This window comes from Rutilus rutilus (genome assembly GCF_951802725.1).
Source record: "Rutilus rutilus genome assembly, chromosome: 12".
NCBI classification, from domain to species: domain Eukaryota; kingdom Metazoa; phylum Chordata; class Actinopteri; order Cypriniformes; family Leuciscidae; genus Rutilus; species Rutilus rutilus.
In genome coordinates, this window is record NC_140217.1 from 21,889,788 (window position 1) to 22,141,024 (window position 251,237).

At 38.3% G+C, this 251,237-nt stretch overlaps 2 protein-coding genes and 1 long non-coding RNA gene across 3 annotated transcripts; all 3 read left to right on the top strand.

Moving 5' to 3' along the window:
- Positions 1-2,284: 2,284 nt before the first annotated feature.
- tgfbr3 (transforming growth factor, beta receptor III) lies at positions 2,285-114,210 on the top strand. The gene is made up of 16 exons (XM_084426130.1): positions 2,285-2,503; positions 11,115-11,267; positions 40,417-40,604; positions 65,217-65,354; positions 82,773-82,956; positions 85,760-85,922; positions 88,757-88,904; positions 91,870-92,059; positions 92,773-93,035; positions 93,999-94,154; positions 94,972-95,118; positions 96,484-96,666; positions 99,592-99,885; positions 103,100-103,256; positions 108,168-108,275; positions 112,885-114,210. Exons 2-16 carry the CDS (start codon positions 11,198-11,200, stop codon positions 113,001-113,003), a joined length of 2,508 nt encoding a protein of 835 aa, XP_084282256.1. The 5' UTR covers positions 2,285-2,503; positions 11,115-11,197; the 3' UTR covers positions 113,004-114,210.
- Positions 114,211-152,522: 38,312 nt separating this feature from the next.
- On the top strand, positions 152,523-180,882 carry znf644b (zinc finger protein 644b). The gene is given in 7 exon segments (XM_084425811.1): positions 152,523-152,682; positions 152,685-152,748; positions 170,541-173,309; positions 173,468-174,016; positions 179,039-179,164; positions 179,259-179,364; positions 179,441-180,882. Coding segments are annotated over 7 exon segments (3,840 nt in total). The 5' UTR covers positions 152,523-152,670; the 3' UTR covers positions 179,655-180,882.
- An 11,297-nt stretch (positions 180,883-192,179) lies between these two features.
- Positions 192,180-194,203, top strand: LOC311300891. Its single transcript, XR_014629387.1, has 4 exons — positions 192,180-192,420; positions 192,567-192,625; positions 192,825-192,991; positions 193,676-194,203. It is a non-coding gene; the product is annotated as an uncharacterized lncRNA (long non-coding RNA).
- Positions 194,204-251,237: the final 57,034 nt, after the last annotated feature.

Consider the following 251,237-nt stretch of genomic DNA (forward strand, 5'->3'; position numbering starts at 1 on the left):
ACATTTGATGGATCGTTTTTGTATTTGAATGTGTCATTTTGAGTAGAAAATTAACTCCAAATGTCACAAAATGGAAAGTTACTAATCCTAACAACAAAAGCAATGATGAAACAGTGTAAATACAGCTGGAAACCAGTGAAAATGGTTCACTGTGAAAGTGGGAACACCGGTATCAGAAAAGTTGAGTAATTTTACTTAATTTTATAACGCTGATATTTACGCTTTCATTTCTACACGCTTGAATTGAGTAGCCTACTAATATAGAATTGACTTAGTTTTTTTTTATTCTTGCCTGAACTAACTTTTTCATGTAAATTGAATTGTTTTTTTTTCTGCAGTATTTACTTCACCACAAAATCATTTTTATCAGTGTATTGACCCAAAATTGGGTTAAAACAACCCAGCATTTTTTAGTGTAGAAACCTTTGACACTCTTTAGAGTGCAAACACAGATAGGCACTGGATAGTTTGCTAAATCTTTTTCACCAAAATGCTATTATTTCAGAGAAAACTGATCCTAGACCTCTCTGACTACGTTGGTAGTCCATGTTTTTCCTCTTTGCAAGACACACATAACTTTTGTGTAATGAATTAATCAAGCGCACCATCGCAAGGTGAGCTGGGGACTGGGATGGAGTGTGGCACCCACCAGCAGAAACTTAAATCGCTGCCTATAGCTCAAACTCTTACAAGGGAAATAGTCCTATTTAAATGAGGTATAAAGTGAAACATCTCACACATGGATATAGGGCTTTCAAATGAATAAAGTAGAAATAATAAAATAATAACCTTATAATAGTGTTCATTAAATTGTAAAACATTGCTCAACAGAACAAAAATGCATTCAAATATGAATAAATCAACTTTTTACATGTTGCTTGTTCATGTTATTAAGGCAAGTGAATATTTGAACATTTACACAACATGGGCACTTTACTTTGTTTTTAATTATTATTATTATTATTTTTTAATGTACAGTAGGCAATTATTAATTGTATTGTTTAAACCAATGTTGTAAACCAATTTGTGCGGAGTGCAAAATCCATTTCTAAATGGCTCCTGAATGGAGAATTTTGGAAATATTGCTATGATTAAAGGTGCAATAGGTGATCTGGGAAATGCTAACTTTAGCCCACTAGCATTGAAAGCATATGGTCCCACCCTCCCTGCAAATCGAGATGACAAGAGACAACGTTATTGGATTACATTATGTATAATTCCCGGTGAGAAAACTTAACAGTAGTGAGTAACAGTACTACAATAATGAACGTAAACAACTGTTTGCCTGCCATTCTCGCTCTGTCTGCACAGCGTACCTGAAACTCGCCGTATGATGTCTGCGTGAACAGGCTATTCATTCAGTGGTATGCAAACACATGTTGACTGATAGGGAATGCATGCTTTCATTTCATGCGGACCGACTGCAACGATTGAACGAACATTTTACGGCCATAAGCCTTCCACAGACGATATATTTATAAAAATATATTTAGACCGCTTAACATAGTGATTGCTATCAAGATATGAGGAGACTTTCAACCAGCATAACAATAAAAATGTTTCTGTAAAGAATCACCTATTGCACCTTTAACACAAAAGACATTTTTTTAAAGCTTGGAAGAACGAGAGTTTGCCTCTTTCGGTTTTAATAGCTACTGTATAAAGTAGCCTAATGTGGAAGTATTACTATGTAGATTAATATTCAGCCTTACAGTCTGACACCTCCACATAATAAAAAGAGACATTTTCAGCGTTATAGCCCTAAGTGTAAAATAGGTAAAAGCTTGTTAGTGCAGATGCTAGGTGGGAGCCAGCAAGTTGTGAGATATTACACTCCATTTCAAACTAATTTAAACAGCGTTGTTCTAACACTAAGCTTTATTATCATTTTTATGACCTCATTTTTGATTGAGAGACTTCATGGAATATGCTATGTGTAAAAATGAAGTAGGCCTAATTAAAGTGCTAATAAAGGAAATGTATATGCTATATATTAAAAAATGTAAAAAAAAATACATGGATCTTTTTTAAATACAGTCAACTACCCTATAATTTCATATAGCAATACTAATAACAATAATAATTATAATAATAACAATAACAACAATATGTATTTTTTTATTATTATTGGTAACAATATGTATTATTATTATTATTATTATTCTAATTTAAGTAAACTCACGTGGTGTCATCATGGCTGCGGAAGTTGATGGTTTTTCAAGCTCACTTCATCCTCTTATTCTTGATAGATGTGAATCGCAGCCTCCTCCTACTGGCCCCTCCCACTGAAACACACACAGACACACAGAAAGCGGGAGAGGTATTTAAAACTTTTTGAGATCTGTCACAGGCTTTGTCATCCCGAAAATCGTGGTGTTTGTCGCACGGTTCATCACTATCCTGACAGAAGATTTTGCGCAGGTCCTTTTACTATATCAGCCGAAGGAAACGTTACCGTGAACTCCCTAAGAAAGTTTTCCTCCGCATTACTGAAGATTCGCTGGTATGTCACTTTGTTTCTATCGTTGCTGTAGTTTTGACGTGTACATTGTATCAGTAATATCGGAAGACCAGTTTAGGGTCCTTGTAAAAAATGTTGTTTTATAGCATGTTTACAGTCGCATGCTCATTCCATAGACGCGCATGCACGTTTCAGAGCAGCATGTTGAGACTGAGTCTCGCGACGAGACAAAACCAGAACTCTTCTACTATAATCTATGAAGTTGTTGTCTTCAATGCAAAGTGACGTTCTTCAAGTGCAAGATTTAAAGCCCATTAGAATTCAATGTGTTGGCAGAATGTGTTTAAAAACAATACAAAACTGAACTCTAAGGAGTTTTGTAAGTCTGCACGAGCTCTGCAGATGTTGTGATGTGGTCAGGATGAGCTGTGAAACTTGAGGTGCATGTGGTGCCATCTGACAGCTGAACTACTGTGTGCTGTCCAACACAGAAAAACTTTTTTGTCCATTAACTTCAAGCCTGACTCTTTTTCAGGGTGAGTGGACTGCCCTGCACTGGAATTTCATTTAATCAAGTTAATGTACATAGTTCACATAACACTGGAGGTACAGTCATGACATGAATCTCTTTCAGTGCATGTAAAGACAAAAGCCTCTTCCATTTACTAGTTGCAGGTATTGTGAAATCCTCAAGCAGGCCTGTGAGTATTATTACACAATTGGGAATGGTATTATGTAAAACATTACAAAACTTCAAGGTATACCTTTCTTGGATTTTTGTCACTGAGCTTGAGACTATGAGTGATACTTAAACAGCAGGAAATACTCATAAATATGATGTCTTGTGTCATCATTTGGTTGTGTGCATGGTGATTGTTTTCTGTGCAGTTCTTCAGCAAAATGAACAGCAGAGAAGTTCTTACATTGTTGATCATTTTCAGCAGATGTAGAATTCCAGACTAAAATGTGTTCTGACTGGGTTGCAGTCGTAGACAACAAATAAAACAATGCAGATAACAAAATGCACCTAAAGTTAGTTTGTATGTCAACTTTTAATAGGGAGGACAAGCCGCTTCCCATATATTTTGGTCATGACGTCTAATAATGTGCAACAAATCAAGCCTTTGTAGAGCTGCTTTACAGCAGAATTTGAATTAGTCTTATATTTGATGAAGTTTGCATTATTGATTCTTTTATATTCCTGTTTATTACTCCGACCTGCTTATTACTCCGAAGCTGCTTTAAAACAATCTGTTTTGTGCTATATAAATAAATGTGTCTTGACATGACACATTCATTTGTCACTTGCAGCTTGATAAATGATCTATCTATCTATCTATCTATCTATCTATCTATCTATCTATCTATCTATCTATCTATCTATCTATCTATCTATCTATCTATCTATCTATCTATCTATCTATCTTTGTGTTATCATAAATTTGTTTATTAATATAGCTTTGCTGTTAATTAAACATAGCATTAGTATTTATTAAACATAGTGTTTATTAAACTAGTATTAAACATTTTCTAACCGTGAAACAATGGACGTCCTTGTTGTTATGCTTCTGTGTTTGTTTACCAGAGAGGCAGTTTTCACCTTATCAGTTTGGCAAAGTGTCTTAATTTAATATTTTATAACCTAATCCATAACCTGTTCGTGTTTACTAGTTACAAATTTATAAAAGTAATATCTTTAGTTGAGTCCGTTCGCTGTAAGTCACTTTCATTATTGGTGCGTGGCTGATCTCCTCAGGAGGATTTGTTCTGGGTCCCGGTCAGGCTTTTCATTCCTGTCAGACGTTAGATGATCTCTGCAAGTGTCTTGCGTGAGAAAACGAGGGTTGCTGGGCAGTGAGTTCCATGGGAAAGGCTAATCAGAGCTCTTGAAAGTACTTTACGACTGTTCATATAGTGATTTTTGTAGTGGAGATGAGGTGTAGATGAGTGAAGGTGGTTTCATGAGGACAACATACCTGTGACTGTTATCTGATTCAAGACCCCTGTGACATGTTGATTCGGGTCCTCAGGGTTCGCGATCACTCACTCTCAACTTATTACTTTCTAGTCTCAAAGATAGAGGGAGACAGAGAAAGTTCAGTGCTTTTTGGAGGGAACTAAATTCACTGCACATAGCTGAGTAGATTAACAAGAGATGATGCATTTGCACAACTTTTTCTTCTCTGTCTTTGTCACATTGCCGTTCGTGAGTAGAGCCAGTGATTCATAACTAGAGGCGTATGAGTAAAAATGCATGTTGGTGCAAGTGTGTGTGTTACTTTGCATGCTCTGATGTGACTCACAAATAAAGGTTACATATACGCAGATGTTCCATATAAGTGTGTGTGCAGGTGTGTGCCCCGTGGTGTTAGCGGCCGCCCTGAGGTGTGATTTAGTGTGTGTTTGTGTGCATGCTGTGTGAATGAATGTGTCCGGTGCTAAAGATGTACAATTGGCCCAGTGAGCCGATTAGCTTGATCAATTTGTATCACTGTTGGAGGTTGTGGTTTTGTTTTAGTGCAGCTGGCCACTTCATGTCCCTAGTGTGTCACTGTTTGACACGTGGCTACGCTCACAGCCAACACGGAGTGGATCCATTTGGGCCGACGAGCACATCTTCCATTATAAACATGTCAAAGAGGCTCCCGTCACCGTTGACTTACGCAAACGGGAAACCACACTCTGTTTAGGCTGGATGACTTAATCCAAATTCATTAGCAGGCAGCCAAGAGGCCCGTGTTGGACATCATTATAGCTTTCGGGAGGCCTCCACTACCAAAGTGCCCCTATATGATGCACTCACACTCAGGTACCCACATTTTCAGAAACTCATGCCATGTTTCTTAGATTGAACAATGTAGGCTGGGGCGAGTTATGTTTTATTTATACGTGGCTGGAAATAGTTGTGGTGTTATTCTCTAGAGGTCATGATGTATTCTGGTCTATCCTCTCATGCTGAGATGGTTTTCAGAAGGACATGGTCAAACATACCGTAAAGACCTCGTGAAATAAAAATCGGTTTTATGACTTTTAGTCCATGTCTGTTAGCTTTGACATTGTCTGTAAACCTGTGTACTTTTAAAGATTGGAAATTACAAATATAAAACAGTCTTTTCTTTGAAGAAAATGGATCATAAATATAAATCACCTTGTTTGGAAGGGTGAATGCAAATCTGTCTTTACACTCTTAAGCTTAAAGGGTTAGTTCACCCAAAAATGAAAATTTTGTCAGTAATTACTCGCCTTCATGTTGTTCCAACCCCGTAAGACTTTTGTTCATCTTCGGAACACAAATTAAGATATTTTTTATGAAATCTGAGAGCTGGCTCACTCCTTCATAGGCTGCTAGGTAATCGATATCTGCCATCCCAGAAAAGTTAGTAAAGACATTGTTAAAATAGTCCAAGTGATTACAATGGCTCAACCTTCAGTGTTTCAAGCGACGAGAATACTTTTTGTGCGCAAAAACAAACAAAAATAATGAGTGAGTTAGACCTCTGAGTGAGTTCACGTAGTGTAACAGCGCAGCGCTTCTGGGTTGTACGTCAGAACGTAGGCTTACTATTGGCCGACGCTGGTCATGTGTGTGATGCTGGCCAATAGTGAGCCTTTGTTCTGACGTACAACCCTGAAGTGCTGTGCTGTTACACTATGTGAACTCACTCAGAGCGAGGCCCACACGAAGGAAAATGAATAGTTGAATGAAGTCGTTATTTTTGTTTGTTTTTGCGCACAAAAAGTATTCTCTACGCTTGATAAACTGAAGGTTGAGCCAGTGTAATCACTTGGACTATTTTAACAATGTCTTTACTAACTTTTCTGGGATGGCAGATATCGATTACCTAGCAGCCTATGGAGGAGTGAGCCAGCTCTCATATATCATCAAAAATATCTTAATTTGTGTTCTGAAGATGAACGAAAGTGTTACGGGGTTGGAACAACTTGAGGGTGAGTTATTACAGACAGAATTTTCATTTTTGCGTAAACTAACCCTTTAAGGTTCTTTATTGGCATATATGATTCCATGAAGTAACTTTAACATCCATGGAACCTTTCCATTGCAGAAAATATTCCTTGTAGTGCAAAAAGGTTCTTGGATTATTAAAATGTTCTTTACACTTGGAGAAAAATTGTCGGTAACACTTTACAAGTTCATTAGTTAACATTAGTTAATGTATTAACTAACATGAACTAAGCATGAGCAACACATTTGTAACTGTATTTGTTAATCTTTGTTAATGTTAGTTAATGAAAACACAGCTGTTCATTGTTTGTTCATGTTAGTTCACAGTGCATTAATTAATGTTAACAAATACAACCTTTGATTTTAATAATGTATTAGTAAATGTTGAAATTAATATTAACTAAGATTTATAAATTATGTAGAAGTATTGTTCATTCTTAGTTCACGTTAACAAAGGTAGTTAACTAATGAACCTTATTGTAAAGTGTTACCAAATTGTCTGCGTAAGAACTGTTCAATGAAAGGTTCTTTGGGGAACCCAGAATGTTTCTTCTGGTGTAGTTGTGAAAACCCCATTTTGGAAGTACTGAATGAGCATTTCCTACCTAATACCACTTGTAGAAAATAGCCTATCATGTTGAAAACCATGGTAAAAAAAAACAAAAAAACAAGTCATACAAGTTTGTAATTAAATGAGGAACATTTCATTTCAAACTTGTATGGAACAAAACATGAGAAATTTAATTTTGTATACATTTGTTGGTGAACTATCTCTAAGTCTATTGGAAACTTAAAAAAAGAAGGAAGCCGTTTGAAATGTGTCATCCCAACTTATTGTTTCAGTAGGAAATACATTAACAAAGGAAAGAAAAATGCATTCATCAAAGTCAAACCATTTCTTTTGCTCTTTAAAGCATAGCTTTTGCCATTGAATAGATTGGCATGGGAACAGTTTGCCCTTGATTTTATACGATCATGATATGATCAAAACTAATACGCTGATTGTGAATGATCTGTATCTTTCATTAAAGGAGTCATAATGTTGTGTTACCTTGGATACCCAATGCTCTATTATAGTCTTTCAGGCACTTCTAAAAAAGAAAAGTGGAAAAAAAATCAACACAGAGCCCCTCAGACCCTTATTTCTAAAGGCATTATTGTCTCGCGAGATCTGATGCGATGTTTTGGCTGTCGTGGACGGTCATTATAATAATGCAAATGAGGGGCGCGTTGATTGGTCGTAGAAAAAATACACCATTTCCAGATACATTCTTACAGAAGCCCCACTAACTGAAAGCTATTTTCAAACTGCATGTTTTGCATGAGTTTGGCTAATAATGTTTAGTGGTATATTGTTTTCATACTTGCATTTAAACAGTTTTAGCCACTGAGCATGGACTCCTGTACCGTCACTACTGTAGCTGCTAGTGTAAAACAAAGTGGAAAGATGTGGCTAGCATTCGTAGAGTCCATTCCCCGTGTTTACCTCGAAGGTAACGTTACATACAATAGCCGCATTAGCAGTTAGCTGCTATTTGTTAACCACAGTAGAGCAATAAAAACACAGTCTTACCTTTTCAATTTCTGGCAAGTCCCTGATGGTTGGGATGGCACCTTTTCCCAAACGGAGCTTCGAGGCCAAGTTCGCCTGATATTGCCCCAAATTTGTAAATGATTCCGGTGTAAAATGTTTAGCGCACACACCTAACGATACGCCACTTGAAAGAGTTGTTGGGACAGCGTCATTAAATGAATTTCCTCCACTGTTCCCTGATAGTTTCGTCCGTTTTTGGTAGATAAAACACATTTGCATGTTGTTTGTGGCAGTCAACCACAGAGCATCTCAGGTGTGCACTCGGTTTCTCCATCTTTCTCGAGTCGACTAAACTGAATCTGAGGGGGAGAGGGGGAGAGGGGCGGGCTTCCCGCGGCATAGGTTTGCGGTGTCCATATTTGGTATATCCTCCCCCGTCTTGACGTCAAGAGGGGGAAGAAATCAAAATCTCGTTTTTTCGTGCGCGTGCACGTGGCCTTTTTTACAAACCCTGAGGTAAACAAACGCTTCACTTTTAAATATCGGCTTCCCGGCCAGTGTACAATCATTATGCAATCATAACATACATTGATTCTCGTGGAAAAGTGAAATTTCTACATTATGACTCCTTTAAGTCAGTGTCTCATTTTGAACTGAATATGGATATAGCTTTAAGGCACGCTTCTTCCTCCAGAGTGAAGTGGCTCTTTGAGTTCAGACCGAGGCTGCGTATTAAACCATATGGTGTTCGACACTCCACCTACACAGTAATAGTGTGGAGTAGCTACTTATTATGTTCAGTCTGGGGTCTGCTGCCTTGAATTTGGTAATGACTTTTCCAGACTGTTTCTGAATGTTATTGTACTATATCTTTCTACCGAGAAATAGAGGGAGAGACACAATCTTTCAGCTGGAATCATATGAGGTGATCGGTCTCTAAACTGAAACAAATACACTTTTATTTTAAATCTAACCACAACCAGTCAAGTTATATAGAATCGACCTGCCCACGTTCCCATGGTTTAAGTTTGCTTCTTCACTGATCTGCTTTTGGTTGACATGCTAAGAAAGTTCAAGTTTAGTTTTGTATTTTGTTTTGCTCTAACCAGGCCTGGAGAAAATGATTTCCCATTAAGCTAGCTATTTATTTATTTATTTATTTATTTATTTAACTAGGCTATATAGGACAGCTGAAAAATATTGTTGTTGGTTTTTTTAAGAACTCTTGTTTATTTATTTTTTAGATGTTAGTTTTATTTAGTTTTGCCCCATTTTTTATTGTTTTTTTTATTTGTTTTTTGTTTGTTTGTTTTTGCTTTGATTTCTGTTTTACTTTGTTTTGCCCTTGATGATATCCTCTTTGATCTCAGGAATCCAAAATGCGCCTACCATTAGTGTGAGAATGGCAAGAGAGGGGGACATCGAATCAAAGGCAGAGGGGCACTGGCTTGGGGCCCCTGCGCTGGAAGTGCAATATTTGTTGAGATCCTCCAAAATGACTTCCCAGCCTCAGCAGCTGCCCGTGTGTGAATGGCTCTTTGTTCCTGCAGCTGTTTGCCGAGAGAGAGAGAGAGAGCGTGCTCTCCTCACCTTACTGAGAGAGAATGAGAAAAAGGCAGAAAGACAGGAGAAGGAAGGAAGCAGAGAGAGTGAGTTAGTGACAGTTTTAGATACTGATGAAGCTGTGGCTTTCATTCCCCCGGTGTAGCATGTGGTTGTTCTTAACCATTGATGTTTTGATTGACATTTGAGGTTTTAATCCACCTGTGCCACTGTGCATCTTTGTGTAAATTTGACACATTGATTCCCCATAATGCACTTTAGTAGCATGTGGTGGTGGGTTCAGGGACCGTGCCTCACCCGTTGCTGCACGGTTGGATGCTTGCTCTGAATGTAACTGCTAAACCCATTAGTGAAATGCGTCTGTAAACTAGCGTGACAAACCTGTGATGTTGTTTGGTCAGGATAATAAAGTGTTATTGGCCTGGCCTGTGTATGCGTATCTGCGCACAATGTGTGGCATGGTGATGTATGCCTCTTAAAATCTGCTACTTTCATTATAGGTAATCTTTACGAGCTGATGAAAAAAACAGGAGAGATGCAGCCATGTCGAAACTGGCCAGTTGTGCAACCTGCGACAAAGTATAAATTCTTAGAAATATGACACTTTAAGGTGATGTTGTCACAGTGTAATTACAATAAATACTGAGTAATATTAATGAACTACATGTTCTTACTATAAGGTTTAGCTTAGGGGTTGGTTTAGGGTTAGTTACTTGTAATTATGCATCATTCACTGTTATTACCATAGTAAGTACTAGTAATATTGTAAAATACATCACCTTGAGTGTTACCATAATACTAAACAGTCTAGAAACAATTGGAAATTGCTTTTAGGATACGTTTTTGCTAATGTTTGCCTTCAGAAGGGCTAAAATCACCATTACTTACTCCAAAAACCCTGAATCTCTATCTCAGATTTGGGACGATTGCCATTGAAAACTAAACTATTCATTTTGTCAGAATGGAATTAATCAAACTGAATCGAGTCTGATGTGACATTTCAGGTTCTCTGGGCAGACGTAAATGTTTAAATGCCAGTGTAGATTTGTTTGAAAGGTTTTTAATTTGATGACTCAATATCTGTCACGATGCAGATGATAAGTTTATTATTGTGCCGTTTTGTCAGGTAGTGGAGTAAGTGAAACTTCGTGTGGATAATGCATGTTGTATTTAAGCTCTATTGGTGTGGCATGTGTTGGGATTAGCCCACCCTGCAGTGAACTCGGGTTGGCTTCTTCATCTCTCGAGGTCAGTTGTGGTCGTGTTAATTAGCTGTCATCTGTTAATGCTCTTAAAGGCAAACTCCAGGTGTCTAATCGGACTGTTATCTTCACTTCAGGATTTCTTTTATTGTCTTGTTATTCATTTGAAACGGGCCTTTTTTCATACAGCAGTTAAAGTTGTTAAATGATGAACCGTCGCTTGTTCTCCTCATTCCCACCGTTCTCATGAGGCTTAATTAGTGGGTTGCGAATAACAGCGCCGTCACATCAACCAGAGCCCTGCTGTCTCGTCCCATCTAAGCCCACATGTGACCCTAATACCTTGCTGCTTGGTCACTGACTGACATCTTTCTCTCTCTCATTCTACAGAGTGTGTGGGGACCATTCAAGAAGACACCCCGCTGCTTCTGTTTCTGCCACGTCTGGCTTCAGGAAAGCGTTCTCTTCCAGCCATGCGGCAAACGGCACACATACACCCCTCCGCCATCCTGTTTTTGACCCTCAGCAGCTTGGCCTCTGCAGGTAAGCACTGTTATCCTTGTAACCCATCATCTCTCTCCTGGGCTTTTGGAATAACAGGTCAAGAGTGAGTGAATGTGGCATGACGTAGCATGAGCCGTCTATATCACATGTTCCGTTTGCCTTATGAAGATGAAGGAAAGGCTGAGAATTTACGAGGGGTGTTTTAAACGCCTTTCAAAAGCGCTGCTGTGTAATGGCTCATGATGAAGTGAATACCAGAGCTCAAGCTCCCTTGGCTAATTTTGATGTTTTAAAGTGTGTGTTTATAGGTAAAGTGTACATTTCTGGTCACCAAGCAGTGCCAAATAGACCCAATCTGCATTTTTTTTGACAAAAAGTTAGTCAGGCAAAAGATGACATGTCAGACAGTTGAACATGCTTGACGGGGACAAGCCTCAGTGCTTAAAGGGGAAGTTCACCCAACAATGAAAATTCATTTGCAGTCTTCATTTGCTCACCCTCAAGTTGTTCCAAACCTGTATGAAGTTCTTTCTTTTGGGTTATGATGAACACAAACGATTTTTTGAAGAATATGGGTAACCAAACAGTTGACTTCTATTGACTTTTATAGTATGGAAAAAATACTATGGAAGTCAATTGGGCCCATTAACTGTTTGGGTGCTGGCATTCTTCAAAATATCTTCTTTTGTGTTCAGCAGAAGAAAGAACTTCATACAGGTTTGGAACAACTTGAGGGTGAGCAAATGATGACAGAATTTTCATTTCATTTAAACTATCCCTTTAAGGGGGCGTTTAAAGTTACCTTCAAACGTTTGTTCCGTTAAAATCAATATTTTCTTTTTCATGTAGCTACAGTTGTGGCCAGAATTATTGGCACCCCTGGTAAATATGATCAAAGATGGCTGTAAAAATAAATCTGCGTTGTTTTTCCTTTTGATCTTTCATTAAAAAATAATCGCAAAAATCAAACCTTTCACTGAAGTAAAATAATTGAAAGTGGGGGGGGGGAATCACATTATGAAATAAATGCTTTTATGAACCTTCAAAAACATTCTGATTTCGTTCTCAATAAATATTTCGTATTATCAATGTTGTAAAAACTTGCGCAGTCTTTGATGAATAAAAAGTTCAAAAGAATAGAATTTATTTAAAATATTTTGTGACATTATAGATTCCTTTACTGTCACTTTGATCAATTTAATTGAAACTGTATTCTGACCCTAGACTTGTGAAAGGTAGTGTATCTGATTAATTTAAATGTATGTTTATGATGTGTTACCAGCTCTTCAGTTGAATTATTATGATGTGCTTGCTTGCTGCCTCATCGATTACGAAATCAAAGACATAGCGTTGGTTAATGATGTGAAGGGTCATTAACCAACATATTCATCAATAATATGATGAAATGACACTATAATTGACCGTAAGCGTGCCTGCATCTAGTCTAACACAGAAAACGGGGCATGTTCTTTGCCGGGACTCTTCGCAGGGCGTGTTCTCGATAAGCTGTGCCTCGGCGCTCATTGTCTTGACAGAGTGAGGCAGTATTGCCTGTTTTGTCAGGCAATCACGATTCGCCCCCTGTGTTCGGAATTTCCCCGGTTCCTCCCAGCATGAGTCTTCTAGATCTGGCTGTCAGAGAGCAAAGGCCGGGGGGATTTGCATTAAGAAAGTGCTGACAGCCTCAATCTCTCAACCCGAAACACCAGTGCCGCACGTCAGCTATGCGTCCTCTAACCCGACTCATGCAGCTCTATCTGTGTGATTGATCAGGGCTGGTTGGCTCAGTCTCTTCAGAAGAGTGATGATTTGTTCCCCTCTGGCACAACAGCCTGACAGATAGTTACATGCCAAGAGAAAAAGGGAAAGAAAACAATATGGCAGCAACCAAACAAACAAAATTGTGACAGTCATCAAGTCTGGGTTGTCGGAATGGAGTGTTAAGACTTAAGAGTGCATGTATTTCACACCGTTCTGTGATTTTACTTTCACTTGTTCTGTTGAATGTCTCTTTGTTGGTAACAGATCCCACTGGCCATTCTCAGCCGTTTTAACAAATTTCTGTCACTCAAACAAAATGCTTTTCTTCTCGAGAAAAAAAGAGAGAAAGGAAAGTAGTGTAAATATTTGATGGAAAGACATTCATTTATTGTGGAGGGGGCATGATTAAATCTATGGTTTTTACACTTTTTTTTCTTGTACATCAAAAGGTTGATGTGTTAAATTCACAACCCTAATAATTATGTGAAGTATACAGCTGTCAGAAAGCTGATGTTAAAGGGTTATAAATGTATACAATTCTCAGAGGTGTGAATTATGCCATATATAAATAAGCTAAGAAATAGAGGACTTTTTAATAATTCTATCTGAATTGTCGTAGACATAGGACAAACACCTCCATCAACACGGCTGGTAAAGCGAGATGTTTGACCCGAGTCTCGACCTGCTCAAAGCGGAACGGTTCCTGTTAGTGATGGTAAAGCAGGAGGACAAAGGCTACTGTGTCAGAATGTCCCTTGAGTTTAGTGAAATTTGGCCAGAAAACAATCCTACCTACCCTTTCCTTTAATACTCTTGAGCGAGAATTGTTGTTTTGCACTAAATATTTGCTTCCTAGAGTCTTCCTCAGTACATGTTGGCACATTTACCTGGAGCACGTTTATTGAGGCTCTGCCTTCTTTTAATTCTTTTTTTTTTTATTGTTGATGAAGCTGTTCCAAACCCTTGTTTTGGGTGATGTTGATCAAAATGGAGTCTAAACAAACTTTATGGGTGTCATATCTGGGCATGCTCAATATTTCCCTCGTACTCTATTTTTTCCTTTTGTTTTAGAGCATAGCGGCCTCCCTGAAGTCTCTTGTTTTAAAAAAAAAACTAGAACATTATCTAATCTGCAGCATCAGAGTGTCTGCAGCCCTGAGCCCTTTCCACATTGACTTCAAATCACTTCCAGTCATAACCTGTGTTCAGCTTTAGTCATCTGATTCTAGAGATGATGAGGTGTGATATATGAACATCTCCATGTCTTCTGAGACCTTGTCATCAGAACGTCTCTTCCACAACACTGAATCTCCTGTGACAGTGGAGAAATGTGTAATCTATATAATAGATTAGAAAGAAGATCTGTCCCACTGTGTCTCAGGATGGTTCTCTCTCATGTGACGTGACTGATACAGCAGAAATAGTGTTCACAGGTGACATGTATTATTTTTAGGTCTTGTAATGAGCACAAGTTAATGAGACTAACATTTAAAAGGTCATGAAACCCTAAACTAAATTTTCTGAGGTTTTAACAGAGGTATGCGTGTTGAACATCATTGCAGACAATGTTAGCATGTTAGATATAATTGTAAGGGAAAACTGGTTCATTTTGAGTTTTTCCCATGGAAAAATTTTCGTCTTCCGGATTTAAAATCTACATCGTGTCCACGTCACAGGTTGTGATGTGGCAGTACAATACTTCGATGATGCGTCGGTGTCTCATATGACAGGTATTATGGGAGAGGAAAATAAGGGTTATCGCTGTACCTTAGCGAAATGCATCATGGGTAACGTAGTTCATATCAAGCGTGCTCCTGTGAGGGACGTGAATACTCTCGCTGTGCTGTGCAAGAAAGTTTCTGTGTTGCTTTTCTGTTTGTTTATTTATGTCAATCCACCCGGGAGTTATCGTGAACTGTAACTCTGACAACTTTACCCTGCAAGAATGAGTAAAATGGCATGCATTGACAAACTTTGTCCCTCTCATCATTGCCCGAACGTGAACTAAAGAGTCGTTACGCTGCCGCTTTAAGATTTTGAATAATGTTGAAATAGTCTAATTAAAGGGATAGTTCACTTTGAAATTAATTTTTGATATGTTTTAGCTTACCTCAAGGGCATCCAAGATGTAGGTGTCTTTGTTTCCGCAGTAGTTTCAATTTTGATATTTTTAGGTCAAACTGTTCTTGTCTGTCAGTCATATAATGCAGGTCGATGGTCACTGTCTCAAAGAGCATGCACAGAGTCCAAATTAAAACAATTCCCCATCGTCCAAATTAAACAATTCCCCATCGTAAGTACACATTGATGGCCTAAGACACGAAACGAGCGGTTTGTGTGAGAAAACGAACAGTATTTATATCGTTGTTATCTCTTGAACACAGCACACGTCCAAATGATCTGACGGCGCGGGCGGGTATAGAAATATACATAGATGTCGCCTTGGCTACGGTTTCGTTCCAATGAACTGCAGTAGCCAAGGCGACATCTATTTATATATCTATACCCGCCCGCGCCGTCAGATCATTTGGACGTGTGTTATGTGAATACAGTATGTTCAACTTTAAATAGTTACACCAAAATTTTTCATTTTGTCATATTTACTCACCTGTCATTCAGCCATGGCTGTCACACAAGATTTTCAAGGCAAGATTAAAGTGAATAGCAACTTACATTTCTGTCTTTCTTTTCATATGAAGCTCTCTTATGAATTTAGAGGATGCTCACTGGTCATAGTGCTTTTTGTGAAAAAACACTGGCCATTCTGGTCCCCATCCACTTTCATTGTATAGGAAAAGATCAACTGTTAAATATCTCCGTTGGTGTTCCATGGAGGAGAAAAAGTACACAGATTTGAAAGGTTGAATATATGATGTTAGAATTTTCATTTTCTGGATGAACCTTCTCTTTAATATGTATTTTTAAATAAGCTGTCTGCTCTTCAATACATTTTCTCTCTCTCTCTCTCTCTCTCTCTCTCTCTCTCTCTCTCTCTCTCTCTCTCTCTCTCTCTCTCTCTCTCACTGCCTCTTTTCATCCCTTCATTTGTCAGACATTCCTTTCTAAGCACTTTTTGTACATCTGAGTTGCCTTTTTTTGGTCTTGGTTTTTCCAAGCTGTAGATTCTCAGTACGGTCTGTTATTATGGGATGGCAGGGCTTTTGGAAGCCCTCAAGTTTCACTGGTGAAGTGGAGAATGAAGCAGAAATCCTGCCAGATATTAATTTGCAGCACTTGCCAAAAACAGCTCTTGCAGGATGCTGGTTACGCCGAGGGCCGAGCGTGTGGCCTGTGGGGCGGCTGCAGGAACACGCGTTGGCTCATGTACACGGGTGAAACGCCTCACTTTCCCCTCAGCGCTCCATCGTTTTTTTTTTACCCTCCCACAGCTCACAGGGATGAGTGACAGTTTCGTCATGCCTGTAGGCCCCATACAGATTGTTAGTCTATCCTTCCATTCTGTCATGTGACAAAGACATAGAATTAGTGCTGAAAGGTGAGTTTACAGTAATATACCTGCAGTTATATTCAGCTTAATGACACGCTTTAAAGGGGATCAGTCCTTCATCCTCATTTTAAAACAATAAAGGCTCTGCTTTGTGGAGATAAATGACCCTAAACACTGAATAATCCATATCAAGGCAGGGCTCAACATTAGGCATGGATCAGGGCCAGTGTGAGAAGGATTCAGGTCTGTTGTGTGTGTTTTACTGTATCTTAGGTTCATTGATAATGTGCATGCGCTTAAATGATTTATACATGAATTTTGAGCAATACCCATTGTTGTCTTAGGACAACTTTAACTTTTTTGATCCACTTCAAATGTTGACTACTGAATATATATATATATATATATATATATATATATATATGTATGTGTGTATATATATATATATATATATATATATATATATATGTGTATGTATATGTGTATGTATATGTATATGTATATATATATATATATATATATATATATATATATATATATATATATATATATATATATATAATATGTAATTTATTCCTGTCATAGCAAAGCTGAATAATCAATTGGCATTACTCTTCATGATTCTTTAAAAATTATCACACGTCATCCTTCTGAAACCGTTCTAATATGCTGATTTGGTACTCAAGTAACATTTCTTATTATCAATGTTGAAAACAGTGCTGCTTAATATTTTTGTGGTAACTGTGATAAAAAAATAAATTCAAGATTATTTGATGAATAGAAAGCTCAAAAGAAAAGCATTTATTTGAAATATACTTTTTTGTAACAATGCACTTTAAAAAAAAAAAGTGCTAGGCCCTATTTTTTTTTTATAGTAGAATTTAATACAATTCAATTGTAATGTAAACATTTAATTCAGTTTATCACTATTGGTCAACCAAGTTAAAACATTGCTAAGGCAGGTAAAATATATGGAGAAAAAAAATCCTTATTGTTGAGCCCTGCAATGTATAAGACATGTTTGTTTAGTCTCTTGCTCTGAGAAACGACACCAAACAACATTTTATTTTCATTTTCTCATTTAAAATGACTCGTCTGCTTTTCCTCTATTAAGAACCAGGCACAGAATCAGACAAACTATAATAGTGCCTCTCCAAATGTTTGAGGTCAAATGATCTATGTGCTGTTTTATGGTTTGTGTGACGGACTACGTCTGAATGTGCGTACGTCTGTGTGTGTGTGTGTGTGTATGAGGGCCTCCAAATTGTATTGCGCAACCGCTGCAATCTGAGCCGTGGTGCTGTGGAGGCAGTGAGATCCAAACCACCACACGACTCCACACTCTGCTCCAAACTGGAAGGAACGAGAGCGAGAGAGATCTCCTTCCTAAACCAGATGTTGCTCGGTGATTTAAGTGTTAGTAACCAGACTCCTTCACTGCTCTTGGGTTGGCACGAGGGAGAGGTGTAGGGATGTTTACATAGCAACAGCAACCCGTCATTGGCTTAATTACAGGTTACTGCAATCTACACCACGGCTCGCAATCTCTTCGAGTCGGTCTGATACTCTCTCTCTCTCTCTCTCTCTATCTCTTTCCCCTCCACCACAACCGTTATGCCAGTAAGTGAGTGTGTAGACGACCTCAGCCAGAAACCTAATGGAGAACAGCTGGGGTGACCCTGCATTTTCCATTGTGTTTCATAGAGTGCTGGAAAAAAGAAAAGAAAACGAAAAACACAGGCCACAAGATTTGGAGAGGTCTAGGGAGCGTGCCGTGAATTCATTGAAAAAGACGAGAAGAATCGTATCGCTACAGTTAACTCATTTTGTGCTGGTTGTGCGAAAAACAAATAGATAGAACTGGCGGATGAAATCTGAAATAATTATCTTTACACAATTGTGTTAATATGCTTACCTACCACTAAGAGGAGAGATGAAATCCTAATGTGTGTGTATGTATGTATATATATATATATATATATATATATATATATATATATATACTATTATTATTTTTGGACTTCAAAAATACTTATTTATATTATATAAATATATATATATTATATTACTATTTTTGAAGTCCAAAAATAATAATAGTACACAGTACTATTTGAAGTCCAGACACTAGTTTCTATAAATAAAAAGGCGCATGGAGCTGAATGTTCTTCAGGAGTCACACGCTTTTTAACCAGTGAATTTACATGACTGTTCCAGTTGTTCATGATTTACTGAATAAATATTAAGGATTGGCATAATGAGAAAAAAAAAAATAGTAGTCATTATAAAAATTTACCTGACTTTTTTGCAGGTCTAGAAATTAAACTTAAAATTCTGCATTTTCAATATTTAGTTGTTTTAGCGGAGTTTAATTCTTGTTATATCTTATTTTAAATCATGTTAAATCATCTTGAGCCTGGTTGGAAGTTTGCTGAGGCCCCGTGGTTGAGAAGCACTGCTTTATGTACACTTTTGGACAGGATTACTGTCAGGATTTTTATTTTATATTTGCAGAATATATATGTAAATATCTTTTTTGTCAAACAGATGTATTAAAAACAAAACATGTTATTTGATCTGTTTAATAAGTTTACATAACCCTTACAGAATTATTTTAAAATAATAAAGAAAACTATATGTATTACTATATTGCACAGGTGTATGTGATCCATTATCATAATGAAGTTTATTATGGGCACAACTTTGAATGCATATTTAATTTTAGATAGTCCCCCCCCCCCATTCCATCCAGTCCAATACATAGTCCTGTTTACTGAGCTTAATTCTCTCTGCACTTCAGCATAGGTTATAAGGAGTCTCTCTCTCAGACGTTAGAGGGTCCTGAATTATTTACTGTGCTATGGCTTGCTTTTCCCTTTCTTCTTACTTTCTTTTTTCCTCTTTCCTACCTTTAAGATATGTTTCTGAAAAAACCTCAAAGATAGAAAATCACGTTTCAGGGACTCATTGATCTGTGCAGTAAATGTAAAACTTGATAAGGGAAGCATACTCGGGTTAGATATTTGAACAAACTCCTAAAGTGTAAAGTGTTACTTCAGGATTTTATTACTTTGGTTGTTGTGCATACCGTGGCCGTTCAGAAATGACATGTCTGATACTGTAAGTAGCACTAAAAGGTAATGCTCTATTGCGTTAAAAAAGAACAGACCACTTACAGTAAACCCTAACCTAAACCTTACCAATAGTGTTACCAAAAGCAAATGTACATTTTAGCTTGCTTCAAGTCTTTTAGCTCTTTTAACGAGACTCGTGTTTAACAGGACTTGTACTCAGAAGCTTTGCATCGCAAGTGCAACGCTGTACCAGATGTCAGAAAATGTATATGGTGCTGGTTATGTGATGCAAACATCAAAATGTATTAGATTGCAAATCCTACACTATGGTTAAACCATATTGTGCAAGGAACCGTGCTAAACTAGGTCTTTATTAATTGAAAATTTTCCCATGCAATCATATTAAGTGAGTAAAAGTGAATAGAAGTTGTGTTTTACTGCCTCTAGTGTTAATTAAATTGTATGTACGTTTTTGGAATTTTGCTAAATTGTGCAAAAAATACATGTTTTTTTCCAATGTGACTTTGAAGTGACCACTTGGACAAGTAAACAACAATTTAGCGATCACCTATAACACCCTAGCTACCACATAGCAGTATGCTAAAAAAGTATATTATAAAAAAAAAGCTTGTCACCCTTTTTTGACTGGTTTTTGCAACAAAAAGCCCCAGTTTGCAGCACATGTACTGTACTCGCAGATAATACAACAGATTCCAAACCGAAATTTCAAACTGATCTGAAATCTAGATGATCATTCCTCAGCGTTACGTCGATAAAGTATGGACTCGTAGGAAGGGTTTAGGGTGCCATTTGGGACAGGGCCGATATGTCATCCTGACTAAAACACTTCTCACTTCATCCAACCTTTTGTACCTTTTTCTGCTGAGTACAAAAGACTGTTATGTGCTTGGAAGAAGGAGGGCTGACTTTTGACTTGTCTTCCATTGACAGCCTGCCCTCTGACCTTAAAAGGGCTGATAGTCTGCCCTCTGAGTGTTTTACAGCTTGTGAAACACTGATTCAACATGCTCATGCCCTCAGCTTGCCCTTCCTGACTCTCACTTACAGAATGGTCTTTATTTCCTCTGTGCCCACTCTGGCAGGCTTGTCATTGGTGCCATGAATCATTGAGACAGGTGGGAGCAAAAAACGCTTCTATCTATCTATCTATCTATCTATCTATCTATCTATCTATCTATCTATCTATCTATCTATCTATCTATCTATCTATCTATCTATCTATCTATCTATCTATCTATATATCTATATATATATATATTTTTTTTTTTTTTACTTTGGGTAATCCAATTTGTAGATAATTTAAAATGTATAACACACATTCACCGATAAGCCTGTTTAGCTCGAGCCATTTTGAAGGACTCAAGATTAACCTCCCAAACAAATGACCAGACCCATATGGATGGCAAGTTTTTTTTGCTGGTGTTGTTTTTTGTTTTTGCATTTTCTGTGCTGATTTTGTGAGAAAATCTAAATAGTCACATAACTCTCTTATTAGTAGCTGAAAACTAAACTATGAATATATATTAACCCTTAAACGCATACCTTGGGTCTTTAGTGATCCAGGACGTCATTCAAGTTAGACATCAACCTTCTTAATATTCCTCAATCAATTCATTATAAACAATATAACAAGATTTTATTTTTATTTTTATAAAAGAATCCCTGTTTTCCCATTGTTTTTTGTTAAAATTGTATAGATTTGGAAGGTTTGGAGCATATCTTAAGAGAGGATGTGGCGGCTCTAACCGATGACTCGAGAAACATGACGTCTTTGTTTATCTGGGGAGAGTCCTAGTAGAAGAGCTGCCATGGAGGGAAGAAGAATTGCTGTCCAAATAGCCACAGGACTTGAAGTGTTTACTCTGATATTGGACCCTCTCTTTCCCTGTTTATGTGCTACAGACAACAGTTGCCTCAAGTTTATCCAGGTGCTATTACAGAAGAGACTCTTCTACGTGTGTGCATGCGTGTTTCTTTGTGAACATTACTGATGAAATGTACACATTCATGAACTTCTTCATAAAGAAATTTAGTCTTGGCTTGAATTCATTGTATGTTAAAACAAGAAATCTATACTTGAAGTATATCCAAGGACCTCAAAGAGGGACTGTTTTCTGATTGAAAAAAGAAAAGGTATCTGCTAAAAACTAGTGAGAAGGCATGTTCCCCTTTGTGCACCCCATTTTCGAGGAGTCAGCCAGTAGTTGTGCTGTGCTGTTCTTATGCTGACAATGCAGTGAGGTCAGAGGAATGTTTAGTTTGCCATTACGGTAAGAGGCACTACAGGGAACAAGCTGTACAAGTATCATTGAAAAGCACTCTTCCCTGCCTGACTGAATGGAAGACTATTTTCTACCAATCAAACACCATGAATGTCCTGCTGTTCCATGGTGCTTTTGATTGATAAACTATTGATTTTGATCATGTGACTGCCAAATCAATAGCATTCTAAGAGAGATTGTGTGTCTGTTATTGTGTTTCTCTGTTGATCTTGGTGATCTATTGCAATTCTTTGTATTCTGCCCTACAAAGGCAAAAGACCTTAAAGGAACACGCCGACTTTTTGGGACTTTATCTTATTCACCGTATCCCCCAGAGTTAGATAAATCCATATATACCCTTTTCATCTCCGTGCGTGCCGTAACTCTTGTCTAGTCTAGCTTAGCACAAAGACTGGAGGTAAACGGCTCCAGCTAGCATACTGCTCCCAATAAGAGACAAAATAACGCCAACATTTTCCTATTTACATGTTGTGATTTGTATAGTCACAGTGTGTACAAATAACAAGGTCACATGAGACACAGCCATCTTCTAACCGGATACATACTGGGAACTATATACTCAGAAGGCGAAGCACTGCTACATGGGCGGGGTGATTTCCTCCAGCACCTGAGAAGCCCTGTGGTGAGGAGCAGAGAGTTCGCTCAGAGTTGGAGTAAATCACTCCGCAGAAGTAGCAGTGCTTCCTTTAACTCACTAGAGTGTGGAACTGAGAAAAATGACTTTAAAGAGTTTTAGTTGTCCCGCCAAATTAATTATAGATAGGACACTGGAAATCTGGCAATTAGATGTTTTAGTAATGAAAATTATCTACATAAAAAAAATCTTGAGCTCAAACTTGACTTTTGACCTCTATTTTAAAGTTACTGTACTCTGCCTTTGGATTGTCAGCAAAAAGTAAGAAGTCATGATAAGGCAAAAGGCAGTAACTTCCACATTATCAATATTTGGTTGCTGATCACCGTTAACAAAATCATTATAGTAACACCTGTATAAAATCTAGTGATCATGGCATTTATTTTGTATGATTTACAATTACTTATAGCCATCTACTTATTGTTATCCTGTGCTTTGGTTGCATTCTGATGGCATTATTAATACATTAGACATGACAAAATACCTCCATAGGTATATAAACCACGATAAAACAGATCCTCGTGCACATTAGACAAGGGGACTGGTTTATAGTGGTGGATCTGAAAGATGCATACTTTCACATTCAGATAGCCCCTCATCACAGGTGCTTCCCGAGATTCGTGTTAGAAGGTGTCGCACTCCTCACATTCACGAAAAACGCAGTGCTTTCCCCTTTGAGACTCAGTTGGGAGCGCGTTCTGGACTACCTAGATGACTAATGCATTTATTGCACAACCTTCTGTGTTCTGCTTCTTTTCAGAAGAAGTTAAGGTAAGTTTCAGGGGTTAAGAAGCTTTGGCACTCTGCCAGCTAGATGCACGAGTGTTTCAACCAGGTCCGGTACCCGAACTGGGTGAGGCGGGGCTTTAGTTCTTTGTTTTATTCATCTGCTACGGCATGTGTACAATTTTTCTGTCAACTGCATATATCATTCGCGATCGATATCGCACGTTTGTCGATGGAGCGGGTTCAGACCATATTAAATGTTCTGACCGCGTTTGTGCAGGACAAAGCTCTGAGGACATCAGAAGTTACAGGGACTGATGGCAGCTGTACAAAGTACACAGGCTACACCATTATTTCAATTTGAATGGACATTAAAACAAAGGCAGAACACCGTACAATCTGATAGGTAGCATTATTTGATAGAACACCGGCACAGTAACTTCATATTGACGTACGGCTAAACAAAGGCAGAGTACCATAACTCAATTTGAGCGTTCCAAAGCAAAGCCAAAGAGCGGTAACTGGTGTTACGGTGTTCTGCCTTGGTTTCTCATGGGCTTTTGGAAGTTACTGTTAAGACAACCCATTATTTTCTCGAAAAAACAACGGCATTGACTCAAGATGCTTATCCACATGATAAAGGAGGTCTTGAATGTGCCAAAAATATCAATAACTCATTTTCGACCAAAAACTAAGTTACGGCAGTATTGTCTGCTTCTTCATCTTTGGGCACTTTTAAGGGTTGATATTTATTAAAATGTAACAGATTTCAAGACATTACAATTGTCTTGGAAATTTTTAACCATGCCTTCATCATTCATTTTTGCCACTTTTCAAATAACTATGTGTAGCTTTAATTGTTTTGCCCTTGTTGCAGACCCAGACGTTCAGTGTATGAAAATCCATCAAAGTAAAATTATTATTCTGTCACATAGTTGTGGAGTTATTCCCTTTACACTGAACAACTGTGCCCTTATTACTTTTTTTTTTTTTACAAAAGTTAGTGTACCTGTTTACCAATACCATTTTATTCCACCACATAATGTCATGGAAATTTGCCAGTTCACCAAAACTTACAATAGTTGCGATTTACCATGAGAATGAGTTGTATGCTGTGCTCTTGCTGTTGTAATGTTAGTTAAGCTGCTCTCTATCTCCCTTGTCATGTGCATGTTGATGTATGAAGCATACATTCCTGTTTCTTTACGTGTGTGTCAGCAGTCAGACTGTATGTTTCGGCAGGTCGGACATTAAAGCCGGTCGTGCACACACATGTGCAGGTCTGTATGGAGCAGCTGTCGACCTGTTTGTTGAAAGTCTTCCTCTCCTCTTTTCTTCTCCTGTCCTCTGGGAAATGGCCATGTCATGTTTTACTTCAAAGACCATTGATTTATACCTACCTTAGCAGTACCGATGAGAGAAAGAGAGAGAGAGAGAGAGACAAAATGAGAGCAGGATGGAGGAAAAGTCTTATGTGAGCTTTGTCTCTCTAGACTAGTAACTGTGGCCTGAATTTTAGTCTGACCCCGGAGCTGTCTCTTCCTCTCTCTCTCCTCCTGCCTGAGAAATGAAAGATGTGTCCCCATTGATACGTGCTTTAACATCTGAGGTTCAATGCCACGATTGTCCCTGAACCTTTTGCCCCGACACTGATTTACAGCTCTTCATCCATACACAAAAATACACCTGGTAACATATTTGGACATGGAACAAAGGGTTGCTCATTCTGAAGGATTTAGTTCAAGGCAAGCTCACACTACACAACTTTTGCCTGGATTTTGCTGTCGCAGACAGATTTCCAAGGTCTGCGACAAAGCTCCGGATCACGGCCAAATCTGTGTTTGTTGCAGTCTCCTGTCTCAAGCAGTCACAGACGGTGTGATATTTTCAAACCAGTTTGATATTATCGCCTCGTGATCTTGTAGTGTGTGCAATGCAGTGACAAGGTGGAAATAATCCAGCCAATAACAGCGCAGATGGTAAAAAAGGAAAAATCTCGTAATCACTTGCATGAATTTATGCGAGAAAATGTTCCGCTGTTGGTTGGGACTGCCTCTTTACCAAATGTGTTGTAGTTTGTGCACATTGTCAGTGTTGTGTTGTGTAGAATGCGCACTGCAATTAAGACGATGACAGATGACAAGAAACCTGGTTGTGTAGTGTGAACAAGTGTTGCGTGGGGTTCAAAAGATGTTTTCTATTTATATGCCACAAGTGATTATTACCAATGTCGCCGGTGAAGTGTGTCTTAAATCTGTCACTTGCAGTTCCTTTACAGGATGCTAGATGGCCGCCAAAGGGTTCCAAAATTAACACTCATCAAGTGCCAAATGTGAGTAAAAAGTGGTTATTCGCCAGTTGGTCAGTAACTTTATAAGGAACATAAATTAAATTCATTTTTATTTTATTTTTTATTTTGGACCCTAGATGCATATGTAGGCCTTTAGCATATCAGTAGGTTTTGAGACAAAGTCATTGCCATACCTTGATCAGCCCTCTACTCTCCTAGACATGAATGTTTTTCATGCCCTCATGTTTTCGAAAAAGAACTGTAACTGAGAATTTAGTTGTTTAAAACCAAACACTTAATGTTTAAATAGCTTCTTCTGGCATTTGATAGATGCTGGTTTAACATCACACTGATGTTGAAGTTTATGACATCTGCTAACAGCGTGCAGAATTACCTCCCACTACCTTTTCGTGTCTTTCGTCCATATTCTCTACCCCTCTCTTCACCTACATGTTGCTTCTCAATGGCATTCGGTGAAACCATATTTCATCCACAGACAGATGAACTTAACTCCCTCTATTCCCTTCTAAGGAGTACATTGGCTTCCTGTATTTGTGGCCTCTGGCTGGAATGGGGGTGAGTTACAGTAGGATAAGCAGCATAGGTCTAGTGATTACAGATAAAAACACAAGCAGGGAGAATATTGTGTTCATTAAATGTGCTTCACAGAGCCTGGGAATTTCATAGAGCAGCAAAGAGGCAGAAGGTTTTGAGGATTGGCCTTAATCCCTCATTCTATATGAGAACAAAGATTTGTTTCCTTATGGTTTATGTAGATAGAGTCCACCATGCTGAATCTGTGACCCCTCAGAGCCTACATCCTCCTTTACTGTCATGAGACTAGACTTACGGTGGTTTAGTTTAATTAAAAACATATTCTTTATAGCTTTGCTGCACATGATCAGGTTTCAGGTTATGTAACATAGCTCAGCATGGTTGGAACATTGTTTCTCTTCAAGGTGTGTCTGAAATACTGATGATGTATTTAATGTTAAATGTTGCTCATAAACCATTTGTGATGCGATCTGGGAAAACCCATCACATTTATTACATTTATTTGTTTCGATACCATATTAAAGCTGGTTTCAAGCAATTTCCAAATCTGTTTTTTATTTCTTTCATCGTTTGTCGGTAACAAAAGTTATGGTTATCTGAAGTCGGCTGATCGCTATGATTTTCAGGAACGGAATTTTGAGAAAAACAGGTTTAATTAACCGTCACATCCTGCTAGCGGGACGATTGACGAATATCACACATTTTAGCAATCATCATAGATTAGGTATCATTCGAAAGCTTACTAACTCAAAATTCATCCTGTGAAAACCGGTTTGAAATTGATCTTTTAAGCGAGCAGCTACTTCAGACACGTTGTTCTCTTGTGCTCCGCATCTCACGATAACGTTGGATAAAAATAAAAATAAATAAAAACTTGCGTGCTGTTGTAATTTACACAGGACTGGTGGGAAATGCGCATTGATATACCTTTATTCTAGATGTTATAAGGTTTATTTTGCTAGGTGAACTGTCTTTGTAGTGTTAAGAGAAGGAGAGCAATGGGCGAAATTTTTTTTTTTTACCTCCGCCGTGCGTGTTCTTAAAGAGAAAGACACAGTCTTTTCAGCTTGCCACTATAAATCGCTATTTTTCTGCACTAAACTAGTGAATTTTGCCAAGATATATTCAGAGATGATAGACAAGATGTTATAGAATAATAATTTACTGAAAACCCAATTTTTAGTTTTAATTTTAATTCAATTTTAATTTTTTTCATTCAACCTATTTTTAGACCGTACTGTAAACATACCAGCGCAACATCCGACGGGTTTTCCCAGATCACATCACATTTTACTTTATTAATTTAATGATTTTGAAGTGGAAAAGGACGAGAATACATGTAGGGTGAGAATTGGTGTTATATTGTAAATTGATTGTATTGTAAAAAAATGACAGGCTGAAAAATACAGGTGGATATTTAGAAGGCTAGTTATTACATAGTTGTTACATAATAGTTACATAATAATAACATGATTATTAATATAAGATGACTGACAAAATATGTAGTTAATTTTTTTTTTATAATGTGCACAGAATCATTCATAATATGTCCAAGAACACGTATTCTGAACATATATTGTTGTTGTTTTGTTTTTGAGAATGAAAAGTACATTGTAGTGTTGTGTATGTTGAGTTAGAGGGTTTGTTTGCTTCTCTTTAGAAAAGCTGTATCAGATTTGGTTTTGCTGGCAATGAGGGACTGACATCACTTCCTGTGCCCAAATCCAGGCCCTTGGCCTTTTACCAAAAGTGTCTATGAATCAAGTATTTTTCTTGGAAGTTTCTAGCTTCATTTTAAGTGGGCACTTTAGAAGTAATTTGAGTACACTCAATGCCAGAAATGTTCTTGTTTTGAATTTCTACGAGAGCATTTCCTGCCTCTCCATGTGACCTTAGCCATGTTTCACTCACTCTCTAAATTCAATAATGCTCAAAAACTGCTTTGAGTATCTGCGGTTTGAGATAACTCTCTGTTATTTTACCCTGAAGATTTAATCTGCGTGAAAGCAACAATAATTCTCAGAAGACCCGAGGACATAAAAGCTGTGGTGAATTAAAAGTGAAGTGAGAGTGAAGTGCCAGAGTCCCTCTCTATTTTCTGCTTCTGTAAAAGCAATACTTCACCTAAAAATTAAAAGTCTTAATTTACTCCCCCATGCATTGAAACTCCGAGTTTCTTTTGTGGAACATAAAATGGAGAAACTTTGAAGACTGAGCTGGTTGCTAATTTCTGCCAAATTACAATAAATAAAAAAACTTTAAAGCTTCAAAAATTATGCAAAAGCACCATAAAAGAGTTGTCTGGGCTACTCTGCGCTCTACTATCAGTCACTTTGTGTTATTGCTTAGAATTGAAATTGAATGTAGTTATTTACTGAAAAACTAATTCTTTTGAGTTAAATCTTTTCAAAGAATCACTTTATCGAGTTCATAAAACTGGTCTGAAATTGATTCATTCACAAATTAGATTGATTGAGTTGATTTAAAGGGATAGTTTATAAATTTTGTACTCAATTACTCACCAAATGTTGTTTCAGACCTGTATGACAGTGGTTATCGGTTGAATTTTTTTAACGATTTCCGATTCTGCTTATTGATTCCGATTCCGATTGAAGGTAAAAAAAAAAAAAAAAAACGTATGTTTACATTTACTCTAAGATTGAATGTAAAACATTTCATTGTAGCTGAATACCATGAACAAAATTCAACAGGCTAAATAACACTTTCACAAGGAACTATGGTTTAAAAATACTAGAGATGCACCGATTACAATTTCCTGGGCCGATTCCGATTTCCGATTTTTCATTAAGTTTGACCTGCCGATACCGATTTTAGCCGATTCCGATTTCATTTTTTCTAACCACTTTACAGCACACACAAATATTTATTTTATATCTTTTCTGTAATAGAACATTTTTTCAATTTGCATAGTACATATTTTTTTGAACAGATAAACGCTATAAAATAGAACTATATAAATTACTCCAGGTGTGGGTAATTCACACACATCTGAAGTGCAGTGTTATGGAATAACCATTTCCTTTTTACATTCAATATCCAATAATTGTTTTATATATGTATTTAGCAAATTAAACGTCTGTATGAAAACAGGGAATGACAATAAAATAATATATAAATAAAAAATAAAATAAATATAGCCTTGCAGTATAAAGATATTTCTCAAAGCACACACACACACAGGCCTATTGCAATCACTTGTACAAACTGAATAATAAAAGTTTAAATGGGTACATTTTCTATAAATATTAGTCTTCGTTTTCCTTTCTGACATAGCCTACTCCAGTTCTTGTTAAAACAATCAAATTCTGTGCATTTTGGGCACTTTTTTGTGAAACCCTATTTAGGCTATTTTGTCCATCAAAAGTGCTTTCCCTTTAATTGAGAGTGAGCAGTGCAGCAAATAGACTCGGCGCCGAAACACACGCTTCACTGCTCGCGACGCTCCTGCTTGACGCTCACGCGCTGCTCCTGCTCCCGTTGTGAATGCACTCATTGATGAACATGCACGGCGAAAAAAAAAAAAACGCGCTTGCGGTCTGAACGGACGTAATTCACGAGGTTTCCTACATGTGTGTTCCGTGTGCACGTGTGATGCTGATGTTGCGCGATGTTAATCATGCGCCGCACGAGTGCATTTGACCGGCATAAAATCGGCATTTGTCAGACTGACCGGCCGGTCGCCGGTCATGTGAAAATCGGCCAATTCCGGTTCACCAGCCGATCAGTCGGTGCATCTCTAAAAAATACCATAGTAAAAACAACTAGCCTAATATAAATTTCAGGTATTATTAAAGCCATGTAAACACTGAAAAAAAAAATATATATATATATATTATGAAAAAAAAAAACCGCACAAATAAATACACCTGAACAAATATTCGATTGAAATAAACAGTGTTTTAATATTTTCAGGTATTCAGATACAGAAACTGTTATCAAATGTAAAATAACACTGCAATTTATAAATTAAAATATACATTACAAATATAGTTGATAAAATGTATTCAGTCAAGAACTGCTAATGAATTTTTCTCTTTGTCATTTATTGTTTGATATTAACGTTATTATAGAGACGGCAGCAGGACTATTAGGGAGCTGCATGGATCCAATATACTGCTATGCGTTGTCTTTGTCAACTTAAGACATAAACTTTGTTATTTTTGTGTGTATTTGTCCGTTCAAGTGCAAAAAGATGGGGAAGAGAACTTCAGTATCGCGCACTATTCAGAATTAGAGGCGGAATTGAAGTTTAATTTTATAACAAGTATCCGATTCCTGTAGCCTGACGTCGTCATACTCAATTCTAGTCAGAATGTGAGTCTGATACTTCTCCATTGAGCTTTGATTATGGGGCGTGTTTCAACCGAACCAGGAAAAAAAATTCCTCTGCACTCAATTGGATAGACCTACAACCAATCAGAGCAACGGAGTAAGTGACGTATGTTTTTCATTCATGTTTCCGATCGCGGTTCTCTGTTCCTCTTTTAAAATTAATGCGCTGTCGATATCTTCTATAACAGACGCGATGGCGGAATCTACACATGATGTTTTATAAACAAATTTCAGGAGGAGCACATTCAAATAATCAATCCAATCAACCGTCTATCAGCATGAGAGGAAAGCATATATTTATTCACTCGGTCAACTCACCTAACATGACAGTTTTCAGCATCCCTGCACTCACTCTTGGCTTGTTCTTCCACAGCCAGGAATACGGGGGGAGTACTTTGGGTTCGGGCCGAATACCGAGCCCGAAGCCTCTCCTCAGACAGCACGCCAAATATGCATTTATTCTATCTGACTTATTTGTAAGCGTGAACTCGTGAAATCTCAATTCTTCAGCGGCAGTCATTTGAATTCAACCCAAGCGCTCGTTGATGACGTGGATGATGACGTTACCGTTGCTTATCTGTCCATCATCGTATAAAGCCCGCCCTGACAATTTGATTGGTCCGAACAATTTTTGTTCGGGCATAATAGCTCCTCAACGGAGCGAGTCCAGACCGAACTTCCCGACCAAAAAATATTGTGGGCGGGGTTCGGGCTGGCACCCAGGCTACGATTCCTGACCTTAAGTATCCGAATCCAGAATTAGAATCGATTTTCGATTCCCAACACTGTGTATAACTATCTTTCTACTCTGGAACACAAATAAGATATTTTCAAAAATGTGCTTTCTTACCAAAACAATTAAAGTCAGTGGGGTCCAATGTTGTTTGTTATTTTAATGGGGCTTTTACCCCCTTTTGAAGCTTGAAATCTTCAGTACCCATTCATTGTAATTGCATGGAAAAGAGCAACCAGCACAATCTACATAATTGCTCCTTTTGTGTTCCACTGAAGAAAGTAAGTCAGGTTTGGAACGACATGAGAAAGAAAAAGATGACAGAGCTTTCATTTTGGTGTGAACTATTCCTGCAAAGCTCTCAAGAGCAGCAAAAAGGTTTTTGGGCCTCATCAGATGCAGGGGTTCTTCTTTTCACATCTTTCACTTTTTCACTCTCAGTGAGCACTCTGAATAGTTTCTGTGTTGTACAGTATGGAAGCTCAAACACGTGGTCCCACGTAAAGCTCCGGAAAGTCATGCATCGACGCTTCTCACTGAATGAGCTCAACGGGGGCGGCATACACGTGCACTGCTTGTGTGGACACACTCTTACACTCTTACTTTTTTGTACACACTCTACTGCGCTATCATGTCTATTTTCTGCTGTATCGTCTCATTTGTACAGAACAGTGTGGGATTTTTTTTTCTTTTCTCTCGGTTTTACCCACAACCTGCCATTCAGGTCAAGTGTGAGTTCGGACACTGTTTGTATTTCCCCACCTCAGAATTTGTGACAGGATGTGTGTGTGTGTGTGTGTGGTTTCTCTGTTCAGAGGTGCAAATGCAATATTTTTGCAAGTAAGCAAGATAATGATGCTGGTGGAGATAGAAGTGAAATTACTGTAAATGGCAGGGAGCTGTGTGTGTGTTGTCAGAAATGTATGGTGTAGACCCAGTTACAAATGTGGTGTGGGTTTGTCACTGAGCATCAATGAAACAGGTGCATGTGGGCGTTAGTAACATATTTCTCTTTGCAAGGCAGCAGAGGCTTTGACAGGTTGTCACAATGTTTTTTTTTTTTTTTTTGCAGTGCAGTATGTGTGAAAAAACATTTGTTTAAAGTAAATATATTGTTTACGGTGTTAAAGGGGAGAATTCAAATGTTCCTTGATCCTTTGACAGTTAAGAGTTTGTTATACTATAAAAATACCCTGTAAGTTTCAAAACTCAAAACTTTCTTGTTATTCTAAAAACTAGCCAGCAAACGACAGGATTTAAAAAGCGGAGACTTGTGACGTCACAGGGCAGCTTTGGCCCCAACCACTGGGGCGTTAGTAAACAGTGACATGAGAACGAGAAAAGATCGATACAGGATCAATACCATTACCTTCCAAACGATCCTAATGCTAGGATAGTGTTTTTTTCCCCCAACAATGTGAATGTCTCAGCAGTGCATTATTTGTTTGTATTCGGTGTATTTCACTGTGGATTATTTGGTAAATTTCGGCGCAGGCTTTGCAAACAGACTTTTACCATATGGATCTGCCAGCAACGCCACAAACATGTAAGTATCTCAGTAATCTGTGATCAGTGATTTCTGATGTAATTATTCAAGTTCAGACAGATTATCTCTCAAAATATTGTTCAATACTGTTTATGCATCAGTAAATCAAGCCAGTGACTACACAATCACTTCACGTCGTTTCTCTTAGTAGGATGAAAATAATATTATTTAAACTGTGATTAAATTATATAAAGAAAGCGATCAAAGAACGCTCCCTTTCCAATTGCCCAAGCTGTCAATCAAACAGTGCGAGTTTTTCTGGACACTTGCCAAAACTCGTTGAAATCAATCATCACAAAATCATGACGCTGTTACAATGTACTACAGCACAACGAAGCTCTTACTGTATTTACATGGTGTTTGCATTGTTAGTTGGTGAAAGCCAGAGGTGTAAAGTCCAGGTTCAGAAAGTAAAAGTCCTCCTCAGTAGCTATTGTTCCAATCACCTGGATTTGCTAATTAGCACCATTTTTCAGCCAGGAGATATAACTAATTAGTGAAATCAGCTGGCTGAGTTCATGGGTGGAATAAATATATGGCAGGACTTTTGATTTCTTACCCCTGGACTTTACACCTCTGGTGAAAGCATTCGTGAGAGTGCCGGAATTGCGTTGCAATGATAGGATCTTTTCATACGCGATCAACAGACTGTCTGTCATCTGCTCAATGCTCATCACTGCAACCTTTCATGTGATGGGAATAGATCATTATGATCAGTACTTTTCACGATTCCTTAATCTCGATAGCTGTAATAGTAAAAACGTAGTCAAAGTTTTAGAGAGAGTTCCACATGTAATACTAGCTATTTCATATGCAAACATGTTGTGGCCGTTTACACTGAAGTCTCACAGCAGACACGTCCCTTAAAACAGAGCGTTCAAATCAGAGGCTAAAATCAGGCTTGGAAAAATGCCTTTTATTTTAAATTATGACATTTTTTTATGTTAAAAGCATACTAACATTATAAGGGCACCCCAGGAAATATTATAAAATAATAAAATAATCCAGTCCATGACCCCTTTAAAGGAGAACTTGGTAACTTTTTTAACTTAATAAAACTGTCTAGAAATCATTTGGATGGTTAAACAACCTGTTCTGGTGATATTGGTGACTTTCCCCGCTCCCCCCAGCGTTCCCAGGCGGAAAACCAACCTTGCAACTTGGGGACTACCGTCCCGGCAAGATAGAAATTGGAAGTCTCGTGAGAAGCGAGAACTAGAACGAGAACGAGCGCGAAACACAAATTGCTTTACGGCAATTCGACATAAACACCCACGCATGTATGATGTATTACCAGATTACCCACCTCGGTAGACATAGCTCTACACGACACAGTTGGCTTGCTCCGATCAAAACAAACGCACATGAGCAGCGGTAGAGAGGGGGAGGAGGCCGCCGCAAGTGAGTTTTTTACGACTGTGTTGTGAAATATACGCCCCCCCCCACAGCTGTAGGGGGAGCTCGTGGGGAAAACATGCGACAACAAAAGCGAAGTGACTAGAGTTCGCTAGAGTTGCAGAGTTCTCCTTTAATGGGTCCTTGGGTCATTGACAAATAAGAGTGTTCATGATAAAGACATTTTTAAGACTATAAGAAAAGTTCACATGCATCTAGCAATTATATATATATACCTTGCACCTTGAATACATATGAGTGTACACATCTTAATATTTCTTTTCAAAAAAGCTTTTCAAATATATTAAGGTAAATTTCATTAATTATTTATTTAGAAATATTGTTATATTTTTGGGGAGTTATCATCAGCAAAATTGTGATTTCCAGTCATTCAAGTCATTAAAATTGGTGGACAAATTTTTACCAGTTAATCGTGTCGTCACCCCTAATTTTCTCTATGGTCGTTTGGGACTGGGGAGGGAGTTTTGAGCTCTCAAAGTTTGATAATGTTTTCATAGTACAATGAACTTCTATTTCAAGATCAAGGATAATACATGTATATATATTTCATGATATAACAACTTAAAATGTTTACTTATTTAGCACTTTTTGGACACATAGACATTATCACAAAGTAGCTTTACAGGGTGTCAGAGCTAAAACCCCTCAAAGAGGTGACACAAGGCAACGAAACCTCCATGAGCGTAAAGAAGAAGTCTTTTGAGGAACCAAGGATGAAAGTGCAGAGCTGGTAGAATACGACATTAGAAGAAAGATCAGAGGTGTATCTGAAGTGTTGGGATTTAAAGCTGAGCTCTTTAAGGTGCGAGAGTGCTGGGCTGCTTTTCAAGCCTTTAGGCCTGCTAAACTGAACAACGGTGTCTCTTATTCTTGTATTTCTGTGGGCGTCCAGCCTGGAGCTAGCAGACAGCCACAGACCCTAACAGCTGCCAGATAGGACCAGTTTGACCTCTGCTCGCTCAAAGAGGGGGAAAAAACATGGAGATATGTAGAACAGTCATCCTCAACTGGGTGGAACGACTTCAATTTTGTTACATGTACATATACATATACAATACATGTATGATGTATTACCAGATTACCCACCTCGGTAGACATAGCTCCACACAATACAGTTGGCTTGCTCCGATCAAAACAAACGCACATGAGCAGCGGTAGAGAGGGGGAGGAGGCCGCCGCAAGTGAGTTTTTTACGACCGTGTTACGTACAGCTGTAGGGGGAGCTCGTGGGGAAAACATGCGACAACAAAAGGGAAAATCAGCGAAGAAGTGAGTAGAGTTCGCTAGAGTTACCGAGTTCTCCTTTAAAGAAATTGCTTTTTAAGGACTACAACAAACGGCTGGTAGGGACTACAATGAGCTTCCTCCCGGGTTAGTGACATCACCAACCCTAGAATTACATAAACCCTGCCCACGTAACACGATTTATAGATTATAAAGACAGAATATGCTAACCAATGACTAGAAGATAACTACACATAAGCTACATAAATTCATCAACTAACCATTCAGAAACGTCCTGTTGCTTCTACATGTTGTCACTTCTTCTTGAGTCTCTCCATCTTTGTCTGACTCTGGTTTGAACGTAAAAGGCTAAAAGTTTTTGAAATGTTCAGTACATGTCTGTGTGAGTGCAAGCTGTTGAAGCTCCGCCCCCTCATTTGCTTTTAAAGGAACAGACACAAAATGGTGCGTTTTTGCTCACCCTCAAAAAGTGACAATTTTAACATGCTATATAAAAATATCTGTGGGGTATTTTGAGCTAAAACTTCACATACACACTCTGGGGACACCAGAGACTTATTTTACATCTTGTGAAAAGGGCATTATACCACCCCTTTAATTATATTTTATGTTTTATATTCCTCAAAATTTTTTGTGTTTTTCCAGATAATTTGAAAGAATAATCTTACCTCATCAACTTAGAATAAAACTCTCCCACAGAAGACCTATTTTTAAAATAAATATCTCTCTTGAAATATACACTATACAAAATGAATGTATTGAAAGCATTCAGGTTCATTTTTTTCTTCATGGGAACGCATTTTTGTTTATGGCCCCTGATTTCAATTCCATTTTTGTTGGAGAATCACACAACAAATGCTTGGCTTCCCTCTATTATTCTCCAAATCATCCGTATTTTCTTTCCCCGAAGCACTTTGTCTTGTGGGCCCTTTTCCCTAAGCAGTTAAATAAAGAAACAACATGGCTGCCCAATAAGAGCTGTAATCTTTTGGCCGTCTTCCAGACTCTGGCTGGCTGGTGCTTGTTATTCCTCTGTTCACTCTGTGAAGGAAAAAGTGAGTTTGAGTGATCTCAGCCTTTGGTGAGGGACGAAGGCGTGATGCTGTCGGTTAGACAGGCAACAAACTCTGTTCCGCTGGGAGGAAGAGGGAGGTAGTGGAGGAGGATGGAGTATTGAAGTCACACAAGTGACTGTTAACCTCTTTATCTGTGATTTTTAAATCTACGTGTTTTCCCAAAAAGGGCTGTTTTATTAGAGCACATCAAAGTGCGGTTTCCTTGCGCACTTACGAGATTAAGTCAAGGGTTGTGTGAGATTGATCAAGCCTGTAGAAAAAAAAGCCCTTTGAAATTCAGAGGTCATTCAAGCCTGGAATGCAAGCGTTTCTGTCATCACTACAAATACCTTAATGTTCAAAAGGTCTGTACGTTTTTTTTGTGTTTTTGAAAGAAATCTATGCTCACCGGCTGCATTTAATTGATCAAAAAATATACAGTAAAATGTACAAAAAGAACTAAATAACTATATCCATGTGAAATAAACATTATAAATTCTTTGTCACTTTTGATTAATTATGTCCTTAAACTGAAAAATAGTGCTGTGAGCCATTTTTATGATTCTTTTGTGGTACTTTTTGTTATTATGGAGCCCCTGTCTTCATTTACTTAAAATATATGGAAAAGAGCGACTATGATATTATATATAACCATATTCACAATAAACTATGTGGTGTACGCCGATTTTAATCACAACAAACAGGCATGTAAACACCTTAATCACATTACGGGTAATGTATGATTTGTGTTGTATGCAAGAAAGAAAGTAATGCGGATTTGGAACTACATGAGAGAGCACAGCATATCGCCAAATCTTCATTTTTGGATGAACAACTAAAATCGGTCTTTGCATAACACTTTACCTGAAGACATACACAAGACAGTTTGAAGAGAGGAATCTTTCTATCTCCCTCTCTCACACACTATAATAGTTTCCAAATGTTTTTCTGATCATTATCGCAGTGCGGTTGTGTGTTTGTCGTGTTGAAGCTGAAATGTGAGTGCATGGTGTGGACAGAGAAAGAAAGACAGACCTGCAAGAGGACTTAACCTCAAGCTCTCTCGTGGGAGCTTACTTCCTCAGGAAAAGACTTTGTACGTTTACATGTGTCACTCAGTGTGGTTGAGGAATGTGTGCATTAAAGTGACCATTTCTAAAAAACATCAGTCAGTCAGCTCTAAGAATAATTGGCTACATTCAGGGTTAGTGGGCAGTTCCCCACTGCTGCAACAACAATTGCAACAACTGCTGTATGATGATTCAGTATTCAGATTATAGATGAATATCAAGCTATCTTCTGCCACTCTGAACTGAAATCTCATTCTCCTGCATATTGCTTGCTAAAATGGCTGTCTCTGATGAAATCTGCAAAATCGATTGAAATTTTGGCTAGTCAGCTATCCACTCACAAATGCTGCATCCGAGACTGTGTGCTGTCAAAGTAGGTAATGCATTTGCAAGAATGTAAGAGCATTTTTCTTACAAGTTCAAAGGTATGCTCTAATAGTGTTTAGACATACAAATTGATTATGACGTCTCCTCCATTTAAGGTAAAAAAAAAAACCTTGCAGCTGTGGTTTGCAGAACTTTACCGTAAAAAATACAGTAGCAACATTTGAAGTTTTACAGATTGACCGTAAATTTACACAAAAAAAAACAAAAAAAAGTATATTTCACAAGCTGAGGTGTGGTGATATACGGTGATATGTCATATACATAAACAAAAAAACATTACATTACAAACATTAATAAGAAGTTATTATATAAGATATTTATTTACTTATTATATAAAATAAGCTGTAACATAAAACCCTAATGTACACAACTTATAAGAACAAACTAAGAAGAAAACAGTTATTCAATGAAAAACCATCGAGTGGTGTCAAACAGAATTGTGGGAATGTCATTTATGTTTTTTTTACTTTTTATTGTAAATTACAAAATGCTTTGTTCTTTTTCACTTGCAATATCTGTAAAATTGCGTTAAAAATTCTAAGATATGCTGATTTCCATACAGAAACCTGATTAATTCGCTTTTTTTTTTCATTCAATCAACAGAATTGTTTTTATGTGTCACAGTTGAAATGAATTCAAATGAAAAGTTTCCCCACTGTATCTTTTTTTTTTCTTTGAGACTTTGGAGACACGCTGGCTTTACTGTCTGAGTCTGCTCATCTGCCCAGGTTGTCCTGAGCTTTATCGGCTGATGGGTAAAGGGTAAATGCAATCATCCCATGCTCCTTCGCTTTCTCTTGGCAGGAGAGACATAAGCCTAGCTGTAGGGACCTCTGTCTACACACACACACACACACACACACACACACACACACACACACACACACACAGACACAGACACACACAGACACAGACACACACACACACACACACACACACACACACACACACACACACACACACACACACACACACACACACACACACACAGACACAGAGACAGAGACACACACACACACACACACACACACACACACACACACACACACACACACACACACACAGAGACACACACACCCTTATGGGTCCTTCATCTACTAGATTTGGTAGCTGATTACCATCTGAGCTCGAGAGAAACATTCTTCATTCATCCTCCCTTGTGATCTTACTGCCATTTGGCATGTCTCTTGTTAAAGCTGACCTTCAGCTGGAAGGTGCTCAACTTATTAAAGCACAACCTAAACATAAATGGAGATCTAATGACCTGCGGTGAATTAGACCAGACAAGTCTTGTGACCATTCGAAACGGAACTGCACCTTGAACCTTTTGCCATCATTTCAATGTAGCTGCCAAGAGGGTCCTGTTTAACATTCATCACCGATGGCTGAACAGTGTCATTAGGTGCTGTTATCTTCACACAGTGCTTGTTTTTCTCCTCATTATTCCATGATCTCTTTCTCTGTTGTGTTTCAAGGTCATGGCTCAGAGCGTGTGTCCGTTCCAATTCTACGGTACAAACACATCACAGCTTGCTTAGTTTCTGTGGTAAGAGCCTCACTGACCTCCTCGAATGTGGGCCAATTAAAGGAGTCTCTGACATAGGAGGGCACTAACGTGTGAAGCCTTTTTGCTTTGTGAAAGTGATTAAAGAGGGTAAATCTTCCCATTTAGGGAGAGAGAGAGAAAACTGTAGAGAGAGTAGAGGCTATTAAAGAGGACAGATGGATAGAAAGAGTCTTGGTAATGAGCAGGAAGTATGCTGTGTGCCAGCTTGTGTGTTTGTGGCTTGTGTATAATCTTTATAATGAATAATAATACTAATAATAATACTAATAATAATTAATCAGTATATGATTATACACATTATTTATTCATTATTTATTAATTGATATATATATATATATCATGTAAGCAAATTGATATTTCCTTTAGTATTACCTTTTACAATGCAGTGAAATTCAGTGCAAACCAAATTCCACCATAAAGAGCATGAATGACAAACCCATATGGATTTAATTTATAATTTGTTTATGTATATAATATATAAAGTATTATGATGTAGAATATGTAAACCTATTTGTAAACAATCTCATGTTCTCAGCTGTGCTTAATAAAAGCACATTGTTATGCTGGGGCAGGTACCGAAATGTGCAAAATTATGATATTGCTGTTTTTTTTTTTTTTTAAACATAAATTTTTTTATGGTTGTACCACACAATCCATTTTCTCTGTACTTAATTTATTGTCTGTTTTGTCTGTTACATGGTTGCTTAGTGGTTGACCCTTATCATTTAAAAATGACAGAACTGCAATACAAAAACACTGCTTTCATTTTTAATTGTGCAGATTTGTTGCTAAGGTTTTTTATTATAACTGGCTTGAACATAGCCATATGGGATGCTTTGATCTTCTGCATACTTATGGCATGGATGGATTTGAAGTGACTTTATAGAGTTCTATGTAAAAGCCTGTTCCAGTGATAAAATTTAAACAGTCAAACAATGTATCATAAGTAAAACACCATGTTTTCAGAATAATGAGGCAGAATGTGTATTTAGAATGTGTGTTCACGCCATGTTTTCTATTATTTGCAGGTCCATTGTCTCGGAGCCCTTGTGAACTTTTGCCAGTTGGGGTGGGTCACCCGGTTCAGGCCATGTTAAAGAGTTTTACTGCCCTATCAGGCTGCGCTAGCCGAGGAACCACCAGTCTTCCTCAAGAGGTGCACATCATCAACCTACGAAAAGGCAATGCACAAGGAGCCAGTGAGAAACCAGCAGAGGTACAGTAAGGTTCCTTAACTACTAGGCCTCAAATGCTGCAACGGATCCTTATGTGCACTAAGCCCGTTTCATATGCATTGATTAGCTCATTTCAGTTATGTCATAATTAAGCATTTGAACACGAGAGGGATGTATGCTATAAAAAAACAGCATGACTTCAAATGTACTCTTAGTAAAAAAAAATGTGAATCGAACAAACCCCAAACATAATTACAGTCAAGTTAAGTTTTAGTATTAATAATCTCTTGTGACTGTTGTTACTATATAAATACATGTTATTAGCATGCAGGCTAACTTAACTAGTGACACTTATTAATGCATTTATTAAATCAATGAACTTATAAATGCATTGATGCAATATTTAGCTGCAGTGTTGACACTAAGGGTAATGACTTTGTTTTTCAGTAGCACATTTTCAGATTGGTGTAGTTTTTCCAGTAAGCTAGTTTTTTCCAGTTACTATCTATTATTTGTGATAAATTGTTACTTCACTGTATCATGCCATTTTATTGAGCTGTTTCTCATATGTAGCACTGAGTCTGATTCAATCGATTAATCGGTCCGTTCGCAGTGTTTGCATGTTAATATATGATTCACTGGTCAAACTAAGGATTCACAGATCAAATGAATGATTCCAATTTAACCACTTCCAATTACAAGTCCCTTAAGCTCACCAAGGCTGCATATTTAAGTAATAATACGGTAAAAACTTATGAATTAGTATTACAATTGAAAATAACTGTTTTCTATTTCTATTTTAAACTGTAGGTTATTAGTGGGTAGCTTTACTATATTTAAACCATATTAAATTGAGATGAGATTGTTGCTTCGCAAGCTACATTTTCAAAAGTAGCTTTCCCAACTCTGATTTGCACTTTAGCAGTTATGTCTTTCAGTATTTTCATGCAGACTTAAACACAGACCAGCAGAAATGTTGTCTGACAAAAGGGATGTTAAGGACCCCTTGTGAGCACTATTTTAGATTGTTCAAATAGCAATTTCCCTGTTATGAAACATCAAACCACTAAACCTGGGAAACCTAGAGTTGTTTAAATGGCTTCATGGCAGTGCTGTTTCTTGTAAGTTTAACTTTCAATGATGAAGTGCTTATAAACATACTTTGATTTTGAACTTGGCTGAGGTGCGGTGAGTTGGCTGGATTGTTAAGTTGTTAGTTGGTGGGGGTGTTGTAGAAACAGCGTGGGGTGCGTCCAGAGTTTGAGTATGAATTGATGTTGTAATTGCTGGAAGAACTTCTTGGCCGAGAGCATTGCTGACTCTAGATGTTCGCAGCGAGACGGTACAATCTCACGTTTACGTTATCATTTCTGTAATTAGAGCATGGTGCTTTAAGGACATGCACAAAAACGATTCTGATATGAACCCTTCCTGCCCAAGTTGTGTGTTTTTTTTTTAAATTCTCATTAGTAACCAATGAAAATATGTACTTGGAGAAAGATTGGCCTGCAAGTTTTCAGCCCTCACATATCACCAAAAACAACGCCATTGGGCCTCAGGAAAGATTGCGGTAAGTTTTTGAGGCTCTGTCTGGACTTTTGTGAGCGAAAAGGGAGGAAGAAAGAGGCAGTGAGAGGGGCCAGAAGAAGAAAGAAATACAGAAAGAGTGCAAATGGATGCAGTTGTCGGGCACTATCAGCCACGCGGATCGAGAAAGGCTTTTTTCCCCCTCTGGACTTTGTGAGGCTTGGGCTCACAGCTCTATTGAAATACAATATTGGTCCCTGCCGACACAGACAATGATGGCTTTAAACCGCCTCGCTTTCACTGTTGTGTGTTTTGCATCAGGGAGCAAGTATCACTCAACTGGGTCGGCGCAGACAAAAGGCTCTCTTCTTCACCCCTGCCAGGGTTCAAAGCCCACTTGGATTTTACTCTGTGACGCTCCATTAGACTGCCGCTCATATCCATACCATGTACTGAGTGCCCTCACGCATTGTAATCAGGATCGCTGTTGTTCCCTCCACCCTGACAGACAGGAAGCAGAAGAAAAGCACACTGGCCAAAGCACAAGAGCAGACCGCTGTAAACATCCGTGCCAGAGAGATCAGATTGTTGTTGGTGGCTTCAGTATGTGAAACAAAAGCCTGAGGAATGCTATCTGACATATCTCAGAAGAGTAAGCAACATGAAGTGAGCGAGCGAGAGAGAAAGAACTTCTTTTGTTTGCAAGTTGTCAATCCCAAACTCATTTGCAAACATAAGATTCAAGTGTTTGATAAACAAAATAAATGCTTTTATAGGCAAAATGCACTCAACTATTTTGCATGCTGTTTGCTGAAATTCACTACAGTCCACAGTCTCATGCTCAATTTGTCTCAATCAAGGTTTTCAGTCTTTAATTTTCTGTATATCCAGTGTCTAAAAACCAAGCAAATGCAATGGTGAGTAAATAAAATAAACCTATCTGCCAGTAACTTTATTAGCATCTAGCTATACTGTAACATGCATCAAGTTTATCTCCAGAACTCCATGTGATGACACATTACTGTATGTGTAATATATATCTCACATTAAGCCATGTTGCTGTTTGCCAGTGAGCCTTAGACTGGCTCATTACACTAATATATATATATATATATAAAAAAAAAAAAAAAAAGTTACTTTGAAAATGCAATTTCATGGTCAATAATTGTAAATTTTAAATGTAAAAAAATGTAATGTTAAAGGGGCTACATATAGATGTAAGAATTTTTATGAATTAATCATTTTTTTTATTGCCAATGTGTGAACAGCTTGTAACGAAACTTAAGAAACGAGAGCTATCCCCGACCTCCTAGGTTGTCTATGAAAGCCTGTAGACTGATTTTTATGTGAAGGACATGTTTTTGCTGAGAAAATCAAAAGGATGTGATATTAACACGTGCTACCGAAAGCCTCTCTTCCATTCAATGACGCAAGAAATTAATACTTATATAATGTTCAGGATGATGCCAAAAGAGCTATTCTGAACTGTAATGTCAATGTGTCATGCAAAGAAAAAGGATACATTCAAACTATAGTCACACATAGCCAGATCTAGATGGTCTCAAATACACGTTATAATCAAATTATCAAAACAGCAGAGCTTGTGCAAAAATATCCACATCTCCATGGTCAGATGCTTTCTTAACTGCTGTTTTCTCACTGCTGTCATCATAAAAACACGGTGTGAGTATATCGGGTTATTGAATCACGTTTAGTCTCTTGTACCTTACGTTTGCATAAGTGCAAGCACAAGCAATAAGTTGCTGGCTGCAGTTCACTTTACAGCCACTGGCGTCACTAATAACAAGGGTTTCTGCCCCTTTCATTTTGGAACCTGTTTGTTTTCCGCTATACTAAAGCATAAAAATACCATAATATGTTTGCATATATTGAGGAAACATGCTAAGTTCACATACATATTTCTCTGAAAAACACTTCTACAGCCAGTAATTTTACTTTGAAATGTGCGTTTCCATGCTGGAATGTTTGTTTTTGTTTTGGTCTGTGTGATACTGCACGCTCCAATTTGCCCATTTTCATTGTCATTTGCGCTCGTTCATGTTGCGTGTGCTCAAACTGGCAACCCGACCCGTGTGAGCGCCGTCAAGTCTGAGGAGTCTGAGGAGCAGGTGGCGGGAGAAACAATGATCTCCGATATTTTGAATATTTGGACTGCAGTACCTATTTCGACCACTAGTTTTCATTCTTACAGACTGCACCTTTAAGTGGTCTCATAGCCTGGCCAAATCACTCAAGCCTGGTCACATTACACCTTCCTTTATAGCTTAACAATTAGGCAGCCAAAAACGTCATCAATTTGTGCCTATTTACACTGCTGTTCAAAAGTTAGAGGTCAGTAAGATTTTTTTTGAAAGAAATTTATATTCTTTTCAGCAAGGATGCATTAAATTGATCAAAAGTTGAGCGTAGATACGTTGTTTAAAAAATATATATATTTTGCTTGGACGGTCAGTTTTTTGTTCTGTTTAGTGTGAAGTATCTGTTGGGACATTTGTGTAAAAACAATACAAAAAAAATGTATCTAAACCAAACCCACTTTTTAAAATAAATGCTGTTCTTTTGAACTTTTAAACTATTCATCAGAGAATCCTGACAAAATTATATAACGGTTTCCCAAAAAAATATTAATATGATAAAAAAAAAACAATATTAAAATATTAAACAGTTTTTAATGCTAATAATAATAAATGTTTCTTGAGCACCAAGAAACAGCTGGAGCTGGTTGGGTAGTCAGTCTGAACAGTGCCCAGAACTGTTTTAAAACCAGCAAACTAGTCCAGCCTGGGAGATCAGCTTTTTCAGCAGGATTTCTGAGTGTGTAAGCGTCTCTAGGCGATTGATCCAAACAGCAGGTCATGGATAAACACCAGCAAGTCTGATAGCATGACTCCTCTGTGTACAAGCACCATGAGTCACAGGTCGTGCTATTGGATCCCATCCTCTGAATGTGCTTTGTCAGGACTTTGCAGTGGCCTGAAACCATGTCCTGGAGATGTGTGAAAATCAACATGTCTCAACTAGCCATCAGGATTCCAGCAGCCTACAGCGGAAAGCGGACTGGAGCTGTGCCGATGATGAATGAGACATGTCATTTTCTGCTATGCTATAGTACCATTAGCACTTCGTTTTTGTTGGCAAATGGCTAAAGAGCTCAATTCTCCTATGATGCTATTGTTGTGGTTTTGTATCAGTATCTTGGTAGCAGATTTGCCATTTTTTGTGCTATTTGCACATAACTGGTTAACAATTAAACGGAGGCCAAGACTGTGTTTACTCAGCACATTCTAGGGCCTTGTTGAGTCATGACTGCAATATGTCTTGGTTCGTTTTCCTTATGCAGATTTATTATGTAAATTGTTCTTCATTTTAGTGGAAAAAGGGAGAATAGGGTATAACATGAATAATACAAAGCAAACGCTGCGACTAGCTTGGCAAGTACAAATGCAACAAAATAGAATTACAAGTTTCCATGTAGCTTCCTAAAATATGTAAAAAGCTTGTGGAGATGTAATTGCAGCGCCACTAGTGGCACCAAACGAAATGGCACAAATAAAGATGAACTGTCAACCTACACATGGAAAAAATGCTATACTTAAAATGATCTCTTTACATTAAACTGGAGAAAGTATAACATCACAATAATGAACAGTTGCGTGCTCTTCATGCACCGTGCGTATGAGCGGATTTTAAGCTTTCCCCTTAAGCCTTATATGAGGTGAGTTTTGTCTACAAACACAGGAAGATAACACCGTTCCTCTCACTGCATTCCAAGCCGCAGATCTTTCAAAGATCGGTCCAGATGTTGTGCTCAGTGATCGGAAGAGAAGATTAAGGATTCACTGAACAAAAGTATAATGACAGCTGTTAATGTAGACACATCCAGACTGGTGATCTTTACTATGTAAGCTCGCACTCGATCGGCCCAAAGTCCGGCATCCGACCAGCGCGGAAGGTCTTTACGTGTTACTGTCTTTTCTCGAGGCAAAGTATTTTTTGATTAAATGCAATACATTTGAATATGTATTTCTCGTTATTTCATCTGACTCCATAAATGAAAAGGTTTTAATGATATCTGTGCATCATTAAATGTGAGCGAATGTTTGATTATTCTTTTTAACTCTTTAATTAAAATAATGTCAAAGTCAGTTAGAATAATCAAATGTAACAATTTATTATGTCAGGTAAATGTATCATGCCAATTTCATAATCAATTCAAAGATAATCGATACAAAACATCAAATGCTCTGGAATAAAGAGAAGAGATGCAAACCCAACATTAAGAAATACATGAAGCTGAGAATCTCAGTCTCAGCCTCACGGGCTAATCTGAAATACAGAAAAAGCCCAGAGCCCTTTTCTGCATTCCATTATATAGACAGAACCTCTTTCACATGGAAACATGTGCTAACAATGGAAATTTGCATTCAGAGGTTACACCTTTTGGGGGGTAGGAGATCATTTGCCAAGAGACCACCTTCCTTTGTGTGCCAGTTATCTCTAAACTCTTAAAAACCTTATTACCTTTTGTTTTACTTGTTTGGAAATGAGACACATGTACCAGTCGCACTGAGACATTTCAAATGATACCAAACATGTATAATAATCGATGATAATCATTCACATTAAACCATTTAGATTCTTGGGTGAGTTTTTGGTGATCTTCGCATCGGGGAGAAGGAGTGGGGGATGAGGGAATGAAATGTAGATTAGGATGACTCAGAGGTGAGACTTTCGTCTCGAAAGTGCACAAGGGTGAGTTCAAATGTTAATTTCCAGAGAGGTCCTTTGTCCTCTCAGGGCCTCAAGTAGACTGCCTGGCATTTAACTAATTTCTCAAGTCTTACAGTTATTTCAGTCTTACAACTACCTAAAGGACCTAAATATAATTACACACTCCTATTTGGAAAATGCAGGACCAGGTTGTTAACACATGCACACCGATTCTGATGTTTGTCTTATCTGTATTTTTTTTAAACCTTTTTAAGTAATTAATGTGTAAACATCCATAAAACAACATAAATGTACTTAAGACTTCATATTTAGTAGGAATTCACAATATAACAGTACAGTAATTTGAGTTTTTATTATTATTATTGATCTGTATAAACTAATATTGGATATTTATTGTGCATTTTATTTTTCTATTTAGATTTAAATTTTAGTTGTGCTGTTCTCATTTTTATTCTATTTAGCTTTAATTAGTTTTTATTTTAGTTTTCATTTGAATTAGTTTTTTTTTTTTTTTTTGCTTTTTATAGAAATTTTTTTTTTGATCCATTGAAAAGTGTTGTCTTGCTGTAAGTATAGACCTAACTATATTTTATAATTCTAGTAAAAAAAAAAAAAAACTTAATATGTTCTTTGAAAACAAAGCTTAATATCTAAGCCAATTTTTTCCTTCCAAATAATCTATCTTGGTTTGAGTATGATTATGATGGAAGTCAAAAGTACAGATTAAGCAAATAATAATAATAATTATTTTTTGACACTGTTACCATGTGTCCAAAGGGCCCTTTGCGGTCGAATGTTTCTTTTAAAAACCACGACTCCAGTTACTGGTCTCGAATTCAGCTTGTGTGGCTCAGAAACCAGTAAACAATAACATCCCAAAGGGGAACTGTAGGGTCATTCTAATGGTGAAATTCTCAGAAGACTCTCATTCACTTAATATCTGTTTCTCACTGTGGTTGAAGTTCATGTTTTTGTCCTTTGTGGTTCTCTGCAAGATAAAAAAAAAAAAAGCATTGTCTTGCTAATCACACAGAATGCTGAGCCCGGGCATTGTCTTCCTTCCTTTGGGATTGCGGACTTTAGAAGTGTCCTAATGTCATGCAAGTCTATTTGTCCTTGACACGTTTATGCAGCCGAGAGCGCCGCATTTCTTATGGTTTACATATGAACCCCTCTTGACTATTTTTTTTGGACTGCTTCCAGATGTTCTCCATTTTTCTGCGGGGCCGTGTGCTCAGCGAGTACAGTATCCGTTTGCTTGCTTCACTGTGCTAATGAAGGAGTGCTGGGTTACCCGGCACGCCAAAACTTTCCTCACCAGTTATATTTAAGAGATTTTATGTATTGACGAAACTCGACTCTGTCTTGACACCTAGCTCAGTGTCTCTCAGGCCTTGTTCACCTGTGTGGTCCCTGGCTGGATGGTTGGAGGACAGATAAATCTGCCTGTCCGTGACTCCTTGGCAGCACAGAGGAGGTTTGGAAGGGGCTGAGGCCGGTTTGTGGGGTCATGGCTGTGAGAGAGAGAGAGTTTGGCCCTGCTTCTTAAATGGAGAAAGATAAGCACCCAAGGACATCTGGTTGAATCACAATGAGCCTTGAAATTAACAACCACCTACCTGGGGCATTGGCACAGATGTGGCCTTCTGGATTCACACACCCACACTTAAATCGCTAAACGCACAACCAAAACCTTCCTTCTTTTTTTTTTTTTTTTTTTTTTTTTTTTTACAGATAAACACACACACATACACACACTGTCCTTCAGTTCTAATCCAGCATGGAGACTGTAAGAGGGTCGTGTTTCATGTGCCCAGGCGCCACCGGCCTTCAACGACAGATGGATCAGATCCCAAGACATAAACAATTCAGCAAAGCCCTGATTTACTGCTCCTAAATACAATGTTGAAAACCTAGAGGGGCGATAGGGTTACTGGCCATCCCAGTTCCGCCAACTAGCGGGACTTGTCCGTAATACACAATGCAGCATTAAGATTTGCTCTGATTTGCAAAGGTAATGAATTGATACAACCTGATATAGTTGGTCTGACCAATGTTTCCTCAAATTTTTTTTCTTGCTGAGCAAAACTTTTCTCTATTTTGCAGATATTTTGGCAACCTGAGCAAAAACATTCTTTATACCAGACCTGTACAGCGATGTAACTGATGTATTTTGAGTTTGCATGCTACACCTGTCGTGGGTGTATAATTGTAAATGTCTCAAAGTTTTTTTTTTTTTACTGTTCTGTGCCCATCATCAGTTATTTCCACCAAGTAATTCTTCCCGCAACTAATCTGGCCTACATGCGCTCACATCATTCTCTTTCATTGAAACCTGTAAACCGCATTCACCTGTTCTAACTCTATAGCGACACTTACTCTACAGCAGTTGACCAGAGCACTGCAATTATTTCTCATTTAAACTACAATCAAATGGATTTCCCCACTCATTTTGGATCTGTCCTCTGCACGCCAATTTATTATTTCTGCGCGGCCATGCACACGCGCAGCTTAGAGGGAATATTGGGTCTGATGTGATAATTTTTACATTTGTTGATTTATCACCAATTACTTAATCCTGAATATCCAGTACAGTGGCCTGGACTATATGGACATGTGAATCAAATTGCCATTGATTTAAACTTCAGTTGTTTAATTGATTTATTTATTGATTGAAATGTTCCAAGCCAGATTTAAAATTGTTTCCCACAATGAACTCTGTTCCAAAACTTAGGCCTGGTTTCACAGACAGGGCTTAGATTAAGCCAGGATTAGGCTTTAGTTCAATTCGATGACTTAAGTAGATGAAACATTACTGGTGTGCATCTTGAGACAAAACAATGGCACTGACATATTTTAAGATATCTCAGTGCAAGTTGGCAAGCGCAACGTAAGAGTTTTTTTGCTAGTTTCAGTCCGACGCATTTATCATTTTAACGTCCTGCGCCACATTGTTTAAATAGCAAATCCATTTGCACCCATTTGTGCGCCCATGGGCGTGCTGGTCTGAAAACGAGGTGTATTCTGGTGCATTGTTGGCGCGTTGCTATTTAGAGGCAACAGAAATAGACTCCACCATTGACCAACTGAAACCTGGTCTAAAGTCAATGGCGCAATATTTTTTTTTTGTTATTTAATGAGCACGTTAGTAGTGTGCGCCTAAAGGCGGGTCCACAACGTGCGTACACTCTGCTTATTAAACACACAGGGACGCACAGCAGCACACAAACATGCCAAATATTTTAAATAAAAGGATTACAATGTAAAAGATTATTATTGTGTACATAAAGATATGGTGGAATCCAGCTTGTCCTGTAGATGGTCTGCTTGTGCACTTTTACCTCACGCACGAGCAGTTCCGTTTGCGCTCTGGAGACGGCTTTGGTCTTTCCACTATTAAATTCCGTCATTTAATAGCGAATCTGCCATGGCGCGAGCGCAACTGGCATTTAAAGGGAATGGGAGATGAGACTCTGATTGGTTTAGCGCACGTGAATCCTAAAACATTACATTACACCCATTACTCATTAAGAGAATAGGGACAACCCTTTTAGACCATGCGCCAACCATTTTTCCCATTGTTAAACTAGCAAAAGTGGATTCAGAGACGCCCTAAGTGAACTTGCGCCGTGCGCTTTAGACCATGCGCTTAGATCGTTAAAATAGGGCCCTTAGTGTGCTGATATAGTGACAAATATTGGGTAAAAATGTATCAGTTTTTAATTACCAATCTATTTTTATTGAACGTTTTCAGTATTGAATGAAATATGTTTCATTTTATAATCAGCATTTCTGGATTTATTAAAAATAACTATGTATACTAACCTAACAGACAAGGCTTAAACCTAGTCCCAGACTAAAATGCATGTTTGACCTGTTTTAACTGAAAGCTACATGCACTGACATATCTTAAAATATGTCAGTGCCATTGTTTTGTCTCAAGATGTACGCAAGTAATGTGTTTTTCTAAGGCACGTTTATAAAAACTACTTAAATGTCCTAATTGAGCTAAGGCCAATCCTGGCTTAATCTAAGTCCTGTCTGTGAAACCAGGCCTAAATGTATCAAAATATTTTAAATAATGATAGGCCATGACTTAGTGCTCTGTTATAATGATGGATCCTGTGTTCATTTATATTTGTGCCTCTGAGTTCAGAAACTGAGCAAATTTGCACACTGTCTTTCTAACATCCTCCTGTTAGAAATAACAGCGTCATTTGCCCTTCATATTGTGTGAATTTTGCAAGCGGTTTGTCATGCAACCTCTTGGAATGTAAGTCAGGTCACAGAGTTCATAAATTCATCTCATTTTGTTTGAAGCGGCCATTCTCCTGTTTGTTTTGGACTGGGTCTTGGATGCTTGTTTACAGAGTCAGCATGAATGCAGCCGGTCAGTCAGCAATTACGGCAAGGTTAGTCTCTGAACGCTCCAAATCCTCCATGCCCCCCCACAGGCTTAACTCTGTCAGATAGAGGTGAACACAATGGGTCTGAATTGTGAGGAAGAGTGTTTTGGGGTCATAGTCAAAACTCAAATACATAGTAATTGTACCTCATTGCGGTCTTTAAGTATTATTTTGGGGAATTTGTACTTTATCCAAGTACTTTTGCAACTAAAGCTTGAAGTCTTACTCAATAACGTTTTAGTGGAAGCTATTTGGGCTAAGTAATACTTTTATTCAGCAAGGACGCATTAAATTGACCAAAAGTGACAGTAAAGACATTTATAATGTTGCAAAAGGTTTCTACTGATTAAACCTTGTTATTTTGAACTTTCTATTCATCAAAGACTCCTGAAAACATGTATCACAGTTTCCATAGAAATATAGAAATTAAAGAAATTAAAACCGTGATTTGCACTTTTGCTTTAGACATATTGAGCCATTGCAGGTTCGAGTCCTGCTTGTGACATGTCCAGTTCCATTTCTCCTCTTTCTAATATTCACGTAAAATTAAATTATGTCTGTTTTGGCACAAAAACCTTGACTAAAATTAAAAGTATTTGATTTTCATCTGTTGAAAAAGTATGATATGAACAATTGTTTATTGTATATTGCGCAGAAATACATTACCACTCACACAGACAGCAGCTGCAAGGTGTCAGTGCTGCCCTCTTATGCACATTGAACTAACATCCTTGTGTAAAATCTTTCCCAAGCACAGCCTCCCTCCTTCTGCTCCCCTCACACATACACACATTTCCATTTTACTGCACAAATCATAAGGAACTGTTTCCTGTCCCTCTCTCTTTTCCCAGTGCCAGTGTGTTGTACAGTGTTACAGTAGACAGGCTGTGTTATCCTCTCAATAATAGAGAGAGGTGCACAGCTGCGATTTGCTCTGTAATGGCCATGGCACTGGTCCAGACTGAACCGCAGCACTGCGTAATTAAGTGAAACTGAACACCTAGCAGTGACTGTGCATACTGCTTTCACTTCCTCATGCAATATTTTTTCCCCCATGAAGAATTTGTCAGAGCTGTGGTGCAGTGGCCATATTGAGCGATGGTGCACCTGTGGGAGATTCAAGTTTGAGTTCTGCCTGTGACATGCCCTGGATTCCATTCCCTCTCTCCCTAATATATATTTTTTTGTGCCTCCATGCTAGATACTGGTCAAACAAGGATAAAGTGAAAAAAAAAAAGAGAGACTCTTTAGAGACCCCAAGAAAGAGTCTGACCATCTCAGTTCTTTTCTATTTGAAAGTATTTTCTATTGAAACAGAAGGTTGTCAGGACATATCATATAACTTGTCCCTTTTTTTTAACTAGCCAATAGCATTCAGTTTATATCAAATCAGCAAAATTCAGCAGTGGTCAACCAATATTTGGCAGCTTTTTCCCAATTATTGTCTTTTTTTTTTATCTAGTTCAAAATATTTTTTATTGATTTATTATTATTATTTTTTAATTATTTATTAATCAAATAATTTCAAATTGTGTTTATAAATATAAGGTAAAATACATTTTAATGATTAATTAAAATATTAATTATTAATTAAAATAAAATATAAGTGTAATTAAACACACACACACACACACACACACACACACACACACACACACACACACACACACACACACACACACACACACACACACACACACACACACACACACACAAACACACACATTTAACTATTCAATTTAAATAATCATATCCATATTCTTTTTTAAGATATCGGCATTGACCATTTTAAATATTTAGCCCTGCTAAAAGATTTTGTCAGCTTTTGGCCTTAAATATAATGGACATGGTCTTGGGGTTTTAATCGGAATGCATTAGTTACGTCACATTGTCTTTTCTGGGAATTTAGGTTAGGATGACGTTAGATGATGCAGTGGAATGTTCTTTTGGTAGAGCAGTAAGATCTTGACTCATTAAGGAGTCTTGCTTCTGTGCTTTTGATTAAGAGCCGTGTCTGTGACCATCTCTGCAGCCCTGTACATCAAGACAGCTTTTTCTTCGCTGTGAGAGCTGAGACATAAGAGATATTTCCATGGATCTCAGTGTCCTTATCTAAAGGGTTCAGGGAGACGGATTCTCTCGACTTTCAAACACACTTGCATTGAAAGCTCTGCTACAGACAGCGAACCAGCCCAGTCAGAGAGGCCCTTTCAGGCCTGCAATCTGCTCCCTCCATCACTGCCACCTCCACAAAGGCCTGGCTGGAAGGTGGTAGCCTGATACCCTTGCGGCAGGCGGCAGAGAATGGCCGTGTTTTGACACGGGCCGCTTGGCGGTAATCCTTTAGTTCCAAGTTAACTCACTCATTCATCTCAATGGACAAAACTGCAATGATCTCATCAGTCTCTGCAGTGACCTAAGGATCAAAGTGCCAGAACCTTTCCCTCTGCCGGCAGGCTTATATGTGTGTGCGTGTGGATGGATGGAGCATCTCAAAGAGAGGGGAAACAAAGCATTCATTCTGTGGCAATAGATGTGATAAGGGCTATAAGTATAGTGTGTTCTGGAGAGAAACTCTGTAGGCCGATAAGAGAAGAATTACTCTATGGCACATTTACACTAGATTAGATGCACTACTCAGAATGTGAATAAAAATACCAGCTGGAGGGGATTGGGGCAGTGGTTCTCAACTGGTTTTGCAGAGTTGCAAATTTAACCCGTACACTACCATATTATGTTGTTGAAAGAAGACTGCTATGCTCACCAAGGCTGCATTTAGGTGATCAAAAATACAGTAAAAATAGTAATATTGTGAAATATTATTACAAATTAAAATAACCGTTTTCTATTTCAGTGTATTTAAAAATGTTATTTATTCCTGTGATGGTAAAGCTGAATTTTCCTGCCAAAAGCTGCCATTACTCCAGTCTTTAGTGTCAGATGATCCTTCAGAACTAATGAGCCTTCAAAACATTTTAAATATGATTTTGTGTTCAAGAAACATTTCTTATCATTATAAACGTCGATACTAATACTTCAAAAGAAGAAATGTAATCTTTTTAAACTTCTTTACAGTCATTTTTGATCAAATTAATGCTAAGGTATTAATTAAAAAAATACATATTGACCCCAAACGTTTGAATGGGTGGTGTATCTATTCATGAAGGCATGTCATGCAAACATTACTTCCCTTGTAAAGTTGATAAGCCTATTGTTTTTCAGTCTTAAACTGGTTGACAAGTATGGGGTTTTCAATGGCTGATGCTGATTCTAAAAGAAGGATAGCAAAAGATTTGGTTCTTGACCCACGAGTTGAGAACCACCAGATTAAAGGAAGCTAGCAAGGACAAAAAAGCCATATAAATGTATCAAGAGAGGCAAAAAAGATAAGAATAACTTGAAAAATAGTAAACAATTGTACAGGTGCATAAATACCACTAATAAAAACAGTTAGATAAAGATGTTTGTGGTCAGAGCTCAAGTTACCTAAAGTTATATTGACATGACAACAGGTGAAATCTTGTAGTATATTTGGTATTCGTTGTGGTACTACTCAACCAGCATCGGCATACTTTTGGTCTTTCACCATCCGGTACACTGCAGAGCCATGGGACTTATCAGACGTTTACAGGGTGTGGCATTTCCCTTGTCAAAACTGTTTGTGTCACAAAAATAACCACATTCTATCTTTTGACAAACAAGCGTAATTTTCTCTTAGCAACTTGAGAGCAAACAGCGGATAGCCCGTGTCTCTTATCCCTCTCTGAGTGTGTGATTCCACAGCATGGCTGAAAATAAACAAAGTCAAGCCAGTTTAATCTAACTCGCAGGCCATCTTTGTCTAATCAATTTAGCGAAAGTTAAACATCAAACACCAGCTCTTGGCCGCGGCTCAGCGTGAGGCAGAGCGGATGATTGTTTTATCAGGTGGAATTCTTAGATAGAGAGACTGGAGCCTCGCAAACCCAAACAGGAGATTTTGAAGAGGTGAAGGGGACAGAGGCAACATTGCCACCTCCAGCCTGAGAATTTATCTCAACGATTGCCAATTGAATCTAATGCTATTCTCCATTATTTTAACGTAAGTTGATAAATAAAAAATGCACACACCGTATCTTAATTAAGTGTATTTTGTATATTTTGTCACATATTTTTTAACTTGTTTATACTTAAAGTCACAGTGAACTGAAAGTTGCGATTATTGTGACATATTTTATTGTTACGATCTTTAAAGGTCTAGGAGATGGAACGTAACATTCAGATATCACACTACTGCTGGTAGATTGGGTACAGCAGAAAGAACCATGAATAGAATACACAAAGTGTTGGAAATGTGATAATTTATTACAAAAAGCAGAAGCCACTAGATACAGTGAGTGAGCTATATACAATGTAAATGAAAACACACAGAAGGAAGAACAACATACAAATAATTATAGGGAAAGGGAACTTAAGTGGCGCCAAATTAAAGGGGTGGTATAATGCCCTTTTCACAAGATGTAAAATAAGTCTTTGATGTCCCCAGAGTGTGTATGTGAAGTTTTAGCACAAAATACCCCACAGATATTTTTATATAGCATGTTAAAATTGTCCATTTTTGAGGGTGAGGAAAAACGCACTGTTTTGTGTCTGTTCCTTTAAATGCAAATGAGCTGCTGCTCCCAGCACAGGGGGCGGAGCTTCAACAGCTTGCACTCACATTTCAAAAACATTTAGCCTTTTATGTTCAAACCAGAGTCAGACAAAGATGGAGAGACTCAAGAAGAAGTGACAACATGTAGAAGCAACAGGACGTTTCTGAATGGTTAGTTGATGAATTTATGTAGCTTATGTGTAGTTATCTTCTAGTCATTGATTCGCATATTCGGTCTTGATAATCTATAAATCGTGTTCCGGGGGCGGGGTTTATGTAGATTTTAGGGTTGGTGATGTCACTAACCCGGGAGTAATGGGGTGTAGTCCCTACCAGCCGTTTGTAGTCCTTAAAAAGCAATTTCTTTAAAAGCAAATATCTCCCTTTGCTTTGTACTTTGGGCATTGTAACTTTGCAGATGTTGTTTATGCTCAAACAGCAACATTACACACTTTTTATGGTACAAACTGTAACTAAAGTTAGAAAAGTGAAATCATAATCAACCACCCCTTTAAAGAACCAAATATAACTAAATAATTCCCTTAAACTATTCCCCACAACCTCTAACCTAATAAAATAAAATGTGAAAAATAAACTGAATTCTTCAGCGTATTCGATGCCCTAAAATCCTTCTCTAACTAAGAAAACAAAAATACAAAGGGTGGCGCACACTTCTTACCTAGTGTGTCTTTACACCTGACATTACTACGGGCACAATGTACATCGCGCGATCTACTGACCTGTTTTTCTTTCCCACATAGGCCTAATGAACATTAAACTCAGAACATTGGCGTAAAGCACAAATAACACTAAGGAAATTAATGTTAGACTACACATACACAAATGGGATTCAATTTTTCTGATACAAAGTACGTAACTCAGGACACTGAACAAACACACACAGCTCCCAAACGAGACGCGCTGGAAATCTTTTAAAACAGTGCACTGTAAGAAAAATCTGTAGAAATTACAGTATTACTGGCAGCTACTTGCCAGTAACTTACTGTAGATTTAAATTGATGTTATTTACTGGCAACAATTTGTTCAAAATTAAATGAACATTAAACATTAACAAGTCTTTATCTTTACAGAATAAAACTAAAATAACAATCTAATGCAAAGCATTCTGGGAACCAAAATCTGAAGGAAAAAAACAGAAAAAGGTTGATGAAGATTTCTGGTTCCCAGAATGCTTTGCATTAGATTGTTATTTTATAGTTTTATTCTGTAAAGACAAAGACTTGTTAATGTTTAATGTTCATTTAACTTTGAACAAACTGTTGCCGGTAAATAACATAAATTTAAATCTACAGTAAGTTACTGGCAAACAGCTGCATAACTACAGCAAATTTTTTACAGTGTGGGGCCACAGCAGATTGGATGCAGAAGAGCCACCCTGATGATGATTGACAGCTGACACGGCCTATCACAGGAACCTGAGAGCGAATAGGAGGCGTACAAGAGAGGGAGAGAAAAACAAAAACAAAAGCACGACAACAAACACGTATAGAACATAACATGAGTGAAAATAGAAAAATAGTGGATGTGCCTTGTTTTTTCCCGCTGGGAATTTGATCTAGAGAAGTGGGCGTTCCATTCAGCTCGCTGCAGACTGACAGCTAAAGGGAATTTTCTACCCAGGCCGGATAAGGAAGACCATTCATTTTCAGATTCTGATCAAAGATAACAAAGGCAAATCATTTTTGTCTAAATCAATCCACGGATGAATTGTTCACCACAAGACTAGTAATTTACACTAACAAAGTAAATAGGGTCCATTTTGATTTCATGCCGACATTAAAAATTATTGTAGTAAGACAGTACACTCAAAATACACTGTTGAAAATATCTCTAAAAACAAATCTTAACATCTGTAAATTTATATAGTCATGGATGAAGTATTTTTAGATATGGGTTAGGGAATTTAAATAGAGAAAAAAAAAAAAATTATATTGATCATTTTAGTGTCTACATTCTGTGGTTGTAGCACCTTGTTTGCGCCTGGCAAAAAGCACTTGGTTTTGTGCACTGCAAAATAAAAATAAATAAAAAAAATATAGATATATTTTAAGCTTTACATTAGACATATTAAAAAATCCATAAAAGAAGAAATAAATGTACTTGTTTTGTCAGATCTTTTTTAACTTGTTTATACTTAAACAAGTGAGAAAATCAGTGCAGTAAGACAAATTACACTAAACTCAAATAAACACTGCATGTATACATACACTATTAAATATATATTCTCTAAAAACAAGTCTTACTATCTTTTATTTTTATCTTGTCTCATGTAAATATATAGTGGCGAGTATTATTTTTAGATATTTCACAGTTAAAAGCATTAATGTTATTTGAAGATAAAACATAATAAAAATACCTGTTAAGAAAATAGGAGTTTTTGCATATTTTTTTTTTTAATAGTAAATCTATAATGGGTCTTTGGCAACTGTTTGGTAAATTCACCCCTGTGCAAGAAAACAGAGACAAAAAAGTGCATGTTCATCATAAAGCGGAACCTGTCTGTTCTCTTTAATGAGGTCAAGTGTGTGTTTGTGCACATAACACACATAGAGGCTTAGGGCTATCAGATTTATCTTCCAAACTTGCCCCTAAATTCATACAAGCACACACAAACACACAGCGTGATGGCTATCGGTTACCCACGTGCTCTGGTGTGTCTGCACAGAGGGCTGATGAGGTAGACATATCTGTGTGTTTGCACGCTTAGATACCGGCAGATAGACATCACAGTGCACTAAATGGGCTTAAGGTTGAGGTCACAGATTACTGAGCAGTGGTGATAACAGCACACAACAGATTGATCTGACCCTCAATCTTTACCTCATTTATTCTTCTTCAGCCATGCAGAAAGAACCAAGATGCACAACACACACAAAGATTTGCGTTTATAACAGTGCCAAACACTCGCATAGCTCTACATTGTTTCAAACAGAGTGAGTCGTAGCGAAGATCATGTACAGACACATGGCAGCGGTTTTATCAAATTTACAAGAAAATCTCTTGACAGCACAAATCTCTGCTTTGCTAAGCAAAGTTAAGTGTGTTGCTCTGACACAGTCACAGAGAATGTGTAAACATTGCATTATTTCGAGAAAGCAAACTTTATAAATAACTGAAAGAGTTGTTTTCGAGATCTAATGTTTTTCTTTTCGCATTTAGTTAAAACTGCCTTTGTGAATTTGTGCAGTTAAATATGGAAGACTGTTTCCACATCTGAGATTCAGTTTAAAATAGATTGCAATCACAATTCAGATACAGAATATATACAAAAAATATCAAAAAACAGCTTGTCATTGGGGCAGTATCATCAAAGAGATATCTTTGTATCTTATTTTTCTTTATACCTTGCCATATTTGCAAGAAAAACCTGCAATTTTGAGATATAAAGTCATATTGTACGAAATAAAGTTGCAGTTGTGATATATAAAGTTCCAATTGCAAGAAATAAAATCACAATTAAGGTCAATGTCAGTGCAAATTCTCAAGAGCAATTTCGATACCACAGTAAAAAACAAATATGGTTACATTAAGTAGTTACAGTAAGTAACTCGAATTCAGATAAGTAAATCCTTCTCTTATTCAAGTAATGGTTAAATATTGTAATTAAATAAAGAGTAAAATATCTGCCTAATTGGTACTTTATATTAACCAAACTGTAGAAAGACTGTTATTGTTAGTATTTATTTGTATTTTAGTCCCAATTTTGTAGCAACGTACCAGTACATTTGACATCCCTAAAAGGGAATAGTTATCACCAACTTTTTCTCAGTTTTCCCATTTCTCCATGCATTATTCCATATCGTTTGTCCATCATCTTCTTTAATAGCCCTGCCGTTTCCCACGTAAATCTCCCATTCCCCAAAACTTCACATGGCCCAAGTGAACGCTGTGAATGTTATGTTCATCAAGGCTTAATGTTTTGCTTATCTTGCATTATTTGGCATCTAATTAGAGGATATTTAGTGAACTAAAAGTTTGGGAGGACTATCAGTCACATAAGCTCTGTCAATAAGAGTCAACACCCTTCCCTCTGAGCAAGGAATTGCTGTCAGCAATAGAAGATAACGATTTACGGTACATAAGGAGTTGACAGTTGATTAATTATTGCTTTGCACAAGAAAGCAGGAATTATGAAGGTTTCACAGGCAAATAGACAGGAACAGCATGGTCTCCGCACAGGAACTGTAGTGTCTTGCTGACACTGTTTGTTCTCACTGAGGTTGATTTGTTGATTTGAATGATAGGTTGCTGGTGTGTTAAATGACATGGTGTGATCGGTTTCCCATCGCCCCCTGCAGTGATGCTAGCCTGTGGGTTTGTATGCGGAGGTGCAGCTGTCTCCTATCAGAGCCTGTAGTTTCTTTGTAACTCAATCTGGCCGGACGGGCCCATGCAACACTATCAGACAGCGGTTAGTGCAGTGACCTGTGAAATCAGGTCCAGACTCATACTCTGGGCTACACACTGGCCATGCCTTACTTTTTATCTCTTGAAACGTGATCATTTCAACCAGTCCGTTCTTCTGAGGCCTGGATTTGGTCAGTTTAACTACTCTGTTTGCTATTCAGCGGTAGTTCCAGTGGTGACACTGAGATTGAAAAGGGCTGTAATGTGTTTTCCACTGCAATGGTGCTGTTGCTGGTGCCATAGCCAGTACTTGACTGGGGGATCGTCTCATATTTCTGCTGACTTGACAATTATGACCTAATCAAGTATGTTACTACACAATCTGCCAGTCATCTGGTTCTATCCATCGGTTGTTGATTGGATTTTGAGATGTGGGCATTGCACCAAAACTGGAGACAGATGAATGCAACTTCGCAGCTTTCTAACGTTAGGAACAACTAACTAAAATGAGTAGTAGCTGGTTTAGGACCAGCAGGTATAAGAAAAACCTTTATTTCAGTGGCTCCATGTCTGTGGAAAGAGATATGTGTGTGTGCATGTCTGTACATGCAATATAGAACGATGAACTCATTTCTTTATAAACGTATATGATATTCAATTACTGTAAAAATCCTTTGTAAACCATGTTGTATTGTTCAGTTTAGTGCATGCATTACAGATGCATTACAGCATCGCAGATGGAGTTTCACAAAACCTGTGCGATGTGGGACTAATCAACGCTCCCAATTCCCAGCATTGCCAATGTGTGATGTGGAGTATGTGAGCTCACCCTGGAGAGCTGGGTTTTTAGCTCATGCCTAGCCACGGTAATTTGCTTCTCACCTTGGAGCAGTTTTGGAACGGCAGCACGACTGTGTTTGTGCCTCCTCTTAATGACTCACTTTTTTGGAATTGTTTCTGTCTGATTCTGAAATTCCACGATTTTTACAACCAGGAGAGTTTGTGCTTGGCCCTCTCCTTATCCCTTAACTCCCTGCTTCCCTTTATTCAGACAAAACTTTCTTCCCGTTTCTTTATCTGTTTCTTACTGAAAAGCATAGTTTACCCCAAATTTTAAATTGTCATAATTTACTCACTCATGTCGTTCCCAAACCCATAAGACTTTTATTTATCTTCGAAACACAGGTTGCTGTGCTTGACGCTCAAGAACGAACCTCATTGGTTCGCACATCTAGCATGTTTGAGCTCTTTCTTGCCATTTTTGCTTTAGGTTTGTACGTTTATCAATGTTTCTTTGAATAAAAGCCTGTCTCTTCAGAAAGCATGGATTAAACCTTCTTTGGAGGGAGAGATATCTCTTAGGTTTGTGTTTCAATGATGAATTAAAGTCTTATGGGTTAAGAACAAAATGAATGAGTAAATGGTGACAGAATTTTCATTTTGGGGTGAATAACTCCTTTAATTATTCAGCAAATTGATCCATTTATCAGTTTAGTTTTTTCCTCCCCACTTAAAATCTTTCCATGCAGGTAGGATTTGTTTGTGAACGTCTGCTCAGACTGAGCCAAGCGGGAGGCTTGGGTAGATAGGCCTATTGGATGCTTATTGAACATTTTCCACTGAGTACAGACATTAGGAAGGCAAGTGAGCGAAAAAAAACAACAAAAAAACAGTGGAACGAAAAGCGAGGGTCTCTTGCTTGTGTGTCTGAGTTTGCTCTGTGCCTTTTGTGATACGCACTCTGTAATATCTTCCATTCTCTGCTCTCCAAAGGCCCCACTGTTATGATTATTGCCGCACTTTTATTTCGCTCATTGCTAAACACTCTTATTTACTCCAGCGTCCTCCCTATCGGCTCAAATCTGCGGGGGAGATGCTCATTACGCAGCTCCAAACCTTGGTCAGAGCTCACTTAAGATGTCATGACGTAAACACATCACAGTTCAATCCAAGAACACATCTGCTTCCTCTAAAACGGACATCTTGAAATGGCAAAGTTTATTGGTCTTTTGTAATTCAGTTTTGTTGGACTAGGTACGCACTGATCTTGTCCCAAATGGCATCCTCGGCCCTAACAAAGTTTCGCCAGAAAGGTGTATCGAGGACACATTACAGTGTGTGCTATTGAGGACCTTTTTAACTGTTGAATGAAAATGTGACATGTCCACATCAGGTGTTCCATTTGGGACATGTCCATTTTACCATGCAGATGAGGTCTCCATTGCCCAGAGTCATACACATTAATGTACAGTAAATTACTTTGTAAATTACTATATCAAGTTTACAAATTGGTAATGTAGTTTTGCGAAAGGTGGATCAAGAGCACATTGTGGCTACATAGATGGCGCTATTGAGCACCATTTGCACCATAATATGAAAATGTTCTTGTGGATAGATGCAAACAAGAGAAAGTCATAAGGCATGTCCACATCAAGTGTCTCATTTAGGACATGTCGATTGAGCTACCCTGAGTTACCCTGAATAATGTACAGTAAATAAATGGGGTCATAAGGCATTTCAACAAGTTTGGTTCAATAACGTTTTCATATGCAGTTCATTTGAACTTTTCCTTATCTTACACACTAAGTAACTGCATCAAAGCAACATCTTTGTAGATGTGTTTTGACTGGATCTAAGATAATATCATTTCCAAATTAAGTTTACAATGTCTGATTGCTTAACTGACTAATTTGTTAAGTCAATAATTTGACACTGTCTGTTCTGATGCAGTCGTGGGAATATGTTCTCAAGTGTATAATAGTATTAGCCTGAGAAAGGGCCAATTGTGAAAGGCACTATTTCAAACTATATTAAAAAATATCCTGGATGTCCTTTGACAGTTTGAAAGAATGGTTCACTCCAAAAGAAAAAATCTAGCATCATGTACTCACCATATTTTTATTCCAGACATAAATATAAATGATTCTGCAATTTGACATTTTGACTACATGACTTTGTTGACCACAAGAAAAACTGTTTCAAACTATATGAAATATACATGGTGACCTCAGAGTTTAAAATAATGGTTCACCTCAAAATAATAATAATGATAATAAAGTCTGTCATCATTTACTTATTTACCAGCATCATGTATTTCCAGGAGAAATATAAAATAATGTACTGTTCACTCGTTCCATGCAAATACAATGAATACATCTTCCAAGCTTCCAAAGAACACAAAACATCATAAATGTGTCAAAATTGTGATCTTTTGAAGCAGTATTAAAGCTTTGTGTGAGGAACAAACAGACATTTTAAATATTTTTTATTTGAATTGAAGTGTAGGTAATAGGTCAGTGCCTGATGGATGAAGAGGGTGAGTAATAAAGCTCTAAAGGTGATGAGGCAGTGCTTGTTTGTCAGGTCAGTGTTGAGAGGTAGGTAATCAAACCATGTCTGGAATGGAGTTTGGTTTCGACCCCACTGCAGGCCCTAAATCAGCTGGTTATATTTGGCCCACTGGGCCCCGTTAGAAGCTGTGAGACCGGGTGTAATGCAACAAAACACCGGCTAAATGCCTCCTCAGAATCTGAAACAGATTTCTGAATATTTGAAATGGCAGAATCCAAATCCACAGCTTTCTTTGTCTCCTTTTTTTCTCTGTATGTTGGGAAATGCAATATATATTGTATACATATGTATATATATTAGTTTTCAAGACTAATAATTATTTCAAATGCATTTTAAAAGCCTTAATCTGCATTCACACGCCAGCATTTAAAAATAACCCAGAGTCTGTGATTGTGTAGCCATTAAGTTGTGTTACTGGCAGATATTTAACAAATAAATAGGCTAAATATCTGTACCATTTTATTTTCCAAAAAATAAACTTGCGTAAATAAGCTGAAAGTAAAGCTAAAACCCCCAAAAAGAAACAAATCTATATAAACTCTTCAACCTCATTAATCGACCGATCCATGCTGTGTAGCTCTATATTTCCCTCTCCTCTCGCTCCATTACTATCACCATCTTTTTTTTCTTTTTTTTTTAACAAAAGAGCTTGTGTGTGAAAGTTCAAATACCAGTGTGGCCACATATTGTGGCCTTCCAAAGAAAAACACGGCTTTCTCAGTCGCTGTGCGATTATCAGTGGGGTGGAGACATAAATAGCACGCACTCTGATAAGGAGTAACAGTCCACAGTGCTTCAGTAGTCATGTTTTTGGCACTAACATTACTGCAGTAACAACAGAATGCAACTGAGGAGGGGATGGAATAAACAGGAGAGACGTTTGGAGAAATGATAGGTTTTTATGACAGTGAGGTTATCATCATTGGGCCCGCAAGCTCACGTGGGGTCACCATAAATGCAAATAGAGTTGAGGGGAGGATTTCTGTTTCAACTGTTGTAGCATGATTTTATTTGTGATATAAATAAAAGCTTTGCTAGCATGATTATTATAACCATAGGCTAATCCCATATATAAATATAAGCAGCTTTAGTTGTATTTTAAATATTATTTGAGATGTAGGCTACAATGTGACCCAAGAGCAAAGGTGAACTCGGTGACAAATAAGAGTGGCCAGATGAAGAAAATGAAAAATATTTTTAAAAAATCTAGTTTTTTAGTAACAATTTCAAAAAATCTTATAAAAATGTCACAGTTTAAACATCAAATAAAAAGTAACAACATTTTATTGACTGGAAAAGATAATGACTTAAGTTTGCAGTTTGTCTAAATTATATATACAATTTTAATTTCACAAATGTTGAATATTAAAAAGTGTCACTGAATTCCCTAAAATTGTTGTAGATAAAATGTGGACCAACTGAACCAAAATGTTGCACTTTAGGGCCGAAAATGTCTGAGAATTCATTCTAGCAGCAGAAGCTCTGTGGAATTTATACAGTTCAGTGTGTCCTTCCTGTCTTTAGTCAAAGTCTTCATTGTCTTCAGCACTCTATGCATTTCATGTCTTCTCCCTTCTCTCTTGCTCTCATTTGACCCCTTTCTTTGCTGTGTTCAGGTGGCGTTACATCTGCGGCCCATCCAGTCCCTGCAAATGCACCAAAAACCACTGGTCTTTGTGCTGAACTCCCCTCAGCCCGTCCTCTGGAAGCTTCGGACAGAGAAACTGGTCTCAGGAGTCAAACGCATCTTCCATGTGAGTCTGAGCTGTTTTATGACTCTCAAACCATCTCTCTATCACTGCCCTGTCTCTCTCTCTCCTTCCTCCTCAGCGCTGCTTTTGAGCCAACTCCATCTACATTTTCTCTTTAATGAATATTCAGATTCTCATTCATTCCAAATCAACAAGCATCTTTAAACACACAATTCATTTACACTCTCTTTGGCTCGTCTTACCTTCCTCAAACAAACTTCTCCACTCTACTGTCAGCAGAGGTCTTAGTCGCTCAAAGATGCATTCAGGTGTGTGTACCCAAAGGAAACACAAACACGCTCACACGCACACATATACACACGTAAACACACCCCATGCCAACACAACCATCTTTCAGACAGAAGCTTGTGTAATTGCATCTGGCACAGGCTCACAGGTTTATATTGACTGCTGTAGATGTTCACCACGCTGCCTAAAGGATGTTTGGTGTCGAGACGCTTGTGGCTTCGCTCTGTTTCCCACTGCTTTAACCATCGCTTTTGCCACAGAAACACTTAGTGCTCAGTGGGTGCTCTTTATAGCTCATGAGACTTAGAGTTCTCAGATATGCATAAACGTTGTATTTTAAAAAAATTACACAAATGGGACAATTGTTGACGTGGAGTAAGAGTGTAGAGTTATTAATGTGTATAGCATGGCTCAGATTATTTGCTCTGGGAAAACTTTAATGAGAAATGTTCATGTTGAGGTCTCTGACAATGGATTTGCAGAATTTTATATCTTGGCAAATTTAAAAGTCTGCAGAGATCTCTTCTGAAACTCTAGAGGAGACACGTGTGAGACGACTAGACGCTTTCAGTAGAAAAATCTGAGCAGCAGGAGAGCCTCATTTATGGAGCACAAGCTGAACAATTTTTTTGGGACCCCATCTGCATAGTTTTGGGAATGGATGTGTCCCCTTAATAGCTATGTTTACATGCACCCACATAATATGTATATAATCGGATTGATGGCTTAATCGAACTGAAAAGCCTTCATGTAAACGCTTCAATCGATTCGATTGAACTCAATCCGAATGAAATTATGGGGGGTGTAGACCTGAAATGATCCAATCAAATGGAAAAAATAAGCATGTAAATGCTTGAATGCACAGGCACAGTGCCATGATGCATATGTTTTTCATACATTTTAAATCATATGAACATGCGTCTGTTTATTTACGTTCCATGTTTTACAAACTGGACAGTGGAGGAGACTCATGCTAAAAAGCTATTTTGACATATATCAAAAATCCGTTGACATTATCGTGGTGGCGTTCCGAATGAAAATAGAATGAAATAGAAATAGAATTTATGAAATAGAATTTCACCATACAGTATCTTCTGTATGCATCTTGATGATCTTATTATGACCAATTCACCCATGCATGTTTCATAAAAAAAAATGTGAAAAATTGACCTCGTAATTTTTCCGTAATTTACTCGATCTTCCGGTGAAACTACAGACTTCTTTCTGGTGACGTGTGGCAGAATTCTCCGATCATTTAGTCCGCTTAAACTCTGCCCCTTACTAACAGTTGACTGCAATGCCACGTTCAGATCTGCCTCCATCCAGTCAACAACAGATTAATATAACCAACTTCTTTTTTTTTTTTTTTTTTTTTTTTTTGATAATCCGTTTCACTCGGTTGTACTTCACAATACAGAAGAAATGACCTTGTCACTATTTTTGTTACATTGTGACTTTAATTAACACTCATTAAATCACATCATCAATGGCATAAATCTAAATGAAGATTTATCTTAATTTTTCCCATACATCCATGTCCATTATATCTATATTACTGCATAAGATAGTGTACCTTAGAATGCTTTTACAAACGATTTATACAAATTCATTCACAAGTTTTATGAATGAGGCCTATTGTTATCTACTATAGGACAAACTATTGAGATACTAGAAATATCTCCTTTGAGATTTTTCTTTTCTCTGTGTGTCCTTTCAAAACATCTCGCTTGGAACATAATCAGAATCCATCTCTACACACCTATTTTAAATCCAAACCCTTTAAATTTACTGCACAGCAGAGAACATTCACAACCAAAAAAAATAAGAATAAAAAAAAGATTCGCTCATTTGGTTGTCATGGAGTTGTTTATTCATGGAAACCACAAATAAATGAAGGCCCAAATGAGATCAGCAACAACGATTCTTCCTGACAACATAATTGTTTTCTAGCCATCCTGTGGAACAGAGCAGAGTTACTTCACTCCTCTTCACCCCAAAATAACAAGATGACAAGATCCAGGGAGTTCCTCTTTGCGCTGAGGGAGCTCAGAGGAGAGCTGGAGGTGTGTGTGTGTGTGTGGGTGTGGGTGTGTGGGTGTTTGGGGGGGGGACACCCACTGAATATTTAGTCGGGCTTAATGAGAAAATCAAAGTGGGCTGGTTAGGAACTCTGATCATAAGCATTGCTATCCGGAATGGGAAATGGACTTTTATAAAGGATTTTTGTTAGTGTTAGCATATTCTTCTCTTATTCAGTGAGTAATTTCATATTCTTTATATACTATTGTAGAATTTATTCATATTTTTAATCAGCTTTTTTTTTATGTTAGTTTTAGTTTATTTTGTCAATTTTATAATTATTATTATTATTATTATATATTTCTATTTAGCTTTAATTTATTTTTATGTCCGGTTTAGTTTTCGTAATTTTAGTCTTCGACTTATTTTATTTCAGTTAACATCTCTGATTTTTGTTTAGGTTATTTGAGTTTAAATTGTCATCTAATATTTATATATTTTTCAGTTTTATTTCAATTAATGATGAGGATTTTTAACAGATTTAGTTTTAAGGCTGATTTTGGGCCCAATTATCCTCTTCCGACAATCCTAGGTAAAGTCCCGATTATCTTGATGGTTCTACAGATTATCCTACGGTGTGAGGTGTGTTAATAATGAATCTGCTCGGAAGAACTTCGGGGCCGCACCTATCTCTAACCGGAAATATCCATAATGTTGAATATTTACGATAAGAAATCCTGTTGTGTATGGGGAACCCTGAGGACAAAAGCACACACACTTCGTTGATTGTCACGTGGAATGAAACAATATCCAATCAGAAGGCAAGCTGACGGAAGACGGAAGCATAAACCCGAATTTTCTGTAAAAAACAGTCCAAACTCTATTATTGCCATTTATTTTTGCCCCTCGTCCGCCATGTTTGTTTACTCTAAAGTCACGTTTGACCGTGAGAGATTTTGCGAGAATTCCCATGTTCACAGTCGGGACTCTGGTTGTTTGTGAATGGAATATGTTAAGTGTGTGATGTGCTGTCTTCGTCACATTGCGTGTTAAATCTATGATTTATTTTTTTATCGTCATGTTTGTGGTCTCTCACAATTTGAAAATCTGATAAGATTTTAAATATATTTTCGTGTGGTCCAGCCTTTAGTTAACAGCAATGACACTGCTCTTATCTATGGCTGCCTGCAACCAACAATATTTTGCGAGTGTTGTTTGATCATATATAAAGACTAATTCACACTGCACCAACAGATGCATTCGTTGAATTTTGTTGGATCAGTGTGGCTTTTGGTGCCGTGTAATTAGCTTTAGCAAACAAATTTATTTGGAATTACGCATATAAAGTAAACATGGGGCATATTTATTAAATTTTTTTACGTGGACCTGAGATACATTTAAATAACATATAATACAAAATTCTGCTCTTAGAAACGTACATGTGCATGACGTTGTTACTAAGAATTCCTTAGGTTAAGTCCAATCCGAGACAGGTCGCCCACCACAGTTGCTGGTAAATAAATTGTGCACCAAAATGCCCAAATTTGGCTGGTAGCGGGTGTTAATTTCCCATCATGTCCCTATCACATGAGAAAATCACAATAAAATGAGAGCAAGAGGCCTCACTGGTTTAACTCTGTCACACTCTTCCAGCCTTATGTACACTGTAAATACCTTTATGTAGCTAGCGGTTCTATGCAATAATCATTTTCAAATGTGTTTTAAAACCATAGCATTCCAGAGGAATGTAGTTCTGAGAGCCACTATTATTTCCATGTGTGTAGATAAGTTCTGCTCTCCTGCTTGTGCTGTACATGCAGATGTACAGAGACTCTGTATGTGCAAATAAAATACATGCTTTATTTCTTTGTCTATGAAAGGGACTTTCTCTAACATGCATACTGACAAGCATAATAATATCTTCATAACTCAGTGGCCACAGAGAGATGTCCAACTCTACTACACCCTACATTCTCTTTGTGTGAGTCAGTCCACTTTAACCATGTTAGATTTGGTCTTTCCTCCAGAATTCAGAACGCTGTAGTTGTCATTCATCACTTGGCTGTGGGAAGGGACTATTTATTCTGTAAAACTGGCCGTCAACACATTTCACTTGTTGCATGGCACGAAATGAGCACAAAATGAAATCGAACCACAGCAAACCATGTTTTTTTGGTTTGTAACCAAGGCTCGGGTTACAGATACTTTTGAGATTATGGATGAGAAAAATTTAATATTGTGCTAGACTGCAAATTGAGTTATGTCCTGTAGAGACAGGATGTATTCTCATGTCAGCTTCATGTAAGTTCATGTAGATGACTATATGGCCAAAATATGTTTCAGAGGAGAATGTGCTGAGGTCATCCTTGGATGTTTATTAGCAAGTCAACACTCTTTTAAATGTCTAGCTTCGTATGCAGTGCTAATAAAGAGCATGTTTATGCTTTTGGCAGAGCTACCTGCTAAAGTACATGTCGTAAACACAATGTTTACCCTTTCTTGTAATGTGCCCTAGCATTACGAGAAAGGGTAAACATTGTGTTTATGACAGATACTTTATCAGGTACTGTAGCTACAGTTAGGTCAAGACAGATACTCAAAGTACTCACAACCAATATGACTGAATTGATAAATGAAAGCTGAGTGACTAAAATTTCAGTAGCGAACCCTGACTCTTGAACCTTGGCCCTCTCACCTCTTCCCTCATTCCGAAAAATGTAAACTCAGCCTAAATTCAGCCTAGCTTACCGTGTCTTCTTCTATAGTGCTGTATAAGTTAACTTTGACAAAAAAAAAAAATGCAACAAGCAATCCGCATAGTGAGTTTGAGAGTTATCACCAAAATAAAAAAAAAACAATAAATTCTCATTATCCTCAAATCCTTATTACAAATAATTGTATTATCACACAACCGGTGTGAGCATTTCAGAGGAATATGGTGACAACTGGCCAGGTTGCAAAACGCATGACACACAAAACCAATAAAATTGAATGTAAGCCGAAACATCATGACCACACCAAGACAAGAAAAATTAGCGAGAGAAACTTCTGCATCAGACAGTGAACAGCGATCATTACATTTTCACAGCAGCAGTTAATTGAATGTGACAGACAGTAATAATCTTATGATCTGGGAAAATGTTTACTATTATGCAGAATTACAGCAAATGTGCATAATGGTTGCCGAGTTGGTAACTGTACACTCGTTATTGCGGTGCAATGTGGGATTAAATGAGTACACTTAATATCGTCCACTGTGGTTTCGGACACCACTACAAATGGCTATCCCCTCAAATAATGCTCTATTTGAGGGTATATGGGGCGATTTCGGATTCAGACAAAGTGATAACAAGCCCCACCCATTTAGAGGGTCGGTATGATTGGTCAATTTTCCTGTCATTTGAAATGGCCCTATCATAGCTGGACCACTTATCACAGAACTGAAAGTGGTAGGCGGAAACGATCTAATATGGAGAAAATGGGCGTCTAGTCTACACAACACAACACAAACTGAATAGGCAGATTTTAAGGGTTTATTTCCTCTAGAAGATTTAGATGTTTGTCAATTTATGAATTCCAAAAATAACATTAGAACTGATGACTTTTTATAATAAAAAAAAAAAGTTTTTGCTTTTTAAACTATTTTTTAAAAGTTTGTAAATATAATTTTTTAAATGAAAGTTTAGACCCTTTCTGAGGGCCTGACGGTTATATATGTGTGTGTGTGTGTGTGTGTTTGTATGTATATACAGTGCCCTCCACAATTATTGAACCCCCTGGTAAATATGATCAAAATTGGCTGTAAAAAATAAATCTGCATCGATTATCCTTGTGATCTTTCATTCAAAAAATTTGCAAAATTCTAACCTTTCATTGAAGTAAAAGAATTGAAAGTGGGGGGAAATCACATTATGAAATAAATGTTTTTCTCCAAAACATGTTGGCCACAATTATTGAAACCCCTAGAATTTTTTACGAGTAAAATATCTCTGAAGTATATTCCCATTAATATTTACCTTTTTTAGTACACCAGGGTGACTAGGAACATGAAACTGTCCAGCTATGACTTCTTGTTTCACAGGAGTTTAAATATGAGGAAACACAAAGGCCAAATCCCCTTAATCATCCATCACAATGAGTAAAACCACAGAATATAGTTCTGATGCGTAGCAAAAGATTGTTGAGCATCACAAACTAGAAAGTGGCTGTAAGACAATAGCTAAAGAATTGAAAATCCCCATTTTGACCATCAGGGCAATAATTAAGAAGTTATAACCAACTAAAGATGTTATGAATCTGCCAGGAAAAGGACGTGTGTCTATACTGTCTTAATGCACGGCGAGTATGAAAGTTTGAGTGGCCAAAGACTCTCCAAGGATCACAGATGGAGAATTGCAGAGATTAGTTGAGTCTTAGGGTCAGAAAGCCTAAAAAAAAAATTATCAAACAACCCCTACATCCCCACATGTTGTTTGGGAGGGTTTTAAAAAAAACCTCCTCGCTCATCCAAAAACAAATTCCAGCAAATTTAATTGTCAGACACGACTGGATCTTCAAACAACACAGGGTTCTGTGGTCAGATGAGACTAAAACAGAGCTTTTTGGCAGCAAACACACTAGATGGGTTTGGTGAACACAGGATAAAAAGTACCCCATGTGTACAATTTAATATACCATTGGATCTTTAATGTTGTGGGCATATTTTTCTGCTGGAGGTCCTGGACTTCTTGTTCAGATACATGGCATCGTGGATTCTATCAAATATCAACAGATAAAAAATCAAAACCTGACGCCTTCTGCTAGAAATCTTATAATATGCCGTGGTTGGATCTTCCATCAGGACAACGATCCAAAACAAACATCAAAATCAAAACAAAAATTTGTTGTGGAGCACAAAATGAAGCTTCTGCCATGACCGTCTCAGTCCCCTGACCTGATGAGTGGGCTGAACTGAAGAGGAGAAGCACCAACATGGATTTGGGAATCTGAAGGATCTGGAGAGATTCTGTATGGAGGAATGGTCTCTGATCTCTTGTCAGTTATTCTCCAAACTCATCAGGCATTATAGAAGAAGACTCAGAGCTGTTATCTTGGCAAAAGGAGATTGCAAAAAGTATTTAATAAAAGGGTTTCAATAATTGTGGCCAACGTGTTTTGGGGAAAAACATTTATTTCATAATGTGATTTCCCCCCACTTTCAATTCTTTTACTTCAATGAAAGGTTAGAATTTTTCACATTTTTTGAATGAAAGATCACAAGGATAATCGATGCAGATTTATTTTTTACAGCCAATTTTGATCATATTTACCAGGGGGTTCAATAATTGTGGAGGGCACTGTATATTGAATGAATGTTGTTACAGACAAGATTCAGGCTAAATGAAGACTCCAAAACCTAGTGGGCTGCCTAAATAAGGCATACCTCATTTTGGCTGTTTAGGGCAACATCACGTTTCGTTAGTAGATTCAATGAGCTCACTGAGAAGGGACCTCAGTTATAAATGTCTTATTCAGTACTGAAAAGTATCATTGTACATAGTATTATATTGTTTTATAAGTGTCTATTTTTATATTTATTATATTGGCCACCCTGCACTCTACATACTGGATTAGCATCAACATCAGCCATATTGAAAAGCCAACTGACCATTCGTTTCGACTGATAGCACATAAATGCTGGTGCCTTGTGTGAGCTGATGATGTAATCTGTTGGCCCTTTTGATGCGAATGGGAATTTTACTCCTCAAGCCCTCTTTCTCCACTGGAACATCTCAATAATGAGTCAGGACTGTGAAAAAACAGAGACGTGATCCCATTGTTGAGCTGTCAGCACGTACTGTACCTTCATCCCTCACTTCACATCTTCCTTTTGCTCTTGGCTTTGATTTTATTAGCCCATGTCTAATGATGACATCATCTGAATACACATACAGCCTTCACAGGCCAGTTAGTGTGAGATCAGCCAAGCCAATGAGCTCACACTTTTTTATTATTATTATTTATTTATTTTTTTACTACAAGGACCTCCTTACCAGGCATCCTGACACACTGACAGAATTCATCCATTCGAAGCTCAGCTCTTCTAAACTCTCACACACACCCTGTTTAATGCGGAACTATTTCCGGCTCAATGCTCCGTGAACTGATCTCAGTTCCAGCACACAGCTGCAGCAGATGGCTTAAGTACCATCGTAGCCAAGTCATGTGCGATTTTGTTTAAAACTTACAAACATGGTTGGAGAGGAAGCAGAGGGTTTACATCTGCTCATGTCTAGGCACAAATCAACCCAGCTAGTTTAACCCAACTACTCTAGGGTCAATGACATGATACAACATTAATTTATTTAAAGAAAGATCATAAAAAGTGCATTCATACAATGACTTCCGTAAACCTGTTCTATGATGAACATGTTTTAAATTTCTAAATTGTAAAATTAATTTTGATATTTTTTCCACAGAATAAAGTTAAACATGGTTTTACAGCTGTCCTAATATTATTGTAATACTAAAAAACACCTTAAGGTTAGCATCATGTTTTTATTAATTATTAGAGAAAAAAAGCGAAGTTAAAAAATATCTATTTTAAAGAAAATATATTATTACTCTTTACTTGATGGTTACACCACATCACATTACATGTAAACTTTTGATGAAAATGGCTGACACTTTTTTCAAAACCAACATGAAAACAAATAATACACGTAATAATTAAATACAAACTTGGTTCATCCATTTTAAACTATGGTTTGAAATAATTTTTCCATCTCTTTATTTTGGACACTGTTATTTGTCATTGACCCTGGAAGCCAGTTTTTACCTCTCAGTCCCTCAATGTTGGCCCTATATTTTTACAGTTGAGTAATGGCTTTATAAGGCTGGTTGTCTGTGGATTAGCCCTGCCAACCCTTGTTTTCCTGGTTCCAGCACTTGGAGGTCCAAAGAGGCAGATGGGAGTCCTGGAGTCTGAGCAGAAAGCTGGTGTTGGCTGCTTTCACCACCCGCCCTAAAACAAAAGCCCTGAAATCCAAACATCTCATTGTAAAACACAATCCCTGTGAAGCCATTGCCAATCTTCCACCAGTCGTGAAAGAGTCTGAAGGGGGCTATGGGTAGATACTTGTATATCAGAATGATATAAAAAATGTGTTTTTGTCAAGAGAGGTCTGAAGAAGACCAGAATAGTTGGCATATGTTGAACTTTCATTGTTTGTGACCAGCATGGGATATTTGTATCTTCATCGTGCTGCTTAGCTTTTTTGCTCACCAGAAAGTTGCTTCACCAAAAAGAACGTTTTTCTGGTAAACAACAGCTGTTATGATCCACAAACTAGACCAGCACCAAACCAGAACTAACCAGCCTGCACATTCGTTCTGGTCTAATCTGTGATCTTTAGCAGGGTCTGTGTTTTTGGGGACTGGTTTCGATCTGGCAAGCGTTTCTGAAATAATTGATGGTGCAACATTTAAAAAAAGTTTGGCTGTTGTAAATTTGTTGCTCTTTCTGTATTTGCCAAGTGGCTGTTTTCCTGATTTTTATTGCCTTGGGAGGTTAGCAAAAACAGTCTCCCTCTCCCTCTGATTTTTAATTGAAACCATTGCGGGACCAGTATTGGTTTTGCGATGGAGGTTGATCTACAGGAACGCTCTTCTGTGGCGCTTGCAGACAGATGGTGTTGTTTGTTCCATGACAGTCTCTCTCTACAGCTCACAGGAGAACGACCATGGAACGTTGCCAGGAACTTGATTAGCTTTCTGGAGTAAGCAGAACAAATCACCCACAAATTTATTTACTGCCTTCATCTCTTCAGCACGTCATGGCACGTTTGTTTCCCCCCATCTCAGGAGCTCACGTCGCATCTCTTTCCTCCTCTCTCACGCCTGTTTTGAGCACTTCATCATCTCCTACAGATATTTGTGCTTTCTCAAGTAGAGGGTGTTTCATTGTGAACGTTTTGGAGATTAGTGTGTGCTTATAATTGATATAAACCATTTGGCATGCCGTCTCTTTTTTTCCCCTTAACATATGGCTGTAATATGTTGATGCTGATAGGCAGAAGGTGCAGGAAATCCAGTGAAATATGCATGTAGTTTACTAGTTGGAGGACAGATGTTAATCGGACATATTATAAGAACACAGGTGTGATGGAAATGGTGCTTATGTTGCCTTCTTTGGCTGAGGCGTAAACGCAGGTACAGTACCATTACAAAACCAGTGCGAAAACCATGGCAGCAGTGGGGTGTAAAATTTCATAACCCAATTTTTCAAACCCTTGGATCAGCAAATGCCAGATGTCAAGCTGTTCTTGCTTTCTCAGAAGAAGTAGATAAAACATTTTGGTTTGGCTGGATGGTGTGATATTTGGTTGGGTTGTGTAAGACTCAGCAACTCCGTAGGACATTTCTGAATTCGACAGGTTACCTCACAGGGTCCTATGGGCCTGAACACAGACTCAGACGAAGTCAGACTCCCGAGAGCAGAGCATGGACATTAGCTCATCTCTGAGCAAACCCAGGGCTAAGCTCCAATCTGGACCTGTTTACTGACAGATAAGGCATAAACAGGACGATTTATGCAGGGCTAAGCCTGCTGAAATGTTCCAGACGGGTTATTGTGAGTGTGAGAAGAGCAAGACTGAGAAATGATGACACTCAAGACACTGAGGGAAACGTCATTCTTGTCAAAAGACACTTTGCAGTGGATAGAAAATATATTTATGACTTTTTTTAGCCCTTTGGCATCTTTTATGGATAGGTACAGTGGAAAGCTGTGCATTATCACTCAACAACAGGTCATGTTCACTAATAATTGCATGCCAATGTTCTTGGTGTCCGTGTTCAGAAAAGGTTCTCACGCTAAAATTTCTTCCGGAAACAGGTGCGCACACATATAAATTGGTTCTTACCCTCTAATTTTGATGTATCTGGAATACTAAATGAGGGGCTGTGTTAACACAGTTTGTAATTGGAATAGTACACACCCAAACCATATCCATTTAAGGACTTCCAATGCTTTTGCCCTTAAGTGCACTCTCACATAAGAAAACTTTTTAAATATTTAAACAAATATGTTATATGCATTGCTTATATATATATATATATATATATATATATATATATAAAGAAATCCAAATAAATTATAAGCACAAGCTACCTCTGGGATGCTCTGATGAAAAGGGTTTATAGGGATAGCAAATTAAGCAATGAATGAATGCAAAAGCCTCCAAGTGCAATCTGAAATTTTCTTCTAGAATGATCATTTTTATCAAGCTCGTATATTTAAGTTCAGTAATTTCACTTAAATGACAATTAATAGGTAATTATCATTGCCATTTAAGTGAAATTACTGAATTTAAATATGCAAACTTGATAAAAATGATCATTCTAAAAGAAAATTTCAGATGGCACTTAGAGGCTTTTGCATCTGAACTCTTCAAATATAATCATAATGTAATAGACAGAACAAAAGAACAAAAATAAATAGGGTTTTCTTTTTCTTTTCTTATTTACCCTCGAACCCGTTTCACATAGATGCAGAAATAAAAACTGACTTGTAATTTGGATTGAGATGAGGGTTTACAGCCTGAGGTAACTGCCTCCCACTTTGAGATTCTGCTATTTACACAAACCACTGATTATGCTCAATAAAGGTGAGCAGCAGCTTTCAGCACACTTTACTGACACTTACCACATCATTCACGAGACACACCGTTAAAGAGAAACTTGGCTTTTAATTGTTCTCAGTTTTATAGTAACTGCCCTGTGTTTTTACTTACCTTTCACTCTGTAATCACTCTGAAGTCGTTATTACCTCATATATTTTTTTAAATGTACATTGTGCATCATTTCAGGTACACGATTTGCATAGTCATGCCAATTCTTTTCTATAGCAGGCAATACTATGGTACTTTTTAATGGTACTAATATATTTGATGGTTCTGAATGTCTGTGTCATATATTTGTACCATGGTATTTACATGATTATGCCAAGTTTCTACTGTATGTCCTTCTTTTATACAACAATTATATAAACAAGAAGTTCATATTAATATTGCCTCACTCACATTTCAACATTTTGCACATTAGTTTGTAAATGATTTCTCTGCCAACAAAAATAGTTCCAAAAGAAGTCAAAGTATCAAGCTTTGCATTTCACTAGGAGTCGATTGTGTGAGTTATGTGGAGTGACATTTTTCTCTTCCAAAATGTATTGTAATGACTTGGGATCCACTCCAAATTTTCTTTTTCTTACTGGTGAGAAAAACCCTGCACTGAGCGATCCTAAAATTATGTTTTTTTTGCTTGTGTAGAATGTAGGGTTGTCACGATACCAAAATTCCAGTAGTCGGTACCAATACCATTACAATTTTATGGTTCTCTGTACCAATTTCGGTACCACAGCAAAATCTGTCGGAACTATTTAACTATTTTATTTAACTATTTCAATGAGTTTATTATTTATGATGGTAATCATTCTAAGTAAATAATATTCATATTTAAATAGTCTTTTTGTGGTCAGCCTACTCTGTACTACCTGTAGCTTCTTCACTGTAAAGCTGCTTTGAAACAATCTGTATTGTAAAAAGCGCTATATAAATCAAGGTGACTTGACTTGACTACTGGTACTACAGAAATGCTGGTATCGTCATATTTTCTAAATTTCACTACCAACTTGGTACCAAAGGTACTTTTGACAACCCTAGTAGGATGCATTGTTGGATGCTCTGTTTAATTTCTTTAGAGATCTGATGATAGTCATATAACTAGTACTGTTGATGTCTTTACTAAAAGTTAGACTCATGTTTTATTATATGCCATAATCTTTTAAAAACATGTATGCCCATCTGTATGCTGGCTTTGAGTTTGATGGCTTTGGAAAGGATGAAGATGGTTTGGGTTTGGGGGCTAGGGGTCTGGCTGAACTCCAGAGTGGGTTTATTGCTTTCATATTCCCTTTAGAAATTCTTGAGGTTTGAAACTCTTCCCAAAGCCTGGAGCTAATTTAGTTTTTAGGCTTTTCCTTCTAATTCCTCGAGACTAATTACAGCCCTATTCCCGCAATTAAATCGATAAACTCCTCTGTGCTTGCCAACAGAAGCCCCAACCCCTCTCCTCTCCTCTCCTCTCCTCTCCTCTCCTCTCCTCTCCTCTCCTCTCCTCTCCTCTCCTCTCCTCTCCTCTCCTCTCCTCTCCTCTCCTCTCCTCTCCTCTCCTCTCCTCTCCTCTCCTCTCCTCTTTTTAAAGGAATATTCCAAAATGATCTCAATCAACTGCACTTGTAACTGTTTAATGCAAAAATGTCCTTCATTTTCTTTATATAAAGTGATGAAAACAGATCTGAGACACTTACAATCAAAGTAAATGGAACCAAGAAGTAGGTGAACATGAAAAATATTTCAGTAGTACAGCCACAGAATGTAAACAATGTGTGTGTTAACATGATTTGAATCTGAATTTTTTGCTCAAATATTAAGCAGCACAAATTATTTATATATTTTTTGCTAATATAAATAAATGTTTCTTGAGCACCAAATCAGCATGATTTCTGAAGGATCATGTGACACTGAAGACTTGAGTATATGGCTGTAGAAAATTCAGCTTTGCCATTGCAGGAATAAATTTAATATTTTAAAATTTAAAACAGTTTTTGGTAACACTTTACTTAAGCCTTTAATGCATTATAAAGGTATTCATAATGTACGTTATAATGCATTATACCTTTTCATGAATAGTTGTAACTAAAGTTAAAAATGCATTATAATATTCACATAATCGTTTGTCGTGTTTTAATGCATTATACTTTCTAAAGGTGTATTATAACTGTGATTACAATTATTCCTGAGACCATTAAATTATTATGCATTATACATAAAGGCTTTAAGTAAAGTGTTAGCAAGTTTTTTTCTAAATTGTAATAATTTGTTCACAACATTACTGTTCTTTGTTTACTGAATTTTTATCAAATAAATGCAGCCTTGGTGAGCATAAGAGACTTACTGACCCCAGACTTTTGAATGATAGTGTATTTCAACTTCATACACCAAAAATGGGCAGTTCCCTCCACTTTTTTTTTTTTTTTTTTTTTGGTATCAATTGAATTGAACTTGTCAAACCCTCAATATTCCTTTAAAAGAAAAACTGAACAGTTTTACACACGGTCTACAATACGGAGGGACCCTAAAAATAACCTTCAACCGAGACCAGAATTCTTCGACGGCCTCTATGCCTTTCTCATGTTTTTTCTTTTTCTTTTTGAAATTTATCACTCCTGGCAAGGATGGGGCGTTTGCCTGGGGAGCCGTCCAGAAGTCAAGCAGATGTTCCTCATGGTGCTGGGTCGTGCACCAGGACAGATCTCAGCTCATTCAGCACGTCATATACCTCTCTTTAGCTCTCCCTCTCCCTCACTCCACCTCTTCTGTCTGTCAACGTACAATAGTACGCAGGTCTCTGGCTGTTGCTCAGATTGGCTGGCTTAGTCTGGCTCTCTGCGCAGCTCGTATGGGGTCCATCAAAGCTGTGGTGTGATATAATGGTTTAATTGGGTTTGCCAGCACAGAGCCCACTGAGAGTAGAAAGAACACCTTTGGGAGAATGAGAGAGAGAAATGAATGGAAAAAAAAAACTCACAAGCATGGAAATGTAATGAGTCTGGGCTGTCTAGACCGTGTGCTTGGCTGTGTGGAGCTGTACGGGTTTTTCAACATATGTGAATGTTTATCTCTCTGAAATGGAGCATGTGGACCCAGGGTCCATTTGGAGCCAAAAGGGAGGACTTTCAGAGCAAAGCCTGCCCAAGTCAAGCAAGATGACATGCAGAGAAACTCACAACGCAATGCTTTATACATTTGCAAGAGCGTACACACAGTTGCCAGCAATCAAATGAAACTTAAACACATTTTCTTATTTTTCATATTTACTTTTTCTTACCTCTTGGCTATGTTACTTTAATATTTTGCTCACATTAAAGCTTGCTATATAATTATAATTTCTATAATTTGCAACTCATTCTTTAAACATAGCATTTGAAGGAAATCAAGCACATAACACGTATTTAGAGTATCCTGGATGAAAGGTTAGCTGGCAGAAGCTGACAAGACTCCTCAGAGTTGCTATGACAGCTGTGAAGTGTACATACTGTGTTATTCTTCCTGTCCACTACAAGACTAACACTACTCTAGTTATGTTAGCATGTAGAATAATAATCTGTTTATAATCAGAATGATAGCTCAATCACAATGAAAAGTACTACAATAAAAACACCAGAGGAATCGTGATTTGGATTCGAAATGAAACTTTTATGTGATTTGAAGAAGCATATTCGAAAGGTGCATATTTGAAAATAATTTCTTACTCTTAAGAATAATTAGTGTGTAAACCTTTAAATTCAACTGGTTTCAACTTGCATATATGCACAAGGCAGTATGTTTCTTTACAGAATAACTAAGCACTTTTTATTGTGTTTTTATAAATAAACTAGGGCTGTCAAAAGATTAATCACGATTAATCGCATCCAAAATAAAAGTTTGTGTTTACATAATATATGTGTGTGTACTGTGTATAATTATTTTGTATATATCAATACACATGCTTGTATATATTTAAGAAAAATGTGTAATTTATATATAAAAAAATTATATTTATATAATATAAATTATATATAAATATATACAGTATATTTATGCAAATATTTCTTAAATATATACATGCATGTGTGTGTATTGATATATACAAAATAATTATACACAGTACACACACATATATTATGTAAACACAAACTTTTATTTTGGATGCGATTAATCGCGATTAATCTTCTGACAGCCCTAAAATAAACATAAAACACATATTATTGGGGTAGAGGGGCTCTTATTGTATTTTCTGCAAGAGCCATGCTTTCTTTAATAAAATCCACAGCACAAAAAACCCATGCCATGTTATCCTGTAAATTCCAAAACTGTGAATTTCAGCAGGACATCTCTCTCACCAATGGCAAACCAATCTTTGCTTCATACTTTTATCCGATCTTCGCATGCACAGATATTGTTTGCGGAATACATGTGATGCAGATCTGTACATATAAACAGCATGTTCGCAATCTGCAATCAGTTTTCATTTATTCACATAGACAAAAGGTCTGTGCATGTAAACAATCACTGTCTGCTAAACATTAAAGTTATAATGACTTACACTTAAAATTAAACTAAGTAGTATACTACCTAATTAAGTATGCATTATCCTAACTTTATTAATGCTAACCATTTGAAACCATAGAATACTACATTTTTGGCATATTAATATTATATTAATATTTTGGCAAATGTACTATTATGGGTTCAATATGCACACTCCGCTGAGTCTGCATACTGCATGACAACGTATTTGATCCCCTTAAAGTCTGACGTTGATGGTCTGCATTTCTTTTGCATGTGTGAAAGTGTGTACATATGTTGTCTATAAGGCTAATCTCCGTTAGCTCTCTATTCTACCTCCTGCCCATCTCCTCTGATGCACAGCAGTGTGTTAAATAAACAGTGGAAAGCTGATATTGTGTTAGAGGACCATGTGTAAAAATATGGTGCACAGCACACATTCAAAGAGGCTTTCAGAAAACCATCAGGACAGAGTGTTAAAGATGTGTTTTGGCAAAGATCGTGTGGAAGGTTTCATTTTGGAAAGGCCTGTTGTGAAACTCTTTTTCCTTTCCTCTCGTAATCTGTAGTCTTGCCCTTAAAATTTATTACCTCAGATTTTCTCCCTGTGAAATGGGATGTGCATATCAATACATTTCTGAGTTTTATGGGCCTGTCTTCATCGACAGAGAGATCTTTGTTTCTTGAACTGTCAAGGGGGGAAAATGCTCCACCAGTTAACAAAAGGGGTTTGTATTGTACATCGGGGGTAGCTCCGACAGAAGTAATCTGCCAATTTCTCTATGTAATACGATTGTTAAAAATCATGCGTACTTACGAATTATTGTGTTGACAAAAGCCACAATTACTAGTCAAAGTGATATGGAACTGGAGTTATCAAACCTGGAACTACTGCATACTTGTTTAGTTATTGAAAAATGTATCTATCAACCAATCAGAATTAAGAATTTAACAACACTCTGATAGAAAATACATTAACTGTTTTATTTTGTTGATTTTGTCTTAGGTTGCAGAGGGATCTGAAGTGGATTTTGAGGCAGGAAATTTCTCTGAGTCGTGTGAGGTGAAGATGGAAAATCTTCCTCATGGCAATGAACACCTGCTTTCCTGGGCCCATCAACGCTACCGTGCTGTTACATCTTTCAGCGAGCTCAAGATGGCCCATGACATCTACATCAAGGTTGGAGAGGGTATGTATCTATGAGCATGCACAGTGTTTTGCCTATATTCATATTTTTTATGATCACCTGACACTTTTTTTAAATCAGTATTTTTTGTTAAAAAAATACGTTTATTTAGTTTAAGTTTATTTGGCCTAAAATAAATGTTGTGCCATTCCTTTCTGCCGCCTCTGAACTTCAGTCATGGCCCTGCACATGCTAATTCACTCTCAATGGTGCCTATTGACTGTGTTTAGTAACTGGACCCATGGGTAATAAAGCAAATCCCAGTGAAGCCACCTCAAGTCATTCTAATTTCCACTGGCCAACATTCGGTTTCATTTAAATACAACATGGCAAAATCTGTGGGCTTTTCTGTCTTTCATTCGTAATCAGTTGATTTGCTTGCATGTCAGGCTCATAAGCAGCCGCGAGATAGAGAATTGATGGAAAGGCCAAGTAAACATACGGGAAGAGTTTCAGATGAAAGCTCTGACTGCCAGCTTGTGCGTACGGGCCCTTTTCCAAATCTGAAGCCTTTCACAACAGTCCTTTGAAAAAGGGAAGGATGAGGGAGAATAGCAAAGCTAGAGGAAAAAGGGAATGAGCAAAGGGAAAGTTTGGCAGGGAGGTATAGAAGAAGCATAAAGAAAATAGAGCCCAAAACAAAAAGTCCAAATTTATAGCAGTACCAGGAAGCCTTGCAAGATTCTGCTAAGAAAGTATCTTAGCCATCTGCCCAATGACATGAGCCGTAGGGTGGGAAATTGGCTTATTCTCAACGGAAACGGTTTAGGGGGATTTACCTTGAAACCGACGCTTGGACTTTGATATGATGTTTGAGTCAGACAGGGCTGCCACATTCAAACAGTTTGTTGTTTACTGGTTGAGAGCATGAAACAGAGAAAGCAGAAACAGATACTTGCAAATACGCACCATTAGCGCAGCAAGCCGCAGGGATTGTTTAAAGAAAGAAGAAAAGGACAGATCCGGCTGTGTGTTTCACCCAGGGCTCCATCGTGCTTCCCCCACTGAGTTCTAAGACCAAACCAGCAACACGTCTGACTTCAGCATCTATCAGCTGTCAGGTTGCCCGGTTAAACTGCTGGTGCTCATTTTTCAGTCCGTAAAAGAACACAAGATTCCAGTACTGGAAGAAAGTAATGACTGCATCATTCAAAGTCCGCTTTCCAGTCTCTCAGCTTGTTTCAGTCAGTCCCGTAAAACATTTGGCCCAGCGGGGTTTGAGTTTGAGGTTTGGCAGTGACTCAAAAGGCTGTGTTTACCTCTACAGGAGAGTTCTGGCCTTCTACTCTATCTCAACCCTTTGTAGCTCCGCATGAGAGCGGACATGCTTCCGATCTGTTTGCTGTAGAGAACAGGCAACCCTCTTTCCCCCAGCACCTCAAAGAGCCAGGAAGAGCAGACAGTAAGATATGCCAGCCTTTCATGAGGAGTTGATGCTCATCACATTTGCGCTTTGTCCAAAAACGTAATGGCCAAATAAGGAAGCATCTGTCTTCTGTTTCTCTGGGGCAAAGAGAAGAGCCGTCATCTCTTTTGTGGAGGAGCAAAGAAAACAGTGTTCAAGAGAAGAGAGGATTTTTTTTAGGAAGTAATTAATCTGCAACAGGACAGATCAGGTCAGGCTGTTTTTGATTGAATGATGATGGTTTTAATTGTTTTAAAGTGATTAAAGTGGCATTATTTGGCCATTTTCAAGATTATAAACATCAACTGATAACCATGTCCTATTGGTTGGTCAGAAGTGTATCCTTACTTTGGCAGTTCCAATTTTTACTGACAGGTTTGTCAATGAATGCTGATTTATTTGTAGGGGAATTGATCAAAAGTGACAGGAAAGAGTGTTACATTGTTACAAAAGATTTCAGTTTCAAATAAATTTTGTTCTTTTGACATTTTTTGTTATTTTTATCATAGTTTGCACAAAAATATTAAGCATCACAACTGTTTTCAAAATTGATACTAAGAAAAGTTTCATGAGCACCAAATTCAGTATATTAGAATTAGAATCATGTGACACTGAAGACTAGAGTAATGCCTGCTTAAAATGCCTAGAGTAATGCCTGCTTTTAAATATAATAATATAAAAAATGGTTATTTTAAATTGTAATTTACATGTAATGCTGAGGCAGGGGTGAAGCGGAGAGAGAATCCACATGCAAGAACTACTTTATTAAAAAAACAAACCAAGGAATCCAGGGCAAACAGAGAAATTCAGGACAGGTGCATATTACTGCAAACAATGACTGACCAACCACAAGAGAAACACAAGGGTAATTATAACATAGGCCAACAAGGTAACAAGGGGGCATTGTAAATTGTCATGGGAACACGAGGGTAACCAAGGGAACTAACTAGACACACCTGGGGAGACTAATCAACATGGAAAAACTACAACAAAAAAAAACTACAAAACATGGCACAAGACAGGAAGCAACACAAAAGTCCTCACACAAGACAGGCTGGGATCATGACAGTAATATTTTCCTATATTACTGTTTTATTGTATTTTTGATCAAATAAATGCAGCCTTGGTGAGCATAAGAGGCTTCCAAATCGTTCAAAAATCTTGGGCCACTCCTAAAAAATGTTCAACTCCAGTCTGCTTCCATTTCTGCTCATGTACAGTGGTCTGAAACACAAACAAGTCAAGTGATACAAACAGCGAAACGTTCCAGCGCTTTTATACTAAATATCAGATTACAGGACTGTAACTAAATGTTGGTTAATTATTTTGTCAGTCAAACTTTTCTGTGTCCTCCAAGTTTCTATCAGCCCTTGGCCTAAACATTTCTCATATTTGTTTCAGACCCCGTCTTCTCCGAGACCTGTAAGATTGATAACAAGTTCCTGTCTCTGAACTACCTGGCCAGCTACGTCCAGCCCCAGCCATCCACAGGGTGTGTTCTCTCAGGTCCTGATCATGACCAGGAGGTCCACATCATTGAGCTCCAGGCACCAAACTCCAGCAGGTGAGGAGAAGACTGTTGTACTGTTGTACAAGTCAAGGATTAAGACATTTCTGTAAAAGTTTCTGGAAGTTTCTGTAATACAGCGGTGCAATACAGTCATATTCACATGATATAATTAGATTATTTATATTATTTTCTCTTTAAAAGACAGCAAAATTAAGAGCAAAGAATGTGCATTATTACAAAGACTTGCTCTGTTAAACCCTAAGAGTGTATGATAGTAAAACGTTCTGGTGCAAGACAAAGCTGAACCCCATAGCAGATCTAGACAGATGGTGCTGGTAAATCAGCGTCACGGTTTCATGACTGAACTTGGTATTAACCCTCAGACGGTCTTCGTTTCGGAGTCACATCCTGGGCCTTCCCGGTCAGAAGTGACCGGAGGCCTAAAAATGAAACTTCCTCCATCCCAGTAAAACCAATGCAATTTATTTTTGTTCTATAATATTTATTCTTTTTAATTTAGTATTTTGAGATCATTTTATTGAATTTATTAATATTTATGCAATATTTATGGTCTATTTTTGCCATTGAAAATAATAAAAAAATGTATATAAATATATGTATTAAAAAAAAAAAAAAATTATACAGTATTTTAGTTTAATATAGAGTCTAGGCCTTCAAAAAAAAAATGTTTGAAGCAGATTAGCACCATCTGGTGAGAGTATGGAGAGAAAGCGTAGGAGCATGGTGTAACCACTAGATGGCATCTACAGTTCTCTATGGAGAGGCATGTGAATTCCCCAGCTGTTTATGGACACATTTACTTTTTTTTTTGTACAGAATTTGTAACAAAAAATGCAATTCATTCAATTATAACACTTTTTGTAAAATAATATTTATTTTTTATATTTTTTTAATTTTAAAAAATTTTTTTTTCAATTTCCCATTCATTTTCTATGGGGGTCATTTTTGACCGAAGACCACAAGTGTGACTATTTTTTTACGACCACTTAGCATGCTCGAATCATGACCTCAATTTTTTTTTGTATTCACATACCTAATGCCATAAAAGTCACCAAGTTTCATAACATTCCGATGAAGCTGTGATTTTTAGAAATTCAAAACAGAAAATGTATCGGTCAAAAATGACCGAGGAGTCCGTCTGAGGGTTAAGTAAACAAAAGTGCATTAAATTCTGAGAATGATGGGAAATGTACACTGTTGTTGAAAAGTTTGGGGTCAGTAGGATTTTATTTATTTATTAATTTACTTCAAAGAAATTAAAACAGCAAGGACCGATTCAATTAAGAGATGTACTGGTCGACCAGTCATTAATCAGAAACGGCTGGTTTTTGCATTTTATTTTGGCTGATCTGTGTTCCAGAAGTACACCCATGCACACAAACTGCACTGGAATCATTTACCAAAATGTCGCTGTGTGGAAATATTATGAAGCTGTAATGTCTGCAAAGCACGAAAGAAAAGTCACCCGAAAGACCATGACGAGTAATTTAAAAGTGTTGATGCCAAACAGACGCAGACACCAAGAAGCAAACAGGCGTTCGTCTGCTGCCATATAAATAAGAGCCGTTTTCCTGTGCTTGCTGAAGCTGCGTGAGCATATACCTGTGTGCACCCTGCATGAGATAGTTAACATTTGTTCAGCTCAGTTGGTCATGTGGTGAACGAGAAAAGAAACAGACTAGCTTGTGACAAATGCTGCATTCATGCCATGTCGTAATTACCATAGTCTCGAGATGACAGAACATGACATTCTATTCGGAGCGTTTCATGTCTTCGGACTAGAAGACTTTATGGCAACGCTATCAACGGCTAAATGAATCTGTAGCGATCAGGTGATACAGTGGTCGTGTGGTACAGGTGGGAGCTCTCTGAAAATTCCCATCTTACAAGCTGTAATTACGAGCTGTACGAGGACGTAAACGCTTTTTACAAGTTGAAATCTTGTAATTACGGTAATAACAACATGGCATGAACGCACCTCACGCTAAAATGCTTCTTTTTGTAAAAAGAACTTTCATACACTATATAAAATCTATAAATAAAGGCAATTTAGCTAGTTCTGTATAGGATTGTCATTTCATTTTATCTTAAAATTACATGGACATAATAATTCGATTAAAACAAACAACTGCTCTAGCATCTTTGTTTTACTCATTGCATGAACTAATTGCTGAATGATTTAAATTATTTTATTTACTTTGGTTTTTGTAATTTTAAAATGCTAAAGTCAGACCATTTATTTTTTGCTCTAATTAAAAAAAAAGAAGAACAGCAGTGTATATAATTTAATCTGCTGTTGAAGGCCTGAAGGCCTTACCAGACAATTTCATGTAAAAAACAAATAATTGTGTTGCTGAGCATACTGTGCAGGATATTTTTGTTCATATGGGTGTGTTTAGTATACCATGGTGTGTATATATACACATGAGTGTTCATGGATGGGTGTGTTTGCTTTCGTGTGTAAATGTACGTGCTTGTCTCTCTGTATTTGTCATTTTAGGTTGTCATTGTGTTTCCTCCGGTTTTGTACAGTTTATTTGGAAATAGGCAGGAACTGGGGTATTGTTGATATTGGAAAACTCTGCAGGGTAAAACTGTCTCCGCCCACAACAATATCACTCACTGTCGCCTAATAGTGACTTAAAAAATGAAAAACAGATCTAAAGATATTCAAGCATCATGATGGATCCCAGCACTGCTTTATGTGGTCTGTTTCACATGTGTCCAGCTTTGTTTTCTAGGAAACGATCCAGTTTTTTAATCAATTGGCCAGACGGAAAGCATGTTAAAGCTGAAGTTAAAATTTTCCAAGATTCTTATGGCCTTCCTTCCATTTCTTATCTCTCTCTCTCTCTCTCTGTGAGTAGTGCATTCCAAGTGGATGTGATCGTGGATTTAAGGCCGCTGGATGGTGACGCCCCACTCCATCGTGACATTGTGTTGCTTCTGAAATGTGAGAAGTCAGTGAATTGGGTAATCAAAGCCCACAGCATCATCGGCAAACTGGACATTGTGGTATGATGTTTACATTTTTTAGCCACATGCAATGTGGCCAAATATTGTGAAATATTATTAGTTTTAAATAAATATTTCAAGTATTTACTTATTTCAAACTGTAATGCTGTACTGATTTCAAAGTATTTTCTAATTGATTTATTCCTGTGATGGTAAAGCTGAAGTTTCAGCAGCCGTTACTCCACTTCAGTGTCTTCAGTGTCACATGATCCTTCAGAAGTCATTCTAACATGCTAATTCAGTACTCAAGAAACCTTAAAATGGTTGTGCTGTATCAAACAAAAGTATCAAATTCTTCTTAAAAAACAAAACAAAACAACAATCATAGTGATGATCCCAAAAATTTGACCGGTATGATTTGATTATTTTTGTCATTTAACTACACGTAATGCTTACTCTTCAAACTGTGTGAAAAGGCTGAGCAAAGGATAGCAGGTTGATCCAATGAATTGTGTGATCTGGAGGCCTGTTATGAGATGGAGTAATAACAGAAGGAGGGGTGTAGTGAGTTTTTCTTCAGCCAGAGCCTTTGGAGTAGTTTTATTGTAGCATTGGCCTGGCACTTCAGAATATGAATTATGAGAGCGTCTGTGTGCTGGTTTCAGATAGCACAGCATAACATTCATTCCACTGAAACTGTCACTACACTGCACAGCTCTTGAAGAGCTACTTGCACACACTGTGTGTGATTTATTGCTAAATATTTGTGCATTTTTATGTGCTGCTTATAAGAAAAAAATCCACACGGTCGTTAGGATAAGTCACATTAGTTTAAGAGTTTTAAGGTGTTTATATGATCATTTATATATGTTTTTTCTAAACTGGAAAAGTGTAATGTAGAGTACAGTACTTTATATACAACTGCAATGCAATTCTTTTACAAACTGATCTCTCACTGCATAAACAAAGATAAACACCAAAATAGTACTGTCACGCTTAGTCCAAGGGAAGAAGACGACGCTGGAATACCAATATAAATGTAGTTTATAAACCAAGTGAAGAAACACAAACAAACAGTGTGCATAGCACAAACAATACTCAACGACGAATGAAAGGAAATGAGGAACTTAAATACACAATAATGATTAACTCAAAGACTAACAGGTGTGATCGTAAATGAGTGACCATGACAACTAATTAGTGAGGGGAAAAGGAGAACAAAGGAACACAGGGAAACAGATGACTAAACATACTGACAGAAAACAAAAACAAAACTAAGGCAAAACGTGACAAGTACAGTAGACAACAATTTACAGTGGTAATGACTGGATTTCGCAAGTAGCAAGTAAACACAACAGTGTTCCTTGTGCTGCTGTAAAACTCTAACAGAAAGGACGTGGAAGTCATTTTTGCAAAAAAAAGCACACATCATAGCCCCTTTCACACAGAGATTCCGGAAAATACACGGATAAAGTGACCCGGGATTTGACCCGGGTTCATTTGATTTTGGTTCATTCACACTGCCAGTGATTTTCCGGAATCAGAGAGCGCGTTCACACACAACCCGTGTATGTCCCGGAAAGACACGTGACATCGATGTGACTTGTAATGTCTCAGCAGCGTCTTCAGTTTGCTTATGAGCTGCGAAACCACACTTGTGCATTTATTTCTCTGATTCGATCATAAACTTGCGCATTTCGTACCGTTTCACAGCTGGCGAACGATCCCGGCTTCAGCGTCATCACTGCGACACGGCATTATTACGGCTTTTGTTCACACAGCGCGCGTTCCGGGACTGAACACGGCAATGTTACTAGGTCCCCAACCCGGCATCGATCCCGGCATTAAACCCGGGTCATGTTTGCGTTCACACAGAAGGCGTTCCGGCAATTTGCCGGCAATTTCCCGGGTTCAATGCGCTGTGTGAAAGGGGCTATGGACTTAGCTGGTTTTGCAGCAGTAGACAGTTCAATTTGTTACATATCAATGAATTGACTAAAGTGACATTTGTGAAAATAAGGCATTTCAATAACTGACTAATAACCTTTTCATTGCCATTAAAGTGAAATTGCTTAACCTAAACATAGGAGCCTGATAAAAAAAAAAAATAGATACTTTAAGTAAAATTAAGTAAAAATTCGTATAAAGGACAAATATTTGAAAACACACACACACACACACACACACACACACACACACACACACACACACATATATATACATAAAAGATATAGATATATTGAGATCTTTGATCTACAGTATATGCACAAGTATGTAGATCAAACTATTAGGAGTGGTCCTGCATTATGCTATATTGGCATTGACAATCAAAGAGTCATAAAGTTCATTAGATAATTTTAATATGAATTGTATAACGCATCTGTCGCCATGAATGTGTTGCACTTGTCCGTGTCCGAGTGAATCAGTTACAGTGTTTAAGAGTGTAGGAGAATGTTATGTGTAAGTTATGTGTGATACGATCCACAACCTTGTAAAATCAAAGCCCTGCTACTGTTGGCATATTGGCTCAAGCTCGTCGTCCCGCCTGGTGAGGCGTTTGTGGGAAACACGGCTAGGAATGAGGAACATCTGTTCTTCACACCCAATAGAGAACAAACTGAAGCTAACTTTTAATTCCTATGTAATTTGACCATTTGAGCCCTGTTCTTGTTCTTGAGGATCAGTCTATAGTTCTTGAAATTTGATTTAAAACATGCATGCAATTTGCAATATTTTTGGGCCTTTTTCTTTACTTCAATTTTGGAGTGTACCTTAAAATAAGGTATTAGATCAGAATATGTTGTCAGTGAAACCAAGAAGAACCTTGGCTTATAGTTAAAGAGTTGTGAAATGTGTCTCAGAAAAAAAAAAGGACTTGAACAGAAGTATATATCATTTTATTTCCTTTCTGACTATTCATTTTTCTGTTCTAAACTACAGTAAAGAATGAACACGTGTGCCTGCATTCCTGTTTCTGCATGTGAAGTGAATGTGTTATCTTATTATTTCCCTTTGTCCTTCTCAGACGTCAGATACTGTCGGGCTGAGTGATGACACTGAAAGGCTGATGCAGGTATCAAAGACGGTCAAACAGAAGCTGCCCGCCGGATCTCAGGCTCTGATCCAGTGGGCAGAGGAAAACGGATTCAACCCCGTCACTTCCTACACCAACACCCCTGTCGCCAACCACTTCAAACTGCGCCTCAGAGAACAAGGCAAGAGCAACAACCGAAGAAATGAATAATATCGACTTAAAATAGTTACGCTTAATTAGTTTCAAATATAAATAAGCTTAATTAATTGAATACACAGCAAAAAAAAATACAATTTCAATACCCACACAGATAAGGCTTGTTTACACCTGATGATTTCATGCGTTTTCTCTGATTGGATAGTTATCTGGTCATAAAAAGACCAAGTGTATGGTTGTTGAAACCACATAAGTAAATTTTATTCTTTCCAAAATGTTAAAAATAAACGTGTGAGAGATGAGTAGCTGAGCATCTCTTCAGCAAGCCAACGCTCAAACTGCCGCAAAGGAAATATCTGTTGCTTTTGTTGACATCGGATCAGATTTCTATTCGTTTTGCGGAGACACATTTATGTGGCCAAGTGTAAATGTAACCGTTTGATCAAATCGGATAGATATCCGATCAGAGAAAACGCATGATGTGACAAACAAGCCAATAAATGTTTTCTTCAAAAGCAATTCTTTTTGGTTCCTAAGTAAATCTCATAATACAATTTTGTACTGGAAAACAAGACAAAAAATACTTTTTACTGAAGAATTTCAGTAAACATACAACAGACAATAACATACAGTTAATGTCAGTTGGTTCTAACTGTGTTTGCTTTGCGTGTTATCTACATTACTAATACGTTTCAGGCAGATTGATGTTTACATCTCTTCTTTCTTGATCACTTCCAGATCTAGGGAACATTGATGAGGGAATGTTACCACCTGAGCTGTCCATTCTCCACAATTTCAACCCACTTCCGAAGCCCAGCTCCCGGGATTCCCCTGCACGGACCGGGTTCCCGTTCCCGTTTCTGCCATCCATGGACCAGAGCCTGTCATTTCCACCTCCGATGCCATCTCTTGAGGAGCATCAGGGATCTCCAAATGTAGGATTCAATGTGCAGTGTGAGAAGAACAAAATGGTGGTCAGCATTGACAAGGAAACTCTACAGGTAGGAAACACAAGTGACAAGTGCACAACCTTTTGTACACGCAAACTCTGAGTATTGCAGAGTAACTAACTAAAAGTAGTGGGACTACTAACGCAACTACATTTTTAAGTAGCTCTTATGTCTGTTATGTTTTTCGAGACTGCATATATTTGATGGAAAATACAGTAAACATATTGTGAAATATAATTATTATTATTTAAAATAAATGCTTTCTATTTTAATATATTTTGTAATGTAATTTACATGTGATTTTCTGCATCATTACTCCAGTCTTCAGTCATATGATCCTTCAGAAATCATTCTAATATGCTGATTTATTTGGTGCTCAAGAAACATTTGTTATTATTATCAATGTTTAAAAACGGTTTTGCTGCCTAATATTTTTGTGGAAACCATGGTACATGGTTAAAAATACTATAAAATTATACATTTATTTAAAAAAAAAACCTTTCAATGAAAATCTTTTGATGTTTTTTTTTTTTTTGGTAGTCTTTTGTTTTTTTACTTTGTTTGTTCAACTACTTATTTAAAAGGGTAGCTTGAGTATAGTTACAGTATAAACTACTGTTTCAAAGTAGCTTCCCTAACACTGGTAAGAACTAGACGTTAAATGAGTGCAGAAGTGCTGTGTGAGAGACACCTTGTTTTTCCCTCAAGCTGATGCAGTGTGAATATTCCCAGAATGTGTGGGCCATATGCACTGACGTCAGAAGCCAGAAGTGGTGTAATATACCACTTCAGAGAGAGAGAAAACCCTTATTCTACAATCAAAATGCTTTTGAGCAAAGTTAGACCAGCTTGCAAGTCTTGTTTGTCACTAAAAAGTTGAAACACACAATAGATCTCGAAAGCACAATAGATTTAGGAAGCAATATCTTGAGGACTAATAATAGATCTTGTTTGATATGTTGTCAAAGGTCGAGATTTTTCCTGTGAAGTCATGTTTTCCTAATGTCCTCACAGGCCAATGGGTTTGGAAAACCCAATATCACTCTTCAGGACTCCCAATGCAAAGCAACCTCCAACACCACCCACTATATACTGGAGACGCCCCTGTCTGGCTGCCAAACCACCAAAATCCCCTCCCACCCCAGCCCAGTGGTCCTCTATATCAATTCAGTGAGTACTAAATCCAATATACAATCAATAATATCAGATGTGAAATCTAGTCCTAGGGTCAGTTGGAGTGTCCCCTCCAACACGCTGTATCTGTTTTTCTGTGTTTCCTGGTCCCACATGTGTGGGTTTCACCCAGCAGGGATGATTCACTTCCACACTGATTTTTTGCGATGATTTCTAGCGGAAATTCCTAAAAACAATTTTAGCCTTGAACCCATTAAAAAAAAAACTGGGCAACCTCCCAAATATGTATCTTTTACTCTGAACTCAGAGCCTCAAGGGCAATTAAAACGATGCGACCCGTATGGTCAGAGCACAGTACTGGCTCACAGAGCGAGATCCACAGAGCATCAAAAGAGGATGTTGTTGCAACGACAGTCCTATGACAAATTGGCAAGTCTTGTGTGAATCAATTTCTCTTCAATTAGACAATGTTCACAGGCCTCTTTCACCTTTGAACCCATAATCTGTCCTGAGCTCAAGGAGGCGATTCTCATATTATGATGTGAATGGATTGCCGTGTTTTTTCCGATGAGAAGAACTGAGAGTTTTTTTTTTTTGTTCATCTGCCTTGGGAGTTACATTGCTGAAATTGTGCATTCCCATGTATTAAATCCAGTTTTCTCATCTGTTTTGGCAGACCTTTGGCAAGTATAGATTTCGATTATCTCTGACTGTATCTGTGTGCACCAGAGTGAATCAATGTCATTTCTAAGAAAAGTTTTGTAGAGGAAATTGTATGATTGTTAGGAAATTGTTGGGTTTACCTTACCTTATTACTGAGGAGTCATGAACTAAGTGTGTCTGTGATTGGCAGATTGTTATTAGCCAATCGGAACTGAAGGATGGAAGCGGCTGGCCCGTTGACGATGAAGATCTGGAGTCAGGAGAGGTTGTATTACCAGGAGATCTGGAGGTGACTAGAAGAATTTTACCAGAAAGTGGACCTCGTGCGACTATCTTGGTATGATATTCACATAAAAACTATATTATTTATAAATAGTACTACCGGAATAGAAACAACAAATTTACAATATTTACAAACAGTATATTTGTATGAGGATAAGAACAAAATGTCATTCTTCTTTAAAAATCTTCCTCTCACTGCCACTCTCAAATCAGATATATCGAATATTATAACTGATGTCTGATTAGAAATCCTAAAATACAGTTAATTAGTCAATTATGTAGTCATAACCATCAATGCTAATAATGTTAATGCATTATATAATATGTAACACATATTTCTCTGTGCCACATATCATAATAACATATTGGGCCCTATCTTACACCCGGCGCAATGCAGCGCCAAGTGCGATGCAAGTGTTTTTTGCTAGTTTCAGTCCGACGCAGTTATCATTTTCACGTCCTGCGCCACATTGTTTAAATAGCAAATGAATTTGCGCCAATTTGTGCGCCCATGGGCGTGCTGGTCTGAAAACGAAGTGTGTTCTGGCACATTGTTGGCGCATTGCTATTTTGAGGCAACAGAAATAGACTGCACCATTGACCAACTGAAACCTAGTCTAAAGTCAATGGCGCAATATTTTTTTTGTTACTTAAAGAGCGCGTTAGTAGTGTGCACCTATAGGCGGGTCCACAACGCGCGTACACTCTGCTTATTAAACACACAGGGACGCACAGCAGCACACAAACATGCCAAATATTAAAATTAAAAGGATTACAATGTAAAAGATTATTATTGTGGACATAAAGATATGGTGGAATACGGCTTGTCCCGTAGATGGTCTGCTTGCGCACTTTTACCTCGCGCACGAGCAGTTCCGTTTGCGCTCTGGAGACACGTTCGGTCTTTCCACTATCAAATTCCGTCATTTAAATAGCGAATCTGCCATGGCGCAAGCGCAACTGGCATTTAAAGGGAATGGGAGATGAGACTCTGATTGGTTTAACGCACATTAATACCAAACCACACCCATTACTCATTATGAGAATAGGGACAACCCTTTTAGACCAAGTGGATTCGGAGACGCCCTAAGTGAACTTGCGCCCTGCGCTTTAGACCATGCTCTTAGATCGTTAAAATAGGGCCCATTTTTTAAATTATATATTGAATTGTTTGAATGGTTTTATTTTTATTTTTTATTCTTTATGGCGTCACCATAGGAAGATAATATATTTATAATATGCTAATATTATGATCATATATTTAAGTTTAATTAGGACTGTATTTACTGTATGTGATCAAATACATCAGGATAACAATAACATATTCGATCTCTCTCACCTTCACATTTCCCTTTAATTGAGTTGAAAATTCACTTACATAAAAGATGCATTTTAATATTTTCCAATTCTCTGTCCTTAGTTCAACTGCACATACCGTAAGAACCAGGGCATGCCAGTTGACAGTGATATTGGATCTGAGGATTTCGTTGTAGATTCTCTAGACAATGTTACCTTTAACATGGAGCTGTATAACAATCCCTTCCACTTCCCCATCACTCAATCATTCCTCACCATCACTGAGAACAGACCCATCTATGTGGAGGTAAGCATATACATATACATATACATATACATATACATATACATATACATAGGGTTTGAAATAAACACCCGGCAGGCGGCAACCCACCAAATGTGGATACAAATCAACTGTATTGATGTCAAATCAGTAGCCAATTTGGTGGGTTATTTCCACAAATGATGTTCACTCAATGTGCTTGCAAAGTTTATGTAATCTGATACGGGAATAGCTCAGACCCAAGAAACATAATAATGTGGGTTATCTAACCCCAGTGTGAAAAGGACAGAACCACCTAGCTACGAAGAAGCACATCTGCCAATTTTTAGCAGTTACAGTGGGACACCACGTCTCTCGTGCCTTCTCTGAGCCCGTTGAGTTTAAACAGAACCGTGTGGTGGGTTCAATGGGGGGTAATTGAGAATGAATAGGGGAAAGTCACATAAGATGAGGCAATGCCTCCATCTCGCTTTGATTGGACATGATCGGTTATAATTGGATATGATTGGTTCGTGCAATAAATCCCGCCTCTTGTTTTTGTGCACGTTATCGAATCGGCCTGAATGAAGACAATGGAAAGACTAATTAAAAAGAAAATAAACAACTCAGCCATTTAGATATCACCGCTTTATGTCACGTTAAAATCAAACTTGAAATGGACTGAAAACAAGATGACTCTGGTTTTTTTTAGTGAGCTATTATTACAATTTTAAATAACTGTTTTCTATTTTATTATATTTTTTAAAATGTAATTTGTTCCTGTGATGGCAAAGCTGAATTTTCAGCAGTCATTACTCCAGTCTTCAGTGTCACATGATCCTTCCGAAATCATTCTAATTTGCTGATTTGGGGCTCAAGAAACATTTCTTATTATTACCAATGTTAAGACTGTGCTGCTTAATATTTTTGTGGAAACTGTGCTAGACTTTTTCAGGATTCATTGATTAACAGAACGTTCACCAAAAGAACACCATTTACTTGATACATAATTACTTTTGTAACAATGTAAAAGTCTCTACTGTCACTTTTGATCAGATCATGCATCCCTGCTGAATAATAGTATTATTTAAAAAAAAAAAACACAGTAGTGTACATGTGGAAACCATGGGGCATTACATTGTGCAATACATATATTCTGTGTGTGCGTTATTATGGAAAAGATTCCTTTGGGGTTCAATAAAACCATTTCCAGTATTGTAACCACATTAGAAATCTAATTTAGTAATTGAATGAGAAACCATATACACAAATATAGTCACTGCCAAAAGCTCTTGAAATACAAGATCTGCTTTTACCCTTTAACCATAATGTGTGGTTCTCATTGTGTATGGTTTCATGTTTCTAATACCATAAGCGCCTGGTGTCCTGAGTATGTGAGCATTTACAGCTGCAAAAGTACACACGTGTGTTTAGATGTCTCTCTGTCAATCGCTGTGAAAGAAGTCAGCAGTCTGCTGTGAGTGTGTGTGTACATTTTGTCTGGTCCGGGAGCATGTCATATTGCCATTAATCAGTGGGGTTTCAAGGGGGCAAGGCTGACAATATTTGATCTCAGAGTGGAATGCTCAGGTCCCCGTTTTTAACTCTTTCTCTTCCAGGGTTAGAGTCTTTGATTAAATGTGTTCCACTGAAGGTCTACCTCATATGCCATATGAAAACATCAGATCAGTGCAGATTGTTCTTGATTTATAGCCACATCAATGGAGGATCTGCTGTGTCAATCAGAAAGGCCCTTTTGCCCCCCTGTACATCATGCAATTTCCCTATATGTAGCATAAACTTTAGTTAAGCTGTCAAACCACAAAAAACAAGCTTGTTTCTCAAGTAAATCTATCCTTGTTTCACAGATTTTTGTTGTTGTTATTTTATTTGGAAAATTAAACAAAATACTCTTTGGCAATAGGATTTTTAGCAGTCTATTCGTATCAAAGGGTTCACCCAATAATACAATTCCCGATGTTCATGTTGTTCGAAATGTAGATTCCAGTTTTTTTTTCAACATTTTAGACCGTGATAACTGACTGTAAATCCAAATCTTCTGAGCCCATTTGTGCAACAATGCATTTGCATATGTAAATGCTTCACACTAGGCTTGCCATCAGTAATGCTATTAGTTCTCCCTTATCTTTTAACCAAATGTGTTGCTCAATTTGAATATGAATATGAAGATTGAGTGGAATGTGACTTCAATTTTGGACTGTTCTCAGACAAAGCTAATTTACGCCTTTAGAAATCTAGCAAGTCATTTTTGTGGTGTGACAGCCTGTCATTAAAAGTCAATATTATTTCTGCATCTTTCGCATTATTGTTCGAGGATCATAGTCTGCCTCCCTGAAATGATTTGACCACTTTCCTGAGTTTGACACCCCTTTGGCACAGTTATATTGAGGAAATGGGATGTGATGTTTTTCGTGGCAGCTCTCGTCTGTAATGCGTGCTTTTACAACATCAGATGGCCAAACTATTTCTAACTGAATGATGCTCAAAGATTTATTCTAGGCACAGATATCTGACGTCAGAATTTGTGATTCTTGGAACGGTGAACACTTCGACAATGGTTCTTTAGACAGTGTGCAGTGTTAAAACAAATGGACAGCCTCTTTGCGTTATTTGCTGATTTTAAGCGATGCCTGAGATAGTTTGTGGGGAAAAAAAAATCAAAGAGACAGATCAAAAAAGATAGACTGAGCGTGTCTGGCAGAGGACTAGACATAATACATAGCATCTAAGCATCACTCTGCTGATCCATCTCATACTATATGAATCACGTTTGATCATATTTTTGAAAAATTGTCAAAAAGTTGTATTAATCAAGATAAAGAAAGCATTTTTTCTTTCTCTCTTTGTCTTGCTATCTCTTTATTTTATTGTTTGCAGCAGATGCATATTTTGTCTCACAGAAAAAGGACTTTTCCTTTATTAACAGAGACATGTGACCTTTCTCTGCAGATTTCCGCCACAAAAGCCGACCCTAACCTTGGGTTCATGATCCAGACCTGCTTCATATCTCCAGAATCCAATCCTCTCATTCCTTCAGACTACATTGTCATAGAGAACATATGTCCCAAGGACGACTCTGTTCTCTATTACCCTCAGCGAAGCGATTTTCCCATCCCTCACACCCAGATGGACAAAAAACGCTTCAGTTTCACCTACAGATCAAAGTTCAACGTGTCATTGCTCTTCCTGCACTGTGAGATGTCCCTCTGCTCCAGAAATGACAAGGAGATGAACCTGCCAGAGGTAGAAACCATCATCTAACATATCAGTTCTGTTCCACGATCTAGTGAGCTGCCTTTGTGGGCAGTATATGTAAGGGCGTCACACTGTACATTAGGCGTGTTCATAATGCAAATGCTGTTTAAAAAGTTGGGCAGTGACATTATGCTGCCTTCTAAGATGCACTGTACCTTGTTTTCGTAAATTCTAAAGCATCATCACGTGCATCGTTCACAGCGAAGGCAATATCGTGAAAAAATAAACCCAAGATGGCAGAAGCAAGAGAAATGTTCATTCATTACTGAGAAATATAATTGAAAATAGTGTAATTAAAAACACCCAATAATGCGGTGTACTATGTGTAGTATGCTTATTTGAGTATTGCTTAGCCACATGCTAAAATCAAACTATATTTGAATTAAGTTTGGATGGTTCTATGCATTTTTCGTGTTGATTTGCAGTAAAAAACCCACCAATAATCATTATGTATTTATTAGTATTAATAGTAACACACTAAAAGTAGTTGTCTGTACATGAAATCCTAAAATCAGTTGTAGCCTATCCATTCCTGCTCATTTTACGATATAATTCACTCTAATTCAGTTAAACACATAATGATTTGTTTGCATTCAGAGTTATGGATTTTAATAGCTAATATTGCTTTAATTTTTTTTAAAAATTTTGTGGCATGCAGAATTGTGGAAATAAGACAAATAATCCAAACTGCAAAATGGTTTTGAATTTGCAGTAATTCTTACATTCAAAAGAGCAAAATCTTAAGAACTGCTATGTAGAACCTTCCAAATGGGTTCCTCATGAAGTTCCATGTCGGTTATGATGTTGCCTTTGAAGGAAGCTTCCTTTTTTGGCAGTAGGCAGTTCGGCAGCTCACTAGGTTTTGGAACACTGCCTTTTTCTCCTTTATCTTTGCTTTCATCATACACACATTATTCCCTCATTTCTTTGTATTATTTATAAAGATCTTTATAGATGACTCTGTGATAACACAGTTCCAATTCTTCAAACTATTTAACTCCAGTACTAATCAGTTTAAGCTGATTCATATAAACTGCATGAGTTTTAGCTTTCACACAATCAGATTGAAAATCAATCTATTGCATTATCATTTACAGAATCAAAATTAGCTGCATTGTGAATGCTTGTTTTATTTTAGACTCCACAGGGTTATCTCATTAAGTCAGAATACAGGAACGCAGATAACTTATTGACCCTAGCACATATTTTCAGAGTAGTTGCTTTATTATATGGATAACATGAACACACTCTTTAATTCATTTATATAATCTGTTTGACGTTGCTGTCCATCCTAAGAGTTGCTTTTTGATTCATTGCCTTGGCACGGGTCACTCTATGCCAGCTGCTTGCATCAATCCACTCTCTCTGAGTGCGGGATGCATAAATCTCAGGTTACTTCAGTAACCATCCACAGAGGAAAAACATATCTCCAACTTTCACTGTCCTTTTTCAAATTCCCTTCCTCCCTCACTTCTAGTCATAATCATTTTAATCTCCTGCATTTTCAGCCACTCTAATCATCATATTGCACGTTAAGGTTGTTTATGTCTCACCTAACATGATCTTGAAAGTGACTCATTGTTTGGTCGTAGATGTTTACAGTTCAGTTATAATCTGGATGAGGATAAGAGATGTGACGCGTCAAACCGTATAAACTGTGTATGAAATTATATGTGCTTTCTCTTCGAAGAGCGTGTGTTCAGTTTGGCTCAGGCACAATTTCTGCTACGAATGGTATGGTTTAATGGCTTGAAATATACACTAATCCATGCTTATGAAGAACAAAGTGAAAATTTTAAACAGTATGGATGGTCACTGTGAGAGTGTTTCGGGCCAGTTGATAACAAATCAGTAATTTGTTGCAACAAATGTTATTGGTTGCTACACTCTTAGAAAAAAAAGGTAATGAACATTTAAGGCAGTGGTTCTACGACCTTAAATTAACATTAAAACTGAGCATGTATTTCTAAAAGGCAAAATTCTGCCTCTAGTGTAAAAACAGGAAAAATGGTAGTGTTGGAAATGGTAAAATACATGATATCCAACCTTATCTTTTACGGTCAAAACTGACTGCATCCACACAATCAGTACTATACAAATAAAGGTGAAGAATAAATATAGACACAGATTGTGCATAGAGATCAATTTAAGACTCAAACTCTCTTCGATACGAAAACATACCCTGTGTGAGTTCTTGTTTTTAATGTTGATAATATATTATATGAGCAAGAATAATTTTCCCCCCGAAAATCAACACGATTGCAAATGTGTCACTGAATTTATACAACAGTTCAACAAACAAAAAGATAATATTAAGTAGCGTACATTTTAAACATGGCATTATTAATATTGTTTGCTCTTTTTGCAACTATTGCATCTCCAAGCAACAAACAGCGGTGTTTCTTTAGTGAACGAATCTGCGGCTTTGAATGAATCGGGAGAGTCAATGATTCAATGACCAATTCATAAATGCAGACATTTGTTTCGTTATTGAATGAATGAATGGCTCGATGACTTCCTCATTAAGACGTGACTTGCCACCACCTACTGTCGGTTTTAGTTTAATATTTAAAAATACTGTTACCATAATTTCATATTTCTCTATTGAACTTTTTAAATTAAAACATTATCTCATAACATTATTTATGCCATTGTAATTGCATTAATGCCACCTCTGAGCAGCATTAAACAATGTTTAAATACATCTAGTTGCAGCTTGTACTGCTGCAGTGCAAAGATGGCTTTTGTTGCTAAATATTTCATTTGATTGAAATTACTGATTTAGTTTAATTTATTGCTTTATTTATTACATTAATAATTATATTAATGGAATTTTAAGAATTTATGCATTTAATATAGGGTTAGAAAAACTTCCCAACTGCTTCAAGGTAGCCTTTAGGGGTAAATAAGATACAAAGGTGTACCTTTTGAAAGGGAAAATAAATGAATGTTGATATATAATATGAATAACATCCTTTTTATACATTCAGAATATCTGTTTTCTCAGTTTGCCATGCTACAACAGACTCCAAAATCTGGCCTCTCCTCATAATAAAGGAAGTGTAGTTGTAAGCCTGTTTATTATAATAAGCTCTTTTATCTCATGAGGGAGGTTCATGCTGTTTTTTGAGGATTGTGGTGCCCATATGCCAACGATTACAGTTGGATCTTATTCTAACATTTTTTCTTTTTTTCTTTGTAGTGTATGTTGCCGGATGAAGCCTGCACTTACCTCAGTTTGGACAACATCCTACTCATGATGATGAACACCAAAACCATCACCAAGCCAATGGTGGTCATCTCCGACAACACACCTGTCACTGTTAAGGTCCCTGAGGAGAAAATTTCACCACATTTAGGTAAAGATCACAAGTCAATACAACATCCAACTTTAGACATTAAAGGTGCGCTTTTTTGGAAATTATTATTTGTTTTTTGCAAACCTCAGTCAAAACAGTCATTTAAGTATTATAGAAGCTGTTTTTGTTTTTGTTTTTTGCTGAATTTAATATCTTAGCCTTAGATATTCTGAAGAACATCTTGCTGTGATTGGCATATATGGAGCATCATGAGAAATTTGTGTGTCTGAGGTTGTATATGTGTGCCAGTCACTCAGATCACAGGTCAGAGTTCCTGTCTTGCCTCACTTTGTGGCGCATTACACCCATCTGGAGTCTTTTAGTATGTGGCATTTGAGTTGAATATGTGTGCATTTGCATGTGTGTGTTTATTGTGCTTTCAATGTGGTTTGGTTTTAAAGTGTGTGATTCATTAGAGATGTGGGACAAGGGACTCATAGATGCATCAGAGGAGAGGAAGAGACCAGCTTTCCAATTCTGGATAGCATTTGTTTTCACTTAAACATTCTTTATGGCCTCCCCTTTTTGTACAGAGAGAGAAGGAGATTCAGAGAGCGGGAATAAGGAAGAAACTTGACCGTGATAAATAAAGGGGGGTTTATGCACTATATACTGCATTTGCCATAGATGGACTGTGTGGTATACAAGAGGACAGCAGGGTGTTGTCTACATTTTTTTACAAAGAAACTTAATTTGACCATGACTGATTTGTTCTGTTCCCTGCATCCTCTTGGCACTATTGCACCTATTGCGGTTGGAGTGAATCAGCTTTACTGACTCGCAACTCTAATGAAAATCATTCATGTTGCTGTGCTGCTTGTAGCAAATGGAGCATGCATCTATTAGTCACACTTGATTAGGTAAATGATTGCCACTCCTGAAGAATGCAAGCTGGGATTTTACTGCCAGAAGTCAAGTTGTATGTAGGTTTAGTTGTTTCTGAGTGGAAACAAAATCAAAATGATGTTCCAAAGAAAGCAAATGACACATACCTGGGTAATGTAGAGTGAATCCAGATTGTATGTGAATTCAGTGTGAATCCAGTGTGGGGTCACTCTTGATGAACAAGCTTGTGTGTGTTGCCAATGTCAGGTTTATTCTCTCTGGTGTGAATTAAGTAAACTCAGATATGCCATAAAAGAAATGAAAACAGGCTTTTCGTCTCATTTTGAACACAAAGACGACTCTTGTACAGACATGGCAGAAAAGCAAAAAGGCTTTCAAAAAGGCTCAAAGCGCCGCTCTGGACAGGATCCCAAAATGTTTGGCTTAATCTACAAATCAAAGAGGGCAGTTTATGGGAGTGCCATGCTTGAGAAAAACATGGCAGAACAAAACATTGCCATCCGAAAAAAGATTCATGATCAGAAACCATCAGTACGTCCCTACCTTTTTTGGTCTAAAGCAGAGGTACAACCTCACATTGAATTTTTGTGAATGTTTTTATTTTAATTTGGTGTGCTGAAAATCACACAGTTGCTGACTTATTACTGTAAGAAAAATACTGTAAATGACTGAGGATCACACACTAGACTTAAAAGTTATTCTGAACACATACAACTTTACTAGGGGATGCATGACAAATGAAAACAATGTGTTTTAAAATAATCTCTAAATATCAAACATGTATGATATCCTCCAACTGGACAGATTCATAATCTGAAGATAAAAAATCGAATTCTCTGCCCATCATAAACCATGCGATTTTCAGCAAAATCTGTCAACTCGGACTGGCCAAAATCTGCGGGGCGGTTCTGACTTCCTACCTTGTGTTTCAAATGTATAAGTTGGCTGAGAGTTTAGAGAGACTGGGTACTCATGGTAGGTCTGTCTTTAAAGATTTATGTTTTGCTTAACTTATTTCATTATGAATAAATGGGATTTTGACTTTTTATTGTGCTCTTTACTGCTGAATCAGGCAAGCACATCCTCTTGTTGAAGTTTGTCCAATGCTTGGCCAAAAAATACACACAAAAGTATTGTTCTTGTGTTCATACTTCCTTTGAGAAACCCAGCTAGCCCTAAAAAGGGCGAAGTAAAGAACTGCGCAAATATGTTCTGACACCCGGGAGGAGATCTTGGGCGGTGGTGACTACATACAATGTTGTCCAAGTCATTAGGGCTAGTTAATTTACTTCCCTCCGAGATACTTTACAGGGTTTGTGGGTGGAGTAGCTCACACAAACCTATGGCAACGGCGAAGCAAACCACATCCATTGCTTCGAGCTGACATAGCTTCTCCCAGGAATCCTCTAATCGTACAAGCTTTTGTTCTCTGTTCCGTTTCGCTTATGAAAGCCATAAATACAGTACATTGTGAGATTTTATTTTATTATTAATTTTCTATATTTCACCCAAAAATGAAGATTCTGTCATCATTTACATAGATGAATTTCTGTATTCTGTGGAACACAAAAGAAGATATTATGATAGTCAATGGAGTCCAAACAACATTGGACCTCATTAAATTTTTATTAAAAAAATGAATCATTGCTTTTCCAATTGCATGGGAAAAAATACATTTATCAAATATATGCTAGCATTTAAAAGTTAATAAGTATGCTTTTTTTAAAGAAATTAATACTTCATATTCAGATTAATACTTTATTCAGGAAGAATGTATTTAAATTATTTTGCTTAAAGGTGACCAATAAAGACATTTATTATGTTACAAAAGATTTCTATTTTAAAGTTCTTTTGAACTTTCTATTCATCAAAGAAGCAGCACAACTGTTTTAATGCTGAAAGTTAAGCTTTACCATCACAAGAATAAATAGCTTTGTAATATATTAAAACAGAAAATAGTTAAATTCTAATATTTCACGATATTACTTTCTTTTCTTCTTTTGTAATCAAATAAATGCAGCTTTGGTGAGCATAAGAGACATATCTCACCGACTGCAAACTTTTGAACTTTAGTGTTTTATTTTGTTAACTGTTTCTCTACCCTTTGCTTAGGCCTCAAAACATGTACATAGACAGAAGTGTTGATGACAAGCTTTATATTTTTGAGTTGCCCTGCACAGATATGATATAGGGGTTGGTTCTGGTGGTGATTTGGGGTAAAGGGTAAAAGCCTGAGGTGGGAGCTGTTACATAGCACTCGCTCTTGTTTTAACAGAGCGCTCCAGTGATAGTCTGTCATCAGTTTGTCAGAGGGGATGAAAACTGAAGGTGCTCTCTCTGAGAATAGCCTCTATTGTGCTTGGGATTTTGGCTCTAGACCAGATGGGCTATGAAGCTGGTGGCCACACAGGGTCTATTGTGCTGTGTGATCAGTGATCATTAGAGCTAATTAGAGCTCTGAAAGTCATTCTGCCTGTGGCGCGAGTCCAAGGAAACTCTCAGATGCTTGGCTTGTTCTCGGATGCCACTGCAAATCCTATACCAAGCATGTGCTCTTACTTTATATGTGGTCACCAAACACTTGCACCACATATCATGTAAACATCATGAACTGCATCATGTACAGAATCCTGAGTTAAAATACCGACATTAGAAGTGAAATGTTTATGGTTAAAAAAAGCAACTGTGGTTGAAATAAAAATAAAAATACAGTAGCAATTTTGCAGGTATTACAAGATATTTGTGCTTGTATACTTTAACTTATAATCGTGTTTCAAGTAATATAATGTTAATATACCAAAGGCAACTTTTACCTCAGCTTTTAAAATGTACTGATAACAACCATATGGCCACATAATGAAGTCTCAGTTTACAAATGTAATAATGGTTCCCTGAGAAGGGGAACGAGACACTCCATCTTGGAACGATGAAATAGGGAATGCCATCTGTGTGACCGGTGTCTGAAGCACATGTATACAAACCAAAATTTTATTGATGAACGACAGTCCATGGCGTCACTACCGGAGCGCCTGCCCGTATAAGAGGGTGCTGTGATCAACTCTTTTTTTTTTCTTTTTTCTGAAGGAGACGGGCTGGTAAATCCGAGGCATGGTAATGAGACACAGTGTCCCCTTTTCACAGAATGTTCTCTTTCGAAGTGGAACTCAACACTGCATCTTGGATTGATGCTATGGGGAACAAATACCCACTCGGCCATGTTGAGGGAATGCCTGCCTCATTAGCTGTGCCTGTGTTTTCATTTTAGAATAACTATTCACCCTCCTCACTACATAGAACTCTATCCTCTAGGAAGCCCAGGAAGCTTCAGCTCTACTACTTACCTAAGACTAGTGAAGTCTGAGACTAAGGAGACAATCGCAGCCCCTGGTCCAAGTCTTTAAGCAGATCCGGCTGTTACTCTTGCAACATCGGCATGGTGTGCAAGGAACCACTGGCCTGACCCGCTGCCATATACGCCCTGCCGCTCTAAACGCAAGGTAGTCCTCAATGCAAGGCAGGGTCAGAGCGGGGAGATTATGTACTGACAGGAATCACTCGTCAAAAGTGATACAATCAACTTTGTGTCTCTCGCGCCCCCAAACCAGATCTAGTCTAGTCGTGGCATGGGCTATTACCTCCAGAAACTCCTTGAATGCAGAGCTGGCAGGCTGAGTGAGCTCACTATGAGCAATACCCTCACCCTCATCAACCACATCGGCTACATATGTATATGTTTGACTAAATGTTGATGTTTGACAAAAAAAAAAATATATATATATATATATATATATAATTGTCTGTCATTTTACAATGCTATCCATGTTTCTGCAGCATATGTCTGAATGCATGAAAAAGTGGAGTGAAAAAGTTTCTTTGAAAAATAAATATCAGTAATTGGATTGGTTTACTCAGATTCCTTACATTTTCCAAATTGATGCACTCCAAATTGCGATGTACCAAATATTTACCAATCTGTACTGTGACCCTGACCACAGAGTGAAAAATCTGATCTGTTACATGCTTAACAGACATACTTTAATCTATATTTTGACTTCTTTCTCACAGACATCATATATGTGTTGGACACCCCGACTGTGGTGGGCATCGCTTTTGCTGCCTTTGTGATCGGAGCCCTTCTGACTGGAGCTCTCTGGTTCATCTACTCGCATACAGGTGAGAAAATATCCCTGCATATTCACATCAGAACACCCTTGAACTCATTTGACCCTTGTTCTCATTCCTTGCCTCACGCTAATTAGTAATGAGAGAGTTATGCATCATGTCATTTGTCATATTGTTAAAATAAGCAAGGAAACATGCTCATTTTTGATCGTCGGAAGGGCTTGCCAGTTCTGTTAACAGCAATATATTAACAATAGCATATTGACTCCCAGCCCGTAAATATATCCCGTTCGTCAGCAGAAGCGCATCTGTCTTTTCCGTTCTTTCAAGCATTGGGGGGGACTGCTGGATGGTCAGCAGTATTTTGGGTACAATAGCCCAAAAGGGACTGGAATTCCCCCTATCCACGAGGGTGTCTCCAGGCCTCACAGGAAAATACATATACAATCCTCCAGCTGAATGCCAAGATTCACTCCACCCCTCCTCCCAGCATTGCCCTGTTGTCGCCAGGCCGACGACCTCTGTTGACCCTTCAGAGGAAGCTCATGCTCTTTCTTAGCCCCCATTTCCACCCATTTGCATTCACCCTTAGTCTGGCCTCTGGTTTATGTCCTCAGTGCCGCTGACCTGCTACCGTTTTATGGCACACATTTGAAGGGATTCTCATTCTGAACACTGTTCCAGAATCTGTAGTTGTGCAGGCCAGTGAGTATCAGTATGTAGACTGAGGATCAAAGCCATTCTGGATTTGAGCTATATCTTTTTTGGACATGTGTATCTTGGATATATCAGTGTCTTGACATAAAAGGAGTCATGTTTAGCTTTTATTAGCTTTCATTTTTATTCTAGAGTTTGTTCAAAAACATAAATCAGTATCATTTTTATTAATATTGCCTGTGGTATTCAGTTGGGATGACATTATCCAGCTGTGTTCCTGCTCATTGTTATTGTTACGTGAGACTGAAGAGTTTAGATCAGGTAACCCCAGAGACAGAGTTTGTTGTTATTTGCCAGTTTATGCTTGCACCTTAGATCAGGGTCACTTTTTATGTGTTACTAGTGTTTCACAGTGTTTCATTTGACTACCCTTTAAGTTAATTTAAGGTCAAACTGACTTTTTCTTGTCAGAAACAGGTGTAAAATGTAAAAAAAATAAATAAATTAGGTTTGGCGTACTAAGCTCTGATTCCAGCCATGTGTTTCTCATAATGACATTGATTACTTTAACCACAATATTGTAAAGTATTTAATCATTACTAAAATAGCCCTGCATGGAATAATTTTTTTGATACCGACGTTAACCCCAAGTGCTTTTCATGTTTGGAACAGCCTAAATTATTGACTCAGAGCTTCTTGAAAAAAAAAATACTAAAAGACAAAACTGTGGTGCTTTTCTTAACTGTGAAGTGTAGGACAATGCCAAATAAAGGCTTTGGTGAAATTAAAGGCAAAATCCTCCCTTTCTCTCTCTGTCAGTTAGATCCACAGAATGATTTTTTTTTTTTTTTATGATACTTTGGTTCTCAAAAAATAACAAATAATGTAATGTATAGTGTTAGTGTATTAATGCATAACTGAGGTTTAAATACTTTTTGATGCCAATTACCCCTAATTTGTCTATTGTTCTAAAGAAAACGTTGTTTGCAAAATCAGCCAAAAAGTGATTAAAATATTATATGTAAATTATTTACTTCAATTTTATTAATTCATATTTCTTCTACTCCCTAGAATACAGCTAAATGTATAAATCTAATATATATATATACATATATTAAATCTATTTTTTTTACAAATAAAAAAATACATTTGTTTAATTTAATCTTACGTTGTTTTGTCATTGTTATTATTTTATATTTCTATTTAGATTTAATTTATTTTTATTTCAGTTTTAGTTTCAGTACTTTTAATACTTTACAGTTCTTGAAAAAAAATAATTTAATTGTTCGTCTAATATGTATATTTTATTTCAGCTTCATTTCAATCAACTAAAATGATTTAGATGTATTTTAGTTGTACTTTTTTACTTCACAATAACAACACTTTACTTTCACACTAAAAGAGTGATGTGTATAATGATTATGAGTACATAACTGTTCCATACATTAGGGATGCTTACTATTTTAGGGAAAGCTATGTGTGGAATGTTGCGGGGGTCTGTTAAAAAACAGCTCCTGTAATCCTGTCACCATCCCTGTCGTAGATCACACTGATAGGTTAAGGACGTTGCCCCTGTGCGCACAAGAGTGGGAGTTACACAACGAAATGACACAGTCGAGTGGAAGAGGTCAACAAGCTGCCATCAAACTCTTTCTCACACATACAACAAAATGCATCCGTGTTCGGAGTACGGTTCCATTGAACTAAAACCAACATGTTAATCTTCGTGCTGTCACTGTGTATGTTCGCAAGATGAGTGTCCGTAAAAGTGAGATGCACCGAGGCAGATAAGCGAGAGCCTAGTACACTGCGCTGTATGAGGAAATAGGCTGTTTTTAGCTGGAGCTCTTGGCAGCACATCTCTGGCACATATTAGCAGCAGAGGGGCCTAAAACAGGGAAGCAGAGACACGTCCAGTTGAGTTGAGAAGAGAAGCACACACATACGTAAACACACTCACAATTTACAATGCTGGGTTGGTGGAAATTATTTACAGACGTTTTACAGAGAATTCAGATGTATGTAGTGTATGAGAGCAGAGTGCTTAATAAATATTGGTGTTTTAGTCAAATGTCAAGTATGTAAAGAAAACCTGGAATTTGATTAAAAACTCTAATCTAGGGTTGAGTCCTCTGATTGAGGAATGTTTGAGTCTGTCTAGAACAACAATCAGTGAAGACAAAGACAGAAGAATGAGATACTCGCTAAGAGCCAAATGCGAAGTGCTGAATTTGTGTTCTCCAAAAGAACCTTTCAGTGAACAATTCTTAAAAGATTTTTTTGTTTCCGTTTGTGTGTAGAAGATTTCAATTATTATCCTTTTTCCACTATGAATAACCTTTTGTGAAATGGGAAGGTCAGAATGAATGTACTCTTAAGTGCACCAGCCAAACCACTTGATGTGACAGAAAAACAAAAAACAAAAAAAATGTTTGAAATAAATGTGTCTGCGCCTGAAAGTGTTATGCTTTCACGACTTCGGGGTTTACAACTAGCCATTCTGAAAGACCTGAATCACAGAGAGTCACATTTAGTGCGAAAAACAATGTGTTTTTCCAAGTGTCCCTAAAAGCCTTGTAGGAAACTCAGAAGCAAAGACCAGGAGACTCTGTGTATCTTCAGCAGGCTTTTTTATTGAGAACGTGCTGTCCAAGTCAAGTCCAAGTCCAACTAAAGCCTCGTTCCCATGTCGCTAGTTTCTGTACTGCAAAGACGCTTGTGGACGTTCCTAGTGCTGTCGCTCTAATGTTATTGGTAGACTCTGCATCTGGCCGTATCATGCAATGGCAAATGATATATAAAACTAAGATCTCATTCTAATTTGATTAGGAATTAGACTTAAACAAATTAAAAATTTGCATCTGTTGGAGAGTATCGTGATATTAAACTACAGCAGTGCCCAGTGCATTAAATCATTAACCAGATTAACGATCGATCAATCAACGAATTAAACAAAAATGACAAAAACATCATTCGAATTTGACTGATAAGAATTGAATCTTGTCCCTAATAATCCACACAATGCAGGGGAAACTGTAATATGAAAATGCATCATTTTATTATATCCATGTATGTGGTTACAATCCTGTCTTGCCTGCCCTCGAGACGGTGATGGTGAGAGCTCCACTGACAGTCTTCACTCCTATTGGTTGTCTCTCTGGTGTCACCCAGAGCCATATAGAGAGAGAGTTGCGACAACGGAAGTTCAAAATGCTTAGTTGTCACGTGATTCGCATAGACCTCAGATAGTTCCAGGAAGTGCTTCGGAATCAACTAGCTTGCTTTAAAACACAAGTTTATTTGATTCAGATAATCTGATAATATACAATCTTATTCTTTAAACGTCTTATCTTTTAAAACTGCATCACAAACGGTCTGTTCTACCGCGCTGCTGTTACTTCCGGGAACTATTGAAAGGCTCTACGAGCCGCCATTGCTGTAAAAAAAGCGTTCCATTGTAGTCAATGGAGTTGTCGCAACTCTCTCTCTATATGGCTCTGGTGTCACCATTGTCCTCGTTCTGTGCATTGGGTGACCAGCACCAAGTCCAAGCCTATTCATTTACACCCAAGCATTTAGCATTTTAATCAACAGTAAAAAATAAAGTGTTAACCTTTTGTCTTGGAGTATCGCAATTAATATCGTATCGTGATATGTATCGAATCGTGACATGAGGGTATCGTTACTCCCCTAGTTTATATACATTTGAGGGGGCAGTGCTTAGAAATGGAGACAAAGCACCTGGCAGACCTTAAACTTAGCATGCAAATGAAGTATACAGTTATAGCAACCCACCCCAGACTCTAGAGTGTCACCAGTCCTAATCCAATCAGCATAACTATTCAAAGAATGGGACAGGGCCATTAAAGACAAGTGATTCATCTGATGTCATCATCTTTACCCTTAAATGCTAAATAACAATGTACTTCACCTTCGTTTTTCACGTGATGTTGTGTCAGGGCATAGTCATCTTAACGTGTTCTTTATCAATCTCCCTCTTCAGGTGGCACAGGAGCGAGGCAGCAGGTGCAAAAGTCCCAGCCGGTGTCTGAGAACAGCAGTGCGGCTCACAGTATCGGCAGCACACAGAGCACGCCGTGTTCAAGCAGCAGTAACGCATAGAGCAGCTGGACCGAATCCTGCTCACATTGCTATTATGCTTCGTAGAAGAACGGAAGAATACGTGATTAAGTAGCATAGCTTGAGAACACAATGCCTTATTATTTTCCCTATCTGAGCTGAAATGTTTAGGCTGAATTTACAACCGGATGAAATAAGCTACATTTAGAGGTGAGGGAAATAACAAAATCAAGTTCTCAGACAGTTTTTAAATGTTGCTTTTTTTTCCCTTAAACCCCACAAGAGAGTGTTGTTTTGCCTTATATGGTTGGGATCAGTGTGAAAATAACAAAGGCTGTTTACACCAGCTATTATGGCATGAAGGCGGTCCAGAGGAACAGTTCGTACTCGGCGAGGTTACGCAAGGTTAGTCTGCGCCTAAACAATGATCAGTGCCTTTCCCCATTGAGCATACATAAGATATTTGACAAGAGAAATATATTTTAAAGATTTGATGGTCGGTTTGTCCATATCTAACTTTTAATACCCAGATGCCAATTAATTCTACATTATGGCATATAGTTTTCTTTAAGATCTTCAGGAGTTTTGGGCATATTGTAAAATAATGTATATTCTGTGAATATTAAATGGAATGCATAGAGATCTAAAGTGGAAATAACTCCATTAAAAAAAGCTTTAACTAAAACCAAATATTTAACAAATCGTTAAGAAGATCATTTTAAAATGACACAATTAATCATAAAGGCTAATATAAATTAATTTACATATATACATGCATAAGCTCTTTCCCAGAATTGGCCTTTAAAAGATAGTTGCTTACTATCGAATAAAACTTAAATGATGTTTTATTGATTTTCCCTCCCATATTTTGTTGTTTGATAGCCACTATTAAAGTCTCTGTACAGATAATTACAGATAATAAGCATTTTATGAATACAAAAATTGACTTATATATTTTATAGAATGTTATTTTTAAATGCTGGGCATTATTATTCAACATTAGTATAAAAGGTAATGATTTCAGCAAACAGCAGACTTTTATATTTTGATATTTCATCCTTAAAGTACTAAATCAAAATGAGTATTTGTTGAGAATGATTTAAACAGTCTCTTCGCAAAAGATGTACATAATCTGAGGCCAAAGAATGGGCATTTACTTTCCAGTCTTTTTTGCGTTACAGCGGCATCTGCGGTCTATGTGTTTAGGTACTAACCTACCACTAAAGTCAACACAAAATCAACTTTTCTCAAAAAAAAAAAAAATATATAACTTTATTTCTGCTGTGTATGTGAAGTTAACATTTTGGGATTGTTTTTAAACATCCATACAGATGCACTTGTGAAGTGCAAGAAATGTATGAATGCAAAGCTAGAGTAATCCCACCGTCAAAACTTTACATGAATGTCAGTACATTATAAGTGCCTTAACTTTGAGTATATGCTTAATTTCAGAGATAAAATGAGGCAAGAAGGGAAGTGGTGTTTGCTTTGCTTAAGCACAGTATATACCCTCTGATGTGAAAATCTGCCAAACCTGTGCATCTAGTTGTTTGTTTGGTTGGTTGTTTTTAGTATCCAGTGTTGCTTTTTTTTGGTTTGTGTTGCTTGCTACAGACTGTACCTATAGAATGTACTTTATTTCAAACCTTAGTTTCATTGTAAACATGTATAAATGTCTCCTATAAGAGAAAAGAGAGTAAGAATTTAAACATTTATTTGTGTATAGTTGTATTTTTCCAGAGATATATACATATATATATATATACATAGAGCCACCCTATAATTCTATCTGCATACTGTGAATTTTTGTGGGCATATTTCTATAAGTTTTTGTGTGTTTTCTCTAAATCTAAACATAGTCCATAATGCTGAAGTGAGCTGCATTCACTTATATTCTCCTGACATAGTCATATAAAATAAGATTTTATTATAGATATATTTTTTATATGAGAACACTATATTATTTGGAATACAAAATATATTTTGATGACACAAATGGTTTTATCTCTCTTTTAAGCTCTTCACCATTTAAGTGTGCGTGTGTTTGGTCACACTATAGCTCTATGTAACTATGTATGTGGGTTTAAATGAATGTTTATTTGTATAGTCCTTGTTGTATCGTGTCTTTTGGGAATGTTTAAAACAATGCTGTCATGTCTAACAGAGTTTTAATCTATATAGGTGTAATCAAGAGTCATTAAATGGCTGTAACAGAGGCCTTTATCAAAAGGTCTTTCTCTCATTCCAGTAAACACTCTGTCTTGAGATCAACTTTTTTATTCTAAAATGTAAGTTCACACTGCTGTGTTTGACACAGTGGTTTTCCTGTACGTCGAATGGTGAAATTGATTGTGCTGTCTTTCTGTTTATCTACCTCATTTGAGTGTGTGTCTATGTGTGTATAAGGTTTCATTGTCTTGACATCAAGAATATGTTGTACATATTGTGTGGATCTTGATGTGACAGTACACAACGTGTCAGTCACCGGGCTTTCCGACAAAAGAGGAAAGTCTGAAAGATGTAAATGTGAACCTATCAGAATTAGACTTCAACATTTTCAAGCTGTCTTGCTCTGAAACTACACACTATTCGTGAATATTTTGTATGTGTTTTTTTTTTTTTCTCCAATGGTATGTGAAACCTTGTAGTGTTTGTAAATACAATGTGGTGTAAATATGCATGCTATATGTATGCTCTGTATATACCAAATAAATTCTTGTAATCTTTTGGGAGTTTGTGTGCTTATTTAAAATATTCACTGGGCAACACATTTCTTCCAATAAGTGGGTCAATGAGAACATTTTATTGGGTATGTATATTCATGCCAGTCCAGTAGTTGGCGATGTTACTTTGTAAAGAAACACTACGAGCCTGACTGAACAAGTAATGCTCATGCGCATGACGTCACAGTTTTCACAAATTCGCGTTTTTGTTGTGTACATGGAGACGATAGAGGTATTGTTTTCAAAAACTTGCACTTTCAGGCCCCCCAAATGCCGTTGTTGTTTAAATGAGCGGCCGAAACGCATAAAAAGTTTTCCGCTTTTAACGTTGTTTTGTAAAAATCCTAAAATATAAAAAGGAATGGAAATAAAGTCAATTTAGATAACAATAATGGTCACACTTTAGATTAGGGTTCAATTCTCACTATTAACTAACTATTAACTATGACTTTTGCCTCAATAAACTCCTAATTCCTGCTTATTACACTGTAAAAAGTGAACAGTTGGATCAACTTAAAAATAAGTTTTATCGTGAAAACGTGATAATTTAAGTTGAGAAAACTTAATTTCTTTAGGTGTTACCAATTGAAGTAATTCTTTTAAGTTGATCCAACTGTTCACTTTTTACAGTGGGTAAGGTAGTTGTTAAGATTAGGTATTGGGTAGGATTAAAGATGTAGAATATGGTCATGCAGAATAAAGCATTAATACGTGCTTTATAAGTACTAATAAACAGCCAATATCCTAATATGCATGCTAATAAGAAACTAGTTATTAGTGAGAATTGGACCCTAAACTAAAATGTTACAGAAAAAAGTGAGAGAAATGGAAAGTGGTGACATCATTTTAAACTGGCCAACACTGACCAGTGTGGGGCAATGGACATTCAGTATGACATCACCTTCCCAAGAAGAGTCTACTTGATCAACTGACTGTCATTTATGGAAAGTTTCCATAAAGGTTCTTTTCTAGAGTAATATTACTTGTAATGTGTAAAATTGTTTATCAACTTTTCAAAAAAAAAAAGAAAAAAAAAAATCTCCCAGATTAAAATGATGATGATAAAATTATCAAGTCACACTCAAATGATCAAGTCTTCCAGGAAAGAAAAAGTACTAGGAGGGATTTACTCGATTATGGAACAGGCTTTTTGTCTTAAATAACAATGACTCAATGTAGGTCATCAGAGTTTATTTTGGGTTTAGGTGATGTTTCAAAAGAGAGTGAGGTAAATGGCTGACTTTGAGGTTGAGACACATTGTTGACATTCACAGTTGAACTACTTAAAATTGTCAAGTGGAATATATTAAAGTGGAAAATGAATAATGTACTGTAGGCAAATAATGTGGCCTTGACCAGGATCTAACTACAGGATGTTTTAGTCCATGAAGCAAGATTTTATATCTAAACTCTATACCGCTTTAAACATAGTTTAAAAAAATAAAATGTATAAGCCTTTATGTGTGGTCAGGCAGGAACGTACAGTAATAACATTTCACAAATATGAAATTAATTTAGCAAGCAAATAAGGTGATGAGTATTTTCTCTGAATATCACTTTGGGTTCTTTGTTGCATTAATATGGTTTAGTTTACAGTTTGACACCTGCACCTGAGATTCTATAAACCCTTGGCAAAGACTTTTCTACATGCTGAAATCTCCACAGATGTGTGGTAGGGTCTCAGTTCAGTCCCACTCCAACAGCTGGCCAATTTGCCACATGAGAGTTTAAATATACAGCATTAAACATGGCAGTATCAATAAAAAGCATTTAATTTTGCTGAGTCGCCAACTCTATTTTGATGACAGCACTGGGGTGGCTGTATATTTAGCCAAAGAGGGAGAAGGAGCTCAGTATTTATGGCTGGAAACACTGGAGAGTCTCCAGCGCTGAAATCTATAGCCATAAAATTATACCACATAAAATGAAACTGCTCTGTCATGATTGTGTGCCAACACAAACCAACACTCAAATACATACATCTGCACATAGTGCACGTGTGTATTCTTATGTAATGCATCATAAAGTACATATCCTAAGTCTATGTATGCATGCATACATATATCAGTTCATTTATTCTCCCACACATTTGTGTTTGCCAATGTATATGTACATGCTTTTGCATTTTTCTTCATAAACAACTTTTTACAGTAAAGCTCACTTAATGCATATTGAGCTAACAGTGAAACATTTGTTTGTTTTTTGCATTTGCAGTTGTTAATCTAGGTTATGTTTATTTATTTATTTATTTATTTTGCATTAATTAACATTAAACAGTATTATATTTATACATTTTAAATTGCTGTAAACATGTTTCTTTATTGTTAGGTCACGATACATAATGCATTTACTAATAGAATAGAATAGAAAATGTCTTTCTTTTTTTATGAGCACATGAGCACACACACACACACACACACACACACACACGCACGCACACATGCACGCACGCACACACAAGTTATTTTAAAGTAGTTTAAGGTGTTTAAATCCATATAATGAAAGTCAACGGCATCCAAAACTTTCAAGCTCCAAAAAGGAAATTAAATCATATGACTCTAAATCTTCTAAGGCATCACAATAACTTTGTACAGTATGATGAACAGATTGAAATTTAAGTGAACCAATGAGGGTTGACTTTAGTTGAGTCGTATTGATTTATTGCATACCTTTATGTCCTTTTTGGAGCTTGTTTATTGGACCCCAGTGACTTAATAAGCATTATATGCAGCTGAAGCATTCTTCAAAATATGTTCTTCTGTGTTCCACAGAAGAAAGTCAAACGAGATTAGAGTGATAAATGATCCATCAATGATCCAGGTTAACTATTCCTGCAGCAAACTGACCTTTATTGTAAAGTGTTACCAGAAAACTAAACAGGGAGTGTTAAAGGGGAGTGCAAAAAACAAAACATAAAAACAAGACTTTCTTTATCCTGTGTCACCATCCAGCATGTGTTGATATTTATGTAATAGCTCTTAACTGTTAGATGTTTATAAATCGTTTTATCGTTCAAATCACCGGAGACCCCAGACTTCTAAACTGCACTTGAGGAATAATGGAATGCCACCCGTGGGCCACACACCAACATCAACAACCATATCGCCATGGAGACGAAACTGTGCCCCAAATTGTAGCCTCAGCCTCAAATGAGAACCAAATGCTTCAAGCCCCACACATCTAATATCTGGGGAGAGATGAAAATGACTTAATATTTCTATGTACACATAATGGAAAAATTGGACACAGATGACTTTTATATCAGGGCTGCAATATGAGTGGAGGTTGAGATGGGAAGAGTGTGAGGATCATTTCGTCCTCACTACGTGTAAACTATAATGACCTATAGAAAAACACTGCTGGTGATGAATTGTGTTTTCTGTCATGGACATTTGGCTCCATGCGAGAGAGAGAGAGAGAGAGAGAGAGAGAGAGAGAGAGAGAGAGAGAGAGAGAGAGAGAGAGAAGATTATTATTCATCCGCTGCTCTTTTTGTTTTGCTCTTGATGGGGCCACAGCTGAGTTAAAAGTCAAAATACACAAATCCCTTCCTTTCCTTTTGTCAGTTTTCATCAAAAACATTCATCTATTTTTCTTTCTTTGCGATTTCAAATATCATTGATCAAAACCATATTTTGCCATTACTTGCAGATAATAGGCTACTAAAGATGATACACATCATAGTTATCATATTATGTCAAACTAGTTACTAAATGCAAATAAATACCAAAATGTTATTAATATTCTTCTAAAACATTTAATCCTCCAATTTCTTTGTTAAGAACTCCATTTAATCTAACTGTTTGAAAGGTAGAAATTTGTGAAAATATGACACCCTTCTCAAGAAGTTCCCTTAGTAGAGGACCCGAGAGCTGTTGTCTTTTGAAGCAATATGGCCTAGATTCTCTAGGAGGACATGACAGCTGCTCTCCACCACTGCTTCAGCATCTCCCTTTTCACCAGACTGTAAACATAACCAGATGCTCTACCTGCCACCAATAAGCACCTGAATTTTGATTAGTGGAGACAAATTGCCCAATCAGTCTGCTTAAAAAGTTAAAGCAGATGCAGAAAGTTCTGAGGCAGGACTGCGAGTTATTTCAGTCGCTGGCTCTGCAACGAGTCTGAATCAGATGTGCACTTAACAGTTGCAGGTGCTGAAACATAAGTCTCAATACTGGAAACGTAGTTCAAGAATGATCACGTTCCTGCGACCTCCTGTCGAACAGCGTGACTGGAATAAGCCTATTCCTTTATTAGGTCACGCTGCACATGGTTTTATGTTTGGAATTGGCTGATGTGTGAGACTGCCAACCAATTTATACTGTGTATCATTTCATGGTTCTTCTTGTTACGCACTGATCCACATAAATTTTGACAGATCAGATATCAGTGTTCCGACAATAAAAATACTGACGAAAAGTATATTTGATTTCATAAATGATAACAAAAACCAGTAAAACATGTACACTATGACTGTACATGTGAGATTAATCAGCTTTATAAACATAATATTGTAACTTGCATCTGCACAAAATGACGTGAATGCACAAATGAACTTGAACCAATTAACATGGCAATCAGAATGCGAAAGCTCCCATTTCAGTATGACTGACATTGATAATGCCAATATGCCATACTACACGTATGTTTGGACTGTTTTCATACTGCACAGTTTTTACATTTTCACAATGTAAACTCTTAATAAAATGTAGTACCTATTTTAAGAGTGCACAATTTCGAAAGCAGCGAATAATTCATAATTCTTTGTATTATAATGGTGTACTTACTGTAATGTTATTTCAGGATTTCAGGTTTTCACAAAAAGAAATTATGATCAAATGGATTATGGGGGAAAATAGCAATCTGAGGAAACATTCATTCATATAATATGATCAAAACAGATTTAAACTATATTAAACTACAACATTTAAAGGACATTGTTATAATGGACAAAAATACTATAATAAGTGTATGTATGTATGTATGTATGTATGTATGTATGTATGTATGTATGTATGGAAGGAAGGAAGGAAGGAAGGAAGGAAGGAAGGAAGGAAGGAAGGAAGGAAGGAAGGAAGGAAGGAAGGAAGGAAGGAAGGAAGGAAGGAAGGAAGGAAGGAAGGAAGGAAGGAAGGAAGGAACCAACCAACCAACCAACCAACCAACCAACAATCAACCAAGCAACCAACCAACCAACCAACCAACAATCAACCAAGCAACCAACCAAGCAACCATCCAACCAACCAACCAACCAACCATCCATCCAACCAACCAAGCAAGGAAGCAACCAACCAACCGAGCTACAAACCAACCAAGAAACCAAGCAACCAGCCAAGCAAGCAACCAACCAACCAACCAACCAACCAAACAAGCAACCAACTAAGCAAGCAACCAACCAGCCAACCAACCAACCAACCAACCAACCAAGCAAACGATCAACCATCCAAGCAACTAACCAACCAACCAAGCAACCAATCAACCATCCATCCAACCAACCAACCAACCAACCAACCAAAACAAACAAACAAACAAACAAACAAACAAACAAACAAACAAACAAACAAACAAACAAACAAACAAACAACCAAGCAACCAAGCAAGCAAGCAACCAACCAACCAAGCAAGCAACCAAACATCCAACCATCCAACCATCCAACCAACAATCCAACCAAGTAAGCAAACAAGCAAGGAAGCAGCCAACTAACCAAGAAACCAACCAACCAACCAAGCAACCAGCCAAGCAAGCAACCAAGCAAGCAACCAAGCAACCATCCAACCATCCAACCAACCAAGCAGCCAACCAACCAAGCAAGCAACCAAGCAAGGAAGCAACCGACCAACCGAGCTACCAACCAACCAACCAAGCAGCCAACCAACCAAACATGCAACCAACTAAGCAAGCAACCAAGCAGCCAATCAACCAACCAGCCAACCAACCACGCAAATGAGCAACCATCCAAGCAACTAACCAACCAAGCAACCAATCAACCAACCAGGCAAACAAAGAAACAAACAAAGAAACAAACAACCAAGCAACCAAGCAAGGAAGCAACCAAGCAAGGAAGCAAGCATCCATCCAAGCAACCAACCGAGCTACCAACCAACCAAGAAACCAAGCAACCAACCAAGCAAGCAACCAACCAAGCAAGCAACCAACCAACCAACCAAGCAAGCAAGCAAGCAAGCAAGCAAGCAACCAAGCAAGCATCCATCCAAGCAACCAACCATCCAACCAACCAACCAAGCAAGCAACCAACCAAGCAAGGAAGCAACCAACCAACCGAACATGCAACCAACCAAACAAGCAAGCAACCAACCAAGCAAGGAAGCAACCAACCAACCAACCGAACATGCAACCAACCAAACAAGCAACCAACCAACCAAGCAAGGAAGCAACCAACCAACCGAGCTACCAACCAACCAAGAAACCAAGCAACCAACCAACCAAACAACCAGCCAAGCAAGCAAGCAACCAAGCAACCAAGCAAGCATCCATCCAAGCAACCATCCAAGCAACCAACCATCCAACCAAGCAAGCAACCAAGCAAGGAAGCAACCAACCAACCAACCAACCGAACATGCAACCAACCAAGCAAGCAACCAAGCAAGCAAGCAAGCAACCAAACGAGCAACCATCCAAGCAACTAACCAACCAAGCAACCAATCAATCAATCAACCAATCAATCAATCAATCAATCAATCAATCAATCAATCAATCAATCAATCAATCAATCAATCAATCAATCAATCAATCAACCAATCAGCCAACCAAACAACCAAACAACCAAGCAACCGACCAACCAACAAACGGATGAATGATTGAATGAAAGAAAGAAAGAAAGAAAGAAAGAAAGAAAGAAAGAAAGAAAGAAAGAAAGAAAGAAAAGAAAGAAAGAAAAAAGAACAAACACTGCCAGAGATGTAATCATTTCTTTACTGCAATTATCCTGCCTCAGTTTTGAGGCTTAAATATCCTCAATGCTGTTTGGTTGTACCTGAAACCATCTGGTATGTTCCTCCATGCAGCCAGTGGAGGAGTGTGTCCCACGGCTGTACAAGAGAAGTCATAGGTGGAGTGTGGGGTCAGTTATTTTGTGTATTTGCATTGACTCCTCTGAGAGCAGAGGCCATGTACAGTTCAAAGATAAAAATGTGAGAAATGTGAGAAAAGTCGGTCAGGGCGCAGTTCATGTGTGGTGAGAGCAAGCTCTCAGTCATCAGAGAATTGTGTTTGATTGATGGTCCATGTTGAGAAGAAGAGGCTGCTTTGTTGGTGACCGCTCAGCCTCACCGAATGGACACACAAGAAGCAAGTGAGCATGTTTACTGTTTTCATACTGTTACCAGGAAATAGGTTATTCTCAAAAGGAGACACCCCATTTCCTGACATATGAATTAATGCTCAAAATCCCTGACACAGACAGGGAAGAAGACAATTTAAAAACCTAATGGCAGTAGGTGAAAAGTATGTCTGTATTCTGTATGTCAGTTTACTATGATACTTAGTATATCATTTACTGTATTGTATATTTAAGAAACAAAACATACATCGTGCTTGTTTGGCCACAGATAATCACAACTGTGCTAATATACAGTAGTATTCAACTGCACAATAACGAGTGTGATAATGCTTATATATAACAGTTAAGAACTTTATTTTGAGAATGCACATTTCAAATAACATTTGGTCAGTTAGTCCATCTATTTTCTCCATCAGATAATTTTTATTTTTTATTTTTTTTAAGAACATTAGAGGACTGGATATAACAGTTGTATATAGTATTGAATTGTTTATTGTATATTGTATTATATTGCTTTGGCAGTAAAGAGCCGTCTATTCTATTCTATTCTATTCTATTCTATTCTATTCTATTCTATCTATTCTATTCTATTCTATTCTATTCTATTCTATTCTATTCTATTCTATTCTATTCTATAGTCACTCACCAGAATTAGAAACAAACACATTGTGCTGTCAGACCAACGAGCCCAGACTACTTTTTATTGTAAGGTTTGTGGTGGCTCACACACACACACACGCACGCACGCACGCACGCACGCACGCGCACACACACACACACACACACACATACACACACACCATGTTTCTCTGATGGATTTTGTGAAATGTTAATACGTTGTCATGCATCCCTTTATTCTCATGTTTATGTCTACTAAATTATGAGAGAGAGATTATGCAGAATTTGTCTGCATAAAGTGTTTCTAATTTACCTGGTTCCCCAGCCGCTGGTATTTGTGAGTAGCACACTGGCACTGCTGTGAATGTGTTTTGCAAGCAGCTGGTATTTGTTGCCACTTGCTGACATAATGGCTGGATTCTTCAGGCTTGTTACCTTAAGGTTTCCCTGAGGAGTCCTGAGGCACTTCCTGCTTTGTCAATAACAGAATAGCAGACGTCCCGTCTGTTTTGCACTTAGGTCAGTCCTGGCCACAGTTTGTGTCTCTTCTCTCTCCATGTGTCATTCTCTTTTACTCACTCTTTCTTCTCTTAACCCTTTAATGGGCGCATTATTAGTAGTAGTAGTAGTAAATGATATTAGCTGAAATTACAGTTAATAGTAAATTAATATTTTCCATCACAATGCACTGACTTCTATCATTTAAAATATTCTCCCTCAAATATAACTTCTTTAATGGAAAGCAGTTACAATTTGAAAATATTTTTGTTGGAGAAATCAACCCTACTCTTGTGTAGGGCACATCCCATGCACATCAGAGCATATATCTCCTAGTGTTGGCCTGTATTGTCTACAACTAAAGTAAAAGGCACTAGCAAACATACAGTAATATGTCTCCAAATGTGGGCTTATATTATTGTCTATAACTGTAGTAAAAAGCACTTTGCAAAAATAAAGAAAATAATCTCTAAGCCCTGACAATAATTTAACGCATCCCATGCACATTAGAGCACATGTCTCCTGACATGGACCATTTTATTATGACTGATGTGAAAAGTACTAGAAAACCTATAGGAGAACCAGACATTGCTGATATATGGGGATGTGCAGTACTATGCAATACAAATGTTACTTCTATAGCACATTTAAAACTGCTGTCGACCAAAGTGCTTTCCAGCACAGATGTTACAACAAAAGCAATCACATACAGTCACACAAACAAAATTAAATCCTGTTCTCTCAATCAGTTCTAAAAGCCATATTAAAAAGATACGACTTCAAACTAGACTTAAAAGCATCCACAGATGCAGAAGATTTAATGTGCATTGGAAGAGGGTTCCATAAGCGTGGAGCTGCCACAGAGAAAGCCCTATCACCCTTTGATTTTAATCTAGTTTTAGGAACATGAAGAATCATCTGACTAGAAGATCTCATACTTCTTGTGTTTTGATAAGGTATCAAAAGGTCAACAATTTATTTTGGGCCAATACCATGCAACGCTTTAAAAATCATCAACAAAACCTTAAACTCAATTCCCAGACAGCAACATAGTGCCGGCCCAGATCCGGCCCATCCGGTAAGCGTGGAATCCACATCCAGATGTGGCCCAGATCTGGGCCGACACTATGTTGCTGTCTGGGTTCTGAATTTTACAGGCAGCCAGTGTAAAGAAACAAAAACTGGGGTAATTCTCTCTCTCTTCTTTGTACGAGTCTAAAGTATGGCCGCAGCATTTTGCACAAATTGTAGATGGGATAATTGACCCTTGGATGTAGCTCAGTTGTAGAGTGCATTACATGTATGAGATCCTGGGTTCCATCTCCAAGCACTGTCAATATTATAATGCAATATTTTTTATCAAGACAGTAATGCAAGTAATGCACATTTGAGCATATGTCTCACAATCTGTGCTTATATTTTGTTTAACTGAAGTAAAAAGCACTTGCAAGAAAACAGGAGTACAAAAAAAGAAAGAAAGTGGGTAACTGGGAGTGTAGCTCAGTGGTTGAGTGCATGCTTTGCTTGAGAACCTGGGTTCAACTTCAAACCCCAGAATCTCCAAGAACTGTTAATACTTATGTCCCATACACTTTAGAGCATTTGTCTCCCAATATGTAGGCCAATTTATATTTGCCATAACTGTGTTTATATTGGTTATAACCGACCTATAAATGCATCAATCATTTTCAGATTAATATTCCTGTTTTAACACTTTACACCACACAATAGCTAGTTTACCACAGGAACATTTCACGTCAGTTTCTCTGTTAAGCTCATTCTTGTCTTAATGAAAAAAGAAGAAACTCGAGCTGGATGCTGTTTATCAGTTTATGCTGTCAGAAAGTGCAGATCTCTTTAACCTCCCTCTCCTGTAGGATCGATAACGTTCCAGAGAATTTACCATGTGTAGATCACATAAACAGCTCGGAGAAAACCCAGACCTGAAGGCCAGTATACGTCTGCGAGTTGGTCTTACTGAGACATTTGTATCTATTTGCTCTTGAACCTGTCAAATGGACTACGAAATAAATGATCTCTTAGCGATTCCACAATGGGTTTTCACAAAAATCATACCGTTTTGATTATTTCAAATGTAAACAATCCCCCACCAGCCTCTCATTGGACTTCAACTGGAGTGCAAACTAAGTGAAGTTCTTCCCCAAATAAGGCATGAGTAGAAGAAACACTATGTTAAATCCAGAACCATTTATTTACAGTGACTTTTTTTGTTTATACTACCATCTGTAACCATTTTCTTTTCATGCTCATATACTGTTGAGGTATCTTATCCTATAGTGGAGCACAGCTGTGCGAAATACCATAGATTGCTATGAAAAACACATGACATAAATGTGTCGAATCAACCTTCAAAGGTGTAATTTATTTGCCTTATGAGAGGGTTATAAATGAAGACTCCAAGGGTTAAAATTTAGTAGGGTTGAAAAAAAATCATCCATTTGAGTGTTAAAAATTCCAAAGATGACAATATTTTATATAACGGTCCATGAAAATATTGGCCATTCCACTGTTGTGTAGAGGGGGGGACATTTCCCCATAGATTAACAAGTGAGTTTTATTGGTCCACTAACACCTCATTGGTTGTTTAAATCTAATAAATTCTTGTTGATATTGTGTTCTATAGCCTGCACAGGTGGCAAACTGTAGCACAAACACCTCACAATGAGAGAAACACACTTTGATGAGTAATTTGTTCAGCAGCTGGTTTGTCCATCTGCACATTTTTGTCGCAACATTCTGCTCAAGATATTTTCGCAACATTGACTTGTACACAAGAGAATGTGCCTATAACTAGAAACGAGTTAGTGTTCCTGTTGCAGAAGGATGACTTCACCCATATGACTTGAGAAGACTTAAATATGATTAGGTTTCAATCTATATTTTTAAATCCTAAAAACATTATTATCTTTTTTATGTTGTTGGAGGTATTTAAGAATATAAGACAAAAAGAAAATCAATGCAAACATTGCTAGCAAATTGGCAACAATGAAGACAGGACAAAACAAAATTGTTCAATAGACTATACATACAGTATATATTGTTTTGTATTTTTCCTCAGGTTACCACCACTGTTTAACAGGCAACCTGAGCCCCTTTTAAATATCTGGATCTGTAACCCAGGTGTTCCCCATCAAGATAATTAAACAATCAGAAAAACAAGGGGAAACACTTACTGCAAAGGCAATAATAATTACCAGGCATGCACTGAGGTGTTAGTTAACTACATTTACAGCAGTCTTTATCCCTTTCTCCCCAGACTTTAATATACCAGCCTATAAGGGCAATTATACAGAATTGGCACAAACTGCTGTCCCACAACCAAAAAACACATTTAAAAAGCATTTAAGTATTCAAATTTGAGATGTTTACAAATATCCTTCTATCATCTATTGATTCCCACAATACTATTTAAAATATCAGTAAGCTTAATATATATAAAATCATCACTTATTGGGTACTTTCAATTGGGAGGTGGCTGTCCCAAACCCTAACCCCTAAATTTCAACTTGTAAAAATGATATTGAAATGTTTTTTGTTTTTTTTTTTTTTCATTGTTGTTTTAAAAAATATCTTTTTGATTTCTTTTAAAAAGTGAAGTAAAATAAACAAAACATTTATTTTATATTTTATTTTAAAATCATGAAACATTATGTAAAAAAATTTGTCCCGTATTTGCATGTCACTACCGAAACAGTGTGTGTCTTAGTCCATTGGCTCTGACTGATTTTAACCACACCCCTACATTTTTGATCAGGAAATATCCCTGTGTCCCTCTCTCTCATAGCCTCTCTTTCATTATAGATTGGTACCATCATTTTAAGGGAAATGTGTTCAAAAGTCTGAAAATCTGTGTGTAACTTAAAGGAACGTCACTACCAAACACCTTTATTTCTGCAATTAAGCAAACTTTTTTGGGCGTTATTCCATAAAAATTTTTTTTATGCGTGTACAACTGTTCAGAACTGTGCTAGGTGCTGGCTATAATCTTTGAACTAGGCTCAAAGTTATCTTAAAATTGTCACTACCGAAACAGTCACTACCGAAACATTTGGTGAAGTTTCGATTGTTATTCGATAACATTTTGTTTTTGTGCGTTTACAACTGTTCAGAACTGTGCTAGTTAGCCATGTGCTGATTAGTTGAGTTAGGCTTAAAAATATCAAAAATTGTCACTACCGAAACAGTCATCACTGTTTTGGTAGTGACAAAAGGGAACACAAAATCATTTATTTGGGGGAAATAAACAGTTATGCAAATCATTAGTATCTTAGTATGTTTTAGTAGTGTTTTAGTATGTGAGTTAAAATTCTGTAATGTGATGTGGTCGCTACCAAAACATTACTGTCACTAGCGAAAATGTGCCGTCACGACCAAAACATGGATGTTTTGTCTAAAATAAAGTATATCAAATGATCAACTAAGATGTTATTATAGTGTTTGCTTCAATGCATATTCAAACTAATAAATCCTTAACTTTGAAATCAGTATGATTAACTGAATACCTTTTACAAAGAAAGATTGGATTCAAAATACAACAAATCTTATAAATTACACTTGAAATATTGTTAAAATTTTAATAGTTATTGATTTACCTGTGAAAACTTTTTTTTAAAAATAGCAAAAAATATATTTACAAGGTAGATGTAAACAAAATAGGTCAATATTATTATGGGTTATTAAATTATTTATTATTGTGTTTCGGTAGTGACAAATTTGGGGAGAGAAAAAATATTCCAAAACTTTCTGAAAATACAATATGATAATTAACTGCACAATTACTTGAAATGTGTACCTTGGATATTATACAATTTGCATACACACAAAATTTGTGGAAAAAGACTAATTTTTTTCAAGACGTTTCCAACTCTGACTTTGAACCAATTATGTAGAATGGCCCATAAATGGTGCTTGATATATGATTAACAGGAAAGGGTGGCAAGTGGCAACAAAATTGCAATCAATAAGTCAAGATGTTAAATAGTGCAAACTCATTTCCCAATGGACTCTTTCAACACACGGATCCTTTGACATTCGTTGGCTTTTTATTTAACGTAATCAGTGAATAATTAAAGCTGTTTGTGTCTGTTTACGAAAAAACCAAATGTTGAAAAATCTGGCTCCACAGCAAAGATCTAGGACAGGCTTATGGGTGTTGCAATCAATGCTTTGGGTGAGAGAATGTTCTGGAAATTGATTTTGATTCAGTTTTGTTTATTCAAAAGCGTGATTAAAGTGAAGGGCCAGAGAAAAAGGCTCTAGAGAATAAAATTAAAGCAGACACTGCCAAACCTCAGAAGAATGGGGTCTTTTGTGTTTTCTATCTAGGATCTCCGCCTGGGTCGGCCTGCTATTTGTGCACAAATCTTTCTTTCTGACATTCACTGTAGCCATAGGAGAAAAAAAAGAAAGATGTTATTAAATCTTATGTAAGGCTCAGAGTTTGACATGGAGGATATGCTCAACTGGTTATGATTTGGGACAGCTTGTGTAAAAGTATGTGAGGATGACCATCTCAATTATACCACAGTGAAAGATACAAAGAAAGAACAGTCTGTGATGCTAAACCAACCCAACCCTGTTCTTTATCCCGGTTCATAATTAAGAGTCTGTCATTTCAAAATCAAATTTAAACAACATGCACATTATTATGCTTTTTACATACAATAGGCAATCCCTTTCCCCTCCCTAAGTGTATTTCAAATCTCTGCTATTAACAGAATAGTTCACCCAAAGTGAAATATTCTGCCATCATTACTTGTCGTTCCAAACTCATATGACTTTCTTTCTTCCTACAAAAGGTAATTTTTTGAATAATAACCTAGCTGGTCTTTTCTTTTTAATGAAAGTGTTCAAAAGCTTTCAAGCTTTCAAGTTCAAAATGACAAAACAGCATCATAAAAGCTGTTCATTTCTTCTGAAGCCATAGCGCTTTAAGTCGTTATTCACTGAAAATCCTAATATCCACTGGTACGTTCACGCGAGTTCGTGAATCTGAAGTTTTTAATGAAACTATTGGTTCATGCACTAATCAGACTGATTCAGTCCTCAGTTCAAATCAATGGAAACAGAGCAGAAGATTGTAACTGAATAACAGGGTTTCTTCGTCACACACTCTCAGTTGACTATATAGCATATGAGTCATGCAGTACCACTTTTATGATACTTCTGTTGTGCTTTTTTGTCATTTTGGAGCCTGCGAGCTTTTATTCACAGAATGCAAGTGAGCAGCCAGGACATGGTAAACTTCTCATTTTGTATTCTATAAATGAATCATATGGACATGTTCTGTGTCATATGGGTTTGAAACAACATGAAGGTGTGTAAATGAGGACAGAATTCAGATTTATGGGTGAATAATCTCTTTAACTTACTGCTTGAGAGGTTTCGAAGCATGCTTTTTACAGCATGTTTTGTAAGTGTTGTACCATGAGTACCACGTGGCTGAAAGCATATGTTACATATGTGTTAACACATAATCAGGGTGAATTACAATTCTGTTTATGTCTGGTTGAATGGTGGGGGACATGGAACATTCATATTTTCTAAAGATGTGTTGATGTGGTTTGCAGGTACCAGTGGACTATTAACTTTGCATGTTCAGCCACATCATTTCAGTTTGGAAGAATATATCTCACTCTCATGAGCATACATATCATTAGCACTTCATGAAAGTATGGAAAAATGTTTATATATAAGGAGGATTTTGACTGACCATACGGCTCTCTTCTGCTATCCTTGACACAGAGAATTTCATCAGCCTTCTTCAGTTTGTCCCTATAGAAATTAGAGCAAATGAAACATGTGAGCAGAAGCTCAGACAACAGGTCATTCTTATGGAATGAAGACTTTACACACTTTAAATTGTAAATATGTTTGTCCTGCAGGAAATTACACAAGCAGAGAAAAAAAAAAAAAAAAAAAAAAAAAATAGAGGGAAATGAGAGAGACAGCAACACATTCTGATGGCAAGTCATAAATATTTTGTTATGGAAAATTGCTGGATAATTTGTATGAAATCAATCTGCTTACGTCCCAGTGACGGTTATATTTAGGGGGTGGGGTTTGGGAGTATGAATTCATACAAAATCCCCACCTCATAAAATAGTTATATGATTTCCTGTGAGATTGGGTTGGAAACTGAGAGAACGAGAGACAACAACTGACACAAACACATTTCACAAACTTTCTTTCCTGTTCAGTGTAAAAAAATGTTGAAAACAAATCTTGATGTTTTGTATTTGCTTTTAACCCAATCAGACTGGAAAATGTCAACTTACAACTCAAAATAAATTCAGCAGGTGTGACAAAGGTTTCCTGGTGTGAACAGCAAACAAATGTGCTTGTGAATGTATTTCTCAGGTGCTGTGCTGGAAAAATAGGTCATTGTAAAACATTGAATAAATTACATTTTAACATAGCTTGAAGCACAAATATGGTGCTGACATTGTGATGTAATGTATCTTGTGTTATGTAGGCTATACATGGTTGTGTTATTTGCTTGCTTTGATCTGAGATGTACCTGCCGCAGTCCCACCTGCTGCTCGCTGCAGGATAGCAGAGAAACACGTGTCCTAGGACAGCAACCAAAAAACTGTCTGTATTTGTAAAGCGAAGAAGAGTAAAGATGAGAGAAACAGAGAAAAGCAGAGTGGGGTTAAGAGAATGAGGAAAGAGCAGGATAAATGGAAGTGAGCATGTGTGTAGCAGGACGTTCTCTCTTGTGCCAGTAGACAGATGCATCCAGACAGAGGAGGAGGGATGACGGAACGTTCCATGCAGCGAGGAAGGGGCTCCCGTGAGGATCTTCTGGCCAGGGACGCTGTGGATCAGTCAGGCTTTAGCCCTTGGCGGGATAATGAGCACGGATAACTCATCCTGCTAGCAGACTTCTGACAGCGCCGTCTATAGTCTGCAAGCCACTCTGGACCTTCACGATGAAACCAACTGGGTTTGTATTTGTGTTTGTTGGGCAGACTATTAAGGTCAACTCTCAGAGACTCTGACCTAAGTAAATGGCCATTCTGGCCTCCACAACTTTGGGACAACTATGGAGTCAACCCCAAAAGAGTTTTTTCCTAAAGACTCAATCATTTAAATCAAGACATTACATACAATTACATACCTTAGCAGGGATTTTCAAACATGGGTTGAAGTGGCTGAAAGAGGACTGAAAGAGGATTGAATGTCCATGCAACATTTAAGAAAAATACATAGGCCCTATTGAATACATGCCTTTCCAAAAAAAAAAAAAAAAAAAAAAAAAAAAACAAGTAAACTTATTGTGAAAATTAAAAAGGACCTTAAAAATATCATGAAAAATCATGAAAAATAGAATATGGTGTGGACACTTACTAAGATCATTTGGCTATTCATATTAGCCATTTTATTTGAAAATTAAAGCAACTTATATATTGATTTATATGTCATTGTAGTATTGTAGAGGTTTCAACAGTGCCCAGGTTTGAGGGTGTCGTGTACTTGTGTACTTTCACCAGTCAAGCAACTGTCATGGAGATGAATGGGAGTATTTAGGGCTAGCTTTTTCTCTGAAAGATTGACAGAAATAAATGTTCCCCAAAAAATTTACCTAAAAAGACCACTAGAGGGCACCGGGTCTCCATGACTTACAAATGTGCTTTTGTCAATGTTAAATATTATGTTTAAGACTGAGTTGACTTTGGAGATCAATATCTTTCTGTATCAAAATCAACTGTTGAATCCAATTGCATATTCAATATGAAACTGACCTAATTGTATATATAGCACATTGACACCCGTGGATCTTATAAACTGAATCAGTCTATACTTTTACATGTTCATGTTGTCTAGTCATCTCCAAATGTGTGGTGAAGAGAGAATAGCTTATTCAGCTGTCCTTCTTCGCTCTTTGTATGTTTAAATGGTGCTGGCAGAGCAGCTCTGAGCTACATTGATTGGCATAACTGGAAACTTGAGGTTTCTCACTATGACGGAAAGGGTTTGAGATGGATTTGGGCCAGCCTGGGTTGTGTAAACCCTACTGCCTCACAGTGACTAAAGCCTAGTCACATTTCAATACTCAGGGTTGTATTTTCCTGTCATACACAATATAAATTCAAATGTCCTATATAAGACTTTAAATTGGTGCAAATTAGGCTCTTGAATAATAACGTTCCAGAATGTCCAAACTGTAAGGTCCGGTGTACAGGGGCGTCAGCCCAACAAACAGGGAACATTCTAAAAACTTGGGGCTAACGTTCTGGCTAGGTTCTCTCAAAGTTATGAACAAACGTTCTTTCAGTAACGTTAAATCTGTTCAAAGTTATCTGGTCTTTAATAATATTGTCAAAATGTTAGCACAAATACAATTATTTATATATCGTTCATGACATTTTTTTTTTCGAAAAGTTTTTTTTTTTTTTTTTTAATGTTACTACTTGTTTCAGAACATTCAGAGAATATTCAAAAGTAATGTTCCAAGTTCCAATAATGTTTGCAAAATCATAAAACAGAATTTTACTGTATAACCAAGAAAAGACATTTCCCTCGCACTGTGCAGACTGATGCTGCGGGAATGCTCTGCGTAATTGCGTCATGAAGCACGTGTGAAATCAGTCCAATGGTGTGACGGGACGTCAGAGGCAGGTGACGTCATGAACCAGGAAACTATAAAGCATAGCACAGTGCAACGCTAGCTTCTGTATCCTCAGAAAGCGCTACATGTGAAATTGTTTGTCTAATTTAGTGTTGTCTGTCTCTCAACATATATATGTTACCGGCAAAGTGTGAAATCCCGGTATTGTATAGAATGCCTAGGCAATGTATAGAATGCCTGATGGTTTTGGGCAAAAATACATTACCTAATTCTATACATTACCTAGGTGGCGAGCAATCGGCAATATAGATCTTGTGTTCATCCCTGTCCATGCTACATCACAGGTGGGGATACACATGATTTATGTGTTGTTTGTCTGGGAGCATGCACAGTCAGCTCTTGAGGGAGCTCAGATTAAACGCTGATTGGCCAGCTGAGAAGCAGTAAGTTCGTCCAAAGAGCAAACTGGACGAATACTTCCTGCTCTCGCGAGCACAGCCTCCCCGGTGGGGCCTGCTGTTTTTTCCTGATCTACACACTGAGGTGAGACCACTCTCAGGTCTCAGGGGCTGCTGACTGGGGTGCAGCCCCAAACATCTAAAGCCAGCTCCTCACACCATGCCACAAAGCAGAACGTCACTACCCGAACTCCCCCTCTGAGAGAAGGGGGATCAGGGAGGCACTCTCAACCGCAGTCTTCGCGTGGTAAGAAGGATCTGAGCCCAGTGGTGCCAGACCTCTGAGGGCAGTCCCCTCTGGGAAGAAGTGGTCAACACCTCATTATACGGTGCCCATTTCCCCTCTGTAATTTCAGGGGGCCGTTCTGCCAACCCCGCCACCTGAGTGCTTCAAGGCGCAGCAGTCTCCAGTGAGCCCATTTCTCAGTGTCCGCCCGGAAATGTAGCGGCGCTGGGATGCTCGCCCCCTCTGAGGACGGTCCCAGAGCTACCAGTTCGGTTGTTCCCAGAAGTGGTTGCTCGAAAAACACCAGAGACCAGTCTCGAGAGGCTGGTTCCCTTAGTAGATTTTCTGGCAGCGTGGAAGCTACTGCCAAATACTGTGCATCCAGAAAGTATTCACAGCGCTTCATTTTTTCCACATTTTGTTGTTACAGCCTTATTCCAAAATTGATTAAATACATTATTTTCCTCAAAATTCTACAAACAATACCCCATAATGACGTGAAAAGTTTGTTTGAAATTATTGCAAATTTATTGCAAATAAATAAAGTATTCACTGCCTTTGCTCAGTACTTTGTTGAAGCACCTTTGGCACCAATTACAGCCTCAAGTCTTTTTGAGTATGATGCTACAAGCTTGGCACACCTATGTTTGGGCAGTTCTTCTTTGCAGAACTTCTCAAGCTCCATCAGGTTGGATGGATGGAGTTGGTACACAGCCATTTTCAGATCTCTCCAGAGATGTTCAATCAAGTAGTCTCTGGGTGGGCCACTCAAGGACATTCACAGAGTTGTCCTGTAGCCACTCCTTTGTTATCTTGACTGTGTGCTTAGGGTCGTTGTCCTGTTGAAAAATGAACCGTCGCCCCAGTCTGAGGTCCAGAGTGCTCTGGAGCAGGTTTTCATCAAGGATGTCTCTGTACATTGCTGCATTCATCTTTCCCTCGATCCTGACATGTCTCCCAGTTCCTGTCAATGAAAAACATCCCCACAGCATGATGCTACCACCATCATGCTTCACTGTAGGGATGGTATTGATCAGGTGATGAGCAGTGCCTGGTTTCCTCCAGACATGACGCTTTCCATTCAGGTCAAAGAGTTACATTTTTGTTTCATCAGACCAGATAATTTTGTTTCTCATGATCTGAGAGTCCTTCAGGTGCCTTTTGGCAAACTCCAGACGGCGGTCATATGCCTTTTACTGAGGAGTGGCTTCCGTCTGGCCATTCTACCATACAGGCCTGATTGGTGGAGTTGTTTGTTCTTCTGGATCTTCCTCTCTCCACAGAGAAATGCTGGAGCTCTGTCAGAGTGACCATCGGGTTGTTGGTCACCTCCCTGACTAAGGCCCTTCTCCCCCGATCGCTCAGTTTGGCCGGGCCGAGTTTTATTATTATTATTTTTTACTGTAAAGCACTTTGTGACCATTCCTTGTCTGTAAAAGGTGCTATATAAATAAACTTTACTTACTTACACATCATGTCCAATCAACTGAATTTACCACAAGTGGACTCCAATCAAGTTGTAGAAACATCTCAAGGATGATCAGTGGAAACAGGATGCACCGGAGCTCAATTTTGAGTGCCATGGCAAAGGCTGTGAATTTTTTTTATTTTGCAAAGAGGAAAATAATTATCCAAAATAGAAAACGACTGCCACCTGTATGAATGATTTTAGACCTGTAGCCTTGATTTCTGTAATTATTAAGTGATTTGAACAGCTTGTGAAAGCATATATCAACAACAGCATACCTGTCTCCACTGATCCACTACAATTTGCATACAGATCAAATAGAGCTGTGGATGATGCTGTATCTGTGGCTTTACATACTGTGCTCCAACATCTAGAGGGCAGTGATACGTATGTCAGGATGCTGTTTGTTGATTATAGCAGTGCCTTCAATACTATCAGACCTTTTATTTTAATACCTAAACTGTTAGACCTGGGCCTCTGCAATTCCATCTGCAGGTGGATACAGGACTTTCTAACAGGCAGGGGCACCTCAAGGCTGCTGTCTCAGTCCTCTATTACAGGGTTTCTCAAACTCGGTCCTGGAGGGCCACTGTCCTGCACAGTTTAGCTCCAACCCTGATCAAACACACCTGAGCAAGCTAATCAATGTCTTCAGGATCACTAGAAACTCACAGCTAGGTGTGTTTGATCAGGGTTGGAGCTAAACTGTGCAGGACAGTGGCCCTCCAGGACCGAGTTTGAGAAACCCTGCTCTATTATATAGTCAGTATACCTATGACTGTATTGCAAAACATCCCACTAATAGTATTGTGAAATTTGCAGATGATACTACTGTGGTAGGACTCATTGACAGCAATAACGGAATTGCCTATAGGGATAAGGTGAGTAAATTGGTCATGTGGTGCCACAGAATCTGTCCCTCAATGTGGGGAAAACTAAGGAGGACATCATAGATTTCAGAAGGAACAAACCCACACATACACCTGTCTATATTAGTTGAAATTGTCAACACCTTTAAGTTCTTAGGCATCCATATTTCAGACTCCCTCTTATGGTCCTTCCATATCAGCTGTGCCATTAAGAAGGCACATCAGAGGCTTTATTTCTTGAGGTGTCTCAAGAAATATGGTATGTCCCTTAACATTCTACACAACTTTTACCGCTGTACAAGAGTATACTGACAGGTAACATTGCAGTGTGGTTTGGCAGGGCTACTTCACGTGACCTTAATCTTCTGACAAAGGTGGTCAAAACTACATCTAAAATTATTGGGGGTTCAATACTTGAACTGCTCCAAAACCTTTACTGGAAACGCAGCACTAAGAAGGCACTAGGTATTATGCAGGATTCTAGTCATCCTGCACACAATCTCTTTTCCCACCTTCCATCAGGGAGACGTTTGCAGAGCATCCCAACACGCACATCACGTGATAGTTTTTACCCTCAGGTAATAAGGCTACTGAATGATAGTACAACAGGAAGGAGGGTTGAGGGTTGAGGGTTGAGGTTTGAGCTTAGTTACAGTTACAGTACTAGTAACTAGTAGTTACTAGTTACTAGTTGGTGCTGAGAGAGTGCCAAGGCACATTGTATTTCATTGCTGTGGTACTCTGTACTAATATGCATATGACAATAAACTTGAACTGAACTGAACTGAGATTCTGATCAGGAGGAACCTTCTGTCCCAGGCAGGGGGCTAAATACTTCACCCCCACCCAGAACTGTGGAAGCTATAGGCTTGGCCTCTGCGGGGGCCCAGCTCATAGATTTTGGTCTCTCAACTGAGGTTGTTGAGACCATTCTTCACTCCAGAGCTCCTTCCACAAAGAAGCTGTATGCCTTGAAGTGAAGAGTGTTCACTTCCTGGTGCAATGGTTGTCAGCTGGACCCAGTTAACTGCCCTGTTGGTACAGTGCTGGAGTTCCTGCAGTGGCGGCTGGTGAAAAATATCTTAGGTGGGGCTGTCATATTCAGCCAGTTTCAATAGTCTGGTAACCATGGGAGTATTAGGCCTACTTTCTGCCCTTGGTGTGTGTATTGTGTTTTGATGTTTATTTTGTTCTATTCCTTAACCCAGTCCCAGTGGTTCTCAAACTTTTTAGAGTTGTACCCCAAGAGGCTTTAACATCCTTCTGCGCACCCACACTCTTCAGTCACACCTTTTTCAGTAAGGGACAATATTTGCCCCCCTAAATCGATTTTTTCAAGTGCATTTTTACCTTTACAAATACCTTTATAAAATAAATAATGCTTTGAATTAAAAAAAAAAGTTAAATGGATAAATATGCAATGATGGTAAACACGAAGTGATGCTTTTTTAAATATTAAATTAAAACCGCCAGTAGGTGATGAGTCATCGAGTCATTCATTCAGTAACGAAGCAAGTGGCTGTATTTATGAATTAATGATCATTGACTCTAAAGATTCGGTCACAATCATTGCTGTGTGCTGCAGTTCTGCTGTGGCTTTTATTGGAGCTATTAATTTATTTTAAAAATACTGACAACTGTGTTGAAAATGAACATCACTTAATATTAATATTTAGTTTGTTGAACTGTTATATAAAATCAATGTCACATTCGCAATCGTGTGGATCTTCATATAATGTAATCAACATTAAACACAGGAACTCACACAGGGTATGTGTTTGTATCGAAGAGAGTTTGAATTATATCGATCTCCATGCACAGCCTGTGTCTATATTTGTTCTTCATGCTAGTAAGTGCTAACTTAAATCCCTACTTTTACAAAGGTAACGTACATTGTCGAGAACGGCAGTATAGCGCGATTTGCTGAGGCATCAATCTGCACGAGACCTGTCATATAGCCTACACACTGCTTATGCAGAAAGTTTTGACCGCAAAAGATGAGGTAATTTGATCGTATGTCATGTATTTACAGCATTTAACCTGAGAGAAATGCATGCTCAGTTTAAATCTTATTTTAAGATGAGGAAGTATTAACGTTAAAGGGACGGCAAAATTCAGCATTTTGTACCCGCACCCCCTTCTGTCACCTCACGGTTTGAGAACCACCACAAACCCAGTTTGAGAACCACTGCCTTTACATATCTTTGTAAAACGAATAATAATAATACTATTACAAATAATTATTAGTATTAACCACCCAAACACAATTTAACACAAACTGCATGATACCAGTGCTCTGTGAAAAAGTCAGTAATTATTTAATGCCATAGGCTATTACAAGACTGAAGCATTCTTACACAAAAACAAACAAATTGCACAAACTTTCCATTTGCATTTGAAATTTAACTCAAAAAGTTTAGTTACTTTCTCAGACAGGTCCCTCACTTCGGCAACTGTCCATGTTGGATCTTTCCCTGTTGTTTTAAAAAGTAATCACGGAAAGCAAAACAAGGCATTAGCATGATGCATCCAGCTAGCCAGGCCGATAGACCGCAGTCTGATGGAGTCATGGAGATAGGCGCGCATGAGCGCGGGCGCGGGCGGGCACGCGCAGCTAGGGGCGCTAACAGAAGCGCCCATAGCTGACTAGATTTGAGCTTGCTGATTGGCTACAGTTTATATCAAACATTTATATCTTAAATCAGCAATTGGCTAAGCTGCTCCACAGACCCGCCTCTCTGGGGCGATTTCTCTAGCGCCCCAGAGCTGATCGACGTGCACGCAGGTGAAGGAGATGTGTTGAAAAAGCACACATATTTAATTTCTATCATATATACTGGGTGTATTTAATATCTTAAACACACAAATACTGACAATTTGTATGTATGATTTATGTATGTATTTACTTATTTATTTAATGAGTGTGGCTCATAAACTGTGGTCTGACTCATGGGGGGGGGCGGCGCCCTAGCGCCCTCTATTGGCCAGCCGCCCCTGAGTTCCTGCAAGAGTGATTCACTGCAGGGTTGTCCCTATCCACCTTAAAGGTTTATGTGGAGGCCATAGCTGCTAACCACGTTCCTTTGGGTGAAATGTCTTTAAGTAGAGACCCGTTGGTAACACGTTTCCTCCGTGGCACATTGAGGCTGAAGCCTGCATCACTAGGGTACCAGATTGGGATTTTGCCTTGGTTCTCCAAGGCCTGTCCCTGGCTCCCTTCGAGCCTATTGAGGAGGTTCCCATGGTCCCCACTAATGTGGCTAGATATATTGTACTGCAGGCCTTCTGTCCTCCTCTATTCCAGGATCCAGACCAGGAAAGAAATAATCTGCTGTGTCCACAGAGCTGCCCTGTGGCGTAAGCCCGAACAACTGTTCGTTTGTTCTGGGTCCCCCAACAAGGGGTCCTCAGCATCGAAGCAGAGGATGAGCAAGTGGATAGTTGAAGCTATCTCTCTTGCTTATGAGTCATGCCCCACAGTGAATTTTGAATGCAGTTTCCAAAAAAACAAACAATAATAATTCTATATTTGATAATTAAGTTCCATGATTATGAATGAATAGTGCCCCAAAATTGTCATCTTTTGATGAATTTCCCAGTTTTGAAGCCAAAATATGTCACTTCTTATGTGATTTGTGTAGATCCATTGATTTCTTTTGCAATGGAGATTTTGGAATCTGGAAGCTTGTTTCCGCCACGGAATAAAACAATTACAAAATGATTGTGACTCTTTATCTCAGAATTCTGACTTATGTCCGGATGGGATTCAGAACGTTGATCAAAACATAGATTGAGTAGATCGAGTCAATTAACCCCCCCAAAGCTTCACAGTCATTTCCTCTTCATGGGTTCAACATTTCATCTGGTAACATTAGGCAGTTTTGATTTATATGCTGTTTAATGTTTCATGATCGTGTAATTTCACATTTGCATAAGCAATCTTCTATCACTTGTTTCTGCTTCTTCTTCACATGTGTTTTGATCTGGAGATTCTGTACTATTTCAGAAGATACGTAATAACGCCCCCTACCGTATACAACAGTGAAAACACGGATAGCCTTAAAATACCAATATTATGAAGCTGCAGACTCGGAGCCTGCATCTACAGTCCCGCACCCAGAGTCCCGCATTCTCAGACCCCTCGTTTTTAGAGACAGCGCCTCCTGCTGTTCCGAAGATCGTATAACACCCTTATCCAAATGCCATTGAAAACAATAGGATGCATATACGGTCTCGTTTTATTTAAAGTTATCCAAATAAATATTTGCGTTCCCTGCTTAATGCATGTGCCAAAAAAACTCATTGTGTTCTCTGACTAACAAATTACCCAGTAGTTATTTTTTGAGCGTGGGTGTAATTGAAATAAAATTACTGATGGAAGGGATACAAATTTAAAAAATTTCTTTCAGTTCAACCTATAATGGTCTAATTAACATTATACCATGCTAACATTACAAAACCTGTTTTTTGATATTTTGAATGCAAAGCAAAACTCAAATAAGAATAGACAAAACACCGATAATAAACAATTATGTACTTTATTTAACGATCACCTAAACATCATCTTGCTGTAAACAGGACAAAGCAAAGAAAAAAGGAAGAAAGAATTGTGTTAGTGACTTTACTTTTCGTCTTCAATTGCATTAAAAAAAAACTCCTCATTTATAAGTCGCTTTGGATAAAAGCGTCTGCTAAATGAATAAATGTAAAATGTAATGTAAATGCATAAGGTAAAATAATTACTTTCTGGTAATTCCTTCTTTTTTCCTTCTTTTTGCAATCGCTCTGTCAAATTCCTCGACTTCACTAAAATAAAAGATGAATGCCATTGTCAAAAATATTGTGTAATAATAAATTAAAAAAATTTTTGCAAATGCAAATTACAAGCATACCTAGGGAGAAAAGATCCAGACCGGTAATTAAAAAAAGGTCAAAAGGTAAATCTGATTAAATAATTAATGATGACATTCTTTGATATTAACACACTTAATGTATTTAATTGGTCTACTTTAATGTCAACTAATTTTAATCAAATTTTTACAATGGCTTGTCTACAAAAAGTCCAAGGTTAAAGGCTACATTAGCTATCAAAATATTTTCGGGGAAAAAAGGCGAAAAAACATACATTAACGGCTCAAATTTTGTTACAAACTTGTCTTTACAAATATTAAACTATTCATATGTTGGTGTATCGATGAGCTATAAAGTAGTTTGATTAAAAAAGAAATCGAATTAGTTTGATTCGCTAAATAAAATTGACGATACTCACGTTTCGGCTTAAGTTCTTCAAATGTTTAACCGATCCAATTTGATAGGAGGCGCTGTCTTGAAAAACGAGGGGTCTGAGAATGCGGGACTCTGGGTGCGGGACTGTAGATGCAAGGGGGCAGGGATTTGTATTATTTTGAAGCACCCCCGGACGCCGCCATTGGCTAACGGAACCCCACCTGCAGTTAGCATCCCATTGACTCCCATTCATTTTGGCGTCACTTTGACAGCGAATAACTTTACATCTGAGGCGTTTAAAGACTCCATTTGTCCATTATTTATTTCTAAAGAAACACGAAAATGTATAAAAGGCTCCATTACCTTGTAGCTTACGTTATGGCCCTGTAGAAGCAGTTTTTGTAAAAGTAGGCTAACGATTGCGTCACAGCCACGCGACTCTCTGTCGCACAGTAGGAAATTACCGTATGGACAGGAAGAGAAGCTCGCGGGCAATCGGGAGGACGTCGAGGCAAAATGACAAAGTAATTAATCAGAACACCTACAAAAAGTTTCTCCTGCTCCAAGATCATGGACACCTCCTACTCACGCTCTCTGTCTCTGCGAGTTTCGGAAGGGAATGATTCAGATTGATCTTGGCACAGCTACTAGAAGACAGACGGGTTGCTCACGTCACATCTACGTCATCAAGCTCAGTTTGAGTCTGCGCAGTACGCTGGACCCCCAGGAAGTAAAAGTTTCTAATGGGCTTCACTTTGTCTCCGTTGAATCCAATGGGGTCGCTGTGTCCATTTCTTTTACTGTCTATGTGTAGATGCAGGCTCCGAGTCTGCAGCTTCATATACTCTAAAATTCAGTCAGTGGCGGGGAAAGAGTGAAGTAGTAGTAAATTCCAGTGTACACTACCAGTGGACTAGCCTACAGCAAAATTCAGATACTCAGAATTAGGAACATATTTGTTTTCTTTATAAATCAATACTTTCAATCAAAAGAGTAAACACAACTACAAGCCAATTCTTAGAATACTTAATTATACTTTTAAGCATATCTCGATCAAAAGATTGAGTACATGTATAGGCCAAATATACTTAGACCTGTCAGTATAAGTAAAGTATAAGTAAGTGCAATTTTAAGTATATTTCTGAGAAGTTACATAAAGTATATTTCTGAGAAGTACATAAAAAGTAGACATAAAGTATACTTTCTTATTTTTAGTTTAAAAGAAGTATATTAATAGCACACTTCTTTTTCGTAGCAAAGTACATCGGTGCCGCGAACCGCACTCATCAGAGGCAAAGCACAACCAAAACAATGTTGTTCTGCAAGATGCGTGGTTTTATTTAATGAAGTTTCAGTTACTTTATGTAAAGTTTTATTTATCATTTATGAATAATAATAGTTATTTTTTATTTTGAGTTGGATTTTTTCCCCTATGATACACAAATATTTCTGTTGTTTCCCATTCATGAAAATGCTGAGCTATTACTGGCTGCCGAGTTTAGTTGCAATTTTCCTTAGTTAATTAAAAATATATATATTATAGGCCTATATCAGAAATTTAACCCAGCCACCATGCACTGGGCAATATAAGTGTCATCCCTGGTTAAGCAGACCTACTGTCTGTGAGACAGACCTGCATTGGATCACTGTAACACTCAGCTCAGGTCTTGCAACAGGGGCCATTTATTCACTGAAGAACTGTCTGCATTTCTTATTTCTTGCAGTATTTCTATGTGTCCTTCTCATCTACTGTCTTTCTTCCCTAGAAGGATGTGACTGGTGGACGGCGAGAGTTTAAGCACTGATGATGTTTTATGGTGTCCGATTCTCCTTCTCTGGTGAGTTCCTGTTTACACCCTCACAGCTGGACAATGTCCAGGCACATGTGTGTATGCGTGGAAGACATAGTATGAGCTAATTTGTTGTTCTATCAAGGCCAATATTCAGGCTAGATAATGTGACAAAGTTAAACTCTTTTTCAAACTGACTTTAATTAAACTCAAGTCAATAAGCTACTTAGAGTCTCTACTCTCTTCTACAATAAAATAGTTTTTGTCGAAGTATTCACTCACACATTAAGCATTATGAATGCATTTAAATATTATATGGTTATATAGCAGAGGTATGTAACATTAGAGAATGTATTTTATGAGTTGTCAGCTTTTGCCTGCTTTTTACGCAGTCACGCTGATTTTATTAGCTGCAGCGACCTCTAGTGGTCATCAGCGCATATTCACAACTGTCAGTTTGAAGACAGTTTCTCGCCATGTTTTGTGCTTTTGGCCGTGCAGTTGCTTATGAGAGAGAGAGTGTGTGTTCATCATGCCAGAGTCTGCATTCCAGTCATTTGCCGTATGCTCCCTGAATATGTGCACATTTGCAGCTGGTTGTACAGGATGCTACTTGGCTGGACGGCACCGTTTCCAACGCCAGTGGAAGGAGACAGGGGGCGAATTACTGAAATATAAACTGCTATTCTTCTGCACAATGAGACAACCACTCAAGAATCTCTGTAGGCTTCAGATATGTCAGCTGTATCAAGTGAAATACACCATTGTAGCTTTTATGTGCTACTTCTTGCCTGGGAATGTTATCAGGAAGTGCAAGATCAGTTTTCATAGATGATATACAGACCTTGTAGTCTTGTTGTATCCAGCTTTAAATGTGTGGCCCAGAAACAATTGCCTTTTATATGAGAAATAGGTCTATAGACCTATAATGTCTGATGAAGCTGTTGAAATCAAAACATGTCTCTACTTTCTTCTAACACTGGCCTCCTTGCTGTTTCAAGAGTCATAACAATATAGGAATACAATAACTTGTGAACTGTGATCTATTTTATAAACTAAACCATAACAGCAGTAAATCATCAGAATGAATAACCTGAATTACTATTATTTACTTGCAATTTTTGTATTTATCATTGTCATTATACTGATATTCACATTGTGAGAAAATTTCTTTAGGGTAGACCAGGGCAAGTTGTCAGAAGAATTAGGCTATATTTTGGTAACTATAAGGTTTTAAGTCCAAAATACACAATTATTTGCTTTCTCTAGCAGTGATTGTAGGTTTCAAAAATCTATTTCAAAGTGCCTTACATTAGGATGTTGTTCTGTGTAACTAAACTAAACTTCCAATAGCCTATTGTCATATTCTTGTTGTTGGGTAAAAAAGTGAGCACAATAAAGCCAAGACAGGGATTTATTTATTTCCTGTCAAATCTAAATGAAAACCCTGAAATAGACGATTCACTGGTGGGTATTTTGACAACCTACCCCATATATGACAGCATGCTATTGATCATAAAAGGTCAGTGTGTTTAGAGAATTGTATAATTTTAATAATGGTTGAACTGTTTAATAGTTACAAAAAACAAAACAAAAAACACTGAGGTAAAAAGTGACAACTAGCCTATGTCTCCATAGACTGTTTGTTTTCTATTTCACACTTTGCCAATTAAACTGAAAAGCTAAAATTGGATGATATTGTATGAAGAGAGCTGGGTTCTAAAAAATGGTAAAACAAAAAAAGCAGGCAAAATAAAAAGACCTTGATACATCATCATAGATTCCTAAGGCAGTGTTGATTCAACTTTGATTCCCCAAAGTAATTATTCAGATCTCAGAGCAAATATTACACATCTGCACAGACATATGATACACTTGCTTTAATTATTTTTCTCTTTGGAAAAAGAAAAATCATTGTTTCTCAACAATGGTGCCTCTAATTGGCAACAAATGGAGATGGACAGACATTGCAAATCTCTAGCTTTCAGCTTAAGACACAGCAATCTACCAAAGGACTCAATTTATTTGACGGGACCCCATAACAAACATTCCAGCCAGAGGTCTTTTTTTTTTTTTTTTTTTTTTTGGGATGGTGCTCCTGTAGCCTTGGCACAAACCCACCACTATCTTTTATTCTTTTGTAATAATACATTAAGTGGAAAACAGCAGTGGGTCATTGACAATTCTCTTTCTAGAATGATCTGTAGAGGCGCAATACGGCTTATTGCAGTAATGAGCATTAACAATGGACATACCAAAAGAATCAGAAGATTTTCTCAGCCTTTTGAAGAGAAAAAAGAATGGGTGATATGTAAAGCTTCTCTCCTTTTCTTCTTCCTCAGATATTCAGAGGAATGAAAACAAATATTACAGAAACATCCATTGCTGCCCATAATCTCCAGTGTGGAGAACTAATCAGTCTCCGCTTATTGCCCAAGGTCTCTCCATTTCTGATGAACATTGTTTGGCCCCCCCCAACAAAGGCAACATCAAAGCCGAAGCCTTGCGCTCAAAACAGCTCCGGCTTTGCAATCTACTTCAAATCCCGCGTTCTTAAAACTTGTTTACAGAAAGATCAACTACAAAACTCCATGGGAAGACATCACTACCTCTCTGACATGAATAATTGAACTGGCGTGATAACCTTAAACTCTCTGTTTTTCCATAATTGCTTTGCTAAAAACATTCACAAAGCGAAGCACAAAGAATATCAACTAAAGTTCTGCTAAGTTTACACACATGCAATACTCAGTTAAAAGAGGTAGAGAAAGCCTCTGGCAGGGAAAGTTTTCAGAGTTTTGTAACTCGGAGAACACTTTCAAACTAGGAAGAGAGACAAAACTGAATGATTACGAATGAAAACAAAAAGAATCAAACCTATACCAAAAAATCCTGTCAACACTACACACAACAACAACAAACTCCAGGAAGTTAAGTGGAGATGAATTCAATACATTTACATATAGTGACACTGAAAACAACTCACAGACTGACTAAAAGGAGAAGCATGAGAAAGCAAATAAGATCATTATTCTTTTTGGCTATTTATGAGGGAAGGTCATGTTTCTATTATAATAAAATGAAATGTTATTAATAATAAATGCTGCAATTTAAATGATACTGTTTGATACACGGCAAACAAGACAAGAAAAATTGCCTCTTTAACGGTATTCCTTAAAACCATGAAAGCTATTGCAAAATGTTACATCTGAATTGTTGCATGAACACACTGGAAAGACTGATTCCCTATTAGGCTATACATGTATAATTTATTAGAATTCTTCTGAAGAATTTCAATTCATGTCGTCCAAGGACTTGCATGTCCATCTACACACTGAGACATTCTGCCACCTTGTGGCTTTGTCATCTTTTGCAAAGAGGAAGAAATGTTTTTGCAGTTCACATTACACCCACTTATAATATGTTTCCATAATTTCCATACACACGCACACACACACGTTTTATGGGGACTTTCCATAGACATAATGATTTTCATACTGTACAAACTGTATATTGTATCCCCTAACCCAAAACCTACCCATCACAGAAAACTTTCTGCATTTGTACATTTTCAAAAAACATAATTTAGTCTGATTTATAAGCTGTTTATATATATATATATATATATATATATGAAGACCTCTGATGCAAAAGCCTCTAAAAGCCACCTCTGTCAAAAATGAGATTTGAGTGAATGCTCTCCGCACATAGTATACGTTCATCAAATACTTTGACTTCAAACTCACTAAATCCAAGCCTCAGCCCATTCATATATATATAATATATATATATAATTTTTTTTTTCAAAGTGATCAGGTCTTCAAAAGACATTATTAAACAGTGCCCCCGCAACCATTGAACTTCTCCTAAATCTCCCTTAAGGACAGGTGAACGCAGACGAGTGACCTTGAATTGATGGGCAAAGCGAGTGAAAAATAGTCTTTCATTAAAATGTTTAGGTCTCAGAGCTGCCAGTGAAAAGGGACGGATGAAACACGGTGTGCTCTCTCCGCTGCCCTGCTTTAAAGACAAACCACCTCTGGTGAAATGATGAACTCTCTAATCCTTTGTATTCATTCTTCTGCCCCCAGATTTAAACGGGTACACTGTCTCTTTTCTGCCTGTTAACAGGCAGCAGTATAATAATGCAGTTTCCTGTGATGTTTCGACACCATCGCTCCAGGCTCAAGCTTAGTCGGCAGCATACGGGATCAAGAAAAAAATGTGAGCCAGAAAATGGATAAAAATGGCCCATTGTACCCCAAGGTAGGGAATGATAACTACTAACGTGAGGCACAAACAGCATAATAAATTATTAGAGATTCTCTGCTCTTGTTCCAGCAGACCAAAATCAAACTTTTCAGCGTATGCTTGGCAGGCCATTAAAAGAATTACTTCATGCTCTGAAAACAGAGGCCTAATGTTAATTTGGATATTTCATCAGAAATGTACAGTTCACTCTCCAGATTAATCAACTTTGCTGTGTTTAATGTTCTCTGCAAGAAAATAAGGTGCTCCAGCATTGGACACAGATTCTTTTTTTATTTTACTCTAAATTTATGATTTATTATAATCAATTCACATACAAGATTCATTTGATTTTGTTGGCTCATCACGTATCTCTCTGAACCCAGAGTTCAGATGTCAAATACATTTGCTGCTATAAGTTGTCATGTGCTCATTAATCTAAATAAATTCAATCATGTTAAATTGTTAAACTGTACAAGACTGTGAATTAAGAGAATGAAAGCAAGAAAAAGAAATGTCCCCTTTTCAGTATACTGCATTTTAAAGGGGACCTATTATTCCCATTTTTTCAAGATGTAATATAAGTCTCAGTTGTCCCTAGAATGTGTCTGTGAAGTTTCAGCACTAAAATACCCCACAGATCATTTATCATACCATGCTGTAAAAAATTTTTGAGTGGAAGAAAAAACATGCTGTTTTCTTGCATGTATCTTTAAATGCAAATGAGCTGCTGCTCCCTATCCGCTTTCCTGTACAGCTGGTGCCTCCAACACTCTACCAAAAACTAAAACATCTGGTTTTGATTATCATCTCTCTCGCCGTCAAGCTCACGTGACATTACAGTTCTTCATCATCGCAAATGTTTATTTTCTGCATGCGTTTTAAAGCCATATCAGTCTAAAACTTCTGGTTTTCTGAGCGCACACATCCAAAGCATGTGTATAGAGGTATTAAACTAGGTTGTCTTTCACGTCTTGTTGCATTTAAACTGTCAAATACATACGAGGTTATGTCGAACAAAGTTTACATAAACACAGTCGGTTATGTCTGTGAACGTAAACAGCAAGTAATTTCATGTGTATATTAAATCTGTGTATTAAAGGGAAAGGAGCATAGCCTAATAGCTATATAGTTATCTCAGCCTCAGACGTCACGCCCACAGACCGTTGGCTGAACGTCTGATGCATATGGCACACTTAACAGGAAACACTTCAGGATTTTCAAAGTCGTCATCTGATTGGTTGAATTCTACGGGATGTCCGGGAGATGTGTGTGTCATCAGAGAATGTCTAATATGGCGAGAAGTTTCACTCTCACTACACTTCCGGCTTCTGAACTGGTTGCAGTTCCACTCTGATTCCATATGAGGGCGCTCACAGGACGAGTGCAGAATGAATGGAGGTCAATGGCGGTATACCCCTCAAAATCCACTTTTCTCAGGATATAATTTTTTGTCTAGTAATTTGAATGTTGTATTCGAAAGAAGATGCAAAGAAATTACACATTGCTGGGTGTTAGATTTTTTAGAGTCACTTATTTGCTTTAAAAAGTCTTTCAAAATGTCAATGACGTCAGAATGCTGACGTCATTAGCAGAATGCTAGCGTGTTATGGGCAACAACAACTCAACCAAACGACATAAGTACTCGTTCATTCAACTTTCGACCTAAAACCCATGTTGAACTTGCAAAATCTACAATCAGATCTGAGATTTCTCAACGGCAATCGGGTGAAAGAGACAAATTTAGCCGTCTAGCCCCATTGACTCCCATTCATTTTGCACTCATGGCGAGCGCCCCCAGTGGAACTCTGGTGGTACTACAACCAAAATTCGGTTCAATAGGGCTTAATAGGGAGTGGGCAGGCTCTCCGTAGACGGGCTCTGGTGTCATGTTCTTTAACGGCCCGCCTGGAAACAAAGATGCCGTGACGCCAAACCCCCTCTTGGAAGAACAACGCCGTCGTGTTTACAACTGAGACAATGATCGGATCATCTAAACGCTGGATTTTCAAAAGTATGTGAAGTATGTCAAGTTTGCGGCATAGATTCTCTAAAATACGTCCAAGAGTTTTGCACACCGGTCTGTTATTGTAAGGACATCAACGTTACATTTTCACGCCCCTAAACATGACGCTGAACAAAACAAACTGTGATTGGTTGCTTTACATATCAGTCAGACGGCCTCTGGCCGGTCCTCGGCCAATGAAAGATGGAGTCCAGACCTTCTGCCATCAGTCTGAAGGTCTGGCTATGCGACACTAAATGTATAGTACTACCTACTGCTATTAATATGAATCAAACAACAAAAGAAAAACAGAAAAATCACCCACTGCTCTTGATTTAATTAACTTTAGTAGCTTTAATAAGAATACATTTCTTATTTGAATGCTGCTGTTAAATGCTCTGGGAGGAGATAAACATGCCGGACTGTGTACAGCCAAAAACTATAGATATAGGAAGACGGTTCACCCCTATTACTTACGAATGGGAGAAACCCGCAAAACGAATATGGCGGAATACGTCCCTCCTTCTAAGTAAAAGGGCCAATTGCCAATTTGTAAAGTCATTGCATCACTGCTGACGTTAGAAGCTCCGGTTGCAATATAAACCTGAGACTTGGAACTGCACATGCGCATTGGCTCGTCTAGCCTGAAAAGTACGCTTTTTTTAATGCTATTTGAGCATAAGAAACAGTTCATGTCTTATTTTGTTGCTGATTTAAAATATGTTATTTAATTGTGAGTTTGTCAAGCAGTTTTTGAGATTCCACCATATTTCTCCGAAATAGCTGCCTGGAGGCATTGCAAATATGGCCGCCGAGTGAACAGACTTTCCTTGAAAGGGACTTTGGTACAGCTCACTCAGGGCATGGGTCTATGCTAATAGGGCAAAGTCCATCAGCAGTCTGGGCGGGCATAGGCATTTTGTGACATCACAAAAATCTGCAACAGCTTTTTCTGAGATACAGCTGATGATTTATGGGGATTAAAAAAGAGGAGTGGGTGGATTTTTTTGCACATGCACCTGGAACAATCCTATAGATAGTAACAGTTTACAGTCAGTAGACAATTAAAGTCACTGTTCCAATAACTTAGGACATTTAAGAGACCTTTCTACTGACTCTGAAAAACACCAGAAGAAAGATGTCCAGGGTCCTCGATCACTTGTGTGAAGATAAGGATAAGGAAGGCATAAGGACTGCAGATGTGGCCAGAGCAATAAACTGCAATGTCCGTAATGTAAGACGCCTAAGACAGTGCTACAGGGAGACAGGAAGAACAGCTATTCGTTCCTTGCAGTGCCAAACAATGTCTTACTATATGTACATGCTAAGAAATTTGCTGGATAAAAGCAAATTTCTTTTTCTTTTTTTTTTGAGTATTAAATAAGAGTATAAATAAAATAATATTGATGCACATATACTACATTACATATTATTAAAACTTTAGATTCTTAACTTTAGCTTTGGTTAGTTTACTTTTAACACAGTTTTTTTCAAACAATAAATAACCGACCCTCATTCAGGTCTAAATCAAAAATGTTACACAATAGCTCACACAACAGACAAGTCTGTGTGCTCAAATTCGTCAAAAAATTTAATATGGTAATTGTATAACTATGCTTATAACTGTACATATTGTAAATACACTTTTCCATAAAAATGTGTTGCAAATGTCCAACTGGCTAAGAACCCCACTCCATCTTTCTTTTACCTTGCATAGTTTAGTTTTGCATAGTATAAACTGCTTGCGCCCAACTGAGGGTTAGGTTTAGGGGTGTACCTTCATGCTATATCTTTTTGTTGTTGTTGTATGACTCATATCGTATACAAATTTGACACCAATCCACAAAAATGATTTCTCATGAGATTGGGTGGGCAAGGCCAGCAACAAAAGGTATGAGTTTATGATTAATTTTCAAATTTGCTTAGCAATTTTTTTTTTTTTTTTTTTTATTATGCACAATTACATGGTTAGCTGCATTATGTGCATTGATTTAACATTGTTGTTTTTGTTTTTTTGCTGTCCATGACTCTGTCCAACTCATTTTCCATCATGAATCAAGACCCACTTGTGCTAGTTCTTCTACCCAGTGGTTATATATATGCGCAAAAGATCTTATTCCATTCCTTTAAATTGTGATCTCACATTACAAACAACAACACAAATGCAATTCAGGGATTCTTTATAGTATGCATATAAACAAGACAGTTGCCTGTCAAACAACTTAAAACTGCAATCTCCACTAAAAGTATAACAATTTCCAACAAGAAATGCTTACTATCATTTTCCGATAAAACGATAAGCATTTCAGCCAATTATGAAATTCTTATTGACCAAATCACTAGGTGTGCAAGTCCACCTCCCCACCATCTTTTCTCTATTTTTTTAACACCAGCAGTAACTTCACCTAAGAAGAATTCACCCTCTGTCTCTGGAATAATCCATATCGCGAGCGGGGGATTTACAGTGTGTCTCCACATCACCCCGCTTTATAAAGACCCAATGCACCATTTCTTCGTGAATATTAACACGATCTTACCTTTTCACTTTCTCTTTTAAAGATCGTAAACATTTCTTTTGTTCTTCGAATATGGTGTGATTTGCATGCGCACAGACCGAGCATCCCTCCTGCAGTTTTAGTTCAACCTGCAGAATTTTAGGCAAAATGGCGACATTGTAACAGATGGAGGACGAAAAAAAAGGAGTGTAATCAAGTACCATGACAAACTTGTCCCATGTTATAGTGTCATTCTCTGGAAAGGTAGGTTTAAAGCTTACAAACGTCTTCCCTTGCCGGATGTGTGTTTAACCTTGTAGAGAGATGAGTGCGCGATGGGTACAGTGAGTCCTTGCATGGGCACGAGAGCTTATAGACGGGCATCGGGTATGTCAACACCGTGCCAGTCACGGATCTTGCAAGCTAACATTTCACCCTTCCGCTGTCACGCTATTGCTCTGAATGGTATTGCATTTGGGGGAAAGTTGGACGCTCTTCTGCCATCTGAGGTTTCTCGTTTCCCCCCTGCAAAACAGTTTACACACTTTTACAAGGTGGGTGCCAGAATCGATCCAAAGCCGCGTCAGTCACTGGATGAGACGAGCCGTTTTTCCGTGTCAGCGGGGAGTTTGTGTCGCGGGTTTGACACTTGAAGAGCGCAGACGTGTTTAGACGCTCTTCATGAAGGCGTTAGGCGCGACCTTGATTGGAGGGAATCTGTTCGCTACGCGTTTGCGCACCGCTGCAAACAAACATGCCGCCAGCCTATTGCTTTCACTTCAAAACCACAGTCGAACATTTTGAATGGTACTTAAAAATAGGCCCTATGTGAAAGATTCTTGCATGTCCCCTGAACTTTTAATAGCTGTAAACGCACATTTATAGGCCTAGTCTTTTCAAATGCACTGATATGTGTGGCCTACTGTATGGCCATAGACATAATTTTGATAAATTCTGCTATGCCTCCATTAGTTCTAGACTTGCAGATGTACAAAGTCTGTTTTGCTGCATGACAACTTTTTGTGCCGAAGTAAAGTCACCATGAAATCAAAATCGAGTTTTATTATAAATCATACAATATCTGCACATCAATATTATTATTTTTTAATTCATGTGCCCTCTCATAATCTTTAATCAAAATAACTTACCCTCCCACTTTCAACAACATCTCTTCTCTGATGACGTGTTCACTGTAGCAAGGGCTGTAGCAATGGGTCAATTATGAACGATTCTTCATTTTGAATTAATCTTTAAAGGTGAACTATGCAGGTTTTTTTTTTAGCTTAATTTACCTTAACTGAACAGCTTCGGAGTCATTGGAATGGTTATATGACTTTTTTTCGGGTTGAATGGTGGTCTTCTCGCACCCCCCTAGCGCCTTTGAGCGGAAAAACCACCCATGCAACTATGGGCCGGCGGGTCGCGTCAGGAAGTATCACGTGATATCAGGTCTCGCGATGTAACAAATTGCTTTACGGCACTGCACACATACACTATCTAAACATTTATATGCTAGCCTTCTGTGTATCATACATACCTCAGTGGACATTGCTCCGTGCCTTCGCCGGCTTCTTTGAAAACAAATGCACATGACCAGAGGGAGAAGATGCGAGTCGCCAACGAGTTTTGACGACATTGTTGTCAAATATCTATTCCGAAGCTGTAGGGGGAGCTCTATAGAGTAACCCGTGAGCAAAAAACAAGAAAACGGCGAAGAAATTGGCAAAACTGCATAGCGCCGCTTTAATATGACTCAGGAACAACGAGTTGTCGCTTAGAGTGATTCATTCATTTTGTGTTGACCGCGCATGTGCAACATCTACAGTACAGGAAACATAAATGATATAGTTCACCTGTCGAGTCTTTGGGTGTGGGTTCGGGTCCGAGTCGTTCGTTCATCCTGTGACAGCCCCATAGAGGCTATGCTGTCTGTACCGGAAAGAAAAATTATTAGTTAACCTCCCGAGTCTTCGGATCTGACTCTTCTGAGTCGTTTGTTCTTTTGTCACGTGACGTGACAGCGTATTGGATACAGAAATTAGTTAATAATTCCCAGACTTCCTTACAAACAAGAACGTTGTTCGTTTTTCAACTCGTACAGTTACGTGATGTGTTTCTGGTCAATTTATATATATTTTAAATTTCTGTCATGACGGTTCTTTTCCATAACATTGAATGTGGTAATAAAGAATTTGTAATGCTTTAAACTTTATCCGTATGATGTGGATAAAGCAAATATACCTATATATAATAACAACATACAGTTATGTGACAAAATAATGAACACATCGAGCACGAAGACTCGAGAGGTGAAGTAAGCAATTATTTTTCTGGTACAGGATGCAAAGCTTCGGACTGTGGATGTGATGTGACAAAAGAACGAATGACTCAGATCGGGAGGTGAGGTAAACTAACTGACTGCTAAGCAGAGAATTAATCGTTTCTGTTTCCCATAATTTGGCCTTGGCTGCATACATAACTTCTGAGTTACTTTTTCAAATAAGCAATTCGAGTTACTTTGTTTTTCCATTTATTGACTGACAGCTCTCCTGTCCCCATGTTGAGAGAAATGAGTGAACATGATGGTTATTGTAGTTTTAGAATAAATGTGAGCAGGCATTTACTCATCTCACAGATTCAGCATTACTCAAAATTAATAAAAAACAGTGAAATGCAAGCATATTACGCAAACCAGCAATAATTCAATATATTAAATTACACAAATATACTCTTTGTAGGCTATTTAATCTCACTTTATTAACCAGTATCTTTGCTGCTGACCTTCGATGATCCACTTCAACCATACTAATAAACAAAAATCACATTTGAGTTTCAATTTTTAAACATTTTAATGCTGAAGTAAGCGTGTTGAACTTTCATCCTATTCTTCTTCAATCCAGAATGGCAGAACAAAATATTTTTTTTGTTACTTTTTTTTTTTAACTGCGCCCTCTACTATACAGGCATGATTTTGCATTTCTTTCAGCCTGAGGCTTATTCATTTCACTTTTGATGTGAAAGTGTCTTTACATTTGCCAAAAATAGAAAAGTGTTTTGTTGTTATTAAAAAAACAAACAAACAAGCAAGCTCACCCAGGTGAGAAAAAGTAATGCAAAAGTAATGCAACGCATTGCATTCCATTAAAAGTTACTTACGCAATTAGTTACGTTTTTTAGGGAGTAACGCAATACTTTTTAAAAGTAACTTTCCCCAACACTGTCGAAATGTGATCATCTCGTAAGTAGAATTTGTCTATAAACGTAACATTTCAGTTTTATTCTGCTAAAATGAACAAAATGAACAAAATTTACTTGGAAAAAAGATTCATTCATTTTGATGAACGAGATTCAAAAGATCCGAGTCAGTAAAATAATTCAGGTGTTCCAATCACTTTTTCAATGGCCACAGTTGTATAAAATCAAGCACTTAGGCATGCAGACTGCTTCTACAAACATTGGAGAAAGAATGGGTCGCTCTCAGGAGCTCAGTGAATTCAAGCGTGGTACCGAGATTGGTAAATATTCCACGGTCAACTGTTAGTGTTATAATAACAAAGTGGAAGCAATTTGGAACAACAGCAACTCAGCCACGAAATGGTAGGCCACGTAAAATCACAGAGCGGGGTCAGCGCATACAACTTTCTGCAGAGTCAATAGCTACAGACCTTCAAACTTCGTATGGCCTTCAGATTAGCTCAAGAACAGTGCATAGAGAGCTTCATGGAATGGGTTTCCATGGCCGAGCAGCATGGAATCACCAAGTGCAATGCAAAGCGTCGGATGCAGTGGTTTAAAGCACGCCGCCACTGGACTCTAGAGCAGTGGAGATGTGTTCTCTGGAGTGACTAATCACGGTTCTCTGTCTGGCAATCCAATGGATGAGTTTGGGTTTGGCGTTTGCCAGGAGAACGGTACTTGCCTGACTGCATTGTGCCAAATGTAAAGTTTGGTGGAGGAGGGATTATGGTGTGTGGTTGTTTTTCAGGGGTTGGGCTTGGCCCCTTAGTTCCAGTGGAAGGAACTCTTAATGCTTCAGCACACCAATACATTTTGGACAATTTCATGCTCCCAACTTTGTGGGAACAGTTTGGGGATATCCCCTTTCTGTTCCAACATGACTGCGCACCAGTGCACAAAGCAAGGTCCATAAAGATATGGATGAGCGAGTTTGGTGTGGAGGAACTCGACTGGCCTGCACAGAGTCCTGACCTCCACCCGATAGAACACCTTTGGGATGAATTAGAGCGGAGACTGCAAGCCAGGTCTTCTCGTCCAACATCAATGCCTGACCTCAGAAATGTGCTTCTAGAAAAATGGTAATAAATTCCCATAAACACACTCCTAAACCTTGTGGAAAGCCTTCCCAGAAGAGTTGAAGCTGTTATAGTTGCAAAGGGTGGGTCAACTCCATATTAAACCCTACGGATTAAGAATTGGATGTCATTAAAGTTCATGTGCATGTGAAGGCAGACGTCCCAAATCTTTTGGCAATATAATGTATGTCACAATGGGGAAGAAAAAGACTATCACAGCTTATGTTTTATGTGGACTTTAACCTTTTTTCTGCCCTAGCTCTTTGCTAACTATGTCAAGCTTCAGTGTTTTAATTTGCTCTCTAGTCAGTTACTCACAATGCTAGACTTGCAAGCCATAAAGCTGTGTGACTTGTCAGCCGTAACTCAGAGACTTTCTACCTCCACATAAAATTTCACCTTTGATTATTTATTTAATAAAAACTATAAATAAACTGAATACATTAAATAATATCATGTCAAAGAGTGCTATTGGACTGTATATCAGCATTCAGCCGCATGACTGTAAATGTGATGTTTATGTTATTAAAAAATGTCAAAAAGTAAATTAATTAAGTTAATAATATGAAGTAATTTGCTCTTGAAAGCAGTGAACACAGATAAGCGCAGTGAAATTTTCCTGTGCTGTTATACTATACAGAGAGGGGTTGGACAATGAAACTGGTTTTAGATGACAGTAATTATTATGGTGTAGCAGGGCATTCCTTTGTGGCCAATACAGCATAAATTTGTCTTGGGAATGATAGATACAAGTCCTGCCAGTGGCCAGAGGGATTTTGAGCCATTCCTCTTCCAGAGCAGTAGCCAGGTCACTGCATGATGCTGGTGGAGGAAAACGTTTTATAACTTGCTCCTCCAAAATACCCCAAAGTGGCTCAAAAATATTTAGATCTGGTGACTGTACAGGCCATGGGAGATGTCCAACTTCACTTTCATGTTCATCAAACCATTCTGTCACCAGTCTTGCTGTGTGTATTGGTGCATTATCATGCTAATACAAGGCACACCCTTCAGGGTACAATGTTTGAACCACATGGTCCTCCAAAATGGTTCAGTAGTCCTTGGCAGTGATGCACCCATCAAGCACAGTTGGGAATGTTATGATATAGTTGGGACTGTCATGATAAAACTGACAAACAGTTTTGGTGGAAACAGGAGAGTCGAGGTGCGCATTTAATTCTGCAGTGATTTGGGAAGCTGTGGTTTTATGTTTTTTGGATACAATCCAGGTTAGTACCCGAACATTCCTCACAGCTTCCTGTTACTCCTGTTGGTTCATACTTCGTAGTGGTATGCCGACAATTACCCTGGATACCATAGCTCTCGAAACACCACAAAGACTTGCTGTCCTGGTCACAGATAAGCCAGTGAGATGCACACCAGCAATATGTGCTCTTTTGAGCTCTGATATGTCTCCAATTATGTTGGGTGGATTGCAATATTTTATGTACAACTGTGCTATTGCTCTGCTAATTCAACCTTCACGCTCTGCTCTTACTGGTGGAGTCTTATCAGTGAAGATTGGCCACCAGGCCATGTATATATATACATACAGCGGGGGAAATAAGTATTGAACACGTCATCATTTTTCTCAGTAAATAAATTTCCAAAGGTGCTATTGACATGAAATTTTCACCAGATGTTGGTAACAACCCAAGTAAGCCATACATACAAAGAAACAAACAAAAAAAACTCTTCTGATTATTCTTTTCACTCCTCTATCAGAAATCTTGCGAGGAGCACTGGTCGAGGCAAATTTATGGTGAAATTATTGTCTTTCCACTTCCGTATTATGGCCCCAAAAGTGCTCACTGGACCATTCAGAAGCTTAGAATGGCGCCTATAACCAATGCCATCATTATGTTTTGCAACAATTAGGTTGCGAAGGTCTTGAGACAGCTCTTCGCTTTTACCCATCATGAGATGTGTCTTGTGTGACACCTTGGCAATGAGACCTTTTTGTAGGCCATCATTTGGGACTGAACCAGCTGTTATTAATTTCCACTGACAGGGGGCTGGATTGCTTTTTAATTACTGTAAGTTTTCAGCAGTTGTCTTGGCTTTCCATGCCTTTTTGCACCTCCCTTTCTTCATGTGTTCAATACTTTTTCCCTGTGTCATTCCACATTATTACACAACTTAATTTCTGAACTTATTTTTGTTTGTTTCTTTGTATGTATGGCTTACTTGGGTTGTTACCAACATCTGGTGAAAATTTCATGTCAATAGCACCTTTGGAAATATATTTACTGAGAAAAATGATGACGTGTTCAATACTTATTTCCCCCGCTGTATATATATATATGCGTCAAACCTCCAACACCATACTGGCCAGTGTTTCAGTTTCATTCACCAACCCCTGTAAATATATCAGCACACTTTGAACTCTGCTTGACCAATTAGAATAGAGGACTGACACTGCCTGTTGTATTAACATATTTAATAGCAAGGACAGTTTGGTTTGTTGCTTTGAAGTATGCCCCAGGTTGTTGCTTTATTGGTGTTTTTGTGGACTGTTATTGCAAATGTGTGACTGACCCTTGTATTGAGTTGCATTGTTTTCTTCTATTTTATTTTAATAAGATCTAAATACCCTTATTATTGATCATTAGTTCTTTGCAACTCTCTGTTTTCTCATTCTTAATTATCTAAGCATATGTTCACAATGAAGCTATTTTTACACATATATTAATGCTTTGTTACCATAGACACTGTATAAAGGGGCCCAGGAAACACAAGGATAATTACTTCTTTTTTTTATTGGTGTTTACAAATAAAGCGGATGGCAGATTTTTTAGTTATTATCATTAAGGTGAAGCACCATTACAGTTTTAGTTTCTCAGACTTAAGCAGATTTAATGGTCGTTTCCCCATTATAATAATCTCTTTACTTGATCATTTAAACAACAATTAAAAGAAAAGAAAGCTTTTTTTCTGTACTTGGTTTTTGATAAGTAAGCGGTAATGGCTGTTTTAATTTACAGCTACTTTAATATTGATTTGAGTTTTGGTTTCAATTTACTTGTAGAGACTGTGGAGTCTGTGGATGTCTGAATGAGCAATCATGATGATGAGCGATCAATTATAAATGGATGCTAAGACAACGATCCCTTGGAAATATTTCACTATACTGAATCTTGAGATTGACCAACAAGAATACCAGAGAGCTATAGAATATTATAATGCACACTAATACCCCTGAAAGGTGCTTTTTTTTTTGGTCCTGAGAAAACTTCCAGTTAATTCAAAGTTCACGACTGAGTCCTATCTCAGTCCATGCATATTTGATAGTAGTCACCTTAATATAATGTAAACAGCAGTCTTAACAGAGAAAAAAAAAAATCTGATTACTAAAGCTAATTGAAGAAGGTCAAGACCAGGAGCAGGGCTCAGGCTGATGCAATCTGCAGCCCACTCGCTCACAAACTCATAATTAAATCTTGTAAAGATAGATTACATAGCATGACTAAGTAAATTAAATACTTCAGTTCACACAAATTGATTATGTGTCACTCAGCAAGGTCAAATATTTGCACTGAGACGCATTTGTGGAATGTGCAGAATTCTAAAAATCGGTCCCATCTTCCCTGTTTTTGCTTGGCTCCCAGTTCACAGTGTTCTAAATGAAGACACAGGGGAATGTTTTAATGGGAGTACACTGGCCTGAATTAGCAAGCCAGCACTACTGCAGCTGGGCCGGAGAGATATTTCAGTAAGCTGTTGATCTAGCCAGAACATGGAGACCTGCATAAATCTATTAGTGGAAGAGGCCAAGAGAGAGAGAGAGAGGCCTATTTATCCTATGTTATGCTATGACTATTAGCTGCTCATTCCATATCATTTAACCTCCACAATGACCTCTCATTACAGCCACCAGACTCATTAGTATATTACAATGTAATGTGCTCTACTACTTATATGAGCTTATGTTGACCTTAAGGCCGTGTCCACTAAAGCGTTTTTAGCCTGCTGAAAACGCCTAGCTATGGGGGCTTGAGCGTTTTGGCAGCGCAGCTTTTTTTCAGTCGAGACACACGAAAGTGTTGCTATAGTATCTCATTTCACACATATTTTGTTTCTGTGTTGATTCTATACTAAAATGTCGATACAATGTAACACATTTTCTCTGGCTCTTGTTTTAAATTATTTTGTTCCGTTATTATGCTTGTTGTTATCTGTTGATGTTGTACAAGCAGAATGTGGCGGTTGGTCGGTGTGGTATTAGTCCCGCCCCTCCTCCACTGTGATTGGACGGTTGGGTATAAAGTGACAGTGATGAGCCAAAAGTTTTACCCAAAGTTGAACATTCTTCAACTCTCGGTGACCTGTAAAAAGCGGCGAGCGTTCAGCGCTTCAGCGTGAAAAAAAACGCTTTGGTGGACACACAGCCTAAGGTTTAAGGGGCTGAGTTTTGGTGATAGATAGATAGATAGATAGATAGATAGATAGATAGATAGATAGATAGATAGATAGATAGATAGATAGAAAACTTACTTTAAATTGTAATAATATTTTTGATCAAATATCTACTTCTACCACTGTTGTAAGCTATTGAATGTTGTCTCTTGTGTGTTCTCACACATATCCCTTTTAACCTCTTAATATGAAATGTCTAATACTTATAATAATAATAATTATCTGTGTGTCTATAAGCTCATATTACAGGTGCAGGGAGCCACAGGATGAGAATGTTTTGGAAAAGACTGGTAGGGATCCCTTATGTTGTGTTCGGGTCATTTTGACCCGGAGAGGATTTTCTTTTTCCCAAAAATGTTATGGGTAGGTAATGTTGTATCGCATTAGACTAAAACTTACTGACTTCGCTCACACAGGTTATAATACTTCCCAATAATTGGTTTACTTTTGTTTGTTTTTTTCCCCCACCTTGTTACACTTGTGGTGTTCCCGGTCAAAAATGACTGGCCTACAAAAAATTGCTTATTCTAATTCAATCTTTTTGTCAACTTGTTTTCTTTCAATTGGGAATTATTATTAGTATTTTTTGGAACTGATTGATCGTAGGCTTCATTGATCTGAGCTTATGATCTCAGTTCAATGAGGCCTACGATCAATCAGTTTCAAAAATAAACACAAAACCTACCCTAATTGAAAGAAAACAAGTTGACAAAAAGATTTAAACCAATATTTGGTGATAATATACTTTAGCATAAGATATTTACAAGCTATTTTTTGAAGGCCAGTATTTTATAACAAATTTTGACCGGGAAGTGTTACAGGGTTTTCAACACAGTGCAATAAATATGTATTAATTTATTTAAATAATCATTTAGTGTATTTTCATTTTTCCTCTGTATTAAAGTTAATTACAATGGTGAATGTTGTTCGAAATTTCATTAAAAAAAAGATGAAATACTGACAGAATTAGGATGGAAACGGTGAATGTAAGATTTGTGTCTTCCCTAATGTTGCTGGAAAGCTGGAGTGACAGCGCTCTGGCTGTCTGTACACAGCACCAGGGGTGTGTGTAATGTTCCAGATATTTGGTGGCATGTCTCAACACCTTGAGCTGAGGCACAGATGTGTGAACTGCTCTGATACTATAGCTGGGTGTGATCACCAGTCAAATTAAATCAGAGCTGTCAGTTACGCTTGTCAGAGGCATACTTCCCGTCAGCCTGGAAACCTGGCAACCTTCATCTTCCTCTAGCAGCCCTCCAGAAAAAGGCCAAAAAAAGGGGAATCTGGGTATAATGTTGTGTGAGCAAAACTGCCAAAATAATTTTGTGTAATTGGACAATGATCCAACAGAATCGAGATGATAGTGCGGAAAATGTTAACCTGTCTGCGTTCTGCATTCAAAAGGTAGCTTTGTCTCTGAAGTTTGTCTTGGGATGTGTGCCAAAATTATTTGACAGATGTGATTGTCACCGGTTAGTCTCGTTCCAAGTTGAGAGCTTGCCTCTCTCTTAGCGCGATTCTCACAACTTTAAAACAGTTATGGCATGGGTGTCCCGGCAGTCAGTTATCCACACCCTGGATAAGCAAATGAGAACACCTATTCCTATTAAAGACTTTATGAGGGAAGTTACACACGTAAAATCTTTCAGCTCACCAAATGCTACAGACTGCATCTGCCTCGGGCTCCAGATCTCACACTGATGACTTCACCACTAGGGGCCAGGATTTGATCACTAATGCTCTGTGGGGTGCTAAACTTGGTTACAGTTAAACATATGAATGCACCTCTCTGAAGATCCAGTTACTGCTCTGCCAGTCATAGTCTGTTTTAAATAATCCTAGTTGTATCAGTATGAAATGTTGGTAACAATATGACAGTGCTTATACTTAGTCTTATGAACAGATGAAAAATACATGGAAAATGACAGTGTTGCTTGTTTTGTTTTTTTTGTACTGCATGATAATAGGTCAATTGAACACGCTTGAGTGAAATTGTGTCTATCGCAAGTTAGCAAAAAATTACCGCAGAGGAACACAGTCCGTCGGAACAGATGTGTTTGTAAGCGCCTACAAGAGATTCCAGAATCAATAGGACCAAGGCCGTAAGAATGTTCTATCGACGCTGAAGGGTGTCTCTTACTGAGCACCAATTAACCAAAATTAAATCCACTGTTTCTATTGATTGAAAGGGTAAAGGCAAAAGTTTGCCTGAGAATTAACTGTCAAGCCCCCCAAACCTTTTTTCTTGCGAAATCCTTCAAGGTTGTGGTTCACCAATCTCATTAAATTTTCCAATTATTCCTAGAGTTGGATGTGATATTTTAGAGCTTTGAAAAGAGGTTGCAGGGTGATGTGTGATTATAGAGCATTTCTGTCAGGAAGAGATCACTGAATTACATGTGGTATTAAGAGACTAGATGAGAGTGTGTGAATGGTTTTCCTGTGCATTCATCACATATAGCGATATTCTGCTTATTGATGTGTTGATCACAAGCAGGTTCTAAAACTTAATTTGTACAACCACATTTTTGGTAAGGCCGTAAAAGCGGAAAACCTATTCTTTTTTAATATATACAAATCTTGATTTAAAAAAAATCAACAAAACCAAAAATCATGATTAAAATTTGATTAAAATCATGCTTGAAAGGAAAAGTCTTTTATTTTTGTCCTCATGAACACATACCCGCACACTTTTTTTAAATATTTATTTTTCCGTTTTTTTCCTCCAACTTTTTTTCTTTCTTTTTTTCTTTTTTTTCTTAATTTATTTGTCTCTTTTTTATATATGTAGGCTATATATTTCATGTTATCTCGGTTATAGAAATGTCTGGACCAATGTTAAATTTCCAGAGCCATCTGTTGGTCATTAGGGGTAGTGACCAGTAGGAAATACTGATAGAGCCATATATAGGAGTGTAACAATATATCATATCACAATACAAAAATGCAACAATATGTATCGTGGATAGTGACAATATGTATTGTGTATAGTTCACCAAAAATGAAAATTACTGTGTGAGTTTTGGTGTCGGTACTACATTAAACTACTATAGTGTTGAATATAATGTATGGTAATCCAATGGGGGGATATTTATGGGTCCTGGTAATGCCAAATGTCTTACGTTACCAGTAAAAACTGGCCTACTTTAATTAAAATATATCTAGTCTAGACAGTGCAAGCATTTTCATCTAAAATAATTCTGTATTTTCAGCGTCAGAATCATGAATAGTGTAATTCAGGTGTCACCATTGTCCTGTGCATTGGGTTACCAGCAGCACCAAGTCCAAGCCAATTTATTTACTCCCCCAATGTAATACCAAATTTAGCATTTTAATAAACAGTATTTTTTTTGTTAACCTTTTATCTTATGTCTTGGAGTATCGCAATAACATTGCATCGTGAGTTCAGTATCGTGATATGTAACAAATCGTGACATGAGGGTATTGTTACACCCCTACCAGCTAGTGGCTTAAATATTATTATTAATTGATTCATTGGAGTCTTCATTTGATCAAATTTAAGTAAATATGATCCCTACTTTACACCTTTGTGTGGCTAAAGGGAACCACAGTTGAATTTCAAATTATGCAGATTACATCTGTGACACAAAGTCATATATAGATGTTATGCTGAGTCCCACTTGCAAACAGATTCCATAAAAAAATAAGCATTAAATACTTGAAAACTTGATACTTAAATTATTATTTTTTTTGATGATTTAAAAATCAATTTAGAATTGGTATTTGTTTACATATGTTCTGAAATGCATATGTTTACACCACGCTTGTTTGTTTGTATAGTTCAATAGAATCTTGAGTCTTATCTCCTGCACCAAATTTTGTTTTGTTTTTGGTTTGGTTTGCTGCATTTTGACTTCATTGAGTACAACCAGACGGTGCACTAAGTAAAGTGGCTTTGGTGCCCCGATATTGATAAGAGCACATTAATTGGAATAAAGAAGGAGGGCCTCTTCTTCTGTCTTTTGTATACATTTACTGTTATACTCATTAGCTTCCCGTCGTCTCCCAGCTAGCATCTTCTTTACAGCCCGCCGGGAGTCTCTCGGGAGGTTATTTACATCTCTCCATGGGGCTCTCTCGGGCTACCAAGCACACCCCCTACCTCTCCTTCTGCATGCATCCCACCTCCTCTTTGATATGTTTGGGAGTTGCTCTGATTGAGTGGGGCTCTGGTGTTAATGACCAGTCTGGATGCAGCTCCGCCCCCTCATTCAGCTTTAATAGATGCCATTGACAAGCAGCAGGGACTGATAAAAATGTGATGATTTTTTAATATCCTAAGGGAGCCTGTTCAGGGGGAGATGGACCACAAAGTGCAAGCTTTGCTTTATGCGGTTAAGAATGAGTCGTTTTTTTTTTTTCCATTAGCAGAATGTTATTTTAGATTAAGTTTTGGTTAAACAAAAGTCAGTTTGAATGTGTTTACATCCATCAGTTTAGTCCTGATTTAGACAGGAATCCTCTGCCACTATTTGCCCTTTTCCACTTTTATTATGTTGCTCATGTCTTATAGCTTGCATGGCACATTACGTTTTAAGAAAAGGTAATAAAAGTTGTTTCATCCCGAAACCTGCGCCGCTTGACATTTCTCCAAATTTAAGCGTATTGATGTCTGCTCGCTTAGACCCGATCCCGTCCTCAGCGCGTAGACAAGCGTTGACATTGACATGCTTTCATCTGATTGGTCACGTGTCTTCAGCAAAGCGGCAGTGACAAAGTTAGCTTTATTCTTTCACACTACTCAAGCAAGACAGATGTATGCGAGTCTGCCCTCGATCACAGCGGCAGATACGCGCCCGTGCAGCCCCGTCGTATTTAAATCAGATCTCCAGTAATCATCACATTTCACATGAAGAAAAATCAACGCCGTACAACAGCTAAAAAAGCGCCTGCAACTCATGACCTGAGAGGAAGTATATCTCATGGCATATTGCTTTCATATTTTACACAGGATAACATGCAACAATCAATGTTTATTTTTCATCAAGAGATGTGTTGCCGCGTAAAAGTAACGGAATGATGCAACTGCCAGAAAACTTTCGCCTCCTTTACGTGACAAACTCTTTGCATCATTCTTTAATGTGAGAGAGGCTACTGGTGTAAAGGCCCGTCGACCTGTGCTACTTCGCACCCACTGCCCAGCTCACGATAAGAGTGCCCTCATTAAAACTGAAACCCCAGACCTGCTCAGCTTTTTTCCTGCTCTCTTGCTCCCTTTTTAAATAAGAGAAGTTTTAAACTGACAAAGCCGCGGGAAATCCCCATCAGACATCCCTCCCTTAATCCGTCTAATTTTGAAAGGTATTGTTTAAGGCTTCAAAGTTTATATGGTTTAATCCTCCTCTAACACTACAGGGCAGCAAATGAGGCCATGTCAGCAGCTCTGGCACCACTAATCTACTTCACACAACAGAAAATCCTCCTTCTAGATAAGGTTGCATAGGTTTCCTGTGAACTCGCCTTTTGATGTTCCTTACCTGCTATTGAACATGACTTCTGTCTTAACCCAACTGTCACTCACTCCCTGTCCCCTTTTATCATGCCCAGTGACCCCCCTTTCCCCTCTCCCCGATCCTAAATCTACCATCAGGAGGAACAGCCATTTCACTTGCTCTATTTTAAGAAAGAGTACTGAGGAGAGATGTGCGATCGAGTCTTTGAGAACGTGTTGGCGTTCTTTTAATTTGGGTTGTGGAAGGATGTGTTCTTTTGTTTTGAAATCCAGATCCAAATTTGTGTGGACCGTTTTTAATCCGGGTTAGTTAACAGAGTCACAAAGTTGCATCACCTTGGCTATGAATGGCAACCTCTGGAAAATGCAACTTTTGCAGTGCTGTGGCAACCAATACCTTAGAGTTGGCAGCCTTGGCTCCTGGTTAAGTAGCGGTTTGTTAGACACAGAGGGAGAGATGGCTAAGGTAGCTGCCCCTGCACTCTGTGGAGATTGTGTATTGAAGCAGATTTATTGCTGAGCTCTCAATTTCCACACAGCGTTCAAAAGAAATTGGATTCTTGCCACTCTCTGCGCATCTTAGTTTCTTTTCCAAACGATGGGGAAAGAGGGGGGAAAAACAAACTCAAAAATGTTCAAGGGTTGTAATGTATGGTACCTGTATTGTGTGCAACATATGACAGCTATCCGACCTATATTTGCTTTCCTATAACTCAGACAGTACAGCAGCATTGTTTATGTGGAAAGGTTAGAACAGAGGTCAAGTTTTAGATGTTCCATATTAAACATTAACATTTGTGATTTATGTGCATGTAAATGTATGGTTTGATGATTAATAGTTAACTGAGACCTCTGAACTCATTTTTCAAATCCTTTATTTCATTATTAATCAAAATATAATATGTATGAGCGTTCCCTTGCAAAAGATACATAAATAAATCCTTCCCAAAACATCTCTTGTCCCGTCAGCTGTAGCATGTGCTGTGAAACCCAGCAAGAGTTTCCTCCTGTCACTGCTGCTCTGTGTGTTAAGGAGACTGTTTGAGTTGAAGTCAACGCTTTTCCTCAACATGGCAAGAGAAGAAGAGAAAGACAGGCTCTCCTCAGTCTCTGCGAGGTGTCAGGTTGAATAGCTACCTGTTTGTTTGCTCACAGCTGTGCTTTGTTAGTCTCTCACACTTGAGAGGCAGCTTCATAAATTCACAGCGTGTCAAACAAATCAATAACTCCCATTAACCGAGGAAGATTCTCTGCTCTGTACTTGAGGGGCCTTGGCCTTCCTTCTTTGTTTAGATGTGTTTTTTTTCCTGTGATAGAAGAAGAGAGTACGGGGAAAAGAAAGACAGGTAAAAGAAAGAAAGAGAGAGAGCGTAATGGATAAAGTGAAATGGAGTTGGGCATGTTGCCGATTCACATAGACAGTTAACTGCTCTGAATAACTTCTCCCACCAGGTGTTTCTGATTTTTGTTGTAGTCCTCTCTTTTAGGGGAAGAGTCTAAAGGAATTATGAGAGGTTTCACAGCTAGGGTTAGAAGTGTTTGGGTAATCAATTTCTGTCTCGTCACTTGCGTGCATTAGGGGAAAAAATACAAAAGGAAAATGCAATATCTTCACCCTACTTCAAGCTATTTTTTAATAGAGATTAATGCAAGTTCTGTGAATGTGTCTAATATTTATAGAACATACTTTATGGTTCTCTGCATTTGTAGTACACCATATAATTGTATTCTTGGAACATAAACATCCAACTTTTGGCCTTTTGTCACCAACATACGAGTCTAGTAGGTGGGAAAAAAGTTGAAGACACCAAAGTGGAACATAGCAAGTAGTTTGTATTCTCCTAGGATTAATAAATATCCAAGAAAAGTTTACCTTCTGGGGTTCTAGAATAATATGTAATGATAATATGCAATTATCACCTCTTATTTTTTCAGCAGTAACCTCAAGATGAGGTGCAACTCAAGTGTTAGAACAAGTGCTGATGGAAAGAATAGGGGCTAAGAGAAAGAGAGGAGAGAGAGCACATGACATATGTGTGTCGTGTAAGTGTTAAGTGCTCTTTTACTTGTGCAGTTAATTTAGTCTGATCACAGGGGGACCTCCTCTGATTCATTGTTGTTTGTGAATTCAAACATGTTCATTACTGAGCATATTTCAAGGAGGGAAGAAAGAGAGTTAGAGCGAGATTGAGAAAAAGAGCTAATCGCTTCAGATTGATCTCCGTGCCGAGCGTAAATGTATTTAAGCTCATAATCCTTGTAAATAGCTTCCAGCAAGGCAAAGGCAGCCTTTTAACATTGACTAAATGAAGTAAATAGAAGCGAATGAATTTTTAAAAGACGCATTGCAGTTGAACCCTGTTTGTTATGTATGGAACAGATCAGTGTGGAAACTGGAAGCTAATGAGGCCTGTAAATTTAAAGCTAAAATCATATTCTGAGGCTTTGCCACCCTGCTGTTTAGGGGTTTGCAGTGAAGTTCGTTTTTAAATGCAGAGCGTCTGTTCTCCCTCCGAAAGCCCCTCACACCCCAACAGATGGAGAGAATATGGAGCTCGGAAGGTTTACCTAGGAGGTGGTAACAGTGAAGCCACTCATTAACACTGAATTTAACACTTCGTTAGCAACGCGGCTTCCTGTTGAGAGCAGCTAGTGCTGAATGTCAAATCCTCAGAGCATACACTGTGGCCTAGCAGGACAACAGCAAGCCTGGGCCCCTTTAACACAACCTTTAAACACACTCCTGTTGTCCCACAGGTTTGCTGGTGTCGAGCTGCTGAAAACCATCAAATATAATTAGATTGGCTGATGACACCTGAGGTATATTTCTCTGGCTAGTCATGAACGGGAGTGTTTCTACCTGAGTGTGTGTGTGTGTGTGTGTCTGTCTCTCTGTGTATGTTTGTGCAGTGTGCCAATTTGTCAGGTTTGAAGCAACAACAGTCTCGTGCTGGGATGTGCTTTGGCACCATCAGAGAGTGATAAGACAGAATAATATGATCTTATTGGTGGTGTGCTTTGTTCCCATGGAAATTGGTCAATTTTAGCAGGCGGCTGAGAACTTTGGTGGGAGAAACAGGAAGGTTAGATCCCAGAGGTGCATTCACATAATTAAGCTTCCTCACCAGGACTTCCAGGGCTAACATTGGGGTGTGTTGTGAAAAGAAGCGTTGACAGTGGGTGTTTGGGATTGTGGCAAAAAAAAAAAAAAAAAAAAAAGTCTGCTTCTTTAGGCCACTATTAGTTCCTTTTAGAAAGCTCTAAATTATTTGATGCTCCCTATATTTCAAGATGCATTTTTTTTCATAGGATCTATAAACTTATATATATATAAAAAATATATATATTAATATGAATACGTACATTAATGTATTAATTAACTCTTTTATGGTGATTGTTTTTAATTTCTGAATTAAAAATCATTGAAACAACGTTCGATCATAATGAATTATAATATTTTAACAAAACTGCCTTCAGCTGCTTCTTCATATTTGAAATCATTTTGAGCAGCAAAAGTGTGGTGCAGCCTACAAGGTCATGTGCTCCAAACAATTTATAGAGATATGCAGGAAAAAAAGATGCAACAATAAATGATATCATTCAGAGGACCTTCTTCATTAATATTCTTGATATTTATTATCTTGTAAAATATATTTTAATACAATTCTTTATCATTTGTTTTCATTAAATCAAAACATTTCTTGAAAAGTTTACAAAACACATGAAACCAACATGAATACAGATAGTACTTTTCTAAGAACTTGGCCTTTTCTTTATCAAGGACACAGTCCACTTAAAACAAGTTATATGGAGATGAGATTTGAAACTGATCACTTGTCTCTCTTTCACAGATCGTCTTTTCTCCGTTATGGCGGCAGTAAAAGAGAGCACAGAGGAAGACAAAGAGGTAGAATCTTCCTCTGACACTCAAGAGTTGACAAGCACATCTTCTCCCAACAACAACAACAACAACTTGGATCCACCAGAGCCCCTGCCCTTGGACAGTCCCCAAAACCCTTTAAATGGAGTCCAGCCGAACCCATTTGTCTGTGGTAGCATCCCTGCTGCCCCCAGCACAAACGACTCATTGCCTTCAGGAGCACTTGTTAATGGAGCTGCTTCACACTGTACCTCAGAGGAGTCCTGCGTCCACAACAAAGACGTGTCCCCTCTGCCCGGGACAGACACTAGCCCAGAGGTGTTACCGCCTCCCAGTGAGCTTCAATCAGACACCCGGCAGAAAGCAGAAGGGTGCGCCCTAAAAGTGCAGCCCGCACGGGCCTCATCTGAATCAAACAACATTGACGGTGAGGCCCCCCTAGATGTGCTGGTGGGGGAAGGCTTGGATACCAGGCCAATCAGCCGACTGTTAGCTAAAAAGGGAATCAAAACAGGGTGCTTATGGGACTTTGATTCTGAGTTGTCAGAGAGTTCTTCTGATGACTGTGATGGTCTAACTTGGGGCCTGCAGGAGAAGTTCATGCGGATACTGTTGAAAAGCAGTGTAGCAGGTGATGGGGTAAGAACAAAGGTGGAGATTGATGGGGCTCCAGCTGCCAACCAAAGACGGAGGATGCGTAAAAAACGTACCATGGAGAGGGCTGACACTGGAGGACAGGTTTATGATGGCTTTGATTACGCTTCCCAGAATTCCCTATCTGACGAAGACTCCGATTTTGAGTCGTCCATTAACAAAGAACATGCCTTAAGGAAAGAGCCGGAAAGTTTGAAAGCATATGCTGGCTTGCGCCTGGAGAAATTCTGCGACAAGTCAGCTGCCATGAAGGAGCTAATTTCAAGCGAGAAGGAAGAGAGATGTGATGAAGGCGGCAGCGACATAGAAACAAACACCTACATGGGTGAAAAATCGGCACGGTTAAAGACAGAGACAAAAACAGACGAAGAGCTTTCCTTTTTCCCGTGTTCAAAGTGCAACGATAATTTCAAGGAGAAGAGGCATTTGCATAGGCATATGATGTATCATTTAGATAAGAATAAAAAGGTGAGACAGGAACACGTTCCCCGACCCTTTATATGTAGAGAGTGTGGGCGTTCATTCCGAGACATAACCTCTCTGCAAAAGCACATTATAATCCACCAGGTGCGGAGGGAGAGGCTGATGGAAGAGATTAAAGGTTTCAGTAAGATAGATGTCGAGGGAAGAAGAGCTTGTCTTCAGTGTCCCCAGTGTGTCTTTGGAACGAAATGCCCCAAAACTTTCGTCCATCATGGCAAAACTAATGAGAAGGAGAAGTTGTCTTATAGCTGTGAGGAATGTGATCACATGACTACAACTGAAATGGAGGCACATGAGTGTACAGCTCACCACACCACATGTGGCAAGACTGACAACTCTTTTGAATGTCAAAATTGCACATTTAGAAGTATGAATATATATAGTCTCAGAAAGCATGTGGAGCTCATCCACGGGCAGCCATATTATGAGAATTATGAACCTCAATCACACCGCAATGTAGATGATCACATAAAAGCTTTGTTTGACCAACCTAAAACCAAGGACTCATCTTTACTGATGCCAAAGATTCAAAGCACAGAGAAGCGGTCTGTTAGGGACAGAGATGAGCTGCCCTTTGGGCCCAATGGCTCAGCTGACCTTAATGTGAGAAGCAAAGAAACACAAGAAGCCTGTGACGGTTTCAGCTCCTCCCTGATCAAATGGAGCCCTGGCAGCCCTGCAAACAAGCTGTCACCATTCTCACTGAGAAGTGACAAGCCAAGCAAATTATCCCCTCTGCCTACAGAGAAAATAGACGTGACTACAGGTCTCCCGTACGTCGAAGAAGACAATCAAGAATATGAAAGCACTGTCTCCGAAAAGAGGACAAAATATCTTTCCAGCTTTGACGTACATCTTACAACAAAAACAGAGATCGTGAGTAAAGCAGCCTGTCTGAACCCTGGCACTGAGAGCCATCCCAAAGATCCTTCAACTGGCAGTACTTTAGCGCTGCAAACGCTGAAGCACAAAATACCGTCGAAAAGAAAAATGTCAATCCCTTATCGCAACACCCATGCCAATATTCCTCATGTGCGTCTTCCAAAATCTGAGCCTGAGCCTGAGCCTGAGCCTGAGTCTCCACAATGGGACTCTACTACACCACAAGAGGGAGATGACAATGAAGGTGCTCAGGATTTCAGCGACTGCACCAAAGAGTCTCCGGATCAGTGTAATAGCAATACCCCCAGTGAATATTTCATCCCTCTCCACAACAACATTCTGGACTATGCCAATTATACTAATCCAGACAATAGTAGAGTGGAGGACAGTGATGAAATTTGTACTTTTATAGTGAAGGAGGAGTGTGTTGAAAGTATAATAAGTGAGGATAACCCTGATCATGTTGTGTATCAGCAAAGCGATCCTTATGCAGAGTATATTGTCAACCCATTGTCTTTGGTGGGCAGGAAGTGCTGTCCCTACTGTCCCGCAGTGTTTGAATCTGGGGTGGGCTTGTCTAACCATGTGAGAGGACACTTACATAGGGTTGGGCTGAGTTATGATGCTCGTCACGTGGTGTCACCTGAGCAAGTGGCATCTCAGGACCGTCAGCCTCGCATACGCAGAAAAATTCCCTCAGTGAATCGCAGAATCAGAAAAGGTGATTATTGTTCACCTTTCCTTGTTCAAGTCATTGTGATTTTAGATAATGCTCTCAAGCTAAAATCACACATGCATAACCCATATTTATGTATGTGTACAAACATTTCTACATGTAACTTATTAATTTAAAGTAATTATGTGCTTTCATCATGGCAGATAAGCCAGAGTCTAAAACCGAGCACACCTGTCCCCTGTGCCTGGGCTGGTTTGACACTAAGACCGGCCTCTCCAATCATGTGCGGGGTCATCTGAAGCGGATTGGCAAGCCTATTTCGGGTGCTAGCAAGTCACCTCTCTGCATTCTGACAGAACTTCTTCAGGATGAAGTGGAGTACAAGAACATTATGAGGGTGTTTGGTTCCAGACCGCACTTTTCAAAACCTTTTGTCTCTCAAAAGTTTGCCAGCAGTGATGGACTGTTTCTTACGTCCTCTGGCATTCCTATGAAGATTCATCATGCCACTGGCACACCAGACGAAGGGCAATGGACTATGATCAGGCGCCCCCAGGTCAACAGGGAGAGGAAGAGGACCAATAAGGTCCGATCTAGCACTTTAGAGGATCTGCTGGGAAATAGGAAAGTGGAGCAGGAAATGGAGGTCGAAGGCCACTCAGAGGATGCCAGTACTCCTTTGACCATCTCCTACACTAGTGGCAGTATACCCAGATCACCATCTGTGAAGCTGGATCCTACCTGGAGCCAAGGTTAGGAACCACACAATCACTCAATCGTGTCATTTGCTGTTATCCAGAAAACATATTAAATATTAATTTACATAGGGAAGCCTATTTTATGCCAGCCTCTGAAATTGATATGAAAATCATCATGCAGCTGCCCCCCATGCAGTAAAGTGCCTTTATTTAAAATCTGAAGACATTAGTAGTCTGTCTTTTGAAGAAATGGCCCTCAGCCATTAATGATGAAATATTTTATTTCTAATTATGTTTTCTCACCAACTGCTTACATTTGTGTAATTGTTTTTGAGACATAGAGGTGAACAGGCTAATAATAAGACCCCCAATCAGTGACATACGTTTTTTTTTTTTTTTTTTTTCAACCAAGATACATAATGTTTGAGTTGATTAGCTTTCTGTGTTTGTTTAGAGATACTACATTTCTTTGATAATAGCATTAAACAAACCAACAAGCCACTGTTTTATATGCCTGCAAATCTGTACCTGGACTTCCATAAAAAGTGATAGTTCACCCAAATATGAAAATATCCCAGTGTCATGTCTGTTTTATGGAAGCATGTTTCTGCCACTGAATAAACATAAAAAAGATAATTATGACTTTTTATCAAACAATATATATGTTTTTTTGCAAGGCAAGGCAAGTTTATTTATATAGCACATTTCATACACAATGGCAATTCAAAGTGCTTTAAATTAAATTAAAATAATAAAAAGAAATAAGAATAATTAAAACAGTTTAGAAAATAAAATACAGTACAGTACAAACAGTCGGACGAACAGTGGCACAGTGCTCATTCAGTAAATGCATAGTTAAACAGATGTGTTTTGAGTCTGGATTTGAATGTGATTACAGTAGGAGCACATCTGATCTCCTCTGGAAGCTGGTTCCAGCTGCGGCTGGCATAATAGCTAAAAGCGGACTCGCCATGCTTAGAGTGAACCCTTGGTATTTCTAGCTGATATGATCCTAATGATCTGAGTGATCTGTTGGGTTTATATTCAGTGAGCATATCTGCAATGTATTGAGGTCCTAGGCCATTGAATGATTTATATACCAGTAATACTACTTTAAAATCAATCCTAAATCTAACTGGGAGCCAGTGTAAAGACCTGAGGACTGGTGTGATGTGTTCATATTTTCTGGTTCTGCTCAGAATCCTGGCAGCAGCGTTCTGTATGAGCTGCAACTGTCTTATGGTCTTTTTGGGAAGGCCAGTGAGGATGGAAGCATTGTGAATTGTGAGATATAAACTAGAAGTCAGAATTGTGAGATAAAAACTTGCAATTATGTGAAAAATCATATCTCTAAATATTTATATCTCACAATTCCTCTAATTTGCAAGATTCTATGGCGGAAACAAGCTTCCATTTTGTACAAATCAAAATCATGGTATTATATATATATATATATATATATATATATATATATATATAATTTATTTATTTTTTTTATCAGAAGCAAAATGAAGACTGAGTATGTAAAAAAAAAAAAAAAAAAAAACACAACTTGAAACTGATTGGGTTACAGCTATTAGGGGTTTATTAAGGGAAAAATATCACTGGATAGCATCTTAAATTTTAGTTTGTTCCTCACACAAAGATATCGTACCATTACTAAAGCTTTGAATATAGGAAATAGCGCACAAGCCACAATTTTCTTTTGCCAAACAAAAGAAAGAGGTTATTATTTGTAAAGATCTTTTTGTTGTCCCTAGTGGCTCAGAAATTTAAATGTCATATTTAAGATGACAATACCTTACTTATATTTAATTACAAATGCCCATTTAGCTTCAAGTTTAGTGGTTGAAAGATAATTAGGCTTGTAATTGGCCATTCATTTCTGTTTTCTCATGCATTGTGAATGGACAAAGAGAGCTTGGAAGTGCCATTGATACTGAGCAATTTTAGTCAAAACAAAACCCCTCCATGACAAGAATCTTTTGCCTGTTCACTGACAGCTGAGCGTATGATCTGTCTTGTTTCGAGTGATGTTGAATCAAAGAATCTGAGAGTGACAGACAGGTGAGGTTTCAGATATCTGGGTCACAATCCAGCGTTGAACATTCTTTATTCCCACAACATAAGGTTTTTATTGTTGTTAGTCTTTTGTTAATAGTTATAGCCCTCGAAGTGCAAATAAGAAAGTAGTTTAAGTGCTGTAGCATTGATTTGAGATATTTACAGTAAGCATGGGTAGAGATGATCAATACAGTGTAGCATGACTGCACAGCCTTGTTTCACAGCCGCTCTCATATGTTTTTTCCACCTCTTCTGCCTTCATTATTTACAGTGCACCTTAAAACCCAATTTCAGTCATACACTCCATATTAAATATGTATGACAGACGCCTCATATTTAAGACAAAGTTCTCTTCCTGTAACCTTGAAGTTGCCAGTTGATTCCATTAAAAGAGAGAGGGAACACAAGATTCAGAGAGTGCAGGGTAAAAGTTTGCCACTCATTGAAATATTGTAGCAGGTACAAAAAGAATGAATGTCATCAAAAGTGGCTTTGAAATTCAAATGTAAAACGCATAGCTCTCTTTTATGTACTGGAAACACATCAGCTGTATTTGCACATCTTTGTTTCATGCGTACCCAAATAAAACTCATTTCATTAATAGTAATAAAAAAACAACAACTAATTAATGAAGTTTCACAATCAAATGTATTTCACAGGTTGTCTGTTTTAATTGGATAAACAGTGATTAGTACATTTGATTTGATTATTCAGCCAGATTCATATAATCAGGTCTGTTGCTTTGTTTTTGCTAGAACTCTCTGAAGGAAGTTCACTGAGGGCAGTTAGAAAAAAAGGGACATTTGTTATTTTCAGAGTAGTTTTGATAGATACACCTGTTAATGGTGACTTTTAAATTGGCAAATAAGGCAAGGCATAATACTAATCAAATAAGGCAAGCCTATTTCGGGCGCTAGCAAGTCACCTCTCTGCATTCTGACAGAACTTCTTCTGGATGAGGCAGAGTACAGGAACATTATGAGGGTGCACACTTTTCAAAACATTTTGTCTCTCAAAAGCCAGCAGTGATGGCAAACTTGGGCATTGACATTTTCAGTAATGAACTGGTGACTCTGTTTTTACCTGTCAGTGTCTGTGAATCAGTTTGTAGGCTATTTCAATAAGACACTGTCATCTCAAAAGTTTTGTTACTATTACCCAGTGTGACCAAAAGACCATGACTTTGGTATTTTTCCATCTTCCATTATGTTTGTATTAGGGTTATCAATTCAACATGATTTGGAACAATTGATTAATAAATAATAATAAAAATAATAAAATTGTCCTACAATACAAGAAAGAAACTTAAATGCAAATCATATTTTTGAACAAGTTAAAAACCATCCACAAAGGACACGTTATTGTTTTCAAAAACATTAAAACAGAGTGCCATGGAATGGAACATAATGTTGTGGTCTGGAGATGCAGTTTTGAAAGCTTGTTAACTTTCCACAGTGTTTTAAAAATGTGGCACTTATGGTACAAGATGCTGAAAAGACAGCATCCTTTTGACATCTACATGACCAACCATTAAAAAATAGTGCAGACAGAATGTAGAATATTTGCAAACAGCATTGCAAAGTTGTGTGGTTGGAACGACAGCTCTCGACCTGTGGTTAGAAGCATAGTTTCTTGTTTGCATGACATTTGGACTTAATAAATCCATATCTGGTACCTCAAGTTTGGACACATTTAGACGATAAAGACACAAACACCTCAGGGAATTCTCACACCAATTCATCAGTTTGCTCTTACAACGGATAAACGAAACTACAGGTGGAGGAACAACATCTCTCCACACTTGCCTCCCTGTCAAATTATTACCCAGAATCACAGAAACACCATTCACGGGTGATGATGGACGCCCTTCAAGGGTAACCTCTCATTCAACTAAATCCGATTTTAAGTTAACTCTGTGCAAAGGAATGGACAAAGTCTGCAGCCTTATTCCCCTTATTAATCCCCCTATTAATACAAAAAGGTAGATTTTACTCTAAAATGAACGATTCAGATGCCCCAGTATCTCTAATAATCTTAACTTGTACTTTGTCAATGCCATCAGTACACAAAACCCTCAGTAATAAACAGAGCATAATTTTAATCAATTTTGCAAGTCTTACAGAAGTGGACAGTGTGTCTACTAATAATGTAGGAACAACCAAATTTACCTTTTTACCTCACGGCCTCAGTACGCCTGCCAACACCGGACATTCATTTTCCAGTGTCCAGTGTTAAAGCAATAATGGCATTATGGCAAACATTAACATCAGATTTTCATTTTAAATCATAACACACATAACGTATTTGTTTTACAAATTTACGGACTAGCCCCCATTTGTAACAGCCGGCTCTTAGGCTGCAACAAAAAGTAGATCAGACGTGTCAATTCTTAAAAAAAAAAAAAAAAAAACATAAACAAAGAAACGTGTCAGGGCCAGGGCCAGGCAGGACACAAAGCATAGCGCAGACCATCAAACTCCATGCCGGAGACGATCACCCAAAACACACTCCCACATGAACAGTTTCAGCAACATTTAACTCGCCGTCCAACAAGTGTCGCCCTCCAAACGGCACCTAAAACCACACGCACAGCTGTAGATTTGCATTAACTGGACACACTTCATCTGAAAGTACAATGAGAAGAGATGAGTAGTTTCATACATTGCCCCTAAAAAACATACCAACAAACAAACCATCAAACTGATTGCAGATACTTGCTAAGAACATACAGTACGACTACATGTCCTCATAAACAGAGTGCACAGCCGATCTTTATTATATGAAAACAGATGGAGTGGGAGGTGATGACACTCAGGGAATCACAGTTTTATTTTCTTCAAGCTGCTGTGTTCCTTTTCTAAATTACACACTCATGTAGCCGTATAACCATGCTTTTTCTATTTATAGAGCAGTCATGAGTTGGAGTGCAGCTACAGAAAAAAAGCATGAGGTCATCTAACTGTTATTTAAACACTCATTAGCTCAAAACTTTTTTATTTATGTGCAATCCAGAGAGGTTTGCAGCGAATAAGAAGATCTGCATCCACTGCAACGCGACGTTCCACAGCGCCGTAAGCCTGTCCAATCATCTTCGAGCATATGCGCGACGGAAGGAAATCGCCTTATTAGAAGGAACAAGTAGGGTTTCATACTTGTTCTTCCAATCTGTTCTAATTGAATCATCTAGCCACTCAGCTTTTCATTGATTATAATTACATCGTTTGTTTCACAGCATATGATTGTAAACAGAAGAGGCCGAGATCAAGGCCTGGGCCAAAAAGGAAGGCGTTTTCATCTTCACACGCCGTCTCTGAAGTGATCTACAAAATGACCTGCAGGTACTTTACAACACTCCTGTACTTCATCACCGCACTCTCTCCAACCAGCTCTCATATCTTTCTTTATTTCCCCCAGGTTCTGCGATCTGATCTTCCAGGGTCCTCAGTCAATTCAGGAAGACTGGATCAAGCACTTGCAGAGGCATCTTATGCACACGAGTATCCCCGGCATGGGTGCAGGTATGGTGGAGGTTTCAGCGCTGTGTAAAGAGCTGTGTTCCCCATCTCCCCCCGAGCGCCTGCTCCCGGATACACACCCTCCTCTCAGTCTGCCTGAGGGGGTCTCCTAAGCCACGTTTACACACCAGCTACGCTCACTGTACACCTGTTCTGCACATGTTCATAAACAAATAAACATATAATACTGCATATGCATCTCTATATGAATACAGAATAGAAATATAATATAAATGAAAGATTTTCTTATATTGCATATTATTCATTTTTCTCGTTGTTTTATTTCCCGATTTTGTTGTATCGATCTTCGGTTGTTCTTAAGGGCATGCTATTTGCAACATAGATTTAGAGTTCGGCTATATTTAGATCTTGGATGTGCACATTAGGCAGTCTCTCTCTCTGCAGACTGCAGTTCTCAGCTGCTGTGACTTGCAAGTCTAAAATCCAGCGGCTTGTAGAAACTATCCAAATCATAGAATTCAGAGGTCACTGTTTAGAACATGGCCCTAGGACGATCAAGATCACTTGATTTAATGCTATTTACTGTAATTTTGCGGCGCAAAGTTTATTTACACTGACAAAAACACATGTATAACCAATTTTTGAGAGAGTATATTAACATTATAATATATCTACAGTAGTGCTTTATTTCTGGTTAAAAATTCTTATATTTACTCTTATGCATCATTTAACACGTTAGGTTTCACATTGCGGATAAAACATGTAACACGCAATCTTTTATTATTTTTGTTTTCAATGCTATTATCAAAGAAATGAACTGTGAACTTTATGAATATATCAATGATTATTTTTCAAAGCTTTCTAGTTGTTTAGTAATAGTAATATCATGGGCAATACTGTCATAATGCAATATTAATTAGTTCTATCTATATAATGTCAGAAAAATGTCATCGTTCTATATTATTGTTGTAAGTTGCTGAAACCTCTGCAAATGCTATTTTTGACCATCATTTTATGGTGCTACAATGTAAGGTATGTCACACAAATGCATAATAACGCAACTAATTATCATGTTTTACTTTAGGATACTAAAGGGAATCTTTACCACTCATTCTTTCTGAGGTAAATGATTTCTTTGCATTTGATTTTAAATAAAGCTGTTGGTAAAGACCAATTGGAGGAATAGTCCTCCATGCCTTGGTCAGCCCTTCAAATAGTTACCATGTAACTATGTACCATTACTTGGTGATGATAATGTGCAAGCACATACCGATCAATTAAGGTATACAATGTGTTAATGAGCCGAGCAAGCGTTAACACGTTGTATTTATGTCTCTGTTAAGTCACTAATAGCCAATTAAAATGTAATTGTGATTTAAACCTTTGTATCTTTTTCTGCTGTAATATTTATTTACACTGCCACTTTGTTGACAAAGGCTCTGTCCAACAGTGTCGTTATGTAAGTATCAAGGATTTATCAGCTCTGCTTTCGTGTAGTAGAGGAATAGCTCTGATAATATCAGAGGAAGCGGCTTGACCGGGGTTCATCAGTAAGCGTCTGGACCGGGATGCGACCTCACAGTTTGTCCCGGGCAGGGCTTAGACTGGCGATCAAAGCTGTACAAACCAATTGTCATCACGTTCCTCCGGAGGGAATTTGGAGTACATTAATGCCCCTGCTTTGGGAAATAATTGTATCTCTCTGTGACTTCATTAGGCTCTCCTGGACAAATCAAAAGGCACTCCACCAAGGCTGGAAGCTGCATGGTGGGCAGACAGTGTCCCAAAGGGCTGAATGAATAAAAAACGAGGGATTATAATGAGATTGAGCTAACCATGACCAGGATTGAGTTTTTCCATTATACCATCGGCAGCTTTAAGAATGAGGTGGACGAGGGGGGAGGCAGGAACATAAAGAAATGTGTAAGATCCACACCAGCCATCTGCCACGGGGTTGTGCCGCTGACAGACCAGAGCACGCTTATCATTAGGCAGTGAATCAAAGAGGCCTGCTCTCTGGAGATTCCTCCATTAAAACAGTATACAAGTGTCATCACTTCTCGGTGTGCAAGAGAGCACATCTTATGTGAAATCAGGAGGCATAATGACTCGGCTTTGGAAAACAAGAAAGAGGCTTTCTATTAATCACCACATTTTATTTGTTAAATCGAACCTCCACATTGTATAAGGAACTATGTTATTTCATATTAATGGTGAAACCTTAGGTGGTAATTAAAATCGCCCTGTGGCGGATAAGCACGGTCTTAATATTTCATTGGCGCAATTGTGACAAAGGCAGACTAGGGACCTCAGGAAGGATAGAGAGGGTTTATCTCACATTACATTTATCTCCCGATCATAGTCTCAGGTGCACCTGAGGAGATACTGTTGATTGATTGATTGACGGACACTCTTTTTACCCTTTCTTAGTGTTTTGTCTCCCAAGACTGCCACTCGTCTTGACTTTTTTCCCTCCTCTGAAGTGACAGGAGCGACTCAGGGATCAGGACCAGTGACCGAGCCCTCGCCGTTGTTGACCGTGCCCTTGCTTTTGCTTTCGGTCATTCCTAAAGTGTAAGAGCCTACACTTCCTCTGTGAAAAAGAGAGAAAAGAAAAGAGAGAGTGTGAGAACAAAAAAATCAATAGGTTTCCATTATCTGGTTGGGCAGTGTCACTGGCCTGTCAATGATCCCGCTACAGTCCCGGCACAAGGGTGAGACGAGCCCCCAGTCAATCGCCACTGACAAGAGGAAAACATGCTGACAGCAACCAGGAACAAGTCAGAACACAGATTTGCACTTCAAGCGATCGTCCGAGGGGGCGGTGTGAGGGGCCACTGAACGACGAGGGGCCAGACTCGGGCTGAGAGGGGGGCATGGTACAGGGGGCTCTGGCCGGGTTTTCACCCCCTTGTCTCAATGTCTCACTCCCCCTCACAAACGCTTTTATCCTCGCATCAATTATTTACCTCTGGATACACCAAAGGAAACCCAGGTGCACTGATTGTGGCCAAGAGAAATTCATCACCTTCGTTGTTGCCACAAGAGCTCTCTGTTCCGTTCCTTCTCTTTCTCCCCCCTTTGCTACCCATTCTCACTGTCCCACAAAATAAATAATAAAAATAATAGTATTGAATATGCATGTAGGTGTATTTTGTGTCACTGAATGTAGATCATTTTGCAATCTACACAGTATCTCATGATTTTAATGTGATGCTTGAAAACATTTGTATAAAAAAAAATAATAATAATAAAAAAAACTAAATTTGTTTCTTTTTAGCATGGGCTGTTTTGAGTTTTACTTACTCCCAAAAGTTAAAAGAACTTTTTACATTTTGTTTATTCAAATTCATTGGAGAAATCAATTGTACAAAGTGTAGTTAAAAAACAAACAAAAAAACAAGTGTAGAGTACTTTGCTTCCAGACTATCTCTAGAACAATGAGAAACAGCCTATAAGTTAAGTCCAGTTTTACAGACTCGTTGTGGGGTGTTAGTATCAGCCCTCCATTTGAACCCTCTTAAACCAAACCCTCTCCCGCTGACCGCTAAGAGAGACATCAACCACTCCACAAAACCAGAGAAATCAATACATTTTGACAAGGATGAAACCTGTTTGGGATGCACCATTTTTGTGCTCCAAAAATATGCTTTAGCCCTTGTCACATTCAATTATATCTGTGGTTCACCACAGTCAGCTTTTATGCAGCAGGAAATCCATTCCTCCCTCTCAGTGTTTATATCTGTATTTCTTGTAGGCTAGTATGATTTTAAACACTGTTTATTCTTAAACATAAAGGTGAAATTGCAACTGTATCCTTACTAATTATGTGGAACTAGGTCTTAAAACAAAGGTTAATGAGAAATTAGCTCGCCCATTCGCTCTAAATTATTTCTAATGGACGGTTTTTTCAAAAGGCTTCAAGCTCTCGGGGCATCATCTGACATGCGGTTTATAGAGCCTATTAATTAATGCGCTTTCCCGCCAATTGTTTTTCAATTAGTCCGCCTTCTTTTTTTTCCCCGAGTTCCCTTTCCTTGTCTACTGCACTAATTCGGTATAGTGGATGACTGCAGGGAATTCAGGTTAATATGTTGACAAGCCTCGAACAATAGCGAGTCATGTCGCTGTGCACGCTCGGCTGGTTCGGTTCATTTCAGCAGCTGACAGCAGGTCCTAATCATCCGTTGCCCTAAAGACACGTCATTACGTACCATTATGACGACATTATTACAGTTGTCTATTTTAAAATGTTTCCAATTAATGGGACAGGCTGAAATGTAATATGTAGCATTAATTAGGCCTACGTATAATGATAAAAGCCAAACTTTATCTTTAAATATTTTTATATCCTTTAATTAAACACAATTATTTTTTATTTGTATATGTTATTATCATTACAATCTGTATTCTTCTTTATTATTATTATTATTATTATTATTATTATTTGATTTGATTAAAGCGTTTCTGTATTCTAATGACTTAATGTGTTAATGTGTCACCGTTGTTTAAATAGGACATATTGACATAAACCCTACAGAAGAGGATACAGTTAAAGGCATTAAATAAAAACAGCAACATAATATCATAATATAGCCTAATTCCATTCAATAAGAACAACGTGTCAGTTAGCCTACCTTGCTCGGTGTGTAGCCTAACATGCTAAAAATCCCAACAATAACAACAGCAACTATAATAATACTAATAATACTAGGCTAATAATAATAATGCATTGAAATGCTGTTGTACTGTTTGAAGAATGAATGCCCGTATAGCAGAGCTGTAGGTGTGACTGGTCACTGAGCAGCTGGCGCTCATCCCTCCGGGCGCACCATGACCTGCTTTTCTTTCCACAATAAATTGGAGGCTTGACAAGCCACAAAATGAAAGTGATTTGAGTTGGATTCGGGAAGAAATGAAGAATATGAGCCAAATATGACGAGTCGGACGGGTATCCCGGGCATGAGACATCACGCGTGAAACATATAGGCTATAGCCTACTCTTTATTCTCCTTTCAAATATTGTCCAGCAGCAATAGGCCTATATAGACTTTAAAAATAAATAAATAGTCTATTTTCCCCTGCGTTATGTAAAGCAAGCATCATATAACATGTGTGTACCATCTAAGACTAATTAGTGTGTATCGCTTAAATCGTATTGTTGTGTTAAAATAGATTAATTAAATATAGCTACTAAGCGACTGAATTCATACTTGCTGTACATAACTGTGCATAACTTGCTTACAATCTCGATATGTAGGCTATTGGTTGTAATGGGTTAACGCATGATGAAAAAAAAAAAAAAAAAAAAAACATGTTATGCTTTTCTCACACTTTGGGGGAAATAACAACCATATCAAAATGCAAGATTTCTCTCTCTTCTGTAATAAAATGCGGCGCCAATTTGGTCTTCCCAGCTCCGTTTGCGAGTGTTAATTGATCGTTTCAGACCAATGAAAATGTAGAGAGAATTGAGCCAATCAAATAAGATCGCGGATGCTGAGTTTGTCTTGAAGCCTCTGTTTGCCATGCATTTTATTTATTTATTTTGAAACGTAAACTGCAGTGGCCATGCAGTGCAGATATTGGCCACTAGGAGTCACTGCACTGCAAGATCCACACACACTTGGCTACAGATGCTTTGTTGAGCCAACATTAAACGTTTGAGATGAGTCTGCCCAACCGGCTTTTAACCTATCTAGCTACTCACCTTAAAAAGTTGTAGTGTATAAAATATTTAGTAGGCTAGTAGTAGTCAGTAGTTGTGATTTACACAAATATAAACGCTAAATAAAATGAAGCACAAATAGCCTATAGGCTATTTTTTTTTATTTCTGTATTTTCGATTTACACAATCCTTCCAGAATGTGTAACAGTAATTGTACGGGTATGATTAATGCTATTAATGTATTTGGTTCGTATAGTTATTAATGCATTTATACTATAGGCAGCCTAATGTAAGACACACACACACACACACACACACACACACACACACACACATATTAGTTACAGCCTACTTTAATATAGCCACAAAACATTCTAGACCATATGATTTGGGGAGGAGGGTGCACATATTTAATTTTGTCTTTCAATCCCCCACCTTGGGATAGTGCTGTCTAATTTTAGAAAGCTTCGCCTCACGCAGAAAAACGAAATAATTTTGCATTTACTGCACTGACATGTCTGTTGTTTCAGTGCAAAAACAAACAAACAAACAAACAAACAAACAAACACAAACTTGCTCGCGCGCGTCATCCTGCCGTGTGTTTATTCCTTTACCATTTAAACGTGGAATATCTTCACCGTAAGCAATGCTTTCTTTTGCTTTTTGCTTTGTTGATATATATATATAATTGCGACCCAACTGTATACTACTGTTGAGAAATGTGTCAGGCGACACGTGAGTATATAGAGCAAATGACAGAAACAGAGGGGGAATAAGTGACAGTAGAAAGACACACGCAGCAGTACAAAGGCGCGCAGAGCTTTGAGAGCGCAGTTTGTTTTAGCGCACATCTCCCGGGCTGAAGAAAGAAACTAACACGCCCTGTTTAAGAAACAAACATGCAGATTAGATAGGGGTTTGACAGACACTCTTTACTTGCAGATTCCAGGTCCCATCGCGCGTATACCAACACAAATAGAGCAGCAGAACCTGCTTGACTAAATGTAGTAGGCTATTGCCTGTCAGCGATATATATAAACTAAATATGTTAACATTATTTATGTTACAGGTACATTTAATATGTAAGCAGAGGTTAATAATGGTAATTAATAACACATATGCAAGTTTACTGAAATTTTATTTTATGGAAGAATTGCACATTTTATTGTTTTGCATTTAATTTAATTATCATACAATAACCTTTCCATTTCATTTTAGGTATTAAGTGATTTTATCTATGTCATGTTATTTATGTAAAATGGAGGAGCTCTGATGCATGGCACAAACATATGTCTTATTCAACTGGAAATATGGTGGTGCAAATGTGTGCCTGGAAAGTGTTGCCATATTTCACCCGCTGGTGTAGAGGCTAACATTGCAGGTGGTGTGCAATCACTGGCAAACAAGTTAAACTGCTCTAATCTGACATGATCAAAAAGAAATGGCATTGGTTATTTTTTTGTTTTTGTTTTTTTCTGGTGCTGTTAAGGGTCATATAGCTGACACGGTGCGTGTAGATATCACAGCTCGTCCAGGGAGTTGTCACCTGTTATGCGTCTGTCACCTCCAGGCTTACTAGCTACATCCTGAGCTGTGATCATTGCTCAATCCTGCCAAAGTTCAGAAACATTTCTAGGACTGTAAAAAAAATGTGACTCATGCCAAAACATGTCGACTCGCTACGAGTTTGTAAGAGGTGACAACGAATTAATTATGTTTTCATAAAGAAAATGTGGAAAAAGGCCAAAACACACTCGACACAGTATCACTAAAGATACATGGTTCAATACAATACAAGAATTTAAAAGATTAAAACCCCAATCTGCATCATTTAGATTACAATATTCATGTTACATTGTAATTGCATATGTAATAACTGAGTAATGCAAATTAAGAACATGTTATCAGTTAATACCTTAGCGCCTATTTTTAATAAATAGAGTATTGAATATTTATTTGATGTTGATGTGACAAATATGATTGAATATAGTGTATTATTTGTTCCAACTGAAAATGAAATTTAGCTTTTGCGTTGAACTATATTATGGGGTCAATGGACATAAAACCTGTAGTTTGTCACGTTCGTAATTGGAGTCAGTCAGGCTGAACAATATTGAGATTTTAAATTAGAGGCACACGGGCCTTGTTGAATTGACTGTTAAGTATTCTGCCCACTTCCAGATGCTGTCCAATGTTGTTCTAATCACTAGATCAACAACTCAAATCTACGGGAGAACAAATAATGGAGATGAAATGAACAAGTGATTAGCATACTGTGAAAAGTACAATACGTTTCTTATTTAGCATTTAGATAACTGTCTGTCCCAAAGAGCAAAGCTTCAAAGTTGAACCCAGTTTAGGCGAAGGGAATTAATTCTCTCTCCTTCATGCTTCATTGAATCTCTCATTACCAAACTTTGTCTGTATTGATGTTAGATTTGATTGAAGATTAGAGCATTTAGCAAATCTTGCTTTTGCGCATGTATCAGGTTTTTTCAAGCGCCTGCTGGTCAATACCCTCACTTTTATCCTGTGTCTGCTTCATTTAAACTTCATCAACTCCATCAATGAACTGGAACAGCGAAACGTCCCTGTGGTACAATGCTGTTCTTTTGTTAGATAATTCTTTACTGCATGTCTCTTCCCCCCACCCCACCCTCTCTCAACCACTAAACCTAAAATCGCACTGTGATGAATTATTTCAATCAATATGGTAATGAATATTGGTTTGAGCTTTCAGTTTGTCTGGCTTAACAATGTATATGACAACACTGATACGCTCTCCTGATGTGCATGTCAAACCCCATCCCACTTTTTTACAGCCCTATATTTTCACTGACAGTGAAAATTGTTCATATAATAGAAAATGATGTATTCTCACTTGGGAGATGTACTTCCCATGAAGGAAGAAATCAGTGTTGCCTGCAATGTTTCTACTCTGTATTCCTCGCAACCCACTATAAATTATGAGAAATGCAAATATGCAAGACAGCTAGTAAACCATACCATTGTGTGGAATAGATCATTCATGATAGGGTTGCCAACTACATGGTGTTATTTGTCCCCTGCAGTGAATACCTAGTTGCTTTGACTTTGTGCCTCTATAAAGTGAGACGTGAAGCAGTGCATCATATTTATATGGCTACCCGAAGAGCCATTTCCGAAGTATGTGCGGGGAAAATGTACGTCCCCATCTGTTGCCATACTAATGAATGTTCTGCCGTCTGAGCCCATTCAATGGTAATCATATCTTTAATGATCAAGTGGCATGTGATATACACCTTTCCATAAAGTCCCTCAGATTCACATTTCAGCAGGAATGGGCTGTCCGTATGTCACACAGCACACAGCAGTACCTGCCCATTTGTTCTGGTTGTAAACGCAGCAAATTAGTCTCCAGTTGGTGGAGTTCAGAGCAATATATACTGAAGAACCACAGCGCCACAGAGACATTCTATAAAGAGAGTGACATACTGCCCCTCTTTTCATCATAAACTATGTGAGTACTACGTTACACTTCTAATAAGTTGCGTTATCCTTCTTGAAGCATTTGATTATGGGAAATATAAAGTGCTGCTTTAATTTATATTAGGGATTAGTCTCGATATTGCCTCAAATCTCTAGGTATTACATTATCATATTCACCAGCTAATTTTTATTTCAAATTGCTTCACAATAGCAAACAACTTTTAATTAAGGTGGGCTTTAGAAAATGAAGTCCTATTTAGTGGGCGAAGTCATGAACATGTTCATCAGAAAATATTGGGTCACGCTTCCAGTTGTGTCGTGTGGCCTAAAATGGTCCTTTTGGTAAGTGCAAAGCAATCGATTAAAAATGACCTTCGAAAATGTACACTTGCATTATACCCCACTGCCAGTAGGTGGCGTAAACAAGCCCTGACCCCACAGGAGTTAAAAGGTTGAACTGAGTATAGGTCCTCATCTCTTGAGAAAATGTTTCAGTAATTCAAAATGAGTCTGCTTCTCCATTTCACACAGGATGTTATCATTTGCAGTTCTTGCAAGAAACAGTAGGCACCAAAATCGTAACTATTTATATATCGATTGGAAAGGCGTTTTAATCTGGTAAATTGTTGACGGTGCTTTACAGCTGTCTAATAGTGTTTTCCTCACCTTCAGCGCGAGAGTCCCAGGATGTTCGCATACACGCAGAGGTTTTATATTCAAAACCTGTCCCATCAAGTCATCTCATTATTCCTGTCTGGAAGTATTGGCACACAGAGAGAAGTGTGATTATTGGTGATAAATGTATAAGTTTTACGCTTATCTAATCCATTGGTCTCAGTGTGAGCTCTCACCCAGAACGTTCCAAGCAAATGGGTAAAATATGAACACGCAGGAGGTGAAGATTCTCTATTCTCCAAAAACAGATGCACATCTAATAGAATATGCATAAAATGTTTGAAATGGTTTTACAGTTTGGCACAGGTAACAGATTTGTAGCCTGTGAATAATGTTTTATATGCAACTTTAATATGTTAAAAAATGCAATCCATACAATGATTTGAATGCACTAATGATGAGAATGTTTTATTTAATTTTTATTTATTTTATCTTTTGGGTGGCATAAAGTCAAATTGTCAGGGAGATACAACTTACTTCAGATATCATAATAAAGAAAAAAAAAATCCTTATTAAAGAATGAAATTCTTAAAAGAAACTTAATAAAAGGCATATGAACAGTACATTTTTAATAATACTGCTTCATGCTTATTATTATTATTATTGCTTATTATTAATATTTGAAAAACACCAAATCAAGTCATGGGGTGCATCCAACATCCAGAAAAAAAAAATAATAATAATTACAAGGAAGGTTAGTTCAGTCAGGTTAGTTGGGTTGTAAAATATCATATGGTGCCAAAAAAAAAAAAAAAAAAAAACCTTACCAATATTTATGCATTATAATTTATTTAATTAAAACAAAGACTAGTTAAATATCTGAGACCTTGACATATTTAAAAACGTTTTTTTTTTATTTCTTTTTTTTTATGTAGTATAGGTGTAAGCAAAATGTTAAACTTACAAGTCATTAAATGTCATTTTAACTAAATTTTTCTATATCATTAGCCCATGTACCATGTTTGCAACTGAGTAAAACATTCTAAATATTTTTTTTGCGGTGATAATTTTGATGTATGATGTGTGGTATTGCATAGTAAAAGACTGATAGGAATACACCGTGTTTGTGATTGGTATATTTTTGAGCATGTAGTGTGGGCACCAGCGAGAAGAATTGTATGGATTCAACAGACTCCTCAATTCTCTCTCTCCCTTCTCTTGTCTTTTCATCTCTCTCAGTCAGTCTGGAAACAGCTGTCATGTTTGACTGACAGGTTAACATACACTCGACATGGCCAGACTCTCTTGTGTGAAAGCCCTGTTCTCTCCCTTAGCCTGGCCAGAGCAGAGACACATGTCAAGAGAAAGCTTTTTCCATCTCTCTGTTCAAACTCATACCACACTGCCAAAAAGAGAGAGCGAGACAGATGCTTCACATCTCTTGCTTTGCCTTTAATCACAGTCAATGTCTGCCGTTCCTTACAGCTGCTTTCATGCTGTGACTGGTCAAAGATACGTGAATGAGATGTTTCAAAGTGCTAAACCAATTTAACAGGCATTCTCATATGAAAGGAGACACAATGGTAGCTGTTTAGAGCAGTCATCAATACCATCCACAAAGACTACAATGAGGGGACAAACACCTCACTTCACAAAGGACAACATGTTTATTAATCCTTGCTCTCCGTTACCGAGCTTTGCATCTTCGATGACAAAGCACAGTAATGATTTACGACAGCTGTATCTTTCTATCGCCATTGAGTGGTTGATGAGACGTCGTCATTGATGTAAGACACTGTGAACACCTGAAAGGACCTCACAGGAAAAGACATGCTTTTTACCTAAATCTTTGTCAACGTCTTGTATATTACAAAACAGTGCACTGTTAAAAATTACCAGCATTTCACAATAATTAACAGTATTATTTTACAGTAACTTGTTGTAATTAAGTTTCCCTGTAATATCCCAATGAATACCTGTAAAAACAACAGTCTCCTTGGATTTTACAGCATTTAACTCTTATTTTACAGTAAAATACTGCAATCAAAAACCTGCTGTTATATCACAACAAGGTCTGTAATATCACAGCAACACAGTGGAAAAAAATAAGGATTTCACAGCATTAAACAGTATTATTACAGTGAAATATTGTATTGAAATATGCCCTGGGAAGTCACATGACATAACCGAACTGTTTTGAATTTGAACTGAAAAGGCGCGGTCGTGTCCCTCTTCTGAATTTTCGGGCTGAATGGAGAAGGTGAGCAGCATGCATGTTTGCAGCACTTACACCCATGTTATTTTAATATGATAATAATATTTACTTTCAAAATAAACGTTTATCGCATGACACAGTTCACATTTTGTTAGCAAATGCCCGGAATTGTTGAACGTTCTCTCACAGCATTTGCTAATAGTAGTAATGTTAGTAATGACGAGAGTTTAGCTATAAGTTAATTTTTCATGTCACAGCACCGTTTAGACACCGTTTAGACAAATCTGGTGTTTGTAAAGTTTATAAAACCAATGATGGGACAAACATTACTATTTATGTGTGCACATTTCTGTAATTAGTCAAGGTTATCATAGATTAGCAGGGCTAACCGTTAGCTGTTTAACTTTAATAACTGATTCAAACCAAACGGTCCATGAAAAAATATTTTTCCAGCGGATATCCTAGTTAAAACATGACTGAGCTAACTGCGTTCCAGGCAACCTGTAACCCGTGTTTTTCCAACCTTATACCCGTGAAAGTGCACTGGAACGGCAGTCAAACCTGTGACTTCCCACCCGTGAACTCGTACTAGATCAATGTACTCCCAGTTACGAGTTGGAAAAACACGGGTTACAGGTTGCCTGGAACGCGGTCGTGTTCGACAACGGGAGGGTTTTAACACTAGGGTTTCCCACTTGTCCTGATATGAATGAATAATAATTGTAAAAGTTGTAAATGCACTTTACATTGAGTGAGCAATCTCAAAGTGCTACAGAAAAAAACACTATATATATACCACTATCATTTTTGACATACGGATAAAATTAAATTACAATGATCATAATCTGCATTCAAACTGAAATTCTTATTGTTGGTTGCATTTGTGTAATTTCTCCTTTTTCTTTTCTTTTCTTTCCAGGTCATCAGAGAGAGTTTGATGCTTGAAGTTGATGTAAGATTTTTTATTCAAATATTTAAAATGCAAAATTAGTGATTACACTATCAACATTTACCTTGCATGATTTACTACCTCTGACCAATGAACAATATTTATCCTTTATCCTAAATCCATGCTATTGTGTGTTAACTATGTTAGAGCCATGTGCCACTGGTCAATACTGCAGAACTCCCCAGCAGCCCCTGCTTGATCATTCAAGGTAATGTTACTTTGATCTAGTATCGACATTTCTAACTCATTATTTTGTTTTCATTCTAGAAATCTACAAGACCACAATAAATAATAATAATTATAATTATAATTATAATTATAATAAGAATTACATTTGTATAACCATTTGTATCTTAAGCAGATCGCAAAGTGCTCATAACACATAATGTTGTATCTGTTCATTTCAGGTGACATGATGAAGCCCTCTGGATGGCTTGTATCCATCGAGGGACATGTCGTGATGGGCCCACACCCTTTCTTTTTACAACGGAGTAGCTGCTTTCTTCAGCAGCTATTACGTCTTCAACCTTGAGTATCCTGCCGCTGGATCGTCGACGCTGGAGTTCATTCAAAGGTATTTTATAAAGATAACATTTAATCTTGTAATTCACATTATAGTACAGGCTTCCAACTCAATGATTGTCTTGAGGTCTAAAATGCTGACAAACGAGGTACCTGAGGCTAGCCTGGTGAGACCATCCTGATCTCGCGAACTCATTCAATTTCGCTCTGCAGATCAGTCTGGGTTTCTACACATGTTATGCTGACAAATACCTGCCGGTCCAATCACAGCTATTTATTTTGTTTTGGGGCAGGCTATGTGATGATGATTTTGAAACGTCTATTGCGAAATGTGAATGCATTGAATGAAGTAGATTAAATTTTCTTTCAAAGCAGAACTAAATGCTCTCAGGCCCTTTATTGAAAAGGATATGTTTGTCATACTTTCAACAGGGTTTGGTTTTAATTTACCAACTGGCCAATTTTGTGAAGATGCATTTCAGTGGCGGCACACGTTGATATGGCCTCTCATAGAAAATCAACCCTATTTGCCTCAGGCAAACCTAACCTGAGGCACCTTGGCTAAAAATGGCTACAAAAAATATGGTGAGAGTAAGATCTAACAAGTTTGGATTATAAATCTATTAGGGTTTGATGTGGGGAAAAAGCACAGCAAAAAGCACACCTTGATAAATGCTGTCTGCAATACATACTGTAAGTCTATTTAAAACTGAAACTATCTTTGCTTTATTAACAGGTGCTTCCTGGGCATCAATCCTGAAAGAGGCTCAAAGACCAAGAAGCGGACAACAATGAACCCTCATGTGAGCACCCTTTTGAGGAAACTTATTGACTTTGAGTGGGCATCATAGTTTTTTTTTGCAGCGGTAGTTGTCAGGCTCAGTTTTGAGTAGCCTTGTTCTTTTTGTAATTTTTCAAGACAACTTTGCACTACAAGATTTTTACGTGTGGACTCATTATAATGTTTGAGACTGAGAGGAGCGCCTGACCCCTTTACGACATTCCTTCATCGCTCTCTTATCTTGCCATGAAGGCCTCATTCCCATCCTGTCCATTACTGTTATTGTGACACAGCTAGATGAATAGTTGAATTGTGAGACAGGTAGTTGAATTGCGAGTTTGCACAATTTCTCTGCATTTTCTGCATTTTAAGATGACTTTTATGACTAGAAAGTTGAATTTCTTGAACTCTTGAAGTTCTTGGCATCTGCTGTACATTGAAAAATATGTATTTGTTAATAAATATGCCATTGGGCTAACATTGACTTTACCTCAGAGTTGTTTGTTGGGGGGGAGGGGGTTAATTGTACAATGATTGTAAATTCACAGTAAATTATTGTCAACTTGTACATTACTTTCACAGTACACACTGTAAAATACAGGGCCTTGTTGTAACAATGTACAGCAAAAGATTGTAATTCCCCAGTAATGTACTGTAATATCACAGTAATTGCTGTCATTGAAGCTGTGAAGTTACAGTATACAGTTGTGCTTTTACAACAATGCATTGTAATATCACAGATATAAAATTACAGTAAATTGCTGTGAGTATATTTCACAGTATATTGCTGTAATCCTTACTGTGAAAGTCATGCAAAATTTATCCAATTATTTATTGTAAATTCACAACGAAAAATTTTGCAGTGTGGCGTCTTTGAATGAATGTTGTTTTTCTGATCTACTTATCTTGAAGTTTATTGAGGCTTGAACTGACACTGGAAACGACCAGATTGGAGATCTTTTTTTGATGTCAGATTGTAATAATGGAGCGATTGAGAGTGTATGTGTGGAGGGCACAGATCATGAGGCTTTGGTCGATGCTGGAGTGGGGTTAGTGTTTATTTGGTGTGTGTGGAAGATAGATAATGATGTCTCCGGTGAGGTTTGGTGTGAAGCTCTTGACCCCGGATTCCCAATTCTAGGGCTTCCCCACCTTCTCTTAACCGCACAGCACCATCTACTTTGGCCATCACAGCCATTTACTTTGGCTCAAATGCGCTTAACTGACACCAAATCAGGAATGTATTCATTATAGTGATATCATATAGCATAATCACTTGTTTTATTATTACAATAATTTAACCAAAAAAATCTATACTTTTGAATAACAGACTCACCAAAATGTTCTCTCATCTGTCCCTTTTTCATCTGAGACATTTTTATTTATGAATGAAAAAGTGCTTTGAATTGACATGACTTAATCATTAACATCAGTTCCACACAAATCAATGAGGTTCCATCAATGTTTTTTTTTAATTTGATTATTTATCAGAAAATATAGTTATTTACAAAATAGTTACAAAAACGCATACAATATCATTTATTTGCAACATTTACCTTTACGTCACATGCATAGCATTCTGGGAACTACAAATCCCCAATGCATACCTCAGGTCTTCAGTGACCCGAGACGTCATACACTACCCTCCTCCTCATTCATTTTTTTTTTAAGTAAGACATCAACCTTCTTAGTATTCCTCAATCAATTCATTATTAACAATATAACAAGAAAAAAAAGAAAAAAAAAATTCCCCATTTATTTATTTTTGTAAAAATTGTATAGGGTTGCTAAAGACTGGTGTAAAGTTATAGGTAGGTGAGTTTTTATCAGGGTTGGTGCTAAACTCTGCAGGACAGTGACACTCCAGGACTGAAGTTGCCCATACACAGTCTACTGTATTTCCAGTGGATTTTTTAAAGTGTTTGGAGCAGGATTTGGTTCAACTAAAAACATGAATAAAAAATGATGAACAAACCTGGCGCATTGGTGAAGGGGTAACTAATAATAATGATTGGAATATCATTTAAAGGTGAACTAAGTAACCTTTTTACCTTAACTGAACAGCTTCGGAGTCATTGGAATGGTTATATTACTTATTTCGGGTTGAATGGTGGTCGTTTCGCACCCCCCTGGTGCCCGTGAGCGGAAAATCCGCACTTGCAACTTTGAGCCGGCGGGCCGCGCTCAAATATCGCGTGATATCAGGTCTCGTGATGTAAACAATTGCTTTACGGCCAAAAGAAATCTGCTCAAATACTGTCATTATATTTGACATCACGCTGTCCGAACCCGAAGGAAGAAGACGTTTTAAAGAATGTCCCATCTGCTTTGATGTCGTTGATCTACTAGCCTCTGGTGTCTGAGAATCACCAAAGAGTTTTTACAACAGTGTTGTCAAATATCTATTCCGAAGCTGTGGGGGGAGCTCTAGAGAGAAACCTGCGAGCAAAAAGCGAGAATACAGCGAAGAAATCCCGAAGCTACTGAGTGCTGCTTTAAAGTATGTAGGTACAATTTGTTTGAATATTCAGATGGGACAAGTTTTCAGTGTTTTGTGATGCTTCAAAGTGAAGTGTCCAGTGAGTGGCATTAAAAGCACATTTAGTTTTATTCTAAACAAATGAAAGCGAATCTGGCAACAGAGCGATTGAGATATTTTTGTTATCACGTTGGTTGTTGTACGTATAGTGTAAAAATTCTGAAATTAAATGTGCAGGGAGTAGCGCTAAAAGGTTAATGCTCTATGATGTTTAACGTACCATCTACTTTAAACTCTTTCATGAAAACCTAACAAGCAAAAAGAAAAGAAATAATGAAAATGCATGAAATAAAAATGGATTTGCTGAAACAACCATGACTTTTTAGCATGTAGCTCAAGTCTTTGAGCTTCACAGGACTCATACCCAAGTGCTCCGCATCGCAATGCTATAGCAGGTGAGTACCGAGAAAGTTTACCTGATACAAACGTCAAAATGTATTAGTTTACAAATTATGCACTATAGAAAAAGTGTTTTGAGGCCATAGTATTGTGCATGGACCACACAATAATAAGTCTTTATTAATCGATAATCTGCCCCGTGATCATGATTGTGTGCAGAGAATTAGTGAGCTGGCTATAAGTATACATTTTTGAAGTTTTGCGAAATTGTATTATTGTATAATTGTATTATACATTTGTATGCCATTCTTCTGCATACTGCTCTGTTTAATATATGGATGGCATCTGATGAAAAAAATAATAAGGTCATTTTGATATGAGTGACAGATACTCGCCTAGATTTATTTGCTCAATTAGGACTGCACAATATTCAGTTTATTGTCTGCACTTCTTTAAACTGAAGTTTATTGAAATGTTTTTTTAATAATTAAATTAAAATTAAATCAATATTTTATTAAAAAGTCATAAAGGTCATACATGAACCACACAACCACAGCACATGACAATTTGTAATGCCCACATGTAGAAAAAAACACACACTCCCCCATTTGAAATGAACATATTAGTCATGTCTGAATAGGTACACGTACATAAAATCAAAAGTTGGGTGATTTGCCTCAAACAACATTTACAAAACGTACAAAACTCTGTGTAGGCCTATGTGCTGTATGTATTGCTTAAATATAGACATCTGAAATATGCTGATTTCCGCAACAGATGCTCTTCTCTCAAAATAGTCAGCATGAAAATTGACAATTCGTACTTTTTCTTTTTTTTTTCTTTTACAGAATGTTGCAGTGTTTATTAAATGAATTATCCGTGCACATCATTATTAATTTTTTAATTCATGTGCATCGTAATCAAAAACATTAACCTCCCGACATCTGTTCTCTTCATGATGTATGTCTCGGCAGAGAGTGGGACTAAATGTCCTTCACAACTGACTCCAAACTGGCATTCAGATCTGCCTCTATTTAGTTAGCAACGCCTAACTTCCTGCAATCCAATCAATTCCCGAGGACGAAATCCAGTCCTGCCCCACATTTTTTTTTTTCTCATTCCAGAAACCGCTTCACTCTGATATATGTCACAATAGGGAAGAAAAGACTATCGCAACTTCCGTTTCATGCCGCCTTGAAAGCTTACAGGCTTCTGTACATTGTTACAACAGTTTAATTACAATTTAGCTGCTCAACCTCAAGTCATCTTAGATGTATATGACTTTCTTCTTCTAGCCAGACACAATCAGAATATCCTGGTTCTTCACATTGCTGTGAAGCAAGCACATTGCTTCGCTACAGAAGGTCGGTTAATAAAGACCTTCTGTAGCGAAGCAATGTGCTTTTTAAAGAAAAATATCCATAATTTTAACTTTATAAACCGTAATCACTAGCTTCCAGTACCATCTGTCCGCACGTTCATGAGAGAGTCGAGTTTCGGCGTATGGCGTAGGATGTAGGAGTAATGTAAGATAAGGTGAGAGTAGCCGCCTCTTGCGGTTCAAACAAATAGGGCTGGGCAACAAAGTCTGACAATTCTCTTTAAAAATTCGTGACCGTTTTTTTTTTTTGCTCTATCCTCTGCACTTCCGCGTTTGTCAATATGTCATGCGTCGGGTCAAATGTCACTCTTCCGCCAGAATTCAACTTGCATAGAGAAGCCAGTGATTCTAGTTTAGTTATAAATATGGATATTTTTCTTTCAAAAATGCATTACTTCACTTCAGAAAGGCCTTCATTAACCCTCAGTATGGGTTACTTTTATGATGGATGGATGCATTTTTTGGACTTCAAAACCTCAGTTACTAGTTACTACCATTATAAAGCTTGGAAGAACCAAGATATTTTTAATATAACTCTGATTGTGTTTGGCTGAAAGAAGAAATTCATATACTCACAGGATAGCTTGAAGGTGAGTAAATTATACAATCATTTTCATTTTTGGGTAAACTAACCCTTTAAAGGTCCTGTTCTTCGTGATCCCATTTTTCAAACTTTAGTTAGTGTGTAATGTTGCTGTTTGAGCATAAATAATACCTGTACAATTATAAAGCTCAAAGTTCAATGCCAAGCGAGATATTTTATTTAACAGTCCCCTTTCAAAGCCTACAGCGAACGGCCGGTTTGGACTACATCCCTCTACTTCCTGCTTTAATGACGTTACTAGAACAGTTTTTTGACTAACCTCCGCCCACAGGAATACAAAAAAAAGGGGGGCGTGGTCTTGTTGCGCTCCCATGGAGAAGAGGAAGAGTTGCGTTTGTAGAGTGTGTTTGTCGCCATGTCGTCGAGACGCTGTTATTTTCATCCCGGAGTCAAATCACCTTTGTTTGGCCTTCCCAGGGACGTTTACAATAACACTGAGCGCATGCATCTCCACGTTATGGTAAGAGGCGTGAGCGTTCCAGGCAACGTGCGCTTAACTGCTGTCGAATCACAACACAGGAACCGCTGGCACAATCAAAACTCGTTACGTCTTTCTGAAGGAGGGACTTCATAGAACAAGGAAGTCATCAGCCCGTTTTTAGGACGGTGAAAACAGCGGTATACAGAAGTAAATTGTGTGAAAAATACTGTTTTTTTTACACGCGAAACATGAACACATGTTATATTGCACACTGTAAACACAATCAAAGCTTCAAAAACACAGGAAAAACGGGACCTTTAATATCAACAACAATTCTGGGTACTAACATCTGTCCTTTGTACTTGTGTTCATGAGTACTGGAATTGAACTTCGACAGTTGATGATGACATTTGAGAACACAAGGAAGCAAGATCACATAAGAACACATCTTGAGAAACAGCCTGAGTGTCAGATGAGAGAGACATACAAAATGTGCACTGCTGTGGGTGTCCAGATCCAGGGCCATACAACTTCATATATTATTCATTTATCCTAAATTCAACATATTTCATCCTACGACAAAAGTGAGGAACAAATCAAGGTTTATAAAGGCAAAAAATGACTGAAAATGTTCATATGCGTATGCCAACTGAAAAGCATGCGTGCCACAATTCAGGAGTTCACACTTACAAATAAGTCAGATAGAGTAAATGTTTGCATATTTGGCATGCTGTCCAAGGAGAGGGCTTTGGGCTCGATATTTGGCCTGAACCCAGAGTACTCCCCCTTATTCCTAATATTGCTGATCACTTACAAAGCACTAAATGGTTTAGCTCCCCAGTACTTGAGCGAGCTCTTAACGCATTATAGTCCTTCATGTCTATTGCGATCTCAAAATTCCGGCCAGTTGACAATACCTATAATATCAAAATCGACTTCTGGCGGTAAATCCTTTTCCTATTTAGCACCAAAATTTGGAACAATCTTTCTAACAATGTCCGGGAAGCAGACACACTCTGTCAGTTCAAATCTAGACTAAAAACACATCTCTTTGGCCTAGCATACACATAACACATTATAGACTTCTATAATTCAATGTTAGGCTGCATAGTTTAGGTCAGCCAAAACCGGGAACACTAAATCCTGATGTACTTGTTACATCATATGAAGGATGGCGTCTACGCTAATATTAGTCTCTCTGTTTATTCGAGGTTTACCGCAGTCTACCGGATCCAGGCCGTATCCAGATCTGATGAAGGACCTGCGCCTGGACACGATGACAATGCAGTCCTGAAGTGTCAACCAGTCCCTTCCCTGTTTACTGAAGTCAGCCGGATCCCGGCCGTATCCAGATCAGATGGTGGACCTGCACCTGGACTCATCCATGATGCATCCCTGAAGTGCCAGCCTCATCAGCCCTGTGAAGGCCTCATCGACACGACAGCCATCGGCACTGATCCTCAACGAACTCGTCTCCATACCGACGTGATGACTCCGACTTCCAACCAGATGGAACTGGATAAATATTCGGAATGTTCTGATCCAATCTGACTTCTGACCTGTAATGCTGCCTGGATCATAATCATACACTGTTCGTTCGTTGGCCAGAGGAGAACTGGCCCCCGACTGAGCCTGGCTTCTCCCAAGGTTTTCTTTCTCCATTCTGTTACCTGATGGAGTTTTGGTTCCTTGCCACTGTTGCCTTGGCTTTTGGCTAGCTTAGTTGGGGACATTTAATAGTCAACAATATTATTGATCTGCCTTACTTAAGGTGGACGATGACGCAATTTTCTTCTAAAAACAAACTTTGTTGTATTATTTTCGTGTCATCACTGTGAAGCTGCTTTGATGCAATCTGTATTGTAAAAAGCGCTATATAAATAAAGGTGACTTATTCCTGTCTGTGGTAAGAACCAGCGAAGAGTAAGGAGTCGGGGTGATGGAGGGATGCTGAAAACTGGCAGGGATGCTCCTCCTCCCGAACTTTGTTATTGAAACATAATTTAGTTTTGGTTTCAGCTTTGTTTTCATGAACTCTAGGCTTTTTTTTTTGAGGAACTCAATACGTTTTTTTTTACTGCTCCCGATCGCGTCGGAGCCTGCAAGATCCCAAATCGTAAATATCAAACATGTTTGATATTTAGACTCTTGATTGGGCTGCCTCTGACGTGATATCCAGTGAGAGTGAGAAAGCTTCACCAACCGGATGTTGCGTGCTTCTACAGCTGAAACTTGGCAGCCGCAAACCTGCCATGAAAGTCTAGAGTATTGAGAAAGATCTTCCTCCATTTGTTTTCCTTCTCAAGTCACGTTTGATCTCGCGAGCCTCTGTGAGATCTCGTCTCACTATACTACAATCGACAGGTGCGTGGTCTCTTGGTCCGGACGAATCTTCTAGTGTGTGCATTCGGAGAATTATAATACTAAAAATCGGTTGAAACTGTCCTTATGTCTGTGGTCTCCCACAGTTTTAAAACCGGTTAAGATGTGAAAATCGTCTAGTGTGTCCCAGGCTGGTATCATATAGTTTCCTTTCTGTTGTCATGCTTTCTAACATGTTTTATATCTTGCCCTCAGTTCGCTCTGTTCTTTTTCTTGGGTTGTTTGTGTACAGTGCATACAAACTGTTTTACTCATTTATACGAGAAATGAAAATAAATAGAAAGATAAATAGAAAATCACAATATGCATTGATATTAATTATGTGTAAATGAGCAAATCCTTTGTCATAAGTATGTCACTGAAATTATTATTATTTATTTTTTTGAGAGAGAGAGAGCAGATGGTACGTTTAATAAAATTAGTATATATTAATATTTTTAGGTTCTCATTTCTGTTTTATATTTTCAGGTAACCCTTTTGGGGAATCATTCCCTTAGTCTCCTAATGTACTGGTGCATCATAAGACCAGATGCCTTTAATCCACTGTCAAAAGTCAGGATTTGAGTTCTAACTACCATTTATTTTCTCAGTCGGCTCTGCCTTTCATGTCAATCCATACTAGAACAATCAAGAGGGCATTGCTACGTGGTTTTTGGGACGTGGGAATTTTTTTTAGACGAATAAAAGATCTGTGAATTAAAGACCATCTGCTATGTGATTGTACTCTCATTCTTTTGAGTTGTGTAAAATAAAGACCTCTTTTAGCACCTTGCAGTGTTTGCTCATCTGCAAGACCAGCCCCTGCTCCGCAAATTCAACGCTACCGGACTTTGGCAGGGAGGATCTAATTTAGCTAAAGGGAATATATGCATCAAACAAAAGAGAAAACGGATGAAAAAAACATGCAATTATGTCCTTGATCAGGTTAAGCTTCCCTTTGCCAGTGCTCCAAACCACCAGCGTTTGCGAATCAGCCTCCAAATGGGTGGCGTCTAGGAGCTGGGCCAGTTCCGAAAAGCATTCCCCCTTTCCCCACAGCTTTCACTGCCATCTCTACATTTCTCATTCCTCAGATCAGCGTCCAGGCCTCTCCTCTCCTCCCCTCTCCCAATCCCTTGCTCCCTGTTCCAGATAATGGAGCACTCTGCCTCTGTTAGGCTGCCAAGGGCTGCAGCTCTGCCCGCTAGTAATGACCTGAGGGGATGGCGCGTGACAGGCCGGCTATAATAACGCCTCCAGCCACGGACAAAGCAGCCCCCAGGGCTCTATTTTTAAATACTTTATACTTTACAGCAGGGCTAAAAGTCATTTATTGTTTTGTAGGTCATGTCTATGGATGGGCAGTGGTGTGTGGGTAAGTACAGAGCGAGAGGCAGTGAAGACACATCCTAGTCACTCGAGGTGAGTGTTTGCATAAAAGGAGGAGCTCTTTCTTTAACAGGAACAGAAGGATTTAAATGCAGCAGGTTGAGCGGGTTCAGTCGCAGCGTCACTGGAGGGAGTTGTGCTGTAAATGTGACTGTTCACAAAAGATGTTAAATTCATTAAACGACAGCGCTGTTGCGCAAGGTCTTGCCCTTGAGTGTTCTGCAAGTCATTTGCAAAGATGGCTGTAAAGCAGAAACATGCAGAAAGTGTGTCGGAGGTGGTTGCTCTGTTCCCTGCGGTGCAGTGGTTTGTCTGTCAGCATTTTCACTCCTCAACCCCTCCAACAGAATCAGTTCAGCCCCCTTAGTGCCTTACATGATTAAGCAGGGCCACTTGACAGGACTGACGGGTGCTTCCACCAAACTCTCTCCAAAACAGACGGGATGATGTTAAACGGAGAGGAGAGCTTTATTAGGGGGTGTATATATATATATATATATATATATATATATATATATATATCCCTACTGAAAAATCCAGAATTGCTGGTCACCAGCATAAGGTAAGTTTTGCATGCTATATAATATTATAACATAATAATAATAATAATATAATAAACTTGTGTGTGTACATATCACATTTCTTAGTGTGTGTTCATCATTAAATAAAGACCAAGACAATTTTCCAATTCATTTGAATAAATTATTTAGAAAAGAAAAACACATGGTGCAAGTTACGGGAAACCTATTTACTGGTACAGTGCAAAATCCTCAGAGTAAAAGTAATGCAGAAGCAGTTTTGCAGTTAGTGAAATAAAGTAGATTCACTCCACAAGTGATGTTTGACCATTACGGATGACTCCTGAGGTTAACAAGCTGAATCATTGAAGATAAGGGGAACAACATGAACAGAAAAAAAGTTAAGAGAAGAGCCTTAGATGAAATCAATGCAAATAAATTCAATGATATCTCACCAGAGGATGCTTAAACAACTCCATAAACAGCATAACCATGTTTACTTATTATAAACGAGTATTTATTTTATGTACAAAAGTTGTTGAAGTCTGTTTGAAGCCACCATTATGTTGAATAGTGTTCCCTTCAGTTTGGCACTTGGCCCTTGATATTTGTTAAATTAATTATCTTTCAGCAATTGGTGAAATTTGTCACAAGTGGCTGCAGTAAAATAGTGCACCAAGACAAATGACTATATATATATAGTCAATAATATATACAAAATAATTCATATAATAATTCATATTATTCTTTCATATAATAATCCACAATAGTAGGCCTACACAGGAGAAGTTCAGGGAAAACACAACCACGATAGATGACACAGATCACAACTGAGGCCTTCTTTTTCTCTCTGTTTTGGCCTTCCGACCACACTGAAACTGCGTTTTTATTAATGAAAACGAAGCTTTTTGAAAACGCTCTCCAGAGAGGATACATTTGAAAATGCCATTTTCACGTTGTAGTGGACGGTCAAAATTGATGTATTTAAAACAATGACGTAAGTTTAGTCATGTGACGCATATTGTACCAATAGATATTCGTGTTTATACCAGTATTGTGGCTGTTATGTGCTATTCACTTTCACACTGTTGCTAAAATATGTAACTTTGCACACAAGGTGAATTTAGCGTTTGCAGGCGTTTTTCAAAAGTTTCTCATCCACACTGAAACGTCGGAAAACGGAGAGTGCTTTTAAACGAAAACACCGTTTTCAAATGTATCCGGATTAACGTAGACAAAGCCTGAATAAATACACAGAGATCGTTAAAGGGGTCATATAATACCATTTTTGTACTAGCTAATATGATTCTTTAGGGTCTAAATTAAAAGTTTGTAATATACTTTAATTAACAATTCTCATTAGTATTGTAAGAAAACACTCATTTTACCTGGTCAAAAACAGCTCTGTTTTCAGCACGCCGTTTAAGTGCATGTGTCTTTAAATGATAATGAGCTTTGCTCACCCCGCCCCTCTGTTCTGTGCGTACACCGCTTTTAACACAATAACCATAACGCGTTGTTCATTATAAACGTGGGATTATGAATTATATTGAGAACGTTGTACATAGAAAACATGCCGTAATGTACCCTGAGTGTAAACAGCCGCATTCACCGTGAAGCATGCAGCAAGCGATTTGCAAAGATTAGCCTTTATTAAATAAAGGTTAATAAAACGTTACACTCACTTCTTCTTCTGGAGGTGCAGCAGGAACACAAATAGTTGGTACCGATCCTTTTTTCAGGAGCAGCTTCTTAGCAAAACCAGCTTTATACTGACCTCGTTTGTAAAGCAGTCTGGTGTGTGAAATGATTCGCGCAAACATGAAAGCATTGACTTTGATCGTGGGGAATATTCCTTCGAAAACAAACTCAGCCACTGCGTCTTCAGCGGTTCGGATTTAGGAATATCAAAATGACTGCTGTGTGCCTTATTACACCCAAGAACAGAACACCACAATCGCTTAGACGCCATTCTGCTCATAGACAGTGCTCCAGCGTATGTGTATCAACAATGACACGCGGGCTATGATTGACAGCTCGCTCACGAGCGAGGGCGGGTCTGTGTTGAAACGCTGCTGTCAATCAACAATCGTGGGAGAGGCGTCCGACCGTGTGACGTCACTAGGTGGAACGGCTTGATTTGAGAGGGGGGAAAACATATAAGGAGATAAAAAAAAAACACTGGATGGATTTTTATCATTTTATGATGGTTGTGTACAGGCACTGCCAACACACATTTCAGTACAATCAACTTGTAAAAGTGCATGTACCATTATATGACCCCTTTAAAGCAGGGCTCAGTAGTTTCGGGATTTCTTCGCTGTATTCTCGCTTTTTGCTCGCAGGTTTCTCTCTAGAGCTCCCCCCACAGCTTCGGAATAGATATTTGACAACACTGTTGTAAAAACTCGTTGGCGATTCTCAGACACCAGAGGCTAGTAGATCAACGACATCAAAGCAGATGGGACATTCTTTAAAACGTCTTCTTCATTCGGGTTCGAACAGCGTGAGGGAGCGCAATAATGACAGCATTTTAGCAGATTTCTTTTGGCCGTAAAGCAATTGTTTACATCGCGAGACCTGATATCACGCGATACTTCCTGATGCGGCGGCCGGCGGGCCAAAGTTGCAAGTGTGGATTTTCCGCGCACGGGCACCAGGGGGTTGCGAAACGACCACCATTCAACCCCAACTAAGTAATATAACCATTCCAATGACTCTGAAGCTGTTCAGTTAAGGTAAAAAAGTTACTTAGATCACCTTTAACGTAACACACAACACCTGAATTACTCACTTAATGACTATGGCAAAAGAAAAGGCAAGGAGAAACTGGCAAACAGAAGACAATGCGGACAGAACCAAAACTCAAAAGTTAACAAGACAGCTGCAATTGTTATTGCAATTTAATTATATTTTTATATGGCAGCTGCATGCTAAATTATTATTATTAATAATAAACAAGCTTAAAATCACATTTTAAAGGGTTTATTGCATGAAAAACAGGCTATATTTTTAATAAATAAACAAGTGATCAATGCATAGTAAACAAATCCCATAGCCAACAAAGTGAAAAAAAAAAAAAATATATATATATATATATATATATATATATATATATATATATATATATATATATATATATCATACTTTGACATTTAAATTCCAACATTGTTTGTGAGAGTCCAACAAAGTTAAATGTAGCAAAATAACTATATAAATAAATACGCAAACCTGAAAAGTTGTGTGGCTCCCTGTTTTCATTTCATTATTGTTGTACACTTGGCGGCTTAGTTGTAACACTGTGCTACAACTAACGCCGCTGTGTAAAAAATATTTGAAGCCTAGCTAACAGTTACTGACATGTTTCAAAATGGTGCTATGTTTTAGCCAACAAGATAGTGATTAAGGTAATATAAAGTTAGATTTGGTGACGTACACACCCAACTCAGAAACCATAAAAACTTATGATGAAAAAAAATGACTTGCTGGATGTCAAAACACTCCTTTCAAATCTTATCAAAACTTTCCACAAAACCGCAGGAGAACGTCTTCTGGCAGCAAGAGAAAGAGCGGAAACACAACCTGCTTGACCCTGAGTAACTATGTAAAAGGTCTGTGTTACATTTAACCCCGCGTTAGGTTGTGCCCGCGCTCCCCAATTTCATGTTTCTGACTTACCTTTTATTATGTGCACTTTTTGGTATCAGTGACTGATTCCTGGATTTTTACACATGTGAGTTCCCAAAATAATGTTTAAATGTTTAAAAACAGCATCTTTAAACTGTAGCCTACCATTGAAAGAGCTCTTCTCATAACCCATAATTGAACAAATTGCTAATGATTATGCAGTCATTGGCATTTTTCTTTGTATTCGTACCTCTAAATGTTTTTTTTTTTTTTTTTTTTTTTGCAATGTAAGCTCTTTTTTAAAAACAATTTTAACTGATTTGTGTACATATATAATATTAACTTAAACTGAATTACAAAACAAGCGGCAATATTCTGGGTCCAAGCACTAATGGCTCATGTGATGATTAGTGATACAATTAAAATGTATCATGATGTGATTTTTTATAGCAAAGCGCTTCTTGAATATTCACTGAAGGTTGAAGTGATGGTTTGATCATAATATGTATGGACTCATATTCAACATTTAAATTTAGATGAATCGAACGTCATAGGATGATACAGGAAAATTACAAATATGTAAAGATAGAATTTATCTTAGCATTCATCTTAAGGCCCTTTTCATTTTTACAATTTATTTATACAATTTATGTGTTGCCTCCTAACCTTATGCTTGGAGTTTAACACATAAGTGTTTGTTTTATTATTCATACTACAATAAATGTATTTATAGATATTTTATAATATATTTTTGTGAAAGAGATTATTCCTTTTTAAATGGACAGCATTATATTTAATCATGTCTGGCAACTTGAAAATGTGTTTCATTGGTGTCTAAAAATTAATTTGCTGAATTAGCCACCTGAGCATCACAAATTCACGAAACTATGCATGTTTGCTCAGAATGACTTGTTCTCCATATTCACACAGTTTGAAAAGTTTGTGCACACAAGATATAGGCATAATAGTCATAACAGGTCATACCAGACACATAAAAACTGTATCTCCTAAACTGTTTAATAGATCAAAATTATTTTCATAACTTTTTGTCAGCATGGTCTAGAGCTGATGTGTGCAAAGTTTGGTGAAGGTCTGAAAAACTTAGAATTTTACTTAAAAAACGTAGAAACATATAAGTCATATTATGGATATGTTAAGACGTCCACCAAAGAAGATGCATACCAATTTTCAACTTCATGGATCATATGGTTGCAAAGTTATAATGTTTTTATTTTTATCATTATTATTTGTAACACCCCCACCAGTTCTTCCGTTCTTGCAGGTGCTGTGATGGTGACGATGACCTGAAGATGAGGAAGACGAAGGATGAAGATGAGAAGGGATTGTAGAAGTTCAGGTGAGTAGTTTGGGTAAGGTGCTAGGCAAGTTGTACAGGTGGTAACAACAAGACCAGACAACAATGGTGAGGAAGTTGACTGCTGATATAGTGAGTGCTGATGAGTGATAACGAGGGTTTGACTACTTGCAGGTGCAGGTGATTGAGGAGTGTGTGCAGGTGGTGAGCATGAATAATACTTGGAAGAGTAGTGCTGAGGGTGACTGAGCTGGTGACTGTGACAGCTTCAAATAATCAAAATAAGTAATGAGAAGAAAATCAGTACAAACACTAGGGTTGTAGCACCTTGGGTTCACACACAACCCCACAAGACCATGCTGGAAACTGAAACTAATCAGGGCTGTGTCTCCCAAAAGCTTTGTAAGCCTAAGTTGATCGTAGAGATCATTGGTGGCAATTGTTCTACAATCAATTTAGGCTTACAATGCTTTTAAGAAACAGTAGCGAAAACAGGAACTAAAGGAAACAAAACAGAATATCAAAATAAGATTCCATAACTGCGACACTACACCCCCTCCGGGAAGGCGTGTCCTGACACGGTAACTACCATAAACAGTCCAACAGAGTGAGGGTGGGGTTCTAAAGGAGGACGAGGGGCTGGCCAAGGGTAGGATACCAGGTGGCGGTGGGAGGATCCAGGGAGGAGACAAAGGCAGGAAGAGCCAGGTGATGACCCAGAGCATAGCAAGGATGAAGACCCATGATGGAGTTGAGAGAGGGAGGAGCCATGGTTGAGATTTGGTCAGTGAAACCAAGGGGATGACAGACTGAGACGAAGCTGATGGAGATGAAGTCCCAGGCAGAGCCGAAGAGGCAGAGCCAGTGTGATTGAAGACCAAGGCGGAGCCCAATGGAGGCGAAGGGGTGGAGGGACGAAGTGTAGCTGAAGACCAGGAAGTCCGTGGCACAGGCAGAGCAATGATTGACCAATGCGGAGACTGATGGATATGAGGGAGCCCTGTGGAGCCATTAGGACGACGGTCCCAGGAGAAGCAGAGGGAGGGAGGAGCCAAGGTGGAGCCAACTGGACGACGGACCGAGGTGGAGTGAAGGGATCGGTGGCTGGAGACAGAGCCAGGGGATCCCTTTGCTAAGGTGGAGCTGTAGACCGGAAGACCCGAAGCAGATCCAAACAGCAGAGTGGAGATAACAGAGGGGGAGCCAAGGGACTGAAGGGAACCAGCAAAGAGGCAGGGCCAAAGGACTGGCTGTCTTTGGTAAAGGAGGTGAAAGATGGAGGCTGGGTGGGATCACTGGTCTCCAAGAGAGGCAATAGACTTGGAGCTGAGCGGGACCAGCAGAGACCCAGCAATCCTCATGATATTCTACAGTGGGAAACTGCAGCTCACCCTCTGTGTTGGGAGTGTGGACGGGTCTCCACTCCATTCCCTAAAACTCCACTACCACACCCACTGGGTTGATGTTGTCTGCTCACGCACCTGGTCAGACTTTCCGTTGGGCTCTGGCTCAGGGGCAGTAATAATCTCAGGCATCCCGCTCTGGTGCTTTCATCGCGGCAGGCTTGGGCTCTTTGTCTGCAATTGGCTCTGGCATAGACTCTGTCCAGGGTGTGGGAGGCGGCTGGCTGGGCTCTGGATCCGGAGTGGGGCTGGTGATGTCCTCCTCAGCTGGGTAGATGGTGAACACCAATTTGTTGTTCACCAGCACCCACTTCACAAATATGGTTGAAATTTCCCAGAGGACCATCACCGGGCAGGCATGCCTTGGATTGCTCGCTGAGGCTGGTGTAGTAGAAGATGCAAAGCGAGTGATCCAGGTGGTGGAGAGGCATGGCAGATCTAAGATGTCTCTCGTGTGGACCTCGAGGTTACGCTGCTCCTGCTCTAACTAGAGCAGTTGGACTGCTGGTAAGTAAAAAATTTTGTCGATTGGTTCTTCTGTAACTGAGTTGTTGTGGTAAGCATGCATGAACATGAAGATACGAATAAACAGTCTTTATTTTAATCCAACAAACACAGGAACTCACATAGGAATAAACCCTAACCACTTTAACAAATAAACGAGAACCGACAACTGAACTGAACATAACAGGGAGTATTAATACCAGGCAAACATAATGACAGACAGGTACAAATCATAAGTAACCATGGATGCAAAGAGGACATAATCACTTACCCATGAAACCAAAACTAAACAGAGTAGGGTAAACAGAAACTACAGAAAACAAAGCAAATTATCAAAATAAGAGCGACAATTATCACTGTTGAGTCTCTTTTGAGTATGTGTGTCACATGAAATGGTTAAAATTTTCTTTGTTCCTTTTGTCAGCCTGACCTAAAACCAGCACGTTCGTCCATGGTGCTGGACATTCTGACTTTGCAGAAAATATATAAAATCCTTTAATTATGTTTTACTTAAGTCTATATGATATAAAAAGTGACATGAAATATTTTTTTTGTTGATCATTTTCCACCTTTGGCTGTTTACGGGTTAAATAGAGTGTCAGGGAATAATTTCAAGTCACATGTTCCCTAGCAACAACCTACACATCCCAGCATAAACACTTTTATTTGTTAATAAAGTGGCTATGTTCACAAACCACAATAATTTGAACAGAAAAGCAGACAATTCTAATAATAAATAACCATTGCACCTTATGCAGCAAAACAAAAGTTGTATTCAAATTCTGAAAGGATTATGTAGTTTAATGTCAAAAGAGGGTTTGCTCTGGCACAAGCTGTTAGTAAATCTGGCCCAAAATCTATTTCACCAACATGCTATTATTACGAAGAAAAATGAACCTAGACCAGCAGTTATCGTTATCTTTTCCTTCTAAAAGCAATAAGAATCAGCAGCAGTCAGTGGTCTGAGTGAGAAAATTCCACGCTATGTGGTCTTAAGTCCGTGGCCAGGGGAAGGCTATAGGCCTAGCCCAGACGTACTGTGCACACGTTCTTACCTAAAAAGCCCTAAACGGTCTAGCACCTTTATATTTAATGAGTTTCTATCACGCTACAATCCATCACATTCTTTAAGGTCACAAAACTCTGAACTTTTGATAGTACCAAGGATATCAAAGTCTACTAAAGGAGCTAGAGCTTTTTCGAATTTGGCTCCTAAACTCTGGAATAGCCTTCCTGATCATTTTTGGGGCACAGACACACTATCTCTGTTCAAATCTAGATTAAAGACACATCCCTTTAGACAATCATTCACATAATGCTTCTCATAAACTTGTACTACAATTATATCTCATGAAATAGTACCAGCTATACATGATCATCTTTTGCCTAAAATGCTAAGAAAAGCAGCTATGCTAATTATTTTATTTTGCTTCCCTGTTTCTACCTCGGGATGCCCATCCTAGAGTAACTACAGCTTGCACCAGATCCAGGTTGGATCCAGCACTTGCAATGTTTTCAGGTGACACCAACAATTGCAAAGATTTCAGATGACAGCAATTTTGAATCGACACGCAAAACTTTCAAATATTATCCTATTATTGTAATATTATCCTTATATTGAAATCATTATAAGCACAAGTTGTAATTGCTGCCTAACTGGAAGTGAAATAACCACATAACATGTATTATACAGCTGCATATTACTGCCATGGACATTACTTTCATACACTCATCTCTGGCTGATATAACAGAATACTTCCTAAATTGAAACACTAAAATAAGCATTTTCTGTAAAGCTGCTTTGAAACTATATTGTGAAAAGTGCTACAAATTAATGTTTTCTAGTAAAGGTAGTATGCTAGTATAGACCTTATTCAGAGCAGCACCATGACAGATTTGAAAGCAAGGCTTTGGAGGATTGACTTAATGTGTTTTCAATGGCATCCGCTGTAAAAAGCTATATAAAACTCCTAGATCACTTATAATTTTCCACAGCTCATGCTGTCTGGAGATTTTTGTCTTCTGAAATATCTTGGAAAGATTTTTTTGCAGTGTTTCTTTAGCAGAAATATCCAAAAACACATAAAATAACAGTACAACCCACTGAAGAGATGTAGGTCTATGGGTGCTTCTCATTTCTTATTTGTGCATCCTTGTTACCTTTCCTCACTTCCTTTCCTCGCGTCTCAGCTACACCCCCTTCATGATGCGAGGGAAGGCTGCAAGGAAAGAAAAGGAGGACGGAGGAATCGAATGAAAGCTTTTTTATACATTGGAATACTTGATCACTCGAGTGTCACTCCACAGCATCATCAGCCGCGCTCAAAAGATCTGCCCTTATGTTGTTGAATTTTGGTTATTCAAGAAATTCATGAATGAATAATAATAAAGCAAGATACCCTGTTGAAATATGTGTGATGTGTGTTTTATATAAACTGCAAAGGTAAAGTATAAATAAAAATTATTGTGACCGATGTGAAGGGGGAGGAGAATTGATACGTGCGTCACATTTAGTCGATAAAACACTTCCGCTCAGGACGGAGGAGCAAGGAAACGAGGAGGGATATTGAGAAGCACCCTATGTCTATCCCTCACACCATTGCTTTCATTCCCCTTTAAATATCAAAGATGGTGCTGCTGTAAATAAGGTCTATGACGGACACAGAAACATAGGCTGTGTCCGAAAATGCCCCCTATACCCTTTAATAGGGCATTATTTGAAAGGACCGCCATTTGTATTGGTGTCCAAAACCCTATTGGACATTATCAAGTGTACTCATTTAATCCCATAATGCACCGCAATAACAAGTGTACAACTGATGTACACTCAAAGGCTAGAGAATACCCACAATGCACTGTGAGAGTCACACGCAGATTGAATTGTCTGAAGATGGCGCCCAATCATCCATTCATCCATTTTCCAAGTCGCTGGTTCAATGTGGCTACAGCGTAATATCATACTGGTAGTGTGTAAATTCCTTTTTAATTGATTTGGCCTATTGAATTGTTTAATTAGGTTTTATACATGCTAGTTTCTATAACAGAGTTCAAGATAAATCTTTTCATTACTACAGTAATGGAGCTGCCAGTTTGCTAAGTTTCAAATGATTATTAAACAGCAAGCACAAACTATGCAAACGCCCTTTCAGCGCACTCCGTGTCCGAATTCACTCACTTGTTTTCATTCACTCCTTCAAGTGGACTATATTAGTTGAGTAATGTTGGGAAATAGTGAATTAGGGTATATGGGGCGATTTCGAACGCAGCCATAGGCTATACACCGTTTGGGAGCAGACTGTGCACGCATTATAGTGGCAGAAAAACAGTGGTAACAAGTGGAGGAAAATGAGAAAAACTAAATTAGAGAAAACATTTATTGTGTCTTTGGGTGTCAGAATCGGAATGCAAAAAAAGAAAAAGAAAGATTATGTTTAAAGAATGCCATGTATAAACCTTTCTTGTTCTGTTAACTTTATTACATTTTATTTTCATTAATACCTGCTTGCTTACTAAACATTAGTATAACTGATTAGCTTGCTAGTCCAGCATACCACAACAAAATGAAAACTGGAAAGGCTATTTTGATTATATATATATATATATATATAAAAAATATATATCACGGTACTGAGATTTTTATATTTTATAACAGGCCTTACAAAGGGCTACCTATTGGGAGTACTAGAGGAAGAGGATTGTGTGGGAGGATTTTGCATGAAATTGAAATGAGAGCAATGAAGAAACATAGAGCAATGTAAAAAATTTAGAGCATGATGTGTCCCAAGCAAGTAAAGATGAGGAAGAACTGGTTAGGTGAGTTTAGTTTATGCTTGACAAACTAGATTGTGATTTGCCGAATTAATAAAGAATTTAATATACATGGGGTCACAAGTGTTTTTGTGTGTGTGTGTGTCGGCTATTGAAAGGCAATTATGTAAAAAGACAAAATAATCTGTCATTTGTAAAGTATTTAATTTAATAGATTATCTAAAATTGTTTAGACATCATGATATAACATTTTGGTCAAATCAGCCACCCCAACCTAATTTTGGTCACCCTGGTAAACCTGACATTATGGGGATGAAATATTCCCAAAAAGATGGCATTATCCAAAATCCTTGTCCTTATGGGGAAATTTTTTGGTCCCCATGAGGAAAACGGCTTATGAATCATACTAAGTGATGTATTTGGAAAATTTTTAAAATGCAGAAAGTTTTCTGTGATGGGTAGGTTTAGGGTTAGGGTTAGTGTAAGGGGATATAATATACAGTTTGTACAGTATAAAAATCATTATGTCTATGGAAAGTTCCCAGAAAACAAAAACACAATGTGTGTGTGTGTGTGTGTGCACGCAGTAACTCTGCAGAATGAGCTCAGCTGGTAAAAGAGAGTTAACAGAGAGCTCTTGGGAGTAATGGACAGAGCTGAAAGAGTGCAGAATCATACTTCACCTCATTGATTTTTTCGATCGGTTTAAATAAGGAGCACTTTAGGCCAAGAGCTCACCACTGAGCCATCAGTCCTCTGCTGGGTTAACTGAGAACCACGCTGCCATGTTGCAAGTAATTACAGCACACACCATCACACCAGCTGAGATATGCTCTGCTATCCTATCATTACATCATAATCTGTTCTTTGTACATTTTCTAGAGTTTGGACACAATGTGTAAATTGTATTTTAAAGACTCTCCCTTTTAAATTATATTTAAGAAGCTTCATTTATGATAACTAGGAGTCAGGACCTTTAATTAAAAACTCAAACTCAAATATATATCAATTGATGAATGGTTATTATATATTGTGCTAAAATAATGAAATATAATATAAAAATGTAGTATCATTTAAATCATCTACATTGTTTTTTTTTTATTATTGTAACAATCCACTCACTTTATTGGCAGCATATTCATCACATGTCATTTAGTAACAAATGACTTTCTAAAGCAAATATTGATTGGGACAACTCCATTGTCATACTGTTTACCTACCTGCCAATAAGCTATGCACCTTTGAGAGGCTCATCTGTATTGTACATATTTGTAGCACATCTGACATTTTGAGCATTCCATTATAATACATCTGACATGTGTTGCCCCTGCTCCTTGCTGTGTGAAATATAGATTTTCTATGTTCTTGTAATCCACACCTATTATCTTACACACTACAGGGTTGCTATATAATAGTATAGATAATTATAAAGCATACACCAGCACACCTGTCTACAGACAGAGGCCACATGCACCATACATGCCAAGGGAAAGAATAATACATCCTGGGATTTATTACGTGTGTGCATGCAAATTTGAAAATAAACTGGTTACTGGTAACACATTGTTTTGATGGTCCCCATTTAGACATTCTCTTAAAGACATCCTAATGATTATAAGTAACTTTGCGAGTACGTCAACTTATTCTACTAACCTAAACCCTACCCCTAACAGTCTACTAATAGTACTAATACAAGTTAGTTGACATGTAGGTGCAACATTACTTATAGTGAACAAAATGTCTAAAGGGGACCATCAAATTAAAATGGAACCTAATTATATTCAATTGTCCAGTTAAGTTTTTTCCCACTTTTTTTTTGTCAACTATTAAAACATGAAATATCAGAATGGCTGTCAAATAACCTACTTATCCAGATCGTGTAGATGCAAATAGCTCAAGCTAGCAACATTTGTTATACAGGGAGGAGAAATAAGGGATGTGACATGCACACATATGCTGCATAACAAAGTAAAGTAAATCACTAGAGTAACAGCAGCACAATGACCGGTTTGTGTTTTCACGTTGATTGAATGATAACAAAGAGCACGAGATACAAGCATCTCCTCATTTAACGACCCATTGGAGAGAGAGAGAGAGGGAGAGAAAAGGCAGGAACGAGTGGCAGGGCCTGGCGAACAGCTTGCCTCACCTCATTAAAAGCTTGTTGACGTCTTGTAAATTTTAGAGGAGCACGGGCTGGTAAAAATCAGCCGCCAAACTTACTCATAAGGGAAGAGGATAGATTCAGTCCCCGCCCATCGCTCGGTCAAGGAAGAACAGCCATCTGAGGAGAAGAAAGAGATGCAAACAGAGATAGAGACAAAAAGAGAGATAGAGATGAGAGGGAAGCACCCAGACATACAGTACACAAGCCAACGATAAATAACAGACGTATAAATTGCCTCGTTTTCTTGTTTTGGGTGATGTCGATTTAGCTGCTAATTGGTGACAGAAACTGTCAAACGGGTGGCAGCTAGTGATTGCAGTGGCTTCTGTCAGGATTAGGTGAGAGGAAAAGAAGAAAAAAATGCTTTTTATCTGAATAGAGAATGAGAGATATGCTGGCAGCTTCCTCCCATCTCCTCCCGTTGTCTCATATTTACCCAAAACACATTAAAAACACAAGGCAAAGAGAGCAAAAGAAACAATAAGCTTGGCATTATAGGCCCCAGTTCTCTCGCTGTCTCTCAAACTGATCAGTGTGTTTGTTTGTAGAATCTTTGTTTGTTTGCTTGCAGGAAGGAACTGAACACACAAACACCCGTGTTAACCTATTCAGAGTAAGAGAGGGAGAAAGAGAGCGAGAGAGAGAGAGATAAAGGCTGACTGACTGATCTCCTGGGGCCGTCTCCTCCAAACCCTGCCTTGACTCCCCCTCTGTCCCGGGGAATATTGAGATGAGCAGTAATTAGGCTTTGATACTCTGGCAAATGAACAGTAATTAGAGGCTGTGAGTGAGGCTCCTCTGTCTGAGCTGCTCATCCAATATTCACATCATTAATGGACATTAGGATTAGCTCTCTTCCATGCACAAATAGCATGGCACAAACACTGCCCGTGCAGATGGCGACGGGGGGTGGCCGCTGGTGACACTGGCGCATGTTTGCGAGGAACGTGTGGATATAAGTCAGATCTATGTAAGTATTGCGTGATACAGTATATCTAGAGGAGCGAGAGTGTGTGTGTGTGGGATGTAGAGATAGGTCACCCGTGTCTGGCCGTCTCTCAGAGGGGATTTTCTGGTTATTAGAGCAGCGCCAGATCATGGGCCAATTATACAGAAAACTGTCAGTCAAGATTGTGTGGCTACGTGATTAGAGCAAAAGGACAAAATCAGGTGAGGAGTGTGAATCTATCCGGGGCAGCTTTGATTTGCTAATGAGGGGAAGAGGGGATAGGACCGGGGCCACCATCCCCAGCTGTAGCCCCTCTCGCCTGCCTTCATTTTCGCTCTGACCTTCTTAGCGGATGCTGCTTTTGATGCAGGAGGGAGACAAAGACAGGGAAAAGCTAGAGAACAGTGGATGACTCTCTCTCCGGGAGCGACGGGACCCCGGCCCTCAACGGTGCATGTGCCACAGGTCACAGTCCGTAAATGAGACCAATGCACCCTGCTAGCACAGAGAGGGCCAACAGCAATCAAAGTCAAGGCCCACTCTATTACTGCACGGGCCAAAGGCTCCTTAATTACCCTTAATAGCTTTAAACACGCTAATTCCATCCACTACCCCCTCACGTATTGCAAAAACACACCCACGAGTGGAGAGGAGGAGTTTAAAGGACAAGAGGAAGGAGGAACGGTGCATCAGCCCTCTCCTCCCAGAATACTTCAGGCCCAGACTAGTCCTCTCATTTGAAAAAAAAGGAAGAGCTGACGGTGGATCCTAATTTAGTGGCTACTGTTCGGGGGCTGACACCGAGAGGCGTGGTGAGGGGTCTTTGTCAGCTCAGCCTGGCAGCGTTGGCACCGTCCGTGGGGCGGTTGAGGTTGCGGAGGAGAAGAGGATGGTGCAAGCGGAGACAGGGTGTGCGGCAGCCCTGCAGAAGCACACGGCAGGGGCCTGTAATGAATAGAGCGGGGGGACGGGAAGAGGGATGACAGCTCTGGCAGCTGATGCATGAGCTCCATGCTAATTCCTCAGCCTGGCCGTGATGGATCCTGAAATCTTGACCAGACGTCCCATTAGCCCCTGTCCATGACAGCCCCAATAAAGATATTATCAAAATCCACTGAAACCTTTGAGGGAAGGCTAGGGGGCTGTGGCAGAGGGGCAGAGAGCAGGGTCAAAGCCAGAGAGTCTCATCTCCCAACGAAAGTTATTGATGAGTTAACCTCTTGGGCGCGGGTTAGTGGTGATGGATATATTGGGACTGGAGAACCACACAAGATAATGAGACGAGCAGTGAATCACTGTCCCACCCCTGTTAAAAATAGAATCCACTGTATGTCCTGCAAATAGAGTTGTGTTTTGTTTCGGCAGCAGAGATTATTCATGAACAGCGGCCTGTGAAAGAGAAGTATGTGCGTATGCTGATGAGCACGCGTCTTGCGGTGAAGACAGGAAGTAGTTGCTCAGCTCAGCGAACCTGTGAATGCTTCGGCGTGACCCTCATTTCAATGCGCCGCTGTAATTCGGATACAAAGTCTGGTATCCTTAGTTACCACAGGACCCAGTCCAGGTGTGTTTACCATGAATCTTTTATCTTCCGCAGCGCATCAGGCTAATATTTTTGACAAGCAGCACAGGGGATATAAATGACCCAGGCTTCGGACAAATAGGAAAACTGGTGCCTTGGCGTGCGGCGTCGGAGCGAGGGCGTTGGGAAAGCCACACGATTCCCGTGGTTGACAAATAGGGTGGGGAGAGCCGGGTAGGAAACGGAGAGAGAGGTTACAGTGACAGACAAGGAGCACAATTATCACACCATGATGAAAGAGCGGCGGCCGGCGAGCTCCACACCGTTAATTACACTCCTTTTTCCACAGGACTCTAATGTGAGGAAAAACACGCAATGACAAGTGTGTAAAAGAGCAAGCAGTAAATTACTGTCAGGAAAAATAAACGGAGGAGCGTGCGGCCTGCTCAATGATTTACGGGGGCAATTAGTCACCGCCCCACGGAGATGCTGAGGACAGCAGCGGAGCGAGAGTGTCAGAGAGAGAGAGAGAGAAAGCAGAGGAGGAGGGGTGGACGGAGAAGGAGAGAGCGAAAGAATGATTGTGTGCATGAGGAAGATAGAGAGGTGCACTTCAGCCGCTGCCGAGAAAAGACAAGGAAGGAGAAAGTAAGAGGAAACACTCAGGCTATTATGAATGACCTTCTGGATGCTAGCAGAACCTTATGTGCCCCTGATGTGCTATTTCTGTTCAGTCGCCCGCTGACATAGTCCTGGGCCACGGACACACGTGCCCCAGCCTAACGTTCTACAATTAAATGTGCTTACTTATCTGAAACAGCACAGGACAGCTCAACAGAACTGGTTAAAGTACTGCATAAGTGAATTTAATGCAGAAAAAAGTGAAACAAATGTGATGGCAGAATTTTTAAATAGCCGTGCTCCATCTGAGGGAGGCCAACACCTGCGTCAGTAAAATAGGACAATAAACTACTGACTGCCATGCACACTTACTAGAAGTTTCCCAAATGGTTGAATCTAAGTGCTAACAGAAACATCTGATCTTTGTGGAAGCAATACATGCTGTCATCACGGCAGATTTGCAGTAGGACATGAATGGTCTTTAATCACTAAATGTTTGAAATGAACAGTCCCACATGCAGACACACTTTAATGGGCCTTAATCGACTTTAAAAGTGACACCACAATGTCTCTGCAGATCAAAGCCGGTTCCTCTTCCACTGATGACGGCTGATTTCCTTTCTTGTGTTTGTAAACAGAGATTTCTAACAACGAGGTCTCGGTTTCCAAAGACACATGTCCCTCACTTTTTTTTTCTCTCGTAATATGATGCACATCAGCTTTTATCCCATGTTAAACACATGCCGTACGTTTAACAAATTAAGGCCGCTGGGAATATTCCCAGCCGCTGCTGAGCAGAATGACATTAAATCGCTTAAGACAGATTGTGTCATTCCATTTTTGTTAATTTCACCCGTTCTGATTGAGTGAGCAAGTCAAGACTGTGTTTCTTTCAGAACAATGTGCTGCAGAAAGTGACAGAGACAGGCCTCGCTAAGATACAGTCAGTTTGGGTCATCGCTTACAGATAACTGATGAAATGAAATCCTTTGTCAAGCGGGAAACGAACTGAAGACAGAAAGCTGTGAAACAGAGACGTCTGTACTAATTAGTCATGCTGATTGGAGGATGTCAGGTAAATCAGGTGGCTTGAAAGTGATACATAATCCCTGTACAGTTAGAAACTACATGAATCTGTGGCCTTTATACAGGTTTGAGGAAGCTACTTTAACACTGTAGCTTTTTGGAGCAACAAGCTATGCATAATTAAAAGTTATTAAATAAAGCTACACTACCAGCTAACAAAAAAGTATAAATGAAACGACTTTACAAGTAGAAATTATAAAAATTCGATATAATTTAACCAAAAAATAAGGGGTTTTGTGAATGAATATTGATTAAAGGTACAGTGAAAATATAAATTAGCAAAAAAAAGGAATAAAACTATTCTAAATAAATTGAACACAGTAAAGAACGGCATTGTTTAAACATTTAAAAGATACAATGAAAACTGCTGAAGTAATGTCACGCTATGTTGAACTATGCTGTATGAAAATGTAAGTAAAGTCTCTACTTTTATAATACCTATGCGAGTTAATAGCAGTCTAGGAATAAAGTTTAAATGGCATTTGTGTTTTTCATGCTCTTATTATAGATTTAATCAGAAGTTCCCTGTCCTGTGTGTGACAGACGCTCACCCTGGACCCTCTGTGTGTCAGCCTCTTTCTGAAACTGTCAGCCCTGCTTTACCAGGAGAAAAGAGAAAACAGCTGGTGATGAGTCGTAGTTTGATGGGCGAAGAAGCCCTGGCAATCAAAGTTGAAAAACGATGGCAGCATTTTACCTTCAGCCTGCACTAGCTCTGGTCAAGGGCATCTTTCTCTGTGCGTGACGCAAGTCGATGCATCTTTGTCACAGGTGCATCTTATTTTTATCCTTTAAACTCTTCCTTTCCCCCGCTTCCTTCCCCTTGGCCATCGAAAATGATATTTTTCAGCTCATACATTTTCTAAGTCATCTCACAGTAAGCTGTCAGCCTGCACAAGGTTTATACAGTGACATTTACAATCAATAGCCATTTTCAAAAGGCTAACGGTTTTCATGTCATGGCATGTCTTTGCCTTCCAGTGGAATGACCTGTCAGGCCAAGTCTGTGATGTATTTACACCGAAGCATTTTGGATTATTTCACCATTTTCTGTCTATTATTTTGACTATAGTGCATACTGTTTATTTCCCATCATCTGATCTTTGTTTTGTTCTTTCTGATTTGAATATTTAGGTCCAGTATATTGTGCATACAATTCTGAGACAATGTAACACAAAAATGAGGTATTTGTCCAAATATTATATTTTGTGTTTCACAGACAATCAGTCATACAGGTTTGTGACAGAATTTAAATTTTTGGGTGAACTAAACCTTTAATGTTAATTGCAATCCTGGACCTAAACATTAAAATTAGAGTGAAAGAACAAAATGAAAGAACATAGTAAACAGACGATGGGAAAGAAGTATTATTCAAAATAATAGACAGAAAATCATTGAATTCAGAATTATTGGCAAATCTTTCAGAAGCTCCTTAGCTTTAATAGGCACACTCAAACTGTATTTTAGGCTACATCTCCAGGGCCTGTGGTTATCTATAAGATGTCCTGCAATGATTTAGTCTGACTAAACATTATCTAACTACACCAGGTGCGGAAATGAATTAAATCAGTATTTCACCTCCTTGCATGTTTCCATCATTCAAGGTCTCATTCTCCGATACAAAACTACTTGTTATTTAGCCCGTGAAAGTAAGAGGACCATGTTAATTGTTAATTCCCTGTTTAAATATTCATCGTTCCATGCAGACCTGTAATGCTTCAACAACTCCCTCATTTGATGTCAAGTGCTGGCCGTGGAAGGTGTCTTTGCCTTTATATGCCTGTTTCCATGCATAATGCCTGTGATCAATTTTACATGTGCACCATACGCTTTATATATGCACATTCTGTTGTAATAATATTCATGTGATGGAGGGTGAGGGGTGACATATATAGAGCTTGTTAGAATTATAAGTTAAAACAGCATCTTTGACAGGAACAGGAACTTTGCTCAGGGTTACTGGTTTAATTTCCTTGTTATTTTCTTTATTATGGTAAGCTTTTGAGGATCAGTTTCTGTATCCTATTATTAAAAATGTATTGAACATAAAATATAGAGAATATATATCTTCCAACTCTAAAATTTGATTGCATGAGCTGTATTCAAAGTGATTGTAAAACACAGATAAAAAAAACTTTCAACCAAACATTTATATTAGTTACTATATTAATACTGGTTAGTAATAAATAAAAGGTGATATGTTGCTCTGCAACTGTAAATGATCTGCATTCAGGCTAATGAACTATATTACTCAGCAGAAGATTTTATTGTATTACTACTATTACTACTACTACTACTACTACTACTACTAATAATAATAATAATACTAAATATAATTATTTATTTAACAAGAGTGTCTTTCATCTTTGCTGTAGTTTTAAAGAGCAATAAGCCTCTGGAGGTTGTATGTTACAGTGAATTTACCACGGCTTTTTATGGCATATTTCTTTAGTTAAAGATTTTAATTTAGTGATAATTTGACAAGCGGTCATTTTTCACGTCTTGGAAACCAATAATCTTTTTCAGCAGTAAAACTACGTATTTCTAAGTATTTCCAGGGTCATATTTAGTCACCTCAGCCAGCCATGCCATAAAACCAGCGAACAGGGGAGAGATAGAGACAGAATGTGTGTGTGTGTGTGTGTGTGTGTGTGTGTGCGCGTGTGTAGGGAAGGAGCTATGAATCAATCTGTGTAATAGGGGGAAGGCCAAATGTAATAAATAATACAATAACAAGCCAAACTAATGAGCCGTTGCCAAGGTGAATTTCACAGAATAGTCCCCCTGTACAAAACCCCACTAATAATCCAAGGGAGCCAGCGGATGATAAAGCGGCGCCATAAGGCAACACCTGCGCAATTAAAACAGAGGATTCTTTCCCAGCGTTACATTAATTTCTGCCTTTTGTAAAGGCCCAATGAGCACGCTAATAATCTAGTCTACTTGACTCCGTGTCTAGCCAAAACAGGGTGTCTAATTAGGTAAAGGTAATTAATTAGAGATAAACGGAGCTAATCAAGAGCCGTTAGCGCTCTGTCTGTCTCGTCATTAAGACACGCAGGCGTATTCCTCTCTCATTGGCTGCTTCAGCAGCTCTCTAGAAATTGCCTTGAAAAGTGCGATTTTAACAGTAACAGAACATTCACCCAATAACATTACTATATGCACACAGAGATGAGAGAAACACTCATTCTAAACTAGCACTTTTTGAAATGGATCAATTGCATATAGATATAGAAAAGTTCAAATGGTGCCACCAGTTCTTGTTAATTGCAACTGTCTCATTCAACATATCCGGGGAGCATTTTGATGGCAGGATTCATATGAGTGTCATCAGCCACTTCATTACCAAAAATCTGTTAACATGATTTTGATGATATGATGATAAAAGCTAGCTTAGCGGACCCTTGCGTTTCCTCTCACCATTAATTGGTGGAGTAGTGCGCTCTGATTGTGCTGATGGTGAGGGAAGTAGTGTGATGTTTAACACAGCATCACATTAGCGAAAATGAATAAAAATAACATGGATATGAATTTGCGTATTACCTCTCACCCCCTCCTCGGGGAAAATGTATCAGGACTTGCGCTTCGAAAATAACGGCTTGCTTCTCTGAGAGTCTCGTCAACGTTTCAGCTCTAATTATGAAAAGTGGAGCACTAAGCAGAAGCCAGAACTCACTCGAGACAAATCTCGAGCAGAGACTAAGTTCAAACAGGAAGGCCTCTACTCTGATGCGCATGTACCCATCATGTCCAATTGTCTGTGATTAAAATCCCACTCTCTGCTATGGCTGGGACGAAATTATAAAAGTTACACTTTAATGGTAAGCCTAATGGATGTTGACTCTGCATGCGAAGGGAAGCGCGACAAACGGAAGCAGAGGAAAATGGGAATAAGATATAAGACACTTTTAAAAAGTGCTAGATCTTGAAAAGGGTTGGTGAGAAGGATTTTTTTTTTTTTTTGTATGTGTATTGTGGGACATTTGAGTTTAGGAATATTTTAGGGATTATTATTATCCCACCCCCCTCGTCCTCATACACGAGGGACTCGTCTCCTACAAGGAGGCAGGCCGCTCCCTCGACACGCATCATTAGAGGGTTTTTTACAAGCGACAAGCAGGCTATTTGGCTGTCATTGGGATTGTTTGAAGAGAATATGTTTATCTGCCGTTTACTCAAGGGGGGCTGGCATCACAGAGAAAGGCAAGCAGATAACCATGAGCACTTGACACCACATTTATGCATTTGTCAATATTAAGGATAATAGGTGGGGACTACTGGCTTTAAATTGGCATCTCGCTGCACCGTGCCATCACAAATATCACTAGACCTTTGACCTATACTGTAACGTACCAGATGACCACAGAGTTCGTCACTGTCATCACTGCTGAAGTATTTACACAACAAAATATATAAGTAGTCTCCATTTTTATGTACAAAATAAAGATCATAATTTCTGCTTAAGAAGAAAGTAACAAGGTTAGTACAGTTTTATATTTTCAAATTTGTTTTTATTTTAATCTATTTTCATTTTAATGGTTTTAATTTTTTATTTATAAATTAGTTTAGTTTAGTTTAAGTTTCAGCAGTGACTTTTTTAATTTTATTTTATGAGCATATTTCCATTATGTTTTATATCTTTTAGTTCCAGGTCAAATTGTAGTTATTAAATAAATTGATAAATGATCACAGAATTCAACAGAATATTTCCAGATGAACAATACATTTTCCATGTCATATTAGTTATTTCAGCAGTGATTTTTTATGTATTTTTGTTTTCTTTTTAAATATATTTTAGTATGCAAAAAACTTTGATAAATTAAGTTATATCTCTATTCATACAAGAGTTGTTCTCAATGTAAAAAAAAATAATTTCATTAACAGAAGCTTCATTTCAGTTTTTCATTTACTTTGTGTTATGTATTGTAGTTTTTTAAAATATATATATTTAAACATGCTCATCTTAGATTTAGGCCAGTGTATAAACCATGAAAAGTAAGACATAATGACATGGAATCTGTTATTAGTTTAAAGTCTAGTTATCTCTAAATTAGTTACAAGATAACTTGTAAAGATGTTTGTACAGTATGTTATGTCATTGATTATTGTGTAAGTGTCTTGATCTGATGTTATGTGTTGAGGACCACAATGGAAATAAGTCCTGGACTTTATTGTGTTTTTATCCTCGATTGTATCTGATGCCTTTTTGTTTTATGTTTAAGGCTTCTTGATATAATTAAATAAATCAAATCAAATCAAATCAAATCAAATCAAATCAAACTAAAATACCCCCCCCCCCCCCCCCCACACACACACACACACTCAACTTGCCATATTGCAATATAAGAAGCTGACAAATACACATATACACAAAGAAATATAAATAAAGTATGGCAAAGCATGCTGGAATGCAAAAGAACGCATTTGTTATGTTCACTGAGTTTGTGTGAAAACAAGTGTATAAAAAAGTGAGTGTGATGAGGGGATGTGTGTTTTTGTGTGTGTGCGCGCGAGCTTGGACATGATAGACTGTCAGACAAGAAACGAGGGACGATAATACGGCCATCACCAACCCAAAGTGTAGGGTGTGTGACTGCTAGAATGTGTGCGGCATTTCCAATTGAAATGAGACAGAACGGAGGCATACAGATCCTCATTATCCTATTTCCCTCAGGGGGAGCGAAGGCAGCCTTTCAGTCAGAGGAAGACAAGAAGAAAACGCTCGCTCTCTCTCTCTCTCTCTCTCTCTCTCTCTCTCTCTCTCTCTCTCTCACTCCATGACATGAATATTTGTTGGGGGGAGGAGCACAGCAGATGAAAACTACATCAAATTACAGTTAACAAACAAACAAATCGTGTGGCAGTGCTGGCTGAGCAGTGTAGCTAACCCTCTGAATCTGGGTTCCGTTTAGAGCTGTATTCACCAGGGGGGAAATGTGCCCAATACGAGATACAGGTCACATCACATTTCCCAGCGGAGCCCTGACAGTGAGGGAACAGGCCGCACATCACACGGACACGTCCTGTAGTATCGACTTCAGAGCGGCTGATTGCGCCAGCACCCGCCGGCGCTGTTTAGATAGTTTGACTACATCAAGCTCCTCTTCTCCATGCCTCTTACTGGTGCGATTAGAGAGGGGAGAAGATGAAAGGTGCTTGGTGTATTTTTAAAATTGTTGATTTTCCCCTCTAATGATAGCTGGTGCAATTAAGCACTGGCTTCAGGCTCTCTGTGTCCTTGTGTGAAAAATCTCAATTATATATGTGTGAGAGTGAGAGTGTGAGCGTTTGTGTATGAATATGAGCGCAGGGTTTGTAGCATGTGCATGCATGTGTGTTTTCTGGAGATTGAGTGTGGCATGTGTTCATGTATGTTGGTTTTCAAGGTTGCAAATGGTTGTGTTTATGTCACATTCAGCATGTCTAACTTACTGTCATGTTTCATTTGTTCGATTCAGAGCTACTACAGAAACGTAGACTTACAGTTGGGATGGCATATCTTAGATTTCATTTTTTTATATCTTCACCTGTATTATTGAGGGTACTAGGCCTACTACTGTACATATTTCAGAGAAAGACATCATACATGAAAGTCTGTAAATATATGTTTGCAAAGCATGATTTTGGATTAAAAGAATTATATGTTGTTCTGTATTACAAGTTTATCTATTCAATGTTATTTTATTTCACAAAATTCAATCACATTTAATATATACATTTAAGTGCTGTCAAATTAGCGCTGTCAATCGATTAAAAAAAATGACACATTATTCAAAAAAAATTCTGTAATTAGGTGTAATTGCACCTAACATTAAATCTTGTAATATACTGATTGTAATAATTTCCCAATTAATCCCCAAATGTAGAAACAACATAAAGACAATAGCCTATATTGTTCATATTTGTTTGATGGCTTCTTCTTATAAAAAGAAGACCAGTATCACCGATACCAATACTGCTACTGATGTCTCAATGAAATTCCCTCAATTTTAGCCATCATAGCCATTCAGCATTACAGTAAAAGCTATCAATTTTAACATGTATTAGGCTTTAAAAAAATATAACAACTTTTAAAGCCCCCCTGTGGTGAAAAACGTGTTTTTAATGTTGTTTATATGTCTATTTGTTTTTTAATATGCTTCAAGACAAACCATGTGCAAATTAATAAGTCAACACCATTGCTGAGTATTTTCTCTTTAAAACTGCAGTGATCTAAAGACTCAAAGAGTCTCAAAAACGAGGTTTAAAATCGCTGGTGTTTCTGACAAACTACCTTGTAACCAATCCTGTAAACGTGCCAGTGGGTTTTAGCATATCATTAACTATGCTCTGAAGCAGGGAAGTGTCAAGAGAAGCCATGTTATCCCGGCATATTTTAACATTAGCAACACATTATTAGCTGTTTGATAATATAGCCAAGCAAAAGACTAATCATATTAATTACCGTTATGTGTCCGACGTTGTAAAGAGCGATGCCATTGTGTAGCGTTTACCTCAGTAAGTTGGCCGAGTGAATCTCTGGGCTCATGTGAGTGAGTGGAGGCGGGGCTAATATATTCATGGTTCCGCATAACTAAATGAGGCAAGGGTGTGGAGTTACATTCAAGTTAATTTAAAGCATGATTTTTTTTTTTTTTTTTTTTTTTACAGGGAAAAAAACTTTATATATGCCATTTTAGCAATCAAAGAAGAGTTTTAAGGGATACAAATTTTGACTGCAGGGGGACTTTAATTGAAGTGAATTTAAAACAATCTTTACATAAACCCATTATAATAAATTCACATTTACTTGTGCCCTTCAATATATCAGGGCTCAAATTTTTCTATTGGCCCAGTCAGAGAAGTTCAGATGTTTACTTGCTGTCAAAATGCACAAACAAGTTATTGTTTTCGTTGTTTTGGACCCATGTAACCTTGTAAACTATCTTGGTCAGGTCTCCCTTGCAAAAGATATTTTTAATCTCAATGGGCTTCTCCTGGTTAAATAAAGGATAAATAAAAAAAAATAAAAAAAAAGCTTTAAGATTTTCAGGTAGGTGTAACAGGTAGGATATACAGAAATGAAAGAACGTTATCAAACACTTCACTGTCTTTACTGCATAAATGATCAATTAAATAGCTACAAAAGTTATTCAGTCAAGAGCAGTGAGTTATTTTCTCATTTTCTTTCATTCTTTGATTATCCATAATGACAAACAGGTTTATTAGGCTGCTATCACTTTAAGACCTGCCGCACATGAGGCGGATCTGACACGCATGCCGTTTTCTCACAACTCTGGCATTTTGGCATAATCTTGTGTGTTTTTGTCTGTTCAAGCGCTGTCTGAAGTGGTTTTCTGTGCACACGAGTGTGTCTGTGTGTCACAGAAGATTCACAGACATTAGCATAGCGTGAAGACGTGTGACCAGTAGAAGATCGTTACGTCACGGCGTGACCTCTTGGCTAAATTAAAAGAATGATGCTTTTACAGTAAAGTCAAGTAGATTGTATTATTATTATTTTTTTATTTTGTCAAGTGTTGAATTCATGTTTATAAAAAAAGACGCTGCAGAGTGTGACGTCATATCATGACCGTTGCAGTGTCCGAAGAAATTTCGTAATAGTGTGACCACGGCTTAAGAGTGTGATCAAATATGTAATGCTAGCCGTAGGATGATGGGGAAAAAACGGATGCTGCCTGTTAAGCAGAAAAAAAAAATCATATTTTTGGCTCATTCATTTTGAGTGACTGCACTAATATAGGGTATAACGGGCTAAAGGAACACCGGGGCTAAAGGCGTAGGCTTCTTGACTTTATTATCTTTTAAACCACTAGATGGCACAAAATTCAGCTCATCACTTTCTTAACAACCACATTTGATGATGTAGTAGTACGTCGAAATTTGGCTGAAATTTTGTACATTGAAATTTTGATTCTGTGCTAATTTTATATTCAATTTTAAGAAATGTCTATTGTTGTCTGTAGAGAAATGAAAATAAGGCATTTCTTGAAGAAATTTCGAGTCACTGAGTTGAGTAACAGAGCATTGTATTTACTTTGTGAGCATTGTGAACACTCATTACTTGTGCCAGGCTCTTTCAGCAAGCATTCCATCACCCCTTGACTTCAGCCCTGTGAAATCCGCTGCAATTTTGCAAGCAGTAACTTGGTTTGGTAGAGGATGAAAAGAGAAAAAAAAAAGTGTTTTTTAGCAGAGGCTGTGAGGAGGGAATTGAGAGGAACACTTTTTCTTTTCCTGTTTGATGCGCCCTCCATACCTCAGGGCACAGTTCTGAAAAATCTGGCGTGAACTTTCGGCACTTAAATGCTAAAACGTGACTGATTTGGGATGATAATAGGCGCCTAATAGGAGTGGATCCCCAGCAATGGCTTCCAGTGCTGTTTCCTTCTGACTTAATGAAATGTGAGCAGACAGTTGGAGGGAGGGTGAAAAGACAGAGGAAGAGAGAGAGAGAGAGAGTGAGAAAAATAGCACAAGGCATGATCCTCCTTGCCAGCAGAGAGGGGATCTCACAGCTCCCCTTTTGTTTGGGAGGAGGGTTGATGGCCAGGAGAGCGGCAGGTCAATACCAATAAGAGAAAGAGTCCAACACAATACACATGCACTTTGTGCAAAATAAACAAAAGGAAAATCTATCCACAACAGCTTCAAGCATTATTGCGTTAAATTGTTTAGTAGTAAACATAACATATTTTCTTCTTCAAATACTCCTTTCAGTTCACAGAATAAAGCAGGTATTAATTTTTTTTTTTTTTTTTTTTTTTTTTTTGCCACCACAGGAGTAATTACAGTGTAATAAGTACTTAATAAGACTATAATTAGATGTTAATTAACAGGAATAACATGACACTTTTAATAGAGGGAAAACATGTCATTTAAATTAGGTCTAAATGGCCTTGAGACACTTTAGCATAGATTAGTCAGTGTCCATCCAATGAAAAGCCCATTTAGATGAGCCGAGCCTCATCTGGACTTCTGATAAATGGAAAGTAAACAGGGGTGGGGATGCTGTGAGTGCAATTGTTAAAACGAATCTGCCTGTCGTGGTGCCCAGGTCAACTGAATGTGTTCTTTAAACTTGACCGTCGTTGTAAATCACCTCGTCAACACATGCAGGTGCCCTGCGGTGTTCTGTCACACACTGACAGAGCATTCGTTAAGAAGTTTAATTAGTTGTGTGTCTTGAATCCAGAGATGGCTTGTAAAAAGAAGTCTTATTTCTTTTTATCTATCCTCTTTGCTGTGCCATGGGTGTTGTGGTGTGCAAAACATATGTGTTAAAGGATAGGCTGAGAGAAAGAGAGAGAGAGTAAGAGAGCAAAGCAAAAACTGTGAATGGACCTAAATTACAATGTAATGCTTGTCCTAACTTCAATAACAAGTCATTAGCAAACTGTCAGATAGTTTCATTTATTTGTTATTATGGGGCCCACAGCGAAAATCACAGAGCTGGGAATGTATGCTGACTGCAATTAGACTGGAAGAAAGAATGCACAAAACATCCTTTAACGGCACTTTGTCGAGCAATTGAGAAGTGAGCAACGTTTTAACGCCTCTGTGCATCGTTTTCATGCCTTGTTTCTGGTGTAATTTGCAATAATGGTGTTTGCATCATCAGCATCCTTATTATCATATCATGAACCATGGGAGAGCGTGTAATCAGGTTGATGTGTTTTAGAGGCACTTTCTCCTCCATGTCTCACAGGCAGGGATAAAACACAGCAGGTCCTCCCTCTGAAAGAGCCGGAAAGCGCCGGCAGTGTCGCACGAGCTTGCATTATTATTATCATTTCTGATGCGTTTAATAGCCCCTGTTTTAGCTTTGAAGACAATCTTTAGGGAATATTGAATCAGAGCATTATTTTCTGCCCTGGATTCCTTGCGCAGACAAAACTCTGTTAATTAGCCCCATACCTATAAGCAGATTCTTCCTCTTCCTTCTGCCTTCATGGTATTATTAACCGTGACTCCTTCACCCCCCTCTTTTCTACTCTACCCGTGTTGTTTTGTAATCAGAATACCCCATTGGCACTCGTGTTTTTTGCATGCATGATTGGGCTGAGCATTTTTCACCCAACATCCTCTCCTCCCATTAGAGCCGAGGCCTGAGGAAGCCCCTGTGAGTGGCTTCTTCCGTTAGCATGGCGTGTGGAAAAGACCCGTAGTATCCTCTAGACTACTCTAATGCTCTGTGCTGTTCAGAGCCTTTTTAGAGTCGGTTCCTACTTATGAGGAGTTCAAAGTCCTTGTTAAACCCAACTGCCCCACAGTAAAACGGGCCAGGGACCCTTTAGAATGCATTTCGCAAATCAATAAGCCCTCCCTAAGGATCTCCCTCTCTCTCTCTGTAACATCTCTAGGCTTGTCACAGAGGCTGTTGTAATGCAGAATAAATTCCTTAAAGAATAGACGGAGATAACCGCGAGCAAGACAGAACGCAGCGAGAAGATGTTTTACACAGCCAAAGGGGCAATGCCAGGTACTCCCCACCAACCCAGACGGATGTTATTCACAAACAATATGCTAAACTCGTCACAGGGGATTTCGATTGTGTAGGAAGAATGGCTAGGGATAGAAGTTCAAAAACTGACAATGTTTAAAAGCACGTTTTGTCTCTGCTTTTTCTTCAACTTGGAGACAAGGGTACCGGTTTCAGTCATGATTTAAAGGTAAACGTTGCTCAGGCTTGTGTGTTTTTGTTTCAGGGCTAGAAGGAAGATGCTTTGTGTATTCATGAGAAATTATTTCCTCTTTGGGAGACCAACTGTAAAGAATGAAAAAAAAAATAATCTTCAAATGCTCTCCATAAGCAATGGATATCACTCTCATCTTGTGTTTTAGCTCCCTATACACTTGTGCAAACTCTTGAGAGCAACACTAAAGTTATTAAATGCACAGCAGAGAGACAGCTTAACTTTATGTGACGGTTGGGGCATAATGTGCTGCAAAGCTGTGGTCAGATTTTGGCCTGGGGCTGTTCAGGGAGCGTACAAAACTGAAACACTCCTCATTCAGTCAGACACAGAGCAGAGAGAGAGAGCAGGGGGGTAGAGACAGGAGATGAGGGAAGAGAAAGAGAAAGAGCTGTGTGTTGTGAAGAGATGGCATTTATGATAGGAGAGGGCTGCTTGATGTGGCACTGTGGCGCTGTAACAGCATTGTAAAGCCTGCTGACAGGCTGTTGTAGTTGCGTACTGATCACAGGCAGTAAAACTATGCAGATGGTGGCAGATGATCAGTGCTCTGTGAGCAGAATATAAATATGGCTGCCATCAGAGAGAACACACTCCCCTTAGACAAACACAGCATTGATACAGCAGCATCGGCTCATCCCAACACCGCTGCTAGCTTGCTTTTAAAGGAATTTGGCTGGGTTCAATACAAGTTAAGCTTAACATTTTGAGCATAATGTTGATAATGAATGAATGAATTGTACATCCATTTCTTTTAAAAAGCAAAAATCAAGGTTGCAGTGATGTACTTACAAAATGGGGTCAAGTTTTTGAAGAAATGTAAGGGATAATGTACATCCAGCCAGTTGTTATCTCAGAATAAACTCCCGATAGGGTGATGAGCACCCCGACGCGAAGCTCTCTATATAAAACGAGAGAGCGAGTCCACTATACCGGATGGCATAATTAAATAACTGTACACAAAATATTGATTTGACTGAGTTTTAATATTTTATTAGCTCACCAAATGCAAAACTTCCTAGAAGAAAAAACGTTCCTAGCAACATATAGCGCTGCTGATCTGTTTTCAGCGGTTGTTTTCTGGGAATAACATATCGCTGGATGGCGCGATTGACCAATCAGAATCAAGTATTCCACAGAGCCATGTAATTTTTTTATTTTATAAAAGCACTTATGTTAAAACTTGTATATTATTTTATTTGTCATCTTTATTCGAGTTTTGGTTGTTAGGTTGTCCTTATAGCAAAGTAAAATTGTATATAACTTTGCACAGAAAAAATCAAAAACCAAACTAAAATCATTTTAACATATATATCGTTTATGTCTTGTGGCTATAGCGGTAAAACAGTGAATATTTGAACTTTTACAGAATGGCCCCATTCACTTTCAATGTATGTGTCTCACTGTAACCCAGATTTTTTCAAATTAGTAGTGTTATTTTATGAATGACTTGATTAATTCATTTATATTACGCCTGCTTTGTATTTTGAACTTGATGTGAGCTCAGGGACCTTATATGTACTGAACCTGCTGAGTTTTTACTGAGACACTTCAGATTAAGTAGCCCCCCTCCCTGCCTCAGTCCCAACTGGGGATGCTGCCTTCTGCTCTTTAAAAACCAGCATTACTAATTGGCAAACACTATAAACCGAGCCTTCCAATGCAGGCTCTTATCCATGAAGAGCATACGTTTCAAGCTTTCATCTTGACAGTGATAAAATGAATTCACATCATTCTCAACCTACACTAGACATACAAATAATTAGATAGCAGGTCCATATTGTATTACGGATTGAAATGATGCAGAGACAAATTAATGTGACAGCAAGTAATCACATCTCAACCACCGCCATGGAGAGAGAAAAAAAGACTACAAGGTGGCTGCTGGCTATGTCTCTGTTGTGTAATTAATGTAGCATTAAATTCTCCCATTAAGGTGACAGATGACATTGTCTGCAGTGCCATCTTTGTAGGCAATGAGAGGGGATTTAAAAAAGATGGCTTGGTATGAATCATAATAAATAATGTAAACATGCTTTTTTGTGTCCCCTGTTGTATGCTTGTATACTGGTTTAGCTGGAGTTCAGGATTTTTAAAAGGATATTCTACCCAAACTAAATAATAATATAGTTTCTGGCCAACTGTCATATATGTATTTGCTAGAAGTAAACATCAGCATGTTGTGTGATGTAAGCGTGTTGTAAAAACATTTAAAGTGAAGTGACTCCTCTATCCACAACATATTTACGTCAAGTGTGAACTCATAAGCCCACATGTCATAGTTGGCAGGAAGCAATGGTTTAGTTTAAAAAAGTTAGTTAATATTTTTCTTAAATACTATAATTTTGCTTTAGAATACATTAATTCACCAAATGGGGTTGTACGTACGGATTACTGAACTGCCAATTCTCCGACTAAGCCTGGTTTCTTTTGAAGGGGGTGGATTCTGGAATGCACTACTGCTTCAATGTATATGTAATGAGTGATTATAATCAAGGTATTAATCAATATTTTTCCTTCTAAATATCACATGAGTTGAATTACTTCTCTGGAGACTTTACTTTGTTATAGAAGTTACCAGTGTGATTACTGAAATGTTATTTTCATGTATTCTTTAAAGCTGCATTCAGTAACTTCGGGATTTCCTCGCTGTATTCTCGCTTTGTGCTCGCAGGTTTCTCTCTAGAGCTCCCTCCACAGCTTCGGAATAGATATTTGACAACACTGTTGTAAAAACTCGTTGGCGATTCTCAGACACCAGAGGCTAGTAGATCAACGACATCAAAGATGTCAAAAATTCTTTAAAACGTCTTCTTCATTCGGGTTCGAACAGCGTGAGGGAGCGCAATAATGACGGCATTTTAGCAGATTTATTTTGGCCGTAAAGCAATTGTTTACATCGCGAGACCTGATATCACGCGAGACTTCCTGACGCGGCGGCCGGCGGCCCGCCGCCCCAAAGTTGCAAGTGCGTATTTTCCGCTCAAGGGCACCAGGGGGGTGCGAAACAACCACCATTCAACCCGAAATAAGTAATATAACCATTCCAATGACTCCGAAGCTGTTCAGTTAAGGTAAAAAAAGTTACTTAGTTCACCTTTAATGTCTGTATTTATAATCTGAATGCAGTAACTTGCTTATTTAGCCCGGCTTCCAGAAATGAAATATGGACTTGTTTTGTGTTTGAGAAAGGTCTTCAACGTGTTAAAACATATAGAGGTCATTTGAAGCCAATAGTTTAAGGGACCATTTCTTTGTTAAAGCCTTACTTTCCAGTTAGACTGAAGTGTAGCTCTCCTTGAGAGAAAGAACGCATTATCTTGATGTTTTGAGACGACTCTCCTGTTTATAGTTAGAGCCTGGCCAAATCCAACCTTGGAAAAGCTGTGTGTCGGTGTGTGTGTTAGTCTTCTTGGTTACAGGTTAAGGAACCACTGGCATTATTGGAGATTGACAGAGTTGTTGTTCTGGTCATGCTGGTGCCCAGCAACCCAAATCTGCAACCTGGAAGGTCACGACGTACCTAACTTCAGGGTCCGAGTGTCAGCCGCATAGAGATGGGCCTCAGTCTATCTGTATATGTGTGGAAAATTACTATGTTTATCTATTTCTTAGCCAATCAGAAACCGCAACCTGAAGCAAGGACGTTGCTTAGACCTTGGTGTAGGGTATAACTGCTGTGATCTTTGTAACATTAAGCGGGGCGGCCTATGAACTCCTGTGTGAGTCTTGAAGCTGACTTCTGCTGATGAAACCGCAAACTATCTTCAGTAAAACTTTTCTTCAATTTATTATAATTCTGACTCCGGGTCTTCTTTCAAACATCTGGTCCTTGGGTCCTAAACTGTTACCCCCTAACACTTCCAAGGTTTTTCCTCCATTTCTGTCACCTTATTAATTTCAACTTCCTTGTCACTGTTGCCTTTGGGGACCCTTAATATTCAGCAATATTATTGATTTGACTGCACTAACACAATTTCATGATAACTGAATTGACCTGTGTGCGTTTCCCGTGCAACGACGTAACTCGTTGGTTCACTACCATTGTACGATGCATCATTGAAGAAATCAACTAGCCAGTCACGACTGTTTTAGCAAATAGTTCGTTCAACCATGTTGGTTAATGATGTCACGCAGGTGGTGGAGTAATAACTTTCTTTAATGAATCTGTCTGAGATCGAATTAATGCTAGGTGTTTTGCTATAAATTACGAACATGGCATCTGATTGTTATTTTGCTTTATTTCCAGATTCAATCATAGGCTCGTTCTTATGTACTAGAGCATGTTCGCACATTCGCACTCTTCAAAAACGATGCTTTAAATCTCTTGACAAACTAAAAGATGCAAATTACATTTGTATGTATTCTAAATAAAAGATACAGATTGTAATGAATGTCAGCTTGCTAATTTTGCTCAAGAAAAGGATTTATTAAGTTGTTACGATCCTCGGTATCTGTTTTGTGTGGGTTGTTGTTTTGTATATGTGTGCAGGGATTGGCTGCCGTCGGAGGAGCCTGATTGGTGGATCTACTGATGCGCCCGCTTTAAAAGGGTGGCGCTTACCGAAGATGTCGAGCTCATTCTGGCGTTGGCCTTGTGACGTGAAGAGCTCCGGATTCCTCCTCCCGTCGGCAGATCCCAAAACCTTCAGTTGATCATGTTCATTTGTTTCTGATTATTTAATTCGGTTCTGTTTCATGTTTTAGGAGTGTAGGGGTGTCCTGCCATTTATTTTGGCTTTGTTTGTGATTTGTTTATTTTTAGGGAGTTAGGGAAGTTTCTTTGTAATTTAGTTTATTCCCTGATTAGGTAATTTATACATGTTTGTTTATAAGTCTATTTTGTTTATTATTTTTGGCCTTGGGGCACCCTGAAGCCATTGCTCCTTAATTCAATTACTTTTTCCACCTTAAATAAATTATACTTTTTGTGGAACTTAGAATTGTGTCTTTGGTGATCTGTCGGCTGGGGCTGGTTTCCTTTTTACCAACAGCAAAAGTTCACGTCAAGCCCGTCCTTATTGCACGGGTCGTAACAAATGGGGGCTCGTCCTATCGTAACGAATTGGGACACGTTATGGTAACAAGTTCGTCCTATGGTATGCATACATCTCTTTTTTCTCCTTTTGCTGGTGCAGGTGTTTTATTGGCAGTTTTTTCTTGAGAATCGGGGAAAGGGATATAAAATAAAAGGCAGGACACCTCTACGCTCCTAAAACATAAAAAATAACCGAATTAAGTCATCAGAAACAAACGAACATGATCAACTGATGGTTTTGGGATGCTCAACTCAGTGAATATCATCCTGCAAAAGGACTCTTTTGTAGCACTAGCATCAACATCAAGTTTAAAAGAACGTGAATAATCCGGTGCAGACAACACTGGGGCACTACACAACAGACTTTTTACAGCTTCAAAAGCATGTTGACACTCATCAGACCACCTGAATTTTTGCGAGGCGCGGAGCAGATTAGTTAATGGTAGAGCCACATCAGAGAAATTTCGGCAAAATGCTCTATAATAACTCTAAATCAATACTACCTGCTGCTGTTCAAACTAGAAACCATGTTTCTGATTCATCGTTGCCTATGCTTTCTGCAACTTCTCTGGATTTTGACATTAGTAATCAACCTCGTGCCACCGTTTTGGGAGACCGAGGTTGATTCATATTTTGGTGCGTTTGAACGCGTTGCCGCTGCTTTGAGTAGGCCAAAAGAAGTCTGGCCTCTTTTGTTGCAATGTCGTTTAACTGGAAAGGCTCAGGAAGTCTGTTCCGCTTGTCCCTTAACGACAGTCTAGATTATGAAAAAGTAAAAATCGCTGTGTTGAGAGCCTATGAGCTTGTCCCCGAGGCTTATCGCCAAAAGTTCAGTTTACATGTGAAAACTGCCAATCAAACGTTTGTTGAGTATGCACATTAGAAAAGCTCACTTTTTGATAAGTGGTGCCAGGCCAGCAAAATTTGCAGACAAATTTTTTGCAGCTTCGTGAGCTTGTTTTGATTGAAGAGTTTAAGAATTCATTGCCTGACAAAATTGTGGTGTACTTGAATGAGTAAAAAGTTTTGACTCTTGCGGAGGCCGCTGTGTGTGCTGACGAATTTGTATTAACGCACAAAAACGTATTCGTGGCACCTGCTCGTCTAGAAACATCAAATTTTGTGAGTTCTGAGAGAACTTCAAAATCGTCTAAACTCTTGAAACCATCAGTGCAAACTGATGATCGTGAGTGTTTTTATTGTCACGAAGCGGGTCATTTGATTGCTGTATGTCCCGTTTTGAAAAAGAAAAATAAGACCACATGTCATGCAAACAAGAAACTATGCTTCTAACCACAGGTCAAAAGCTGTTGTTCTAACCACACAACTTTGCAATGCTGTTTGCGAATGTTCTTTGGAGCTTTGTTTTCGGGAAACACAGACTCGTTGAACTATGCTGATAACGACAGAACTTGCAACCATAGTTGGCTAATGCTTTTGGGAAATGCACCCCTGGATGATGACATCACTGTTTTCTGCAGCTGCTTTATAGCTGAATTGAACTCATTTCATTTTATTGAACCAAACTGAATCAACGCTGAACTGACTTCAGCTGAATAATTTTGGGACCAGCAACACTTGCGAAATATAAATAAAGTTGCATTGTCTTAATACTGCTGTGTTCACTTTGTGTGGTTTTTTATGTGTCAACTTTGGAGATTCCATATACTTGCATTAAATGGACTCATTATTATTTTGTTTCCCTAAAAACATGTTTGTACACAAGTGCATTGTATCAAAACAATTATTGAAATGTTAGTACATAGTAGTGAAAGACCCTTAAAGGGGTACTTCACCGCTGTAAAAATGGGCTTTCAATAAAAATTGGCTGCCTACACAGAAGTGTTAAATAAGTGCTACTAGACTTTGATCCTTTTGCCAAATAGGTATAGGAAAACGTCAACACCCATAATGCACTGGGCTGCCAGTCTACTTTAGATACGCTTGACCAGAGTCAAATACTGCCTTGTTTTAGTAGGGAATACTTCTTAGCAAACTTTTAATGGTGTTGACTTGTATTGCTCCTGTCAAAAAAAGTTTGCAAAATTAGCCTTAGTTCTCACACACACCTATTGTGTCTCATTGATTCATCCACTGGATCACTGTCATGGTCACTCTGGGATATTTGTAGGTCCACTTGCATTATATGGACTAATACACTTGCATTCCTGGCTGAAAAACGGTGCTAATTAGCAAATCCAGGACTTCATATTTTGAGAGAACAACATCTTAGTCGTGGCCACGACTCCACCAGAAACGGATGTCTTTCCCTCAACATATTAAGTCGTGGCCACGAGAAACGGATGTTGTTCGCTCAACATACGATCCCATGCCCGCAAGATATTATGACGTTCCCACGACTTAATATCACGTTCCCACGAGTTTATGTTGTGGCCACGACAAAACTAAGTGAACCGAATATGTCCCCTCCCGGTCACCGTAGATTGGAACAATACTGACAAGGACTTTTACTTTCTGAACCTGGACTTTACACCTCAGGCTTTCACCAAATAACAATGCAAACATGATGTAAATACAGTAAGAGCTTCGTTATACTGTACATTGTAACAGCGTCATGATTTTGTGATAATTGATTTCAACGAGTTTTGGCAAGTGTCCAGATAAACTCACGCTGTTTGATTGACAGCTTGGGCAATTGGAAAGGGAGCGTTCTTTGATCGCTATATATAATTTAATCACAGTTTAATCCTACTAAGAGAAACGATGTGAAGTTGATTGTTTAGTCACTGGCTTGATTTACTGATGCATAAACAGTGAATGATATTTTGAGAGATAATCTGTCTGAACTTGAATAATTACATCAGAAATCACTGATCACAGATCAGGCATTAGAATAAACATGACTACTTACATGTTTGTGGCGTTGCTGGCAGATCCATTTCGTAAAAGTCTGTTTGCAAAGCCTGCGCCAAAATGTACCAAATAATCCACAGTGAAATACACCGAATACAAACAAATAATGCACTGCTGAGACATTCACATTGTTGGGGGAAAAAAACACTATCCTAGCATTAGGATCGTTTGGAAGTTATGGTATTGATCCTGTGTCGATCTTTTCTCGTTCTCATGTCACTGTTCACTAACGCTCCAGTGGGCGGGGCCAAAGCTGCCCTGTGACGTCACAAGTCTCCACTTTTTAGATCCTGTCGTTTGCTGGCCTATTGGTTTCAATAAAAGCAGTTTTTGGAATAACAAGAAAGTTTTGAGTTTTGAAACTTACAGGGTATTTTTATAACAAACTCTTAACTGTCAAAGGATCAAGGAACATTTGAATTCTCACTCCATGACCCCTTTAAAGAGTTTACTCACTCTCCCAGTTTAAATCTAAATTAAAGACACATCTGTTTAGCCAAGCATTCACATAATGCATCTCATAACCTTATACTCCAGTTATATCAGATCAACTGCAACTGATTAGCTTTGCTTAATGTTATCAACAGCAGCTACGCTTATTATTTTCCATTTGCTTTTCTGTTTTATCTCGGGATGCCCATCCTGAGTAACTGAGTATGTCAGCTCCAGTTTGGATCCAGCCTCTTATGAGGACTTCAGATGTCCCAACACCTGTGAAGAGAGAGTGCTAACTCCTGCGAGGACTTCAGATAAAGCAAGCTCTGAATCAACATGCACCAATGCTACATTTTTCTACATATCTTAATCATTTGTTAACAAACATGTATTATGAACTCACTGTTTCTGCCTTAAAAAAATAATACATTGTTTAAATTAATACATTATTTGCTAACTATGTAAGTTGTGTACATTTCTGAAATACAACTTGGACACAGTCACCTTTGATAACAGATCACTCTAAATTGTAATGCAGACATGCATTTTCTGTAAAGCTGCTTTGAAACAATATGTATTGTGAAAAGCTCTATACAAATAAATGTGAAATGAACTGACTTGTTTTCAAGTCAATTCAATTGAGTCAATTGAAGGTTTTGGACCAGTAAGAGTTTTTATTTAACAGTATTACTGTGCAGCCTTGGTGAACAGAAGAGACTTTTTAAAAACATCACAAATCTTACCGATCCAAAACTTTTGAACGGCAGTGTATATCTTGGACGGCACAAGGGTTATTTTCATTTTTGGGTGGAGTATCCCTTTAAGTCTCATTGTGCTTGAGGTGGACAGAGCCGAGAATGCCCTTTGACCTCTGAGCTTTGATTGAAGCATGTTTAATTGGATGGCCACTGCTTTGACTAATTAGCGCCTTGTTAATGCACACTGCCCTTCGGCTTGTATGGGGCGCTGTCTGTCTGCATGGGGGTCTAGCAAGGCTCTTCAAGAGAGGGCAGTGCTCGTGGGTGAGCCTGGTATGTCATGCTACATAACAGCCCTGCTCCAGTAAGAACCTCCAAGCACAGGCTAAGGACGCTTTGAGACGGTCACCATCTTTGTGAAGTCAAGACAGGAGCTCCTTTCTTGTCCCCACATGATATCATCAGTCTGTAGATTACAGAGCATTGCTGAGGGCTCTGACATCACAGTAGAGAACTGTTGATTTTCTGTGAGGGCCAGAGCGCAGCTGCTAATTCAAATTAACTCAGTGTTCTCTCCTTATTGACCTATCCTGTTCATTGACCTGGCTACAATTATGTTTTCTTTCATTCTGTTGATACTTGGCAACCCCAACAGCCTCCACGACTGGATGAAAGAGCCATTGCTGTGACTGCCAAAAGCAGCCATTTTTATTGGGTCAGGTCATGTTTAAGCTATTGGTCAGGTTGGTAGGGGAGGGAAGAGGTGGGAGTTGATTAAAAACCTTCATTAATGATGTTAGCAGACCTTTGTCATTAATCTGAGCAGTGGTTGGTGGCCAGCTCTGGTGGCAGAGTGATTGATGTAGTCTGTACACTTTCACACAGAGTGGCTGCTTGTAGATCACACTGAGAACATGTAATTGCTGTGGAGAATGTCTCCTCCTCTCCGTCCACTAAAACAACAGCTGTACACATGCACAATGATGAGCCATGCAGGATGGCATAAGACTCAGAATGTGTGAGACCATTAGGCCTTTTTTTAGGCCAAAGAAATGTGTTCACTTGAAGTACTTGCATGCACTAACACCGACTAACAACTGAATTTATTGCTTGTTCAATTTAGTTAAGCCAATGTCCAAACAATTCTTGAACATTTTGTCAGTCACTATCAATCTGTATAATCAATTTAAATTTTGTTTCTTAATTCCATTTGAATTTGGACAGCACAAACAATTTTACAACTTTAAATTGTTGAATTAATATTCTTATAAAATATGGTTATTTTATTTAATTATTGTTGAGAAATAAACAGTCATACATTTTTTAAATGATATTATGTTGTAAATGTAATATAAATATACTGAATTGACAACCCGATCTCATTAAATGAGTCTCTATAGCACGCATTGTATTTATCGTGCAATTTATACGCAAAAATGAGTTTTTACGTGCATATGATGTGCATGCTTTCATCCGTGACTTACATTCAAGATACACATTTGATCAGTTCATGGATTCCCTAGGAATCAAAGCTATGACTGGCACTGCTAATAAAGCCATTTTCAAAGGCTTGAGCTACAGGAATGCTTGCTTTTGTTGCATCTTGTAGGTTTAACTAAATAAATGAAAGTCCATCTAACAGGACTAGAACAAAGGCTTCAAAATGTGTGACAAAGTTTCAATTAATTTCTGTTTGCTGAAAATTCATTACATTGTCACTAATCCATTAATTTGCTTTTAAAACCTACAAATAATGTAAATTACTAGATTTATTTTTGAAGAATTGCATCAAGTAAAGAATAAATGTTACTTCTGCTGTATTAAATAAACACTTGACCCCAATTGGAGGGCCAGTTGGAGGATAATGAATTGAATGTTTTTAAAAATCTTAATCATTGTTGAATTCGGGTAGGTAGGGAGGTCATTGTGTGGAGTGATGTCTCCCACATCTGCTGTCTCCTGGTGTCCATGTCTTCAGCTCTTTCCTTTCAACTCTCTCCACTGCTTCCAAACGTGGAGTTTGGTGTAAGAAAGAGATAAGTGCTTCTCCTGAGATGACCCTCTGAGCCTAAATTGCCTTTCACTTCTGGGTCAGATTGTCCAGAATGTGCATGTTTAAGTCTTTATCATTAATCACACATAGACAGTCAATTAACTACATCAGAGCCACATATCTCAGACCAGTGAAGGCGAAATAAAACCACTCTTGAATTAGAACAAGCTTCTTGTTTTTTCACATTAGTTTTATCATAATTATTCAATCCAAATTAACATGTTAAATTGACAGTACTCACTCATTTGAGACACTGTATTCCCCCAAATATATGGAATAACGTACAACTTCTGTAAGTGAGAATGGGTCCCTGTGGCTGCAATAGAGATGTCAGGATGTACTGAGGGGTCAATAGGTTCACTAGGGCTTTTCACTCCAGGTTGACCTTGGACCAGACAGATTTATCCTCTGTCAGGTCTGTGTTTGCTCCAACAAACCACTTTTTGGCTGTAGGACAACCTCATAGCAGGTGCATGCTTGTGACGTTCTCCCTTTGTTCTCTGACATGTTTGTTTCAAACATCTTAACGTCTCTTCATAGCTCTCTCTCTCTTCTTTCTCACACTCAATTTTGTTACACATTATTTTTCTCTGTTGTCACATAGCAAATAATGCTCTTGGCTATAAGAGTGAGGTGCGGACATGAGGGGATAATCTTTTTTAACACTCTGTCGAAGGAAAGCAAATTAAAAACAAGTCTACCCATTTGCACGCATAATCACAGCAAATTGCCCATAGCTCATTTGTGTATTGTTTGTCGGGTAAGATCGAGCTGATTCTACTCGTTTGACAGCTTAGTTAGCAGTTGATAGAGCTGTGAAATATCACACTCTCCATAACCATGGACTTGTTTTCAATTTGGAAACCACATCCACAGTTCTGCATTACAAGTTTTTCAAAAAGCAGACACAGTGTTTATTCGATTGCACCAAAACAGTCATCATAAAGTTGTTGTTTTTTTTCATTAAAAACTGGCAGAATTTTTTGTATTTTATTTCTCCTAATTTGCTTCAAACACAATATTTTCAAACAATATTTCCTTCAAAACCATATCAGTTGTTTTGAGCCCCCCCCCCCCATCCTCACCTAGCATGTGCATGTGTGTGTAAACTGCGGGTTGACATGAGTTAATTATTGATTAAACATGAGGGAGGCACATAAAAACAGTGAGGTCTTCCCTCAGGACCAACCAAAACTCACGGGGGTAGCCGCATGCTACACTGCCACATCATTTTCCCAAGAGCCTGTGCCCCGATGAGACCACTGGCTCGGTAATGAGTTGTTTGCAGACCTCAAGAACACAGTGATGATGACCTGTGACCTCCAAGCACATTGTCTGGGGAGCATGAGGTAAGGGAGAGACAACAGAGGGAGAGCAGAGAGAGAACAGGAGGAGGGAGAGTAGTGTTTTAGCTCAAGTGTTTTCTTGTTGGTGGTGCCTTGGCTCTCGTGTTAAACCCCTGTGGCCTGGAGAGCTGTAAGGATAACATGGTGCTTTGTCTTTGAGCTTGGATCGATTCGCCACTTGATAAAATGCATCCAGTTTTTGTTGATAAACTGTAACTCTGTCATTGCTTGTTTGTATGGCGGACCCGTTCGCGCACCGGAACTCAAGGACGGACGCTCGCACATCGATGCACAACATGCGCGCACACACACACACTAATGGCTATGATTAATGTTCTGTATCTCTGAGAAAAATAAACCAGTTTCTCCTGTGTGTCGCACAAAGGTGCTAAAGGAGAAACAGTTTATCATCCGTGTCACGCACATGTTCAGTTTGATCCCTCGGTGAGAACATTTTCGTAATTATTTTACGGTGAAATTCCCAGAAATATGGATTTGTGCCCACATACTAATCCTTGATCCCCCTCAACAGAATATTTACAAAGTTTTAACATATGCAAGACAGCACGAGTCATTATTGATGATATTTTCTTGGCTAACAGGCGGTAAAAATAAACAGATAAAAGCTGAGATGGCGGAAAGCAAACAGCACATGCTCCCTCGTGCTCCGTAAAATTCCTCGCAGATGGAGCGAGCGTTTCCGTGAGGATGTCCACAGCGTGCAGACAGGTCTGCGTCGTTCATAATAATCACAGTGACAATCAGACTGAGAAGCGATCTCTGTTCGCATCCTAGGATGCCAGTATTCCAGGCTGGCACCACTGTGCCCAGTGAGGGGAAGAGCCCATCTAATTAATCCTCCTGGTTCCATGTCATGTGATTAAATTAAAGAAGCCCCCCCATGGGCTCGCCCTGCTACAAACACTTCCAATAATCATCTGTTTTGCTTTCCTATTTAAGCCTGTTTCAGCTCTCTGATGAGGAGATAATTACCGCCACGGTCTCTCTCGCGCTTCCCTTACGTTCGATGTTCATTAATAACAAAAAGAGGTTGAGGGTTAAAAACTCATTTAATTGCCTTTATGTTAATGACATTATGAATAGCCACAGAGGCAGAGAATCTAATTCTGGCCAGTATTTGGTTCTAACTCCAGGCCCCCTAGAGGGCTGCTCATTTCGCTAGCATTACAGATGTACTGCTCAGCTCTCCTTTCTGTGCAGGTGGGTTTCAAAGACAGAATTAATGTTCGTAGCACTTTAGCATCCATGACTAACACCTTCCCACTCTGCTACCTGAAATTGTCTTGAGAGTTAAAGCGAGTGCACATATACAGGCACAATGTATGGAATAAACAAACGTAAACAATGAAAAAACTGAAATAAGATGTCTGCATAACGCAATCTGTTGTGTGCTTCTAATACAAAGTCTACAATAATGCATTTGAATTCCATTTGACCCAACTGAATTAAGAACCAGTAGATGACTTAAGTCAAAGATTTGAAATTATTTGAAACATATATTACCTGTAATTATCTATAGGCCTATAGTTATACATATCTTCCCCTTTGTAGTGCACTGAATCCAAGGAATTCTAATATATCTTGCATAAATGATACTGTGTGTACATGTAGATAATGACTGTATATGGAATGTCCATTGCTCAATTTGCCATAAAACAGGAGGCATAATGAAGGAAAGCCAGGAGCATGTGGAAGTTGTTAGTTTACAGCCATCTCCAGGCAGAAACCAGGCCAAGGGGGTGATGATGAATGAGTCCATCTCCCCAAGCAAAAGAATGACCTGGATCCCCCTCTCCTCTCCTCCTCTACTCCTCCTCTCGCTTCCTCGCTCCACCGCCAAGTGGGCCAACATTTTTCAACCGCCTCGCTTTTAGCCGAAGACAGGCCCTCCTTCCGGTAGCCCTGACCCACCACGACCCCTCCTCCTCCTCCTCCTCCTCCTCCTCCTCCTCCCTCTTCGCTCCTCTCTTCTTCTCTTCTTTCTTCCCCCTGAAGAACAGTAATCCTTTTCGCCAGGTCCCCAGTAATTTGATCAAATAGCATGCGCCCTTCCTTACCACTTATTGGCCAATTAAGTCAAGTTCTCATGCAGGGGGTCCGGCTGCTAGCGTGTTATCTGTGGATGAATTGATTGAAGCCATTCGGCAATCGCTGAACCCTGCTTTAATGATCTAGGTGATAATACTTGTAATTCTTCTCAGTCAGGGGACCGGCGGGCGCAGCTGTTGGCACGGTAATCCCTGTCCTGATACACTGAAGTACCAGAGAGGCACTAATCTGTCTCTCTGATTCCTCGCTAGCATTTTTCTTCTTTCTCTCCCCTCCTTTTTTTTCTTCTTCTTTTCCTCACTCCATATGATCATGACTAGATCTGTGAAAAGTGACATTTAGGACTTCAAAAATGACGAAATATCAACAAAGCATTCATGTTATCTTATCAGTAACATGTTTCGTGTTTTACCCGCCCTGCACATGTAATGCTTGGAACAGAGAATACAACCAAAACAAGATTAAACCAACGGCTTTGGGAGGCGTTACAAAGATAAGCTCTAAAAATCAATGGCTACATGCCTCATTTTCAAAGGCAGACATTAACATTATAAAAGAGACAGCACGCATAATCCAGCCTCCGGCCATTGAGTTAAAATATCAAATTATCATAATGAAGTCTAAATGCATATAAATGTTAAGCAGATTTAAGCTGAGGGAAATTGCATGTAATGTACTAAAATGATGTTGCTAAATGTGTCTTTTTGCTGTGTAAATGAAATCTGGATAAAAAAAAAAAAATGTTTTAATGCAGTCGTACTCAACAATAAACGACTTGCTGTACACATACAGATTTAGGGCACAATCTATTATTCTACATTATGCTTATTATCTCACACACTCATTTTCCAAGTTCCTTTTATCATATTAGACCTTAATGAGGACGGGTACGTCTTTTATTCTCCAAAGCCCGATCCTTTCAGACTTGTTCGCTTCAGGTGAATATTACAACTTTTATGGCCAAATTAAAGATACAGTAGTTCAGAGTGAGATTCAAAAAAAGATTATGCACAAAAAGGCACGTACATTCCTTTAAATTTACCGGAGCCGACTTTAAAGTCGACATCAGAGGGGGAGAATTTCACAGGAAATCATTTGAAAAGAGAGAGAGGGAGTCAGTATGAGTCTCTAGTCAGGGTCAGACAGCAAATGACTTTTGATCTGAATATCTGAAGAAGGCCACACAGAGAGGCTGAGCTGAATCCCCTCAGCCAATTACACCTCTGTACAGAAGCTTAATCTGTGCCATCATACAGTACCCATCCACAGCATGTATAGCGCTGGCCTTAAGACATCACTTAACCAGAAAATGTACTCACTCCTTCACTCTCTCTCCCCCTTAATTCACTGCGCTAAGGCCATACAGGCGGAGGTCAGACCCTCATGTCCCCGAGGGCTTGCCCCATTCGCAGGTGTCAAAGGTGCCTATAGCCAGGTGGAGGAGGGGACTTTACCAGGGGAATAGGATCATGTGTAGTTTTAGAGATGATCAACAAGGAAACACAGCTGCAAGAGTAAACACACCTGCCAATAAAGAGTAATCTTGTATGCAAACAAGGATTTTTTTTCTTGATGGGTATAGGTTTAGTTTGTACAGAATAAAAATCATTATATATATAATGTCCCAATAAAACATGGAAATCCAGCATGTATGCACGTGTGTGTGTTTGTGTGAGAGAGAGAGTGTGTGTTTTTTACATGTAGCTTGTATTGTACATGATCGCGAATCAAAGGTTAAGCAAGATGTGAAATTTAACTTGTAAAAATAACCAATATTTGCATACAAAGACTTAAAACTTAACTGTCGCCTCAGTAGAGTGGTGGTCGTGTGACAGTGATTCATACAGCTATGTGAAACTAACCTCATGCGAACATCTAACAACATTACCAATTTCTGGACAATATAACTCACACAAACACCAAATAATTATTGCAAACCTGTGTCATAATAATTATTCTCAGAGCAATGTTTTTCATGTAGATAAGACACCGAAACTCACAATAAATCTGTAAACTTGAGAGCGCTGCCACAACTCGCTGAGCATTCTGCTGGGATTGAATATTACATGAGCCCTGAATAAATGAGGGCAGGCTGGGATTTAGCACAGATTCAGATAGTGCCCCGTCTCGAAGTACAGTGTCGGATGCCACAGAAGATATGGCTGTTAAGGATGAGAAATTGGGTGCGTAAGCACTACTGGCAAGCTTGATTAGTCTCATGGCAAACAATTTAGCGAGGGGGCATAATCACAGAGCTTAGACTCATTTAGAAAGCCTGTTGGCTCCCAGCTGAATGATGTCGCTGCCCGCTGCATCCCAAGCATGGTGATGCCCACATTCTCGTGCTGACACGACTGACAGAAAAGTTGAGCTGCGATGATGCTTCCACAGACTCGCCCTCCCCCTCAAACACGCATCCCATGCCACCGAAAAGAAATCGTTGCTAATGTGCTGTGGCATGCTATCCGAAGTATCTTAAATGTCTGAGCGTTTCTATGTCTGGTTGTTAGCAGCGATTGGACGATCAATTTACAGCATTATTTTGAGAAAAAAATAATGGTAACACTTTATTTTACAGTGTCCTTGTTACATATGTTACATGTACTTACCATAGTGATAACAGTAAATTATGCATAATTACATGCAACTAACCCTCAACCAAACCCTAACCCTATAGTAAGTACATGTAGTTACTTAATATTACTCAGTACTTAAATATATAATTACACTGTAACAATGACACCTTAAAATAAAGTGTAGCCAAAATAATTTGCCACAAATGATGGGATTTGATTGGGTGTGTACATTTAAAATCTGTGCTAGTCAAATGATTGCCCTTGTAAACAGCATATGTTAGCATGCCTTATTTTGGTCAAGGCTGCATATGTTTCCCTCCGCCTGCTGGAGTCTGATTATCATTCCAATCAGTAGAGGCGGGCAGAGTCACATTCATTTGTAGTAATTAATAGCACTGAGGCATCAGACAGCGCATGCTAACGAGAGCCTTTGATTGTTTGGATCACTAACTGCCGCTCCTCTTGTTTGCATCACCTCCAAGGAATTTGTAATATCAAAGCATAGCACTATCTGATACTTGTCAAAATGCAATTTATAAAAGTTTAATTATTTTATTGATTTAGTTTGGGTTTTGATGCCTGCAGTGTCAGCTCCCCTGGTAGAACTTAGTGGATTCAAATGCTTGTCACCAGCACAGCCTCCTTTTTACTGAGAACAATTGCCATAGGCCAGCCCAACAGGCATGGTTTAATTGCCATTAATTAAAAGCATAAATCTTTTTTTTCTTCACTGGCTCTGCTCTTAAACAGGGCTTTACGTTGCGGTTTTTTCCCCCCGTGCTTGTCAGAATCCCTTCTGGCTAGTGAAGGTTAACCCCCTCCTCCCGATTCCCTCCGCCTCCCTCTACTCACCAGACGTTTCTGAAATCATCTTTTTAGCGTGCTCCTCTGCATGATATGATGTGAAGTGTGAGTGGTGCAGTGATATTTAGTAAACCGGCTTCTTGCTTTATTGCGGTATAATGAGGTCAAATGAATCCCCTTGTACGCATGCTTAGATGCCTCCTCATTTTAAATGCCTTCTGACAGCTAGTAAAACAGCCGGCAAACACAACACCGGCTCCCAGAGAGAGTGGACATTAGGAAAACATTGCTGAGGCGAAAAAAAGGCAAATTCACTTCCTTGTTGTTGCGATATTTTTTTTTTTTTTGACTGTTTTTTTTTCACATTCCCTGCCCATCCATCCATTACAATTATTGTTGTACGAATGAATTGAATTTAGATTCATTTATACTTCCTTACGTTTAAATTTGAATCGAAATTCATACATGTCATGTCACAGAACGTGTGTGCGGGCATGCATGGGTGTATTTCAAGGGTGCAATTAGCCTTCGCTATAGATGATCAACTGCCATTGTCATGTCAAAACAAATTTTGTCCCCCTTTGAAAGCTTACTGACGTCCCCCTTGGCTGTTAACTGAGATTCAGACACAAATTCTCTGTCACCGCATCGGCGACCGTCGAGCCGTTTACGCATGTTAGTCACTGCCACATCTGGTGGCTTTCGCAGTTATTTCCTGAGCAAGAGGGTCCTGCACAGCCCCTGGTGCTGGATTAAAATAAGCGACAGCAACAAAGCCCAGCTCCAGGACACCAGGAGAACGGCAACATAAATATGCAGGAGATATCAGGCGGTCAGTTTAGCCAGATCGATACTAGCCCACGTGCACTCCAAACAAATGTCTTAAGCAGATGCAGTATTGCTTAATTGGGAGCTTTGCAGACCTGACTCAGGCACATCCGCACCCATGATTAAGTCCCTGGAAACCACCCGTGAGGATTTTTGTAAACTAATGTGTTTGCTCGCCGTCTTCATTTGTAAAATAGTCACAACTCTAACCTGTCAAATTGACCTACATAGCATAACACTTTAGAGCTAATTCCCAAGGTCCTTCACTCTCTTGACTCGACATAGACACTGCATATGCTCAAAGCAACGTGCACACACTGGCAAGGGCGCGTTTTTTTCTTATTCTGGCAGTTGCTATGAAGTGGGGAGAAAGTTCCAATTAGAATTCAAATAAGCTCCTTTAACGGTCTCTTAAATTGACAACTGAACAATGATTTTCGTATTGGTATCTGTCAGAGGTCTGGGAAAATCCTCAGTTGATAAGGCCCAACGCTTCCAATTAGGAGCTGAGCAGGACCTTATCCAGTAATGATTTCCAGCTCCCTAAAGATGTGGTGTGGACACTTATTGCAAATTACTGAC

What these genes read in the sequence shown, in the direction of transcription:
- tgfbr3 (XM_084426130.1), top strand. Translation starts at nt 11,198, where the DNA reads ATGCGGCAAACGGCACACATACACCCCTCCGCCATCCTGTTTTTGACC. An exon ending in CAGCAGCTTGGCCTCTGCAG is followed by an intron (nt 11,268 to 40,416) that starts GTAAGCACTGTT and finishes TATTATTTGCAG; the next exon opens with GTCCATTGTCTCGGAGCCCT. An exon ending in TCGGCAAACTGGACATTGTG is followed by an intron (nt 88,905 to 91,869) that starts GTATGATGTTTA and finishes TGTCCTTCTCAG; the next exon opens with ACGTCAGATACTGTCGGGCT.